The 258,671-nt window shown below is 40.2% G+C and overlaps 14 protein-coding genes and 3 long non-coding RNA genes across 33 annotated transcripts; 6 read left to right on the top strand and 11 right to left on the bottom strand.

The window, feature by feature from the left end:
• Nucleotides 1–22,849: 22,849 nt before the first annotated feature.
• On the bottom strand, nt 22,850–55,917 carry LOC120722762 (epidermal growth factor receptor-like). The gene is made up of 14 exons (XM_040013900.1): nt 55,603–55,917; nt 30,286–30,437; nt 28,451–28,637; nt 28,257–28,330; nt 27,145–27,301; nt 26,443–26,559; nt 26,185–26,211; nt 25,364–25,490; nt 25,204–25,277; nt 25,034–25,121; nt 24,724–24,920; nt 24,428–24,560; nt 23,947–24,037; nt 22,850–23,384 (listed from the first exon to the last, which is right to left on the bottom strand). Exons 1-14 carry the CDS (start codon nt 55,715–55,717, stop codon nt 23,319–23,321), a joined length of 1,605 nt encoding a protein of 534 aa, XP_039869834.1. The 5' UTR covers nt 55,718–55,917; the 3' UTR covers nt 22,850–23,318.
• An 8,362-nt stretch (nt 55,918–64,279) lies between these two features.
• Nucleotides 64,280–80,968, top strand: mmp16b (matrix metallopeptidase 16b (membrane-inserted)). 3 transcript variants are annotated; one of them, XM_040019038.1, is made up of 11 exons: nt 64,282–65,252; nt 66,855–67,003; nt 67,264–67,278; nt 67,611–67,727; nt 68,826–69,130; nt 71,321–71,482; nt 71,913–72,130; nt 72,219–72,357; nt 74,907–75,057; nt 77,718–77,833; nt 78,202–80,968. In XM_040019038.1, exons 1-11 carry the CDS (start codon nt 65,124–65,126, stop codon nt 78,561–78,563), a joined length of 1,863 nt encoding a protein of 620 aa, XP_039874972.1. In that variant the 5' UTR covers nt 64,282–65,123; the 3' UTR covers nt 78,564–80,968. The 3 variants fall into 3 exon arrangements, with proteins under 3 accessions (XP_039874981.1, XP_039874972.1, XP_039874988.1); XM_040019047.1 differs by lacking the exon at nt 67,264–67,278 and having other exon boundaries at nt 64,280–65,252; nt 78,202–78,563; XM_040019054.1 differs by lacking the exons at nt 64,282–65,252; nt 66,855–67,003 and having other exon boundaries at nt 67,010–67,278; nt 78,202–78,563.
• An 18,913-nt stretch (nt 80,969–99,881) lies between these two features.
• On the top strand, nt 99,882–108,316 carry pter (phosphotriesterase related). Of its 4 annotated transcripts, none has more exons than XM_040019014.1 (5): nt 99,882–99,991; nt 105,115–105,580; nt 105,896–106,161; nt 107,286–107,426; nt 107,739–108,316. In XM_040019014.1, the coding sequence occupies exons 2-5, from the start codon at nt 105,149–105,151 to the stop codon at nt 107,947–107,949; spliced, it is 1,050 nt and encodes a 349-aa protein (XP_039874948.1). In that variant the 5' UTR covers nt 99,882–99,991; nt 105,115–105,148; the 3' UTR covers nt 107,950–108,316. The 4 variants fall into 4 exon arrangements, with proteins under 4 accessions (XP_039874948.1, XP_039874938.1, XP_039874929.1 ...); XM_040019004.1 differs by having other exon boundaries at nt 99,920–100,205; XM_040018995.1 differs by having other exon boundaries at nt 99,932–99,976.
• Nucleotides 108,317–108,498: 182 nt separating this feature from the next.
• Nucleotides 108,499–110,996, bottom strand: c1ql3b (complement component 1, q subcomponent-like 3b). The gene is made up of 2 exons (XM_040019024.1): nt 110,077–110,996; nt 108,499–109,815 (listed from the first exon to the last, which is right to left on the bottom strand). Exons 1-2 carry the CDS (start codon nt 110,695–110,697, stop codon nt 109,636–109,638), a joined length of 801 nt encoding a protein of 266 aa, XP_039874958.1. The 5' UTR covers nt 110,698–110,996; the 3' UTR covers nt 108,499–109,635.
• Nucleotides 110,997–127,115: 16,119 nt separating this feature from the next.
• gpt (glutamic--pyruvic transaminase) lies at nt 127,116–142,922 on the bottom strand. Of its 3 annotated transcripts, XM_040018865.1 has the most exons (13): nt 142,761–142,907; nt 139,387–139,470; nt 138,058–138,244; nt 133,887–133,976; nt 133,600–133,708; nt 133,317–133,450; nt 132,002–132,245; nt 131,476–131,555; nt 131,251–131,387; nt 130,862–131,036; nt 129,368–129,523; nt 128,112–128,224; nt 127,116–127,786 (listed from the first exon to the last, which is right to left on the bottom strand). In XM_040018865.1, the coding sequence occupies exons 3-13, from the start codon at nt 138,193–138,195 to the stop codon at nt 127,696–127,698; spliced, it is 1,467 nt and encodes a 488-aa protein (XP_039874799.1). In that variant the 5' UTR covers nt 138,196–138,244; nt 139,387–139,470; nt 142,761–142,907; the 3' UTR covers nt 127,116–127,695. The 3 variants fall into 3 exon arrangements, with proteins under 3 accessions (XP_039874799.1, XP_039874794.1, XP_039874787.1); XM_040018860.1 differs by lacking the exon at nt 139,387–139,470 and having other exon boundaries at nt 142,761–142,922; XM_040018853.1 differs by lacking the exons at nt 139,387–139,470; nt 142,761–142,907 and having other exon boundaries at nt 138,058–138,764.
• Nucleotides 137,313–145,011, top strand: LOC120725893. The gene is made up of 3 exons (XR_005694253.1): nt 137,313–137,776; nt 144,125–144,156; nt 144,340–145,011. It is a non-coding gene; the product is annotated as an uncharacterized LOC120725893 (long non-coding RNA).
• fuz (fuzzy planar cell polarity protein) lies at nt 139,480–142,754 on the bottom strand. The gene has a single exon (XM_040018880.1). The coding sequence runs from the start codon at nt 142,447–142,449 to the stop codon at nt 141,151–141,153; it is 1,299 nt and encodes a 432-aa protein (XP_039874814.1). The 5' UTR covers nt 142,450–142,754; the 3' UTR covers nt 139,480–141,150.
• Nucleotides 145,012–145,318: 307 nt separating the features above from the next.
• On the bottom strand, nt 145,319–147,436 carry gng5 (guanine nucleotide binding protein (G protein), gamma 5). The gene is made up of 3 exons (XM_040018949.1): nt 147,261–147,436; nt 145,956–146,098; nt 145,319–145,596 (listed from the first exon to the last, which is right to left on the bottom strand). The coding sequence occupies exons 1-2, from the start codon at nt 147,339–147,341 to the stop codon at nt 145,973–145,975; spliced, it is 207 nt and encodes a 68-aa protein (XP_039874883.1). The 5' UTR covers nt 147,342–147,436; the 3' UTR covers nt 145,319–145,596; nt 145,956–145,972.
• Nucleotides 147,437–147,517: 81 nt separating this feature from the next.
• Nucleotides 147,518–156,456, bottom strand: ssx2ipa (synovial sarcoma, X breakpoint 2 interacting protein a). Of its 2 annotated transcripts, none has more exons than XM_040018838.1 (14): nt 156,221–156,456; nt 155,260–155,400; nt 154,819–154,982; nt 154,455–154,664; nt 153,810–153,920; nt 153,576–153,711; nt 153,418–153,496; nt 153,150–153,330; nt 150,588–150,738; nt 150,316–150,452; nt 149,813–149,986; nt 149,598–149,715; nt 148,220–148,373; nt 147,518–148,061 (listed from the first exon to the last, which is right to left on the bottom strand). In XM_040018838.1, the coding sequence occupies exons 2-14, from the start codon at nt 155,291–155,293 to the stop codon at nt 147,917–147,919; spliced, it is 1,794 nt and encodes a 597-aa protein (XP_039874772.1). In that variant the 5' UTR covers nt 155,294–155,400; nt 156,221–156,456; the 3' UTR covers nt 147,518–147,916. The 2 variants fall into 2 exon arrangements, with proteins under 2 accessions (XP_039874772.1, XP_039874775.1); XM_040018841.1 differs by having other exon boundaries at nt 153,418–153,493; nt 156,221–156,455.
• Nucleotides 156,457–157,284: 828 nt separating this feature from the next.
• On the bottom strand, nt 157,285–164,498 carry mcoln3a (mucolipin TRP cation channel 3a). Its single transcript, XM_040018875.1, has 13 exons — nt 164,260–164,498; nt 163,606–163,837; nt 163,344–163,511; nt 163,090–163,243; nt 162,778–162,859; nt 162,606–162,702; nt 162,398–162,497; nt 161,145–161,257; nt 160,105–160,254; nt 159,842–159,943; nt 159,616–159,738; nt 159,296–159,502; nt 157,285–159,178 (listed from the first exon to the last, which is right to left on the bottom strand). Exons 2-13 carry the CDS (start codon nt 163,810–163,812, stop codon nt 159,041–159,043), a joined length of 1,641 nt encoding a protein of 546 aa, XP_039874809.1. The 5' UTR covers nt 163,813–163,837; nt 164,260–164,498; the 3' UTR covers nt 157,285–159,040.
• A 128-nt stretch (nt 164,499–164,626) lies between these two features.
• bcl10 (BCL10 immune signaling adaptor) lies at nt 164,627–167,166 on the bottom strand. Of its 2 annotated transcripts, none has more exons than XM_040018915.1 (3): nt 166,622–167,166; nt 165,930–166,218; nt 164,627–165,796 (listed from the first exon to the last, which is right to left on the bottom strand). In XM_040018915.1, exons 1-3 carry the CDS (start codon nt 166,670–166,672, stop codon nt 165,393–165,395), a joined length of 744 nt encoding a protein of 247 aa, XP_039874849.1. In that variant the 5' UTR covers nt 166,673–167,166; the 3' UTR covers nt 164,627–165,392. The 2 variants fall into 2 exon arrangements, with proteins under 2 accessions (XP_039874849.1, XP_039874839.1); XM_040018905.1 differs by having other exon boundaries at nt 164,627–165,799; nt 166,622–167,144.
• A 4,457-nt stretch (nt 167,167–171,623) lies between these two features.
• Nucleotides 171,624–173,793, top strand: LOC120725840 (CCN family member 1-like). Of its 2 annotated transcripts, none has more exons than XM_040018885.1 (5): nt 171,624–171,881; nt 171,971–172,175; nt 172,276–172,623; nt 172,724–172,920; nt 173,002–173,793. In XM_040018885.1, exons 1-5 carry the CDS (start codon nt 171,840–171,842, stop codon nt 173,320–173,322), a joined length of 1,113 nt encoding a protein of 370 aa, XP_039874819.1. In that variant the 5' UTR covers nt 171,624–171,839; the 3' UTR covers nt 173,323–173,793. The 2 variants fall into 2 exon arrangements, with proteins under 2 accessions (XP_039874819.1, XP_039874828.1); XM_040018894.1 differs by having other exon boundaries at nt 171,634–171,881; nt 173,020–173,793.
• Nucleotides 173,794–175,041: 1,248 nt separating this feature from the next.
• LOC120725761 (outer dense fiber protein 2-like) lies at nt 175,042–183,848 on the bottom strand. 4 transcript variants are annotated; one of them, XM_040018813.1, is made up of 17 exons: nt 183,742–183,848; nt 182,377–182,548; nt 182,156–182,279; nt 181,894–182,025; nt 181,727–181,801; nt 180,869–180,940; nt 180,675–180,791; nt 180,392–180,577; nt 180,196–180,305; nt 179,968–180,103; nt 179,710–179,820; nt 178,827–178,931; nt 178,357–178,515; nt 177,845–177,945; nt 177,539–177,701; nt 177,137–177,262; nt 175,042–177,038 (listed from the first exon to the last, which is right to left on the bottom strand). In XM_040018813.1, exons 2-17 carry the CDS (start codon nt 182,538–182,540, stop codon nt 176,874–176,876), a joined length of 2,046 nt encoding a protein of 681 aa, XP_039874747.1. In that variant the 5' UTR covers nt 182,541–182,548; nt 183,742–183,848; the 3' UTR covers nt 175,042–176,873. The 4 variants fall into 4 exon arrangements, with proteins under 4 accessions (XP_039874747.1, XP_039874754.1, XP_039874749.1 ...); XM_040018820.1 differs by lacking the exon at nt 178,357–178,515; XM_040018815.1 differs by lacking the exon at nt 183,742–183,848 and having other exon boundaries at nt 182,377–182,870.
• A 156-nt stretch (nt 183,849–184,004) lies between these two features.
• ift22 (intraflagellar transport 22 homolog (Chlamydomonas)) lies at nt 184,005–188,260 on the top strand. The gene is made up of 5 exons (XM_040018928.1): nt 184,005–184,250; nt 186,507–186,589; nt 186,765–186,848; nt 186,952–187,154; nt 187,232–188,260. The coding sequence occupies exons 1-5, from the start codon at nt 184,212–184,214 to the stop codon at nt 187,378–187,380; spliced, it is 558 nt and encodes a 185-aa protein (XP_039874862.1). The 5' UTR covers nt 184,005–184,211; the 3' UTR covers nt 187,381–188,260.
• LOC120725872 (ATP synthase subunit g, mitochondrial-like) lies at nt 187,603–190,901 on the bottom strand. The gene is made up of 3 exons (XM_040018938.1): nt 190,765–190,901; nt 190,328–190,488; nt 187,603–187,801 (listed from the first exon to the last, which is right to left on the bottom strand). The coding sequence occupies exons 1-3, from the start codon at nt 190,814–190,816 to the stop codon at nt 187,703–187,705; spliced, it is 312 nt and encodes a 103-aa protein (XP_039874872.1). The 5' UTR covers nt 190,817–190,901; the 3' UTR covers nt 187,603–187,702.
• A 79-nt stretch (nt 190,902–190,980) lies between these two features.
• LOC120725883 lies at nt 190,981–238,329 on the top strand. 4 transcript variants are annotated; one of them, XR_005694249.1, is made up of 4 exons: nt 190,981–191,091; nt 191,891–191,963; nt 217,787–217,926; nt 233,868–238,329. It is a non-coding gene; the product is annotated as an uncharacterized LOC120725883 (long non-coding RNA). The 4 variants fall into 4 exon arrangements; XR_005694248.1 differs by having other exon boundaries at nt 190,992–191,091; nt 191,839–191,963; XR_005694247.1 differs by having other exon boundaries at nt 191,015–191,217.
• LOC120725900 lies at nt 198,931–214,750 on the bottom strand. The gene is made up of 2 exons (XR_005694257.1): nt 214,441–214,750; nt 198,931–200,648 (listed from the first exon to the last, which is right to left on the bottom strand). It is a non-coding gene; the product is annotated as an uncharacterized LOC120725900 (long non-coding RNA).
• Nucleotides 238,330–258,671: the final 20,342 nt, after the last annotated feature.

The following is a 258,671-nucleotide window of genomic DNA, read 5'->3' as shown; positions in this document are numbered from 1 at the left end:
GACAAACAAGCAAAAGAGGAAGATGTCCCTCATAAAGTCACTGACAACCTGAAAGAGCCTCGCCGATATTCGATGAATGGAATATCAGCTGTTTTCTTTCATCAGTACATTTTAATTTCTATTTTTGAAATTTGTCATAAATACGAAAATAAATAAATAAATAAGCAAAAGGGAAAAAAAAATCCTCGTTAATTTTGTGCCAAAAATGATTGTATTTAAATTGTGGTAAATGAGTTGTGGACCATATTTAGCCAGAGCATAGAAGGTGCAATCAGTTTTTTTTTGTTTGTTTGTTTGTTTGTTTGAAAGTGACTTTTATATATCCTTTATTTATCTGGGTAAATAAAAGTGTAATTGACATTAAAAATGTCTTCATCAACAGATGAGACCAGTGGAAATTGAAGCAAATAACACATCAGAGTCATGAAGACACTTGGGAAACAGGCTATTTCTTTATTTTATATATATCTCCCTAAAAAATCTTCTTGACTATGGTCAGCATTTGCCATTATACATAGAAAATAGAAACACTGCAAAGTACTTTTTGGCACAACACAGTTACACCGCGTTGGACCGCATTTGCCTTCATAACCACCTTAATTGTTTGTAGCATAGATTCAGCAATCCGCTGGAAACATTCCTCAAAGATTTTTGTCCATATTAAGCATGACACAATCGCTGCAGATTTGTCGGCTGCATATCCGAATTTCCTGTTCCATCACATTCCAAAAGTCCTCTATTGAACTGGAATCTGGTAACTGGAGGCTGTATAAGTACAGAGGACATATTGTTATGTTCAAGCAATCAGTTTGAGAAAATCTGAGCTGTCTGATGGTTGTAAGAAGCCATAATAAGATGGACATGGTCAGCAACGATCCTCAGGTAGGCTGTGGCTTTTGAAGGATGCTCAGTTCAATTCAAAATCCTGCTCCTCACATACAAGGTCTTAAATAATCAGGCCCCATCTTATCTTAATGACCTTATAGTACCATATCACCCTATTAGAGCACTTCGCTCTCGTATTGCAGGCCTACTTGTTGTTCCTAGAGTATTTAAAAGTAGAATGGGAGGGAGAGCCTTCAGTTTTCAGGCCCCTCTTCTGTGGAACCAGCTTCCAGTTTGGATTCGGGAGACAGACACTATCTCTACTTTTAAGATTAGGTTTATAACTTTCCTTTTTGCTAAAGCATATAGTTAGGGCTGGACCAGGTGACCCTGAATCCTCCCTTAGTTATGCTGCAATAGACGTAGGCTGCCAGAGGATTCCCAAGATGCATTGAGTTTTTCCTTTCCAGTCACCTTTCTCACTCACTATGTGTTAATAGACCTCTCTGCATTGAATCGCACCTGTTATTAATCTCTGTCTCTCTTCACAGCATGTCTTTATCCTGTTTTCCTTCTCTCACCCCAACCGGTCGCAGCAGATGGCCCCCGCCCCTCCCTGAGCATGGTTCTGCCGGAGGTTTCTTCCTGTTAAAAGGGAGTTTTTCCTTCCCACTGTCACCAAAGTGCTTGCTCATAAGGGGTCATATGATTGTTGGGTTTTTCTCCGTATCTATTATTGTAGGCTCTACTGTACAATATGAAGCGCCTTGAGGCGACTGTTGTTGTGATTTGGTGCTATATAAATAAAATTGAATTGAATTCAGTTGTGATGAGCCTCAGTTTCTTGTTCTTTACTGACAGGTATGACACGTTGTGGTCTTCTGCTGCTGTGTTGTGCATTCAGAGATGCTCTTCTGCACACTTTGGTTGTAATAAGTGTTCATTTCAATTTTTTGCCTTCCACTCAGCTTATAGCAGTCTGGCCATTGTCCTCTGACCTGTGGCGTGAACGAGGTATTTTTGTGCAGAAAACTGCTGCTCACTGGATTTTTTTATTGCCTCTTTTCCAGACCAGAAAAAGACCCTGGAGATGGCTGTGTGGGAAAATCTCAGCAGACCAGCAGATTCTGAAATACTCAGACCAGCTCGGCTGACCTCAACACCTAAATCACATTTCTGCCCCAGTCTGATACTCAATTTGTACTTCAGCATGTTGTCTTGATCATGTGTACACTGAGTTGCTGCCATGTGATTAGCAGATTAGATATTTGGATCAACAATCAGTTGAGCAGATTTACCTGATAAGGTGCCCAGTGAGTGCACTAATACTGAAAACTACAAAAATGTATAGCTGCATTAAAATCAGACTGATATTTATTAGTTTATATAGTAATTGATGATATCTAATCAAAATCAAATACATATTCACTTTAAAAAACAAATAAATATTTTCTGAATTGCAAATAAGGATAGTACAAAATGGTTAAACATTGACTGGTTTTCCTGTACTTCCTGCTGGTTAAGCCAATATTTACTGAAAGGTGGCCACATTCCTTGGCCCAGTTTTCTAATGCGGCTTTAACAGAGACTGGTTCTGTCTGTTTTTGGTGCGATTTCAATCCTTAGGTATTTTTTATGTAATAACACTGACCCAAGTGGCTGCAATTGGACTATAGAGAGACAAATATGTACGTACAGCATTGTTTTACAGCCAAGCGCCTCCTTACTGGTGGATTTTTGTCACTTTGCAGAAGACCTGGATCTATTTTAAGTAAACACCTAGGCAGAAAAAGCTAGTATGATGATGACTCATCCAGGATACCAAGGCCTATAACTTTTAGAGGCCTCAGTGAATGTGCCCATAAAAACAAAGCCAACAGTAAGTTTTGACATCCTGTTTTGATGTTATCCGTATTCATTTGGCGATGTATGAAAGACGGTCGTCAGAATCAGTGTCAAGCAGGGGTTGAATGTACAAAATGTCTTGAGAGTGCTGACAGAGTGTCTGTCTTATGAGAGCTGAGCCTAATTGGACGTCAAGCTGCTCAGATGTGTTTGTTGTTGTACACATATCAGACTCTATGGGGACAGGAGTGATGGAAATCATTTTTCACACTAGTGTTTATTTCATTATCGCAGCCTAATGGCACAGCAAAGCGTCTTTGCTCGTACTGTTGGAGGAAGAGGTTATTGTGTCTGGTGAAATTATAACCATTCTCCTCGAGGAGAAATTACCTAATGCGAGGCTAACGTTTCACTTGAGATGGCACAGTGAGCTTTTGTTTCCTGTGCTATAGTCGTGGTGCAACTGTCAATTTGACTGTTCTTCGTATTGTGATTGCTAAAAAAAAAAAAAAAAGTCAGTGGCCCTTGTTGTTTATGAGCATTTGATCCACAAGCAAAACCTGACTTAGTTCTTTGTTGAGAAACCTTTGTTGACAAACACAGCAGGAACACGTTTCTTATAGATGTCACCAGGTTTGCACACATGCAACCGACCACCTGGTATTGAGGTGAAAAGGAACGCGATTTGTCCCTTTCTTCAGTTAGAATGAAAAAAACCCCCACAAAGCTGGAGTTATTCTTTGTCTTTACGCTGCTGCCTCTTCTTCTCTCATCCTCTCCCTCTCCTGTTGCTACTTCAATCACGAAACTGATAAATGATCAGCTGATCGGCTTTTCTCTCTTGTTTGTTTATTGCCCATTTTGCGCCAGAACGAGGAAATCAGCGGATGTCGCGTGAAACAACAGCAGCACGTTTAAGCTTGATACGCTGTTGTTAGAATTTATTTAATATTAATTTCTAGTATCAGCTGATGTTTGCTGGAGCCACATCGGTAAAAGCTGCTGGTCATGATGCCAGTTTGGATATCTGTTGAGAGGGAAACGTGAAGATGAAACCAGGAGATGTCCTTACTTAATCAGTAGAGCTGAACAGGTGATGGAGAAACAGGTTTACCTTTTAGGTGACATGAATGAGTTGAAGGGAAGTTGTGAACTGTTTCTGAGAGACAAGTAACACCAGGATCCTTTTCTAAGTAGCTGACAGCTGGTAACTGTGCAGAGGAGGATCTAGCAAAATTTTGACAGGGGCGCAGGCAGGGCATTAACAGGGAAAGAGGGGCACAAAGAAATAATTTTCTTTCTTATTCTCATTTAAAATATCTAGCTTTTAATACATAATATTCTGAATCTTACAACCAAAGTGGTCATCTGATGTACAATGTATAGAAATCATACATATATATCAATAAGACCAATATTGTAAACTAAGGAAACACAATGAAGATATAAATTGGTACAAAGTTCATAAAGCGAGCGATTTTACCAGGGAGGTAAAATATTCCTGTTGTACTTTCAGTGAAATAAATTTCACTAAAAGATTCAGAGGAACGCTGGTTTGAGTGCAGAGTCAAGGAGGCAATTTACGTGAAAAGGTAAAGACCATCTCTGAATCGAGGAGGGGGCCTAAGGGTACATCTTTCGCCATCTTACAATGCTGTGATTGCAGCCATTCCCCAACTGTCTGTGAATGGTACTCATGGCCATTGATCAGTGGGTTTTGGTCAGTGGTTGTTGATCAATGGTCATGAGAATTTGCATAATTAAGATTAAGGAACTGACCTCCCAGTTCTTCAGTGGGCTGGTTTCAGTCATTATGCAAATGTACTGTTTATATGATTGGGGAAACCGGCAGTCAGCTGAGACTGAAGAAGTGACAAAACGTTTCTCCCACAAAACGCTACGTCCAGATGAACAGAATCAACTTTTGGAGATTTACTTACCTGGATGATTGAGCATGCATCATAAGGTTTGTCTCACACTCAGCCACAGTTGAGGCAGAGAGGAAAAAAAGGGGGAGAGAAATCACCTCGGCTTCTTTCCAGAGACCAATTTCTACACCAGTGGCCAATATTTCAATTATGAAATGTTTCACAGTCTGAAAGAAAGGCGTTGCAGTCGCCATCCACATTCTGCTCTGAGGCTCTGTGTGTCTTGGAGAGCTGACAAAGCAGAAACACTGAACAAACAAGAATAATGGCCAGAACCAGGAAATCAAAACAGAGTAAGATAAAGAAAGAGAGAGGCGAACGTGTTCAGAGGATGAGAGATGACAGCTACGGCTGGTAAAATAATTGCATGTGCTACCTTGTAATAGTCTCACATTTTCCATCTCTCATGCTAAATAAGCGCTGCGTGTTGCGGTATTTGTTCCTCAAGTAAGATTATAGATTAGCAGTACGAGTTAATTAATCAAGCTCATATTCGCAGCTTGAGGTCTTTGAAGTGCAGTAAAAGTTGAGCAGTATAAATAATCCTCAACCTCTAAAAACATTTCTTTGACTAATGTTTATACAAGGACTCTTATTAAGTGGTTCAACGAGGCAGAACTGGTACAGTACGTGACCATGTTTTTGATGGAGATTACCCCTTTATCCCTAAGGTCTTATATCTGATAAGCATGACAAAGCCCAGGTGGACTGGCAACATCCCAAAATATATATAGTTTTAAAACAAGTGCAACAAAATAACAATCCCCACTGCCGCTGCTGCTGTTGTTATATGTTATATGTTGTTATAATATGTGTACACACACACACACACACACACACGTAGAAAAATATTTAGTATACACACCCAGAAATGCATATACTATTATATATTGTACATATATTTATTAGTTTCAGATGTAGCCATTCTTGTATTTTGCTTGTTTACATTATTGTATTTTGCACAACTCTGTTGCTTGTGATGCTCGCACACAAGAATTTCACTCACATGTGCTGTACCAATGTACCTGCACATATGATGTGACAATAAAAGTGATTTGATTTGATTTGATTTTGTTATGTCATTATGCTGTTTCTTGTACATGGCAGGGTTGAGACTGCGCTGAAGAAGCAAAAAAGAGGATTAAAAAATACCGGATCATACAGGATCAGCTGTCACTCGGAGCCATAGCATCCCTAGTTATGATCCAGAGAAGGAGGATGCAGATAACCAACACAAATGAAGCAGTTTAGTAGCATAGCAGCAGTTTTTGATCTTCTAAAATCTTTAGCTGGTTCCAGCTTCTCAGATGGGAAGTTTAATGCTTTCTTTTGCTCGTGTGATAGATTAACACAAAACAAACTATGTTTTGGCCTATTGTTTGAGTGGGGAAAAAAGTAATTTACAATGGGCTGTAAGAAATGATAAATTTACTGTGTTTTTACATTGTCCTCACAAAAGGATGCATTTTAATTAAGCTGGAATAAAAACCCTGGGAAAGCTCTACTGTTTAGCATTTAAATGTGAGAGACCTTTTTTCCCCCTAAAGTAGATATAAGGCACAACAATAAGTAGATCATTTATTTGAGAACTCACGATTACCTTTTTGTAGAAAGCATTATTGTACATTAGGTGCTTCTCCTGGAAAATGATGAGCGGAACCATCAAATTTTGTTTCAGTGTCTTCATAATGCAGATTAATCTGCTTCGAGTGTATAGCATTAACTCTTTGACTCCTTCCTGTGAATCTCACTGCTCTAGTTTGGACTGTCATGGCTGCCATATTCATGACATGTGAGATACTGCAAGGCTGAGATTAGATGTGAGTGAATCCCTAAAAGCTTTAATAATAGCATGCTAAATCCTGTCTGCAGTGGTATGGTTGAAAAGCCCCAGGCATTCACAGCAAACTGTCAGCCACCAATTAATTAGGTTTAATTAGAGAAGCCAGTGAGATTACCTTGTATCGCACCATCTGGCCCCCCTCAAGGCAATTCTCCTTAAGCTAAACTTAGTAAATAAAATAGTAAAAGGCAAATATTTGATTTTAGGAATTGTTTGTTTTGTAATACCGAGTTCACGTGCACACGCACAAACAAACACACATGCGTGTGCTCGTGCATGCTCGTCTTATTGCATTATGGTTTACCTCTCCTGATGAGGCCCCTGGTCTTTGGCTCTGAGCCACGTTCAACTTGTCGGAGCATGTGGTCTCCATGACATCTCAGTGCGTTACACAGTAAACACCTCAAAGTAAATGAATGAACGGTTTTAAACCAATGACCGTCCCTTTCTCAACTTCTCAACCAGTCACATCCTGTTTCAAAACATGGAACAGCTTGTTCACAGTTATGAGTAATGGCAATAATCTCCTGAAGGTTGTGTGTGCTCAGGCTTCACAGGTAATTGAGCTGTGTAGCTTTAGTATTGTGATGTGTGCAGCTAAGATGAAGAAGCCATACTGGTAGTAGCACTTTACAAAATATATAAGTGTGTGTAGTAAATGCACACACCAACAAAGTAATACACATATGTTAGAATAGAATAGAATAGAATTCAACTTTATTGTTATTGCACATGTCACAAGTACAAGGCAACGAAATGCAGTTTGCATCCATCCAGAAAGTGCTTTAGCAATAATATAGATATATTACAAAAAAGGGTCTATTATAGGTATGTTACAATGTACACGGTATGAAGGTTTGTTATGAATATGCTATAACTATAAGTATGTACAGGCTATGAACAGGATATAAATATGAAAACTATACAGAAATATGAAATATTAACTATATAAGTTATAAACAGTTGTAAAAAGTTGTAGAACTATAATTATTGTTTTGTACAGAATGATTGTCTATACAGCATTTACAGTAGTGCAGTTTAGATTAGTGATATGTGGCTAATTTCTACAGTGGGTATATAAAGTGCAAGTGGTTGTGAGTGGTGGTTCAGTCCATGTTTGTTTTTGTCCATTGTGTGTGTGTTCAGTTATAGGTGGTTGTGGGTGTGTGTGTGTATGTTCAGTCCATGAGTTAAATGTGCGTCAGATGTCAGGAGACAGAGTTCAGGAGTCTGACAGTCTGACATGGAGTCTTTTATGATTAAAAGATCAGATTCACTAAGAATAAGTTCATTTTTGATGTTTTGAGTATATTTAGTCTTACTCGTGGCTCAAGAGTTGAGACTTCTGATTACAAGTTCGCCTTGTAATTGGAAGGTTGCCGGTTCGATCCCCGGCTTGGACAGTCTCGGTCGTTGTGTCCTTGGGTAAGACACTTCACCCGTTGCCTACTGGTGGTGGTCAGAGGGCCCGGTGGCGCCAGTGTCCGGCAGCCTCGCCTCTGTCATTGCGCCCCAGGGTGGCTGTGGCTACAATGTAGCTTACCATCACCAGTGTGTGAATGTGTGTGTGAATGGGTGGATGACTGGTTGTGTAAATACGCTTTGGGGTCCTTAGGGACTAGTAAAGCGCTATACAAATACAGGCCATTTACTCTTATAAACATCTAAATATGCATAACAGTCACAATAAATGGTTAGAATCTAAGATGACATTTTCATTTATGTGTGTGCTCCTTAATAGGCTTTCATTTCTCAGCATCACAGCTGGGTAGAGGGTTACTTTCCTAAATCTGGTGACACTGATCGCTTCTGTGCCCATGCCATCATATTTCTTCAAATCTGTCATTCAGTGTGCGTGACTACAGGAAACTTTGAGTCATTCGTGAGTGATTGACTGGCTGCAGCAATGCACATTGCAGGTGATATTTAATCCAACCTTGTATTGTGCAAGTGACAGATCAGAAATGCAGCGTAAATTTAATCAGCTCACATTTCTCTGCAGGTAGCCTCATTCTTTCCACTTGAACATCAGATTCAGACACTTTGAAAAACAAGAATTCCTTTTGAAATTGTCCATAGGTCAGACAGAAGAGCGCAGGATAGGACACGCTGGGAGGCTTAAACGTTAACTAGGCCACTCAGCTTTCCTTGATGTCTCCATATGATCTTTTCATTCAGTCCCTGAATTATTTTTCATGTCTGCTGGCAAATAAATCACACCTGCCTCCCTCCTGGGTGCAAACTGTGTGCAAACATTAATAATGATGGTAATAATAAAATAATAATTTTTAAAAAATCTAAAGTCTGATTTGATTTTTGTCATGAGCTCCTACTGCACTCCTTCCCACAGGCCTAGGGCCTTTCTGTGTGCCATATCAAATGAATGTCAGATTAATTTCTCGCCTCATTAGTTTATATGGGGTGGATTCCGGTCTCAGTTTGTCCTGTCTTCAGTGTCCTGGCAAAAAAATAAAAATAAAAAAGCAGCTAGTGGATACTTTCCTCAACGAAACGCTGCCATCTGGTGGCTCGTTGTGCTTCAGGCAGGCTTTTGGCGCCGTTAGAGCTAAAAATGTCGATCAAGCTGCAGCTGTAGCTTTGAACTCTGCAAAATGTCCTATGATTGGCGTTTTTTTTAAAGAGTTAATATTTTGGATATGGTATCTTTTTATGAAAAATACAAGAATAAAAGTGCTTTTAACATGTGCTTCAAAGCTAAGTTTGACTGGGAACCTCAAAGCTCAATAGCCTGCATCGACAGAAATTCACTGCACAAGTGGCCACAAATGGCCAGGATAGAGCCCAGAGGGTTAAAGTACAATAAACCCAAAATGCCTCAGCGCGTCTGTTGTATTGCTAGAGAAGCTACTCTTTTGACAGGTCATCATGAAGTGAGATGTGCTCTGGCAGCATCACAGTGTTGGAGGAGATAAAACATCTACAGACACAAGTTGCATAATAGGATTTGCTTATTTTTTCTACCTTATTAATTGATTTCATTTCCATCCTCACCACAGGCTCCCCTCCCACCACTCGGAAGAAATTAAATGCTGAAGCTGACAGTAACACACACACACACCATTATTCAGTTTTATGGCTCAATGAAATCTGTGCCTTTGAACAAACACAACTCATACAGGAAACGCACCCACGGGAGAAACCGGGAAAAATAAGAGGGATAAAAAAGGCGTTTAGCAAAGCTGAGTAAGGGACAGAGGGAGAAGGGAGAGGGAGGGATGGGCAGAGGAGACAGTTAGTCAGATTAGCTAGCTGGAACATATCTCATTGGCTGTGTGGTGATAGGGAGGCACCTGGTTGGTGTGTGGACAGCTGTGGATAGTGTGGGTGCCAAGCTCACTTTCAGGACTGAACCTGCTGGTGCCCCTGAATGATTCTTAGCTTCACCTCACTTGTTTGCATCAAATCACACTCTGGCTTTTTAGGGCAGGAGGAGGCAGGGCCACAGTCCTGCTCATGAACACTGACCGAGAGCCGCAAGACACGAACACTGACTAAGGTCAGCAGCAGGGATTCAGCTGCTTTTGTTTTAGCAGTGCTTTCCACACAAGCAACCCTTTAAACCCTAAAAAATGTGCTTGATAGACAATTTAACTAAATAACTGACTATAGATTATTGTATATGTGTGTGTTTCTCAAAATTTTGATACTCTCAGGCATACTGTGATGTTAAATAAAACACTGCTGCAGCTCATTCTGTTGTTTTGTTAATATTCAGTAGTACTGTAGCCAAAGGTTAGTCACTGTCTCTTGTGAGATGCGCAATAAATGATGCACTTTCATATTATTATTATACTCCCACTTTTAATGTATTGTATACATTACAGGAGTTTGGTGGATATGTGTGTTGTGTGGTGAATCATATGCCTTTTGTAATATTCCCAAACTTGCAAAATGTGCAACACTGTAGTGTAATCTTTCCTGTTTTCCTCTCTCAGATCTGAGCTTTGGTCTTAAACCAAGACAAAATATGATGGCTCAAATCTTTCTCCTTCTTCACCCCTTGCAGGGATGGCTACAGAGGTATGGCTACCTTCCCCGCACAGAACCAGGCATGTCTGTCCTGCGATCGGCCCAAACCATGCACTCAGCTATTGCTGCCATGCAGCGTGTCTACGGGCTCAATGTCACAGGGACACTGGATGAGAAAACCAAGGAGTGAGTGTATACATGTGTGGTGGATGTACTTGCGCAAACACAAACAGCTGAGCAGCACATGCACTTCCACTAGGCCATTAATGTCATGTTAATGCATTATGCTCCACTCGTTCATTTAAAATGCAGGATGGGCTATCAGTATTGCAAAGAATTAGTAAAATGAAAGAGATGGTGTTTTCGCTGACGGAAAACGCAGACTTTCAAAAACGATGACGCATTTTTGTCATGTGATGCAGTCATGTGACCAATTAAACTAAGATAGCGGAGGGCATTATACAGCAGTTGTTTTGTTTGCTCTCAATTTTGACATCCCTATTAAAGATTAATATCAGTCTGTACATGCTCCAGATAGCTTTTCTTCAAATTCTTTAACTCTCACTCGCTTTTGAAACTTCGTATGTTTGTGTTACTCGCAGCAACAACTCCACGTCATTGTTAGTCCATTTAAAAAACTCGGTGCTTTTCCTCAACATTCTGCCGCGACTTTTCAAAGAGCCGGGAAGTAAATAAGCAGCAGACTAAATGAGGCAGGTCGAATCTTTTTGCGTTTCACGTATGCACAGTACTGGAACGTAAGTGTTTTCAGGCGTTTCAATGTGGACACAAAACTCTGTGAAAACGACTGAAAACGCTAGTGTGGACGCGGAGCGTTTTCAAAGACTTGTGCGTAATAAACAAGCGAATAATGCAGAAAACAGAGATTTTTAGACGGGAAACTGTTCTTCAGGTACACACACAGAGAGAGAGACAGCTGCGTATGAAGTGTGATTTTATCATGGTGGAAGCAAAACAGCAAAACTAAGAGGAAATTCATGACAATGTTTTTGTGAAGCGAAATGTGAAGCGTAGTTTGGATCTTCTTTTGCTGCTGGTTCAGTCAATATTGTTTGGAGAAAGATAAAAACCTGCAGCTTCAGAATCAGCGCAAAAAGGGCATAAACACAAAGCACGGACCCGCCGAAACATCAGAATCAGCGAGCTGTCGGCTTTCAGCCCCGACCGTGTCCGTGCCGTCGGGTGAGAAAGGCGACATCTCACTGATTCTGATCCGCCGGCTGGTCCGCGCTTTGTGTTTACGTCTTTGTGCAGAATCCGTGTACCTGCTCTCATTTACTGTTTTAGCTCTTTGGTGGTCATTGAAATTTTGTGAGGTTTAACCTGAGATTCTGGCGTTTCGGGCAAAATAAATTTATATTTAAAAATCGATTCAGGATTTTAATGAATCGATATCACGTTATCCAAGCTAGAATCGATTTTAATCGATAAATCGATAATCAAAACCCACCCCTAGTTTGGAGTAGTTTAGCGCTGTTCTGCATTCCTTATTTTGGTTCTGTGATTCTCTGGCACCTGTCAGGAAGAGAACTGCTGAGTTCACTTCAATGATTCTTGTTGTCTTGTGACGCAAAACTGAGATCCAAAGTTTTTTAGTCAGCAAACTAAAGTCAACCTCTCTTCTCTTCTCTTCTCTTCTCTTCTCTTCTCTTCTCACTTTTTAAGCTGGATGCAAAAGCCACGCTGCAGTGTTCCGGACAAATTCAGAAACGCGTCAAGGTCACGGAGGCGCAGTGGCGTGTCTAGAAAATTTTTGTTGGGGGGGCAGGTAGGGGCACAGATTTGGAGAAGGGTGGCAGATGTAATTGGCAGATAATGTTAAAAAAAAATTCTATCAACCGTTCACCATAATTCAATAACCCTGTAAACCTAATAACCGAATGCGCTTTTAACTGTTATTAGAATGAGATTTTAACCACTACGGTGCAAAGTTTTTAGATACTGCGTTGATAAAGTACCAGAGATACAATCAGTGCTTTGTCAGTGTTTATTCAGCATTCAAGGACATCAATATTTGCATAGTATTTTTACTGACATATAGTGCACATATGTTTTTGGGCAAAAACATCTTGGAATATTAAAATATGAACATTTTTAACATACAATTGGCAAATTAGCCAGTTCCAATGTAAAACTTTATCTGCCTGTTAAAAAAAGAAGATAATCTTCTCACAAACTGTTGTTTGATTTTGAAACAGGAAAAAAGTGGGGAAACAAATTAAAAGACTAACATTTGAATAAAACCTGAAAGCAAGTAAATACTTTCCATGCTGCCTTATGGTAAACTTTGGTAATATTGAGAACAACATTGGCTGATGATGAAATACAGTCAGCTGGCATGGTGACACTGCCAGTATTAACCTGCAGGGCTGGACTGGGACAAAAAAACAGCCCGGGCATTTTGACTAAAGACCGGCCCACCAGGTATTAAAGCCATAAAGCCTTTGAATGAAAACAAACGCTGTTGTGACAGTGATGTACGCTGTCTTTTTGGTATATGTATGATTTCTATACATTTTACGTCAGATAAAAACTTTGTTCGCAAGATTCAGATAATTATTTAATAAAAGCTAGATATTTTAAATGAGAATAAGAAAGACAGCTGTGGCTCCAGCAAACATCAGCTGATACTAGAAATTAATATTAAATAAATTCTAACAACAGCTGATCAAGCTTAAACGTGCTGCTGTTGTTTAGCGCGACATCCGCTGGTTTCCTCTTTCTGGCACAAAGTGGGCGATAAACAAACAAGAGAGAAAAGCTGATCAGCTGATCATTTATCAGTTTCATGATTGAAGTAGCAACAGGAGAGGGAGGGGGAGAGAATGAGAGGAGAAGAGGCAGCTGTGCAGCGTAAACACAGAATAAATCCAGCTTTGTGTCTTTTTTTCATTATAGCTAAAGTCCGGGACAAACTGCCTCTCTTCTCAGCTCAATACGAAACGTGTAATATTTTCTCTGAATGAGGGACCATTCCATTTTTTAAGGAGCAGTTGGCAACTCTACTAACCTTATGAATAAAATAAAGTTCACTATCAGTAACATCATAGCACCCACCCAGCTGTATAGAAACTCTGTCATGCTAGCTAGTACGCAGTACCAGTTATTGTAACTGACTGTAAAAAGTCAGCACAACGAAAATAAACTACCCCTAAACCTGGTTCAGTTCACCTGACACTCGGACTGGCGGCTGCCTCGGGTCTCTCATCCACCTGCTGGCCTCTGTGGAAGCTCCGCCATAGCCACCACCAAACAACTGAGTTATTTTTACACATCGGCCAGCATCTGGCCAATCCAACAATGGCCAATCCATTGTTCATGCCGTTACAAAAAAAAAAAGAAAAAAAAAAGTCATCAGCCCACTGGGCAAATGCCCGGTATGCCCGATGGCCAGTCCAGCTATGTTAACCTGTTAATCTTTCGCTGAAAAATTGTTTTCTGCGGTGCCTCTCTCGTGCTTGGCTCTCCTACCTTTGCTAACATGATGCTCATAGTGCAAAAGCCAATGCTGCATTCACTTACACTCCACTGTGAAAACATAATCATACATTTGATATTTCATTGAATTTTATTGTTTTAGCTTCGGGGTGGCACCTGGGGTGGTCTGTGCCCCCCAGGCCACCCCGCTGGACACGCCACTGCAGAGGCGGAGATACGCTCTGACGGGACAGAAGTGGCAGCGAACACACATAACCTACAGGTGACAGACGGCTGAGGCATGTTGTCATAGGGAGGTTACGGATTCAGATCTGCTAGTGTTAATTGCCTCAGCTCTCCTCTGTCTCTCATCTCCTCATCTTTCTTCCTTCTGTATCTGTAGCCAAGCTGTTTACCTCCAAGTTTTTATTAGCAGCGAGGCACAGACCAAATTGGGCAGGATAAGCAATCTCACCACAATTTCTGCAGAAATTCCATATTCTAGTTAATTAAAAAACATTTTATTGCATTACATCGCTATAAGAACACTGGAAAGGGCATGTTGTATTGTGTTGATATGTATGTGTGTGTGTAAACACCTGAAATTCAAAGAGCAGAGAAAATGTTTATTAGTCCAAAGATTAATCCAAGATGAAGGCCAGTGAGTCCAAACCACAACGAAACCCATAGAGACACAGACATGCAGGTGACAGGCGACACAACAGAGGACAAATGAAAAAACACAACTATTTATACTAGGACCACACTGAGGGTTAACATGGTAAAGCTAATAGTCTGTTGTCACTCATGTAGTGCTATCAAAATAAAACAGGAAGTTACTCAAGAAACGGCAACAAGTACGTAATACGCTTAAGCTTGACACAGAAGGACACAAAGGACAGAACGAGAGATTGTAGAAACTATATCATAAGCAGAATACTAATGGGAACAAACAGGATCTGAAACAAAGCATTAAGGCACAAAATACTAAGGAATGTGAAAATCAAACAAAAAAAACAAACAAACTAAGAAAAGTCCCCCTCCTCTCCACAATGGCAAGGCAAACTTTACAGTAGTTATCAGCCGTCCGTCCACCAGGCAGATTAACATGACATCTGTCACTCTGTGGGATCAGAGTGCCTCATGCTTTATTTATTCACTCATAGGAACTTAACTGTGTGTATGTATGTGTGTGTGTGTGTGTATTGGTGGGTTTGTGCATGTGAGCGTCGAGCTACTTACTGCACAGCAGCCCTTCTTTGCTCCGCCTGAGGCATTTATGATCAAACTGAATTAAATGCAACAATAGCTTCAATAAAGCTCAACACAACAAGTCTCAGTAGAGTTGTCTTCAGAGCATCAGTTTGCTGTTTATTGTATTGTACTGTAGATAACACTGCATAGATTTTTCTGCTGAACACATATTCTTAAAACAAGGTGGCATCTTCTGACCCTTGAAATTACATGAGCAGGGGAAAAAAGCCTCAATGAAAAGAAAGACAAACAACAACACAAAAGAGTTGAATGAGCTGAAAGCCCGTGGTGCTTTTTTTGAACTCATATTTAGTTATTTTCTTTGTCCCAGTGCAATCTAACTTTGCCCGTGTATTTTAGGAAACCGTTTCTGGGTCTTCAAGGACACAACTCTCCAGCCTTCGTACCCTCAGGACATCTCGCTGTTCGGGAGTAGCATGCCCACACAGAGTATTGAGACAGCTGTCTGGTGGGAGGATGTCGCCAAAACCTACTTCTTCAAAGGAGACAGGTCTGTGCAGATTATTAGTCGTGTAAAGATTTGGACAGAACTGAAACTGCTCAGAGTAAAAACGCCATGCACCATGGGGACATTTGAAGGATAAATGTCTTTTAACATATTCTATTATAGTAGAAATTTTTATTTTGTATAAATAAAATCATTAAAACCAATAGAGTCACTCTTATATTGATTAAATCCAGTGATGGGAATAACAGCGTTACTTTTTTCAGTAATGAGTAATCTAACTAATTATTATTCCTATCGTACAACGCCGTTACCGTTACTAAAAAGAAAATGCGGCGCGGTCGTGTTACTATTTTTCAACAAACAGATGGTTGAAGCTGTGTTCAGCTTACCGCACCTTACATCAGTTGCACGGAAGCAGCTGTCTATGTAAGTAATCTGGGCTACAGCTTTAAGCAGCTGCGTGCGCTCCCGCGGGTGGCAATCGCTTTCTGGTAGACTATCACTTTTTGGCACAACACCTGGAGCTAAGGGGGCAAAACAATCGCATGAGTGCTGCTGTTTGACTGAGGAAGAATATAGTAGTCGTTAGGGCTGTTCGATATAACGATATATATCGGATGACGATATAAAAATGTCTATCGTTTCATTTTACGCTATCGTTTGTTTCGTGGGAACACGGTGGGTCTGAGCCCACGGTGGAATGGTAGTGCTGGGCAGGATGGCTGCTGTGTTTGCTTCGGATTACTCCTGACCCCCCACCCGACCCTGTGGCTTGTCACGTGTTCCATAATGTTGTGCTGTGGACATTTATGTGCTTTTTTGTGCAGAGGAGTTTTTTTTGTTTCCTGTTCTCATGCTGTCCTCCCAGGAGCCCAGCATGAGTAGAGGTCTCTTTTTTTCCTCTTGTACTTTCCCATTGTAGTGTATATTTCAGTGTTTTTTTTTTGTAACGCCACCGATCTCCGACCTGTATCCCTATGTGATGTCTGTGTTGTGTGTGTAAGGTCGGGGGGGGGGGGGTCCTATTTCACTGCAGGGCAACCTGCACGTGGCGAATAAAGCCTTGATTGATTGATTGATTGGTGTCGCAAAATAAACGGTTTACGGCAATTTTTTTTCATCGTTTTGATGGTCACTGTAGTGGCTAAATTAATTTCTTAAAGTTCTCTCTTTCTCTTATATTTAATATAACCACACTACAGACGGACAAGCACCTGTTTTTATGCGTTGTCATTAGCAACAACGACGGTAAAACCATCGCGTGTCCACTCGTTTATTTTCCACATAAACCTTTCACAATAAAGCTCAAGATCCTGCTGAAACTTTTCAAAATAAACTGAATCACGTGAAATAGTATGCAGAGTATTTACGGATGAGAAGCAAAAAAGAGCCGTCAGGTGCTAAAAAATAAACCTTAGACTCAAACGTTAGAACAGGCTTTTCCCCGCAGCACGCTGTGTAATAAATACTCACAAAGAAAATGGCGGCTGTTACAACTTATGTCTAAAAATATATAGTTTCTCGCATCAGTTAAAACACTCGACTCCAGCTACATGACGCCCAGCTGGAAACACTTCACGCAAGTCGAGCTGCCCGAGATTCACAGAATTTACAGAAAATGTTAAATTTTTGTGATTTATATCGTTATCGGGACGATAAATGTCTTATATCGGGATATGAGATTTTGGTCATATCGCACAGCCCTAGTAGTCGTGGTAAGCCAATCACATGACCACTTTAAGATGACAAAGCAACAAGGTGATATATACCAGTTTTTAAATTGTGTTGATAGGCCACGTAAAACCAGAGTCATGATAAACAATATATACGCCGCATTTTTTCCTGAATAGTTTCGCCATGTTTACTGTCTAAGGACAGCGCTAGCAAGCACTCTCTGCTTATGACCAAAAAAATAAAAAAACAAAACAAAAAACAGCCCGTTCGTTTTAGTGGAAAAATGTACCATGTCAACCAATCAAAAGATTCTGTGGCAACATGACATTTGGTTGTTTAGGAAGAGGGGGAAGTTTTAGGAGATGGCGAGAAAGAGAGAAGGACAGCAGAAAAAGAGAGAGCGAGTTTTGAGATATGAAAGATTTGTGATGTGTAGCGTGTTTGGAGTGTGTAGTTAATTTGTTGTCTTGTGTAGTTAGTGTGTAGTGTTTTGGAGAGTTTTGTGTTGTGTGTCAGAACAATGAGGCGACTGCTGTCTCCAGGTAAAAAACAGGAGGAGTGATACACCTGCTGCTGTTAGACCTGCAGGTATCAGGCTGTGATGTTCTACTTTATAGTGGACAGAAATTATTTTTTTGGAGTGGCACAAATAATTTGTGTGGCATCTTATTGAATGCAGAACAGCTGATTGTTCTGTAAATAGTTTGAAATGGTTATTAAAAAAAAAAAAGGTAAAAGGTAAATGGCTGCAAATAACTCTGTTGTTTGCAAAACTTGTGCATATGATTTTAAAATTGACAATTTATATTTGCATTTAAAGTTATAAGATATGATTCAATAAACATGTTTGTGGTTGTTACAGTAAAAAAAAATTTTTTTCTACTCTGATTTTGTGTTTTTTGTCTGATTTTAGATCAATTGTGTTAATACAGTATGTCAGAGGGTTAAACATTTTTTTTAAAGTAACGTAATAGTTACTTTTCAAGTAATTAATTACTTTTAGAATCTTGTAACTCAGTTACTAACTCAGTTACTTTTTTGAAGAAGTAACTAGTAACTATAATTATTGACTTTTTCAAAGTAACTTGCCAAACTGATTAAATTACATCCACAGTGTGTCGTTTTTCCTGTCTCCCTTCCCTGACCCCAAGTCGGTCACAGCAGATGGCTGTCCCTCCCTGAACCTGGTTCTGCTGGAGGTTTATTCCTATTAAAGGGAGTTTTTCCTTCCCACTGTTGCCAAGTCCCTGCACATAGGGGGTCGTCTGAATGTAGGGTCTTTACCTTACAATATAAAGACTGTTGTTGTGATTCAGCGCTATATAAATAAAGTTTAATTCAGCTGAACTATATTTTAATTCATGGGGCAGATCCTAAAGACAAAACAAAGCATCTTTTATGCTTTCCTCTTCCTCCACTCAGAAATAAGGGGAAGGGTTTTGGCTATATTTGGTCTGGACACCTTTTGCAGCATTGATGGCTTCAAGTCTCCTACTATTGTCCGTCAAGCTTAACACATCTTTTCTTTTGAAAAGATTATCTCCCATCCATCTTGGCTGAACAGTTTAAGCTCGGTCAGGATTGTCAGTGAGCTCCCATTGTCTAGTCTCTCTAGAGATGTTTTCTTGGGCCCAGATCTCTTGATGAGCTACTTTTTGACTTCTCCCAAACTGTTAGCTGTTTTCCGGGAACAATATTTAGGGATTTAAAATGTGAGCTTTTGTTCAAGCTGGACCACTTTGGAAAAGATGTCCAGTCCTTGTTGCTTGTTGAAAAGCATCATCATGTTGCATTATTTTCCTATGAAAAACATGTTGCAACCAATCAGAAACCAATACTGCCCATATGGAAAAGAAATAAGAAAAACTTATTAAAGACTTGCATCAGCTTTGGCTTGCTTCATATAGTGAATCATATAAGGATTATATGATTTACTCATGAAAGTGGCCACTTTCTCATTACTTTCATATATTGTTTTAGGAAGTATCCAAAACATACAAGTTTGATTTATAGAATTTTTCAAGGGATCTTATATCTGTTTTCACCCTGTATGCTTTTCATACAAGTTTCACACAAGACAGATACAAACCTTATAAGATTTATATATATCTTTTCCATATGGGTGTTGCCACGCTTACGCTTCCCAGCATGCTTGATTTCATTTCTGCCACATGAAGCACCAAAATCATCTGTAAAATCCCTATAAGACTAAATATTTTCATCAATGCATCAGTCACTGGGGTCAATTGGGGACTGTTTATTTCCACGCAGTCCAGTGGTTTATTTATGAAACAACTAAACCCAGTTGTAGAAACACATATCCTATTCTTCTTCGTAACAGTCACTGAGGCTCACTAACACAGCAGCTTTCAGTGGTTTAAAAGTATCTCAGACAACTTCCCGAGTTACTCATTGAGCTTAACCCTTATCCTCTATCATTGTGAAAAACCGCGTCTGCTTTTACTTCTGCTGTTCCTATTATTTCTTTGTTCTCAAAAGTACTACAGACTTGCAAAAACAACATATAATTGTCTGAAAAGGAAAGTTTTTCACAGGAATCTAATGTGGCCCTCTAAAGAAATCCAGCTAATCAAAAGCACTTTAACTTATCACCACTAAGTGTGAGAATCTCTGGAGCATTCAGGTGTGTGTTAACAGAATGCCATGATCTTTCCAGGATTGTACACCAGCAAACTCACCTCAAGGTCAGAGAAACTGGAAAAAACCCACAAGCTACATCTCAGACTCCGTAGGCCTTAGCTAGCATGTTAAATGAAGTTGAAGTTCAGGACAGTACAATCAGAAAAAGACAGGCTGAGTATGGCTCTTCTCTCTAACCCCCCCCCAATACTTGAACACAATAAAAGATGGACCTGCCGCGGGACTCTGGAGGGGAGTCTACCTACCTCACCCAATCGGTGAATTCTGCTCCTCTGTTTACTCTGGCAGGTATTCAGAAAACCCGGTATTCTTCACTTTTCTCCTTGTTTACCATCTCATACTGTTTCTAATGGGTGTCCTATGAGGTCCAGAGGACTTGTGTACCTCACTCCCTGCCAATTAGCCCATGTCTTTGCCATGATGGCCTTGAAGCGATCAGGTGGTCTCTGTCTCCCACCAGACAGAAAAACCTTTATATGGAAAACTCATATGAGACATTTACTCTTGTGTTATAAGATGTATTATAAGACATGAGATACATTTCCTGAGGTGTATATATACACTTCTCTATATAGTTATAGTATAGTTTTCCACTCCAACTTTATTCACTTCCATACATCAACTGAGCATATCGCACACAAACACAACAGAACCACTCCTCCAAGCTTGGGTGTGAGTGGAGCCCTCTAGTGGGTCGCCATACTAACATGACGGCGCCACAAAAGGGGAATGACCGGGTGTGGGGGACCAATAGACACGTCGCATAGCAAATGCGGACCACCTCCCCACACTGGCGTGTCTTCCAGCATGAGGCCCGGAAAAATCGAAAATGTCCCGTTGCAAGATGCAGAGCCAACAACTCTCTGTCGAAACTATTGTACTTGCGCTCAGCGTCTCGGAGTGTGCAACTGAAAAAGGCGAGGGGCTGCCAGACGCCGGAGACTTGCTGTTCCAACACGTCACCCACCGCTACATCCAACGCGTCGGTGCGATCTCTGCTGATGGAAATGGGAGGGCCAGCAGAGCAGTGTTGGCCAGCGCCGACTACGCCGCTGAAAACACACGGACGCGGTCTGGGGACCAGTCATCAGGGTCTAGCCGTTTTACTTTTTAAAGCAAGCGTAGAGCGGTTGTAACAGTTGAGTGGCCCGGGGAAGGAAACGATTATAAAAATTCACCATCCCCAGGAACTGGACGCTATCCGGCAATGGGACCACACCATCAGCGGTGCCCCAGGAAATCCAGGACCGGCAAACCTAACTGGCACTTGGACGGGTTGATGTTGAGGCCGTGCTACGCCAAACGCTAGAAAACCTGGCACAGATGAGATTTGTGCTGGCCCGCCGAGCTGCTGGCCACCAATATATCGTCCAGGTAGACAAAAACGAAAGGCAGCCAGGCAACTCGAACAAGCCAAATGGGGTGATGATGGCAGTTTTTGGAACATCCTCAGCACGTACCGGCTCTTGGTGATACCCCGGCACCAAATTGATTTTGGAAAAAATCGAGGTTCTGGCGAGATGAGCAGAAAAGTCCTGGATGTGGGGAATTGGGTAACGGTCGTTCTCTGTAACGTTATTTAAACGCCAAAATCCCCACAAGGTCGGCACCGCCCATCCAACTTGGGCATCAAGTGGAAAGGCCCAGGCACTGCTTGAACTCTAACATCAAACCCTGAAACACGTCCCCGGAGGCCACTAAATTGGCCCTCATGAGGCGGCCGCAGCCTGGGTAGTGAAAAGAATGACAGAGCGTCAATCAAACGCCTGTGAGCAATGTCGACTAACAGCCCGTTGGCACAAAGAAATTCGGCGCCTAAGATAGGCACCGAGCTGGCATCAACAACAAAATTCCACTGGAATTCCCTGCTGTGGAAAAAAAACAGTCACTAACCTTTCTCCAGAAGTTGCAATAGGAGAACCATTAGCCGCAATCAGCCGCAGTCTGTGGCCTGCCACTAAACTGTCCATGGCGGTGGGCAGGATGAGGCTCTTCTGGGAGTCAGAGTCTACCAGAAAACAGTGCCCAGAGAGTAAGTCTCCAATGAAAAGCAGCCTTTCCATATCGTCAGCAACCGCGACTACTACGGCGCGGTGGCAGCCTTGTTTCCCTGAGCCGGAAAAAGAGAAGGGTGGCAGGCAGCGACCCCCTCTGGTGCCAAAACACTGCTGGTAGAAACAAAATCCTTTCCTGCGGTGCCTCTGTGTAGCGGGTCCTGCCATCAGTGCCAGCCCATCCGCTCTCGAGAAGGCAGGTGGGGGTGTTGCCGGCGGGTTCGCAACCAGGCCGTGCACTCCAAACGTGTGGGAATCCAGCAGGATACAATCCCCTTCTTCAGCCAGGGAGCGGTACTCCTGCGCCACTAGAAATGGGGAGTTGGCGAGGCTGGTCCTCACAGCGACAGGCAGTTGTCTGAGAAAGAGATGGATGAAAAGGAATCCCCCGTCGTCCGAACCGAGCAAGGACAACATGTTCTCCATCAGTTCAAGAGCCGTGCCTCCGCCCAGGCCAGACAGGGAGAGAAGTTTCTTGGCTCGCTCCGCACCGGAGAGGATGTATTGGCGCAGCAGTAGGTCATTATGGGTGACATATTTACCGTGCGTGGGCGGGTCCAGAAGGAGGGCCATCGCACGGCGGGTGGCTAGCGGGTTGAGCGATGCCACCACATCGCTCAACCCGCACATGACCCCCACATGAAATTTGTCGTCAGCCAAGATGCTGTGGAGAGCTAAACAGAGCCTCCATGTGGACGAACGATGACGAGGGGTCGTGGAGCCAGAAGTCCACCGCCACGGCAAACGTAGCCGTAGCATGAGGCAGAGGGCCGACAGTAGCTGGCACGTCCAGGGCGATCTCCATGGGTCGCCGCGTGTTCAAGGTAGAGTCACCAATATGGAAGCATGGAACACACGACACAGGAGCTTTAGTTTTCCACTACAAATGTATTTATTTATTTATTCTCTTCCGTACATTAACTGAGCATATCGCACCCAAACACAACACAACCCTTCCTCCAAGATTGGGTGTGAGTGGAGCCCTCTAGTGGGTCGCCACACTAGGACCTTAAGAGAAAATCTCAATGAACTGAAGCAACGTTGTAAAGAAGAGAAATATGAGAGACTGATAAGTCACACAGAAAACAAAAAGGTGTCTCAACAAGCTACAGAATCACAAGGTGTTCTTAGCTCTTATCAGTGAGCCTTGTCAACACTTCCCTCCTCACATGATCGTAAGCCTTCTAGGTCCAAAAAGCATTTAAAAGAAGAAGAAATTAAGGCATAAATGAAAAAACACCCCAAACCACTCAAAAGTCCTGCAGTGTTGAATAACAACATGTCTCTTGGGGTGTCTGATTTTAATCAGAGGACCAAGAACCGCCTCAGTGGACGCTTCAAGCTTGGGACACGCAGAACAGTCCATCTTTGAAGTTAGCACATTTAGTGCAGTTAGCAGACCCCTGAAAGTAAAAAAAAGAAAAAAGAAAAAGGTTCATTATGTTTACGACTCTATTGAGAGCAGTTATAAATATTTGGTAAATTACACTTTCTCATAGTAATAATTTCTCAAAGCAAATGTTTGGCAAATACGACCTGTGCAATCAAGATCCATGTTTCTTTTCTTCTTCTTCTTTTTTTTTTTAGTTCAGGCGAGTAAAAAGACAATTCAATGCACTGATCACACCTGAATAAAATAGAGGTAATTAAATACATCCCCCAAATCTGCCTCCCACTCTCTCTTTGTCAGGTTGTGCTTCTGTTTTTGATAATTGGAGGGTTTATTTCCCAGTTATCAAAGTAAAAGAAAAAGAAAACAACCAGATTGCACATTTTGTGGCTGCGCTGCATTACAGCCAATCAAAGCTGCTGCTGACTGACAAATCCGCAGAACTAACGTGTCTGGATTGGATTTCACACTGTGCAAATGTTAATCTCTTCTAAGCAACGCTCACTGAACTGTTTAACACAACTGCAAAGTGTTTTGTTTTGTAATATTAGTTTAGCTGCTGATGGCAAACATACAGGCGCGCTGCAGGTTGCAGTCCCGTTCATGTGCTGACACTCGGGGTGGCACTTGATGCAGGTTTTATTCACAGCTGTCTCACGCGGCTCTCTGCAAAAAATAAATAAATAGACAACAACAAAGTATGACACAACTTGTTTGAAACTGTTACATGTGTTTTATTTATTTTTTTCAACTGTAAGCACGTCGAGATTCTTTGTTGGACAGAGGTCTCCAAAGATAAACAGATGTGAGCGACTGTGTCGTTTCGCCTCCAGTGTTTGTCTTAAATCCACTGGAGACTGAATTTCAAAATGCTTCGGATCATATCTGCTTTTCTTTTTCTGTCAATTAACCCTCAGGCTCGTGTAGCGTCAAAGTCTTGGAAATACAAAAATAGACTCTGAAGGAGTGAACTGTACAGCATGGAGACCTGTTGTGTTTTTAGCTTGTTTGTTTTTCTAAGCTTATTAAAGGCAGTCAGAGAGATGCCTCCCTCACCCCTCCAGGATGTTGCAGGAGTCGATGCAGCCCCCGTCGCGCTTGTAGTCACGGCACGAAATGCACATACTGGGGCCCGGACCCCAGCAGCCGTCCGCCGTGCACTTCTTGTCGCAAGTGTCGTTTCTCAGAGCTGAAACACAAACACACAATCTTAGCGAGAGCTCTTTCCTGCATAATTATCCAATTTTGAAATTAAGATCCTGTAATTAAATCTTACTCGTGCAGCGCATAATCAAAAGCAACAACAACAGCAAAGATGCGACTGAAGCCGGTGTGAGACAAACAGAATTTACCGCAGGTGGCAGCGTTGGCATTGCCCTCTATATTAACAGTTTGGTGTGGTGATTTGAAAAGCTTCTGCCAGTGCTTTGCATCGGTGTAACAGAGTTCAGAGTTCTTAGAGACAAACACATCTCCATCACTGATTTCTCTGAGGGACCTCAGGCCCAGGTGGGTGATATGTAGACCAGCCACAACCAAACTGCGGCTTCTGCGACCAAATGGGAAACGAGAACAAAATGAGAAGAAGAAAAGAAAACATTTTGTGACGGGTTGAATAACACTGCGGTTTGAATCAACAGGGGGTCTTTACAAGGAACATACCGTTTAGTTCTCCCCCGAACGACCTCCAGATTCTCAAAAGGACTCAGTGAGCTCATGGTATTTGGCCACGTTTGAATCCACAGGTACCCTGAAGCAACAAGGTTTGTTAACCTTAAAACTGTTTAGATGCACGCATTTAGATGCATGACTCAGCCCTTACGCAGTCTTACCAGTAATTTCTTTAACTGTCTTAAACACATTAAGCTGGGCAGGATCCATCTTTGGTATTTTGGTGAATTGATCCCTAAAAATGAGAAAATACACCGTACTGACTGCTGGTAAAGGTGATCGAGCACAAAGGAAGAAATGCTAGTCATAGCCCAGACTTACCCATAAATTGATGTGTGGATGATGTCGATGTTTCCATTGATTTTGGTGCAGTTTTCAAAGGAGCCAATGTTTGTGGCATTGATAGACAGAGTGTGAACCAATTCTCCTGTTCCAAGTCCATTACACACTAAAAAATATTTAAAAAAATACTAGTTAATAATAATAAAAAATAATCATAATAGTTTAATAGTTTCTCATAGATTTTGGTCCATATTAATGTGATAGCATCACACAGTTATTCCCGATTTGTCATTTCATTACAGCGAACTCAAAATGTTTCAGATGATTTGAGTTTTGTGACGTGAAATATTATCTCGCTAGAAGCAACCATCAGAAGATGGGTACATGGTGGTCATAAAAGGAAGACATGGTCAGCAGCAGCATTAATTGCCTAGAGATCTGCAGCTAACTTGGTATTTTCTCTGTGGATCAGCAGTTTCTGAAATACTCAGAGCAACCCGTCTGGCTGCAATACACACTAAAATCTTTCCTGTTCTGATGCTCGCTTCAGCGGGTCATCTTGAACATTTTAACAAGTCGGTGCATAAAATCTGGCCGATGAGTTTTCACCAAAACAATACCATTTGCTTAAAAAAAAAATCATCTCAGTTGTTTAAAATGCCTTAAAATGACTGAGTTTAATACAAATGTTCAGTTGTATCTGTGTTCCTCTGAATATAAAACCAAACAGAAATAGCTTAAGGATGAGTGACATGTCTTTGAAATCGAAATCATATGTGCATTTAATGCATGTGTCTAATGTGCATTCATTATAAAGATTCAACTTGGCAGGAGTTATATACATTTCCATTAGAACTTACAGTGTGGTAAACATGCTGCCGTCCCAACTTTTTGAAGTCGTTTGCATCAAGTTAAAAACAATGAAACATTTGTTTTCAATTAAAAAGGGTTAAATTATTTACAAATTACTGCATTCTGTCGTATTTACATTTTACAGCTTAACCTCTGTGAAAACAACATAATAAGAAATTGTTCTTAGCGTAGCTACAAACAGTTTGTTTTTTGTACACGGTGAGAAATATTTGTCCAGATTGCACAGTAACAGCTTATCTTCCTACCTTCTGGACACAGCCCATCACACTTGGCGCACTTCCTGATTCCTCCTACCTCCACCTCATATGTGTTATCGTTGCACGTCCGCACACATGCGCCGTAATCAGAAATAATATAACTACCTGAAAGAATATGCAAAATATAAGCTTCTGCTGCTGCTGCTGCCGCTGATAATGATAATCTCATATTCATCATGCACTGGATAGATATTAAATCATCTTAATATCATAATAAAATATCTGAAAAAAAAAAATCCAAATTTAATTTCATTTTTTCCAGGAAATAATCTTTTATTAGTTATACAGCAGTTGAACTAGCGATGCATAATGATGATATAATATAAACACAGAAATACAGGGACAGACCTGTGCAAGTTAAAATTATTAAAAGCCGTTGTTGCATTAACACACTCTCAATCATTTTCTTTTCTTGTTTAGACAGTTTAAAATTAAACTTTGGACAACCCTGAAAGACAACCTGGGCAACTGTTCAGCAAGTCAGCATGCCGCAATGTGGAACAAAAGGTTCATGCTGGCGACTGGAACCCATATTTTACTTTTATTTATCTTGACTGTCGAGTCATAGCTACAATGCACATTTAAATGTATGGTAACCTAATATATCTGTCTAGGATTAAAGTTTAACAGAAATAGGTGAAAAAAACTAAAATTAAACAAAAAAATTTATCTGGTTAAAGCCGGCCTTACGTGGGCAGCTTTTGACACAGGTGGCCCCGAAGCTGTACTTTCCATGCGGATTAGGAACCAGCTGGTGCAGGTTGGGGTCGTAACGATGAAGGCCTGGGCAGGAGTCCTTACACACCCCATTATCCTGGAAGTCCCGACAGGCCTGCAGCACAAACAAGCGTCATCTAGCACACTGGGACCAAAACAGAGCCCCGCACTAATGATAACACTGCATTCCTTTATCACAGCCTTGGCTTAATACTCATAGCTGCACAGAGAGGCAGAACAGACGCTGTTATTCAAGGCACTGCCAAGTGCAAGATCTAATCAGACGCTCCACATCTTATCATCAGAAGTTTGTTATTGGTTTCAGTAGAGATGAGACTCTCACTCTCTAATGTCTGAGAATGAGAGCTTTATTCTGTTGGAAGGTCTTCTTCAAGAACTTATGGAGTAGCAGAATTACGTAGTGTAGTGTTGCACTTAGGAAAAGTTTTTTATTAGTTTTGGTGACTTTGTGTTGGTTTCTGTTTGACTGGGAGCCTTAAAAAATAGGCATATTCAGCCTGACAAACATGTTTTGAGGTCGATGTCTGTGGGAGACCACAGTGGTAACATTGCAAACAAATGCACTCACCGGGTACACCTGTTTAACTGCTCGTTATTTAGTACATTTAGACATGTAGACTTGGTCAGGGCGACTTGCTGAAGTTCAAAATGACGAAGAAATGTGAGTCAAGAGACTTTTGCTTCTTGGTATGAGACAGGCTGGTCTGAGTAAATTAGGTCCTGCTGATCTACTGGGATTTTCATACACAACAATCTCTAGAGTTTCAAGAGAATGGTCTCAAAATGAGAAAATATCCAGTGAGCAGCAATCATCAGTGCTTAAAAATACGAGATTAGAGGCCAGGTTAACTCAAATAACCACTTGTTACAACCAAGGTATGCAGAAGAGCATCTATGAACGCACAACACGTCGAATTTTGAATCAGATGTGGTATGGCAGCAGAAGACCATATCGGCTGCTACTCCTATTAGCTAAAAACAGGAAAATGAGGGTACAATTCAAACAAGGTTCACCAAAATCGAACAAAAGAAAAATGTTGCCTCAGAAAAAGTCTTGATTTAACAATATCAGACCATTGGATTGTTTCCACATTGCAAAGCTGGTTGGTCAAAAATTTTACTCCTCCTTTAAGAATTTCTGCAAAAAGAAAACTTCATATGAACTACTACGCAAACATGCACACGTTGGAATATTTACATAGTTTGTAATAATACTGAGTGTCATATAAAACATGATTATATTTAGGGGTCAACCTACCTGTCAGGCTGGTCAGAAGAATCTGATCGGTGCCCTTATTTGTAGATTTGTTATAATTGGAAATCACAGAAAGAGCAAAACTTCCATCATAGAGAGAATGGCCTCGAATGATGCGCAGGTTCTCCAGAGGAATCCTGGATACTGTATTGAGGGCGATCAGGACGTAGCCACCAACTTCTTTGATTGACTGGAACGAAAAAAGACAAACTTAATTTTTGAATTAAAAAAACAAAAACTTTTGTATTTTCTGAACGACCTTTATATACATTTACATTAATATTTTAAGAGAAAACTGTGAAACTGGTGGTCCATAACACTGGTAGACAAAGATTAATCCTATTTTTATTGTGCTAGAGTCATATTCGGTTTGACTGTGAGAGGTGTGTAAATTAATGTTCAGAAGCACAGGGACACCTACACATATCACCTAAATGAGCTGCTTAGACATCGAAAAATACCATGAAGCTCCCAGCACACAGGTTTTGTGCTGATGTTAATACCAGAGGATGTTTAAACCTCCTCTGGCAGAGTGTTGGTGACTTTTGCACACCGTGCTCCTCAGGTACTGGTGACTGGTAACTTGCCACTTTCAGGCTGAGTTTCACTTTCCAATAACAGCACATAGAGTTGATGGTGGAATAAATTTCACAAACTGACTTGATGCAACAGTGGGATCCTAAAATAGCACCAAAGTCAAATTCAGTCTTTTCTTTCCCCATTCTTCCACAAATGTTTGTAAATGCAGACTGCATTGGTAGGCGTTCGATTTTACACGCCTGTTGCAATGGGACTGAAAACACTTGGGTTCAAAGATTAAGAGGTGTGGCCCAAATACTTTTGTTCATACAGTGTATGTGATGGATGCTAAAAATAAGAAAATATAAATAAAAGCTATGAGATGTATGGTTAACTCCACAATGTCAACTCTAAATCTTATAAATCAAATCGGGTTTTCTGTCTAACTAGAATAAGACTCACAGTTGTTTGTATTTGCTAACCAGTCAAGTTTCACTTTATATGTCATCCCTTTAATTCTATTCTGTACTATTCTGGTGAAAAGCGGTCATCAATAGCATATGAATGCTTAAGTTATGACAAAATAATGTGTTTCATGAAGTCAGGGTGACCTTTATTGTTGACATCTTTCTTGAGATATTTCATGTAAAGGATTCCTTCGATGCGCTCTTCACATATCAAATACATAAGAAATAGACAGATGTGCTCACAAGCCAAAAGCATGTGTCGATGGCACTGAATCATAAAACTTTCAGCCAAACTATATTGCCTCAGGTCTACCTCTAGGGCTACAGACAGCCCACCAGTACTACTAATAGAATGGTTAGCACAGTATGTACAGTATGTTGCTCAATAGGTAATACACAGAGCCACAATAGAGATGGGCTAATCTGAACTGTGGACGCTGGGCAGGTCCAAAGTGATGAGAGAGAAAAGTAAGGATGAAAAAATAGGACTAAAAGTGACATCATTTAAGACACTTCCTCTTAATATCAGTGGAAATAAAGCCTTAAAACCTCTGAATAATATCCGCTGACTGTATGCTTTTCTGTCTTTGTGTGTGCAACCCTTCATGAGAGTGTGTGTGCCCAGTGTGCAAACCCCTATACAACCTTAAGCAAAGCTCCATCCACAGCATTATAAATACACCGAATCATCATACCTATTCACTCTCCACTGATTTTAATTATCTGAACTGAAGCGATGCAAGAGGCTACACACATCCAGTATAAGGGGCTTGGACAACTTTTAATCGCACTCTTTCTCTAATCTGCTATATACATGCTTATCCTCAACTCCTAACAAAGTGCAGCTTTTACCCGGAGGAAGGACAGGTCACGGTGATCCTCCATGTGTGTGATCTCCAGGTTCTCCAAGACTACGGTGCAGTTGCTGTAGGTCTTCACCATGTTCCTGTAGTGGTCCTCTTTAGTTCCCAAAAGGTTTAAACGATTGGTTACACCTTGGCACACTGCAAGAAAGGAGAATTCATCATTGTTTCATTTAAATGTTAAAAGATTCAGATTGTAAATCATGTGGAATTGCAGTGGAGAGTCACCAAAGTCACTTCATCACTTAAATCACTTTAAACATATTTGCACTGCACAAGACATAATGTGGATTGCACAACACTGGTCACTACATTCTTCATTTCCGGTTAATACTTGTACAGCTGCTGTTATTGTGTATATATTTATTTATATTTCTTCATACATTCTTATATAGTTCTATATTGTGTATTTTGTTGTACAGTTATTTTATTTTCAACTTTAATTTATATATTTTATCTTATTCTTTCCCAGTTAAATTTACCCTTCATTCTAATTTGTGTTGTACAGTTATTTCATTTTTAACCTTAATTTATATTTTATTCCTTCCTAGTTAAATTTACCCTTTTTAATTTTTCATATTTATTTCCTATCTTATTCATAGCCTTTTCCTTTTTTGTTTTCTTTGGGTCACGAGCAGTTGTCCAAGCATTTCACTACATATCGTACTGTGTATGACTGTGTACGTGACAAATAAAATTTGAATTTGAATTTGAAGTATTTAAACCAAGGCCCACAGTTCAATCAGTCAGAAACAGAAACATTCCCTGCTTATGCAACACGCTGGCTCCGTTTATGACTTTCTGTGTGTGTGTGTGTGTGTGTGTGTGTGTGTGTGTGTGTGTGTGTGTGTGTGTGTGTGTGTGTGTGTGTATCTCTGTTGGAGAATTTAGTCTGTGCAGTCATAACTTGGCATGCTTTCATGTGAAAATAACAGATCTGGGCTGCATCTGCAACAAAATCAAATCTCAGTGACGAGTTAAGTTCTGGCCCGCGAGTCAAAGTCAGCTGCGTGTTTTTATGCTGGCAAAGGTCTCAATCTTTCCACTTGTATGAAGGCTGGTTAAAACAATCCCTGTGACCAGTAAGTCCAACCCATTGTGGTATTCTCCAGAAAAGTTCTGGTGTGTCACAAATTCCATGACAGTTGTAGGTTTTTGTTTTTTTGGAGAGGAGATTCACGTCTACATCTCAAAATTAAAAGTCTAATTTCTAGTTTAACCATATTTGACTCAATCGCAGGATTCATGACATGACAAAATGACAATTTAGTGCTTAAACAATGTTGATAAATGAATGCTCTCTGAGTTTTCAGCTCCCAGAGAACAACTATGGGCTGATAAATTCGCCTATTTAATGTTACGTAATACAATGTGTGAATAAGGAAGGTAGTGCAACAAACAGGGAGGCTCTTTTTTTTTGTTTTAATGAATGAATGGATTTTATTTAGAACAGCTCATCTTCTCTTATGCATGTTTAGGCCCCAAGCTGGTCAAACAGGTTCTGACTGGCAATGAAGAGAGAGCCAGCAGAATTAATCACTGCAACAGCTTTTTAACACACACACACACACACACACACACACACACACACACACACACACACACACACACACACACACACACAGTGTATGCACGCATAATAAGCAAGTAATTGATTGAGATTTAAATGATGGGTTCACTTGAGCAATTAACTCTGAAAAACAAAATATTCCTCCTCGTGGTTATCAGAAATTGCGGTGCTGGCGTAATCCCTAAAGCACATTCCCAAACATGCCTGCTCTTGACAAAAGAAAGCCAAACAACTTGGTCCGATTTCTCAGACACACCTCACAACACATAACAGCTCATGCAGTTGTGCTAACCAAGACACATGTGATTCACATCACTGAGGGAAAAGAACAGGGCTTCTCAACTGGTATCAAAGGATAAAACTGCGTTTTTCAATCGCACTGTGTGTTTTACTTATGATGTTGTGCTGGGTTCATACACACTAAGCGCAAAAGGAAGCTAATCAGTGAGAATTAGGCACAAACAGCTGTCAACCGCCCTCCCTCTTCTTCCTCCTCATTAGCTGGTCCCTGAGGGTTCTCCCTGACATGAACCCTGCAGTCCAGCAGCCCAACACCAGAGTAACAGAGGCAGATGAGCAAAGCAAGCTGACAGTTTTAATTAGAAGAGCCACGTGAGTTGTAATTAGCCCTCTAATTATTACTCAGATTGTGAAAACCAAACTGTAATAAACAAAAGGTTGTCGGGTTTTTGCAGCTGTGAATATTAATAAACCTGATTTGAACATCCTGAACGCTATTTTGCAAACAGAGACAATCACTTAGAGTATATATACATGCATATCTCCCAGTTATATATAAGCAGCCTGCTCCCTTTTTGAGTTATAATGAGCAGTGAAGGTGGAAAAAGACAGGTGAGGCTGATGGTTCAACAAACTTCCTGCAAGGGAAGATCAGACCTTGAGTGCCAATTGATCGAGCAAGCAGGCACACGGCCACAGTAAAAGTTCTCCTTGTCCACTTTGGTGATTTCACAACTCTCTTGCAGGTGGTAAATGATCTGATATTCCATGACCACAGTGTTGGGAAGATTACTTTTAAAATGTATTCCAGTACAGATTACAGAATACATGACCCAAAATGTATTTTGTAACGTATTCTGTTAAGTTACTCAATGAGAGTAACGTATTCGGAATACTTTGGATTACTTAATAATATTATCGTGCATTTTACATCTACATGAATGTACTATTGCTGTGTGATTATTCCGCGCGTATATAAAACAGGTCCGCGGCTCCGAACCGTAGCAAAGGGACCTCTGGCTAATACGTCGGTTTCCGTGTCGGGCTCATCGCCGAACACCAACTTTACTTTGTTCTTCACGTCATTTATGCGGGCCGCAAGTACGGGTGACATGTGCCGTAAGATTGAGACACAGGCATTAGAGCCTTTTATTGCGTGTTTTGTTTGGGTTTCCACTGGTGTGGAATAACTAAAAATAGAAAGGGCATAGCCTAACATTAGTGTTGCATGGTGTTACAGGTATAGCCCTAAAGAATGTAGCCTGGGCAGTGTAGTCTGTGCTGCAGGGAGAATTCATTGCCATACCCGTTATGTGTCTGTGAGCATGAGGGAGGAAGAAAAAGGAGAGTTGAACAGTAGAGTTGTCACCGACCAGAAACAGGAGATGGAAGCATGTAAATATAATAATAACCACTGCAGCCCAGTTGTAAGTAAGCTATTATCCCATATGGAAAAGAAATAGTAACAACTTATATGTGATTACTCACTTTCATGAGTAAATCATATAAGGATTACATGATTTACTCATGAAAGTGGCCACTTTCTCATTACTTTCATACATTGTTTTAGTAAGTATCCAAAACATACAAGTTTCATTATATAATTTTTTAAGGGCTCTTATATCTGTTTTCACTGTTATATGCTTTTCATACAAGTTTCACACAAGACAGATACAAACTTTATAAGATTTATATACATCTTTTCCATATGGGATGACTAGGGGTGCAACAATACTTGTATCGATATTGAACCGTTCGATACAGTGCTTTCGGTTCGGTACGCATATGTATCGAACAATACAACATTTTAAATTTATTTTATCAACTTTCCTTCTGACGATGCTGTCTGTTTTGAACGCTCAGTGGATCTGCGCTCGACAGTGCAGCCTAGGCGGAGTAGTCGAACGCAGATTCACTGAGCACAGGGCAAGCTAGCGAGACAGAAGCTAAGCTCTCGTTGCAACATGGCAAATTGAACCTCCCCCACCCTCATTCAGATCTGGCCTTTGGAACCATTTTGGTTTTCATGTGACGTATGACCCTGAAGGTAAGCGCGTCATGGACAAAAGTAAAACAGTATGTTGGATGTGCCACGCAATGCTCAATTACTTTGGTGGGAACTAGTGCGTTAGCACAGTTAGCTCGTTAACGTGTTGACGCCGTCCAGCCCCACGCACGGGGTGATCCGCGGTAGCTCGTTAACGGAGATTTGCTGTGTTGTGGCTTAACGTCATTTCAGATTAACGCTGACAGCACTAGTGGGAACACAATGAATATGACTGCACATTTACGCCGACATCATCCTAGTGCAAAGACAAGTGGAAGCAGACAAAAACAACAAGCACGCATGCTACAAACTTTACCCAAGTCATTTAGACAGCATTAAATTTAAAAACTGTACTTTTGAGTTAAAATATATATTTATAATTTTAATAAATGACAAATTAAAAAGGCATGAACATTTTTTTTGTATCGAAAAAATATCGAACCGTGACACCAAAGTATCGAACCGAACCGAACCGTGAATTTTGTGTATCGTTGCACCCCTAATTATGACTCGAGTGTACACTGTGTTCGTGTTTTCCTCCGAAACAATAAGTTCCGTGGGAGCAGCCTTTAAACGCCTCTCTGTCTCTCACTAGCAAAGTTGACCCAGACAACAAAGTAAAGCTGGTTTTCGGCTACGAGCCCAACACAGAACCTGACGTATTAGCCAGAGGTCCTTTTACTACGGTTCGGAGCCGCGGACCTGATTTATATATGTGCAGAATAGTTTTCTATACAAGATCGCTGCAAAAAGTGCAGCCTTACCTAATGTCCACCCTACTGTTACTCACTTTATATTAAGATTAAAAAAATCTAGTTGGTAATAATAAAAAAATGTAAAAAGCACAATAATATTATTAAGTAATCCCAAAGTATTCAGAATATGTTACTCTCATTGACTAACTTAATGGAAAGTTAACGGAATACGTACAAAATACATTTTGTAGTGGAATACATTTTAAAAGTAACCTTCCCAACACTGCTTAACATAGGAAACAGAAAAAAGAGGAATCCATTTATTTCAACAATGTAACTGTATTCTGAATACCACCTTTTAAAATGGTAACTGTAACGAAATACAGTTACTCATATTTTGTATTTTAAATACGTAACGCCGGTACATGTATTCCGTTACTCCCCAACACTGCATGACCATAAATGGACTTCCTAGAACAACAAAACAAAAAGAAATGAGGTCTGACTGTGGGGACATAATTAATTGAAATCTGAAATATTGCTCCATAACTCTGCCGGGAATAATGTGTGTTACACTTTAACCTGAGAACTTTCTCCAATTAAAAGTTGCTCATGTTGAATCACATGTGCAACAAAAGTTTGCAAAAGCAGTAAGCTACCTTCATTCTGAAAGAGACAATCTGTAGCCGAGTGTGTGTGTGTGTGTGTGTGTGTGTGTGTGTGTGTGTGTGTGTGTGTGTGTGTGTGTGTGTGTCCGGCAATATTTTTTCATTGTTTTGATGGTCACTGTAGTGGCTATATTAATTTCTTAAAGTTCTCTCTTTCTCTTATATTTAAAATAACCACATTATGGACGGACAAGCCACTGTTTTTACACGTTGTCACAGCAACGATGGTAAACCCCGGGTGTGGCACCGCTGTCCGGTTGTTTATTTTGCAAATAAACCTTACACAATAAAGCTTAAGATCCTGTTGAGATTTTTCGAAATACACTGAAATGATGACAAACATAAAGACTACTCAAACGATAGCGTAATATGAAACAATAGGTGTTTTCATACGGTCATCCGATATATATCGTTATATCGAACAGCCCTACATGAACTAAAGGGCTGTGATATGTTTGAGTTTGCGTAAATATTCTTAGATTATATTGGCAAAAGTTGTTGGCGAAAACATGATTACTTATTGAGGTACAAATTGCAACGGGCCACAATACCACAGTGAAAGCAGACAATATAGAGTAAACATTTGAGACATTAACCAAACAAGATGAGATCGAGTGTACAATCTTACTCACCAAACCCAGACAAAAGAAAAAGTCACTAGAGGATTACAGGCAAGCAGAGCTAGCACTTCTCCAGAAGGTACAGGAAGACAGTTTCCCTGAAGATTTTGTTCGGCTGTCATCTCACAACACGGTAGCTCCCAGCAGTCGACTACTTGCCTTGGCTCCTGAGTACGACCCAGAGGCTCGACTGATTCGTGTAAGGGGCGGCTTCGCAGATGTGAAACCCTCAGCCAAGACATCTTGCATCCTGTCATTCTCAACCCTCAGCATGTTATCACAAAGCTCATCATCCAGGATTATGATCACCAACTTGCTCACCCTGGCTCCGACAGGGTCTTTGCTGAGCTCCGGCGCAGATTCAGGATACTTCGAGGGAGAGAGGCCATCCGGAAGCACCAGTATAACTGTCCTGAATGCAGGAAGTGGCACAGCCAATTTCATCGTGAGACATGGGAAGCCCTTCGAGCTACTGTCTGATCAAGGTACCAACTTCAAAGGTGGCAGCTCTGAACTCCAGGAGGCTTTCAACACTCTTGACCCTGCTCTGAAATCACAGTTGGCCAGCCAGCAGATTAATTTTTGTTTCAACCCTCCACACTTCGGTGGTTCCTGGGAATGGGAGATTTGTTCCATCAAGTCAGCGCTGACTTGATGGAACGAATCTCCCGCATACCATTCTCGGCTCGCAGCATCTCACTGAGGAAGTCTTTAGGATGATACGCAACGAGGTATAGCGCATCATCAACTCTAAGCCGCTAGGTTATGTCTCAAAGATGTAGCAGATGCTGATTCAATCACTCCCAACATGTTGTTGATAGGGCGGCCTGATGGCACAGGTTGTCTACCCAGAAACAGAACTCATGAGCCGTCGTAGGTGGAGGCAGTGCCAAGCCTTGGCGGATCAATTCTGGATCCACTACATTCGGAATTATCTACCTTCACTCCAGACGCGGCACAAATGGCAACAGGAAAGGGACGAGTTGACTGTTGGCACTATCGTTCTCATTGTGGACCAGCAGCTCCCTTGTGCCCTATGGCCAGTTGGAAAGGTCATCCAAGTCATCCCTGGAGCAGATGGCAGGGTTCGGACTGCTCAGAAACAGGTGGGAGACAAGGGATTTACACGACCAGTGGCCCGACTCATAAGACTTCCAACTCTTCCACTGGAGTCTACTGGCTGACCTTCCTAAGTGAAGTGCACCTTCGCTCCGCAAAAGGCCAGCCAGTTGGCGGTACTGACGAACGGAGCCACATCTGCCAAGTAAACATATCAGCATACAGCTGCCGATTAGCCAATCAGCGGTGAGGCAACCCATCCTTTTCACCAATCAGAAGACGCAATTCTACCTCATCAATACGCACACACTTCGACGCAGAGAGTTTGGTCAGAGCTGCAGGTGGGGAGAGTCAGCAGAGGTTTACTCACTGTGTGGATTTCGTTTCTTCTTATGGTGTTAGCGGAGTGCGTCCATGAGCCTGCTAAGTTTCTGTGTTTTATCCTTTTTGTTCTTTGCTGCGGACATTATCCTCACTTGTTTAAATCCTTGGCGCACACTTTGTTTATCGAATATTACTGCCATTTACTGCGAAGCAGCCTCTGCCATGTGGTCATTAAAGGACCGTCACTAATTTCTCATGTTGGCTCTTGTGTAAAGTGTCTAGTTAGGATTTATGTAAATAGTAAAACTAGCATTTGTTGATACTCCCTTATGTTACTGAATGTTCTACTACCCAGTATTGTTTGTATTGTTGTATTACATATTTAATTCACTCTGTTCACATAATTATGTAAGACTTTTATGTCCTTTCCCAACAGAAACCACACCATCACTTCACCACACAGCATATAGCATTTTACTGCACTTTAAAATCCCCTCACTCACATTATGGATATGTAACTTGGATTCTTGTTCAATAAATGAGTGAACGACAGATACTTGAGTGGAAGTGGATTTGTGGATAAGCCCATCTGTTCTTTTCGGACAACCCTGTTGAGATTATGGATTCATTGAGTCAGCACCTTATCATTTCATCATTCATAGTCAGGAGGTCAAGTCTGTCTCTCTTAGAGTGACATCCTCCATTCCTCAGTCCATCCAAACAGAAGAGACAGACGCTCTTCGAGACACCCTTTCTGCTTAAGGACTTCTTATTTTTAGCCCAATAGCTGACAGCTTAATTTCTGTCTCATTTCTGTGTAGCTCTAGCCACTGCTTCACAGCATTGCCTGCCAACAACTCTGTTAGAGCCTCAGTCATGTCTCCAGCAATTCTGCCCCACTGGAGTCTTCACAGAGAGTGACCCCATAAAAGGAATATTCTGTAAAAGCCCTGGGGTTTGTGTTAGTAAGCTTTGCTCTGTGGCTCATCCCTTACTCACAAATTCAGCCTGCGCTTTATACATCAGCAGGCCCCAAGTCCACCGATGAGTAGTTTCTTCCTCATCCACATTGGCAGAGGGCAAGTGTCAGGGACAAACGGAGCTCAGGGAATAAGTTTGTACAGCTGAGGAACTCTCATAATTTTGAATTGGGTATTTGAAAGGGTATTTAGTTGCGTGTTGTGTTGTACTTGCCAGAAGCATGACCGATTTAATTTGCACAGAAATGCTTTACAGTTTAGCTACGTCTTCCTGATGACACATCAAGCTAAAAATGCTTGAGATGCTATGGTGGGCCGCTGCCAAGCACATGAATCCAGGGAGTGCTCTGTTAAAACCTTTGGAGTATTTTCATCTCCACAATAGAAGCATGAATAGCAGGGACTGACAGAAAGTGTTGTTAGTTTTTAATCATCAAACACCTCTCCAAAGCCCACAGCTCAGCTTTCTTCCATTGTTAACGTGCGGGGCGTTCTCCTTTTCCTGACAAAAAAAGCACATCACACATGCAGCTCCAAAACAATGTCCAAAGCTTGCTTGCTTAAGATGACTATGACTGAGGAGGCCGTTGTTACAAGGCCACCCTCTCACTACAGAGACAGAGAAGGGCGTTTGCACAACCTCAGGCCAGTCATCAAAGGCATGAGACTTGGCAGACTAGACTCTTTCCTCGCTATCAGCTACACTGCTGAACACAAGGACCCTGGCTCAGATGCACAGTGTATAAAACACACACTACAAATTCTAATGACTACACCAGAGGATGGACGATAAGTGTGCACGCCGGGATTTAAAAAACAAACAAACAAAAAAACAACTTTCCAACATAAAACCTGCAGAAAAGGAAGAAAGAAATTTAGGCAACCATCTTCAATCCTTCCCCTATTAAGTCCCTTCGAATGGACAGGCATGTGGACTAACCATATCTTTTACACGGCATTCCAAATTATTATGCAAATTGTGTTTAAGTGTCATAAAGATTAAATAAGTTGTTTTTCAATTAAACCCATGGATGGACTAGTGTCTCAGGGCTCTTTGGATCACTGAAATCAATCTCGGACACCTGTGATCATTAGTTTGCCAGGTGAGTCCAATTAAAGGAAAAACAACTAAAGAAGGATGTTTCACATTATTAAGCAGACCATTTTCAAGCAATATAGGAAGGAAAAAGGATCTCTCTTCTGCTGAAAACCGTGAAATAGTTGAATGCCTTGGACACGTGATGAAAACCTTAGATATTTCACAAAAACGTAAGCGTGATCACCATAATGTTAAGAGATTTGTGGCTGAATCAGAGCACACATGGGTTTGTGCAGATAAAGGCACAATGAGGAAGGTTTCTGCCAGACAAATATATCAGATTAAGAGAGCAGCTGCTAAAAGGCAATTACAAAGCAGCAAACAGATATTTGAAGCTGCTGGTGCCTCTGGAGCCCTGCGAACATCAAGGTGTAGGATCCTCCAGAGACTTGCAGTTGTGCATAAACCTTCTATTCGGCCACCCCTAACCAATGCTCACAAACAGAAACAGCTGCAGTGGGCCAAGAACTACTTGAAGACTAATTTTCAAACAGTCCTGTTCCCTGATGAGTGCAGTGCAACCCTTGATGGTCCAGATGAATGCAGTGGTGGATGGTTGGTGGATGGCCACCATGTCCCAACAAGGCTGCAACGTCAGCAAGGAGGTGGTGGAGTCATGTTTTGGGTTGGAATCAGAGGGAGAGAGCTGGTCGGTCCCTTTAGGGTCCCTGAAGGTGTGAAACTGACCTCTGAAAAGTACGTGGAGTTTCTGACTAACCACTTTCTTCCATGGTAGAAAGAGAAGAACTGTGCCTTCCGCAACAAAACCATCTTCATGCAAGACAATTCACCATCTCATGCTACAAGGAATATCTCTGCATCATTGGCTGCTATCGATATAAAAGGAGAGAAACTCATGGTGTGGCCCCCATTTTTCCCTGACCTCAATCCTATTGAGAACCTTTGGAGCATCCTCAGGCAAAAAAAATATGAGGATGGGAGGCAGTTCACATCCAAACAGCAGCTCTGGGAGACTCTTCTGACATGCTGCAAAGACATTCAAGTAGAAACTTTCCAAAAACTCACAAGTTCCATGGATGCAAGAATTGTAAAACTGCTATCAAATAAGGGGTCCTATGTTAATATGTAACTTGACCTGTTAAGATGTTTTTGATTGAAATAGCTTTTGATTTCAGTAAAATTGATCTACTAATGCTGCAAATTCAACAAATGGCCATTTTCAATTCTCTACAACCTATAAAATCTTTTGAAACTCTGTGTGTATAATAATTTGGAACAGTGCATTTTAAGTTTTTTATTTTTGAAAAACATACATACCCATTTCAGATTTGTAACTTTCTTTTTTAAATTGGCCAACAGTTGCCAAACATTTATTACTTTGATCATTTTATACATAGCTCAGAAGCATAAGGAATCAGTGGATTAAACGGTAACCAAATTGTAAACGCGCCAAGCCTCAATAACAAAAAAGGAAGAAAGAAAGAAAGAAAGAAAGACGACTTTCTAACATCAATACTGTCAGTGACTCGAGTGTTTAAAAGGAATCAAATTTAGTTGCTTACGTGTCCTCTGACCTGAAAACCCAATTAGGTTTTAAGTATTACTTGTATATTTATTTTTATTTAATTTATTCACTTGCGTTGCCTTCATTACCACTATCTATGTAAATATATCTCTCCTTTTTTTCTCTCTGTTTTTTTTTCTGGGTGTGTGTTTGCTAGTATTTTTGTTTGTTTTTGCTTTGGGCTTTCTTTTCCATACATTTTCCATACCTTTCTACTGTGCTGTTTACACTAACAGAGTGTGCTGTCAGTCTTCCCTTTTGTTTTTGTTTTTTGTTTGTTTTGTTTTTTTTCTTCTGTTTTTGTCTATAGGGAAGTCACTCTTCATTCTTGATTAAAGTTTCAAGTACACTTTCCAGACTTGACCGAGAGCCGACTTAGTAGTAGTAGTAGTTCTGATCTGCAAGCTGTTTCCTTTTGGAGGAATGCACATTTTATGGGGGAGCTTGCTGCTGTGTTCTCCAGTAGCTCTCCTTTGGTCAGGGCGAGGGAGGGGGGTTCAGGCATTTTTTTTTGTGTGTGTTGTTGGAGGGTCTCTTTTTTAACTCACAGAACTCGTATAGGGTGTTATTCCATGTTCTGTTCTGGGCTTCTCCCATACTTTTCTCTCACCCAGGTATGACAGACTGTTTATACATCCCTTCATTATCTTCCTATAATCTTACATGATTAGTCCCTTAAATCTGCTCAGCTGGAACGTTAAAGGTTTAAACCATCCCATTAAGGAAGGTTTTTGCACAAATTAAGCAAGAAAATGCCTCCATTGTCTTTTTACAAGAAACCCATATCAGAGTTTTGGATAACTCACGGCTTATGTTTCAGTTCCTTTGATGTTATGAGGCCAAGGCCAGAGGAATATCCATTCTCATCAGCCCTAAGGTTCACTTTGAACACCTTAACGTGATTTCAGATTGACACGGTCGTTTTGTCATTGTTTCAGGGAGGTTGTATAACACAGGTAGTTTTGGTCAATGCATATGCTCCTAACACAGAGGATCCCAGTTTTTCGAACATTTTTTTTCTAATTTACCAGTCCTAGGCTCGTACTGTTTGATACTTGGCGGAGACTTAAATTGCTGGTTGGACCCTGTTTTGGATCGATCCTCATTAAAACTGGCCTGTCTTAGTAAGTCATTCCCTTTTTTCTACATATGGGGTTAGGGATACTTGGTGACTTCTGCATTCGACCGACAGGGAGTATTCTTTTTTCTCTAGTGTCTATCACACTTTTTCTAGGATAGACTACTTTTTCTTAGATAATTACTTGACTAGTATTGTATGTGCCTGTGAATACCGTGCCATAGTTATATCAGACCATGCCCCCTTAATTTTGACTCTGTCTATCCCCGACTTACTTAGAACAGACAGGAGTTGGCGTTTTAACCCCACACTACTATCTGATAATACCTTTCTTGAATTTATAAATAACCAAATTAAACTCTTTGTAGACACAAACCTTTCCCCAAATATTTCTAGCCTTTTAGTTTGGGACTCAATGAAGGCCTATCTCCGAGGACAGATCATTTCATATACAGCTAATATGAAGAGGGTAAACTTAAAAGAAAGGCAAGAATGAGACAATAAAATAAAAGACTTGGACCATCACTATGTACACAATAAGGACTCGGAGGTCTTTCAACTTGTGCAGTGGAGAGGAAACAGACATTTTTTGCAATCCCACCTCTCCAATTTTCCAGAAGCTCCAGCCACAAACTTACTGGACGAGCTCTTTCATTTGCAACTATCAGGCAAAGGTGTAATGTCTCGCATTAAACTGTGCAGTGTAACCCCAGCTCCCGTTGTAGGCCTCAAGTCCACATGGGAAAAGGAGTTTGGTATATCTGTGTCAGGTGACGTCTGGGACTCAGTCCTTTCTCTGGTAAATTCTACATCACTCTGCGCCCGTCATTCCCTATTACAATTCAAAGTAGTCCACGGGGCCCACTTATCTAAATCCAAATTAGCTAAGCTTTATCCCAGTTTAGACCCGCGCTGTAACAGGTGCAGGTCTGATGATGCCAATCTAACCCACGTGTTTTGTACCTGCCCTGCCCTGGCAAATTTTGGGGAGGAGGTTTTCTGCACTTTGAACAAGGCTACCGGCCAGAAACTAGCTCTCAACCCCTACTTGCTCTTTTTCGTACAGCGGGAGAGGATGATAAGTATATTCCCAGAGCAAAGCGTAGGGTGCTGTCTTTTGGTTCCCTCCTGGCTAGACGTGCCATTTTGATGAGGTGGAAGGCTGCTTCCCTGCCCTCCCATGTTCAGTGGCTTGCTGATCTCATGTCGTGTCTCAGTCTGGAAAAGATCCACTGCTCCATCCAGAACCAAAAGGGCACATTTGATAACATTTGGGGTCTCTTTCTGAAAAACGTCTCTAAACTTCAACTTAAGGATGTTCCAGCTGACTAACGGATTTGCTTTTCCATAGAGGTCTGATGCCTGTCTGTGTTAATGGGAAGCTCAGTGATGTTGCAGCTAACTTCTGTGTGGTTCTTAAGGAAAAGGGTAGTTACTATCATAATCCCTACCAGGTTTTGGCTTTTGTTGTTTTGTTGGGGTTTTTTTTTGTTTGTTTTTTTTTTCTCTCTTTTTTCCCTGTTTTTTTTTCGTTGCTTGTTCATTTTCCTCTTTTTATTTACCAATTTTCTAACATGAAAAGTTCTGTTATGTATTCAATGCAAACAGATTTTGTGTTTCCCTCTTCTTCTTTTTTTTTTTTTTAAAAAACTGTATCCACAATTACTCAATAAAAATATTTTGAATTAAAAAAAAGTATTACTAATCTTGTGTAAAGCTTGGTAACTGATAATAGGAACAATACTAAAACAAGTGGATTGATATGACAAAAAAATAATAATCTCAGACTCCTGCCTAATCAGCTCAGGAAGAGGTTGTTGATGAAGTGGATACAGTGCCAGTTCAGCGGACTAATCCTACTTCCTGGCAGTGGTCCAGATTTGCACTCTCCAGGGCATATCAGCCCTACCCATCCTCCACCCAGCTACAGAGCTATCAAGCTGAAGTGGTTTGTTATAAAAATGAAAGCGGAGGTGTATATATTGACCATTTATCAGTAATGCTTTAAGAGTTATGTGACTTTTAGGTATATACTTAAATATGTGGGCTTTGCTAATGGTTTAGTGGGAAGTCTCGCAATGACAGGGTTGGGTTCAATCGTTAATTTTTTTTATAGAAGGAAAAACTGCTAGTGAAGCAAGCAGGAGTCCCTTTTTTTTGGTTTTTTTTATTTTTTATTTATTTATTTATTTTTACAAACCTCTGGGTTCAATTATGAAAACATGCAGTAATGAAGATGTTCCGCTCAAAGTCCCACCAGGAAATTAATTCTGAGTTCACCAAAAAAAAACAACTTACCAGGCAATTAGAAAAGGTACCTCACGAGGGGCGTTGAGTATATTACATTTTAGTGCTGCTGGAGTAAAACAAATCAAGCTACAATATCATGAACAACACTGTCAGCTCATCTATAAATGGCTGCGATGAAATACATTTTACGATGGTGATGAAATCGGCGAGAGGTGATGCTGGCTTGTAAAATGCTGGAACCAAAGCAAGAGAAGAGCTGATCTTCTTTTCCTCCTCTAACACACCCTGCCACAAAACTCTGCCAACAGCGTTATAACTGCTCGTAACTGAGGCAGAGGTTTGTCATAAGGAAGGACGGTTATTCACTTGTCAGAATTGTACTTTACTTGCTATCAGGAGATAACCTGGTGGTAATCACAGAGCTCTTTCTGTTTTGGAGACAAACCTGTAGGCATAAACATAAGCCTCATTTCTTTATATTTTGCTTTCAATGAGATGCCTTTACTTGTAGTTTTTTAAAGTGATTTTAGAAATACATAATTTGTTCTTTCAACGAATCTCCCAAAAAATGCCAACAATAGCGCAGTTTGAGTTTGATAAGCATAAAAATAGTCTTTTAGCACCAACAGGTTGAATCCCAATGAGCTATTAGCTGAGAACTTGGCATATCTCAGCATGGTCAGCAGTGTGTCCTGAAAAAATTTGAAGAAACTGGACAAGAACTAAAAGATAAGTCCAAATGCATTTGGTGTCCACTCATTCTTCTTTTGATACGAATGCTTGCCTGAAATTTGTGGTATTAGACAACTGGATGTGTGGCTTTACAATCTATTACATTCAATTACATCATTACACCTGTCCCAGCTGCATTGGTCTAAAAATCTGAAAAATTAGCTGTATTGATCATTAACACAGTAAAAACTATACTTAAACATCCGTGTGTTAGCATTGTAATATGTAATCATATTCTCAGAAGAATCCAATTAAACAGCTGTGCCTTAGTGGAGCTTTTCATTTCTACAAATTTCCCTTAAAAAAAAAACAAAAAAAACCAACTTTTATATCTAACTTGGATTTGATGCCTTGATTTAATATCAGCTCAACAGCTAACAGGCATGCCTTTCTCCTCTCTGTTGACACAGGGTTGTAAAGTCATGTCCACATGACAAGTTAAAGTCAAGGAAGACAGATAAAGCAGTCTCGAAGAAGACAAAGTCTTGAATAAGGAACCCTTTGTGCCGAGACTTGGGGTTTGTGAGGCTGACGTATTCACGTTTCCTTTTCTTTGTGTGCGTTTCTCAGTCAAGCGCTCTCTCCCATTATCTTATTTAGAATGCAGCCACAAACAGACTACCGTATGTATGTTGTTTCATTTCGGGCTTTAGAAGAGAAGAGGCACCCAGTAAGCTCAGATCTTGCTTTGAACTCTTATAATTTGAAGTCTTCAAAGACAGGAAAAGGAGGTCTAGACTGGAAAAAAATAAATAATTTAAGAGATTCTGAATGTCTGTAGATGTGAGCATAGCACATGACCACACAATTTTCCTGTGTACACAGAATTTAAACTAAATTCATGAAGTCAACAAGCCTATTTTCTCTTAATGCCGAAGTGTAAGCCGAGCTGAATGACAGAGAAAAGGTAGAAACATCACTGAACCTGTTTTTCTTTTCCACAGTACATGCCAAATTCTTTGGACAAAAAAAGATAAATCCCTTTTGTTTTCTATTTGACTAGAAATTACTCAACACAACTACCTTTTCAGTTGATGTTTACTCTCAAACCAAGCTTTACACAGTCAGCTGCATGAAGTCAATTTAAATCATTTGAAACAGAACAATTTTACATCCGTCTGCAGCTAAACACCCCAATAGCTTTTGTAATAGCTTTAGCCCGGTCGGATTGGGCAGCAAAGGGCTGCTTAAATACCACAAACTCCTCTGCTCCTCCACTTGGACTGCTAGCGCTGGCCATAGCTATCGCTTGACAGAACGACCACGCGCACCATATGCTTTTTTTCCCTTCTTTTTCTAATCTTCGGGTCACGTGTGTGCTGAACCGTGGAGTGGGATCGGTTTGGATTACAGATCAACCGTGATCCATTGTACCACTAATATACAGTGGGGCAAAAAAGTATTTAGTCAGCCACCGATTGTGCAAGTTCCCCCACTTAAAATGATGACAGAGATCAGTAATTTGCACCAGAGGTACACTTCAACTGTGAGAGACAGAATGTGAAAAAAAAAATCCATGAATCCACATGGTAGGATTTGTAAAGAATTTATTCGTAAATTAGGGTGGAAAATAAGTATTTGGTCACCTCAAACAAGGAAAATCTCTGGCTCTCACAGACCTGTAACGTCTTCTGTAAGAAGCTTTTCTGTCCCCCACTCGTTACCTGTATGAATGGCACCTGTTTGAACTCATCATCTGTATAAAAGACACCTGTCCACAGCCTCAAACAGTCAGACTCCAAACTCCACCATGGCCAAGACCAAAGAGCTTTCGAAGGACACCAGGAAAAGTATTGTAGACCTGCACCAGACTGGGAAGAGTGAATCTACAATAGGCAAGCAGCTTGGTGTGAAAAAATCAACTGTGGGAGCAATCATCAGAAAATGGAAGACATACAAGACCACTGATAATCTCCCTCGATCTGGGGCTCCACGCAAGATCTCATCCTGTGGGGTCAAAATGATCATGAGAACGGTGAGCAAAGATCCCAGAACCACACGGGGGGACCTGGTGAATGACCTGCAGAGAGCTGGGACCAAAGTAACAAAGCTCACCATCAGTAACACACTACAACGGCAGGGAATCAAATCCTGCAGTGCCAGACGTGTTCCGCTGCTGAAGCCAGTGCATGTCCAGGCCCGTCTGAAGTTTGCCAGAGAGCACATGGATGATACAGCAGAGGATTGGGAGAATGTCATGTGGTCAGATGAAACCAAAGTAGAACTTTTTGGTATAAACTCAACTCGTCGTGTTTGGAGGAAGAAGAATACTGAGTTGCATCCCAAGAACACCATACCTACTGTGAAGCATGGGGGTGGAAACATCATGCTATGGGGCTGTTTTTCTGCCAAGGGGACAGGACGACTGATCCGTGTTAAGGACAGAATGAATGGGGCCATGTATCGTGAGATTTTGAGCCAAAACCTCCTTCCATCAGTGAGAACTTTGAAGATGAAACGAGGCTGGGTCTTCCAACATGACAATGATCCAAAACACACCGCCCGGGCAACAAAGGAGTGGCTCCGTAAGAAGCATTTGAAAGTCCTGGAGTGGCCTAGCCAGTCTCCAGACCTCAACCCCATAGAAAATCTGTGGCGGGAGTTGAAAGTCCGTGTTGCTCGGCGACAGCCCCAAAACATCACTGCTCTCGAGAAGATCTGCATGGAGGAATGGGCCAAAATACCAGCTACTGTGTGTGCAAACCTGGTAAAGACCTATAGTAAACGTTTGACCTCTGTTATTGCCAACAAAGGTTATGTTACAAAGTATTGAGTTGTATTTTTGTTATTGACCAAATACTTATTTTCCACCCTGATTTACGAATAAATTCTTTACAAATCCTACCATGTGGATTCATGGATTTTTTTTTTCATATTCTGTCTCTCACAGTTGAAGTGTACCTCTGGTGCAAATTACTGACCTCTGTCATCATTTTAGGTGGGGGAACTTGCACAATCGGTGGCTGACTAAATACTTTTTTGCCCCACTGTATACTCATACCAACGTACCCGTACACCCACACACACATAAATACACATCAGCATTATGAAAATATTGGACAAGAAGACCCTATCAGAGCTCTACCTCCCCCCTGTACCCTGCAAAAACCATACCCTTGACTGCTTTTTAAACTGACTCATGCTTGGACATTGCTTGATTTCTTTACTTAGTCTGTTCCACAGCTTCACTCCACAGAGATACAAAAACGTTTTAGTGTTGTACGGATACAAGGATGTTTTAAATTTAATTCTCTTATCAAATTTGATCCCGGTTCCTTTTTAGAAAACAATTTTAGAATATTGTTAGGAAGTAGGTTGTTTATTGCTTTATATATAATTTGTGCCATGAGAAAATGGGACCAGATCTGTGAATTTTAGTATTTTTGACTTTAAGAATAGTGGATTTATATGATCTCTGTAACCAGTTTTGTGGATTATCCTTATGGCCCTTTTTTATAATATAAAGACTGATGATAGCGAACATTTGTAAGTATTGCCTCAAACCTCTGTACAGTAATGCAAATACAGTGCAATCAGTAAACAGTAGAGAATGTGGAGTGATTTGTGGTCCAGAATGTGTTTTACTTTACTCAAAATTGAAATACTTCTTGAAATTTTGTTATGTATATGATTTATATGCGACTTCCAGCTTAATTTATCATCTATTATCACACCAAGCAACTTGAGTTCGAGAACTCTTTCAATTTCCACACCATCTATATGAATCTGGACTTGTGTGTTTCTTAGGGAATTCCCAAATAAGACTATTTAATTTTACTGAGATTTAGCGATAGTTCATTCCTGTCAAACTATCTTTAATTTTGCTCATTTCTGATGTAATTGTATCCAGTAGCTCCTTTAAATATAGTGAAATAGTCTAGCTGCATACCGTTTTTGATCTATAGCATTTGTAACCTCCTCAGTTGATTTGATTATTGCCAGTGAAGTTGATCTTTTTGATCTGAATCCATATTGACTGTCAGAGATAATTTATATTTATTCAAGAAACAGGCCTGCAATTTTTGAAGTGGTTGTCTATCGCAGTTTTATACAGCAGCACAACTTTAGCTATTTTCATTTTGTTTGGAACTTTTCCAGTCTGAAATGATAAGTTGCAGATGTATGTTAGAGGTCCTATGATTCCTTCTATGACCTTCTTGACGATTTTCATGTCAATATCATTACAATCAGTAGATGTTTTATATTTACACATGTTTACAATGTCAATTATTACTTTTTCGTCCACTGCTGTGAGGACCATTGAGTTCGGGTTCCTATCAATCAGGCATTCACTACAGTCTACTGATGTCAGTGACTCGGGAATTTGTTCTGCCAGATTTGGTCCAATATTTACAAAATAATTATTAAAGCTATTGATCACATCAGCAGTGTTTTTCACTGTATTGCCATTCTCAATAAAATATTAAGGATAACTTTGTTGTCCAGAATTATTTTTAATGATACTGTTTAAAATATCCCATATTTCCTTCATATTATGTTTATGTCACGGTACGACACGGTAATGTATCATTTTGTATTCATTGGTGTTCTAGTTTCAGTTTGGCTCATCTAGTTAATTTCCAGGTTGCTGTTTAGTCCTTTGTTTCCTAAACTCCTTCTGTCATCTCCCCCTGTACTCATTCTCCCTGGTTCGTGCACCTACCTGTCATGTGTCATGTCTGTGTGGCTCTTGTTGTCAAGTTCGTGTAATGTCTATGCCTCCGTGTTTTCTGTTTTATTTTGAAAGAGTCTGATGTCCTTTGTTCATTGCATTTAGTCTTAATGTGTTGTCATTATGTTTCATTCTAGTCAGCTGTGGCCTCATGTGTGGATTTAAGTCCTCAGTCTTCCTGTGTTCGTCGTCGTGTCGTCTGTTTCTCCCACCCTGTTATTCTAGCTGCACGTCATGATTCTAGCCTGCAAGATTCAGTATCGGACATGTTCATAGTCACTTACTCTAGTCATGTTTTCCTTTACCTTCATGTGCCAGCACCGAGATCTTGTTCATAGTTTTTCATGTCGTGTTCATAGTCAGTCATAGTACTTCGTCATAGTTCAGTCCTCAGTCCCAGTCTTCGTTCATAGCCTTTAGTTTCTTCCAGTTTAGGTTCTTAGTTTTGTCATTGCTGTAGTTTATGGTTTGTTATTTTGCCTTCTGTATCAGCCCCAAATAAAGGCTCGCTTTGAGTTTAGCAAAAATTTTGCCTCCTGCGTCTGTGTCCGCACCTGGGTCCTCCAAACACTCTACACACACTGACCGTAAATGGTAAATGGCCTGTATTTGCTTTACTAGTCCCTAAGGACCCCAAAGCGCTTTACACGTTCAGTCATCCACACATTCACACACACATTCACACACTGGTGATGGCAAGCTACATTGTAGCCACAACTGCCCTGGGGTGCACTGACAGAGGCGAGGCTGCCGGACACTGGCGCCACCGGGCCCTCTGACCACCACCAGTAGGCAACGGGTGAAGTGTATTGCCCAAGGACACAACGACCGAGACTGTCCAAGCCGGGGCTTGAACCAGCAACCTTCCGATTACAAGTCGAACTGCCCGCTCTTGAGCCACAATCGCAGATCGCCCATGACAGTTTATTGTTGATCAATGTTTTACTATAATACTCATTTCTACATATGCGTAAAATATTGGTCAGTTTTTGTATTTTTTATATTTTATTTTCAGCATCTTTTGTTCTTTGTCTTAGGAATTCCCTATAGAGTGCATTTTTCTTTTTACATGCATTTTGTAAACCCTTAGTGATCAATGGTCTATCTGAATATTTGTGCTTTCTGTTGTATTTTTTATTGTTGGACAGTTTTTAAATCATACAATTCGCTGAATATTCTTAAAAATGTGCCATATGCAATATATATATCACTTTCTTTGTAAACATTATCCCAGTTCTGATGTAATAGATCATTCTTAAGTGCATTCATGGTTTCTTCTGTCCTCACACGTCTGTATCTTAGTGTTTCCTCACGCTGATTTCTCTTGTAATTAGTGTCATAAACTGCAAAAACAGGTAGGTGATCACTGATTTCATTAATTAATAATCCGCTCACAATGTTGTTTTCCATATTATTAGTGAAAATATTGTCCATTAAAGTGTCACAATGAGGTGTAATTCTGCTAGGCCTGGTTAGTTTAGGATGTAAACTCAAACTGTACATAGTGTTTAGAAATTCTGTGGTCATTTTATGCTTTTTCGGATTCAACAAGTCAACGTTAAAATCACCACATTTAAACATAACTTTCTGATTAGTTTTAGAGAATAATAGAGAGTCCCGAGGCCCGAGTCTACAGTCACCGTAGACTCTGGGCCAATGAAAAGACGTAACCATCTACAGTGACTGTAGATTTTGCGCTACTGTAGACTCGACTTCTGCGGGCAGGCTAAATCATCCGTTATTACTTGTGGTCGGCTGCTGGGTGAAGCTGTGGGCATTACTTTAATTACTTCTTTGAACTACCGGAGATATTCCTTTCAAAGTAAATATGAAGTTATAATTAATGCAAAGTTACATCTGTAATGCTTCTTGAATCTTGCCAGCGACCACGAGTTTGATCTCAACTGTAATGCTCTTAAATCTGATGTAACAGAACTGAAGCACGGCATGTATTTTAGCTCTAAAAGGTGGCCTCTTCAGTTTAACCTTTAAAAAAAATGCAGCTGATTGTGTTTCCATGACAGAAACACAGTCCCAGCACAGAGACCTCCAGGGTGAAATAGGTCACGTGATCTGTAAACTGAGATTTAAAAACAACAAAAAACAAACAAACAAACAAACAAACAAACAAACAAACAAACAAACAAAAAAAAGAGTCCAAACACCGAACAGTATGCCATGATCACAACCAATTTCAAATTTTTCTAAACTTCGGTTTTTCTTTCTTTCTTTTTTTGCTTTATCTTAGCGTAAACCACTGACTAGATGTTCATTTGCTTCCCAGCAACACAAACACATTTTAATAGGTCAAACAGACACTGCTAAGTAAGACTGACTAGTTGAGCATCCCTGGAAAATGCGGATCTGCCGGTCTTGTTTTTTTGAAGTCCAAGGATTACACTCTCCTTGATGTCTTAAGAAAAGAACTGTACTTTTTCTTAAAACTTATATAACTGAAACTCCGAGTTGAAAAACAGACACAAGGCATTCTTGATTTTTACAGGCATTTATTGGACACAGGTGCCACCAACCATGCCATGAGAACTGTACAAACAACATAAAATAATCAATTTCCATAGTAAATTGTTCTCATAGAGATTAAACAATAAAGCATATTATTCAACAACATAAAAACATTCACAATTTGAGCTTTACAAAATGTTAACATATTACACGTAACTAACATAAACTCGACAGTTCTGTCACAAACAAACATCTTATTTTTCTACCAACATATAAAATACAAATTGCATACCTCACTGGCCGCATTAACTTGAAGGGGCTAATGACAACGGATCTTGCAGTGCACTCTTTTCCACAGCTGGAAAACTTCATTGCATGTGTCTACATAGCTCTACCACCAACTGAGAAAAGAAAGCATGCTGCCCTCTACAGAGTGTGGCATGTAACTGAAAAATACTGTCAACCCCAAAAAACAGACTGAACATTAATTCTGTAGAACCTTTATATGTGTGTTTTAAAACCAACAACACACACATTAAATCTGACTTATTGAAAATACAGTATTTTAACATATTTATTGCAACTTAAACCCATGAAATTACCTTAAACTGCATAACTGCTGCAGACAGCAGCCACAATAAACCTTCAAGCCCCTTTGGATTACCTCACAAATGCATCGTCACCGATCTTGGACAGTTTTTCCTTCCTTTTTATGTTGACTATTGGTGCCACAATATCCAAATTATGGCTTTAATGTGATATCGGGGGTGGCATGGTGATGTGGTGGCAAACACCATCAATTTACAACAAAAAAGGCATGGGATCAAATCCACCAAACAGCTGGGGCCATTACTGTGGAGTTTTTCCTGTGTGGGTACTCCCATAGTCCAAAGACATAAATGCTAGGTTAACCGTTACCGTTTCCAGAACAAGTGTGTCCTTAGAGAAGAAAATGTACGAACATGACAGTGCCGGTCAAAATCTAAAACATCAGGAAAAGTAATTGAATATTAGAAGACATAACACAGACTTTTGATATTTGGACTTTTGATTCCAAAGGAGTGTCATTAATGTTGTCATGAAGATGAATTTGCCATCTTGTTCAAATCAGTTTGACTGCTATTGACACTGTGTGCTAGTTAAAACACAGCATGGCACATAGAAACATCTGTCTCAGCCCTTGGCCAAAAAGACACAAATCAACAACAACTTGAACTGGGGGTGGGCGGTATAAACGGTACACGGTAGAAACTATATGAATTTGGTCAGCGGTAGAGATTTTGATTATACCGCTCTACCTCGATAGCGCATGTTGATGGTTTCATCAAGCTGCACATGTTTTGGTTGAAAGCATCGCAGCAGCTGCAAGCAGTATCATTTGCAAATTATGCCGGGCGACAGTAATAGCGCAGAGACGAATCACGTTTTAGAATATGAGGAAAGCCAAAAACTGCACTTCCTCCACTTCCGTACCATTGATTCATTAATGTTGAATTCTCTCGCAGCTGCTCTATTCCCATGTTGTTGCAGTATATTAATAACTAACCTCTTATTGTGGATGGATTATCTCAGTTGTTCTCCTGACTGAAGTTTGATCCGTTTACAGCACCCTGCAATGCGATTGCATTTGTTCCTAACCATCAGGAACCTTCACGTTAATTTTTATCGAGTGGAAAAAAGTTAGCATTCATCCTTCAGCTTCACCGTGTTTATGTTACCCTAACATAGCTGTGTTGCAAGTGATCACGTAGCACATCATTATATACCAGCTGACTCAACTTCAGTAACCCTACAAACGTCACTGCTGTTTAGTTTTCTGTCTTCATTTATATTGGAAGTGATAGCAGAGCTGTACGTCTTTATTTTTTCAGAAATCTCTCAGTCAGAACATGGTAAATCATGTTTAGGTGGAAACTAGCGAGCTAACTCCCTGCTAACTTCTAACTCTGTTAAATTTAATAAATACTGTTTTAATGGATGCCAAACTTAATTGTTACACCTGGTAAAACAGCAACGCTGATCATTTTATTAAAGGTGAAAGAATTTAGACAGTTTTTAACTCTCAGTGATGCCGCAGTGTTTGTTTGACTTTAGGACCTGAAGCGGACAGAGTTTTGGACCCAGATTACTCCGCGAGGCTCCTGACTACGGTAGCCGTAATGCTCCCACAATCTATCAAGCAGTGCGGCTTTGTAGCTCACCAAAGTCATTGTAAAAGAGTTTTTGACAATTTCTTGTGTGCCGTGTACCACATAAAATCAGTTTCAGGTCAGAAGGCACAACCAGAATTCACACACAAGGCGCACTGTCGATTTTTGATAAATTTAAAGGATTTTAATCGGAAAATTAGGTATACATAAGAAAACAATATATCGCGATATATATCGTGACTCACATTTTCCCTGGAAATTCAAACGAGATCAATTGGGGGGGGGTGGAAAGTAGCAAAACGAAGAGTAATTATACCTAATAGTACTGCACAGCATATCTGTCATCACAGCTGCACATCACTAATCAAATCAACAGCCTATTTATGCAAGATAATTCATAATTTTATTGGGGGTTATATTGGTTGAGTCTGATTACTGGGGGGGTCATAACCCCTCTAACCCTCCTGGAAATTACGCCCCTGCCTCCGCCACTGCTTCGTTTGAGTTTCTGGGATATTTGCCTACAGTAGCTCTCGAGCTGATTGGAGACCAAAACCGCCAATCAGAATTTTTTGCATCCAAGTCTGTGATTGGTTGGTTTTGTGGCACAAACATAACGGTGTACAGAAAGTTGAACGTGCAGGGGAAGAAATGTTGAGAGCCCGAGCGACACACTGCGAGCAGGTCCGCAGAGTTCTGAGAAGGAGCAAATGATAAAGCTGAGCGAGAGGGGCTGCTATTGTGTGTGCATATGGATAATAGCAAACACTGAAATACATTTTTTGCACGCAGCAATGAATAATGTTGAAATGTAGCTGAAATGTAGCTTTTCCTCGCTCAAAATAAATTTCTCCAACACTTGTGCTGGCAAATTCTTTTTAGGTGCGCTCAAAAATTTTTTTTTACGTGCGCTCAGAATAGTGTCACAAAAATAATACCATATTAAACAAGCGGCTCCTGAAAAGCAAGTCTACCACACATCTGGTTCACTAACGCCAGTTAATTCGCTACGCCGGTTAATCTGGAACACCGGCCTGAGTTCTCTCTGATTTTAAGTAAACACTGGACACGCAGACAGAGAAGAAAGTGAAAGCCTGCTTACCATTAAGACCTAACTACGTACACCTCACATACCTTTATTTTCTGCCAGACCGCAGAAGCTCAGCCACAGCAGAAAAGTGATACTGATCCACTTGAGAAAACGGGCTGCCATCGTGTTATTTTGAAGCTCCCGGTGAGAAGGTGTCATTCCATGCCAACAAGCCGAGATATTCCGCTTTCCCAAAACTTAAAAACGTCGCCTTTCCCCCCCCTCTCTCCTCGTGGAGTAAAAAACACCTTTCCTTCTGTGGGCAATTCAAACTTTGACAGCTCCTCCTCCTCCTCGCAGATATCTTCAGCAGTCCCAGCTCAGGCAGCGACTGAGGACAAACTACTGGCTTGATCTGACGTCACCAGGAGGGAGGACAGATGCGCCTCTCGCGCTGCTCAGGTACACGCCGGATGTACAAAGAACTGCACAAACCAAACAGGAAAAAAACGGGGGGGAAAAAGGGAAAACAAAAGGCAGCATTTTCGAAAAATGGACTGCACTGTATAAAAGTGGCCATAATGTGAGCCACAGCGTGCATTAACACAGGTAGGTACAAATAAAAACGCTGAATAAATGAGGTAAATGAGTTCACTTGTGGGCCATATTTAGCCAGAGCATAGAAGCTGCAATCACTTTTTAGCAAAGTGACTTTTGAATATCCTTTATTTATTTAACTACAAAAAAGTGTAATTGACATTAAAAATGTCTTTATCAAGAGATGTGGTGAAGAGACCAGCGGAAATTAAAGCAAATAAAACATCAGAGTACAATAATGCAGAGTCATGAAGAAACTCGGAAAACAGGTTATTTTTTTAATTTTATATACAACTTCCTCATAAATCGTGTTGACCATTGTCAACATTTGCCATTTTGCCAAAATAGATATAATTACTGGAAATCACTTTTTGGCACAACACCGCGTTGGACCACTTTTGCCTTCAGAACCACAAGCCACTGGAAACATTCCCCAACGATTGTTGTCCATATTAAGCATCACACAGTCTCTGCACATCCGAATTTCTTGTTCTTTCTATTCCAAAAGTCCTCTATTGGACTGAAATGTGGTAACTGGAGGCTGTTTAAGTACAGAGAACTTAATGTTATGTTCAAACAATCAGTTTGAGAAAATCTGAGCTGTCTGATGGCTGTAAGAAGCCATAATAAGATGGACACGGACAGCAACAATCCTCAGGTAGGCTGTGGCTTTTGAAGGATGCTCAGTTGTGATGAGCCTGTTTAAATTGTATCCACAGTTTCCTGTTCTTAGCTGACAGGTATGGTACCCGGTGTGGTTTTCTGCTGCTGTGTCGTTCATTCAGAGATGCTCTTCTGCATACCTTGGTTGTAATAGGTGGTTATTTTAGTTACTTTTGCCTTCCAGCCAGCTTGAATCAGTCTGACCATTCTCCTCTGACCTGTGGCACGAACAAGGCATTTTAGTGCAGAAAACTGCTGCTCACTGGATTTTATTTCTCTTTTCCAGACCAGAAAAAGACCCTGGAGATGGCTGTGTGGGAAAATCCCAGCAAATCAGGAGTTTCTGAAATACTCAGACCAGCTCGGCTGACCTCAACACCTAAATCACATTTCTGCCCCAGTCTGACGCTCAGTTTGTACTTCAGCATGTTGTCTTGATCACGTGTTGCTGACTTGCTGCCATGTGATTAGCAGATTAGATATTTGGACCAACAATCAGTTGAGCAGATGTACCTGATAAGGTGCCCAGTGAGTGCACTCATACTAAGATCTACAAAAATGTATAGCTGCACTAAAATCAGACTGATATTTTTTAGCTTGTGTAGTAATTTGTGATATCTAATCAAAATCAAATACATATTCACTTTAAAAAACAAATAAATATTTTCTGAATTGCAAATAAGGATAGTACAAAATGGTTAAACATTGACTGGTTTTCCTGTACTTCCTGCTGGTTAAGCCAATATTTACTGAAAGGTGGCCACATTCCTTGGCCCAGTTTTCTAATGCGGCTTTAACAGAGACTGGTTCTGTCTGTTTTTGGTGCGATTTCAATCCTTAGGTATTTTTTATGTAATAACACTGACCCAAGTGGCTGCAACTGGACTATAGAGAGACAAATATGTACGTACAGCATTATTTTACAGCCAAGCGCCTCCTTACTGGTGGATTTTTGTCACTTTGCAGAAGACCTGAATCTATTTTAAGTAAACACCTAGGCAGAAAAAGCTAGTATGATGATGACTCATCCAGGATACCAAGGCCTATAACTTTTAGAGGCCTCACTGAATGTGCCCATAAAAACAAAGCCAACAGTAAGTTTTGACATCCTGTTTTGATGTTATCCGTATTCATTTGGCGATGTATGAAAGACGGTCGTCAGAATCAGTGTCAAGCAGGGGTTGAATGTACAAAATGTCTCGAGAGTGCTGACAGAGTGTCTGTCTTATGAGAGCTGAGCCTAATTGGACGTCAAGGTGCTCAGATGTGTTTGTTGTTGTACACATATCAGACTCTATGGGGACAGGAGTGATGGAAATCATTTTTCACACTGGTGTTTATTTCATTATCGCAGCCTAATGGCACAGCAAAGCGTCTTTGCTCGTACTGTTGGAGGAAGAGGTTATTGTGTCTGGTGAAATTATAACCATTCTCCTCGAGGAGAAATTACCTAATGCGAGGCTAACGTTTCACTTGAGACAGCACAGTGAGCTTTTGTTCCCTGTGCTATAGTCGTGGTGCAACTGTCAATTTGACTGTTCTTCGTATTGTGATTGCTAAAGAAAAATAAAGTCAGTGGCCCTTGTTGTTTATGAGCATTTGATCCACAAGCAAAACCTGACTTAGTTCTTTGTTGAGAAACCTTTGTTGGCAAACACAGCAGGAACACGTTTCTTATAGATGGTCACCAGGTTTGCACACATCTCGGGGGATTTTGACCCACTCGTCTTTGCATAAACTCACTAAACCCTTTAGGTTTCTTGGATGCTGCTTGGCTGTTTTCTGTATGTGTTTTATCTTTAGCCTTTCCTTTGTTGCCTTGGTGGTTTTGAGTCACTACTAGAACATACTAGAAGACCCATTCACCACCTTTTTTCAGTGTTCTGGCTGAAGGAAGGAATCATCCAGGATTTAAGAGTACATGGCTACATCCGGTGGCCATGTGATGAAGAAAAGCCCAAAAGCATAATGTTTCCACTTCCATGTTTGACTCTGAGGTTGGTGCTTTTTGGGTCATAGTCAGTATTTCTCTTTCTCCAAACACGTTGGGCCAAGTTCATGCCAAAGAGCTCAGTTTTGGTTTCATCTGCCCACAGAACTTTCTCCCACACCTTCTCTGAATCATTTAAATGTTCACTGCAAACTTAAGATGGGAATATACAGGTGGCTTCTTGAGCAGGAGGACCTTGTAGGCGCTGCAGTGGTGTTTTTAGCGCCTTTTTCCATTAGTACCTACTGGGATCGACTTGCCACGGATCACCACGACTCGAGTCGAGTGGATATCTAGTACAATCTGGTACTACCAAACGTGCGTTGTTGTCATCATCCGAGCTTCCAGTGGTGTAATTAATAAGCGACATGAACACTACAACAAAGGTGGACGATAAAGACTATAACTGCTGCTCGGACTGTGGCTTTTCATCAGGCTCAGGGAATATGGCGGGTTTTTTTAGCCAATTCCCTTATTGCCGGGTTTAAAAAATGGTGGTTTTAATTTTCGTGGACTAGATGCTCTCATGACTTGTTGAGTGATCCTACGGACCAGCCAATCAGTGGCATGCAGTCTGACAACATCCCATTTTAGTACCTACTCGGCTCGCTTCGAACCCGGAGCGAGCTGGTACTAGAAAGTACCTGGTACCAGGTAGTGTTCCCTAATGGAAAACCGTGGCAAACCGTGCCGAGTTGATCTGAGTAAGTACCAATGGAAAAGGGGCTTTTGGTGACTGTGGTCCCAACTGCATTCAGATCTTTAGCAAGCTCCTCCTGTGTACTTTTGGGCAGATCCACCACCTTTCTCATGATCATCCTCACCCCATGAGATAAGATCTCGAATGCAGTTCCAGACCGAGGGTAATTGATGGTCATTTTATATTTCTTCCATTTTGGAATAATCACATCAGTAGCATCACCTTCTCACCAACCTTCTTGCTGATGGTCTTGTAGTTCATTCCAGCCTTGTGCAGGTCTACAACCTTTTCCTTGACGTCCTTTGGCAGCTCTTTGATTTGTCCATGGCGATGGAGAGGTTGCAATAGAAGAAGCTGAATTCGTTGGTGTGCCTTATACATGTGACGAGCTCAGGAGTATCCGTGACTGACTGTAATCTGTGTGCCACATGGGTACGTAGCCAATGTGCGGGAGCCAAAATCCTTGCTGGGCTGTGTAATTTCTATGTGATTTGGGGGGGCGGGGGGGGGGGGGGGGGGGGGGGGGGGGGTTCTGGACTTTTGGTTGATATGCTGTTTTTCTCCATGAAAATTAAACTATCATAAAAGTTAGAGACTATTCATTACTTTGGAAGTGAGCAAATTGACAAAATCATCAGGAGCTCAAATGATTTTTTCCCCCCACTCTAAGTAACTGAGGGTGGGGGGTGGGGGGATATTGTAAACTAAGGAAACACAATGAAGATATAAATTGGTACTAAGTTCATAAAGTGAGCCAGGAAGGTAAAATATTCCTGTTGTACTTTTAGTGAAATTACATTTCAGCCTCACTTCAAGGTCATTTATCACATTCAGAAGCTCTGAAACTAAGGTTTGTCTCACACTCAGCCACAGTTGAGGCAGAGAGGAAAAAAACGGGGGAGAGAAATCACCTCGGCTTCTTTCCAGAGACCAATTTCTACACCAGTGGCCAATATTTCAATTATGAAATGTTTCACAGTCTGAAAGAAAGGCGTTGTAGTCGCCATCCACATTCTGCTCTGAGGCTCTGTGTGTCTTGGAGAGCTGACAAAGCAGAAACACTGAACAAACAAGAATAATGGCCAGAACCAGGAAATCAAAACAGAGTAAGATAAAGAAAGAGAGAGGCGAACGTGTTCAGAGGATGAGAGATGACAGCTACGGCTGGTAAAATAATTGCATGTGCTACCTTGTAATAGTCTCACATTTTCCATCTCTCATGCTAAATAAGCGCTGCGTGTTGCGGTATTTGTTCCTCAAGTAAGATTATAGATTAGCAGTACGAGTTAATTAATCAAGCTCATATTCGCAGCTTCAGGTCTTTGAAGTGCAGTAAAAGTTGAGCAGTATAAATAATCCTCAACCTCTAAAAACATTTCTTTGACTAATGTTTATACAAGGACTCTTATTAAGTGGTTCAACGAGGCAGAACTGGTACAGTATGTGACCATGTTTTTGATGGAGATTACCCCTTTATCCCTAAGGTCTTATATCTGATAAGCATGACAAAGCCCAGGTGGACTGGCAACATCCCAAAATATATATAGTTTTAAAACAAGTGCAACAAAATAACAATCCCCACTGCCGCTGCTGCTGTTGTTATGTCATTATGCTGTTTCTTGTACATGGCAGGGTTGAGACTGCGCTGAAGAAGCAAAAAAGAGGATTAAAAAATACCGGATCATACAGGATCAGCTGTCACTCGGAGCCATAGCATCCCTAGTTATGATCCAGAGAAGGAGGATGCAGATAACCAACACAAATGAAGCAGTTTAGTAGCATAGCAGCAGTTTTTGATCTTCTAAAAACTTTAGCTGGTTCCAGCTTCTCAGACGGGAAGTTTAATGCTTTCTTTTGCTCGTGTGATAGATTAACACAAAACAAACTATGTTTTGGCCTATTGTTTGAGTGGGGAAAAAAGTAATTTACAATGGGCTGTAAGAAATGATAAATTTACTGTGTTTTTACATTGTCCTCACAAAAGGATGCATTTTAATTAAGCTGGAATAAAAACCCTGGGAAAGCTCTACTGTTTAGCATTTAAATGTGAGAGACCTTTTCCCCCCTAAAGTAGATATAAGGCACAACAATAAGTAGATCATTTATTTGAGAACTCACGATTACCTTTTTGTAGAAAGCATTATTGTACATTAGGTGCTTCTCCTGGAAAATGATGAGCGGAACCATCAAATTTTGTTTCAGCATCTTCATAATGCAGATTAATCTGCTTCGAGTGTATAGCATTAACTCTTTGACTCCTTCCTGTGAATCTCACTGCTCTAGTTTGGACTGTCATGGCTGCCATATTCATGACATGTGAGATACTGCAAGGCTGAGATTAGATGTGAGTGAATCCCTAAAAGCTTTAATAATAGCATGCTAAATCCTGTCTGCAGTGGTATGGTTGAAAAGCCCCAGGCATTCACAGCAAACTGTCAGCCACCAATTAATTAGGTTTAATTAGAGAAGCCAGTGAGATTACCTTGTATCGCACCATCTGGCCCCCCTCAAGGCAATTCTCCTTAAGCTAAACTTAGTAAATAAAATAGTAAAAGGCAAATATTTGATTTTAGGAATTGTTTGTTTTGTAATACCGAGTTCACGTGCACACGCACAAACAAACACACATGCGTGTGCTCGTGCATGCTCGTCTTATTGCATTATGGTTTACCTCTCCTGATGAGGCCCCTGGTCTTTGGCTCTGAGCCACGTTCAACTTGTCGGAGCATGTGGTCTCCATGACATCTCAATGCGTTACACAGTAGACACCTCAAAGTAAATGAATGAACGGTTTTAAACCAATGACCGTCCCTTTCTCAACTTCTCAACCAGTCACATCCTGTTTCAAAACATGGAACAGCTTGTTCACAGTTATGAGTAATGGCAATAATCTCCTGAAGGTTGTGTGTGCTCAGGCTTCACAGGTAATTGAGCTGTGTAGCTTTAGTATTGTGATGTGTGCAGCTAAGATGAAGAAGCCATACTGGTAGTAGCACTTTACAAAATATAGAAGTGTGTGTAGTAAATGCACACACCAACAAAGTAATACACATATGTTAGAATAGAATAGAATTCAACTTTATTGTTATTGCACATGTCACAAGTACAAGGCAACGAAATGCAGTTTGCATCCATCCAGAAAGTGCTTTAGCAATAATATAGATATATTACAAAAAAGGGTCTATTATAGGTATGTTACAATGTACACGGTATGAAGGTTTGTTATGAATATGCTATAACTATAAGTATGTACAGGCTATGAACAGGATATAAATATGAAAACTATACAGAAATATGAAATATTAACTATATAAGTTATAAACAGTTGTAAAAAGTTGTAGAACTATAATTATTGTTTTGTACAGAATGATTGTCTATACAGCATTTACAGTAGTGCAGTTTAGATTAGTGATATGTGGCTAATTTCTACAGTGGGTATATAAAGTGCAAGTGGTTGTGAGTGGTGGTTCAGTCCATGTTTGTTTTTGTCCATTGTGTGTGTGTTCAGTTATAGGTGGTTGTGTGTGTGTGTGTGTATGTTCAGTCCATGAGTTAAATGTGCGTCAGATGTCAGGAGACAGAGTTCAGGAGTCTGACAGTCTGACATGGAGTCTTTTATGATTAAAAGATCAGATTCACTAAGAATAAGTTCATTTTTGATGTTTTGAGTATATTTAGTCTTACTCGTGGCTCAAGAGTTGAGACTTCCGATTACAAGTTCGCCTTGTAATTGGAAGGTTGCCGGTTCGAGCCCCGGCTTGGACAGTCTCGGTCGTTGTGTCCTTGGGCAAGACACTTCACCCGTTGCCTACTGGTGGTGGTCAGAGGGCCTGGTGGCGCCAGTGTCCGGCAGCCTCGCCAGTGCGCCCCAGGGTGGCTGTGGCTACAATGTAGCTTGCCATCACCAGTGTGTGAATGTGTGTGTGAATGGGTGGATGACTGGTTGTGTAAAGCGCTTTGGGGTCCTTAGGGACTAGTAAAGCGCTATACAAATACAGGCTATTTACCATTTACTCTTATAAACATCTAAATATGCATAACAGTCACAATAAATGGTTAGAATCTAAGATGACATTTTCACTTATGTGTGTGCTCCTTAATAGGCTTTCATTTCTCAGCATCACGGCTGGGTAGAGGGTTACTTTCCTAAATCTGGTGACACTGATCGCTTCCGTGCCCATGCCATCATATTTCTTCAAATCTGCCATTCAATGTGCGTGACTACAGGAAACTTTGAGTCATTCGTGAGTGATTGACTGGCTGCAGCAATGCACATTGCAGGTGATATTTAATCCAACATTGTATTGTGCAAGTGACAGATCAGAAATGCAGCGTAGATTTAATCAGCTCACATTTCTCTGCAGGTAGCCTCATTCTTTCCACTTGAACATCAGATTCAGACACTTTGAAAAACAAGAATTCCTTTTGAAATTGTCCATAGGCCAGACAGAAGAGCGCAGGATAGGACACGCTGGGAGGCTTAAACGTTAACTAGGCCACTCAGCTTTCCTTGATGTCTCCATATGATCTTTTCATTCAGTCCCTGAATTATTTTTCATGTCTGCTGGCAAATAAATCACACCTGCCTCCCTCCTGGGTGCAAACTGTGTGCAAACATTAATAATGATGGTAATAATAAAATAATAATTTTTAAAAAATCTAAAGTCTGATTTGATTTTTGTCATGAGCTCCTACTGCACTCCTTCCCACAGGCCTAGGGCCTTTCTGTGTGCCATATCAAATGAATGTCAGATTAATTTCTCGCCTCATTAGTTTATATGGGGTGGATTCCGGTCTCAGTTTGTCCTGTCTTCAGTGTCCTGGCAAAAAAATACAAAATAAAACAAGCAGCTAGTGGGCTCTTTCTTCAACGAAATGCTGCCATCTGGTGGCTCGTTGTGCTTCAGGCAGGTTTTTGGTGCCGTTAGAGCTAAAAATGTCGATCAGGTCTTCTATTCTGGGTCCTCAAGATTGAGGGCACATAGTGGGATAAGTGCAGGATCAACATTTAAAGATAAACGATCATGCAATTGATCAGCATCTGTCCTGATACACTGTATTTGATGGTTATTATGGACTATTTAGCAGTTTGTCTAGCGCATAAAGGCAGTTACCTACTTTATCAGAGCGAAAATGCAAGCCACACAGTTTAAAATCTGGCTTTGCGGCCTTTGTTTTTCGGTATTTAAGATCAAAACATGCGGCTACGTGTGCGCTTCAAACTGCACAGAGCCGTCGCCTTTGCAATGTAAACGTCAGATGTGCAGGCAGTGCTGAGAAATTGCGTTTTTATCTCGTATGCACTCTGTAGGGCAGCTCTTATGATGCTGCCAAGCAGCGCTGCGCTGTGTGAGAAATCAAAGCGCAGGCGTCGAGTCGGGAGGGAGCCTATCTTGCGCAGGCTGGATACTGTACATGGCCATTGATGCTGCTGGATAGATGTAGCCCCCGACGTAAATAAGAATGGCGAGGGCAGCGGGTCTGACACGCCGAGTTATCTCTGCTTGACATCGGAACATCACACCATCGGGATTATATTTAAGAAGAAAGAAAGAAAAACGCGGGGTCCGTTTTTTTCATCTGAATCTGTCTTGACAGCTCGCCCGATGGTTTTCATTTGACACAAAGCAGACGGGCGGCTTCTTCTAATAAACACTTGGGAAAAACGGGTCATTATGACCTTAGTATCCTCCAGTAAAAGAAAACCATCGGATTGTTTTTACGCGGCAGCATTCTGCTTGCATCTTTTGCTTTGGATTTCGTGTGCCGTGTCCGGAGAGGGGGATCATCAGTTCAGCGTTGAGGTAAGATAAATGGCCTCCTACCCCCCTACCACCACCACCTCCCCCCGACTCTGAGAATCATAAATGACCGTGCTCTCTCCTCCACATCGTCTGCCTCAGCGTGGAAAAAACAAAAACAAAAAAACAGAACATGTATGTTGAGTTACCCACGCTATCCGTGGGCACATGCGATAAAGCATAACATGGAGACATTCCAAGCCTGTCAGGACAGCTCACGCACTGGAAAAAAATATCCCTCATTTGTTGGGTGCAATGAAACAGAAGGATGCTCATTTCAGGTTATTACATTGCGGTTCATGAAGTGAGGTGATCCAGCCCACTGATCCAAAATGTGCACATATGAATGCACTGAGATCCGTCTATTTAAAGTACAATGAACCCAAAAATGCCTCAGCGCGTCTGTTGTATTGCTAGAGAAGCTACTTTTTTGACAGGTCATCATGAAGTGAGATGTGCTCTGGCAGCATCACAGTGTTGGAGGAGATAAAACATCTACAGACACAAGTTGCATAATAGGATTTGCTTCTTTTTTCTACCTTATTAATTGATGTCATTTCCATCCTCACCACAGGCTCCCCTCCCACCACTCTGAAGAAATTAAATGCTGAAGCTGACAGTAACACACACACACCATTATTCAATTTAATGGCTCAATGAAATCTTGCCTGATATCTCTCTGAAATCTGTGCCTTTGAACAAACACAACTCATACAGGAAACACACCACGGGAGAAACCGGGAAAAATAAGAGGGATAAAAAAAGGCGTTTAGCAAAGCTGAGTAAGGGATAGAGGGAGAAGGGAGAGGGAGGGATGGGCAGAGGAGACAGTTAGTCAGATTAGCTAGCTGGAACATATCTCATTGGCTGTGTGGTGATAGGGAGGCACCTGGTTGGAGTGTGGACAGCTGTGGATAGTGTGGGTGCCAAGCTCACTTTCAGGACTGAACCTGCTGGTGCCCCTGAATGATTCTTAGCTTCACCTCACTTGTTTGCATCAAATCACACTCTGGCTTTTTAGGGCAGGAGGAGGCAGGGCCACAGTCCTGCTCATGAACACTGACCGAGAGCCGCAAGACACGAACACTGACTAAGGTCAGCAGCAGGGATTCAGCTGCTTTTGTTTTAGCAGTGCTGTCCACACAAGCAACCCTTTAAACCCTAAAAAATGTGCTTGATAGACAATTTAACTAAATAACTGACTATAGATTATTGTATATGTGTGTGTTTCTCAAAATTTTGATACTCTCAGGCATACTGTGATGTTAAATAAAACACTGCTGCAGCTCATTCTGTTGTTTTGTTAATATTCAGTAGTACTGTAGCCAAAGGTTAGTCACTGTCTCTTGTGAGATGCACAATAAATGATGCACTTTCATATTATTATTATACTCCCACTTTTAATGTATTGTATACATTACAGGAGTTTGGTGGATATGTGTGTTGTGTGGTGAATCATATGCCTTTTGTAATATTCCCAAACTTGCAAAATGTGCAACACTGTAGTGTAATCTTTCCTGTTTTCCTCTCTCAGATCTGAGCTTTGGTCTTAAACCAAGACAAAATATGATGGCTCAAATCTTTCTCCTTCTTCACCCCTTGCAGGGATGGCTACAGAGGTATGGCTACCTTCCCCGCACAGAACCAGGCATGTCTGTCCTGCGATCGGCCCAAACCATGCACTCAGCTATTGCTGCCATGCAGCGTGTCTACGGGCTCAATGTCACAGGGACACTGGATGAGAAAACCAAGGAGTGAGTGTATACATGTGTGGTGGACGTACTTGCGCAAACACAAACAGCTGAGCAGCACATGCACTTCCACTAGGCCATTAATGTCATGTTAATGCATTATGCTCCACTCGTTCATTTAAAATGCAGGATGGGCTATCAGTATTGCAAAGAATTAGTAAAGAGACAGAGATGTTTGTTTCACCTCGCGTCACCTCGCCTCACACAACCTCAGTTGAAGGTTTTAACACTTCTCCCTCTTCTCATTTTGCATGATGATGCAGTGATATCACCCTGAGGTGAGAATTAAAGTTTTGCCTATGTATTGTGTTTGTTTTGTAGTTGTGACGTGGGTATGAATGAGAAACATGAAGGGCTGTAGTTTGGAGTAGTTTAGCGCTGTTCTGCATTCCTTATTTTGGTTCTGTGATTCTCTGGCACCTGTCAGGAAGAGAACTGCTGAGTTCACTTCAATGCTTTGTGTTGTCTTGTGACGCAAAACTGAGATCCAAAGTTTTTTAGTCAGCAAACTTAAGTCACCTTCTCTTCTCTTCTCTTCTCTTCTCTTCTCTTCTCTTCTCTTCTCTTCTCTTCTCTTCTCTTCTCTTCTCTTCTCTTCTCACTTTTTAAGCTGGATGCAAAAGCCACGCTGCGGTGTTCCGGACAAATTCAGAAGCACGTCAAGGTCACGGAGGCGGAGATACGCTCTGACGGGACAGAAGTGGCAGCGAACACACATAACCTACAGGTGACAGACGGCTGAGGCATGTTGTCATAGAGAGGTTACGGATTCAGATCTGCTAGTGTTAATTTCCTCAGCTCTCCTCTGTCTCTCATCTCCTCCTCTTTAACCACCTGGGATCACATGCTCCGTGTTGTCATAGAGACCGAGCAAGTACGTCACGCGTGTGTGGGGGGCTCGCGCACAAAAATACAGTGATAATCACACATCCAGAAACACATAAATTAACACATAAATGTACCCATGTGTGCTGCGAGTATGTTTGCTCCACAGTTATAAATAACTTGGTGGCGAAACGAAAAAAACCAAAAAAACAAAACAAGATCAGGCTGTTTTGTTTTGCTTTTTTTTTCTCCTGTTTTTTGTTTTGCTCGATCATTTTCATAAAACAAAACGAGCCGTTTTAGCAGAGCCGCATGAAAATCGGGGGCTTTTCGCTCCCCGATATTAAATTGTTTGAAAATTCACAGTGTAAATTATCCATAATCTCAGCAGAAATATTTAAACACTCATCTTATCAGGCCCGATTAAGCCCACGCTTTTAATAGGTTCTGAGAAGAACCGATAAACGGGTCTCTGGCACAACTGCAAATTGACAGGTTTCTGCAGTAATAGACGATAACACTGTCAATTTATTCAAATCCTCCCTTCTTGCCTGAATTTGAATTGATGAGCCACCTCTCCTAATGGAATGTCAATCAGTGCTGAGCCAGTGCTGCCGCTGCTGACTGCACTTTATTCGTGAAAATGAACGGGGAGCGAGGAGAAGATTTCCCATTCCTCTCTGCCTGCCAGACACTGATAACGACTGCTGTGTTAAAAGTTCAGTAAAAAGCTGCCGGGCTTGAAATAGTTGTCAAGTGTAACTTTTTTTAAGGATCTTCTTCTCATTCTGAAAAGCGTGTGTGGGGGGGGGGGGGGTGATCAGACAAATTAACAGGACAATGAAGCAGGATGTGTTTTATTTTCCTCCCTTAAGTTTGGAATTATATGCGATTTGTGTCTTTATCTAAACTCAGACTTTTCAGTGTATTTTTAGAGCGAGTTCCTCGACCACCTCTTCAGCAATCTTTTCACTTGGTATGCTTGTTCGGTTTCCTGCAGCATAAAAAATGTTACCCCGAAGGTGGGCGCCCGGGAGACTCACGATGCCATCCGGCGGGCGTTTGACGTGTGGCAGGGTGTGACTCCCCTACGCTTCGAGGCCGTTCCGTACAGCGCCCTGGAGACTGGCAGGCGTGACGTAGACATCACTATCATCTTCGCTTCTGGTTTTCACGGTGACAGCTCACCCTTCGATGGGGAGGGAGGATTCCTCGCCCACGCCTATTTTCCGGGCCCAGGCATAGGAGGAGATACACACTTTGACTCCGATGAGCCTTGGACGCTTGGGAACCCCAACCATGATGGTGAGTGAAAGGGAAAGCTGGCGTGAGGGATGAGACAAGGTGACTAAGACCGGCAACAATGGAGCAAGCAAAGCACAAGAAAGGAGAAGCTACAGCAAGGATGGGGAGGGAGGTGGGCAGGGGGGATTTTAAGATAATAAAAAAAAGAAGGGTTTTAAATGCTGAATGTTGGCAGGAAGGTATATAAACAAAAACTGCATGGAAGATGTGAGGAAAGCACAGAGAAATAAAAAAAAAAGAGATAAATGAGGACTGACTGAAGGAAAACCATCTAAATACAGATGGCTCGGCAGGAGGGCAATATGACAGAGATGGTATCACAGGGCATGAGTGTGAGGGATGCTTAACCAAAAAACTAAGAATGCAGAGATGTCTTTGATCCGCCCGTGCTCTGTAAAGACGCATCACCCCATCTGTCAGGATTTTGATGTTTTTTTGTGGTGTAATAAGCTCTTCACACGAGAGGATAGAAGGCCCTACTATTTTAAGACAGTGGTTGCTTGCTTATTCAGTTTTATTGAATTTGATGTAGCCCACTGGTATTTGTACCATTATATAATTTAATATTAATGATATTAGGCTACTTTGCTAATATCCATATGCTAAGTGCTTGCATTCTCCCATCCCATCCGGTTTATCGGGGTTGAGGGGAGGCAGGGGAGGGGTTACAGTTCACTTTGTGTTTGTTCTGGTAACCTGTTTGCCACCCATCAGCCCCTCTCCCTCTCTCCCCTTTCTTCTCATGCCCTAATGGTAACTGTCTCAGGCTTCCAAGTTGAATTCACGTTCACCCTTGTGCAGCATCCCATGGTTATCCATTTGGAGTGGTGGGGCTGATTTTGAAAAGCACCCGTCTCAGCTTATGTGTCTGGAAAGCTTTGCAACCTTTAATGGGCTTTCACAGCGGTGTAATTGTAAATGTTGCATGTTGACATGTGCGCTAATGGTAGCTCGGGCTTGTCTCCTGGGAGTCCTTATGGGACAATTTGGGTTAGGTGGAAGAGGCTGGTGGTGTTAGATAAATGGTGGTGGGGGTGGGTAACCTTTTAGCTGCTGGCTGACGGTCAGTCGCTGGTCTGTGCAGCGCTCCTGGCAGAGGGGGATATCATGTTGTAAAGGGCAACAATCTCCTGGGGACAGCTTCAGTCACAAGCTGTACTTAAATGGTGTACTTCTCTCTAAATCAGGTTGACACTATGAGCTGAACGCTGGCCATATGTACCAACTGTGACATTTTTATTTTTTCATTTGTGTGTGTGTGTGCGCGCGCGCTTGCATGCAATGTGACGTAGACTCACAATGTTTGTTTGTGCCAACATTCATATGGGTTCAGGTGCATTAAATGAGCGCTTCTTGCCCGATGCCCTGGGCAGCAATGTGAGTGTGTCCCTCCCCGCTCTCTGATGCTCTCATGTGGCTTATCTTCCTTTAAGTACTAAAAGAGAAAAAGTGCACCTGTTTCGTATTTTACCTCCAGTTCGCTTTCCTTGTAACTTTTTGCACCACATTAGCTCAGTGGAGGTACAACTGGAGCAGATGGCAGTGAGTAATTATGATTTTCGCTGCTGATAAATTAACTATTATGCACTGAATGGTTAGTCTATAAAAAAAAAAAAAGAAAAAGAAAGAAAAGAAAAGAAAAACTGTGAAAGCTGCACCTGGAGAATGCAAAGCCTTGAAAATACTTTGTGATTTTTAATCAACAGTAATCCTAAAGTAGCAGGATTTTAAATAACAAAACAATAAAAAGAATCAAATTTTCACATTTAAAATCCTGTGAGTAGTACGTGTTTGGCATTTTGGGCTCGATAAATGGTTAAACAATTATTGGATTTGTCTGCACAGAGCAGGTTACATATTGATGCTAGGTAATCATAAAAACTTTTTTTCACACAGTATTTTTTTCTTTTTTGTGAATCTAGTTTGCAGGGTGTCTCTGTACTTTTCACTTGTTAAGCTTTTGCACTGGTGATAGCTGTGGATGGAGACCTGTGTTTACAGGTTCACCTGGACTCAAGAGCAAACAGATTTTAATTGAAAAGGTCGAGAATCAGGGTCATCATACCATTATGAGTGTTAATACTGTTAATATTTGCCTGTTCTGTTTTATCATAATGTGTAATCTCTCTTTATTTTTTATGTTTTTGAACTTTTGGATTCTAACTCATGCCATCCTCTTCCTCTCTCCAGGTAACGACCTATTCTTGGTTGCGGTTCATGAGCTGGGCCACGCCCTCGGTCTGGAGCATTCCAATGACCCCACTGCTATCATGGCTCCTTTCTATCAGTACATGGACACTGAGGACTTCAAACTACCTCACGATGACCTACAGGGCATCCAGAAAATCTACGGTAACTTTCCCAAGTGAATTTCTCTTCAGAGCACGAGCTGAAAATCTGAAAGAGCACGTAATCAAGACTCTTACGTCTTGTTTTGTTCCAACACTTCACTGAAGCTGTATAGCAAAACAACATAAATAGACAAGCGCTGAAGCTTAGTCACTTGCTTATTCAAATGCTGCTGCGTCAGTCATATTGGGTTCGATGCCAGTAAGCAGCATTTGTCAGCTGTTAAAGAGGGCAGCCAATCTATGCTTTCAAAACAACGTGAGTCCACTAATGCTCAGCCAAAAAAAGGATACAGTTTCCGTGCCAAAATAAAAGGCGCAATGGCCAAAAAGCTGTAAACTCACTGGACACCGACTTAAATCTTGATGAAAGTTTTGAAAAAGACGAATATAAAGGAATGCAGATAAAATACGTTCTATTTTGGGTTTTTTAGGTCCACCGGATAGAGCCCCACAGCCCACCCGGCCTCCACCCACAGTCCCACCTCCTCGCTTTCACCCTCCTTCCGACCCACGTAAACACGATCGCCATGCCAGACCCCATCGGCCTCCACTGAGTGCCAAACCCTCCAGCCCAAACTCCAAACCTAACATCTGTGATGGAGGCTTCAACACTCTGGCCATTCTCCGAAATGAGCTCTTTGTGTTCAAGGTAAAATCGGTCATCACATCAGAGCATTCTGGGATTTCATCGGTGGCGATAAAGAGCAGTGATGATTTGACCTTGTCCGTTTTTACAGGACCAGTGGTTCTGGAGGGTACGAGACAATTCGGTAGTTCCTGGCTACCCCATGCAGATAAGCTACTTCTGGAATGGCTTACCTCCCAAAATTGATGCCGTGTATGAAAACAGCGAAGGGAAATTTGTTTTTTTCAAAGGTAATAACAGCAACCGCTCTTTATGTGTGTGTGTGTGTGTGTGTGTGTGTGTAGTTCAGCTACTGGTAGTTAACACCCCCTTTACGTTAACTGGTCCTAAATGATCTGTTGATGGCATTAGGGCACCAAACAGTCTAATGACTGCAGGACCAAAAAATAATGTAGGTTTCTAAACATGAATGTAAATATGACGGTGTATTTCAGTCAAGGTAGGTAAAGAAAAAACTAAACCATAAAGAGCAGGGGGGCAATGTGTGATACTGCACAAACAACCTCTAATAAATTTCTCACAATTTTACCATTTTAGAACGAGACATCAAATATTCTCTGAGATGATTAGGTCATTCATTTCAATAAAAAGAAGAATTAAGAAAATGTAAGAAAATCAGAATCAGCCTCTGCACTCATCGCTACCGATGGCTGTTTATTATAGCTTCAGTGGCGGACCTAATCATATTATACTTTGCAATCAAAAGGGCCAGAATTACCAGAATTACCACAGTTTAGCGTGAACTGAGCCTATTTAGAGGAAAGCAAATTAGACGAAGTGACAGCTTTTGTGCGCGTGTGCCATTTCCTGTTTATTGGAGGCACCAGAGGTGTGATTGATTGGTTGATCCACACATGCCAAAATTGAAGCTGTTGCTCCAATATGACAATAAATGTAAAAACAATGCTACGTTTAAAATTACATATGCTTTTGGGGCAAGGAAATGCATTCATATTTGCCAGGCTTTACTAAAAAAAACATTTTAGTGTAAAAAACACAAATTTATACAACAAATCTTCTTTATCCTTAACTACAATATATGTAGCGAACAGTTTGCCACTAAAAGTTAAACTAAAGAAATGTTCCTACCAATAAAAAAATGGACAAAATGTGCTTTTATTAAGTATCCTGGGTACACACCGGCTACATATGTGTATCTAATAATGTCTGTGATTTTGACTATGGGAATATAACATGGGATAAACAAACACGCCAGTATTTTTTAGTCATTTATGAGTTCTTAGGCGTCCCAAAGCACACCTGGGTGAGAGTTCATCCATGGGTGTGCTCCCATACAGAATGAGAAATTCAGAGACACTAGTAAAGCTGCTGCTGTTTGCCTCTTTCTCACACACACATGCACAAAAGTCCAAATATGCTAATAGTCTCTAACAGCCTACCTCTTTCCACATTTTAAAAATATAACCCAACTATTTTTTTCAAGTTTTTAGGCTTTTAAATGTTAACATCTATCTTCCTTCTGTGTTTGTAGCCAAGCTGTTTACATCCAATTTTTTATTAGCAGCGAGCCACAGACCAAATTAGGCAGGATAAGCAATCCCACCACAATTTCTGCAGAAATTCCATATTCTGGTTAATTAAAATAATATTTTATTGCATACCATCACTTCAAGAACACTGGAAAGGGCATGTTGTGTTGTGTTGGTATGTATATGTGTGTGTAAAGACCTGATATTCAAAGCGCAGAGAAAACGTTTATTAGTCCAAAGATTAATCCAAGATGAAAGCCAGTGAGTCCAAACCACAACGAAACGCATAGAGAAACAGACATGCAGGTGACAGGCGACACAACAGAGCACAAATTAAAGCACACAACTATTTATACTAGGACCACACTGAGGGTTAACATGGTAAAGCTAATAGCACTACATGAGTGACAACAGACTATCAAAATAAAACAGGAAGTTACTCAAGAAACCGCAACAAGACTTAAGCTTGACACAGAAGGACACAAAGGACAGAACAAGAGATTGCAGAAAATAAAGCATAAGCAGAATACTAATGGGAGCAAACAGGAACTGAAACAAAGCATTAAGGCACAAAATACAAAGGAATGTGAAAATCAGGGGAGCAGGGCAAGCTTTACAGTACATATCTTTCTTTTTTTTTTACTGTAACAGGCGACAGTGAGGTTGTTTTGCTTTCTGTCTGGTAGGAGAACGAGTGCAGGTCCAGTGGAGCCGTCCGTCCACCAGGCAGATTAACATGACATCTGTCACTCTGTGGGATCAGGGTGCCTCATGCTTTATTTATTCACTCATAGGGACTTAACTGTGTGTGTGTGTGTGTGTGTGTGTGTGTGTGTGTGTGTGTGTGTGTGTGTGTGTGTGTGTGTGTGTGTGTGTGTATTGGTGGGTTTGTGCATGTGAGCGTCGAGCTACTTACTGCACAGCAGCCCTTCTTTGCTCCGCCTGAGGCATTTATGATCAAACTGAATTAAATGCAACAATAGCTTCAATAAAGCTCAACACAACAAGTCTCAGTAGAGTTGTCTTCAGAGCATCAGCTTGCTGTTTATTGTATTGTACTGTAGATAACACTGCATAGATTTTTCTGCTGAACACATATTCTTAAAACAAGGTGGCATCTTCTGACCCTTGAAATTACATGAGCAGGGGAAAAAAGCCTCAATGAAAAAAAAAGAAAAGCAACAACACAAAAGAGTTGAATGAGCTGAAAGCCCGTGGTGCTTTTTTTGAACTCATATTTAGTTATTTTCTTTGTCCCAGTGCAATCTAACTTTGCCCGTGTATTTTAGGAAACCGTTTCTGGGTCTTCAAGGACACAACTCTCCAGCCTTCGTACCCTCAGGACATCTCGCTGTTCGGGAGTAGCATGCCCACACAGAGTATTGAGACAGCTGTCTGGTGGGAGGATGTCGCCAAAACCTACTTCTTCAAAGGAGACAGGTCTGTGCAGATTATTAGTCGTGTAAAGATTTGGACAGAACTGAAACTGCTCAGAGTAAAAACACCATGCACCATGGGGACATTTGAAGGATAGAATGTTTTTTAACATATTCTATTATAGATAGAATATGATTATTAGATTATAGATCTATTATACACTCATATATTGATTACATCACATCCACAGTGTGCCTTTTGTCCTGTCTCCCTTCCCTCACCCCAAGCCGTTCACAGCAGATGGCTGTCCCTCCCTGAGCCTGGTTCTGCTGGAGGTTTATTCCTGTTAAAGGGAGTTTTTCCTTCCCGCTGTTGCCAAGTCCCTGCTCATAGAGGGTCGTCTGTTTGTTAGAGTTTTCTTTTTCTATTATTGTCGGGTCCTTACCTTACAATATAAAGACTGTTGTTGTGATTCAGCACTATACAAATAAAGTTGAATTCAATTTAAATATGTTTTAACCTTTATGTTACGCAGCAGATCCTAAAGACAAAAGAAAGCATCTTTTGTGCTTTCCTCTTCCTCCACTGCGATATAAGGGGAAGGTTTTTGGCTATGTTTGGTTTGGACACCTTTTGCAGCATTGATGGCCTGAAGTCTCCTACAAGTGTCCGTCAAGCTTGGCACATCTTCTCTTTTAAAAACATTATCTCTCATCCATCTTGGCAGAACAGTTTAAGCTCGATCAGGATTGTCAATGAGCTCCCATTTTTCTAGTCTCTCCAGAAATGCTGTTTTGGGTCCAGAATTCAAGACGTGAGCTTTTGCCTAAGCTGGACCACTTTGGAAAAGGTGTCCAGTCCCTGTTGCTGAAAAGCCTCCTGACAGCATCAGGTTGCCACCGCTGTTTGACTGTGCAGATGGGTTTGTGGAGGTGGTGCTCAGTGGGCGGTTTCCAGCCTAGAATCATGGTGATATACTTCAGTCTTCAGTCTGTAAAATGTTGCTTCTCTGGAGTTGTTAAGGTACCTTTTGGCAAATGCCTGGTGGCCCTCATGAGGAATGGTTTGATTCAAAGTAACCACTTGGTTCTTAGTTAGCAGATTACTGAGTTTGATCTGTTTGGCCAGATCAAGGAACCGCTGGAGATTTGAGATTTCTTTGATTTGGGAATGATGGAGATTACTACCTTCTTTGATCTTAAAAGCTTTGCATCTGGACTGTATGTTATCCTGTGCATGGATTCATGCAGAGTATAATTGGGTACCTGCAGTTTGAACTGAATTGAATCCAAGGATTCATTCCAAGACACCAAATATGAGAATCTGGTGTTTATCTGAGTGTGTTGCAAGTCCTAAAGTTTGAGTTTATGCCAGAGTGACTCACATGTTAAGCTGTCAAGTTAAATCATATCCTAAGAGGTCATAGGACGCTGTGATGGGAGCTGACAAAATGCTTTGTCATGATACTATCATCCCAAACCACAAGTTGCCACATTTTGACAAACAAGACATTTTGTCTTGAGCGTGATTTTATCTCTCTCTCTCCCCGCGTGTATGACAGGGAGGTGTTTGTTCTAATTCAAAGAAATGACAGTTTGTAGTAAGATTTATGTGCGTGAGCACGAGTGTATGAGAAGCACATCAATCACAGCTACTAGTGAAACAGATCTATGTGGCAGATACACACAGAGCATGGATGATTGATTTACCACTTTCTGTGGTCATGTGAAATACTTGAAGTCTGTTGCTGATCGTTAAATAGTCACATGGAAAAAAACGACATTTGATTGTGAGTTATAGATATGAGTTTGTGACAGTAAGCAGAAATCCAGTGCAGTGCTCTCGTCATCCCAGGCTATAATGTCTTTGTTTTCCTGAAGGTAAATGCTGAACTACAGTTATTGCTTTCTGGGCTTAGTGCGACTTTTAAGCAGATCAACTTGAAATGAAGGCCTGTTCTGTGTTGAACTGGTTGACCTACTGAGCAGTAGACCTATTTTCAGTGTTGCAGACATGTTGGTGAGTCCTGATTATCTCAAGCTAAACATAGACTTTGTCTCCCAAGTGGTTTTGTTCTATATTGCATAATTTATATGTTACACAAATAAACAGAGCTGTAGCATAAATTCAGGCAGGCCATGATGTCAAGCTCAGCATAATCCCGTCTGTCAGCTGCTTTTGCAACCCACTGTTATCCCAACTTCTCCTTTTAATGTTGTGTCTGATTATTATGTCTTATCCACTGATCCACTGTCTGCTTGTATATGTGCATGATCCCTGCTCATGTGTGAAGAGTGTTTAAAAAAATCTGTCGCCATCAGTATTAATATCTCCAATTAGCTAAAACGTCAGTGTCATTATTGAGGTCCTGGCCAGCAGTTCTTTACAAATCACTGCCACCCAACGCCTTTGTGAAGTCCAGATTAAGGGAGCTGTCGAGTAAAAGAAAAACTTAGCGACAGTTTTTAAAAAAAAATATTTAAGTGTGTTTTGAGGAAAGTAGTCCTAACTCTTTGTATGATATTAATGCCTGTGATGTTCAAGGCTACAGGGTTGTTAAAATGACAAATACATCTATTGTTTCCATTTTAAGTGACTAAGTGGTGGTAACACAAGTGTGCTAACATTTTTTAATACTTATTATGACTACTGCACTAACTAACAGGTGTCCCTGAACCTCTGTATTGACTCTTTTTTTGATATATTTGCCTGTCCTGTTGTAGATACTGGAGGTACAACGAGGATATGAGAACCATGGACCCGGGTTACCCAAAACCCATCACCATCTGGAAGGGCATCCCTGACTCTCCACAAGGGGCTTTTGTGGACAAGGCCAACGGTATGTTTGCATTACTGACTGTAAAATCTGTAAGAAATAATAATGTGATACCAGATGCCTGTAAAAGGTAATAAAAACAAACACAAAAACAGGAAGTTGATAAGTTTATGTGGCAATATCCAGTTTGTTTTTGACTAGTATGTAGTACTATAAAGTAGTGCAACCAGCTGTGAAATACATTTAGAGTAAGTAATGTGTTTTGAGTGGGCGGCGGGGGCAGCTGAATAAGACATGTTGATTCCAGCTGGAGACCTTTGATGCATCTTTCAATCCATTACTTTGTTTTCCATCTGTCTCTACACTGTTTAACAAATTCAAAATATCCCCAAAAAGTCTTTAAAAGACTGCCTATATCCCTAAATCCCCAGGTTTCACCTACTTTTACAAAGGAAAGGAGTACTGGAAATTCAACAACCAGCTGCTTCGCGTGGAGCCTAACTACCCGAGGTCCATTCTGAGGGACTTCATGGGCTGCGACAGCCTACCCGCCGACCCCGATTGGGACTGGAGCCCCACGGTGGTAGAGGAGCGCCACTATGACAACGGTGATGCAGACGTTGTTATCAAACTAGACAGCGCTGGAGGTACGGAGAAAGCGGTGGCCATTGCTATCCCCTGCGTTCTGGCGCTGTGCATGATGGTCCTCCTCTACACTGTTTTCCAGTTCAGGAGGAAGAGCACGCAGCGCCACATACTGTACTGCAAACGCTCCATGCAGGAGTGGGTCTGAGGGATTGTCGCTGCACTGTATAGAAAGGGTTGTAAAGCTCTGATAAAGGTCTAGTTATTGCTCCAAGCCCTAAGTACAGTAATTGGGAGCGCTGTAAAGGGTACAGCAGATGAGGTTTGCCATGTAGGCAGATTTCAGAACTGCTCGAACTCGTGACATGCAAACTGCAAAGAAGTGAAACGATCAGCAGAACTCAAACGAGGACGGTGCTGGAGCCACACCTATGTCTAACTAATATGTATGTATCAGCTTTGACTTTTTCTGTATCTTGGAATGAACTCAATTAAGTGAGACAGAGTTAAGCTTGTGTAAGTGGGACCTTTGTCTATCCCCATCTCTGCACGCCACTTAAAAAGCCCCAAGCACTAACTTCAGTGGACAAATTAGATATAGGCTTCTACTTTGCTTTCATTTCTTAATTAAATTGCCCTGAGCTGTGCTTTCCTTAATTTAGGATCCCCTGTAAAAGATTATTCATTGTGCTGCGGATTCACACACGAACCAAATATGACCTTTTTCTTCCAAAGAGGATTACTGCTTGATGTGTTGTTTTTGATGGGATTTTTTTTTTTCCCCCTGCGTTGATCAAACTTCGTGGACCATACTCTGATTTTCTTTTGCCATGTCTATTCATATCCACCCGTCTGCTCGCTAATCTGTTGGGATAAGACGCAGCCGTTAGAGGTAGGAATTCAAGACTGTTGTGGAGTCTATCTCCAAAACAGGGGCCAAAAAAACCTCTCTGCAATATTCATGAGACTGCCTTAATCACACATTGCTTAAAGTTCCCTTTGCTCTCTTTCTCCTTTTCTCTGGTCCAGAGAGTTGAAGATGCTGAGTGAATTCCTTACTGCCCAGACGTTAAAGCAGTATTTGAGGAGGTTTATTGTTCTTGAAATGTGCTAAGCTGTGCCTGGTGGAAAGTAGGCTATCAGCTTTCATTTACTCCATCACCTGAGGGTATGAGAAAGGAGGGCGTTTGTTGTACACTGTAAAAAACAAACAAACAAACAAAAAGGCACAAATGTGCGGGTAATTTACATTGTGCATTACCTGTTTTCGTTGTTGTTGTTGTTTTTGGTTTTACAGAAGTTTCCATGAACGGTAAGTGGTAAAAACAGAAGGTCATTAAAAAAACAAACCATGAGTAAAATATAAATATGGAAAATTAATTCATTTTAAAATCGTACATTGTACTGCATTTCTACTATTTTTTTTTACAGTGTAGGTTTGAGGGAAAAGAGGGGTGGATACCCACATTATAGATGTACTGTACTATTATTGAACTATTATATTGAACAACCAACAACCTGCATCCTTTTTACCTGCTCGGTTTGGACAACAGTACTCCAAACAGCGTTAATCCATATATTTTAAAAAGCTTTACAAATCCATGTTTTTTTGGTACAAGGTTTGTAAGTTTACATAATATTTCATATCGAACAAAATAACTTGATCCACCTGTTTTTTTTAAGACAACTTATTTCTTAATAGAAGCAAATAATCTCTACTTACCACAAGCACAACACGTATATCAGTGGCCAGTGCTGTTGCCCAGATTGCTCCATCGTCTCACTACTTTGTGCAACAAGGTTTTGATGCACAGCACTGCTGTAATCAAGAAAATATGTCTAAACATGCAGAGGAATTAAAAAGCAGAAATAAAGACACTAACTTTTTTTGATATTTGAAAAAACTCTTAACCAGGTTTGTCTGTGTTTTTAAAACTCAGGCTGTTTTATGCAATCTAACTCTTGACTAACCACTATACAAACACTATGTTACATTAACAATGTACTAATCCCAGTTTATAGAACTAATAAAAAATGGAATTAACAGGATTATTGGAAAAACAAAAACAGCTAAATTTAATCTAAAATATTTCTCATATACAGTATAATATGTGTCATTTAATATATGCATAGTACATATATAAATCTTATGAATTTAGGAAAACAAAACAACATAAAAAGACAGGCTCTCTCCGAGGTGAGATGGAGCCAAACTGAGCAAAAGCTTTTCTGTCACCATGTAATGTGTTATAAATGCAATACAGCCTGGATCCTAATTAATATGTCAGTCTGCCATATATGTAACGACGGGGTTGTGCGGCGTAGCATTTCTCAGAGTATGCCAGATGATCCATCTCCATTCATAATGTGATTTCAGTTCTTTTTGCTACTCTTTTACTTGAAATGGTCCTCGGCACCAACTGTACAGGATATCTTACATAACCCTCCGCTGATATTGAGGCAATGCCATTTTATAACATATCAGATAGGGAATTTTAGATTTAAAATGTTCTTATCTTTGAATGATCTACTGAAAGGTACATGTATGGAGCTGTGATTGATGGGTTAAAACCTTTATTATACATAATTTGTAACAGATACAAATTAAATCTTAAATAAGGGCAATGCATGCCGTGTTTAAACTAAGATGTCATTCTTTCATAGCCGTTGCCCGTGGGTCATCCTCGTACCAGTCTTTCCCTCAGTATTTAAATGAAGTGGCTGATCAGACTTGGATTTTTTCTGCTCAAAGCATTGGCAGTCATGCTATATGATCCATGTAAAAATGGCTAGCTTCCTTCTCTGTCCTTGCTGTTCTAGTTTTCATGCAACAGTCAACAGTAATGAAAGAAAATGTAAAGACAGGAGCAGCTTTGCTTTCCCGAAGCAGTGCTAAATCGCTGTGCACATCAGTCCCTGTCGATCCATGATCAGGTTGAAGCAAAAGCCTTTGGCTCAGTGTCGTGTATGATGTCTTATCAGTTTGTGTGTTTGTGGTGAGGATCTGGTGGCGCCAGAGCGTGTGAAGTGAGGCAGGTCAGTACTGTATTTATTGCCGTATTTATTCCTGTGTGCTCAGAACCTCAACTCTTGCATTGCATTGTACTGAGGGCAAGAAATTGTCAATAAAATGGGTTTGAAATGCAATATTTTTTCTAGTCTCACAGCTACTAAGTAATCCTTGTCCTTCTGTTACTGCCTAAGCAACAAACCATTTCGTGTGGCGTATGGTTTTCCGTCTTTGAGAGGGAGACCAAATGTTTAAAGGTTAAAAACTCTTCAGTGAACTTTGTCATGCATCAAGTGAACGAACCGCTGGACTTTTTTTTAGATATGTGAAAAGCAGAAGGTCACAGCGCGTCAACATGTCCTTGGTTGTCCCCAGACTCCTGAGTGCTTTTTTTAAGGTCTGCCTTGACACATGCTGCTAAGCATTAGGGCTAATTTAGAGTGTCATTAAAGGAAGTGGATGAGGCTGATTAGACAGCAGTCATTACACCAGAGAGGCAAGAGACGAGGAGCATTCTGCAGTCACTGCAGTCTAGATGTGATAGCCAGATGCAGTACATGCCGTATATACTCCAAGGCACAGTGTATAAGAAGTAAACATTTGGCATAATATGTATATATATATATATATATATAAGCCAGACTGTATACTGTTTCCTTCAGGCAGTTCTGTTTTTAATCCATCCATTTCATGGATAAAGAACATGCTGTGTGTTGTAAATAAAACAAGTGCATAATGAACGTGTCCTGTTATCACGCTCTCACACAAACATAACCCGTCTCTCCATTACAGCGACAGCATGCAAAGGCGCATTTATATGCAGCATTAAAAGATAATTTATTTAAGAAACTGGGATTCAGTTTTGCACAAGATACATTTAGCATGTCTGAAATGAACAGTGACAAAAGCAATCAAGAAGACTCAATGTTCCAAGCTTTTAGGCCTTGATTTTGAGAAGATTAAAAAAATCACATTATTAAAGCTATTATTAAATCACTGACGATGGCACATGCAGGATAAGGAAGCCTACTCAACATGTAGCCTTTTGTGTGGGCCTCTCCACTTTCTTTCAGAGTTACAATAGAAAAGTGCAGAAAATGTTCGGGTTCAAATTTTCCACATGTTAGAATCAAATGTTAAAGAAGGTAGGTGCTTATTTTCTCTGAGTTTCAAGTGTGGAAATACCTTGTTTGTATCCATTTCCTGATTTTAGGAAATGGACTGACCTGAGCTGCTGTACTGGGTTAGGGTCTCACCACTGGTAAAGATGAACAAACTCCAGTGTTAGAATAGGTGGACAACAAAGGTATGATTTATGATGATAATAAAACATGTCTGTCTCTGATATATGCAGTAGTTTACATTTGTAGTGATTCGTGTGATGGTTAGCATCATCACTTCCGAGGAAGAATTGATGGTTTGAATAAGAGTTATTATAGTTTTGTGTTTTCTAATTAGTTTGTGTGTTTTTGTTTTTAATTTTGATTAGTTTCAGTGTTTAGTCATTTTAAGCATTATTGCATAGAGGCAAGATTTAGTAAAATCAGTACAGGTACCACAATCAAAACACAACTACTGAAAGCAGTTGACGCACAGTGTTTTAGATATCAAGAGTCTTACTAAACATGTCGTAATAGCCTAATAAATACTGTGAATACACTACCATGTCTATAGACTGAGAAAAACAGAAGTAAAAGAAAGTTTTATTATTTTAAAACCAAATTACAACAACAGTAGCCTCAATGCACTTTAGATTCTAAGGTAAAGACCCGACAATAATAGAGAGAAAACACCAACAACCACATGACCCCCGATGAGAAACACTTGGCGACAGCGGGAAGGAAAAACTCAATTTTATGAGTAAGAAACCTCCAGCAGAACCAGACTCAGGTAAGGGCAGCTGTCTGCCATGACCAACTGTGGGTGAGGGGAATGAAGACAAGACAAAAACGTGCTGTGGTACAGAGAAAGAAATTAATCATAACTACTGATTAAATGCAGAGAGGTGTGTAAAAACATAGTGAGTGGAAAAAAGGTGAGTAAAGAAGAAACACTCAGTGCATCATGGGAATACCCCCAGCACCCTAAGCCTATAGCAGTGTAACTAAGGGAGGATTCAGGGTCACCTAATCCAGCCCTAACTATATGCTTTGTCAAAAAGAAAAGTTTTAAGTCTAATCTTAAAAGTCGAGAGGGTGCCTGTCTCCAGAATCCAAACTGGGACCTTGTTCCACAGAAGAGGACCCTGAAAGCTGAAGGCTCTACCTCCCATTCTACTTTTAAATACTCTAGGAACCAAAAGTAAACCTGCAGTGCTCTACTGGGATAATAGAGTATGTGAGGTGTTTAAAATAAGATGGGGCCTGATTATTCAAGACCTTGTATGTGAGAATAAGTCTTATAAACTTGATTCTGGATTTTACAGGGACCCAATGAAGCGAAGAGAATATAGCTAATACCTTCTCTCTCCCTGTCACTACTCTCACTGGATCAACTGAAGAATTTTCAGGGAGCTTTTAAGGCAACCTGATAAGAATAAATTACAAAAGTCCATCCTAGAATGCATGATCTAGTTTTTCAGCATCACTCTGAGTCAGGATGCTTCTCATTTTAGAGATACTGGACAAACAGAAGAAATCAGCCCTAATTTAATATGCATTATGCTTTGGAGGACATATGCTGGTAAAATATTACTCTAAGATTCTTCACATTGTTATTAGAGGCCAGGGCAATGCCGTCCAGTAACACTGTGTAAGACTAAGCATCTGGTTAGATACCATATCTCTAAGATTTTTAGGGTAGACTACAATTACCTCAGTTTTATCTAAATTTAGAAACAGGTCTTTATGTTTATGTTTTCAAAATATTCCAGTTTAAGTAACTGGTGTTCGTCTTCTGGCTTCACTGACAGATAGACCTGGGTATCATCTACATAGCAATGAAAATGCATGCTATACCTTCTAATAACAAAAACGTAATGGAAGCATGTCGTGTAAACAGAACTGGTCCTACCAAGGAACCCTGCAGAACTCCATATCTAATTAACCTCTGTGTGTGGTGAAGACTCCCATCTGTCTATTAGACAAATGTGATTCAAACGACTGCAGTACCTCTTTACATGGCTCAATTATTGTCTCTTTTAAATCACGACCTTACCAGCTGACATACAGAAATGAAAGCACTTCACCATAGTTTGCTTCAATAGATAACTGAAAGGTTTAACCTTTAACAATAATAACATTCTTTTTTTTTTTAAATAAAAAGTTTAAATTCCTGGTTAGAAATCCTCATTCAAGAATCCAGAAGTGATTTTCTTTTTCTAAAGGTTTGGCCAAAATAAAAAAGTCATATTTATTACTGAAAGACCCAGCTCATATTTGTATATGTTGACTGTTGGAACACTAATGCCTTTGACATTAAAAATTGTACTTATTTTACTCGTATTAAACAGAGTTTAGAAGTGAGCATAGAAAAATTTTATCCTTTCAAAGCAGATGAAGAACCTCTGAACTGTAAAACTCAGCGAAGCTTATACGTGAAGGAAAATAATTGCTGACCAAAATACACAAACTTTCCCTGAATGCTTGACATTTACAGAGAACAGTAATTCCTGCCTATAGTTCAGACAGCAATTACAACACACAAGCTGCAAGGTAGTACATTTTACACTTTTCACAACTATTTTGCACGGTGAATACTTCAAATTATTATAAATTATTATTAAATAAAATAAAATAATAATTATTATAAATCCAGTTCTTCTTCTTTAAACCATATAGGAGTGTAATTAATGTTAACAGTTTAAATGTAGCACAGATCACAGGAGCTATGAAACAAGCCACTCCCTTCTATTGTGCAACTTTATAACTGTGAAGTCCCCTAATCGCACCGTCTCCTATACCCCTCACTAAATTCTCAAACGGCCTAAACAGCCTCAACTGCCATTTCCTTCCCAACAGACAGACTTCCTTCCTGTACCTTGGGTGTGCTTGGAGGTGACTCTCTGGTCTTTGGACTGTTCCAGAGCCAGTTCTCTGGGACAGGGAACTTAGTCTGTCCAAGTCGAAGCCCATGGGTGCGGGCTCTGCCACCAGATGCTCACCTCTGCCAGAAGGTGCCCCACTTTCCAGTGGACACTCTGCACATTTTTAAGCTGATTAATTAGTGCTTCCGTATTGCTCATAGTGTGCTGCAGGGGCACTGCAAGGACACACAAAACCCCTCTAACACAACAAGACAGCTGTGGAGGAAGTAAACATGTCAGCCCCGAATAAAACAAGCAGCCTTCAAGCAAATCAGCAAGACACAGTACCTCTCAAGGTTTTATTACATTTGGGCCTGTTCGCATCTGAGTATCGCTTACATCAGTGCTGCAGGTGTAATTCTTTAAAGAGAATAAACAAATACTGCATGACCTGGTTTCACTTTCTCTAGTGGGAGACTGTTTATGAGTTTGCATGTAAGTGTGAGTGCTGGTATTTGGAGATGTGTGTGGCTGTAATAACCATGGCCTGTCATGGCTATGTTGTGTGAAATCACACGATTATTCGATTTCACAGTAGGACAGTAGTTACTGGCAAATAACACGATTTCCCTTAGCGTTACATCTTGTGATTCAGCAGTCCAGGGAGACATGTTTATACTTGATACTGTATAACAAGTGATAGTTTATCCCATGCTCCAGGTGAACAGGAAGCAGGTGGATGGATTATTACATTAATAGACATTAATGGTCATTAAAGGTCAAAATAAGTTAATGGCAGGGCACTTGGCAGTGCAGGTAACTCGGGTTTGATTCCACTCCAGATCATTTCCTGATTTACCTTTTCTTTTAATTGCTTGTAGGTATGATCATTAGTAAAAGAGCTATATAAAACTCAGCAGCATGTATCCTTTAGAAATCCTGTTTACTTGCATTTTAATTGCATTTTAATTTGGCACAGTCTGTTTCTCTTGGACTCACCAGACTTTTTGAGCTGGAAACATTTACTCCAAGCACTACAACATACTGAGGGTTGAATTCTGCAGCCAAATTTCTACCACGTTGCTATGTAGCCTTCAGAGATAGTTATGGCTCTAATTTTGTTCATTACACTGAAGCTTTTATTAACACATCGGTCTTAATAACAGTAACATGGCTGTGAGAGCTGTGTGTAACTGTTGAGCTTTAAAAAATTACGCCAGTCACCTGCATGTCGTTTTCCCTTATCAAAGATGTTTAAGACGTCTAATTAGAAAAAGCAATATTTGCGTCACTTGCTACACAAGGATGACAGAGCAGGGCCACCTTTCATTACAACACAGACCCAGAGCCTGTAAATCAGTTGGGATGGGATCTTTTTTTAAACACACAGAGCCTGACAACCAAGTCTTTTTAAATGCAACAGTGCAAAGTGAGTTTCACCTGAGCAATAGATCCTTTACACTTCTCATGCCTTACACATCCAGATTATTAAAGAAAAAAGGGAGCAAATAAATGTATTTTTATGTGTAGAGCTAATTTTAGTAGCATGTCTTTGGCATGATAAATTTGCTCTTTCTGTGATAATACCATGGAAATGGGAAACTGCTCCGCCTCAGTAAAATAAAATGACAAAAATGTGTTCAAAATACTGAGGAAAATTTTAAGATGCATAAGCTGCTCATGCACAAATTTTGCTGTTAGGCTTGTTTGTTTTTAGGTCATGCCTGAAAATGCAAAGTGATGGCAGAAAGACATAAATGAGAGGAGGTGCCTGTAACTGCAAAACCACCCCACGAACGAACCAGTCTGTCTAAATGATGATTTCTCTGTTGATGTTGTAGTCATGTTAAAAAAAATAAAGAAACATTTTAAAAACACATCAGACCTCATTGAGAACAGAAGGCATGTTGGATATCATTACAGACATAGATACTGGGTAGCATGTTAGGAAAAACAATGTTAAAAAAAAAAGGATATCTCTCTGTCTGAATTCCTGCCTGACAATGTTTGGAAATGAAACGACAGATGGTATCCTGGAGGATCTCCTTCCAGATCTGGACCAGGGCTCGCTGGTGCAACGTGGCAGCGTCGGACAGACTGAAACATAATGTCCCAGGGGTGTTCTATTAGACTTAAGTCAGGCGAGCGTGGGGCTAAACAATGGGATCTGTTCTTTCATCCTTCAGGAACTGCCTGCATACTCTCGCCATGAGTACGGGCATAGTTGGGCACCAGCTGGAACCCAAGGCTTTCATCCTGATACCTAATGGCAGTCAGGATCCTGTTGCTTAGTATGCATCCCTCCATGGATATGTCTCCAAGACCATCACATAACATAACACATAACATAATGCCTGTCATGGCTGCTCTCATTTGTAAAAACCATAGGGCACCAGTGGTGGTCCTGAAAATCTGCTACGGCAAATGCTAATTGGGCTTCACAATGCCAGGCAGTGAGCATAGGACCTAACTAGAGGACATCAGGTCCTCAGGCCAACCTCATGAAGTCTGTATCTGTCTCTGGAAGTGCTCATCCTGTTCCTCCTTGCACAAAGGAGCAGATACCAGACCCTCTACAGCCTTGTGCAGCTCACCAAAAGGAACTCCATGTTTCTGGCGATGGTACATTTTGAAGGAGGAGTTAGATGATGTGTGCAACCTCAGCAAGGTCCAGGTATCAGCTCATGCTATATAGTAGAAGTGACACTGAGCCTAGTCATATGGAAAAATTAGTGAAAAAAACAGTCGGAAAAGACAAAACTGTTCCTGTTTAGGGGGTTTTCTCATTGTTGCCCCTCTAGTGCACCTGCTTTTATTCCATTAACACCAAAGCAGCTGAAACAGATTAACAATTTCTTTGAGCTGAGTATCTGTGTGTTTGGTTGGTGTTGGTTATATGTCAGTTTTTTCCTAAACAAATATTGGGAGATTCACTTTATTAATCATAAATCATAATGAAGTTCATAACATGCGTTCATCAGTTTCACCAGTGTGTCAGCAGTTGGAAGAGTGAGTGAGTGTTAGGCGCAGAGTGTTATGTGTGAGGAAAACCTAAAATAACCAGGCCGCAGCCAACCAAACAAACTTTTAGATGCCCAGGGAGACTGGCCAGGTGCTCCCAGTTGTAATAATTAACTCCACCTACCAGGAAGCTCTAATTTGCCTCTATGATATGCGAATGCGTACGAGTTCTGTATTGATCTGTTTATGTACTTTAATGACTTTCCAAGCCCAGTCTACTTCTTATGGATTCAGCAGCATTCTTAATAACAGTTACAGCAACGTGCCCAACCTGCTGTCAGGTGAGAGTACTAGCCAGGATCTTTTTGAATAAACACATACTATTTGATTATTTGGAAGAAGGTGGAACATCCTAAATAATTCATTTTGATTCTAGTAAGTGAACTCACCTCTGCATTGGACTTCATGGCATTAACCAACTACTGGTTTTGCCTGGGATACAAACTTGCCACCCAAAAAGCCTGATAAAGTACAGAGAAGAAATTACTTGGTCTAATCTTCTTTTGTTTATTTTCAATGAGGCTCTACAGGTTGAGCATTAAGTATTTAAATTGACTTAAATAACCGATAAAATCTCTTTAATGTAAAGAGATTTACAGAAATCTCTTTACATCTTTACAAAAGCAGACTGTCACTGCCCTCTTCTGATCCTCACAGTGTGGATTAATACAGGGTAGTAGAACTGGGTTTTCACATTAGTCACTGTCAACTGTGGTTTGACTTGGGCAAATGAGAATATCCTGATTAAATTTACTCTTAGGCCACGTTTAAGCCGCGGCGATGGCTGATAGTGCTGAGGACAGGAGAGGACATGATTTCATCATGCAGTTAAAGTGGAGCAGTACCCGTGAGGCTCAGACAGCCACTGCCTTACTTCTCTCAAACAGGACGTCTGAACGTGACACATTTAATTGTGAGCGATTCAGTAATCACATGACAGCAACAAACATTTATGATTAGTTGTGATTTACAGTCCTGTTTTTTTGTTTGTTTGTTTGTTTTTTCCAGGTGAATCGCTGTAAAGTCGTGGTAAAAAAGTTCAAAGGTTTTACATAAGATGGCATAAAAATAATCTGAGCTTAAAATTTAAATACATCCTCAGAACACAGGAAAAATTACATTACATCAATATTTATTCAACAAACATGAAGCCAGAATTCAGAAGCAGAGTGTCAAAAATTAAACATACCATTACAGCTTCCAATGGCGTTAAGAGGGTAAGTAACAGCCAGGACATCAGCAGCTTATATAAAAGCAGAAGTTTTGGCATTTGGCTGGTCTGAAAGGAGAGGAGGAGAGTAACACAATGCCAAGGAGGAAAGACATTAAGCAACTGTTTTTACCCAGCAATCTGGAAAGGGTCATAAGGTCATTTCCAACACATTTTGAAGTTCTTTATTATACACTGAGAAGGATTATTCACATGTGGAAAACATTCCAGACTGCTGACAATCTTCTTATGAGTGGACATCCCAGTAAGTTCACCCAAAGGTCAGACAATGCAATGATCAGATAAACTGTAAAAAACAGGTGGTGGCAGTGTTTTTATAAGTCAGTCCTTTAAATCAAGTAAATAGGACATAAAACATTATTATTTTAACCTTCTTCCTATACAGGGTCATCCTGCTTCTCTCGTATTCTCATATCCAGTGGCCCCAACCACCGCAGCCTCTAAAACTGGCTGACAGGTGAGTATCTTTTATAAAACAGGAATGACTTATGTGAATGTGCATACTGCTGCTCATATTTGCACACTGCTTTCATGCATACACACTTTATCCTTCAGACACACACTCACACACTGATAGAAGCATCAGAGGCAATTTGGAGTTTGGTACATTGCCCAAAGACACTTCAGCATGCTGACTGGGAAGCAGCGATTGAACTGCTGACCTTCTTAATAGACCTCCTGAGCCACAAAATCAACTGGGAACCATCATGAAAGTATTACAGTATGGAAAAATAATTTCCATAAACATTGATTTGATTTTAGTAAGAAGCCTCATTTACTTACGATGAGAGCATGGGCTTGACTTTGGTAATGTTGTAGTTTTGCTACAGTTGATACACTGTAGCAAAACTGTGTAAAAGAAAAAGTGCAATTTTTAAATCTGCGCTGATGTGAGCTCTGGATCCGTAGCTATGCTCTGTAAACCTGACTCATTTTGTCAAATGTATGATGTTTAAGGTGTAACTTGTCATACCTCAGTATTTTCCTCCTGTTCCCTTTCCTTAATGAAACAGTCTCCTTTCTACTGAGAACATTTCTGTAGTAAATAGTCCAAATCAGTTAAATTCAATTTTATTTATACAGCTCCAAATCACAACAACAATCGCCTCGAGGTGCTTTATATTGTAAGGCAAACCCTACAATAATACATACAGAGAAAACCCCACAATCATATGAGCCCCTATTAGCAAGGTGACAGTGGGAAGGAAAAACTCCCTTTTAACAGGAAGAAACCTCCAGCAGAACCAGGCTCAGGGAGGGGCGGGGCCATCTGCTGCGACTGGTTGGGGTGAGAGGAGGTAGACAGGACAAAAGACATGCTGTGGGAGAGAGACTGAGCTTAATAACAAGTATGATTCATTAGAGGGAGGTCTATTAACGCATAGACAGTGAGACAAGTGACTGAAGAAGGAACACTCAATACCCCTCCACAAAAGAGGGGCCTGAAAACTAAAGGCTCTCCCTCCCATTCTGCTTTTAAATACTCTAGGAACAACAAGTAAGCCTGCAGTACGAGAGTGAAGTGCTCTAATGGACCCTTCAGTTGATCCAACTGAAGGGTCCATTAGAGCACTTCACTCAGGGCCTCAGATACATCTCTGAGGTTCTGATTTTTCTCCCCCCTATTTCTTAAGCACGTGACTTTCAAATAATGCTCAACCACTGCAGTGGGCTTTTTTTTTTTGTTGTTGTTGTTGTTTTTTTGGCCTGCCACTTCTTTGTCATCCACTTGTTCAGTGGACATACAATATACAACCATAACTTTCACTATGGTTGCATATGTGGTTTCTCAGTCATACGTAAATGCAAATGCGTTTTGATGTATATAAAAATACAGTGTTTATACACATCATATCTATTTAAACAAGTTGCACCACCTGTATTTATTCCCCTTTCTAAGTGATTAAGTATATCAGTTTGCCGACAGCACAAACAGACCGAACTGCATTGTACAGTAGGGATGTACTAGTACTGAAAATATCAGTAAAACATCAGATTTTATGCCCCTTAAACCACAATCTCAAACCAATAAATCACCAGAAAGCCCAAATATCCTCTGGGCTGAGAATTTGACTTTTCTGTTCCAGTTCAAGTCAATGGTGCTCATAAACATCGAACCCAAGTGAATTTTATTTCTTGTACATTTCTCAAGATCGTTATTTCAAAATGGGGGGAAAAGTTTTGTCAAAAGGTCAAAAGGAGTGGAACACGGAGTATACTTTTACACATGGTTGGATTATAAACTGGGTAATTCAGCTTTATTCCACCTAAAGGACAAGCTGATCCCAACCTATTTTGACAGCACTTTTAACCAACTGAAGAAAAAACTCCCACTGATTTTTTTTTTTTTCCAAATTTCTACCTCATTGATCAGCTAATCATTTCAGGTTTGGAGTGCTGGCTGCTTTCTGGTTGCCTGGATAAATGAAGACACTGACACTACAGTGAAGATCTACGAGCCTGTAACAACATATTACCTCCTCCTTAAAGCCTGATCTCGCAACAATAATACACCAATCAGATTGACTAACTGCCTCCTGATTGTGTTCAGCCAGAAGGCAGAGGAGAATTCTTCTGATAAGGAAAACAAATGAAACCGACCATGACCGGTTGTTTTCCTACTGCTCAAGAATCTTGTGGCTTGCATGACAAAATCAGAGTGTTGCGCTCCTACTCTTTTATGTGTATAATCACTTTATAGTCGCTGTCGGGCGACCTCTCGTCGAACCCGTTCACAGTTTAGTGAAGTGAAGAGAAGATAAGAGATGAGAATATTACATGCTGTGACCAACTAAGATTGCTGTTCTGACTTTTGACCAGGCGGCTTTTGCAGGCCAGCATGTTTGATTTGATGCTTGATTGCTATCAGATTAACAGGAATAAAGCAAAAAAAACAAAAAAACAATGCCGCTGAGAAAACACAGACGATGAAGCCAAGACTTGCAAAATCAAGCAAATGATAACAGTGTTTACAGAAATTCAACTAAGAGTTGTCAATAATTCTTAATAATTGTGAACCCTAACTCTGTGAGGCTAATAACTGAGCTGTTCTTAAAGAAAATCCAATAAATCTGCTCAGCATGACCCGAAGCCTGTGAGAGTCAGAGCACAGCATGCTGTAGGTGGGGGGGGGGGGGGAGTCTGTTAATGGTCTTGTGTTTGTTTTTTACTATTATTTATTTACAACATTTAAGGTTTTTAATATATTCAAAATGACCAACGCTCTGGACTTTATATGCCTTAAATTAAAACTGAATGAAAATAGAGAATAAAGGATTATTGTTTATTGTCAGTAAGGTGTTTGTTTGCCACTTAAGGCAGTTAGTCTATTATTACCTCTTTTTATGAACGTGATAAAGAGGTCTTGCGTTATCATGCTTCTGATTTGTGCTCCAAGTAAGTTCATGCTGGCACATTTGAATTCTTATTTTTGGAACATTTGTCATCTTTCAGTGAAAAATAAGTATAATATAGATGGATAAGATGAAACTTTTTAAAATAAAATCACACATATTTGCAGCAGCAAATGCAAACATGAGCTGAGACAGATTACTCAAAACCAAACCATTCAGAGAAGAAGTTCCCTTGCTAACGCAGAAACAGTGGCTTTGATTTCAGTGAACCTCTTCTTATTGTTTGAAATATTGTCAGAAATTCCAGTTACGGTGACAGATCACTTCAAATCTCCTGATTATTTGCAGGCAGAGCCACTCCAAATCTGAGGCAGAGCCACTCATTAGTGAACTCAATAAAGCCTGGTGCTTTGGTAAGTCCACTTCCTATCCAGATAGAAGACAAAAAGGTAAGACAGACAGTTACCGAACTCATTTACACATCATAGGTTTGGATTCGAACTGGATTTTCTTTGTGTGGAAGGTTTTCTTTGCGTATAAGAAACATTAGAGCTTAATATTAGCGTAAGAATGAATCCAGTCAGAGTGTGTGAAAACGTGCCTTGTATTACATTGTGCAGATTGCAGTAATTAGTGCCATTGTCAAACAAGCTGTACCAAAATGCAGACACAGATGAACCCTGATCAGTAATCAAAACAAGCATGTTTAGCACATTTTGCACCAGAGTTAAGTCAGAGATCATCTTGTGTTGATCAGGTGTTGATCAGGTGGAGGAAAACATCTTTTACCTCTACATGGCAGCCCAGGCTCATAGATGTGAAGATCATGGTGAAGTTAACGCTCTCGACCTGACCGAGTGCAGAAGTGTGGCCTGGATTAGGAATGGAGTCACAGGGCCCAGCTGGAATGGAAATTCAGTCAAATGTTTTTTTTATTTATAAATATTTATTTCACCCTACAAAAAGAACACAATACTTTAGCAGTCTTCTGACCTTGTATGAACCCATGGCTTTAATCTGTGTCACAATGGTGAGGCTAACTTTATCACACAGGACTCCAAATAACCTGGGCACAGAATAAAAAAAAGAAAAAGTCTATCATGTAATCTATCTATCAATCACTGTTGGCTAAAAGAAGGAAATCTGAAGTCTGTCCAGTCATGGATAAATTAACTCTTACCAGATAATCTTGCAGGAGGCATGTGCTGCAACTGCAGGTCTTCCTGTTGTGATGATGCACATTCCCATAAACAGAGCACAAACCACAACCAAAGCTTTCGGAGCCATGATGAAGTTTTTTTTTTTGCTCCAGAAGCTGAACTGGAAGGATGTTTACCCAGTTGGTTTTTATATTGGAGATCACATGATCAGAAGCAACTTGAAGACCATCAACTTGTCATGTGGACCTGTGATGAAAGGATTAGCATGATGCTTTATGCAAAATTCATGGCCTCTTTCATAGAAATCGATTGGGATTTACAGTAAGAAAGTACATTTTCATGGACTTTAGAAACCTCTAATCAGCGTCCCATCGCACAGTGCAAGAAGAAACAGTCGGTGCATCATGATGATTTAAAATGATTGCTTGTATTAATATTTTACACAATATTGTGTTTCAAGTTTAAATCTCTTTATCCCTAAAAGAAAACAAAACCCCTAAAATCAGTAAAAGCAGCATTATGTTGAATCTCCAGTCTGGACTCATATTTAATTGGATTCCAACAGAAACTTTTTTGAAACATGGACTCTCTCTGACCGTCTGTGTGGGCACACAGCCGTTTGGTTTTTTTTGTTTTTTTTTAAACAGTCTGTCGTGTTTATCAGATTCAGGAAATTTAACATAACTCGGTACTATATTTCACTTCAGTTATCTCTTTTTTTCTTTTTTTGGGCCCTCTGGCTGAAAAAGATCTCAAACTGAGCTTTAACATCTCCTGTTTCAAGTGTTCCTGCACACAAAAGCGGTTCGTTTCAAAAAAAAAGAGTTGACTTTCTTTGGCAAACAAAGAACCAAGAGCATGCACACAACCCTGAGGCATGCACATCTACCACAATACACTTAAATATAAAGTACACTGCGAGCCATGCTTTAACAAGCTAACATCAGACTGAACTCACTGATGCGTCTGATGATGTAATGGATAAAAAGCCCTGCAGCTAGAGATCAAGATCTTGTGGAAAGCCTTCACAAATGAGTGGTGACTGTTACAGTGACTTATTAATGCGTAAGCTGTAGCTGATACTCAACTGATATCCAGTGTTTCAGATGCTGTATGGTGAATCTTTATAGATGTACTTTCTCTTCTACTTTAGTTGGATTTATGTATTTCCTGCCATTAAATCAAACCAGGCATGAAGAAAGGCATAATGAGGATGTGTCTTTTAAATGATATAACAATCTTAATGAATAAAACCTGAATGGAAGGTCAGTGTTCAGTCACATTTTCTTGTCTGTGGACCATCAAGAAACCTCTGCCTCTGCCTGAATTTTGTAGCTACTTGAGGGTGAGTTTTGCGGTACATCACAGTTCATTGTCCTCATAATGCATTGTCTCACTTTTATTTCTTGACACTAATTTATTGATTCACAGAGCCTGAAGCACTGGTCAGCCTAACCAGCCTGAAAATGTGACACAGACCAGAAACAACAATCAGGCCGCCACAGCTTTTATTGTCATTCACATCAGAGTTATTGACTGAAAGAACCACAGTCCCCCCCCTCAGGCAAGAGTACAGCTATGTGTATATTCACTTACATCAGTGGACAACAGTGGGTATTTAAAACGATTAAAGCATTTTATCTTTTGCCTTTCACATAAAACTACAATTGATGTTCCCTTAATTGGCCTCCAGAGGGCGCCAGAGCACAACATTTGTCCGATTTTCTGCTCCGCATACTGCCTGAAGTCCAGTCTCAGAGGGTTTTTAGCAGTCACAGCAATGATTTTAGGTTATGCGCAATCATATCTTGAATTTATATCTAAATTACAGTGAAAAAAGGAGAAATGAAAATAAGATTAAGAATACGTTTCCATACACTATTCATTGGCGCGATCGCGGTGGTAAGTTTGGGCTTTCAGTGATTTTTTTTAAAAACTTTTTCCAGGGTGGAATTATTGTACAGCATGCATCTTTAATGACTTAAAAAAAACAAAAACAAAGAAGAACTGGGGGCACAAATTTGAATTTATTTTGGATTTTCTTTTATCCACACTGGGTAAAACTCACATTAATATTGTGTGATGTTGAAGGTTCTACAGTCTTTCAACTCAACAAGATCTATTAACTTTTCATTAGTGATCATGATCAACTACAACTGGTTGTTTCTCTTTGCCACCATAAAAAGAATTGGTTATTGGTATTTCCAAACAACTGCAGATTCCAGGATCATTTTTTCAAACTGTTTTACATAAGTAGAAGTGATTTGGATCTGTCATCACTTTGCCATGGTCTGGAAGAAGATCCAAACTGTGACCCTCAGATGAGAGGAAATTTGTTAGGATGTTCAGGAATAACCAAAGAGCCACCAAGACTCAAGCCTGCCATGAACTGGAAACTGCTGGAACACCATTGTCACTGTCCACAGTGAGGAGAGTTTTCACCATGGACTGAGGGGATGCTGACCAAAAAAATAAAGCACTGCATGAAAATTGACACCTTCAAGTTCGACTGATATTTACAGCTGTCCACGTGGTAAAGCCAAATGCCTTCTGGTGAAAAGTTTTCTGGCCAGCCAAGACAAAGATTGAGCTATTTGGTCACAATGACAAGAAGTATTTTTGGAAGAGTAAAGGTGACGCTTTCAAACCCAAGAACACTGTACCAGTTGTCCAGCATGGTGGTGACAACATCATCCCCAAAATGGACGGAATAATGAAATTCTTCAACTTCACATCAAATCAACAGCTAGATGGAGATAACTTGGACACAACTGGGTGCTCCAAAAGGACAATGATGCCAAATGCATCAAAACTGGTTTTGTAATGGATAAAGCAGCCAAGCATTAAGCTGATGGAATTGCTTTTCCAAAACCCAGAGTGCAATCCTATTGAAAATGTGTAGGTTATCCTTAAAATCTGCCTCAAACTGATTTAAACTCTACCAATTCTGCCAAGAAGAATTGTCAAATATCGAGCCACAGTTATGCCTGAAGCGTCTTTTCAAGTTGTAACTTGCTAAGGGACATTTGACCAAATATTAGTGGAGGTGTAGGGTCTGGACCCTGTGTGGATTAGAGAAAATCCAAAACAAATTCAAACCAATTCATGTGATTAAAGATGTATGCTGTACAATCATTCCAAACCGGAAAAAGAACAGCCTGCACTCTACTTTTCAAATCTGATGGTTCTGATCAGGACTGAACAACTGCCCAAGAAGAACATTATCTCCATAAAATCAAACTATATATCTATTTTAAATGCTTGTTAAAGGCTGAGCTGGGCCTCGGGAAGTATAAGTCCACATGAGAGATGGTTTTACTCATGCCAGAGAATCTCCCTCTGGTTATGACCCTCAGAAATATGTCATCCATGCAGATGAACGGGAGGTGACATCTTCTCTTGTAATGAGGAACCCTGCAGTGGTATGGTATGGGCTCATGAGTAACAGCACTGGAAAAATCCTTATATTTTGACTCACTACCTTTATTCTGTATTCCTGCTACTTTGCCTGATTATTTTATGTGCTTATGTAGTTGCTGTCACGGTGGCTGGCAGCATTGATTTTGTTTCTCAGCTTACTATAAGTAATATTGGTTGGTTTTCTTTAAATATATATATATATGTGCTTTTTTGTGTAAGGTTCATTTTTGTATATTTCTGCGATTTGTCGTGTATTTTGGTCTCATTTTGAGTGCCTGTTTTGGGGAGTAAAACTGAGTCAAAATGTTTCTCCTTTATTTATTGTTAAGAGTTTTTATTTCATTAAATGCTAATGAATAGACAACAGAGTAAACTAAGGAAGATAGAGACATAAAACGTGATAGAAATAGATAAAAATAAGTGGGGTTTCCACAATTTTTAGTCCAAAGGACACAACTTCAACTTCAAGTGGAACAAGGATCTAGAGGTGATGAAATAAAACCTAAACAATCCTGTTTGAACCACAGTTGGGTTAGAGCAAGACAAAAAAAATAAACATCCATCCATCCATCCATCCATCCTTTTCCGCTTATCCTTGTCAGGGTCGCGGCAGAGAGCCTATCCCAGCTGTCTTAGGGCGAGAGGCAGGATACACCCTGGACAGGTTGCCAGTCTGCCGTGGGGCTTAAAAAATAAATAAATGAAAAAATAAACACAAAAAACCCACCACAGCCATATGGCCATTTATTCACTCTGAACATGAAAACCGAACCCAGTCCCATATGTTATCATTCTGATCTATGGAGTCATCTTGTTGACAAATGGATGCCACGGGCCCCTGCATCATGTGATTTAGCCAAACCATTTGCAGGGACGGCCAGAGCTATGGTGAGTGCTCACAGGGCAGTTCCCTGCACCAGCAGACCAAATGCTGCTGTGGAGACCATCTGCTGAGTGAAGAGCAAACAGAAAGAGTCACAGTCTGTCTGCCGAAGCCTGCATCATCTTCATATGTCCTCCCATTTGATGTGGTTACGTGAATAAATCTGTTAAATTGCTCATGCTTTCAAAATAAACTGGTGTTAACATTTCATTAATCGCCATCTATAAGAGGTTTATAAAGTGTTTTAATAACACTTTTGATTAGTCTTTTTAAGGTCCATTTTAAGGTCCAACTCACAATCAGCTGGGATGAGCTTTAGTTACCCCAGTGGTTCCCAAACTTTTTTTTGCTGGGCCCCCCTTTGTTTTACAAGAAAAATGTTGTAACCCCCCCCCCCCCCCAAACACACCCTCCTACCACACACACACCCATATTTTGTTTTCAAATTCCATTGAAATTGGTAACATGTTGCCACGTTATTGTTTACATGAGATGAATTGCAGAATGGCAGATAGAGACAAAATACTGTTAATCTGACTATCTGCAGTTTTTACACGCTTACATATACACACGCAGTTACTGTCCCTCCATTTAGAAAGGCAGAGGCGTCACGGTGTAATTATTTTACATGTAGTTGTTTTTTTTTCCTGTGTAATAATATTCAACATTGCTATCAATACATTTTTTTAAAAATGCCTCTCTGTGCAAAATGGGTTTAAAAACATAAACAACTGTGGGATGGGATGCTGTTTGTCTGTGATTTGAACCGGGGGAACAAATTACAGCAGGATCAGTCTGATATTATTTGTATCCCACTGTATTATTATTATATAAAGAGCTAACATCTCCAAAATGTCAAGAATAGTTAGTGGTTACAAGAAGTGTTTGTGAACTAAAAATCAAGAATGTGGGATACTGTTTGTCCATGATTTGGAGAACCCAATGCGTGCTCCCGACAGAGAAAACTAATTCTGCAGGGGAGACCTACCTTGGCACTTGTGCAGGTGAAGCCAAAGGGAAGATATGCTTCACCATATTTTCTAGTCTTTGGCTTAGAAGGAAGTTTGTTTGAAAACATATTTGGCTATGCTTCATCCCCTGCTTTGCGTTTGTGTGGGAGCCCCGTCAAAAGACCTGTCCATTATGCTAGCAGTGTCCAAGTGTTTTTTCTTTTCCTTTTCATACTGCGCCCCCTAGGGGGCGGGCCCCACACTTTGGGAACCTCTGAGTTAACCTTACCTGATCAGATAAAAGTTGGATGGATGTAAAAAATAAAATAAAATAAAAATAGAAGATAGCTGCTTCAATACAAAAAATTACAATAAATTAATTGCTCTAGGGTGTTGCTTGATTGTTGGGGGTGTTCTCTGTATTATTGAAGGATCTACCTTACAAAATAAAGCGCACCGAGGTTACCGCTGTTGTGATTTGGCGCTATATTTCAACAAACTTTGTTGCTCTCCCTGTTATATGCTACAAGAAGCGTATTCTCGCGATGTCTCGCGATGATCACCGAAGGCGTTCGGCTAACCTGTCAAAGCAGCTATCTGTACTCGGCTGAAGGAGGAGGTGGGCTGAAGTGAGCAGAAACAAGGTCTAGCAGACTGTTTGTCTTACAGTTTATATACAGTTTATTATAAAGCTCGGTGAAAGTTTAAATCCCCTAAATATACTGCTGCAGGTCTGACTCCGCTGCACATTATTTACATAGAAGCAGTTTTACTTTGTTCCAGTAGAGCAACAACTTAACGCGTACAGTGCTGGTCTGAAGGTTTTTTTTTTTCATCGAGCATACAGCAAAGATTTGAGTAAGTAAATGCAACTTTTCAAAGTGTGGCTCGGGGTTTGTACTTGGCAGTCCAAAGGTCCCGCTCTGGTATGCATTGTAAAGTCAGCAGAGTGAGCGAATGCGTTGTCTTTTTGCCAACACACACGCACTCACACACGTGCCTGATGTGTAACAGTGCTGCACGGCACGGCCGAAACTTTACACGGGGACTATAAAACAAAGGATGGATGTTGTTATTTGGCTTCACTGATCGGTAACCAGGCTCAGCGGTCACGTGACGGCGACTGTCAAGCCTACAACAGCTCTCAGGGTCAGCTCGGGTCTTCCGCGCGTGCACATTCAGAGGGTGGAGTTGCTAACAGATGACAGTGGCAAACATTGACAGGTCTACAGCGGCCCATTTATTACTCAGTGCTGGTTTAAATCATGTTTTATGTAAAGGGTCGTGGGTAATCCTCTTATATACAGTCTATGAGTAATCCTAAATAAATACGAGGAATTGAGTCGATAACAGAAGCTGAAAGAAGCAGACCTGCTGCAGCCAAAGGTGGGAATGAAAGATGCCTGCTGTTTGTGTTCACAAGCTGAGCAACGTCAGTGACCCTCAGAAATGTATAAGTTTGTTTACTTACAAAGAAATGAACAGTCTCTAATTTTAATGGAAGCTTCATTTTAATAGAGCGAGACAGAATGTCAACCAAAGATCTAGAAAAAGATCACATTGCATTATAAATTATAAATTAATTTGGACGTCAGTGGACGGGGCCATGCACCGTAATATCTTGGACGAAAACCTCCTTTTCCCAGCAAGAACACTGAAGATTCAGCATTAAAAATGACCCAAAACATACCACCAAGCACATTGAGGTCATTGAGGGGAAACTCCCATTTCTTTGGAAGTGAGCAAACTTTCAAATTCAGCTGGGGATCAGATAATTGTTTCCCCCTGTGTAAATCACGGCTACATCTGCAAGGCATGTACAGCGTAGTCATATCGAGGTAAAAACTAGTTTGAGATTCTTTTAAATGAGTTGGTATTTTATGTTGAAAATAAACCTCAGGGCTCTCAAAATTTCAAAATCCCTGGTAGCCCTTCGGGCAGGGACTCTTCAGTTTTTGGTAGCCCAAAATAAATGTAAGTAGCCCGAATAAAAAAAGAGAGCAATTTTTTGATTGATGTTTTGTTTCCTTTACAATATTATACATTAAAGTATAATATTGTAAAGGAAACAAAACATTAATCAAAAAATTGTTGAAAAACAAATTACAACATTGTATAAAAATTACAATAATCAACTCAAATACTTGGTTCTAATTGAACAGAAATTTCTATGAACTTGTAAGAACTGTGTAGGACATGAATCAGTCTGTGTCAGATCCTGAATTTGAAATTTCCGCCGAAGTCACGGGTAAGAGACAAGTTGAACCAAGATCTAGGCCATTTGCTTTTTGAAGTTTGCAAAGACTGCTAAATTTTGCCAGTGGTAGTTCACTCTTTGCAACATAGTACGCTGTTCTAAACAGATTTTTCAGGTTTATTTTTAGTATGTTATTTGCAATTGGTGTTTGTTCTGGGAAAGATATTGCAGACTGAGCAATAATGCATTTCTTGCATTTCTCATGGGTTATTAGAATTCTAATGGGGGCCTTTCTTAAAATGACTGGTCCCAGTAACAAAGGCGCTTGTCGACTCAGAAATCGAGAGAAAACCAACAACACACCCGGCAGAACATTATGTTATTTACACGGGTGCACATAAGTGGTCCGCATGTGCGCATTCGCTGTCAAAATAAAAGACGCGCACCAGATAAGAAGTTGCAATGCGCGTTTGCGTCCATATAAAAAGCACTGTTTTTGTCCGCTAGAGTGGGATTTTCACGGCACATTCCGCACCACATCTCTGTGCGTTCATCATTTGTTTGAAGCCAGCTCACCTCCTGCAACCACTTTTCCGAGAATACGCGCTTCTTTTGTGGTTCGGACTCCTGACATTTCTTTGGAGGTGGAGGAACACCAAAGTAATTGCTTAAAGGAGCTTCTTCGACATCTTTAAGAGTTTTAAACAAATGTCTGTCCTCCAGAAAATCTTATGTATGCAAACACGCGTTGCAACTTCATATCTTGTGCGCGTTTTTTCTTTTGTTTTTTTTGTTTTTTTGACAGCGAATGCGCACCTGCGGACCACTTATGTGCAGCCCCGGTTATATAGCTCGTCATATTGCAGCCACAGAAATTATTTTGTCCATGAAACCATAAAGCTGCACTTTCTTTTTGCCTTATAGTCTGATTTGTCATAACTTTTCCGTTTTGTGGTAAGCTTTTCTTTGGCTGTCACTTCTTCACCCTGACCTGTCTTATTTGGCTCAGCAGAACTAAAATATATATCCTGCTGCTTTTACACACACACATAACGGTCAGCAATTCTCTGCGCGATCAACCTCTCATATGTTTAAGCTTGCTGCGGGAGATTTCACTTGTCATGTTTGCATAGTAAGCTAACGATTGATAAGACGATGTCAGAGGAATTGGTGCGCAAATTATCATCACTCACCAATCAGTACTGTGGCTCTCTATACACAGCGATTGCAAAGTGAAAGCAAAAAACAAGCGCAAATTCAAACGCGATTTCAATATGTCACATATTGACAGTGGCTCACCGATGCCAATGACATAATTACCCAGCTACATTTCCGAAAGAATGCAAAAGCATTGACATATATTTTTCCTTCCTACAATAGCCCGAGGGGCAGGGCAGATATAGATTTTGGTAGCCCCAGGACGTCAGCTAGCGATTTTGCGAGCCCTGTATCTGATTGAGGAATCACTCATCTTTGGAAAAGAGAGTTTATTACAGAGAAATGGCTCTTTCCGAAATAAAAGCAATACTATACGCTTCTTCTGGGCTATATTCTCAGCAGCATATTGTAGCGGGTCAGGGCTGTTCGGGGTTCTGTTTGTACAGTTATGTTTTGTTTATGTTGCCATAGTGACGGGTGACGCCCTCTCGCTGCGACGGTGTGTCCTTCCGGGGTCAGAGGGCGCCCTGTGTATTGTTGTTGTTGCTGTGCGGTTGCCGCGCTGAGCAGTTAGCTAGCGGCAGTGTTCTTCTGCAGATGTCAATAAACGGCTGTGCTCCCTGGCTAGCTCACGGGAAGCAAGACCAAACGATACCTCCGTCTCCTCGTTGTCTGAGCTCGCCACATTGGTGTCAGAAGTGGGATGATGGTGGCACCCCATGTTCTGACCCAAGTGACTTTTCCCCCGCCGGTCGTGACCGGCCGGTGCGCCAAAAGAAGGCACCTGGACATTTGCAAAGTGAAAGCAAAAAACAAGCGCAAATTCAAACACGATTTCAATATGTCACATATTGACAGTGGCTCACCGATGCCAATGACATAATTACCCAGCTACATTTCCGAAAGAATGCAAAAGCATTGACATATATTTTTCCTTCCTACAATAGCCCTACGGGCAGGGCAGAGATAGATTTTGGTAGCCCGAGTGGAAAAATCGCTAGCCCCGGGACGTCGGCTAGCGATTTTGCAAGCCCTGTGTTACAGGCATGGCCCTTTAAGGATGAAGCCTGATGGGAAATGTATTCGGGATGTGTGTAGCGGGACTGCCTGGTGTGTGTGTGTGTGAAGAGAGAGAGCGGAGAAGGGGAAAAAGTAACGGTTAGCTACAGAAGAGACGAAAAGAAAATAAATAAAAGGAATATAATAACTCCCTCGACAGCCAGAGTTGTGTCGGCGATGCTCGCTGTGAGTAAACTGTTTCAGCCCACTGTAAGCGGTGTTCGTGCCTTAGAGAAGAAATAAAGTTCGGTGAAGCAGTTTCCTACGCCTCCTTCGATCTTTTTGCTAGCGGAGTTGACCTGTATAGTAAGCTGTTGCCGGCTACGAGTCAGTTACGGAACCTTCAAGTAACTGCCAGAGGTTTCCTTACTACGGTTCGGGGCCGCGGATCGGGCGCGGTAACACCTGTATCTGATTGAGGAATCACTCATCTTTGGAAAAGAGAGTTTATTACAGAGAAATGGCTCTTTCCAAAATAAAAGCTATACTATACGCTTCTTCTGGGCTATATTCTCAGCAGCATATTGTAGCGGGTCAGGGCTGTTCGGGGTTCTGTTTGTACAGTTATGTTTTGTTTATGTTGCCATAGTGACGGGTGACGCCCTCTCGCTGCGACGGTGTGTCCTTCCGGGGTCAGAGGGCGCCCTGTGTATTGTTGTTGTTGTTGCTGTGCGGTTGCCGCGCTGAGCAGTTAGCTAGCAGCAGTGTTCTTCTGCAGATGTCAATAAACGGCTGTGCTCCCTGGCTAGCTCACGGGAAGCAAGACCAAACGATACCTCCGTCTCCTCGTTGTCTGAGCTCGCCACATTGGTGTCAGAAGTGGGATGATGGTGGCACCCCATGTTCTGACCCGAGTGACTTTTCCCCCGCCGGTGTTGTGACCGGCCGGTGCGCCAAAAGAAGGCACCTGGACATTTGCAAAGTGAAAGCAAAAAACAAGCGCAAATTCAAACGCGATTTCAATGTCACATATTGACAGTGGCTCACCGATGCCAAAGACATAATTACCCAGCTACATTTCCGAAAGAATGCAAAAGCATTGACATATATTTTTCCTTCCTATGATAGCCCGAGGGGCAGGGCAGAGATAGATTTTGGTAGCCCGACTGGAAAAATCGCTAGCCCCGGGACGTCGGGCTAGTGATTTTGCAAGCCCTGAACCTTGTGGGTGCAGACATGAAATTGTAGGTAATGTCACTTTTGAAAAGGAGCAGCTCTGCTTTACAGTCATGGGATGACCAAATTCCTCAATTATCTCAATGATCTTTCTATAAAAACTGAAATATTTGTCTGAGAGATGTAAAAAAATAGATGTAAAAAATAAATAAAAAATGATACTGTATGTCTTTTCAGGTTGTGGGAAATCTTGAACACTCCTCATAGCATCATGTCTGAGTTGAGCGGGAGGGTCCAGACCGTGCTGGGTTTAGTAGATCCAGACCAGCTTGGCCGTACTATGACCCACGAGCACCTGACCATGAGCTTCGAGTGCTGCTTCTCGCCCCCTCCCCCAGGAGACGAGGCAGTGGCAGAGAACCCGTTTCAGATGCAGCACATGTTCTGGCTCAGGCAAAACCCGTACAGCTCCCCCGAGAACCTGCTCCTGAAGCAGGAGACTGCCGCTGTGCGGGACGAGCTGCTGGCCTACAGGAGAGCCGGCGGGGGAACGATAGTGGAGAACACCACCACTGGAATCGAACGGGACCTTCCCACCCTCCGACAGCTGGCCAAGGACACCGGGGTCCACATCATTGCAGGTGCAGGGTACTACGTGGACTGCACCCACTCTGAGGCCACCAAAGGAATGAGTGTGGAGAAGGTGCGTCCCAGTTTGTGGTGGGGTTTGGAGCTCACACACCTTTGTTAGAAAGTTTTAAGCATGCTTGTTTCAGTATGTGAGGATTTTTTTTTCACACCTTTTGATTGATTTGAATGGATTTCTGACAAAGTTGTCTAGTCTTTTGATAGCTACTCCTGAGAATGACCCTGAGAATACCGTACTCAGCGATATTTAGACACACTATAACTATGCTTTCATCATCTCCTTCAATCCTTAGTAAAGGGAAAGAGGGAAATTAGAAAACGTATTCTCAATAAATGAACACACGCCAGCTCCTCATTTCCTGACCTTCAGCTTACAGACATCATCATCAGTGAGGTCCTTCACGGCGCTGACGGCACAGACATCCGTTGTGGTGTGATCGGTGAGATCGGCACCAGCTGGCCCATCACGGAGAGCGAGACTAAGGTGCTGCGAGCCTCGGCGCACGCTCAGGCTCAGCTGGGCTGTCCTGTTATCATCCATCCTGGCAGGGATCACGCCGCTCCAGCTGAGATCGTTCGGATACTCCAGGAGGCCGGGGGTGACATCAGCAAAACTGTTATGTCTCACCTAGACAGGTGAGATGTCACTAAAATAAAGTCATTAAGATACAGCGAAAATTAGGGTGCCCTTTTCCTGTCAAACACACAATTTCCTGTGACACGTGCCCTCTCTGACATTTAATTTGAAACATTTTTTATTTCAGTATCTTAATACATTTTAGTGATTTAGCAGATGGAAGGGGGAAAAAGCCTGGACCTTGGTGTCCTTGGTCAGGCTCGTGAGACTGTGTTGCCAGTGACTGCTTGAAATGAGGCTGTTTGCTCCATATTTCCTAATTTTTAGCTGCTGAAGGCTTTCTGGTTCTCAGACTTGAGTTCCAGCTGGCCAAAAAGTCCTGAGACACCCCTCATTTCTTTTTCTTTGGCTGCTATTTCAGTAATTTTATACCTTTTATATGTATACCTGACCATATTTAGAGGAATGCTTTTTTAACTACTTAACTTAACACGGGCCCATCTAAATTAAGGGATGAATCAGTGTTGTATGTGTATAACATGCAACTTAGCAAAGATCCAGTTTTAAATTGTATCTTTAGGATTTGTTGCGAGTCCGCCAAAAACACATAATTTGTTCCAACTTTTTTAGTTGAACCTATGAAAATGTCAAAGATAAAACAGTTTGATAGGCACAATGTATTATTTTTACACAAACAAGGTTGCTCTTAGCCTAAAACTGATAGCTTTTTGAATATCTCAGCATGATGTGCAGTGAATCTTAAAAATTCTTGAAGAAACTGAAGAAGTGGTATGTACAGCAGATGAACAATATGTGAAAGTCATGAACTTAAGACATAAGAAAAAATCCAACAAAAGTCTGACACAGGACCTCAGAGATGCATCTGGTCCTTCTGTTCACTGAAGCCTCATCAGAAATGGTTTCAGTGGAGGGGAGCATGTCAAGAAGCCTTTTCATTAGGGAAGGGAAATGAGGAGAAAGTGATTGAGGTATGCCAAATTACAGAAAAATAGGAATGAATATTAGTGGTAACAGGTTTCATGGATTGATAATTCAAATTTCAAAAAGCGCCATCTTTTTTCTGATCTGCCGTGCATCATTATCTGGAAAGCAACTTTGCAACAGCTTCGTTTTTCCAAACAAAGCATCTTAACTATCAGCTTTATTTTGGCCTTTTTTAAAGGACGATATTGGATGAAGGTGAGCTGCTGGAGTTTGCTAAGTTGGGGAGTTACCTGGAGTATGATCTTTTTGGAACTGAGATGCTGAACTATCCATACAACCTGGACGTGGACATGCCCAGCGACAGCCAGAGAGTGAAAGCGTGAGTAAGGATTTCTTCTGTGTGTGCGTGTTGTTCACTATTTTGAAACCTCCAGGAATCAGTGTCCAGTCCAGTAATAGAAATCCTTGTGTTTGGAGCTTAACTCCACCTTAAATCTTTTACTTTCACTATAAAGAAAAGCTCATCGTGTAGTTGTTTTTTTAAAGTAACGCTATATAGAAACACAAATTTCCCATAACGTTAAGAGAGCTGAATAAGTTATGCTCATGTATATATGTTGTTCCTATATATGAATGAAGGCTAAAAGACCGAGGCCCCTCATTTTTCACCCCACTGTTTTCTCGTGTTCAGCCTGGCGTTTCTGGTGAAGGAGGGCTATGAGGACAAGATCGTGATCGCTCATGACATCCACACCAAGAACCGCCTGACCAAGTACGGCGGCCACGGCTACTCTCACATCCTGAAGAACATCGTGCCAAAGATGCTGACGAGGGGCATATCGCAGCACCAGGTGGACAAGATCCTTATCGACAATCCTAAATGCTGGTTGACCTTCAAATAATTAAAAAAATAGAGGCGCGAGGAGGGCGAATTCACCCGGCTATTATTCATCTTCTGATGACGACTCGTAATGAATACTGATCACGATCCGGAGTCATGCATTAATGTGTTCTTGGGCTCATACAGCAACGGGCTTGCCACCGTTGTATGTAAATTTTTCTTTAATTTCACCGTTTTCAGCAAAACAAAACGTCCATTATATTTCAAAGGAAAATAATTACAGGCTTTTGGATTTTTATAGAGGCTCTTTTAGTGCAAAACATGTTCTCTTTGTTTAAATATTTGTGATTATACATGATTCACTTTGTAAGCAAATTAATAAAGGAGGCCTTGCAGGGCCACGGTGCCTGTTATGGCACGAGAAAATCTTTTGCTCGTCAGTAGAAGTGTGATTGCAATCCAAGATAAATATTTCCAGGTGCTCACAAACACGGTGCTAATTGATTTTTTCAATTTTTTTTATTGTTATTTGTAATTTCAATGTCATAGCTGCTCTCTTTGTATTCGTAGACGACACTTATGCAAACACGTTATATGGAAGGGAAATAATGAGCGCATTACTAATCAGTATGCTGCTCTGCTCTTGACACAATGTGGCTGTGTTAGATGAGTTGTCCTGTTGCCCCTCGGTGGGTGTCTGCGTGTCTATGGGAGGCTGACTGGCTGGCAGGCCCGGATGAAGGACATGTTCTCCTCTCATCTGGGAACAGGTGGCCTCGCAGGGTGACTTCGCCACATGATCAATGGCGCGATCGCCACAGCTGACTGTGCGGCGTGAACAACTATCTAACTTTGATTAATCTTCTGAGGAGGATTACAAAGTGAGCGTCAGGATTTAATACCGCACTACATTTTACATCTGAATTGACAGTCGACTCTGGAGGAGTTTAATAATCAGCAAGCAGATTGATGAGCGTTATATAACATTTCTGTCAGCGGTGGCTGTCCAGTTTTGTGACTAACCACCAGACCACCATGTTGTCTCAACCAGATGCCATGTTGACACACGCAAGAAAAACGAGTTACACTGATGAATTCGTGCATCAGTACGAATGGCCCTTTACAGTTTTTTCTTGTCAAGTCTCTTAATGTTGCACAGTGTTAAAACGTCATTTTGATTAAACATGCATAACTACAGCTTTTCAACATTTTCATCCAAATTTCACCCACTGTGACTCTTTTTTTTGCCTTTAAATAAAGCACACAAATGGTTTAACAGCACTGTAAGCGGTCATGTGAATATATATATATATAATATCATATTTGCACCTATAGGTGAGTCATCACATTATAAACTTTCCATCTACAGGGACATGTGTAACCACACGAGCTACCGTCTGCAAACTTAATTCATAAAGCACGACATTTCATTCAGGGAGCACGAGCAACACTAATCAATGTGACAAGGGTACAAGTGGGTGCTGTACAAATTAAAACTGTTATTTTGGTTTTGTAATTACACTGTCAGCTCGTCGCTATTGCCCAGCACAGTTTTCTGTTTTTGCATGACCTCCTCCACATCACTGCTGATTCTGTTCGAGTTATAGAAACGGTGAGCTCTGCCTCTAATAATCCAGCTGACATTGAACTGAGCACGAGCGGTGAAGCAAGCTATATGCAGAGAAGCTCTTTTATCCTCCCAGTCTCTCTCTCTCTTTCTCGTCTCTTCAGCAGATCTGTCCGTGTTTCAATCAGCGTACAACATGAAGCCGGAGAAGGTGCTGTACTTGTTATTGTTGCCCCCGTGCGCCTTTCCGCCGTCCAGCTTAATATAAATCTCGTCCCCGGGCTCCAGGTGAAGAACCACACTGTTGCTGGCGTAGTCGTAGTTCTGGTCGGCGTCTTGGGCGATGGCGCTGGCTCTCACCTGAAAGGCAAATGTGACAGTTTGTGAAACGGCTTCGTTTCGAAATCAGAACCGCGGACAGCTCCACGTCTTATCTTGATTTGAAGCTTTAAAAATCCCCCACGTAACTTTGTTTGTTTCACAATACCCAGGAAGTGTCGCTCTGCGACTTGTGCGTAAAAATCTCAAAAAGTCTACATTTTTTGCAAGCAAACTAATGTCAAAATAATCAAGTTAATTTTTTTTTAATATTTTTTTTAAAGCAATCGTGAGTTGTCCTACCTGGTTGTTTTTACAGAGGTCAGCCCACATGCTTGTTCCATCCCCGCCTCTCATCAGCACATGGTAAACAAAGAAGTAAATCCCCGGTATCGAACAGGTGAATTTCCCGCTAGAGGGATCATAGTGGTTTCCAAGGTTTGTAACAACATCGTCAAATTTCAGTATTTCATATCCCTCGTGCTGCTTCTTCAGTCCTGCGTAAAAGGCTATCTTGGGGACGGTGTTGTAAGTGGCTGCACTGATGGCACCGTTTGGCCCGTTCGCTCCCGGTGCCCCCGGTAGACCCGGAGGGCCAGGTGGCCCCCTCTCCCCGGGAGGACCGGCAGGTCCAGGTGGCCCGGGTTCGCCCATCGGACCCCTGGGACCCATCCTCCCGACGCGTCCCGGCTCTCCTTGAGGACCCTGAATGAACGTGGGAAGCGACTGAACCAGGCGGTTGTCTTTGATCGGGTTGGTTGCCTTGGCTGTAGCCGTAGCTGCGGTCCCGTGGGAGTCGCACACCATTTGACAGGATCCGAGCATCTCATAGCGGGCAGGAGTTCCGGCGGAGTTCACCACCACCGGAATCAGAACCACCAACCCCAGCACCAGCGCGACGCCACAAACACCAGATGCGATCATCTGCGCTCTTCGGATTCGCTGTGATCTCCCGGGTGGATGGTCTTCCAGCCTGCCTGCGGAGGATAGGTTTGCTGAGGGAAGAATTTGACCTGCTTCTGCACAGCCCTGCAACTTATGGAGACAAAATAGTCCTTTAAATATTTGTGCGCGAAAGTAACCATCCACAACTTTTTTTAATGCCTCTCTTTAAGCGTCGAACTGGTTCATCTCCACTTTCTCAACGCGTGAAAGAGCATCAGTCGTTTGGAATCGCTTGGAGGAAGATGCCAGTCTGCGTTATGCGGTGCAAAGTTTCTGCCTTCCACGGTGCCAAAGGAGAGAGTGGAAAAGAAATTAACCGTTACTCGATTCTGGGTTTGAAGAGTGGGAGGAGGGATGGATGGAAGTGATGGATGGGATACAATCGGTGCGTTTCTTCAGTCAAAAGAGAGAAGGTGAACGACAGACAAACACTGATGCAACTCTGAAGCACTGAAACGTGACTATTTTATTTTATGCAGTCGATTTTGAAATAAGGGAGCAACTTTACTTTAAAAAATACAAACATTTAATGCAGAGGGCTTTGCATTACTTTCATTGATTATTGTAGCGTTACATCCCACAACATTTTATCAGCGCCTATTGGAACAGCTCTAAAGGTCCTCAGCATAATTAGGACCATTTAAGACAAAAAAGCTATACCCCTTTGACACCTGGTCACACCTCAGCGGCTCCCTGTGTCCAATTTATCATTTGGAAAAAATCCATACAGCCACTGATAGAAAGAGGAGAGTCACTAGGAGCTGGCAGTGAAGGATGACTTTGCACAGATATAGTCATGAAATGAATGCTGAGGCAATTCGATGGGAAATAGGCTGAAGTTACTTATTAATTGCCAGTGGGAATTTACCATTTGCATCCATTAGTTTAAGAAAAATGTTGTAATATTGTCCTATTAACCCGATTCAAATGGCCCCAGCCATGTCTCAGTGCCCCATACAGATAAAAGTTAAGCACTTCTAAAGCTTCTGTGAGATTTGAGTGATGAAGGGCTAATTCCTGGTGAGGAGAGCAGATGATGATGTGCTCATGAATGCAGAGGATGTCACTTTGTCGATGGCACCTCGCTGCCAGGTGGGAAAGATGGATCACAGAGGAAGAAAAAACACGGATGGTCCGGCTTGTTTTGGAGGAGGAAAACTTTGATTACAAATTTTATGGAAGTCAAAATGCAAAGTGTGTTTGTGGGATTGTCGACTCAAAAGTTGCCATAAGAAAGCTGCTGGCAGTGCTAAAAGTATATGCTGTTTAAATGGTGTAACATTTCACAATGAAAATGGTGTTACTTTACAAACTTAGGTCATCAAACCCATCAACTAAACAGTTCAAAGGTTATATATTTATGCTATGTGTTTATATAAAACCACCTCAGATCAAGGGTTTCACAGAGTCCATCTGGCTTTTTACGTATTCCCAAAGGCTAATCAATACTTTTCTTTCCACATTTATTTCATTTCAAAGCAACAACCGCAATGATAACCGCAGCACCTCAGATCCCTATGTGTGAAAAATTACACATGTGTGAGCATTTTTGCAAGGATTTGTTTGTTTGTTTGTTTTATAACAGATTTAGGGGGAATAATGGAAATGGAAATAAAGCCTGCATACATTCACAATCAGAGAAAGCCGCATGTAGTGGCATTTAAGCCGGTGTCTGGCTCTGAAGGGCATTCACAGTCAGTTTGAAAAGTGAGCGAGTTAATGTCCAGAATACCGGCTGGCATGTAGCTCGGCCATGAAGGCTCTCCACCTCTGTCTGTCTCAGGCCAGTGAACGATAAAGGGAAACCAGGCTTTAGATGTGGTTTAAATGATTCATTTAAAAATGAATCAGTTTCTTAGACTGACAATACATCAAGGCCTGCTCTCTATGAAAGAGGGAGACGAAGTCCTCCAACTGAGGAATAATCAACCAGCTAACAATGACGCATTTTTGATATTCAAGATAAATCTCCTATCAGTATTCTGTTCTATAAATCGATTCTAGTCTATAGTTTCCTTTGTTCATATTGTCCTGAGATCACTCACAGAGCTGAACTACCTGAACACAGTGTTGATAGGGAAAAGAAATATATGAAGCTTAGAATTTGCTGGTATTCTTTATTTAAAGGCCATAAAACATGACATCAGTTTTATGTTTGTTTTTGTTACTTTGAAAAATTCATTTCAAAGTTGATGTTTTTTTTAATGGAAAACCCCACAAAGTGAATGTATACTCACTTGCCACTTTATTAGGTATAACATGTTAGTTTCGGGTTGAACCTCACGCTGCCTTCAGAGCTGCTTTAGTTCTTCGTGGCAGAGATTCAACAAAAGGCTGAAAATATTCCTCAGAGGTTTTGTCCCATCAGAAGATGGTACACTGTGTTTGTAAATGGATGGACATGGTCAGAGACGATACGAAACGATGCTCAGTTGTTATTAAGGTACCCAAAGTGAGCCAAGAAAATATCCCCCACACAGTTACACAACCATTATCAGCTTAAGTTGTTGTTCCAAGGCATGATGGAGCCATGCTTTCATGTTGTTTATGCCAAATTCTGACCTTACCAACCAAATGGTGCAGCAAAACATGAGACTCATCAAACCAGGGAATGTTTTTCCAATGTTTTGTTGTCCAATTTTGGTGAGCCCGTGGTAATTATAGCTTCAGTGGCACACAGTGTGATCTTTAGAGATGCTCCTCTGCATACCTTCATTGTAATAAGTAGTTATTTAAGTTACTATTGCCTTCCAATCAGCTCAAACTATTCTGGCTATTCTCCTCTGACCTCTGACATCAACAAAGCATTTTCACCCCTAAAACCCCCCAATGAGATATTTGCAGTTGAACGGGTGTACCTGTGGCTGGTGACTATATATTATAACTTATTAGTTTACTAGGATTGCAAAAAAGTGCTTATTAAACATGGAGTAAGTTAGACTTAGAAATTTAGCATTCATTCAGAGTCATGTTTCTGTCAACCTAACAAGTGTGAACAACTTAAGTCTTTGCTTTGCTTCCGTTTGTGTCAACTCTTGGGAAAAATGGCTTTTTAACAGCTAAATTTTCAACACCAGTTGCTAACTTCATCTGCCATTTGGTGCCAGCCAGGTGGTGTTCAGTGACTTTTAGAAGTACAACAGCTCGGTGTCATTTCCTGTGATGAGACAAAAAGGTGTGCTGATTTTATGATTAGCCACACTGATGGAGATGTAAAGAAATAGCATTAATCCCCACCTCTGCATTGCACTCAACATTTTACATCTTTAGGTTTTAGAAACCTTCATTGGAGACAACTTAAATTCACAGATAACCTACTGTTAGTGGGGCTGAACCAGCTCACCCCTTCTAATGTCTTCAGGTTTCCGACTCAGTGACGTCTGGTCTGATCGTCATCAGCAGCACATTCGCCCACAATATGTGCTGGTTGCTTTGTGTGCTGATGTCATAATTTAGTCCACATAAAAACAATTTATGAGAGGTGCAACTTCCCTAATCATGATTTTAGATGATGTAGCCTAGCATCATTTTCATGCAATGTTCATGTTTGGGCATGCAGCCTTGTCTTGGTCTTCTTCCATTAGTAGAACCATTAAAATAGTTTTTTATGGGTTATTGTAAATTTGGACTAGAGGACATCATCTTTCTGGGTGAAAGTAAACATTTGGTGTTGCTGACTCTCTAGCCAAATTGGAGGGTCAGATGTCACTGGTACACATATCAGTGGTATTTGACAATGCAGGGAGGCCATACAGGCCACAGGATTCTGGGCACCTTGCAGTCATATGAGCCATGAGGTCTTCTGTATGCCAAAATATTCTAGAGTTAAGTATTAGCCCGTTTATCAGAAAAGCGAAAGAAATTTAGTCATGCAACGGGACAATGATCGCAATACATAGCAGAGGCGGATAAAATGAAAAAATAAAAAATCTAACAAAATACTTTCTTCTTTATGTGCATTTCTGCTACAATCAGCTGATTTCAGTTTATGGAAAACAGTGGACTGTCAATAGGGTTGGAGACATGGACATTACTTTCATTTTTATAGCACAAAAGGAAGAGAGTGCAAGCATCTGCACGGACTGTATGCTAACGCTAAGCTAACTTTATTTCTACCTGTTCGTGGTTCTAAAGTAGAATCACTGTGGCGATCACTGTAAAGTCTGTTTGTGCTGGTTTTCTTCTTGTCGTTGTGTTGCTGGCTTTCTTTTCATAACTAAGAACAAAAAGAAAAAATATAGAATAGGGATTTGTGCTGGTGTGTGGGGGTGTAGCCCAAGGTTTGTATTGTTAACTGATAATTATGTGACAATGTGTTTCAGGTCATTTTACAGCGTGATAAGGAATCAATGTAACAAGTAGTGTAACAAAGTGCTTTCTCCAAATGAGTAATTAAGTAATATACTGCATTACTATTAAGAAAAGTAATGAGTAATGTACAAAATATTTCTCTTTTTTTTTTTTTTTTGAGTAATGACACCAACACTGAAGTCCAGACGTCAACCTCATTGAAATGCTGTGGTGGGATCTTGAGAGAGCGGTGCATAAACAAATGCTCACAGATCTGAATGAAGTGAAGCAGCATTATAAAGAAGAGGGGGCCAAAATTCCCCCACAATGATCAGAAAGACCGATAAAGCCATACAGAAAACAATCACTTCAAATTCCTGCTACTGAGCTGAGTTTTTCAAAGGGCTGCACAGAGTCCTATGAAAACTTTCTTTTTCACATGAATTCATGTTTTATACTTAAATATACAAAGAAGAATGAATCAAAGGACATTTCCAAGCTTTTGAAAATTTGATAAAGCAGGTTGTAAAGGGTAGAGTGATATGTTGAGAGGTTTGTTAAGAGTGTAACTAAAAAAGTAATCTACTACATCTAGAACTAATCTTTAAGATTTCTTTTCCTTTAACTGTGCAGTAAGAAAAATGTGTGTATAAATGTAAAATTAACAGGGAATTTTTCTTCTCATTTACTGTTCTCAGTATCTATTTGTGACCCAGTAATGTGCTCGCAAGTACTCGTTAAAATAATGCCTTAATTATCCAGATACTAAAATTGCTACCTTTTTTCCAGTATGTTTTGTTATGTTATGTTTCACAATATCTAATTTAAGCAGCTGATTCAAAGAAGCAAAATTATACCGTAGATCATAGGTTGTGTGAAATGTTATTGTAAAGACTCTCTTTACGGTTGAATTGGGATCTATTTTTACTCTTATATCCTTTCATTTTATCAATTAGGCGTTGTTGCTGATAAGCCGTGGTTCTTAAGGGCACCGTGTGTGAGCTAAAATACATGAACATTTCTAAAAGAACACATTTTCTGTGGGATGGGTGCAAAGTGATAAATAGAATGGTATATAATTGATTAGTATATAAAACGCACATGCACAGTCACACATGCACCAACACAGTGGGACATACTGTGGCGGCTCTGAGTCAGTGAGCACTTGTTAGTGGTCAGGCTCTTTCCCTCCAGTTGGCACAAACCTCCAGTGACTCAGGGAGACTTGTCGACCAAGAGCCAGAGTGAACAGCAGTGTCAAAATTTACCAAAAGCTGTGGGAAGAAGGCACAACTTGTATTAAAAGCTTTTCACAGTATCATGAATCAGAGTCTAAATATTATGTTTTACTTCAAAAAAAAAAAGAAAAGAAAAGAAAAAGAGAGAAAGAGACAACTTGCATGTGTCCAAAGCTGACTTTAATGAATCTTTACTGGAGCAGTAGATCTCAGCAGCCCACCTCTGTAGCTGTGCGGAGAGATTCCTCTGGCGGTGAGGAGATCTGACAGGTTGTTTTGAGTCTCAGCTTCGGAGTTCATTTACAACCAGTCAGGCAGGAGTCCTCTGGGAATCTGATGATTTTTGACACCCGGACAAGCAGATGTTCAGAGGACATGAATAAAACATACAGCCCATCTGACCACAGATCGGCGGCTTTCCGAGTGTCTAATGAAATATGAGGCGTGATTTCAATTCAACAAGGAAAAAGAAAAAAAAACTTTGTCAGATAAATGCGATGCCGCATGAAATATGTATGACCTTTAGGTAGCCTGACCTGATTGGCTAAGCAGGGTTCAATTGTGGTTATGACAATCAAAGCCGAGACAGGTTTGTCAAGGAATTTATGTGGTGAATGGGAAGGAAAGCGAATGGACCTCTCATAAGCAGCCAGGAATATAAAGAGAAATATTATGTGACCGCTGACGGCAGAGTGTTTATCAACTGATAAAACACCATGTGTGCTGGGTATCTGTGAGGAGATGCATGTACTTTTCACATGCTGCTCTTTCAGAATTTGGTTGTTTATTTTTCTTTCCACTGAAAGCCAGTTTTAAAAAAAAGAAGAAGAAGAAAAAAAGAAAAAAAAGGCTGGTCTCAACAGTTCAGCACCACGGGGGGGAAAGCAGCGTGCGTTACCACACAACCCACTCAAAGCTGGTCTTTTACTGTATTTAAGAAGGAGAAGTAATCACAAATGTCCTGGGTGGGACTGGAGAGCAGGGCTTTTCATTCAAGTGAAAATCAGGGCGTGATTGGCTGCGATTGTTTTCTTTGATTTCTTCACTTCATTCCAGTTACCCAGAAAACAGCTGCACTTAAAGCCTTTTTGATATGTGTTCATGTCCTTGCATCGCTGTCCTTGGAGTATATGTCTTCATTAAAAGCTTAAAAAAAGCTCCTTGTTGAGCTCAGATAGTAACCTTGTGAGGGTTTTTTAAAAGAAGAAACTGAATTTAGATTTGTTAACATGCAAAAGCATTAAGCAAGCTTATAATTCCTAAAAGTGAAAGATGAATAAAAATGTTTTTTTTAAAAGAGCAACCTATTCAGAGCTTCAAGCACATTTTGACTCATGTGCAGAGAAAAACAAGTCCTGGATCAGAGTTCATAAATATAGAATAGTATACACACACCTTGGAACTTCTTTCAGCTATAGATATTTTAGCACCTTCTACAGGCCAGTTTCTGAACTGTATAAACTTTTACATGTAAATTACCAAGTTTCCTCATGTTTCTATAGAAGCGCATCGGAATTTAAGAGAATTATCTCAAAATTTTGAGTTACAGACTTAAACTTCAGAGAACGTGACTCAAGTTCGAGAATATAATATTGGCATAATCATAACATAATATTGAATTTAATTATTTTTTTAATTGGCTGATGCAAGTTTCCATACGTCTCCCTGTAATCCGAGAAGATCAAAATGTCAAAAATATCACTGAAATCCAAACTGACCAGAAGAGAACAAACAGAAACGGGCTGAGTAAATATCTTTACGGGAAATCTTAGAAAACAAATGCATAAACAGAAATCCACCTTTCCCCCCTTTCAGTGTTTTCCTAAAGTTTAGAGAGAAAAAAAACAATATCTCAGTGATTTGAGAGTCATTGAAAATCACCTTGTTTCAAACATTAAATCAGACATAAAGTATGTTAGTGGCTTTTGGCGCTGTCAATGGGTCATTGTTGTATTTTTATTTGTGTCAAACCAAGTGATCAAAGAGAGCCTGACGTCAGCCAATAATGAGGCTTTTTGTACAATAATTTAATCAAGGCACTGTACACTTTCCTTTGATACAAAGTTTTCTTAAATATTAAAAGTGCCAAAAAAAAAATATCTAAGAACACCTTTAATAACAGTGCTGCAAATTGCTTCTTATTTAATAGCATTAATGACTGGGGTACCATTTCTTGTAACTAATTTCCTAATCATGTTGCCTTCTCTGCGGCATCCTCCTGTCCTCCAGCAGCAGCACAAAGCTGTCATCTCACAAACAGTCTCTGAATAAGATGTTGAATCATGAGCTGCTGCCTGTTAGAGACTCAGTAAGAAGATACTTAGAAAAGTTATATGAATGCTTTGCTTTTTAACATTTTTTTTAGACGTGCAACATAACTACTTAGTCCAGATGACTCACTTGAGATTTAATGGCTTGATAATCAGGTGGAATTGTTATTTCATTCCACTTCACTGTTGGGGGAGGCAATCAGAGATCCAGGGATGAAATGTGGAAGCTGAGAGGAGCTTTAGTTCAAAACAGCAGTTCTTGCAGGTATTAAAAATATATTTAAATTTCTCTACAACATATAAGAACAAGCGCAGAACATGAGATTTTTTTTCATAACAGCCACACAGACCACCCATATGTACAAGGAAAGCATTGCTTGTTGCTTTAATTCTTTCTGGGAATGTAAGCAATGCAGGATAAAATCTGAGATGTATGTTATCAAGTTAGAAGCTCTTTGGGCTGCACAACATAACATCAGATATTTTCTTCTCTGTCATTCCCAAGCTGCAACATCTGGTTTCCGAGGTAGCTGGAGTGCAGCATTATATGCATTGACCCTTTTAAATAAACATAAACATGTAAGGCAGACAGTGGAGGAACAAGAAAAAAAATATTTGAAAATGAAAAAAATGAACTTTAATGCAGTTTGTCAAAAGTGCATTCAGGTTTTTTACTGTTATGTTCATTTGCAAATTATTTCCAGTGATTTATTATTCAGAATAAAACGGTGTATTCTTTGCTCCACTAACGGTGGTTTTTACTTAAGAGTCTAAATGGTTTTAAGTAACAGATACTTGATTAAAATATTAAAATATTGTTTATTATATATATTTTATGAACAACAGCTAACTTCCATGAGAAGTTACACACAAGTTACACACACTTGTGTGCTCACAATAAACTTAATGCATTGCAACCCGAAAAACAGATTTACAACAAAGGATTATGACAAAACTTAATCCCCCATGCCAAAAAAAAAAAAAAAAAAAGGTAGATTGATTTTCATCGAGATGTCAATCGATGCTCTGTTTTGCTGAAGGCATCAGAGGGCGGAGTGTCACATTTTCTGCCGATGAGATTGAGCGGCAGCGAGGGGCTTAGTGGCAAATACAATCGAGGAGTGTAAACATACCGAGGGCTACAAGAGGCCGATCAATGGCTCCAGTCTGGGATTGATTAATTACCCCAAGAAAGAGACTGAGGTGTGAGGGCACCAGAGAAACCTGATCAGAACAAGATTTATCACCCAATCTCGGTATCATCACTCCACCCCTCTTACTGGTTTCTCTTTTCATACTTTTCCCAATCTGGCCTTCTTAATTTACAGAGCTGAGTGTGTTTCGTAAAAGTCTGAATGGCTCTTTAATATTTTTGACCCCATTTAGAATACGTAAAAAAAATCAGTTAGGTTAGAGTAAGGTTATAAAATGATAAACATAAGGATATAAAGCTGTTCCGAGATATTTTACAATGAACTTGCAATGGATGTTCATGAATGGAGAGACCTTCTGATAACATCCAGAATAGTCAATGTTGTTATTAAAAATTCTACTGAAATCCTAATATGCTACGCACACCTTCATTTGGGTGCACGATTAAAAGAAATAATCAAAATACACTTCTGGGAAATCTGTTAGGTACACGCTTCTGTCTAATGATATGGTGACCTACTGAAGTTCACACTGAACATCAGAATCATGAAGAAAGGTTATTTAAGTGTCTTTTGATAATGGCGTGTTTGTTCGTACCAGACAGGCTGGTCTGAGCATTTCATAACCTGCTGATCTGCTGGGATTTTCACACATGACTATCTCTGGAGTTTACAGCAAATGGTCTGAAAAGAGGAAACATCCCGTGAGCGGCAGTTCATGAAGTGAAAAATGCCTTGTTGATGCCAGAGTTCAGAGGAGAATGGCTAGACTGCTTCAAGCAGCAACACTAACTCAAATAACCCGTCAGCTCTGCTTCAGCCAAAGTATGCAGAAGAGCATCCCGAGTGCACAAACAGCCAAACATTGAAGCAGATGGGCTACAGCAGCAGGAGACCACACTTTTGTCAGCCTGGGCTCGCCAAAATGACGAAAAGCCCCAGCCTACCTCAGTATTATTGCTGACCATGTCCATGCCCTCATGAGGACCCTGTATTCATCTCAAACTGGTTTCTTGAACATGACAATGAGTTGCCTCTACAGTCTCCAGATCTCAACCCAGTAGAGCACCTTTAGGATGTGGTGGAACAGGAGATTCATGTCATGGCTGTGTTGTCAGCAAATCTTAAGCAACTGTGTGATGCTGTCAAGTCAATATCAACCAGAATCACAGAGGAATGTTCCCATCACCTTGCTGAATCTGTGCCATGAATAAATAAGGCAGTTCACTAGTACTGTTACAGTTTTTGAGTTCATGGTGACTCTGGCAGGGGGAAAGTGGCTCTTATATGAAAATGAAAGAACGTCTCTTTTTTCAGCCGGACTAAAATTATGCTCACAGTCAGAAAACTGAGAAAGAAAATGGCAACGGAGCACCTGAATGTGGAAGCAGAAAATCTCCTTCTTTGATTACACCACACCTACTTGTAAATCATTATGTTCAAAACAGTGATTGTAACAGCTAAGTTTAACTTTAACCTTAAGTAGCAGCCACATACGTCTTCAAGGAAACAATGCAGTGGTTGATTGGAGATGAGGAGTGTTTGTTTCACTCATTTCCACCTCCTACAGTGCATCAGTTTAATTTTCAGAACATTTTACTTTGAGTATGATGACAGCATAGGACGATAAAAGAACTAGACCAAAATAACTTTATATTTTGGAGTATTTTACCTTCTTTGTTGACTTGTCTTTTTATACAGTCCAACCCTGTAAGGCTCCACAAAACAAGTGTGACTGCATAGCTTAGTTATCGTACCTGTCACACTCAAGTGTCCATTTTTTTTATCATTGGAAATGAACAATAATAAATTTTAACCAAGTTATTTAATGTTTTTCGAATAAGAAGACAAAAATTATATGCAGCTACTTTGCATTCATACCAAACAGCTAAAGTCAGCAGCTACGCTGTAGCCTGGAGCAGCTAAAGTGTGATTAGTACCCATATACTGCATGTAAAAACTGGACTTAGCCACAATAATATTAACTACTGATTTTTTTAAGCTTTGTTTTGAAGCATATATTTTGACCTTATGGATTACTATCTTGTTTTTGTTGATTGTTGAGTTTTTCCTTCCCACTGTTGCCAAGTGCTTCCTTAAGCCGGTTGCTTAATTGTAAATTAAAAGTATCTTGTGTAAACGTACAAGATAACAAAGAAATAACCAGCATTAGGTTTCCATCCAGGTGAGGACATCAGCAATTACTTGGGCAAAAATAGATTCTGTCTTTACTCAACGCTGATGGCTTCTAAATTTCAGACCCCTTTCTGTCTGCATCATCATATCTTTTGATGATGTGGCCCTCAGAAGCTCTGTAGGGTAATGCAATCTAAACATGTTAATTTGTGGTCTAAGTTTCGGCATTTTCCCCTGGCAATTTGTGGAGATTTCTTGGAGTCAGCTTTAAGTGGACATTTAAAGAACTGCAGTTTTGTCACATCCATAATAGATTTTTTATTTTTTTATTTTTTTTTAAGCTTGGACAGTTTCACTAAGCTATTATAATATAAATAATAATAAGCTTAATCCAATAAAAATAAAATAAGACAATAGCTGGCTGCAACCCTTTCTCAGTTAAAACTCACAGTTAAATATTGTTTTGATGTTTTTTTCCCCAATAATTAAATGAACTAATTACAAATTAAAGCACCTTTCATATAAGGTTCACATGAGATTTTATGTTAAGTCACTTTACAGCGTTACAATTTTGACCGAACTGGTTATCATCAGTGTCCACGCATAAAATATAATGAAGAAAATATCATTGTCTGTCCACAAACACAGCTGAGGCTCAGTAAGATCTTCCAGTCAGTCAAATAAATCTCGTATAAGACTGTACACAGTGAATAAAGACTGGTCATTGTCAAAACCAGGACAGCCACATGACGGCCCTGATGTCTGATGCATGACTGTCCCTCTGTCGCCCTACATCCTCACCCGAACTAATGATGACCTTTGATTCCCAAAAGATGTCAGGAGACGGGAGAAAAACTGCAAACGCACCCAATTAATTTTGGGTGAAGAGGACTGGAACGTGTGAGTGCGTCAAGCAGCTGGAGTGAATAGTGAAGGGCTCCAGGAAAAGACAAAGCTCAGTGTAATTAGGATTCAGGAGGCCCTTTGTCAAAGATAATTAAAGCTGACAGCCACTGTGGAGCAGACGGGAAGAGAGCAGAAAACCCCTTCAAACTACAAGCTTCACTTTTAACACACACTCTACATGGTCTTTCACTCTTTCTGCCTCTCATACACACTTTGACACACACAAACCTGTATCACCATCCATCACCCCTACTTGCTCCGAAACTGCATGCTAGGCAGTAAAATAGATGAAAGATTAAATAAGACAGTAAAAGTAGTTGTGGTATCTGCATGTACGTCCTCTTGAGCCAGAAACATCTGAACAACGTGATTAGAGGAGACAGCTTCAGGAGTGAGCAGACAGCTCACACTTCACCATCTCGACTTCAGTCTTTATTGCTGCAATGGAATATTTCTACATCGCTTGTCTATTTAACTGTTCCGTTTTGTTATTACAAGGACATCTTCCTATATTGAACTGGTTTGATTAAAGATGCCACTGAATACTTCTGTATTTCAAAGCTGCTCTGCTCGATATTTTTATATGAGCAATGGATCAAAGTGACAGAAAGAGGTTGTTTGCACTGCTCTGTTTACTCCCTTACACTATCCTGCTATATGGAGCCTGTTCAGAATCCCATCTGATACCACGGGGGAAATTCAGTAGCTACGGATTAGAGGGACAAACTCCCTCTGATCATACTGAAATGAAACGTTTTCTCACTTCCAACCTGTTGAGCATGGCATTTAGGCATCCTGCAATATCACTTTAATCATAGTTTCTCTCCACTGGTTTCCTGTTTGTGTTAGAGATTATTTTAATATTTTAGAGATGCTGTTCATCTTCAAGTTGAGCCTTTAAAAGTGCTACAAAGTTAAGACTTAATTCATAAAGTGATGCTACTTTTGCTTTAGGGTCAAAATGTTCAAGGGCTTTCGGTGTGTATCAACTGGCTTCACAGATAAATAAAGATGGGTATCAAGGGAAGCATGTTTAATGTAAACAGAGTTTGGTCCTAGCATAGAGCCCTGTGGAACTCCGTAATTAACCATAGTGTGTGGGCTCTCTCTGGGTACTCTGGATTCCCAGACATTCACATTAGACTAATTCTTAATTGAGTATAAGTGTGATTTTGAGTGTGAATGGTCATCGTTTCTCTGGAATAGACTGATGACCCGTTCAGGGTGTGACTTGTGATAACCAATAAACAAAGTGGTTGGAAGGACGTATTACAATTTATTATTTCCTTCCCAAAAATCTTTCACCATTTAAGTACATGAGAGGAAGAAGCTGACAATTTAAAAAAATTGATCATGTGGTACCAAATTTATCTCTACAGAAATCATTTTACTACCAAAACGTAGAAAAATCTGGCTTCTTTCAAACAATGTCTTAATCAAAGCCAACAGACATACACTTTTTAATCTGTAGGCATCTGAATGTGCCATCTAACTTCCCTACAGAAAGTATTTATATATTTTTTTCAAGGACTTATGAAGTAAAGCAGAAACTACCAGTGGTTTAAAACCAGGAACAGAAAACAACAACAAAAAAAGGATCTGTAGAGCAGCTCATCAGGAAGTTCACGGTTTTTAAACCACGTCAGTATGACTTCTGATTCTATCAGCCGCTTCTCGTGGGTAGTGCTGAGCAAAACTTCACATAGATTTCACTGTCAGTCACGCGGAATGACATCGCCATGGTAACTTTCACTGCTTCACTGACACAGTGTCACTAACTGACAGTTGATTCATTTGAATATTGCCGTCTGATTGGTTTGTTTGACTCTAATCTCTCTCCGTGTGGTTTGACCTGTCATGCGCGTTCACATTACAATGCTTTTTTCTCTCAGAGAAAATTATTATTCTGCCCTGCTTGAAATGAACATTACACACTTTAGGTTTACGCTGTTTAAACCTAATGATCCACCTGTCTCTGAGTGTTGCAGGTAAAGCAACTTCTTGAAATAAAGATGGAAAAAAAATGCTGCAGCTTGTGTTTCACATATCAAACAGAGAGGGAAGAGGACAAAAGGAATCCACTGAAATGACGCAGGGTCACAGCTGAAGATAACTCCACCGTCACAGATGTGTTAAGAAAAATCTTGAGCAGCAGGACAAAAATTGACCTGTGACCTGCTGCTGCCAGGTCATTCTTATTCTTCTTCTCCATTCTCTTATATGTTTCAGTCCTTTCCTTTTTGAAGATTAAGCCTGCTTGTTTTGTGTTTATTGGGGCTTAATATAACATACAGTTGCGATTGCAAGTTTAAGACCACTTGAAAAATCGCAAAAAATCATATTTTGCATGGTTGGACCTTAAGAAATGAAGGCTGTCACTGGTGCCGACTGCAGCCCCATAAATATCAGGCCCTTCATCCGAGACTGAAGGGCTTCAAAAACAAAAAATGTCTTCAAAGTTCTCATCAGGGGAACAATGGAGCTTCAGGAGGTGCAGGGGTGTCAAACGGCCACTGGCTATGTCCAGATGTTGCAGAGAGCATCCCTCATGACTGAGGCCCTCCTCTGTGTGGTAACGACTGGGTTTTTCAACAGGACAATGCTACAGTACACAATGCCAGCAGGACAAGGGACTTCTTCTGGGAGAATAACATCACTTTTTTGGACCATCCTGCATGTTCCCCTGATCTAAATCCAACTGAGAACCTTTGGGGATGGATGGCAAGGGAAGTTTAAAAAAATGGACAACAGTTCCAGACAGTAGATGCCCTCCGTCTGGCTGTCTTCACCACTTGGAGAAATGTTCCCACGAACCTCATGTAAACGCTTGCATTAAGCATGCCGCAACAAATTTTTGAAGTGATCAACAATAATGGTAGAGCGACTCATTAGTTCATGTTTGGAACTTCTGTATTGGGAGGATTTACGGGTTTTTTTTTCAGAGGTGTGGTCTTAAACTTTTGATCAGCTGTAAAACAGCCTGCTTCAGTTTAAGCATTGTTTTCAATAAATTTCCTGCTCAAAAAAATGTTTTGTCTCACTCCCATTTCTTCTTGCTGCATGCTGAAGCTCACAGATCAGTACACTTATCTGTGTTTGTCAGATTGGTCAGATGCTGCCAACACCTTTCTTGGGAATGCACGAGTAAATGTGGAGTTAACTCAGCGAGTTAATATTCAGCTTTGCATGATCCCTTATCCTGCTTGGTAATGATAGGGTAACTGAAACCAAATAATAGAGATATACTGGGGTAAACTTTGTTCATAGTACAGTATAGTATGTGTTGTATTTTCAAAATAAAACCCTTCACTTTCTTCTTGGGAGACCAGTGTGTTTTAAAATTTGTGCAATAAGATTATTGAGAAGAGCTACCAGTTACACACAGAGGTTTTTATTTATGGCAACAATATGCAACTTTCAAAATAAAAGACCCAAGACAGTTATAGGATCTGAACATGATTCTTTAAACTTAAATAAAATCCTCCATTTACTTAATGGAAATCATCAATGGTCTGCCTTTTAGTGTATTTTACTGTATATTATAACCATTTGCACATAACACAAATTACTGTTGTATAATATTTTAGTGTTTTTTTTTTTAAATGTTACTTACATCCTTCTGTTTTTATTTTCATAATATATATCCAATTCACTGTCTTCCTAAAACTGACAATTTCAAAATAAAAGCTACTTAAAAAAAATAAAAATAACATGATGCTGATATTTCTAATTTTAGGTGTCAAATTTAAAAGTGTGTGTGACTGTGAAATGTTTTCTTTCTTCAGTTTTCACCCAGCCTTCTGAACTACCATTACGGAGGAGGAAGCAAGAGATGAAGTCCAGCTGACAACAGTATGCCTTCTCTTTCTAATAGTTTATATTCTGTGCTCCCCCCCCAGCAAAACAACAACAAAAAACTGGTTAGACTGACTGTTCCTCCCTTAGTCTAGTTCTGTTAAAATGGAGTTCTTGCTCCTCACTGTTGCCATGTGCTTGCTCTTAGGTGAATGTCTGACTGCTGGGGTTTTCTCGTTAACGTCGAATGTTATAAGAAAAGAAGAAGCTATAAAGCTTGAGGTGACTGTTGTTGTGAATGGTGCTCTATACATAAAGCTGAACTGAAAGGCTAAGGCTGCTAAAATTACACACAATGTGCTGATTTTATCATTTGTCTCAAGGATGAAGACTGAGGTTAAAGAGGGTCACCAGACTCAGACGAACAGATGTCAAGTAAAGACAATGCTACTTTTTCAGTTTGTGGTATGTGACATAAAACACCTTCAGTGAACAACAGAAGCATGTTGAACCAAGGAAATAAGATCGCTGCCATAGAATTCAAGGTCAAAGGAAAAGAGAAAGGAGGCTCTTGTTTTTAAACACACTCTCCAAAATAATGAGGCAAAACATCAGAGCATTACATTTATTTTGACACTACCAAATTACTTACTACCAAACCATCATGCAAAAGAAGCTTTTTCAGCATATTCTTCCAGTTGAGCAAAGCCTACAGAAGTGGAATATTTTAACCATTTTGTTTTGCACATTCTCAGTTTCTAAGCAGCATCACTCTTTTCGTCATTCTTCGTTGCACCTTCTTTATAACTCAAGACGCAGAGTCAAGCCATTTAGCAAAATGAAAGTTACAGACCTGGAGTATATACATCTTTTAAAAACGACACAGATAATAGATTAAGCCATGTTGCACCAAAAAAAAGAAAAGGACACAGGTCTCTGATTTAATTTAATTTTGTACCTCTTCTTTTTTTTTTTTTTTTTTTTTTTGGCACAAACAGCGCCTTAAGACAAAATTCTGCAAATGTCCAAATGTGACAGCTATAGAGGTTGGAGTGCGTCATCACAGAGACTACCAGAGCCACTGCAGAGAAGGCACTTAATAGTAACAGATAAAATTCTGGTCGGCTGATACTTTTTGTTGTGTTTGGCCAGCTCCTCCTTTTGTGAATGGAGCGGGAAAAATGCGGGAATTTAAGAATATTGCTGGGTGAATCTCTGGTGGAACTCTTTGACTTTATTGAGGAGGATCTTCAGCTTGTCGGTCGGTGGCAAGATGGTCATTCTGGGCAAGAGGAGCAAAGAAAAGGAAAACACAAATTAACCCTAGTGATGTAGAAAACAGCAGATGGCCCAGCTGAGAGTTCTTTGGACTTCCAGAATCCCAGAAGAATTAATTTAGAGGTTCTGACAGGGATAATATTTAAGATATTTTTTTAAAAAATGACATAAAAAATGTTTTGAGCCACTTGTTCAAAGCCACTCTAAAGCAACAGGACTGCACTAAAACCAACATTTATGAAGGTGTGATTGTTGTTTTATAAAAGTGCACCTACTGAATAACTGAATATCTTGATTTTCTGACTGTAGGTTGCACATTTGCTGTGTACCTGAAATGGTAGGTCCCATCTTTTTGGCCAAAGCCACTGCCAGGTACGAGGCAGATTCCCGTTTCCTCCAACATCTTCATGCAATAAAACATGTCTGGCTGCTGTCCCTTTTCCTGAGAGAGAGGAAAGGAAATAATATATGTACAAATCTTGATAATTTGGTGGCATGGGGCTCTTTAACTAAAAGCTATACTTATAACAGAAAACTGTGAGGATATATGCTTAATTTAACTTAAATAACAGTAAATAGTATTTTCAGTTCAAATAAACAAAACAAATCAATTAAAAGCTCAACTGGAACAAATTACAACAGAAAAAGCTCAATAAAACAAATACCACAATAAAATAAAATAAAGTACCACATTAAGCTGTACAACATGACTTGAGGTTGGATGAGAAGTTTAAGATATTTTAAATGTCTTCACTATGGTGACCCTCAGGTACAAAATACAACTAAAAAGAAAACATGATGTTTGAATTTTGAAAGGAAAAAAATTCATATGATTTTAATTTATTTAGTGAATTTTAATTTATCTGATAATGAACAGCTGATAGAAGATATATGACATAAAAAAACAAAAAAGAAACGCTGTCTGTGACTTTTGGACAAAGTAAAAGTTGTGTTTTCTAAAAAGATATTTTTTGGGTTGTTTTTTTTAAATCTCAGGCCACAAGGCAAGTTAAAGAGGATTAACAGCAGATCTGTGATAATGCAGGTATGTGTGTGTTTTTGGGATAATGCTACTCCTTTGCGGTCAGTCACAGGAGCTGACCACATGTCAGTGGGTCAATGTGACGTTACCCTCTCTAAGGCTGATCAGATTCTCGGTGCTTTGATTCATCCGCTCTCCGTGAAATTCCTACAGAACAATTGCCCGTGGGACAGAACTGAAACCCTGAGCCATTGGAAATCATTTGTTCTTCTAAGACAGCAAGGTGGCGCGTTGGCAACGAGCTGAGCTTCTTTGGCACGTTGCACATCCACCACCGGTCTGCATGTTGTATTTAATGGCCATTCCTAATGTGGCTTGTATGTAGTGTGACATGAGTGCAGTTAAGGCCGTGAAGGTCACAGAGAGACATTTTTAAAACAATAATAGCAGAACTGCAAACATGAGCAATTGGAGATTAGAGAGAATGTTCTGTAGAAATTCTTGCATAACTGCAATGTCTCTCTTCTTTTGTTGCTTCTGACCAATGTCATCACCCTGAAACAGAAATGGTGAATTATTTATAAAAGAAGGTTCAGGACTGACCGTGGCCTCTTTGACAGCCTTTTCAGGGATGGTTATGCGAGGAAAGGAGTACATAGCACCCTGCACAGGGTTGCAGCTGATGCCTTGGACCGTGTTGAGAACTTGCTCTGTAAGTTTGGCCTTTTCTGCTAAGGCACTTAATGTGGCTGTGCGTTCCTGGATGTGGGAAAGAGATATTGGGGGGGGGGGGGCAACATTAGATCCAACATATATACATTTATGATGCTGGGATTCACTTGATTGGAGTACTTTATCTGCATGTTGCAATCCTCTGTGCTGTAAGCTCCAAAAAAAAGTTTCAAATTCAGCAAAGGGTTTTTATCTCATCCCTGCCTAAATGACTCTGAGGTGCACTTGAACAGTTTACTGCTTAGATTTACATCACACATGACCAGAAGTAAACAACATGGGCAGGATAATGCTGAGCTCAAGGGCTTTTGATTTTAAGCTTTGTTATAAGCAAACCATGAAACATCGTTTGTGTTCTTCTGGATGAACTACAGTGATACGTGAATGTAGGGCTGCAAAACAATGAAATGATTATGACTGAGCGATATTTAAAATGCAAAGCAAACAAAAATCAAGTGGTCCATAAATCAGCTCCTGATGCCGTGCTTGCATGAGCCAATCACAGGTGTTCCCTCCATCGCAAGGCATGAATTTACCTGGATTAATCTGGACGAGTGACACTGCGTTAAAAACAGATATAGAACAAAATGTCTGGCAGAGCAGAAGATGAACGGCTTGTCCCTGAAAGCCGATCATTAGCCGTTATTTGAAAATACTTCCAAAAAGAAATCATTTGCAAAGAGTGCTGTGTGTCTGTAATGAACAGCAATACAACTAACTTATTCAGCCGCCTGAAAAGACACCGCAAAGTGCAGTAATGATGAATGCATGAAGGCCAAGAAAAGCAGTGCAGTGGTTTCTAACGTCAGTCACCCAACATCAGCTCAGATGTTGATAAAAGCGAAGCTGTACAGCATGCCAGCGCCGCCATCCGCCTCACAGAAGCGCACTGAAACCACCAATGCAATCGCACTACAGCTGGCCAAAAAAGTGCACCTAATAAACACGGTAAGAAATGGACATCTCAGGGAAGTAGAAGAAAGTGGAAGCTGTACCCTGCTGATTTTTTGTGTTCATGCAGCCCTACCTGACAGCACTAACAGGAAGTTTGTCTTTTGTAAATTTACCTTTTTAGCGAAACCCTCGCTTAACCCTTGATGGGCTGGATGTCTAGAGGTTAATGTATTCTGGTATGTCAGCAAGTTGAGTAAAATCCATAATCAATAGTTTGTATTCAAAAGGACTTCAAACCAGTGACTGGGGCTGTAAGTCATCATTAGAAGAGAGTTTACTGATCATTGACAGCTTTTATGCAACCACAGGGGTCACTGCTTGCTAGCTGTGATAAAGAATGTAGGTTTATGATATTTAAGCTTCAGTGTCATCATTTTATTTATATACAGCCCATGATGGTAGACTGTGTACCTTGATAAAGCTGCCATAAGAAGGTTCCCCAGGCTGTGGAGGGTTAACCACCAGGTCCATTAGAGCCTGACCAGGAACAGGAGGGCACAGACGAACTGACAGCAGCTTGGTGAGCTGGTCCTTCACTTCATCGTCCATGTTGATGATTTCCATGTAGCCCCCACGAAAGCCGCACCTACAAGGCAGATTATAATGTGAGAATTACAGCAAACACAAAACAAAACACAAAGAAAGAGCTAAACGCAAGCTATATATTGCAGCCTTACTTCAATATATAGCTTCAATTAGCTATAGGAGCTAATTGTTGTAAAACCTCCCCTTCAAATAACTATTTTTTCATAGCTATTTTATCCCCAGCACAAATAAGAGGGGAAAAAAACACAACTTACTCTCCCATGTAACACTTAGAGGTTGAGTGGAAAGATGCCAGTTCCACTGTTTCTGCGTACTCGGGCCCCATCTCAAACAGGACCTTCTTAAAAGAGTGGAACTGGCATCCCTCAGCATACACATTATCCTGGTACACCTGGGAGATGAGGACAATAGGATAGATATTAACAAGGTGAAGAAGATTATACATCAGACAGATGTCTTAAGACATTCAGAGAGATTACCTCATCAGCCATGAGAAAGAGACGTTCCTTTGCAGCGAATCGAATTACATCCTCAATGCACTGTCTGCTCTGAACCTGACCTGTAAAAATTAAGAGGCTCATGATAGGGCAGTGACTTTAGCTTTGCTGCCATCTAGTGGCTCTTCCAAAATACATGGAAATGTGTGTTGGGCCTGGTTAGGAGACAGGACAGTCTTTTCTTGCAGAAAAGATTTAATCCAGCTACAGTCTCCCCCACAACTCTGAATTGGATAAGCTGAAGAAATTGGGTGGATGGATAATTTAATATCAGTGTGTTATGGTGTTTAGCTTGTCTATTAGGATATATATATATATATGTGTGTGAATACAACAAAAAAGATGCAAATGTAATGCTAAAACAACAAGGATGCACAAATTAATCACATAACTAGATTAAATGATGATAATTCTGATAATTCTCTGTAATAACTACTTGATTAATTGACTTTGACATATGCAATAATATGTAATGATAGTGATGGCTCCCAAATCATAAAGAACTTACCTGTGGGGTTTCCAGGGTTGATGATGCATAAGGCTCGGGGGTTGCAGTACTGCCTGGCCTCATTTACAGCACGCTGCAGCTCAGTGATGTCCAGGCTCCAGCACTTTTCCTCATTAAGGAAATAGTTGATCTGCACAGCGCCCAGTTCGGCCAGTGCAGCTGAATACAGGGGATACTGAGGTATGGGTATCATAACACCGGTACGGGTTGTACCTTCGCCACACACCAGCAGCTTCAGCATTGTCTGAAGAACAGGTCGGAAAAGATTTGTGATGCTTCAGTTATAATGCTGACTGCACTATGAAAATGACTTTTTTTTTTTAAATACTGGTGGCTGCCAGTGCTAACTCTCATCCTCCTAGTAGATGCACCTTTGGTATCAATTTCAAAATCCTATGTTGCTTTGTTCTTTATTGCATTTACAAGTTTTTCAAAAAACTTGACCTCTGACCTTTACGATGAAGTCACTGAGATTCAAATTAGTCTTAAACTTTTACAGATACCTCTATGGTATCAATTTCAAACTCCTATGTTACCTTGTTCTCGAATTCTTGCAAACCTACATCTGCACGTTGCCCACTGGCCCCGCAGGGTTATGATGTTGTTTTCTAAAAATAATTAGGTTATTGTGTGCAAATAGAAATAATTTAAGTTTTCTAAGAGAAACTAGGATGTTTAAAAATGTTATGTTAAAACCTCATGCTCTGTTAAAAAAGCACTTGGAAAATTTTTGACAAAAACTTTGTGCCCTCATCTGCATGTACATATAATCAGATTTTCGAATTACGTAGTAGTTTGGCTGCATCTTGCTTAACCTGAATGCAATATATAACAAATATATACACGTACGACAAAAATGCACAAGAAATTGGTTCTTTGTGAGCATTCTACGAAAAATAAATATTATATTTGAGTAAAAACCCAGCTAACATTACTGCCAGATGGAGATGCTATCGTTTTAGGTCATTTCTCTTGGAGAACAAAACCGTTAAACAGCCCAGACAACCCATGAAAGGGGTCATGAGAAGGTAATACCCATCTAGCTAGCCAAAATGTTCATGCATCAGTGATCCAGTTTCAGCCTTTCTTTGATTGGCTGACATTCAATAGATTTGTTCTCACACGTATTTATTTCCCTGCTAATTGTTGCATGTACAATGCATCCTTTAAAAGCAGGCTCACTGCTGAGGCTTTAATTTCACAAGCCTGTTTTTGTAGTTCAGTGTTCAAAATCAAAATCGAGCTACTTCCTTCACTGTTGCTACAAGACAAATGTGCATAATTAAAACTAAAATGGAGACATAAATCACAGTACCACAATGCCGTCGCTGGCTCCTGTGGTGAGATAAATGTTATCTGGGTCACAGGCCACACCGCCATCCCGTCGTTCAATGTAACGGGCCACGTCCTGACGCACAGAGTCTATGCCTTGACTGGCACTGTAGGAACCTGAAGGAGATTCATATGGAGACGATGCAAGCTGCTATAGTAACACAAGCTCTAGAATCACCGCAGTGGCTATATATCACTCAGTAGGTGTATGAAAGGACTAAGGGTGATAATTACTAACAAAAAAAAAACCTAGACCTCATACACACCCATACTGTTCCCGCCACAAGACTGCAGAATGCGGCATGCTCTACTTTTAGCATCCTCTGGGAATGTGCTGTCACTCAGCAGTTCAGGGTAGGAGCAGAGCGCCAGGACCTTTAAACAACAAGATTGAGTGAGCATAAGGGTGTATTATCTGCATGCATTAATACATAAAACGGGCACACTGACAATGACGTATTTGAAGAGTCAGCGTTAGTGTGAAGTACATTAACAAACATGAAAAGAGTTGTTATATTTAGATAGAAGTAAAGGGAAGGGTTTAGGAGCAGACCTGTCGGAAGAAAGTGATTGGCTGCTGGCCCATAGCATGCGCGTCACCAATGTTGGCCTTAATGACCTCTGCAAAGGGCTTCTTCATTCCCTGTCAAACATAAACACAATTAGCAGCAGTTTAACTATACATTTTGTACACAACAACAACAACTACTTTGATACATCAAAAAGCTTTTAAAAATAGACAAAGACCATCAGCTGCACCTAAATAACCTTAACACTATGCCTGCACTCTTTTAAACACGTACATAACTGTTCCATACACACGGACCCCACACTGGTTTACTGGACATGAGACTTTATGCAGCTGCAAGTTATGCAGAAAAATTAAAAAGTTGCTTTAGGGATCCAGTAACATGTTGGCAGACACTGATATGATTGATAATCACCTATCAACAAATAGTATGATATTTACACATGGCAGTGACTTTAATTTGTATCTGTTGAGTCATATCAGTTTACTGCTAGCTAAATGTGGAAAGACAGTCAGAGAAAGAACTAAAATAGAAAAGAAGAAAACAGAAAACAATAAAGGTACGAGAGTCTGACTGACGATTTTTAAGGACTGATATAATATGTGGAGAGTTAGAAATCTGATATTTCAGTATATCAGCTGATTCCTCCCTCCACCACAACAGGGAAGCTAGAGTGTCAAACATGCAACATCAACACTCATGGTTGAACATTGTGTTTTTTGAGTCTCCTCTACGCTTTTTACATTTATTGGCTGTTCTAAATGTCAAATCAGCACTGGTTATCTGCAAAATAGTAATCGGCCCAGAAATTCACAATTTGTGCATCCCTAGTTTGCTTTACTGAATGTCATGTCCCAGATATTATCCTGAACAAAAACACTGGGGAAAGTTTTAGCAGCTTTATAGCAAAATGCAAATTCTTTCTAATTTTTTTTCAGTCAGCAAGTTTTCTGGGTGGAAGTTGGGGGGGTTGTTTGTTTGTTCAGTAATGCATCAACAAAGCCAAAGAAAGGCATGGCTGATAAGCAACAAAAACTGATGTAAACAAATAACGACCCCCACCCCACCCCCTCAAAAAAGGAGCAAAAAAATAAAACTCTTACAGACAGTTAATAAAACAAAGTCTCAAGGCTTATGATTAAATTCTACGAACCCGGTCATTTAAGTAAAATATAAACTCCAGATAAGACAGATAAGCATGCACAGCATTTGTGTAAGCTGTGTTTATTCAGGAGGAGACGCAGACCACTTGGAAAAGTAGTTTAGTGAGTCTAGAACAGCTTTGATGGAGGTCAAATGTGCAGACACAGTTTCTACCTGAGCAAACCAGCTTATCACATCACTTCTATTAACCTTGTGAAACAAACAGACTAACATTACACAAAAAGCTTTCAATCTCTTTTGTGCAACCTTTAAAAATAAAAACAGCATAGATTACATGAAGCAACAGTAAGCTAAATGTTTGAAATAATTAGCCATGAATATTATCTATATAAGAGCTATTTGTTTATGGTCTCCCAGGCAAATAATATAATACTCCAAGGTCTGAAAGATAATCTCCTGACCAGCTGAGACCTCTGACGGAGGATAAACAGCAATACAGGGAACCACACAGAGAAACATGCACGTAAACACATGCTGCTAACACCAGATGTTAAGACACAGTGCGACAGTGCAGAAAATCAACCAGTGAAACTACACGCTGACACCCTGCAGAAATCCAAACAACACATTTGATTTGTCCAGTCCAGTTCAGATTTTAGGAAACATGATTCCCTCGCTCTCCCATTGGTCACACACAAGAGGCGTCTCTCAGGCTGAGCCAATAACATTAGACAGTGTGCATAACACCCCTGGGTCAAAGAAGCATCCATTCATGATGTTGATCTTTTAGAAAAAAAAGGCTGACCTCTGCTCCTGGCCTGTGCTTTTTGGTCATCACTTATAAAACAGGAGAAAAAAACAATACTGAAGGTCCAGCAGGAGAGGCAGTGTTTCTTTCTACTGAGGGGCTTTCAACAGTTTCGATTTTGCAGCAAAAAGTCTGTTATAAAAATTCACTTTGCACTCTTATGTGTCTGTTTCTTTGGTTTGTTCAGCTAACAGTGCTCCAGCAGAATTAAAATATCTGGCAGCTCATTCAAACAGCCCCATTCACTATCAGATAGCCGCTCATTAAAACTAAACAACAACGACAGTGTGATATTTATCACTGCATATGCATACTGGTACAGTAGGTTGGTGCAGTTTGTCTTGTTTCTGTGCTCTTTGAACAACACATACTTTGTATATGCTAGAAGGCACAAGGCAATACTGGTCCTCATCCAAAAAGCAAACAAAATTTACAGAACAGGGGACACAGCGTGCCTTCTTGTGTGCGCGCACATGCTTAACCTCCTAGGACCTGGCGTCCACATATGTGGACATCACATTTTGGGTTATTTAGACCAAAATACTCAATGTTGCTCTACAAGGGCCTGATATCCACTTACGAGGACATTATACTGCTACTGTTCTACCGAAATTTTAAATGAATATCCTCATATGTGGCTCTCATTTTTCTTAGAAACAAAAATCAGGTAAAAAAAAATCAAAAAAATCTGGTAATTCTTTGATTTTACATTCATTGAGCCCCAATATGCCCAAATATCAAAGAGAAATCAAAAATGCATGCCGTGGGAGATTTCGGGTCTTAGGAGGTTAATGCCCAGACAAAAGAGAGAATATTTTTCTGACTCATTTCCCAAAGTGATCTAAGACTAACCAAACCTGTTTGAACAAGCAGCTGTCCACAAAAGAGTAAGGCGTGCTGCAATAACTACGAACAATTCCAAGAATAATTGGCATCATTTGGTGAGTGCTTCAGAAAAAAATGGAGAAGCTGAGAGTAAGCCTAACTGAGATACATTTCTCCCTTCTGGCTGTGCAACAGTATGCAATTAGAGAACTAGTTTTAGTTAGTAGTAAAGTTTATTACAGTTTACCAACAGCTGTAAAAAGTTGTTTCACTTGTGAAAATTCTCCTGTACCTTTAAACCTTAACTGTGCTTCTACCAACTGAATCCAGCTACAATTGTGTCTGCTTTTTGAGCACCTAAACATCACTTAGCACCTGATATAACTGTTGTAGCTGAGAAGAAAATCCCATATGTAGAGAGAGTGCTCATCTGTGGATGAGCATCAGTCAAAGTAAACAGAACATAATATGTTTGGAGTAATTGAACCATCTGGGTAAAGGGCTACCACCGTCATTAGAGACCCTGTTGCCCGATGTTACCGTGCATTTGACCTGAGCAAGAACCCGCTCGCATACTCATCCTTTAACTAAGCAAACCACTCAAGAGAGGACAGTTTTCACACCAGACTACACTCAGCACACTAACAGCTGGTTGCCACATCACCATAGACAGCTTGTGAAGAAGGGATTGAGCAGAGCAGAGAGAGAGAGTGAGAAATTAGCAACAGGTTCTTATTTGGTGCCAATAAAGTGCAAAGAAACTTTTCTATTATTTACTTAATTTCAATGTGGTTATATAAGAGCTGAGAGTTCATTTTTAGGAGAAGAGAGCAAATCTCTCTTAGTAATTCAATTCACCATAATGACAACAGTTTTTGCTGGAATGCAGAAAAACGTCTGTGGATTAGACTATGGATTTTCGCTGTGAGGTCAGTTTGTATTTTTATATAAGCAGTCATCGTTTAGAAACAAGGAGTCAATAAGACCAGCTGAAAAACAAGTTAGAAATTAACCAGGTGCATCACAGAGAGACAAAACGTAGCCTTCTGACGGACTTTGATAACAGGGCGTGTAGAGGAGTTTACCAAATGTAAACAAAGACTTTTATTTGGCAACAGTAGTTTGTGCGTAGACATTAGAACACTAGTTAACCTGCTGAGCTGCAATTCAAGCCAAGTAAGTACATACACTAACTTGTTGACACACTGAAACTCTTTCACTGAATCATATCTATCATTTTGTAGGACTTGAGAACAAAGTAACATTTAAAGTCCCATGAGATTTAAATGGGCACGGGAGGTGAGTGGCATTTGATTGAAAGTTATTGCAAAGCTGTGAACCAAAGTAACACACACACACCACATTCATCTTACATGGCCACATCAGAAGTTAGTCTTTATTGTCTAGTGAGACACAAAGTAGTGTTCAAGTAGGACTCTAGGCGCCCTTGTACAAACCTCTGAGAGCTCCCTCTCTAGCTCCACGGCGCGCTGCACGATGGGTCCCCGCACGGCGTACTCCACCTTCTTCACCGTGGGGTTCATGGTGTCGATAGTCAGCACCTTGGCCCGGGACATGATCCCATTCTCGGACATTTTCTCTTTGGGAAGTCCACGCCGCGTCGCACTCAAACTCGATAGGGCTCTGCCGGGAGAAGAGGAGGATGACAGAGGGGGACAAGTCAGTGAGCGGGTCCTGGGGTCGCCGCCGGGCCGCTGCGCTCCGCTTCTACCGGCAAACACCTCGTTCCGCCCGCGGCTTAAAAGCCGGACGTTTCTGGAGGAGAGCACCTGCATCCGAGCGGCTGACATGTTACCAGACTCTTTCAAAACAGCCGAGCGACTTTAGAAAACACTTCTGCGGGCACAGCGAGCTGTACCGCGCCGATTGCTTCACCGGAGAAAGAGGAGTGAAAATAAAGTTGAGCAAGAGGAGTGACCGCCGGGATCCTAAAAACGACTCCGCGCGTGCACAGTCGAACCTTTAGCACGCGCTGAAGTTAAAAGGAGGTTTCGACCAAAAAAAAAAAATTGCGTCAGAATCTGAGGGTGGTGACAAAATACGACTGTGTTATAATACACTACACAAAGTTTTCACTGGGACTTTTTTCTTAGGCGGTGCATATTTAACAACACGACCGCCAGCGAGCGTACCCCTCCCCTTTTTGTGTAACCATCTATATCCCACCCGCTCTCCTCCGTTACCCGCCGCTCCGTGAGGCTGTCAATCAGCGACGGTTCTCCGGTTACTCGGGCTAAACTGCTCCACGCCGGAAAATAAGCTAATCGGCTGCTGACTGTTAACTTCACCGCGCTTTTCTCTTTGTCCCGAGATGCCCACGCGGCCTGGGTGGAGACAGAAGCGCTCCTTTATGTGAACTAAATAGTTATCAAAGCCCCTCCTGCGTGGACTGCAGCTTTGTTAAACTTCACTCACGTCCCAATCCCCGTGGATTAATGCAAAAGAATGTGAGAAATCTCCATTTCCTTGTACCACAGGAATAAGCTGAACCACGCTGCAGTTTATGTAAAAATCGGCACAAAACGTACACTGTTCCTGGATTAGAAGGAGGCATTACCGTTTCTCATGCTCAGCAGTGTTTCCAGGCCATTGGGAGTAAGGGTCAAACATAAGGAATAAGGTCTGGCCTGGTAACACTGGTACTTCAGAATGGGGTGGTCTTTGTCTAGGATTGCGTCTCCTGGATCACAGCAACTTCTACAAAATGCAGAATGAGTATGGAGTGCAGTGCATCTGATGAGAAGCGAGGACTAGAAAGCACTTACATGCTACTGATCTTCAGTGATTTTCAGTAAAGCTGAGTCTTCACACTGAAACGTGAGAGTGCAATTGGGTTCCTCAATTTATCGCTGCAGTTGTAGAGAAATGCAAAAACACTGTCATTTATTCATCACCACCAGAAGTGCTCATTCAGCAATGGTGTGTTTCATCAGTAATCACAGCTGTTATTACACCATCAAGTCCTGTAAAATAATTTTTTTGTAACGCAAAGATGTTCTCTTTTCCCCCCCTTGCATGTAAGTTGTCTCACAGCTTTCTAGAAATGTGAAAATTTTTCTACACCTGCTATTAGCTGGGTTATAATACATAAATACTTAAGCACATTTAATGAAACCCTGCAAAGTTTTACCCTCATACTATGAACATTTTTATGGTTATGGGCTTTCGAAATGCTCAATTTTCTCAGCATTTTATACTCTAATTATTTCTTCATGCTGGAAGACAGAAATGATCTTAAACACACATTTGAGCTCAAATAAAAAGTGTAGCTAGTCCTTGTTTCTGTGACTTTATATAATGGACAATAAAACTGGTGCAGTCTTGCTACCGAAACTATACATTCTGCACACAAACAAGACTTGAGTGGATATAAAATTGGACTGGTTGCAATTTTTAAAACACAGATTACATGTACTTTTCAGACTTCAACATTTCTGTGTCTCCTCTGCAACATTTGGGCCTCAAACATATACTGTAATTTAATTTAAACTTTATGACTTAGCTTTGACAGACTTCAATACTACTGACAACATTTTGTTTCATTTAGGAAGTGGGTTTTGAGGTTGTACTTTCTGTTGTACAGCTGGATATAAAATTGATCTGGTTGCAGTTAAAACACAGCTTAAATGTACTTTTCAGACTTCAAAATTTCATGTAGCTAGTTCCTGTACTTGTGTCTCCTCAGCCACATTTGGGCCCCAGACATACTTCGAGGGCTTGTAACTCAAAACGTTCATACTCTCAGTGCAAGGCTTTATTAAATACACTAAAGTTACTGCACAAAAATATCAGCTGATTCAAAGAATGCTGAGGTGGAAACGTTCAGTTTTGACCACTTTGATTACACAGCTTTGACTGACTTAAATAATATTGAAAACATTTAGTTTCATTTAGGAAGTGGTTTAGACGTTGTACTTTTTGTTCTACAGCTATTGAGTTTTGCAATGAATCTCTCAGCCAGTAGTGGGCAGACCCATCAACATGAGAAAACACGTGAATGACTGACTCAGTGAAATCAAGACCCAGAGAAATTAACCAACTATATTTAGACAAAATATAGTTGGTATATACAAAATATACAAAAACAGCAGGCAATTTTAAATCCAGTTTAACATCTTCACATTATTCTCCAGTATATTTTAATACACATTGTAACAGTGCTGCCCTCTAATGTAATAACCAGCTCATAGAGAGGCAGGGCAGTTGTGCAACAGTGATGCAAAACAAAACTCAAAGCACTTTGGTGTAACATTTCAATGTGTTTTATATTTTGCCAGCATTAGAGGCAGCGTAGTAGAAACTGTAAGAGCTTGAGTAGTGTTTCATTGTTTCTACCATAGATTTTACCAGTGCACAGTTAATAACTGTCTTTACAAAAATAGTAGCTTATCTTTATGATGTGAGATTTGTGTGTGAGCATATAATATGCTTGCGTAAATCAGTAAAGAAAATGTAAATTCACATTAATGTTATAGATATTCACCTGTGATTTAAAAAAAAAAAAAAAAGGCATTAAACAGCAAATTCAATTAGAACCCTGTGGCTGCTACTATATCAGACAGAGTCTGTGTAGCCAGTGTACGCAGTGCAAACGTGGGCACAGATGGTAAGATGAGCAGAAACAGCTGGTGCTGTGGTGTTTGAAGTCCATAGCTTTTGCATTCCTCTGTAACTAGATAACATTGTTGGGGCTGGTGGGAGAATCCAAGAGGAAAGTCTTCAGTGTTGCCTCTTTGAGCCTTTTCTTCTGTGGAGACACATAAAGGCTCTTCCTGGGTGAAGTACCGTGATGTGCTGAAGATATAAAAGAGTTTCAGCAGCTCCCAGCAGCGGGCCCTGGAGAGTAATGGATCATCGTAATGGTAATTGGAAGTCCGTACACAGGAGACTGCACGACGTGTTTCACGGTTGATGAGAAGAAGTGCCAGCACATCAGGCCGAATGGATACAGACCCTGGTAGGCAGCGTTCTCCAACAGCCAGGCACTCTCTCAGGGTCTCGACCAAAGGAGACCAGAAACGACCCACCAGCCCAGTCTCAGCTCCATGCAGGGATGGGGTTGGACCGCACAGCACACATACGTCTGCTCCGGGCAGCAGCTGGAAGCGGAGAAGACGGTGGGCTACAGTGGGGCTGCCATGAGGAAGGAAAATTGGGTAATCACAAGAAGCAGATCCAGAGGCTGAGTGTGAGCGTATCAAAGCAGAAAGCAGGACAACTTCCTGCGGAGCGAGGCGCCACCACTTTTCAGTTGCTGTAGCGATTCGCCCATGAACAACGAGGCAACCAAACTCGCTGTCTGCAGCCTGAGCAAAACCATCCACTGCCTCCTGAAAAAGAGCAGGATTTGGGGGCACCAGTGAATCAGCACAATGTGTAAGGTTTCCCAGAATACCCTCCTGCTTGTCCTCCAGCAGCTCATCAATAAGACTGAAGCAGGACCTGAGTTCCCTTTTAAGCCTCTCAACATTCCGGACATTAACCAGCTCATCCAGCCCTAACACCAGCACCATGCAGCCCCACACATTCTCCAGGAGGCGTTGTAGACGGGCCTCCTCCTCTTTGCTGCTGCCCACTCCGCCATCTCCACCTCCACTCACAGCGATGAGTATCACACTGTCCTGGAAAAGTCTCCACACCACCTTCCCTCCACCTTGCGTCTCAGAGCAGGTCAACACTACCCCCTGACCACCTCCGAACATGTGAACACCATTTAGAGAGCCTATGACAGAGAAGGGCAGCTGTTTGGAGGCTCCTCTTGTGAAAAGAGGGACCCCGCTGCTGGCTGTGAGGCAAAGAAGCTGTGTAGCGCCATCCTGGAGCATCATCGTGGCAGTAGTGATTTAAGGTTATACATACGCTCAACAATCTAGCTATTCAGCTGCATGAGATTACTGAGCCAGCTAACTAACGGGTTTAAATGAGCTGATTGTATAATGACAATGACCGAGTAAAGTTGCATCAGCTAGGGTGAGCCGTTAGCATCACGTAATCCATTTTCTTCCAGCTCACTGAACCGGCCACGAACAATGAGACAAGCTATCAAGCAGCAAATCTAGCTACTATACCCGGATATATTCTGCCGGCTAGCTTTGTCAGCTAACTGTAGTTAATATGTCAGGTTAACAAAAGTAGTTACCGTCGTTTCCACAGTAACGCTGTCCCATGATTCATTCTTCACACTGATGAGAGCGGTTTCATTCGGCTGGTCGAGCTGCAGTTACGACTTAACCGCTCTGATGTAACCGCTCAAGGAGATGGACATGGAGACCGACCTGGGTTCAGTGCCCGCGTACATGGAACGACTCTCAACACGGGTGTGATTTCCGTACGTTCACATCTCGCGAGAGTTCAACCAACTGCTCACCCTCAGTCGCGAGCAGATAAGATGCCCAGTTCATCATTTTCCCAGAACATTGTTATACAAAATGCTGTACCGTTTGTACAAATGCAAGCTGCAAATCAACAGAGCAGACTAAAGAGTGTCCTTCTGTATATAAATATAATAAAAATGTACAAAGAGAATAGAGAATGTCATTTCTTTGTATTGCTTTTGTTTGGGGTGGTCCTGGGATAGTAACCAGGTTTTAAATCAAAGATGAGATGCAATTTTATCATCAATAATTGCTGTAATTCAATAATATTAACTTTTAAAATAAAGAGGACTCCTGTTACTAACCCAATACAATGGAATTATATAGATATATAGATACACACACACACACACACACACATATATATACATATACACATATATATGCTTTTGCAAACAATGCATCTGGGACTTTAGTTTTTATGGAAGAGGATTAGGGCAACTGGAGAAAAAAAGATTGGGCACATCTTTTTCCTTTTCTTTTCTGGAATTCTGAGAAAAAAAACAGAATTTAATCTCAGAATTTGGGAGGGGGAGACGTGTCCTTTTTTTCCCCAGTGGCCCTAATCCTCTTCCATAGTTTTTCCACCTACTGTTCACAGAAGAAATGGTCTCAATAGAAGCGCAGCCATCATTGCCACTGTTAGATTTTGTTCCACCATGTTAGTACTATATGGAAACCATCCGATTGGTAACAACTTAATTTTTTTTTATCATGACAGGGATCTGCCAATACAGTAAAAGCATAGTTGGATAGAAAAATACAGTGGGCCACCTTCAGTCGTGGATTGACCTCCCCAGAGCCCAGGTCTCAACAATATTGAATCAGTGTGGGAACAACTTGACATAACAGAACGCAGCAAACATCCAAACAGCTTTGATTGTCATTCAAGAAGCCAGGAGAACTATTCCTGAAGACTCCTTAAAGAAATTACTGGAAAGCTTGTCTCAGAGTTCAGGTTTTGAAGAGTCATCACACCAAATATTGACTTTCAAACCCTTTAGACGTGGACAAACCGTTTTTGCTTATAGATTATATTTCCACATATGTTTCAATACTGTTCAGACTGGATTTCCATGTGTGCTTACATACATTTCAATAAAGTGCTGGTCTCCTTTCCCATTTCCAGATCCCAAGATATGGCAGCAGACTTTTTGCACAGTATGCCATACCATAAAATTCCTATAATATCCATTTCCTCTCAAGTTCTTCCACATCCTGTATCATAAATGTAGTTGACTATATTACTCTAAGTTGACTCAGGTAACTGTGTTATTATTGTGCTTTTAGATATAACTGCTGCCTTTCATACAGTGGAACATAAAATTTCTATTTCTCATTTAGAGCGGTTGGTGGGTGTTAGCGGTACTGCACTGCAGTGGTTCAGATCTTATTTGGCAGAGGAAACTTTCTCTGTGAAACTTGGTGAGTTTTTATCCTCTGTTGCTTCTCTTCAATGTGGAGTCCTACAGGGTTCAGGTTGAGGCCTTCTTTTCTCCCTATATCTGCTACCCCTTGGGTCTAATTTCAGAGTCCCTGAACTACTGAGCTACTACAGCCTGCCTGCTCCCTTAGGTCCTCCAATCAGCAGCTCCTTAAGGTGCCAAAACTAGGCGTAAATTTAGAGGTGACCGTGCGTTTGCTATAGCGGCTCCAAAGTTGTGGAATGATCTGGCCTTGCAGGTTAAGCAGACCTCTTCTCTTTCTGAGTTTAAAACTCAGAAAACATTTATTTGCTGAAGCCTTTAGCACTTTTTAAAAAGTTGACTGTTTTTTTCCTCTAATTCTCTATTCATGTTTTGATTTATTTTCTGCTTATGCTATTTGTATATGTACACCACTTTGTGGACCCTGGTTTATTTTAAAGTGCTTTATTTATAAAGGTGGTATGGTACAGTAAGTTGAATACAGGAAACAAATCCTGTCAAATTTAATGCACTATAAACTCTGTGTATGCACATTTAAATATCACAGTTTGGAGTCCCGATCATGACCTAGGACACTGCAAAAATAAAATAAAAAATAGCATGAAAGTATAGAGTTGCTATAAATTTTACACTGTGCCCATTTTAATTTTGGCTCAAGAAACAGATCAAAGTACTTCACCCATCACCAATTTCATGTATAATGCAGCATCTTTTGACCCACTCTTCCTTTGGTCCATTTAATGATTCATACACAAGCTGTTTCCATAACTGTTGCCTCTAAGGCTACATGAAACTAATTTCCCTCATATTAGCTGAATTTGACAATAATATTGGAACTATATCAATTTGCTGAATTCTGATTTTGTTTTAAACAAGAAAAAGATAATGGCAATAAATTGAGTAGTAAAGAATATTTTATTCATTAAATACAAAAAAGTTGAGAACAGTGATGACTAAAATAGAATAGAAAAGGCACAATAATTGAGTCAAAAATCACACTGTGCCGTGGAAAATAATACCGTGTCCTGTCTTCTACCTTATCTAAAAATAGCCAGTCTTCTTCCTGTTTTAAATCCATTGAGTTCTACTTTTGAGATTTCCCGTGGCAGTATAATGGCTTGGCATAAGGAGCAGTGCTGAGGTCAATTTTTCCCTGTAGCATCAAAATGAAGGCCTACAGAACAAGAGAAATGGAAAAAAGAAAAGATGATCATTTTAAATGGTTAAACAGCTCAGGATGAGAAGATTTTATTCAGACTATTTTTACTGATTTACAATGCAACAGTATTTGTATAAACTGAAACAAAGTTTCATAGTATTAAAAAAAAAAAAAAAAAAAAAAGCAACTCTTTTAGTATCCACCTGCAGGTCACACAAGCGTTAGATCAATTTATTAGAAAATACTGTCAATGTTACTGTCAAGTCTGAGATGTTTTTCAATTCAAGAAAGAAATCTGAATACACAGTAAAGACGGCATGTGTAGCTCAGCAACAGAACATGTATGTGCATATTCTAAAGTGTGGCTGGCTTACCAATGGACACAGAGGTTTCACAAGAAGGAGCAGACCTTCTGCGGTCTGAAAGGGTTAGTGCTGGATGACACACCGGTGAGCAAGGGGTCTTGGAGAGCATTCTGTATGCAAAACTGTTGTAGATCTGCAGCTGCCTGAGAAACCTGGTGAAGACAAGAAAAAGTCACTTAGAGCAGCTGCATCCCAATATTTTTGGATGACTGCTCAGTCACCTGTATGATGCTTTTTGTAGCTGGGAAGAATGGAAAATGGACTGGATCTTCTATAATGCTTTTCTACTCTACCTGAGCAGTAAAAGTGCTTTATATAACATGGCTCATTCAGCCATTATTGGAAGGTTTAAGTGCTTTCTATCAAACATCGGGGTTAGCATCTTGCCCAAGAATGTTTGCCATACAGACTGGAGGACCTAGGGGCTGAACCACCAATCTTCCGATTGGCAGATGACCTGCTCTACCAGCCACCCCTGAAGATGCAGACCTGAACAGGGCTAATAATACTCCACTGCACAACTGTGAAGGAAACTGTAGAATGCACTTTTTAAGCCCGACCAATATCAGAGATGAAGCCTTTGTGTCCAATTTTGCTTGCGGTACAACTGGAAATGCAGGAATTCTTTTAAAATAGATGCTCTTCATTTACATGGAACTGTAAACAAGGCACATCTTCTCCAACCATGACTGAATCCAGTCTTTTAGGTTGTTTGAATGTCGTTATAGACAGTATTTGGAAAAAACGTTCAGTGTTTGAATTTGCAGAAGTAGCTAATAAAAACGATCATTCTCATTATTCATCAATTATGTGCTTATGTCAAGTTACCTATTCAAATCTTATAACATAAAATGTGAATTCAAAAAGGAATGCCCACTACACTTAATTTACAAAAATTAAAACAAAATAATACATCCGTCTCATACATGGCGTTTCCCTGTTCTGTAAGTTTAAGAAATTTGCTATCTAGTACCTTACTTTGAATAATTATTTTGTCAAGTAAAAGCATTAGCTACACTTGGGGGGGAGAAAACATTGCTAAGCTATAGTTTTAACATTTGATCTTAAATGGCTTCGTTAAATTCGTAACCAACTACAGCTATCGTGTCGTCATCATCTTATGTTACTCGGGCGTTGTTTTATGATTACAAGCAGCGCGAAACTTCAACACTTCCCCCTCGGTACAAACAACGCCCTGCTTCACAGATACTCTCGGCCAAATTAGCATCACGGTGCTAGCATCCAGCAACAGCTAGTGCTGTTCGCAGATTTTTCCGTTAATTGTCGGGAAAAAAAAAAGTCACTTTTACTTACCTTAACTCTGTTTATGCTCGCCTCAAAACGAAGCTGCTGTACCACCTTTTTCATGGTCACCAGGTTGGATGAACCCGACATTTTTATGCCTTTTCTGTGATTGAAATAAAACGCTGGGCGGAGGGAAACACGTCTATGCTGGTTGCTGCTGAGACAAAAGCAAAGATGACGATATCCGGATTCCGGTTGTTCACACTTAATTGCAACTCCCGATTCAATCCACCAGGGGGCGACAAATGAAAGGGAAACTTATTTCATTATATTAAAAAACATCTTTATTGTTATTACTTCTTGAAAGCAGATCTAATCGATCTAATGTTAATGCAATACATACTTCAAGTCATAATTTATACTTATAGATTATGTAAACATAAAAGGTAATTTCAGTACAATCAACAGGTAGAAAATAATTTCTGGCTACAACACACTCTTATCATTGCTTGGTACCCTTCCTTGAAACACAGCTTAAAATCTGAATTGTCAGTAAAGAAATGAGCTATGGCAGACTTAAAGTGCTTTCTTGTGTGATCAAGCTTTGGTGAATTGTCTGTGCACATCCATTGAAAAATGATTGTTCAGAGCTGATGGGTTTCAGCCACAGATTGAAACTAAACTTTGTTGCAGAGATAAAAACAAAAAAGGCACTTAAAAGGTCTTTAATTGAGGCTGTTCTCATCTTCACCCATAGAGAAAATACTCAAGTCACTGCATCGACCTCTGTTTTTTGCCTTGACCCGATTATCTCCATCTTCAATGGTGCTACACTCTTGCCAGAGTCCTCGATTTGAATGTCTGGAGGAACTAAAAAGAGAAAAATATATACACTAAGTAAGAGTCTCTCATCCTCACTGATTCATGCATCTGTTATTAAGACATTCACATTTAATATCGTGCAGAGCATTTCACTGCATGAATGAAATGCAATCCCTGAAAACAGTTATCTAGTAACTCACTAATACCTGCTTTCTGGTATTAAGCGGAGTGTCCGGTAAAGTTCAGGAGTTGATGGCACAGCAGCACTTTGTGAAGATTTGGGAGTGGAGAACGTCGTGTAGGTAGATGATTTGGCCAGCTGAGCTTTCACTGAAGACATCCTGATCTCTGGCTCACTTCCTGCAATACAGACAGTGTTTTAAGGACAACAGTTTTCTGGTAATGCATTAGGTGTTCATATGCAGTATTAGAAAATGATTATTTGTTAGCCTTTCTCTTACACCAAGTTTTTGTAGTTTTCACACTGATGTCCCCAAGCAGATTGTACTGAATAAACAAGACTGACTTGGCGATGTGATATTGTGGAGCTGTGCAATGATTTGGATAGCTCATAAATTGTATTCACAATAGAACATAGGAAACAGATCCAGCGTTTAAACTGAGGGGGGGAAATATTGGTTCATTTTAAATTTGATGGGAGTGACACATTTCATAGCTCAGAGGCCACAACAGATTGGAACAGTAGGTGGTACTAAAGAACAGCAGGAGGAACATTTCGCAAGTAAATCGGTTAGTTAGTAACAGAAATATGATGGAGTGCATTTAAAAAAAGAAAAGAAAAAGTGCGTCTTAGAGAGGCTGAGTTTCTAGAAAGGAAAGATGGAAATGGGTTCGCAAAATTCAGAATAGTGTTCCTTAAAATAACATTGCAAAGACCATGAATATGTCATCATCTACAGTAAATGAGATTGAAAGGATTGGAGGAATCTGGGGAAATCTCTGTGTCCTAGGGACAAGGCTGAAAACACTGGATGTCTGATCTTTGGGTTCTCAGGCAGCACTGCATGAAAATCAGATACGATTCTGTCATGGAAGTCACTGCACGGGCTCAGGAAAACTTCCAGAAATCTCTCATGGTTTGCTGTGCCTCCCACAAATACAGGTGGAAGCTCCATCATGTAAAGAAGAGACCATATCTGCACACGATCGAGAAATGCTGACATCTTCTATGGATTAAAACGCTTTTAAATGGACTGTGGCAAAGCGTATAACTGTTCTCTCGTAAGATTTTATGGACGATTGATAGAAAGAAGAGGGGATGCTGCTCAGTGGTAAACCGTTAATGGCATCGAATTTCAAAATGAGTGAATATTTTTCTTACAATTGTCCATTTTAAAAACATTTGATGCTTTCTATGTCGTTGTTTCTACCCTGAATAAAAATCTGGAATTAAAAATAAATAAATAAAATAAATTCTTTGCATTTACACAGCATCCCAACTTTTTCAGCAATGGGGTTGCAATTGTGCCCAATTTTAGTAAGTAAAACATTTAACCACTGAGAGGCTATGTCATTCAACCACCCACTCCAGAAAGCACCTTAATTTAAATTGCACCAACTTACTAACTGATAAGGCACTGTGACCATCTGATGAGGAGCATCTCCTTCGGTCTGTAAAGGGAGTCAAATTCAAAAACTGATTCTTGAGCCATGAAGCGCGATCCTCTTCGAAGGCCTTTTTCTGTCGAAATAAAAAAACGATTCCAAAGAAATAAATGCACCACCATCACAATGTGTGCTCAATTTAACTACGGGACCAAATCAGAAGCCTTCAGTACCTCTCGGCCCAGACGAATAGCAGCCTCGGTGAAGTTCTTTCTCTCCCTCTCGAAGTTTCTCTTTTGTTCTTCAAAGAGCCTCCATTCCTCTTTGAGACGCTCCTTCTCCTCCAGTGTGTAGCAGTCATTAAGGAGAGCGGCAGTCTCATCGTCAAACGAGGTGTTGAGTTGTTGCTGCAAAAGCAGGAGTGGTTATTCCTTTGATAGCACATTATTTCTTAATGTTCCTAAATCATTTTTGATACTGACTAACAGGCCAGAAACATCCTCGTGGGGACATCCCATTGACATAATGCTTTCCCTAGCCGCTTACCCGAACCCTTAGCCTAAACCTAACCATAACCCAATTGTAACCTTGACAGTAAAACCATATTTTAAGTGTGAAAAATGCCTCCAACCCCGTGGGGACCTGGATTTTGGTCCCCACCAAGATAGTAAGAACCCGTGCACACACACGTCCCCCCCTTTGTAAACACACTGACTGCCTCTCATCAGATGCTGACCTGAAGTAGCTGCTGTTGTGCATGAATGAACTCTTTGCACTGCTGGACTTCACACCTCATCCTCTCCATCTCATCCTCGTGGGTTTCCAGAGGTATCATCTCTTTATTAGACTCCAGCTGATTCTGCACTTGAGAGACTTGACAAACAAAAACCAAATGGATAAGCTGATAATTTTGGTTTCTTTCCAGGCATGACACATTCAGCTACATAAGAAAGGTTTTGCAGATGAAAAATGTTTAAAGTTGTGCCATTGTATCTACGCCGAATCTACCTTGGCTGTCTAATTTCTCCACATGGTTCCTCAGCTTCCTCCACTGCTGACGGATGCTGTTTGTTAGCTGCTCCCTGGCATGCTCACAGGACTGATCCAGAGTTTCTCTGCTGGTGTCTGCTGTTTTCTCCTCCCCATCTGAATCATGATGCTGCAAATCAGCCAAAACAATATAGTGGGCTTAAAAGGAGGAAATCAGGAGATCTGAACTTCAGACATGTCATTTCTAATACTCTGGTAAACATTTATGGACCAGTTTTAGTGCTCTTTGTATTTTGAAAGTATCTCTATGCAAAAAAAAAAAAACAAAAACAAACAAAAGCAACAATTTAATATGGTAACAAGACTAAAGCATTGTACCACTTTCGCTTACAGGTATGATCTATTGGTGTATTGGCTGAGTCCATTTGGCAAGGTTGTGTAAGACAACGTATTGGTCTGCTTTGTTAAATATTCTACTTCAACACCAAGTAACACCACAAGGTGGCATCTCATTCCTTGTTGTTGCCCAGATACTCTCAGGGATTCTTGTCACTACCACATGTGCGTACGCATGTAGGAACATAAATTTTCTATGGCGATAGCGTATCAATACAGTGACACCAAATATCGACATTTTAAATAAATGAAAATGCTATGAATAAGGGGGCTCATCTCAACTTATACGAGGTAACCTTTCTACAAACAGTTGCAGTCTGACTTGATTGACTGAAATCACTCTAGGAGAGACAATAAATGCCATCTAATTTATAAATGCAGACTAACTGCTACCTCGTTTCCATCAATTTGAATGAGGCTTTGTCAGTGAGCACAACTCGAGAGAATTTGACTCAACCAGCTGCCAATGGAAATGTAATAGTTAAATGTGAATTTCTGTTAAATGTGACTTTCTATAGACAGGATTAGAAGTGATATTTTTGACAATCACAGTTAGTTTCTGTCTCATCAGGAACATATTGCATGTGATTATCAACTCGACCCTATCCGACTGCAGACTGATAGCAACATACAGTATAGTAGGGCTGCACGATTAATCGCTAGAAAAAAATCGCGATCTCGATTCATACTTATGTGCGATCTCATTTCCAAATGACAACGATTAAAAAAAATAAAAAATAAAATAAGACGACGACGACGACGACGACTGTACCGCATTTTGATCCAGGACGTAATCTGCATGAAAACAAGCGCTCACTCTTCCTGCTCAACAAATGACAAGGGCGGAGCCTTATACCACGTGATACAGAAGCTGTGCCGTGTGATGCTAAAATTAGCAGGGAAAAAAACAACGGAGAGCACGTCAGGGATGACAAGAAAGTGACAAGAGAAAATCCGTCCCGGTCAACCACACAAACATCAATAACGGGAACCTTATACAGCGCTTCCCTATACCCGTCGAACTCCCGCAGGCACAAAATTATGGAGGCTATCACTTATCACCTGACCAAAGATATGGCTCCCATCAACACTGTGCAAAACGAGGGATTTAGGAAAATGATCAACACCCTAGACAAACGCTACATAGTGCCGTCCCGCAACTATTTTTCTATTGTTGCACTACCTGCTCTATACACGCAGTGTCGAGCAACGGTGGAGACGGAATTTCAAGCAGTACAACATTTTGCGGCAACAACAAAACGTGAGACATTTGTTGTTTTTATGTTTATTTATTGTTTTTTATGTTCAGTCTCAACTGTTACGAAGTTGATGTGCAGTTAATAAATGCAATAAATATTTATACTGGAAAAGAAAATCGTGAGAGAATCGTGATCTCAATTCTAAGCCAAAAAAAAAAAAAAAAAAAAAAAAAAAAAAAAAAAAAAAAAAAAAAAATCGTGATTCTCATTTTATGCAAAATCGTGCAGCCCTACAGTATAGTGTTAAAAAATAAAATAAAATAAAAATTCACAATAATGTTGTGATAACATCGTATTGTGGGGTGTGGCGATTCCCACCTCTAATGATCTAAAGTAATTTACAACAAAGCCCTGAACAGCTTTCTGGACTAACAAGCTATGCAGTGACAAGAAAGTACCCGCCTTTTGCAATTCTGTATTAAATGTACTGCTGAGGAAACAACACCCAGCTCTTATACCCCCCTTGTTGGAGGCATAAGTACACCTGAGTTTTGTAACAGCAATAAAGGTCCTCTTCTTCTTTTATGTTTTGGTTTACTGTCCAAAAAGCAAAGTCCAAAAACAACCTGGTAATTTCAGTGCACGAGCTATTTATGGGTAAAAAACCCAAAACAGAACAAAACAATTTACTGGATCACTGATTAAACAATTTTTAGTTTTATAGTAAGACTTTTATTCATAAGGTAGGCGTGTAAAAGTTATGAATAGATACCATCACATTATTGTGACACCATGCAAGGATAAATATTATAGCCAGTACCAAACTTTCAATCTAAAATATCATCTGATATTTTTTTCCCCTGACACGTTAATGTACATATGAAGTTCATGATTCACCATCAGGATGGTTTCCTGCCCATAAAAGAACCATCAATCTTTTCAAATCCATCTACCAGAGGTGTGTGTGTGTGTGTGTTTCAAATACCTGCTCCTGGCTGTCATCAGCAGTGGCTCCTCTGCCAGAAGAACTGCATGGACTCAGAATATGAATCATCTCCTTCTTCATCTGCTGGAGGACTTTCTTAAGCTCAGCGTTCTCCAGCATCAAAGACTTCTGAGTTGCCTCGTAGTCACTGAGCAAAGACTTGTACATCTTACCCTCGTGGCTGCAGAAATCAATGACAGATCCGTTTATGTAAATAATAACACATTTTTCAGTTTCCATGGTTAAATGAATTTCACTTTCAAAATACCTGGCTGTCGCTTTTGCAGTCTTCCAGTGACCCCTTTTCCCATCTGACCGTCCCAAGCAATTCAGTACATCGATAGCTACTTGAGGAAAAAGAGAAAATCCAACAGAACTGACACAAAATTATGCAAATCATTGTTTGTTTAAGTTAAGCACATTTACCTAGTTTCTTATCCTTTCTGTCAACCAGCAGCTGGCTGAGGCGCTCTTTGAGCTTTGCAGCTTCTCTCTCTTTTCTTTTGGCATCATGACTGTACTGAGAGGCACGGCTAGCAATGATACTTTGGAGCTTCTGAACCTGTCCAGAAATAATTGATTATTTACAAGCCGTCAGGTTTTTGCATCCTGAAATAACTAGTATTAGTAACAAAACCGCAGTGTGAGAAGAAGCTTTACCTCATCCTTTTCTGTTTTTAAGCAGCTCTGCAAAGTCTTAATTTTCAGTTGCAGCTGCCTCTCCATTTCATGCAGACCACATTTCTCCCTTATTGACAGTTCCAACTGATCCTGGAAGGAAACACATGATACATGACGTAACTGTTATGTGCCATCTGAAGATTTTCTATAAATCAAATTAAATAATTAATAAACTAAAAAATACACTATAAATAAATAATAATCAAATGAAATTCTGTGAATCAAATGACCTTTATTTTTTCCTAGCAGCATGTTTAGAAAAAACAAACAAACAAAAAAACAAAACAAAAAAACCCCCCAAAAAAACAGAGGGACTATGCATCACAACCAGATACCATCAAAGTGACAGAAAGCACGTCAAGACCTCCCAGCACACAGCTCTAAAACGTCTGTCTTTGCTTGACTGACAATGTTCAGTGGGGATATTCACAGTGTATACACACTACAGTGTTTTCATATCTCTAAGAGATGAAAAATGTGACACTGCATTACTCCACCTTTACTCCAAGACATCGATACGCAGATTATAGCCCGAAGAAATAAAATGTTGGCTCCACAGAGAAACAAAAGAGACACTTTCTCTCTTGGAAGTACATTAAAAGAAAGATCAGCGGTTATACATGCCTTGAGTCTGGTATTGCTCGTCTGCATAAGCTCCATGGTGCTTGATTTCTTTAGCTGCTCTTTCTCAAGCCCTTCTACAGTGCTCATAGTTCGCCTGTGAATCTGTAGCAGCTCATACATGGCATTCAGAGCCGGCAATGCATTCAGGCCAGTCCCCTCTGGTGAGGTGGCCTCAATATATGTAGAGGAGAGGCCCAGTGAGGCGAGCTCCTGTGGGGGGATGGAAATTAAAAGCATGTCCTTGTCTAGGGGTTATCTTTTTGGAGACAATAAAACGTTTGCATATAAACCAAACACTTCAAGTAGTAATAATAACAATCAATAATAATAATAATAATAATAATAAACCTAGGGCCTTCCATACCTGATTGATGTATGAAATGCATTGAAGAATGTTATCCTCTGTGCAAAAGGCACTTATTACACTGTAGGAGCTTTTTGCCAAGGGAAACGAGTACGATGACACAAAGTTGTTCTGTCTCGAGGGTGACATCGTAACATGTGATATGCTGGATATCTCATAGTTTTCTGTAAACACAGAACAAAGAAAGGGAAAAAATATTGAAACTGTGGAAACATTACATCTACTGCTCTCTTCCTCTAAAGAGAGGCTTGAATTAGGTTGCAGATGAGAAATGAGAACAAAAATGTGGGTCACCTCTAAAGAGCCCCCCTCCAAAAAAAAAAAAAAAAAAAAAAAAAGCTAATGGGACTTGCTATTCTTGAAGTGCTCTATCAAATGCATCGTTTTAGCACACACACACACACACACACACACACACACACACACACACACAAAAGTTACCCATCGATGCCTCAGTTGTCCACCACTCTCCCATATCACCAACACATCAGGACACGAGGACACGAGGTCATAAGTTGTCACCAGGGAGATGGATTAAGCAGCCGGGGGTTGTGGATCAGAGGACAGCACTGGAACAGAGCGCTGCAACAGAGCATCAAGTCATGAGACAGACCAGCAACAGATAATCTGAGCCGAAGCTTCATCCTCACAGGATTAACTGTCAGATGTGTGCCGGTTTGGAGGGGGATTCGAATGGGTTTTAGGAGGGTGCTCCTATTGGTTACTGGCATCCAAACTGCTGGGCTGTAAGATGATCTGAGCCTCAAACCAAAGGATTACAGAGATAAAAATAAGAGAATCCATTACAGAGAGTAAATCTGACAGACTCATTTGTTCTACGTGTTTGTTTTTTAACTTTAATCACTGACATGCTCGGTGAAACAGGCTGAACCACACACTAAACTAAAGGGGCCACTCCCACAGCCTTACTGCCGTGACTTGCATTCAGGTACAGGTTCATTGTGTTGATGAATAAAAAGAAAAAACGGTGCACTGAAAGGCTGGGGCGTGTAAAAACGGTTGGACGCAACCACCAATCATGGGAAATGCCTGCTGCCTCACAAGCCAACTCTTCCCAGTTTATCTAATGAAGCAGAGAGCTTACACAGCTTTTATCTAGAAATACACACACTGAGGAGGCGATAAAGTCAGACGTGCTACGACGTGACACACTCAATGCTTAACGTCAGGAGCTGCTTAAACGTACGTAATCCAGCAAACATGCTTGCTTACTTTGCTGTGTCGTTTGCTAGACCTCTACATGGCAATAGAGAAATACCTTAGAAGCTTAACGCTGCTAAGCATAAATAACGTTCACACATGCCGTGTTTCTCCCCCGTGATGTTAGTTAGCCAACAGGATAATAGCCATGCTAACATGACAACACTACAAAGATACTCACTCAAGGGCGTGAAACGGGTCAACTAAATCCAACAGTTTAGCTCCGTGCTGCTGCTGGCACGGTTAATACACTCCTTCCCTGAAAACACCTCCAACTCCAGTGTAGACTCCAGTCAACATCCTGTCAACAGCGGCAATAAGTATCAAAACTCCCGACACAGCCCAGAAAATACCTCCACAGGTTAATGGGCAGACTCTGGCTGCTGCGGCGTTTGTATTTTTTTTTTTGAAGTCTATTCCTCCGCTGTCGTCCAATCAAACTGCATTGTTATTGGTGGCACCGTTGTTAGGCAACCAGTATGAGGGCCGTGCATTGGGTGTACATTATGCAAATGAGAAATGCCGTCAGGTGCCACAGTCAGGTGTCATAAATGTCACTGCAGCGCCCCCTGTGGCTGAAGGAGGTATTACTACACATAAAGCCCGTTTTGACGGCTTTATTTATATAGAGCTGCCAAATTAATTGTCATTACACATAGAATCATTGTGCTTGAAATAGAAGATAATGCCTCAAGACAATGAAAACAAGACAGTAGAACTTTACAAAAAAGTAAAATGCGAGTGACAGAGGTAATTCACTTCAGGTCAGCACTCAGCTCCTCCCAAAGAACAGGGCAACAGCTGATGTCCTGCAGGTCTGTTTGGGTTAAACACGTCTGAGATGTTCCGGAGGCCAAACCATTGAGAGCTTTATGAACTAACAGAAGGATTAGTTCATAAAGGGGATTTTAAAGGAAATTCTGTGTTGAACCGAGAGCCAGTGTAGTGACTTCAATAGTAAAGTATATGTTCAAATTTCTGTGTATGCATAAGGACTCTAAAAGTTGCATTCTGGGCGAGCTGAAACTGTACAACTGATAAATTGGATAATCCTGCAAATAGTGTGTTTCACTAGTCTAAACTTCTATATTTGACTATAAGGACCAATTTCTCTGAGCCAGTTTGAGAATTTTCTAACTTTTGATATGTGACAGAAAGCACTTCTGATAACCTTATTAATATGATTATCAAAACTAAGATCATTGTCCAAAATAATGCAAGGATTCTCAACTTACTCGCAAAAGAGATGATTAGTGTAAAAAAAAAAAAAATTCTGTCTCTGACTTTCTGGACCAACAACAAATATTTCTGTCTTGTCTCTGTTCAGCTCTGTTCAAAGGGTTTGTAGACATCCAGTAGTTAATGTCATCAGAGAAGCTTATTAGGTTATGTACAGGGGTTAAATCATCAGAGGAACAAGGTAGGCACATCAGTATCATTTGCATAAGAATGATAGGATATATTATTATTCTCTATGGTAATACCAAGCAGGAGCATGTAAAGGTTAAAGAGTAATGGGCCAAGGACAGACCCTTGTAGAACTCCTGATTGAATGTTCATTTATGCAGATCTAAATCAAATAATTGAAACAAAAAAACCTCGAGCCTTTAGGTACAATACAATGAGACCCAATTAAGAATCTGAACCTGTTAAATCAACTGGATCATAAAGTCTTTGAGTTGAAATGTCCTGATCATCAGTGTTGAAAGCAGCAGTGAGATCAAACAGAGCTAAGATCTGCTGATCTTAAGGTCACTGATGACTTTATAAGAGCTGCTTCTGTGCTATGATTGGTTCAGAGACATCATTGGCACATGTCATAAGTGCTGTGAGGTAAAATTAATTCAGCTGAAACAAATGTTTTATTTTCAGATATTTTGCCGACCATGTTTGTGAGAAAAAAGCCAGATTAAATTTAAAATAGGTGCCACTGTTATGGCTAAAGGTGCGCTGAAATATATCCAGAAGGGACATGACTGATCCTAAGTAGCTCTCAGTACTGAAATTCAAGCTTTATTATCTAAATAAGGTGCTCAATTTGACATTTTGTGCAAAAGAAAAAAATACAAGTATAGCAAAAATACACAAAGTTATTTATACAGGTCATAGGATATGCTTCTGTATTGCTGACAAAAAAAACTGTGCTCAGCACAAAATAAAGAGATGAAAAGCAATTATGTTTCAGGAAATTCACTTTCACTTTACTTTGCATTTAAGTTGTGAAGTTTATTTGAGAGTTGCATCTTTTAGCATGGTTTCCTCACAGTGAGAAGGTTCTGGGTTTGTACCCTCTGTTGGACTTTGCATGTTCTCCCTGTGTGGATTTCCTCCAAGTGCTCCAGTTTACTCCTACAGTCCAAAGATGTGCTTGTTCGGCTAATGGTGATTCTAAATTGGCCATATGTGCTAATGTGAGTGTGAATGATTGTTTTTCTCTCTGTGTTGACCCTGTGATGGACTAGCGACCTGTCCACGGTGAACCCCACTGTTCAACCAATGTCAGCTAGGGTAGGAAGACTCCAAGTTGGACAAATGATTATGAAAATAGAAAGATGTTTAAATTTTCTCCTTAAGTGCTTGTATGTAAAAGATCGCCAAGTTACATCGTTGTTGTGTAGCCAGGAGGAAGTTCTTCTTAGTGTTTTTCTCCACTAATGTCTGAGACATCTGCCCTCCATGTTTGAATGCAACACTGGCAAGAAGAGAATATTATTTGACATATTTATACGGCAATGCTTGATATTGATGTTACATTGGTTTATAATGTGGCCATATAATATCAGCATGTCCTTAACATAGGAACTTTGCTAATTTACTAGTTCTAAAAAAGTCAAAACTCAAGTAAAAGTACATCTGTTTAAGTTGGAAGATATTCCATCACTATCACCCAATAGTGTTAACAAAGGCTCTATACAGACTCTCAGGACCCTGTGGGGCATTTTGCAGTCACATGAGGGCAACCCGTTGCTCACACTTGGCAAAAAGATGATACTACACCCTGTTATCCAAAGCAACCACTTGAAAACATGCAGCAGGTCGACTCGTCAGTATTCTGGTATCGTCCAGACTCAGGCTGATCTATGCACTCTGCAATGAAGGCCTGAAGCTGGGACACTGGCTCCTTGTCTTTCTGATGATGCTGAAAAAAAGAACCATTATAAGAATAAATACATAAATAAATAAATAAAATATGCTCAAATTCAACAGTAAATTACATCCCTGCAAGATATCAAATATCAGGGTTGCTCGGACTGACCTTGATGGTTTCGTACGTGTCAGTGATAAGAGCAATGAACAGACTGAGCACCATGTAGATGAAGATAGAGATGAAGGAATAGAGGTAGAGTCTGCTGAAGAGCCACACCATGTAGGTTTTGTCTCTCATCCTCAGAAAGGTGGAAAACATATCATCACCATTGAGGAGAGAGAAGAGGCACTCTGTCACTTTAGCCAGTGTTCTGAACTGTAAAACAATGTTTAAATAACGATTAACATTCTGACATCATGTTTCTGGAAATCATGTCGGAACAGATCACCCTAATGTTTGTACTGTAATATGAATTGAAGTGTTTATACTTTGTCGTGGTAAGGTCCAAGGACGATCCAGCCACAGAAACAGTACCCGAGGTAGATTATGGCTGCACAGACGCAGAATCGAAACACGTTGGGCAATGCCGCCCTCAAGGTTAAGATTAAGATCTAAAACAAAAAGAAGAAGAAAAAATGCCAGTCCCTCTGGAAATGCATTTGCTCTTTATTTGTATAAAGTATTTTTTATTAGGCACTGTTAGGAAAGTCTTACATTGTACTTCTTGAAGAAACTCAGGTAACGAATCACACCAACCCAGACAAGCATCGTGGCTGTTCCCAGCAAGATACTGCAGACGTCATAGTTTGTTAAGAACTGCAAAAGAAAAAAAATACTACTGATAAATTTGTTAATTCTGCAACCCTTTACATCAGAATCAGAATCGTGTTTATTGGCCAAGTATATGTGTTTTTACATACTGATTTCAGACCATTTAGAAAATATTCACTGATTTCTAAAAGAAAAAAAGAGAAAACCTTTGTTTGTATCCCAATTTTCAGCACTGATCCAGTGATGGTCATTATGTCACTGACAATAATGAGGATGTACCAGCCATTCACAAACTCCATGCGGTCTGACCAGGACACAGTTTTATTGTAGTAGGCACTGAAAAATATGCTGAACTCCTACATATGAGAAATTTATCAAACAAACAGACTGTCAAACAAGTCAGCTAATGAGCTGTTACTACAGGCAGTAGTAACAGGCACATTTTAACATGCTTAGTCTATTAGCTAATACTATAAAGCAATACTGTGCAAAAATCTTGAGTCACCCGACTATGGTTTTGGGTCTACACATATCAAACATCTTTGAATAAATTTTAAATTGTATCTTCACACATTGGCAGTCTGTTAAAACATGTCACACATCAATTGTTCCCATTTCATAAGTTGAATTTACAAAAAATGACAAAGATAACACAGTTTGACGGGCATAAAATATATTTTTGCAATAACAAGGTGATTTCTAAAGAGCTATTATGCCATAATTTGGGATATCTCTTTATGGTGTGCAGTGTATCCCTAAAAATCTGAGGAAACGGGAAAAGAAAAGAAGTGGCAGGCCTAAAAACTATCTAGAGCTGAAGAACAATATCTGAAAGTGCATCTAGCCTCATCAGAAACAGTCTTAGGTGGAAGCATGGCTATCAAGAGTTCTGCCAAATTACAGAAGGACTGGACTGAAAATAAGTGGTAGTGTCAAATCATCTTGATAGACAGAAGAATAAAGGTGGTCATGCCAACATGTTTGTATGTTTCCATAAATCTCTGCACCTATGTCCCATTTTCCCCGCAAAATATAAAGAAATGAAAGGTGGCTCAAGAGTTTTTCACAAAATTATATGTGCTCTTCTTAAAAACTACATCATGTTACCAGTATGTAAAGCCCCTCACCAAAAGTATAGAGAACATTACTTGATTGACCTCATCAACTATAATTATGGCCTGCCTCGGGTGCTGTTTAGTGTCTTAACTGAGCCAGATGCTAAAAGTATTTCTGTGGTGATACTTACAAACTGGAGCTGGATGCCATGGACGACAGATCGTATGCAGAGGATGAGAGAGGCGAAACAGGCGAGGATGACCACAGAATCAAACGACAAGAGGAGATAATCGTTCTTCCCAGCTAGAACATTTGAGGTCAGGTGTTAATATTTTGGGGCTCTGTCTCTATAAAACTGAGACATAACCTTTGTCATTTCTTGGATCATGCAGGTACAGTTGCAATCAAAAGATTACGTACACTCAATATGGGCATGGATGTCATAGTAATTTGGGGTTTTTAGTGATTTGATTGAACTGTTTGTTTTTTCAGGGTGGAGTGATTGTACAGCGTACGACATTGGATTTACATTGGATTTTCTCAAATCCACATAGGGTCAAAGTTAGACATAGCAGCTCAAACATGTACACACACCCCCACTAATATTTGTTTAAATGTCCTTCAGTGAGTTGCACCTCAAATAAATGCTTCTGTTAGCCATCAACAAGCTTCTTGTGTAATTCTGGCTGGATATGTGACCATATTTGCAGAATTGGTAGGGTTCATTTGAATTGGTTGGTTTCATGACATGAGCCCAGCTTTCAAGCATAGTCCAAAAATTTCTAATGAGAAATGAAATTATCATCTATATTATCCATTCCAAAACCAGTTTGATGTGTTTGTCCTTTTGAAACACCTAACTGTGCCCAAGTTTCAACCATCTACCTGTCAATTTGAGGTGACGTTGAAGAATTTGGATGTGCTTCTCCATCATTATAATTATTCTACCCATTTTGTACAATGTACCAGTACCAGTGGCAGGAAAAACAGTTGGTACACTGTTCTTGGGTTTGAAAGCCTCACCTTTATTCCTCTAAACTTACCCCTCACCACTGTGGCCAAATAGATCAGTCTATCTGGTCTGAACATCTGAAACTTTTCTCCAGAATGCATTTGGGTTTTCTTAAAGGTGTTGATTTGGGAACAGTAGCTTCTTTCTTGGTCAACACCCTCTCAGTACATGCTGATGTAAAACTTTCTGCACCACTTATTATACTTTTGACCAAAAAAATCCTTTTGTATCCAATTCTCATTCGACCCTGGAAAAAGAAGACCTCAAAGAAATCATTAAAAGCACAAAATGACCATGACATTCATGCCTATGAGTCTGAACACAGCTGCATTATGAAAAGTAGAAAAGTGTTACTGTGCCCCCTGCTGGCGTTTGACTAACACTAACAAATATTTTGCTTTCTGGTGTCTCTCAGTACTATTTCTACTCACATGTGCCTTCCACGTTCCAGTCACTGCATTCATAAATTCTAACATCATTTTCAATATCAACCTTTATCTTTCCGCTGTGTGCACGATTGTCAAAAATGATCTGTGTAAAAACAAAGGATGGTTCAGTCACTGAGCTTGTAAAATCTTCTAAAATATTATAGAAAATATATCTTTGAGATTGTGGCACTTTTCAGATAGCGTCACCAACCACTATGTGGAAGTCATAACAGTCTGGTAGCTCGTGGTGCCGCACAGTCTGCAGATTGATGGTTTTCAGAGTTAGGTAGATGTTCACAGATAGCAGCCTGGACACACAAACATATATTAGCAGCCAACACTCTTATCATTGGACACGAAACCAATATTTTTAGTTTAGCCACCTTCTGAAATCCAAAGAGAAGTTGGGATGCGTTGCCAGAGTGTCGTTGCTCAATGATTGCATAGGGTGTATGGAAATACAATCTGTGGTGGAGAAAATGTGTTCAGAAGTTATTTCAGTTTGTATTATTTAGCAGAGGAACGATGAAGCACAGATCCCCGTGAAGAGTAGAACAAGCTTCCTCTTTTCACGTCACAAGTGCACGGTGTGATTATTTTCCATTCTTGCCATGAATCAGCTTCAATAAATATATCTTGCACAGAATATTAAGCATTGACCTAAACAGTGTTGCAGCTACGTTATGTTTTTGTACCTTTATCAATATGCGGATCAATATCAAAGGTGTCGTTTTCAGGATCGATGGTGCTGTTTCTATAAAACACTTGACACAAAGTCAGAGGAGTGTAGTCGCCATTAATGAGCTCATATGCAAGATTACCTACAGTCAGGTTTTGGAGATTGGTATACTGAAAAAAACAGACAAAGAGAAAACAGACAACATCTTTTAATGGTGTAAAATTAGAATTAAATAGAAGATGCCACGTGATTAAACAAAGGTTTCAGTACCCTGTTGATAATGTAGTGAATGTGCTCATTCACATCTCTTTTGGTATAAAGGGAAAGGCTTCCGTGCCGGTGATCCTTGTATCCTTTGAGAAACAGATTCCTGAATGTCATCAAATTTTCATCCTTGAAAGTCACCATCATTTCATTACTCAGGCCAAAAGACACCAACTGTTTGGAAACAGGGGGAGAAAGAAAGTCTCACAGGTAAAAAAACAAGTAGCTCCCGACCTCTGTACACATTCACACGTAACTAAAGGATTACCTGGATAGTAGTGATTGCAATTTTTAATATTTGTATCGTCAGTTTCCATGGTTTCCGACCCCTGGCTCTGTACTTCTCGCAGGGATTCATGAAGAAGTATTTGAGCCTCCGTCTGAAATCCTCCACCGTCTTTGTATCTAAGCCGCAGCAGCTGTTTCGCTGACTCTCCTCTGACCTGGCAGCCAAAAGCTGCTTGGAGTCCTCCATTAGGCTGAAGGCAGCTTTGTGACACCTGCATCAGAAATGTTTAATAGATAAAGAAAGCATCTGGCCATTCCAGTCAGCCTGATGTTTATCTAACTGGTTCTCCAGCCTGTGTACACTGCTACTATTCTCTTCTTTATAGTTTAATTGTTATACTTCAATACATACTAATTATGCAACACTGAGCCACAACACACTACAAAACCACAGCCGTGTGGTTACCACACACTGGCCCATTTTAGCTCATAGGGCTTCCTGCAACAGGGAGCAGAGAAATGTACAGATTTGAGAGGTGTGTGAAAACAATTACTACACATATTTTTGCTTAATAAATAAAAGTTAGCTGCTTATATTGGATGTTGTTATATAATTATATATATTTTTAATTCAGATGCTAACTACATTTGTTAAACTTCACTCTACACATAATTATGATAATAAATTAAATACCTGTTAGCGTTCGCCGAGCACCAGCGACCCAAAGTTCACCCAGTCTAACACTCAGGGCTTCTCAGCGGTGTATGAAAAACCAGGTGATACAGTCACCACTGCAGCCGTCACCACAATGACTGTCATTCCTCTGCGCCACTTGTAGCTTTTCCAGTTTTTTCCAGAAGTAAAAAAAAAAGTACGTCTGCACACCCAGAAGCTGACGACACATTTAGACGTTGGAGGCCTGTCAATAACTTCATTTTGACCTCGACAGTTGATGCCCTATTTTAACAATTATCGGCACTCTAACATTTAGATTTTTCATAATCACTACAGGAAATCAACCACACAATGAAAAAAAAGGAAAAAAGAAACACAAGCCCAGTCCGTATATGAACAACCTTTAGTTTTATTATTACATGACCAGTGAATAAAGAAAGAAATAGGATGTCACTGAAACTATGTTTACTAATTCAAGACTATTGTAGTGACAAAAACATGAAGCAAATTCTTGATGACTTAATGCACACACATGAAAACAAACAACAGAAAAACATGAGCTGGAGTTCTGCTCCAAGACTGGCTCTTTATACGCACACACATGGATATATATATATATATGCTCAAGTAGTCGTTCAAGTGTATACAACATAGGAACTGCATTCGGCCTTTACAGCTCATCAGAAAAATCACACCTCCTGTCACAGAAGGGGAGTAGGAGAGGTTAGAGAGGGTGAGTCACATTTTCTTCACTCCTGACACATCACGCTGGAAATCTAACCGCGTTAGAAATGCATCTGATGCACGCGCAGATTTCCTCTTTCTTCTTTGATGGCACCGTTGTTTCATTTTAGTCATATTTTCCATTTTAAACTAGGCAATCTCCATACCCTAGGGTTTGGTTTGGTAACAAATTGGCACCATTTGAAAAACAAAAAAACAATCTTTAAAAGTTAGCCTAGCTGATGAGAAAATGCCCCCATTTTCATTCTAAAAGTTAGCTAATATAGTGGTAGTATACAGTATATGCCCATGTGCAGCAATTTCTCACCAACTGCCTCATCGAAGGCACGAATATCACTGAAAAAGAGAGAGTGAGTGTTGTGGTTGTCTTTTTAACCGGTTGAGAACTGTCTTATTGAGATATGCTCCTAAAAGATGCTCCTAGTTGAAGTTGGCGTGAGGGAGCGCGACCGGAGGGGCTGGAAGTTTGGATCGCCTCCACTGCTAGTGCACCCCGGCGCTCCAGCATCTATGCTGGAGGGGGACTCGACCATTACCTCGTCCGGCAGAGGAGGCGCCCCGGGGTCTCCGGGTTTCGGGAGGCTGGATGAAGTCGTGGAAGGCGTGGCGATGCTGGCGCAAGCCACGGAGGAGTCTCCAGCTTTTTGCGAAGACAGCAGATCGAGTGAGGTGCCCACATCTGAGTTGGAAGGGCTTTTCTCGCTGTCCGGGTGAAAGAGCAAGGTGGAGTTGTTTGAAAATGTTGATGGGAGGTCGCTGGTTGAGGTTGGAGTGCTGAAAGTGGAGTCAGATGAGGAACTGGAAGCTCCTGCCGCTGAGTAATAGAAGAGGGGGAAAAAAAAGGGGAACAGTTGTAAGTCATAAAGAACAAACGCATTAAGCACTTTTTTGCATTACACACAAACACACAGACACACAACTATTTTAGAAATGGACGTATTAACCTCTGAGGGACTCGATCTTCTCATTTTTGGCCTTCTGCACCTCGTCTGTGATTTTTGTGATGATAAAATTTTGCGAGCGCATCTCCCGGATCGACTCGATCAAGGCATCCAGGCCTCGGGGGTTCTCAGCCAGTATGTCCAGCAGCACGGCCGTCCTCTTGGTCTGCGTAGTCCTGCAGCTGATCTCTTCTGCATCATCTCGTGTCAGGATCCTGCGAGAGCGCAGGTAGTCCAGGTGGCGATCTGCTCTGATTTTATCGCAGAGGTAGTGCCGCAATCTGGTCAGCACCTGGAGAGCCACAGGAAGTCACGGAGGGCAGATGAAAAGAGAGCAAAGTGAGGTGTCAATGAACAGGAAACACACAGTCCAGGGTTCACCCCCCCTTCCCCCAAATCAAAGACTACAGCAGGCCTGGATCTGCTCTCTCTGTGGCACATACAAAGTAAGCTGGGTGTCCAGATGTGCCCTAAACGTCCATCTTATTGTCCTGCTGTTAAATCCTACAGAAAGTGGAAATTGTGAGGGCACAAAGAGGGTGTGGTGGGGGCATTTCCTCCTTTTAATAGGCCTATAGCGCTAAGCAAAGCATAAATATATATTTAGCAGTGAATCTGTTTCCACATGGCTCCCCTTATCAGATTGATCTGGCATCTGTTAGGAAGCCAGAGCGTGCCTGAAGTATAATACTCACGTCTTTCTTTATCTCTGCCATTTCATCTTCAGTGAGGTGAGGAGCATCCATCCCTCTCCCCCGCAAAGTGAAAATCCAGGTGGTAACGACTGAAGATTATTTTAATAATCTCGTAGTGGTGGATTAAAACACAACAGCGAATAAATTATAGAAGTTAAATAAGCTGACACCTTATTATTAATCGATAAAAGGTGGTCTGTCGACTATCCATTCAACTTTTTTTGTTTCAACAACGGAAAAAAAATCCCCGGACTTCCTGATTGTGTCGAGGCTTAACTACGTCAACACACGGCAGAGACGTCGGTTTCACACTCAGCGCTGGTTTAAACCGGTAACTGTGAATAAAAAAGTCCACGTTCACCTCAAGATTTCTCCTGTTTTACCAGAACAACTCCAAACTGAGCAACTTTCTTCGCTTTGAGTTCTGATGTGCGACTTCTTGCGCTTCTGCACTTCCGACCATGGCCACGCGCGCTTCTCGATAACTCCATTAGGTGGCGCTGTTGGACCTTCTCGCATACAAACACCACGTTTGGCAGGTTTTGCTATACCCCACAGTTTAGTCTGACAGCATTCATTCAAAGAAAAGTAAGTGCTACACTTGCCTAAATACACCCAGTAAACTATAGGCCAGTGGTGTCAAACATGTGGTCCAGGGCACAGAAGTGGCCCTCTTAAAGGCTCCCATAATATTGATGAATGTGGAAAAACTGAGACATAGTTTTGCAGTTATTTTTCTTATGTGATCTCAAGGTTGCTTACTAAATAAGAAAAGAAAATAATGGGAAATGTTACCACTTGTAATCTGGCAGGGTTTTAAAGAAGCAGGAGGGATATGAGCTTTTTACTTTACTAGTTTACTCTTTGTGGGCAATTAACTAAGCTGAGTTTGGCACCCCTGCTGTACTGCGTGGCTATACTGCACAAGATATTTCTCTAATCTACAAAGTAACTTAAGTACAGAGCAACTCTCAGTTAATTTCAATTTCAATTTATAATTTTTTCTGAATTTTTGTTGCTGATTTATTGTAATGACGCAAATCTGAGGTGAAACGTAGGCTTTTTTAATGTGATGCAGGGCTTTTCAGTTGCTTCACAAAAAACGTCTATGCTTTACAATCTGTTTGCATGTTTTGTATGTGGAGTCACTGCAAAGTAGCTGTCGCCATCAGATAAATTTTCCTTGCGAAAAACAGCATAGAAGTTAAATAGTGTTAGAAAATTCAAGCGCCTTAAACTTGAGTAAATTAAACGTTTGAGGTTTGCCTGCCAGTTTCTTATGTGCACCTAAGACGTAAGACATCTGAACATTAGATTGTTCTCTTCTAGTCTGTAGTTTAAACTGTTAATATTTAGTCTAAGTTCCTCCGTAGAAACTGGATGAACAGAGCCTTGGAAAAAAGCTCAGAATGCAACAAAGACAAGCTCAACAGCACCACAAACTAAACAATCTGAAACAGCATCTGCAAAAATAATTATAATAATAAGGTTATTACTACTACACAAACAACTAAGGGTTTAATAAGTTATTTGGCTGTGGTGGAGCTGATTTTATGTAAACTGTTGATTTGCTGGTCTTGTTTGGAAAATCTGCACAGTAACTCGGAGAATTAGAGTAAATATATTTCTGTTACTGTCAGTCATGCAGCTGGACACATTTTAAAGTGTAGTACTGAGCTTTGAAATGCGATGATCACAATGTAAATTTTCAGCAGGCAGAGCCTGTATCATCGATTAGGTCACAGAACAGTTTATATACAAATAAAGCTGAAGGGTCATAGCATTAAAATCATCAGCAGTTCAGAGAGAACACTGGGTCAAAGTTCACATATACAAAGGGAATTGCTGCGCAGTAGAAGTGATGTGACACTCTGGTAAACATGAAGTCTATCACAGAATGGCTGAACGCATACAGATTTTCACTTCCCCCTAATCGCAGTATAGCACAAAGAGAGGACGGGCGCTCCCTGAGGAGATTGTTATCAGGCTTGTTTTGTCATGCTCTGCAGTGTAGTACTGTATGTGCTGTGTGAAAACACCATCAGCAAGCAGAAATGTATATGAACTGTAAATCAGATCGCAGGACTCATGCAGCGATAATGATTTAAAGCCCCTCACAGCTGTCTGGCTGCTGTTTCATCGCAGCAGGAGAATGTCAGATGTTAAACAAAAATGTGGAATGAGCGTTAACAGAAACAGACAATGCGTGCCCACTTGTCCTCGCCACAATTCCCTTCATTCATGCTGGACAGCAGAGCTCAGCAGCCTGGAAATGACCAGCTGTGCGTTTCAAATGAACCCAGTGTGCTGACTCCAGAGTGCCCTTCGTGCAGAGCCAGACACAAAAGAAAAGAAGGCATTTATAGAAATGATGTCACCGACGGGACTTTCATTCATATCAGCACAAAACCCACTCTCACGTAACAGCCAAGACACCACCGTGACCTCGCATCCACTGTGGTTTTACAATATGCGTAAGTGAGGAGGAGGTATTTGTGCTTTTCAGTCGAAGAACCATGCAAAATTACTTCTTTTATAGCTTTTTTTCACACAGCCTATTATAACCTGCCCACCCACCTTACTCATTCGAGTGTATCCCATTAAGTATCAGGGATATGTAATTTTAACAGGGCGCTGCAGAGTACTGTGCAATGCACGTCCACCCATGGCTTGTATCAAGTATCTGTGGGAGGATAAAAGGTCTCTCTAACACAATAACTTTGAAGTAATTACATGTCGCTCTCATTAAGTGAATTGCAAGATATGAGAAAATGCACGCTTTATATACGCGTCTTTGCAAGACGCGTATATAAAGTATATAAACTAAAAATCTCTTTAGTTTCACATCTGTCTGCTCTTGTAACCAGGTTTGAGACCCACTGGGTTCATATCCATTAAGCATCTCAGATATATATTTAGAGCTGTTTGTTTGAAATCTGTACCTTACTGGAAGTCAAGGCAGGGAGCTGAGAATCAGAGCCGTCTAACAGTCTTTTTAGTAAGGACAATAAAAAGAGCCTCGCATTAGGCAGCCCTGCGAGACATAAAGACATGAATAAGCTTCTCTGGATCTTGTAAAATGTAGTAAGAAGCCCAGGATGTTCCTTGAATTTGATCATCTTTCATTGAACTTTCTAATACGATTTTCTTATTTATAATTTGTCTACTTTTAGTTTACTGATTTTATGCCCGTGGGTCAGTGTCTTATTTTATCGATTGTTGTTTTTGCACATGATGTGAAAATTTGAGGTAGGGTGGAGGTTTCACTTACAGTGATCAGTTCAGCTTGTAATACGGCGTGGCACTTTTTTATTTATTATTTCTTTTTGAAATATAAACTTTCAGTGGCTTCCAGAAACAGTCATATCTAAAGTATCGTTCTGCTTTCTGTATGCACTGAGTTGCTGCCATATTAGATATTCAGCATCACTGATATCTGCTCGAAAAAGTGATGACTACTCCTTTAAGCCAGGGATGTCAAACTCATTTGAACTCATCGAGGAGCAGATCTTTGATCTTACATGGGCCAGTCTTAGTGTAAAGAAGCTTAGTTTCCCATTAGAAAAGACCAGTTACTTTGGTGTAGCGTGAATGACCATGGCTGAAGTCTTTACCTGCAAAAATGAAGCTTACGAAAACACAGTTAAAAGTCCAAGATTCATGCCTTCCTTCATTTTTATCTAAAGCTGTCCAGTGGGCTGGACTGGAGTCTCCGTGAGGCCGGTTTTGGCCCCTGGGCCTAGTGTTTGACACCCTGGCTTTCAAACTGTTGGGGTAACAGTGTTTTAGGATGTTAAGAAACAGGAAAGATTCAATTTCTCACTTGTTTTATTTCACATTCATTTTCTGAACTGTGGGAAGAGAACATGCAATTTGCCCTCCACATCCGCCTCTGTTCTTCTTACCTAACATGTTTGTGCAGATTCTTGATATTATAATTTTGGAAGGAAATTTCCACACCAAGCCACAACAGTCAGCGATTTCCAGGCATCGGTAAACACACCAAGCTCCCGCTTGTTCGCTCTTCATCTGCCGGAGCTGGCGCTGACTCAGACCGGCCTTTGTAACCTTAGTTAGATAAGACGGCGGCTGTGCCAATCTGCTCTGCTCAGCCTCTTATTCTCACAGGTTATAATGAAAGGAAAGGTATTCTCTCCCTTATAAATGCCTTTGTTCTTTGATGTGGATGGAAGAAGATGCTTTTTACCCTGGCATCTATTTCAAAGAAACCTGCAATGCTCATCCTGAGAGGAATTTTTCTTCAGGCATTGCTTGGGTTTTCTTTTTATTCTTGTTTTTTTTTTTGTCTAGCATCTCATTCTGACTGCTCTGATTTAGACTAAACAGAGGATTATCAAGTTTCAAACATTTCCAGGAGGCTCTCGTCTCTCATTGTGAAATCTTGAAGTTAAACTCAATTCCATCCACACGCCCTTACAGGGTGACTGAAGGGAAATTTAACCTGTAACACTAGCAAGGCTGGAAAATACAAACATTATTCTCAGACAACGTGCAACAGTCTAAACAGAGCTTCAGCTCAGGGAGAAATTCAGTCAGTCATAGAAATATGTGGCTTTCCTTCAATATTTATGTCAGAACTTGCAGTGGCCCGGTGTCAATTCCCTTAAGGAGCAATGTTCACATGCATTTCAGCTGCCAGGTATACATACATATATGGTCCAGCACCAGCTGGTAAAGTCTTGGTTAGGCGCAAAAGAGCTCCTTCATAACAGTGATATAGACTGAATAGTGCAACCATTGTGTCACAAAACAGAATAAAATCAGTTCCCAGCACTGCAATCAAAGAATTATCCATGCCATTGTTTTGCATGTTATGTAAGCTTTTATTTCTGGAGAATCTTAATGGTCAAAAATATCTGCTTTCTTTGGAAATGAGAAAGCATTACACAGTAAAACCGGAGAGAAAGCCCTGGCAGAGTGGAAGCTGCACAGGGTGGTTCTTGGCACAGCGAGTGTGAGAGGAGGGAGGGAGAAACTTCTGCTTGACTTATGGGAGGACGTGTGGAGAAGCATTCCTCTCATAGTTTCGGGACACCTCTTCAGTCTACGTCAGATCTGCTTGAAGTGGATAAAAGGGGATGGGAACTCTCAAAGAGGGAGAACAAACAGCCGTCATCCCGCTGCCAGGTCTGCTGAGTGATATTAAGGAGGCTGGTTTTTCTTTTTCACTCAGGAGAGATTGCTTCAGCTGGAGAAGATGTGGAAGGTCTTTGTCGTCGAGATCTTCTGCTTTACGCTGGTGAGGAAAAGGTGTCTTATGCCTGCTGTTATATTCTGTGGGTGAAAGAAATGTTGATTACAAAGGTGGGATGTTTGGTCTAACCTCAGGTGTCAGCCTCGTGCCCGAAGGACTGCCAGTGTCCCCTTGAAGTCCCAACATGTGCAGACAGCGTCAGCCTCGTGCTGGACAGCTGTGGATGCTGTAAGGTTTGTGCCCGGCAGCTCTTTGAAGACTGCAGCAAGACACAGCCATGCGATGCCGCGAAGGGACTGGAGTGCAACTTCGGAGGGTCGGATAAGGGAGTCTGTCGAGGTACGCTGACTTCATTTCCCTTTTCTGATCTTTTTTGTTTTTTCAACTGTCACCTTTTCCCTTTTCATCACATCAGCCTTTCCCTGCTTCTGTTTAACAGCCAAATTAAACGGGAGAACATGCGAGTACAACAGCAAGATTTATCAGAATGGGGAAACCTTCCATCCTAACTGCAAACACCAGTGCACTTGCATCGACGGTGCAGTCGGATGTGTCTCCCTCTGCCCACGTGAATTCTCGCTGTCCTTGTTGGGCTGTGCCAAACTAAGACGGGTCAAGGTACCGGGAGGGTGCTGCAAACAACTAGTCTGCCCTGAGGAAACAGAGGCACAGAGCGCTATGATAAAAAAGCACAGAAGAAAGTTCAGCAAAGTCAAAACCACTGAAGACGACCTCTCCAAAAAGAACGAGTTCACCTCTGTGTGGGGAGAATCAAAGTCTCTGCCTGGTGAGCAGTCTTGATATTTATTGCATTTAAGTCTTGCTTGCTTTCATTATTTTAACCCACCTTTAACTTAAAAAATATCTGCTTAAAAACATCTGCACAGCTTTCAGGAGTTATTCAGTGGACCACATGTTTGCCAGAGGAGTCCAGTGCATGCCTCAAACCACAGCCTGGTCACCCTGCTCCAAATCCTGTGGCTCTGGTGTGTCCACGAGGCTGACCAACCGCAACAAACAGTGCAAACTGGTGAAAGAAACTCGGATCTGTGAAATCCGTCCCTGCAAACAGTTGACCTTGAAGGTACACCATATGCTGATGAACATATACAGTGATTATTTCATTAGAGGCTGAGAACCCATCCATGTTAAGACTAAAGCCTAGATACATTCTCTCTTGCAGAAAGGTCAAAAATGCAGTCACAGAGGAAAAGCAAGCCATCCAGTTCACCTGTCATACGCAGGTTGTCGTAGCCTGAAAAAGTTGCAGCGCAGGTACTGTGGATCCTGCTCAGACGGACAATGCTGCAGGCCACACAGGACCCGGACAATGCCTCTCCATTTTCGGTGCAAAAACAGAGAGACCTTCAGGAGGATGGTGATGACGATCGAATCGTGCAAGTGTAATCTCAACTGCTCCAACAACGCTAAAAAGACACCTGAGCTCTACAGCCCTCTCGATGACATCCACAAACTGAAAATTTAACCGAAAGGCTTGATTTAAGCGCAAGAAGACTTCTGCTTCATATTATTGGAGCCTTGTGGTTTGCTTCTTTGTGAAGCTGCTTTTAAATGGTGAATGCTGCATTTTTAAAAATGTTTTTCCTGCTTATTCTTTGTACATACTTAATAATATTTAAGCCTCTAATGACAAAACATGTTAAATCGCAGTGTGGAAAGTTATGGCAGCTGCTAAATGTGTCGTCACGCGGTGGCTGTTTCTTTTGATTCACTGCACTCGTGTTATTTAAAGGGATTTATGTTTCATACTTCTTTTTTTTTTTCATTTTAATGCAAAGTTAATGTTAAGCATGGAAAACTGTACTTTTGGTTTACTGTCCTGGTCTCTGTAATTGGTTGTCAATGCAAAACAGAAATATGATTGAAGCCTGGACACACAGACTGTTAATTTCATGGTTAGCAGATTATAATCTCCAATAAATTCAAGGAAAACCAATTCAGTTCCCCACTATCTTACTTAAGAGTTTGTCTTGAGAAAAACTGGAAATTCTCAGGGGGTCTTTGCTGCAACGATTTTCAGTCTCTTTAGCATCTGGCTGACCTACTTCTGAGAGGACCTACATGTCACTGAATAGTTTTGGGAATGTCTGTAATGTAAACTTCTCAGCAGTTTGCCTGGTGCTACACAGATGCTGGGCACAAGTTGCAGATTTTTGCTTTCTGGCAGTGGTATAGGCTTACACCGATAATCTAAACCCTCCACTGCGATTTACGATACGCAGAATAGAAGGCAAATGTGACTGTGAATTGCACGGCCGTGGCTGTTGTTGCTCTCGTGTCCTTAACTCTTCAGTATTTCTGTCAAAGGTGGGCTCTGCTGTGCCATCACTTGGCTCTGTCGCAATCAATCACTCTGTCTCTGCTGCTGATTAGAGAGATGCTGTTCCTGTCCAGCATTCACTAGATGCACCTGGTTAAGGTCTCACTGAAGACTGCTGTTTGTGATGCACACGCTAAGATGTGTTCTGCTGATTCGGTTTTAAGGCTATGAGCAGATAATAAGGAGCAGTGATGATGTTTTTGAGGTGCTTGTGTATGCCTGGGGTTGTGCACACATCAGTCGTTTCTTTTGTTAAGCTACATTAGGGGAAAGGGTGTTGCTGCTCTGCTCTTTGTTTTGGGCAGGGAGTTATTTTCTTTTGAACTTTAATAATCTCTTGAACTCCATAAATCTCCCGTCTGTTTTTTTAAATTTTCTTTGATTTGCCAACCCCTATTTATCCATGCAGTTTGCCTCTTTTGTAATTCATAAATCTTGCGTTTGGCTGTCTGGTTGAATGGCACTTTCCACCACCCCTGAGCTGAGCTGGGACATAACTACTAACCCAACCAACAGGTTTACGCAGAGCTGCAAGGGTTTATGCGTCAGGGCTATCAAAGTTGTTGAGCCTAACAAGCACATAAGCACAGGGTGTGCCCATCTCGGTGCTGAAATGCCGAAAGTCAGATGTAAGCAGAAAGCAGCAGAAAAAAGCAAATTCCCAAAGTGATCGACAGAATTACGTAAACAGGCAAGACCACAAGAGCAAAGGAAAAAAACATAAGTACTGACGCACGCAGCCATGAAATCGTTCCATCCCCTGAAGGAGAGCACAATAGAGCTTTGTCTCTGAGAACTTGAGAGGAGGCCTGCTCACTCGAGGGAATACGTCCGATGCAGGAACACATCAGTCTTTCAGAGGTCTGGACTCACAGTAGTTTATTACCATAGATACAGCAGGGAAGCACAAGCAACAGTGAGAGAACAAAAGAAATAAACACAGTACATTTATGGCTCAGTTTTTCAGTAAATCTCGGTAAGTCACGCTGCAACTGATACCGGAGCTCTTGTGTTTGCCTCCAGGCCAGATTAATATAAGATTTTTATTAGACAAACCAACAACAGAGATAGAAGTGGGCAGTTACATTTGCAACCTAAAGGCATGGACTTCACAGCTAATGGCTACACATAATTATTCTCAGTCCAGCTGAGAATCCTAATATAAAACACAACCAGTGCACACCACACCTTTGCTATGTCCACTACCAACAAACAAACAAACGCCTGTTTCCAGCACCGGGAGGATGACAGGGAAATTAAAAGTAAAGACGCTGAATTTTGAATCAGCTTCACTAGTCAGAGCAGAAGATTTATCATGGGTGATGGGCAAAGTCACAGCTGGAAATATGGATTCATTCTATCGCAGGTAAACACAGCTGGGACAAAATGTGACCAAACAAAAAGTCATTTGCAATTAAAATTAGATTTTTTCTTTTTTGTGAATCCAAAAGTTTTGCTTTCTGCTGAACTGACGATGGGAATGACGGCGTGGAAGCTTCCACAGTTATCAGCGTTATAAGATCAAGCCCGTGGAGAAGATGGAGCAGAAATTTGTTTCTAAATGTATGAACTGCTTATTGCATATTGATAGCAAGAATGTTATATTTGAATCGGGATTTATATTATTCTGGCAGCCTTTAGGGGCTAATTTATAATTTTGCCAATTATCAGATATCGCAACCCTGACAGAATGTGCAAGTTTAAGTGAAGAGGCCATAGTGTTACACGAGGGTGGCACTTATTTCAGGTACTATGTCTTTAATATGGCAGAGTGTAGATAGCCATTACTGGCAGCTGGGAAACCCTTCCACCAGTGATGCACTGTGCTGTGCACCACATTTGCATGTTTTCAGTTCACTCTGAATTCATTCAATTCATAAATTCACATTTTAATCACACATGTATCTGACTTACAATCAAACATTATTTGAGTGCAGTGCCTGCTGCCTTACTTGCACATGTAATTTATCATCGCACACGTGCACTGTTTGAATGCATTATAAAGACACAAAGGTTACTGAAAAGGATGTAAGCACCAATAAAATGTTTCGTTTTCAAGCACCACTTGCATTGGCCAACAACTGTTGTCATAATTTCGTTGGTGTTCAGTTGCAGGCTGTGGAAAAAAGTTGTTCAGCTGTAGCCACTTGCATAAGACAGATCAAGTACATACTGCATTGTGCCTAAAATAACCTGACTGCTAGTCCTTCTAGCAATTTCGTGTTACCCTGCTGGAAAGTCCTTTTGTTTTGTTTTTTATAAATGAATCTATTAAAATTTATAAAATAATAGAAATTGAAAAGAGGTTTCCTGCAGTCCAGTGTAGTCTTTGCTATCTTACATTCACACCGGAAATGTGTAATATTTATGCAACAGTACTATTAGGTGTTACTCAACTCAGAGTTTGGCCAATCTTATGTAACAGTTATGCAACAAGCTCCTTGTCATACGGACAGAATAGCACCAAAACATCATAGTTCAAGATGTACAAACATCTGAAAACATTACTGTATTTTAAAAAAACAGCAGCAGATTACTTGATTCCTGGAAATGCAGTTCAAAAATCTGAATGTAAAAGTAGAAACTGATCAAACCAATTAAAAATCAGGGTTTAGTTACCCCCATGTTGCCCTTTTAAACAGACCCAATAAATATCAGAGTGCAAAACAAATCAGGATTTAAAATGCAAACCTCCATCATTTCAGAAAATAAGATGTTGATGTTTGCAGTCCTTCATCAAACATGGCCTTATAAGAGTTTTTGAGGAAATCCACATAATTCTGAATGCTTCGCTTGTGGCTCTCTGATTGGTCCAGGCTGAGCTGCAGGTCCTTCAGACGTACCTCATACTGCTTCTCTGCCTGCAGATTGAGAGACACACAGACAGATAATACAGCTCAGCGCTGCCTTCCAAGAAATGTTCCATCTAATATGAGTGCGTCTTCTCTATGGCCCTTACGTTGAGCTTGCTCTGGCGAAGAAGCCTCAGCTCGCTTTCCCTTCTGCTCTTCTCGGCTCCCAGCTCCAGGATTTTGGTTTGAAGAGCCTCTTCCCTGGAAACAGCCGCTTCTTTCACCTTAGTGACCTACACGGGGTGAAAATGTGAAATATCATTATGTGATGCGCCATTTTCTGCACGATAAATCTCTCTTTGACACCAAACTGGAGTAACACGAGTTGTTGTATACAGATACATGCATATCTAGCTTTGCCTGTTTACTATGTAGCTCCAGCTGGATTACTTACGGCATGGCTTCAAACAAATCTCGACTGAACTGTTAGGTTGTAATGTCTTACTTGATGATCTGAGTGAAGAACAGGTGCTGAATTGTTGGACAGCACTCCAACAGCTAACCCGTACCTGTTGTCTGACGTCTGCTAAAGCTGCCTCCAGCTGTCGGCTGACGGCCTGACACTCTGATGAGCGCTGATCCAGCTGCCGGTTGCTGTAGCTGAGAGCTTCCTCCTGAGCCGCGAGCCTCCGTACCAGCTCCAGGTTCTCTTGCTGCAGTTTGTCTGTCTCTCTACACACACACACACACACACACACACACACACACACACACACACACACACACACACACACACACACACACACACACACACAGAGTAAGCATCAATTTCTATACTGATAATATGAGCAGGTTTTTGATATTTGAGGTCTTACTTTTGGATAGAAATCAGTTTTTCTTGTAATTGTAAGTTGGCCTCATGAATGGACTCCCTCATCTCTGCAGATGATCTCAGCAGTTTGCTTTGACTCTCCATCTGCGTGTGCAAAACATAAAATTCAGAGTTGCCTCCACGGGCTACAAGTAAATCGTGCAGAAAACATTTAATCACACCACGTGCACAAACGCTACTTTAAAACAACAACTACCTCCACAAACTGCTGAACATTTATCAGCCTCAAATCGAGCAGATTCGAGATAAAAACTCAGTATTTCTGACGGAAACACGTGATCGTCTGGTTCTACCAGAGATCACACTGGGGAGCACAAAAGACTCGCTAGTGGGCTCAACCTAAACATTGCACAGCAATCACAAACATCGAAACTCACAGCAATATTAGAAACCACAATACACCAGAGGTCACCTGAGGCTATACTGCCACCCAGTGGTCAAAAAATAGGAAAATGACTGCATTTTACATTGACCACAGCAGCTGGCTTTGCACACCTTAACCTGCAGTTGCCTAATGGACTCTGACTTTTCTGAGCACTTCCTCTCCAAGCGCTGCAGGTTTTCCTGGCACTCAAAGAGACTCTGCTCAGCTGCATTCAGTAACTCGGGGTAAGCATTCAGTTCCTCCACGCGCCCCTGCAGCTCCTGCCTCACCTGGGCTCCAGAGGAGGAACGGCACAAAAAAAAAAAAAAAAGAGTTGGGTTTCGGGAAATGAAACATAGTAATATGCTTTAAAACTCAGCACACCTCTCCAAGAGATGCTCACGGATGTACATGATTCATTCAGCTGTGGTTATGCAGTTGAAAAAAGAAAACTAAGTGCACAATGACTGTCCATTAAACAGCAGGTGAAACAGAGCTGGACAGACTTGTAATGGGCTGTTAGAATGAGTTTTTAGCTTAACAGAAACTGTGCACGTAACGTAAATAAAATAAGGCAAATTAAAGAGAAGGGCGGTGGTACCTTCTCAACTTCTGCCTCTTTTCCATCTCGTGTCTTCTCTGTTTCTCTTAAAAGACTTGTATATTTTATCTTTAAATCATGGAGCTCAGCTTGAAGTTGTGCAACCTGGAGGGGGAAAAAAATACAGAACATTAACATGAAACCTGCTGTGGCCTTCCCTGTCATTAAAAACTAGTGTCATTCATTCAGTGGCTTCTACAGACCACATTCTGTATCTGTAAATAATAGGTTTGTTGTAATCCTGTTTGGAAACTACTTTATCCTAACTGCGTCAGAAAAAAAAAAGACCTTCAAACATGATAGAAAGATAGAAAAATACTAATAAAAAAACAAGAACTGAAAGGTTAATATTTGAAATTAATAGATGAGAAGTAAAAGGTTTGAAAGATTTAAGAACATAAAACACTCTTTGTTGTGTGTCAGTGTTTATTCAGAAATGATCTTTAAGAGGATCAAATATGATGAAAGAGTGCCTTTTTTTTCCCGACATTGCACATTTTTTGATGTTTGTTGACTCCAGAGTAAAGTAGTGGGTCTATAAAAATAACAGTCATTTACAAACATGATTAAAAGTTTCCCTGCACACACGTAGCAGAGAACAAGGGACGGTCTAGGTCTGGTTTGTCACTGCTGGAAAAAAAAATACTTTGATACGTTTGATTTTTGAGGCTCTGCCTGCACAAAAAAAGGAAGAGGGCAGCAAACCAGATGCTCAATTCCTTGCTGTGATGTCACTGGACAGTCACCTGTACTAATCTTGGGTGCATCGGACATCTCACAGGCACAGCGCTGCGGAGCTGACCCACTGTCACTGGGTGATGTCTGGAATATTTCAGGGCTGCAGCACACGAGAAAGTAAAAGGTTTTAAATCAAAATACCAACCTGATAACGGCACTGTTCAGCTTGGTGCTTCTTCTCCTGTGAGACGATCTTCTCCTCTACGAGGGCAGACTCGTACTCAGCGAGCTGCTGCTCCAGCTGAGCTACAGATTCCTGGGATAGCAGAGAAATCCAAACAGTTTTAGTAAAATAAGGTCCTCCTAACTCCTAAATATGGAAACCGGACTTCTTGCAACATGTCTGTGCTTTTTGCCTTTCACAGTAATGACTCTCACATACAAGCTGTTCAGTAACTTGTACCTTGAGTGTTGCATTATTTATGCCGAGTTCTCCGTTGTCTGAGCTGAGTTTTTCGAGCCTTTGCATCAGAGTTTCATTTGCTGCAGTTAGCTCATCCTTCTCCTTCTGCACTCTCATTGTCAAGTCTGCAATTTGGCTTTAATGGAAACAGACACTTACAGTTAATGCATCATCTGAATATTGATGTACTCAGAAATGAGAAATGGCTGGGAAGGAGAACCAACCAACCTTTTCAATAAGTCTATATGAGCAACGAGTTTGTCTTTCTCATCTGTCGTCTGCTCCTTCTGTCGTCTCCTCGAGTCTCTCTCTGAATGGGCTTTGGCCAGCTGAGCATCCTGTTTGCCAAACAAGACAAACAAAGATCAAACGGGATCCTCAACTGCTTCTGAAGCCAAAATAATGAACCAATTTGACCTCGTACCTTTTCCCTCAGCTGTGCGTAGCATTTCTCAATAGCAGCTTCAAATCTCTCCGCTCTCAGTTTCTGAGCTCGGGTGGCTTTCTTCAGAGATTCTTTGTCCTGTGCTGCCTTCGCAGACAGAGAGGTGATAGACCCCTTCAGATCATCAATCTCCAGCTTCTGCTCGGTTATGAGTCTCTCCAGAGCCTGCAAAGACCATGAACCCACAAGTGTGCAGTTTTAATTTATACATTAATAAAGCAGTTTAGTCTACAGCGCAGCCAGCTGATAAAGGTGTCTGTACCCGTAATTGTACAGTAAGGCGATTGTTTTCAGCTTCCTTGTTGCGTAGCTGTCCCTGTAGGTGAGCACGTGTTGCCTCTGCTGACTTGGTCATGTGAACTGCACTCTTTACGTTCTCCTGTTGAAGCCAGCGTGAACATATAATTTCATGGGCAATGACTTAATTCATCCGCAAATGATCTCTGCTGTACTTACCTGCTCTTTTCTCCGCAGATCTATCAGCTCCCTGACCTTCTGTTCACTCTCACTCAAATCTTTCTTTAAATTCTGCGAGAAAAAACATGGAAACCAATGCATATTATCACATCACAATATCTTCACTTTAGGTGCATTAAAATCGCTTTTGTAAAGTTAACACATTTAGAGTATGTCCTGTGACATCAGAACCAATGTGGCTGTGCTCTCACTAGTTTAATCACCAAAGGCTGCCCCTTTGCCCCAGCCCCTTCCTCCAGCTCATCTGGGGGAACACCAAGGCATTCTCAGGCTGAGAGATATAATCTCCAGCGTGTCAAGGGTCCACCCTAGGGCCTTCTCCTGGTAGGACATGCCTGAAACACCTCACTGAGGAGGCATCCAGATGCCCAAACCACTTCAACTGGCTCCTTTTGATATTAAGGAGTAGTGGCTCTACTCTGAACACCTCCCAAATGCCCAAGCTCTTCACCCTATTTATAAAGGAGAGCCCAACCATGCTTGGAGAAAGCCCATTTCGGCTATTTTTATCTGTGATCTCTTTCTTTCAGTCACTTCCTAGAGCTGAGTCACACTCAAAGGTAATAAAACAGTTGAGCTGATACTGAAAACTATATTTCTACTTCTGTTCCCCAGAAAAATTTAATCAGTGAGGGAATCTATAAAGAATTTGATCACAGGCAGAGACAATGGAATTTGAATAAATGAAATATTATTAATAATCCATCTATCTAACTACTATAACTTATCCTTTATCACTTTGTTTCACTGACTAAATCTTCACAAGCTAATCACAAAGCTTAATTCCCTTACACTTCCCTCTTTTGTGCCAATGCATAGGTGTAATAAAACACTCACCTCATTTTCACTCTCAGCCTGCATGATCTTCTTCAGCAGCGTGTCAATCTGCTGGTCTGCATCAATTCGATTTGCCTTTGCGGAATTATTTAAAGCAAGGACATAAATAAACACATTTTCAGACTAAATACAGTTGACTTATACGGTGTAGTAGCAGTTTAACAAACCTCTGCCTCTTGGAGCTGTTTCAGTTTCTGTCGCACTGACTTATTAATTCGTCTAAAGTCCTCTAGCTTTTCCAGCAGAAGCCCACGCTGTCTTGTAATTCGGCGTTTATCTTTGGCAGACTGTCTTGAATCCTTAATTGACATTAAAAAAAAAGAAAATTAGAGAAAATGCAGGACAGCAGTTGCAAAAACATACGTTTAATGTAGGAAACCCTTTGGCTTTACACAAAGCTAGCTTTATCCAAAATTGCTGCAGACCTACAGCATACTCATCGTCCATGGCGTCTTTAAACGACACTAGCTGGATTGCTGCAGAATTGGCAGCTGCTTCTGCATCCATTAGCATTTTCAGGAAAGGATTCTTTTTATTGCCAAAATCTCTGAGACTAAAATAAAAAGGAAAGCAAGAAAACACTTTGAATCAGTAAAGTTGTGGTAGCTGGCAAGTGCATATTCAAATGCATCATCCTTGTAGGACCTCACCAGCTGATCTCACACTCTGGGGTTCCTGTATGGAGACTGCTGCGTGCCCTGGTCCTACCAACAGGCTCATGACTGCTGTCTAGGTTGCCACGACTCAGAGTGAAATCCTCCCTGGTACCGCTGAAACCAAGGGGGGGACTTCGAAGGTCATCCTCTGGAGACATGCCTCTTACTGTCAACAGATGTGCATATAATATGCTCAAATGATATGTGCAAATATACTATGCGCAAAAACCGGCTATGCATGGGAAATACAGAGTTACACAGGCAAACCTCCAAGTGGCATCCCTGGGTGAAACCAAGGAAAGCGCGTAGTCCTTCATATGACTACTGGACTGTGGAGTCACAATATCATGTGTGACAATTTCTTTAGCATCTATGATCTGGGGCAATACCTTCTCAGGAGGAAACTTACCATGGTGGACAAAATAAAATAAAATAATACAACTTTACTTTACTATAACGTTACTATAGTTAATAATATTAAAATAATAATAATAATAATCAGAAGAAATGTATTTTAGACATTTTGTTGTAATACTTCTCAGTAATAGTTAGGTAATAGAACCACAACCTTTTATTTCTTCATAAAATTCTCGTAAGGTTCAGTTTATCGGGGGTTTTTTTTAGAATGAAAAGAAGCGATATGCTGTAATTCAGGGGTGTCAAACTCAAATACACAGTGGGCCAAAATTCAAAACTGGAACAAAGTCGCGGGCTAACGTTAATATTTATTGAAAAAAAAAAAAATCTTCCTCCAGATTTAAGAATGAATCTCTTCTTATGGACTCAAATAATTTTTGCTGGAAAACTGAATATGGAACAAGCAAAGCTTAATACTAAACAATATATATATTAGCTGTATAATACCAGTAGGCCAGCTCTAATAGTAATTTGGTATGGCTTCGCGGGCCAAATGTAATTAGGCTGCGGGCCAAATTTGGCCCGCGGGCCAGAGTTTGACACCTGTGCTGTAATTGATCATTTTAATTCATACAAAAGCCTAACAATGTAACCCATTGGTTACAAACAAACTGGATGATAAACCGCTGTTTTGAGGGTATTTTCTGGGTTATTTAGAACACTGGTCAAAGGCGACCCTTCAACATAAGAGATAGTTACAGACAGCTAACACAAGAGGAAGGTTAAAAGTCCTGCTTGGACATGAGAAAGCCAATCGCCAAGGAAGCTACTTCTTAGCAACAGACGAGGTTAAGTGGCTGTTAAGCTTTAAGGAACTCTAAGCGTAGCAAGCACTTTAGTAATTATACCAAGTAAATCGCCATTCAAGTCTAGCGTGTTTAATAACGCCTAAACCAAGTAACCACTTACAAAAGCATGCCTGAAAATTTAAACAACACTTACTCCTTCGCCTTGTACCTCTTGTAAATAACGCTCCTCCACTCTGGGGAGTCGCCTCTTGGAAAGTCTCACTCGATTGGTTAGATGTGAGGCAGCGTAACGACGTCAACTGACTATCTTTTTGTTGATTCGTTCCCTAAGGGTTGAATGGGCGGGGCCAAATTTGATTAGACCCATAAACAGCCAATGAACAAGAGAAAGCAGAGAGCCTGGTTGAAACCATAGAAACGGAAAAGAAGTTTACTGTCGCGATTGCTAGTACGCCATCCTCGGGAAGCATCGAAGATCATTTAAAGAGATATATATTATTAAGTAAAGGTAAAAATATAGTATGACGTGGTTTAGATATGTACGCAGCTAAGTTTGGCTGATTTCCATTTACCTTGCTGTTGCGATACTGCTTCGCTATCCCGGAATTTTGTAAAGATAAGTTAGCTGAAAAGCTAATGCTAACCAGCGTCAGTTGAGTGGAAATGTTCAAAGCTAAAATACTCTTTGTTGGTCCCAATGAGGTGAGTAAATTCTCATTTGACTGTACACCGGTTGCTATTTTACCTTTCAGATTCCAGCAGGTAGCGAAAAGCGTCAACAGTGAAATTTGCCTTGGCTAATATTACCAGAGAAAGCACTGAACTTAAGTATTCATACCCTTCACCGTTACATTTACGCTCCGAGTTTATTTGTCACTGCTCAACAAAGTAATGTATAAATTCAGTCGTAACGAAGGGAAAAGGAGTGATAAGTACTATGCAAAAGTCTCGAGCCACCCCTCATGTTTTTGTTTATATTTTGATAGGTAAATGGGTGCAGAGATTTATTGAAAAATGTGCAAACATAGATTGAAACACAGTATATTAAATTAAAAACTGAGTTTGTAACATTATAACAAGTTTGGAAGTCGATATTTGGTATGATCAACTTTCAACGAAAGTCGGAACTCTTTGAGACACGCTTTCGTGTAATTTCTTTAAGTACCTTCAGGAATATTTCTCTACGGGTTTTGAAGGACATTCAAAACCATTCTTTAGATGGTGGCCGACTTTTTTCTGTTCTGTTGAGAACTGGGCTCTGGGGAGCCCAATAAATGGCTGGTTGTGTTCAAAATGCGTGCTTTTCAGTTGTACTATTTGTGTGTGCATTTGCTGCATGGGCAATATGTTTGGGACTTCCAATAGTGTTAACATACTACACAGGTCATGAACAAGATTTTTTTTTTTAAATTTTCCTTGTAAGTGGGCTAAGGCAGTTAATTAAAAGTAGTCTAACATAAATATAAGTGCTGTAATTTGATTATTTTAATAAACCATGTAACTTGGATGGATTTGATGCTGGCGTGACCACAGTGCATCCATCCATCCATCCATTCTCTTCCACTTACCCTTATCAAGGTCACGGAGGGGTCTGGAACCTATCCCAACTGCTACAGGGCCGGGTACACCCTGCCAGTCTGTAACAGGGGTTCAACCAGAACCATGGGACCAAAATTATATGTTTGTAACAGGCTACTAATAACAAAGTGCCTAGAGATACAATTTAAGACAGGTTTGTTGCTGAGTTGTCTGTTCTGTGTAGACACAACACTGGTTTATCCCTTGAGTTAAAAGGTGAAAAGGCAGACAAAACTTTGAAAGAGCTTCAGAAAGCCTGGAAAACTATTGCTCGAGACCAGTTTTAAAAAATTCTGGCTCCTTGGAAGAACGACAAAAAGTAGCTCAAGACTTTTGCACAATATTAAAAAATAAATAAATATCAAAACTTACTGTACTTGTTTATATTAATTGAGGGGTGTGTATTGGTTTTAATGTGCTCATACATACAAGAATGCTTATTTTGTGCCACCAAGGAAATGATGGAGGTTGGTACTGGATGAGGAAATCAGGAGTAGGGTGAGGGTGATGGAAGACATGCATGAGGACAGGTTGAGTTTAGAGACTAAGTTGGTGAGGCAAGGATGATATGTTTTGGACATGCACAGAGGATGCTAATAATGAAGCTACAAGGCATGAGAAAATAAGGAAGACCACTGAAGAGGTTCATGGATGTGGTGAAGGAGGACACAAAAAGGGCTGAGGTGGCTGATGCGGCAACCGATAAAGGGAGCAGGTGAAAGGAGAAGAAGGGACATATTCCACTTTTTACTTTTTTATGTAATACTAGTAGTTAACTTTAAAGTTAATATTTACTTAAAAACATGAGAGTGCAAACCTCCACAAGGCAGTTCACTCATGAATAACTTGAGCTTGCAGCTCATTCTCTTTCTCTTGACAGTACTTATTTTAAAGATATAATGCATTTTTGGGTCAAGGTGAAAGAAAGGCAGATATGAAATGTGACATGATATTTGGATGCAAACTAGTGTGCATCTAAAGTGTGATATTGTGGTCAGAGGTCAAACGTGACATTTCAGATCTTTGTATGGTACATTCTATATGTTGAAAATGCACAGAATACTTACAAGAATCACTGTTTCTAAGTTCTAACACTTTTTTGTCAATTTTCAACCAGTAAATCATTAAGTTGACCCCAAAGACCTGTTGGATACAAGTCAAATTTTAATAGCTTGTAAACATGGCCCCACTCTACACCCCTACAAAGTTTTACCAGAATTCATTCAAAACTTTTCAAACTATCGTGCTTACAGACAGAAAGAATGTCATGCATGCAAATGCTACCAAAAACATGACTTCCTTGCCGGAGGTAATAATTCCCGTCTGTCAGGCGGGGTAATGTGCTACTATTTTGCCATCTGCTGCTTTTCTGTTTTTCAGAGTGGGAAAACCGTTCTTGCAAATTTTCTCTCAGACACAACAGAAAATGTGGGTGGTGAATACAGACCTACTCAAGGAGTCAGGTACAAATCCTATGTGAGCTTTACTGCTTTCAACATTAAGCCACTCCGAGTGTCACTTTAGTGTAAAAATCAGTCATCGCAATGACAAGATTGAACCAATATCAAAGCCTTCCTTCACAGATATCAGTCTTTGTGTGTAACAATACAAAGTGCAGCTACTTTCTGTTGTTTCAAGGATACTGGAATTTGAATCACAGCCTGAGGGCAGCAGTGACAAGTCGTGCGAGGTTGAACTTTGGGATTGTTCAGGGGATTTCAAGTAAGTGGAGGCATAGATGTTATCCTTACCTTTATGTGACAATTAAGAGAAGTGTTGTTACTTACGTTGTAATATGATGGTAGTAAAATGTATTTTCATACAGATTTGAGTCATGCTGGCCTGCAATCATGAAGGACTCCAGCGGTGTGGTGATCATTTTTAACCCCGATGTTCCAAGTCACCTCAAAGAAATAGAGACGTGGCATTCGATGTTCATCTCCTCTCAAGATCTGCAGGACAGCCAGTGTCTGCTCATAGCTCACCACAAGCCTGGCAGTGGAGTGGAAGACAGACGGCTGCCTTTAGGTAACTTGTGCTGCAGTCCTCTGAGAGTCATGAGAATCATTATCTCTGGGCTAATGTAGTCACATTTTCTTGTGCAGCGTCACATCTAAGCAGACTGCTGCTCATTCACTCCAACCTAGAAGAAGAGCCAGAGGATGTAAGGCAAGCTTTCTGCAGATACCTGGGAAACGTCGTGAACGCGATGTCGGAGAGTCGAGAGAGAGAGGAGATGTCCATCATTACGTAGCAGTAGCATCTATAAAATATGCGGCCTGAATTAAGATGTGTTTTGTTGCCATCTGCAATACTACCACATTTTCACTCTAAATTATACATGTATGCAAACATTATATATGCTCTACAATAGGTGTAGAACATATTCAGCGTTGGTTTCTTGCATTTTGTAAATCTTTTATGAATAAAATATGACCCAGTTCTCTCTTGAAATTAATATTCGAGACACAAAATCTACTCCTGTATACAAACATCTGTTTATTTGGAAGAATTTGGTGCAGGCTGTTGAGAATGTAATGAATGGAAAAGCAAGAGGAGGAAGAAAAGTTCATTTTTCAGACATCATATCCAACAATGCCTCCTTTGCCAATGCACTCTCCGATGTAGAACCACATCAGCACCTCAGTGGTCACCAGTCCATTCCTTATGGCGTCCTGCAAGGAAACAACAAAGTTGTCACTCAAGAAAACTCCTTAAATGTTTCTAGAATAACACACTCAGTAACAGTCCCTGCATGAGGCCTGATAATGTAACACAAAGAGGGTTTTGTAAATAATTGTTGACATTTTATTCAGCTGGTGTTACTGCACTTGTGATGGTGTGTTTACCTATTTTTACTTTAACACGTTCTGTAAAGGTTTGTGTGTGTGAGAGACCCACAATGTTTACATTGAGACAGTGAAACAGACTTTGTAAAGGATAAAGGATAGTAATAACTATCACATGTGCTTTAATAAAGATGTTAGTCAGTTAGTGTTTTAAGTTTTCCAACTCAAAAGCACAATATCCACTGAGTGACCAATGTATCAAGGGTCAATGTTGGGCCATGAAATTTAAAAAAAAAAAAAAAAAAAACACGTCCCACCTCACCATCACAGATTTGCATGAAAAGGGCAAAGTTAATGGGGATTTCAGGTCCCTACAGTGAGATATTAAATTTTATTTTAAAAGAATAATAGATGAAGGTAGGGTTTTTTAAAACCTAATATATTGTTTTTCCCAATTACATAAACTACTTGAATTGCCCTCAAATGTTACAGCAATATCTCGTGCCATGGCTGTATGAATATGGACTCTCACAAGTGTAGCTAAAGTTAGCATAGAATGATGCTTAAAGTCCCTAAAACACAGGGAGTGCAGAATTATTAGGCAAATGAGTATTTTGTCCACATCATCCTCTTCATGCATGTTGTCCTACTCCAAGCTGTATAGGCTCGAAAGCCTACTACCAATTAAGCATATTAGGTGATGTGCATCTCTGTAATGAGAAGGGGTGTGGTCTAATGACATCAACACCCTATATCAGGTGTGCATAATTATTAGGCAACGTCCTTTCCTTTGGCAAAATGGGTCAAAAGAAGGACTTGACAGGCTCAGAAAAGTCAAAAATAGTGAGATATCTTGCAGAGGGATGCAGCAGTCTCAAAATTGCAAAGCTTCTGAAGCGTGATCATCGAACAATCAAGCGTTTCATTCAAAATAGTCAACAGGGTCGCAAGAAGCGTGTGGAAAAACCAAGGCGCAAAATAACTGCCCATGAACTGAGAAAAGTCAAGCGTGCAGCTGCCAAGATGCCACTTGCCACCAGTTTGGCCATATTTCAGAGCTGCAACATCACTGGAGTGGCCAAAAGCACAAGGTGTGCAATACTCAGAGACATGGCCAAGGTAAGAAAGGCTGAAAGACGACCACCACTGAACAAGACACACAAGCTGAAACGTCAAGACTGGGCCAAGAAATGTCTCAAGACTGATTTTTCTAAGGTTTTATGGACTGATGAAATGAGAGTGAGTCTTGATGGGCCAGATGGATGGGCCCGTGGCTGGACTGGTAAAGGGCAGAGAGCTCCAGTCCGACTCAGACGCCAGCAAGGTGGAGGTGGAGTACTGGTTTGGGCTGGTATCATCAAAGATGAGCTTGTGGGGCCTTTTCGGGTTGAGGATGGAGTCAAGCTCAACTCCCAGTCCTACTGCCAGTTTCTGGAAGACACCTTCTTCAAGCAGTGGTACAGGAAGAAGTCTGCATCCTTCAAGAAAAACATGATTTTCATGCAGGACAATGCTTCATCACACGCGTCCAAGTACTCCACAGCATGGCTGGCAAGAAAGGGTATAAAAGAAGAAAAACTAATGACATGGCCACCTTGTTCACCTGATCTGAACCCCATTGAGAACCTGTGGTCCATCATCAAATGTGAGATTTACAAGGAGGGAAAACAGTACACCTCTCTGAACAGTGTCTGGGAGGCTGTGGTTGCTGCTGCACGCAATGTTGATGGTGAACAGATCAAAACACTGACAGAATCCATGGATGGCAGGCTTTTGAGTGTCCTTGCAAAGAAAGGTGGCTATATTGGTCGCTGATTTGTTTTTGTTTTGTTTGAATGTCAGAAATGTATATTTGTGAATGTGGAGATGTTATATTGGTTTCACTGGTAAAAATAAATAATTGAAATGGGTATATATTTGTTTTTTGTTAAGTTGCCTAATAATTATGCACAGTAAGTCACCTGCACACACAGATATCCCCCTAAAATAGCTAAAACTAAAAACAAACTAAAAACTACTTCCAAAAACATTCAGCTTTGATATTAATGAGTTTTTTGGGTTCATTGAGAACATGGTTGTTGTTCAATAATAAAATGATTCCTCAAAAATACAACTTGCCTAATAATTCTGCACTCCCTGTAGGTGCGAGGTGTTTGATGAACTCATCTGGAATGACCCTCAAGCAAAATTCACAACCTACTGGTAAATATTCAAAATAGGTACTTTCTGGTGCCCAATATAAAATCGAATCACTCAGGGCCCTGAACTCCCACAGCAACATGGAAGCACACATCTGTCAAACTATTTGTTCATTACAAATTACAGGCTGGCCATTCCTTCAAGGTCTACTTTCTGTGCAGCCAAGTTAATCTAAAAGGTCAACAGAGGTTAATCGACTCAGTTCAAACTTACTTTCACTGTAGTTTGTCCCAGGCGTCCCGTCTGATAGCTCCTGATCAGACCTTTTACAGCTTCTATGGCTTTGGGGATCTCAGCTGGGCTCGGTGGGACCAGCTCCACTCGGGCGTAGTGCCAGAAGGTCGCTAGCCGGGGTTTGGAGTATGTAAGAGCGGCTGAAAGTCACACACAGACCACGTCAGCCAAGGAGCAGTAAAGCCAGCAAAGCCAAACGCAACACGGTTATTTCGCCTCACATGAAACACTTTATAAAGTACAAATACAAATTCACAAACTTATAAAGATTTGCTGCAGGGTTTGATGTTTTGACGCCAGAGGTCACAGTGCAACTGCTACAAACTGTAAGCAACGCGACATTGCCCCTGCTACACGATTCATGGTAAGTACCTCACTTTTTGTTCTAGTATAAAAAGAAGCGTGAGAAGACTTACCACCGACTAATGCGGGAACTTTATTCACAACTTTCTTAACTGCCTGCGCCATGATGAGGACTTCCCAGGAGGTCACCAGAAGAAGAAAGCAATCTTCCGGGTCGTCGATTTTCAAAATAAAATGAGATGTGCCCGTTCGCAAGTTAAAGTTGAGAGCAATTAGTTAAATATTTATGGAAGCTTGTTTCAGCCACTAACAAAAATATATATTTTTTGCCATCAATAAGTGAAAAATTTCGGTCAATATCTGAAAAAAACTTGACTTAATAACGCAAAAATTCACCTCATTTTCTCAGAAGTTGGAAAAAGAAAGAAAAAACGGCCCCTGTAAGTCAAAATTTGGGGTAAATTTTGGGTAGCTCAGATTTTGAAGTGACTCAGTAACAACTCTAAATTTCCAGTCGGTAACCTGAGGATTTGACTTCAATTCAGCTTAGTTTCAGGTTTTCCAGGGTGAGTTTTCTTGTTTGAAGTTAGTTTTTACTTATATTTTTAGTTTCAGCAGCCTGCCATTTTTATTTGTTCCAGGGAGCATGTTTCTTGGGTTTTTTTCCCTTTTAATTGTCAGGCTATTGTTTGGAGCACATTATGAGGGGCAATATTTAGGAAAGTCCAAACAGGTATTACAATACAAGCACAAGACTTTGTGAGGGCAGTTGACCTCAGAAACTCTCCTAATTGGACAGGTCGTCAGGTTGTGCACTGCTGATTTTTTATTTTTTTTTAACCAAACTGACAAAGCATAAAATCATGGACAGTTCCTCTATGTTTGGTTTTATTTAGTTTTGTAATTCACCAAATTCTTATTCAATTCTTATTGTCTTAAAAAACTGCTAAAAACTTTTTACGCTTGCATTTGGTTAGCTCTTTTTTTATACTCTGGTATTTTCTTTTGAAGCACTTTGTGATGTTTATCTTGAAAGGTGGTATAGAGATAAAAATGTGCTTACCTTTTTTAAAATTATTTTTACATCAATTAACTGAAAGGTTTTATCCCACTATGAAAAAGACAAAACTTGTACCTTGTACAGTAGTCCGTGCGTGTGGGTGTAAATTTCTTTTTCTTTTTTTTAGTATTACAGGCATGACTGAATCATTACTCACTATCCTCTGACTCACCCGACAGGCCACATTAAACAAAACAACTGGAGCAGCACCAAAGTACAAACAAGAAAGGAGGCCAGAGCTGCATTTCCCAGGTAAACGCCCAACACCCGGTACTATTTGTTTAATTCACTGTTATATAGCTTTAGCCAAATCACTGCATGCTTTCACACGCAAGAACATAAATGATTTGTAGAGCTGGAAGAATTTCTCACATTTGAGATGGCCGTAAAGCAAATTGAAAAGTTCAGTGATGACTTTCTGCAGGTTTCTCATCCCATTTTCTGCAATTCAAAAAGTGGATATACATGCGGTCAAACTGGCAGGAACTTCAACTAGATTTTTAAACAGCAAATCACTAGAGGGTGCTCTCTAATATCTTATAACCCCTGAAAGGCTTTAGGGAGAAAAGCACACCTTGTTAAAGTCTTTTGCACGTATGTTCTTATATTTTGATGTTGTCAAATGGTTCTCAAATGATGGTGTGCCCATCCCCTGCAAACTTGTTTCCCAGCCAAACACAGTTACAACCCCCAGTGTTTTATTTTGAAAGTAGCTAAAACTACCAATGCAAAACACCAAACTTGTCATCTCAGATTACAGGGAAATATAATCGAAGTAAAACAGGTTTCAGAAAGCAGAAAGAATTTTCCATTTCACGTTAACACTTTAGATTACATTTACTGTAAGTCTGACAGCTCCTCAATATATTTATGAACAAGCAAAGGAAGGTTGCAAACAGGCATGCAATGGCATGGAAAAACATTGAACTCTGAGGCTATTTTAGAGTAACTTTGGGTATAATGGGAAACTGGAAAAAGTGTAATTTACTTTAATGCACAACTCAAACTGCTTCCTGAGTAAGATATTTTTAAAAATGTTTCCTTGATGACCTTCAAGATTTAGATGAGAGAAATGCCTTCTTAAGTAAAGCTTGGTCTATAGTTGCTGACTGAGAACACCCTCTTTATTCTGATTTAGAACCAGTTCCCTCTCAATGACAGCATAGGATGCCTCTGGTTGATAAAAAATAAATAATTTAAAATAAAGGGAGGGAAATAAGGGATCATTTGTGTTTTTATTTATTTATACACTCCAACCTTCACACAGCTTGGCTCTTTCTCCCTGTTTCCACTCATTACGCTTACTTCCTGGCATCTTAGTAAAGGCAGAAGCTTTAATTTTCTAATGTAACTCTTTGCAAGAAATCAAATGTATGAACTTTCCTCATTGGGAATATCAGCATTAGTAAAAGACCAAAAAAATAAACGAATAAAGTGAATAAATAAATAATGTAAGGAGGGGACATGTGCTCCGGATATGACTAAGAGCATAGAAGAGTGAGGTGTTCTACACAGTGATCCAGAAGGATACTTGCTGTGAGTCATAGAAATAGATGGTGACAGACAGAAAGACAAAGGCAGATGTGTACAGAAGCTGCAGTGACGACGTAAATCTTGCCTTTCATGGTATAAAATGGCCCATACATGTAGTTGAGATTAAAACGAATGACATCACTTCCTTTGTTTTGGCTGTTGGCACGAATGCGCATTTGGAGATAGATCAGCAGTGCGGGCAGTAATCAGTCGTAGCCCTGCAGGCTACGAAGACAGATAGGGACCTCATCCAGTTCTGTGTGCTGGTCTGCAGGGAAGTGTGCTGCTGATTGCCAGCACTGAGGTGATGAAGTCATTTGTTTTAATCCCATATGCAGCTACATTTTTTTTAGTCCTTAAAATTAGCATCTTTATCCTAATCATTCTTTTTCTCCCCTTCTTTGCTACCTGTTAGCATTTCCTCTCGCCGTCTGGTCCTCTTTAGAGTTTCCGCTGTTGATAATCCATCAGAAACAGTGCAGTTCACAACTTGCAGAAAATTTGATGTCAGATGAATTCTGATTAGATTTTGCTTTCCTCCCAACTTGCAGATTTTATCTGTGACAATCTGTGCTCAAGCTCCAAAAGAAGATTATTGTGTGTGTATATTTACAAAATGGATAAAGCAATAAAAACTGAAAATGAGGAAAAGCGAAAAAAGTCAGATGAAGGTGATAGTTGGAACAATCGTATCAGGTGTTAGACGAACTGTGCTTGGCACATCTGTTATAATAAAATTCCCAGAGTTGGTCCTCCAGTGAAAGAATATGAATGAATCGGTTTGAGTCTGGTTTCCATCACAAGCCTGAGAGCTGCTATACCCACCATTTTTATGATGAAATGGCTCTAATTGATTTGCATTTTTATTTATTTATTTTTTTGTTCTCTCTCACAGTGTTGTTTCAGCCAATGCACGTAGCTGTTTTCAAGAAAAATCTGAAAAATCCCCCGATAAGCCCTCTGTGCACTAATCAGAACACACAAAACTAGCAAGATCAAAAGTCAAATATCTAACGATGATATGGGTTATTTTAGACTTAAATATATCAGGTGATCAGAAACGTAATAAAGTATATTTGTGATCTACATGTTTACCACCAAGTTTGCTTTATGAACCTGGTGGTATATAATCTGTTGGTGCTTGTTACACTGCTCCTAATGATCACAAAATTCAACGAGATGCTGAACACAATTTATTCCCCTTTATGCAGCTAATCGTCTTTTACCTGAGAGCCACCAGCTGAAACAGATAGGTGATAAAAAACATCAGCAAACAGCAGATCGCCCATGCTAATGTCAGCAAATGAACTGTGTTCTGTAACAACACTGTGACATTGTGAACTCTTGCTGGAGTCTAGTAGCGTAAAGGGACCAATTATAGCACAAATCCCTGCACCTCGCTCGGCTTGGATAGTGGAGCGCATTAACAGCAGTACTGTGATCATTATACCAAACCACAGAGGTATTGAGAGTTATGAACCTCTCCACATAGGTCTTGATTCACAGATTGATCTTTTTTTTTTCTCAGTCTCTGGGAAGCTCAGCTGTGCACAAGGACCTCAGAGTTAAGTCATTCCTCTTTCATGCTGAAGAGTTCCAGGGGATGTGATGGTTTGGTGAAGACAGTTGTAATTATATATTTAATTCCACCCACACCCCATCAGAGGGACAGAGATTCTGGTAAGACAGTAAGGAGACAGATGAGACTGCAAATGAGTCTGAAAAATAGGCTGATGGATCAGTGGAGGACGGCGATTTGTTATGTGGAGGAGACTTGCTTAAAGGTGGCAAATAAGCTTCACAGTTCTTAACTTGCAAGCTCGCTTTAATAATGAAACACATTGTTTGGGAGATGTATTCGTATCCTTGCAGCAAAGCATTCGTCTTTTTCTAACAGTGCAGTGTAACAAGTAAACAGATGGTAGCTTTATGTGTTTTGGCTCTCTTGCGCCAAGAATTGTGCTTTTAAATAAAGACAGGAGGGAGACAAGAAAATAAGAAATGCATCAACAGACTATTTGGATCTTCTGAGAGTTTTGATCAAGAAAATACAGCTTTGTAAATATAAACTATACCTCTGTGCAGCAGTCATGAGCCGCCCCTCATTTCTATATATGTTGCTTCCAAGTAACCAGACTTTGTTGTCATTTTAAAAAGTGGTCTAGAGCAATAGTTCTCCAAGCTTTCTGGAGGTCTTTCTTTTTATTTGGACACTGGCTGCTTTTTCTATCAATCACTCAAGCATAAAAACTGCCTAACTCAAGAGGTGGAGCAATGTTGTGTCTACACATAACACACAACTTAATAAAGAACCAATTTAAATTTTTGTATTTAGGCACTTTGTTGCGAGCAGTCTGTTGTGAAAAAAAAAAAAGAGAGTTCCCATTTCTATTGTTGAAATTAACAAAAAATGAAAAGATAACACAATTTGAGAGGCATCTCAAATTAAAATCGTATGTTTGTGTCAACAAGATTCTTCCTGAAAGATATACGAGCTGATAACTTGTATATTTTGGTATAGTGTGCAGTGTGTCCTCAAACAGTTATGAACAAGAAACGTACCATCAGATGTTGATCCTCCATGCAACACCATGTAGATAGCTTAATATTTCATCATGACAATGATCTCAAACACACAGTGGAACACTGCTGGTCATTGATTGTGTGCACATAATAAATTACATAGCACATGCACACTCTTCTGTCACTGTATTTGAAGAGTTTGGAAACACTTTCTCTTTCTAGTCTTGGGCCAACATTGTAAATCAAATGCACCCTATGATGAAATTATTTTATATTAATCTGTCAGCATTACAATAAAATGGCTTTGCGAAAAACATGAATGTCCTCGCATGAGAAAATAATAAAATAAAATAAATCACTGATGATGAGAGACCAAACGAGAGACCAAACGGCAGTTTCCAGTCTTTCTTATCCAGATCTGAAGGTGAGGCAACATGCATGTGTCACAACTTTTAAGATTCAGCTACTTGCAAACATTATACATTATTCTAAAATTTAAATTAAAGAGAGATTGTTTTAAAACAGAGTGGAAGAACCGAGATGCATTACAGAGCACAGATGTAGGGACAGGACTTCCTGGTAGTGATCTACAAGTAGCAGCAGAGCTGGAAGCATTGCAGGCAAGCTCAAAGAGATGAGCTTGAAGAGAAGATCAGCAAGATTAAAATAAGGTAGATCTATTTTTTATTTGTAATTGTTTCAATGTGACACATGTAGTGCTTGGGTTTGTGCTGCCTTCTCTGCTACTAATACTAGGTCATAGAAACTGTGGGCCCCGAAATATGCAGTTGCTTGTAGATGCTTTCACCCTCTTTAAAAAAAAGACTTATTCTTTGGTAATAACTGCTTCAGATCACAAAATAAGTGTGTTTTTGTGCAAGCACGGCATTTGGGAATTGATACCGTGACTCTGGTTCAGTCACTCCCTCTGTGGTCCCATGCCAGTAAGCTATGAATTATGAGTATCTGTTTCTCTTTTATGGCTCTCCATATATGCTTAAGCATGGTGTCTGTCTGCTTGCTTATTTATGTTGTCAACTGTGCAGTATGTGCACTGCTATTAATGGTGATTTTTTTTTTTTCTTTTTACTTTTGACTGCTGCAATAATGTGTTTTCATGCTGCTGATTGATGCTGGTGAAATATAATTTCTCACGTTGGGTATTTTGCCTGTGATAGTTTCGCAGTACATATTTCTCTTTGTGGTGGCGACCAGGCCTGCTGTCGAGGGTAAAGCATGACGGGCTCAGTTTTTAGCAATGCTGGCTCACAGCAAGAGGGTGCTGGATTCAAACTCAGGCAGGGCGTCTTGATTGATTATGGGGATGTTCCTAATAGTAAACTCCCTGAAGTCAATAACAATGACTCCATCAGATAATCCACTTTCAGCTTGTAGGTATTTTCACCGTCGTTAGAAATGAGGACAATGATTGAACTTAGCTGTGGAGCTCAAGGTGCAGATGGGGAAACTGTCATAGGTAAACAGTATGCGGAGCTTTGAGCTCAACACACAGCGCTGTGGGGATAGCTGTGTTTGGATGAGAGTGCAGGAGGTGTGCTTTCGAACTCTGTGTTGCGGTTGACTCGTCACCAAGTCCATGTTCTGTGAACATAATGGTTCAACTTTCTGACCACTTTGTAAACAATGACTATATTTGTTAAAATCCCAAGTTTTAAACTCCTCCTCACTTAACTACACCGGCATACATCTTATCATGTTCCCTGTCAATCTGTTGGACACACCAAGAAGTCTAAATAACACCACCCTTTTGGCTTGGTAGGCCTTTAACCTCCTTACAACCAGACTGAGAACAAAACACTCTGCTTAACCTTATAACTGATTAAGAGATTCCCTCACTTTAATGTATGGTTGTGTTACACAAAATCTCTGTATTGTTAATTTTAAAGAAATGGAAATGCTAAGATGGTGGATGTATTAGTGAGGTAAGCTGATTTTATCCTAATGTACTGAAACTTTCAGTAGCATGACGGCACTGTGGTTTGCTTTGTTCCTTAATTGTAATTTCTTTCTTCTTATTTGAATGCGTAGAAAAAAAAATCATCCAACCATCTATTAATTCACCCATCCAACCTCCAACTGTTAAATCTACCAATTCATCGTCACAATAAACCTTTTGGTAAAAAATCTACAAATATACGAAGAGTAACATCCTCCAAGGTTTCTCTAAGTGTGTAAGTGCAATGGGTTGTAGATATTAAGGTTAGATACAGGGTGAGGTTTGCATCATGACTGTATGCAGTGTAAATCTTCATGTGGGTCGGAATAATTGTGTCACGGGTGACTTTTTGGCTTTAAAAAAAGGTTTTTCTATTTTGTGAACTTAGTCTCATCCTTCAGTCTCAGGAAAGATGGTAGCGTGAACCGCTGTGACTCAGCTTGAGCAGTTTGGAGACAAAGTTAAAGACACAAGACTGAGATGGTTTGGGCATGTACAAAAGAGGGCGAGTGGATATACTGGCGAAAGGATTTTGAAGATGGGGATGCCAGGTAGGAGGAAAAGAGGAAGACCACAGAGGAGGTTCAGAGATGTAGTGAAAGACATGCTGAAGGCGACCTCTAAAGAGAACAGCTGAAAAAAGAAGCTTTAAGTATTGTAATATAATACTAATAATACCAATAATATAATATTGTTATCAAAACACAATAAAACAAAAGTTTCTCCAATCTGCAGAACTCCAACAAGATTGACGGTAATTTGAATGAGTCTGTGTTCCAGCAACTCAAAGAGACGTTTTCTTTTGATTCATCTTTTGACCACTTTGCTCAAAACGTAGATCAATGGAGTGAAATCTTCTGTGTAGAGAGTACAAATGGTTACAGTAGTTACCAGCTTTCCTACTTTTATCCTGATGGCTTTCCTGGTTGAAATTCCACTTTTTGCATGTTTACTTTTTCCTTTTTATTATATCATTATATAATAAATAAGTACATTTACTAAATTAAAAATGAAATAAGCATAAGTACATAAAACGGCTGGCTAATGTTGTACAGATCCTCTGTTGTGTTGCCAAAGCAGCTCTGACCGATGAGCATAGGGACTTGACTTTTGGGAGTGTCTTGCTGGATCAGGATTTTCCAGGAGCATCAGCACCAGATGATGAAAGTTGGGGAATTTGGAATTAATGTAGCCGATCTGTTCTTGCACTGCAGTGGAGAGAGCCATTGCCATAGGAGTCTGCAAGATTGAGTCTATGTCAGAGTAGCATTTAGATGATGCCAGGATCCTAGATCTCCCTGCAAGACGCTGCATTGTAATGAAATACTCAGTGTTCTTCATGACACCAGTCAGTGGTTTTAATCATATGGCTGATCTGTAATTCTACCACCAAGTAATTGTATGTTCAGTTTCCAGCTTCACACGAGACTTTCACATCTATACTGTGGAAGTTGGACAGAGTGGTATGTTAAAGTTGATTTTGTCTCACAGCCTGTATCATAACCAACTTCAGATGTGTGCTGAGACGGAACAATTTCAACATTCACACTGACAACCTTTATCTGTTGGAGTAAACATCTTTTCTTCCCCTGTCAGTATAAACCATTTTCGTTCCACGCCGCCACCGCAGTAATGTCAGTGGAGCTTAAATCTGCTTGTATAGCAGTTACGTGCACACACTGTTTTGACGATAGAAGCTAAACATGAACTTTAATTCAAAGATGCAGACTCTACCAAGTAAACATCCACAGGTCAAAGCAGATTTCAGCTAACAGAGCGAGAAAGCGAAACTTCACACACACAAACACAGGTCAGAGATTCTGTCTCTGTAAAGTCTACATTTCACACTGGAGCCAGTTAAGGAACCTTAAATTTCCTCAGCCAACATTTTATTTTCCTCATTTCTCTTCTCGTCTGACTCCCAAGATAAAGTATTTAAAAATGTGCAAAACACACAAAACTGCTTTTTTCTTAAATCTGATTAATTTCAAAGGATCTATTTTAAGTTTCTCCATTCTCACACAATAAACTGAAGGCCTCCGTCTTGTGACAGATGATTTAGTTAACGATTTCGATCTAAATGGAAAGACTGCTTCAGGATAGCCCGTGTCTCCCAAATTTTCTCCGGATTCCAATTTGTTAAATCTAAAAACAGCATGTTATATGTTTCCTTTCTATTTGTGGCCTCACATGTGAAATAGCCTCTGAAAGGCAGGATTAAAGTGTCCAGCCTGATGGTGTATGAGCCGATTTTAATTACTGAAATGTGAGCCCTCGTTCTGGGTTTGGGGTTTGGGGCTGTCACAAACAAGCGTGACACACACTTTCAGATGATTCATTTTCATATTGAACGCAGACGGTACAGAACATAAACGCACATTTACACACGCACACAGCTGTTGCTGTGGTTTCTCCCAGATAGGGAAGATGATCCATTGTCACGCAATCTGGCTTCTTCTTCAGTATAACGTTACAGCTGTGTTTTCTCTAACATAGAAGAAATACAGGAGGGCACACTGATGGTGCATTAGTTTTGGGACGCTGCAAAGTCAGAGCAAAAATTAGGCCTGATGTGTACATGACTAGTGTGAATGTTCTTCTTTTAGCGGTTTGAGCCTATGGGAGTGTGTACACCTGTGTAAAATTAAACATTATGTAAGAGTTTGTGTGGATAAGGTTGTGTATAAAAGTGCCTGTGTTAATGTGGGCTCTTGTGTGCAGATACAACAGGCCAGATGTCAAACAGAAACAGGTACCTGACTCATGGCTGCAGAATCCAGACAGTGGAAAAGAATGACGATGAGAAGCTAAAAATCCCTCATATCACCTGCTCTGTGTAACTTTGTACTTAAGGTACAACACCAGAAACGTCAGCACTTCAAAATATCCTTTTAGCCCCCAGCATATTGGTAAAATATCTTGTTCTAAGAAAAACAACAAAGTACAGGATTTAAGGGAAGGGGAGCAATCTCTAGCAGAGTTTTACTCACCATCACTGCACACACGGTGATTGATTTATAAATAATAAATCAAACAACCAGTGCTTTGGGTTTTTTTTTTTCAAAGCTACTTCGCTGTTCTGCTTTATTTCATGTTATTTCTCTAACTATTTGTTTAGAGAAAGAAAATACATGTTTACAGCAAGAAATTAAAGAACGTAGACATGATAGCAAAATATATGATATATTATATATTTCTTGTTTTTGCAAGTGCACGAACAAACTTTGGAAAACGCAGTCTGACAGTGAACTCGGGATTCACATTACTGTCATCAGTAATCTGGAGAAACTGTTGGAGAAGCGGCACTTTGTCACTGAGAGGCAGCAGCAGTCAAACAGTGGCACTTTTCTGGTGTTTACCACTTTTCAGAGTGCCAAGTTCACAGTAAAGCAATTGTTACACCAGAAAAAACTAATTTTAAGATAAGTTGCTGTAAATTCTGCATTAACTCACTCACCTGGATGCCAGTAATCTACAATAAGAGTAACTTTACTTTGAAAACCTCTTTTGGAGAAAAAAATTCTGCTGTAATTGAATTTACATATAAGTGCGATGACATAAATTTAGTGACATAAGATAAATTGTTGTAACTGGAATTCCCAGTATTTTCATGTAATTTGTATTTACAGTAAAGTTGCTGTATTTTTGATTTACAGTAGTTTGGTAAAGTTGAGCAACTTTTTGTAGAATTGCACGGGACTATTATGCTTGACATTTTTGTTTGTTTGTAGCGATGAGATGACGTAACATCCACTGATGCAAGCTGCCACTTTGATGTTGTTTTAACCAGTCATGCACTTCTCCCTTTTAGTAGGCTGATGCATTGTGCTGCTGTCACTGCAGATAGGTTGAAAATACGACTGCATGATTGTGTTGGTTTTTTTTACCACCATTTTATTGATACAGAACATACAGAGAAATAATGATATACAGAGGCTCAGAGGTTCACAGATTATACAGAGGGAAATGTTGCAACAATATAAAAATTTGACTTTCTCAAAAAAAACCCTAAAAGAAAAAACCTCTTTGCCTCCCATTTTGACCTCTTCTACAGCAGCGTTGAAGTGGAGGTTTCGTCTGAGTGACGACCTTCTTCAGGAGAATGCTGCAGCAGGTACTCGTGTCCAAACTGCTGGTATTAATGGTACACAGTGATAAGGCAGGTACATTGGGTTCCTTAATCTGAAAGTAATCCTTCATTTCTGGTTTCACAACTGGTCAGCAAGTAATTGTCAAACGTTTGCATGAAGGATTTACTTTGAAGGCGAATGTTCTCTGTTTCCTTTTCACAATTCCACAAGTAGTTGGCGAGCGCAGGCAAGCTGGCGTCTTCCATACAAACTACAGGTAACCATGGCAATCTGCTAGCAACCAGAGCCATCATGAGGAGGTTTTTCGGTGCAACACTGTATACCTCGTTGTTACCAGTTTCACCTAGCACTACCAGCAACCTCCTGTAATCACTTATAAACTAGTTCGGAAATTTCCCTGAAACCAGCAAAATGTGCTTATATCAAAAGTAACAACAGTATTACTTATTCTGCCAGACGCTCTGCCACAGCCTGACCTGGGTTTAATCTTTATTATCGCATTAGCTGTATTTAACAGGTTTAATAAAATAAGTAGAAAGTACTCTTTTACTTTTTTTGTGAGAAGGTTGTAATTTTTAAGGACTTCTTTGCTAATGTAGCCAACTTGCAACTGTCTGTTTCACAGATTTATGAGCGAAAAGGAGCTAATTGAAGGCAAGTCAAATAGTTGTTGAAATACACGGCTTGGCTTAAATCGCATCCAAAGGAATTTTCCTGGGACCTTAAGAAGTGTTGAATACAGCTGGAAAAACTCTGCTCCTGTGATGTTTTAGTAATACCAAACCAACAGAAGCAGATTTCCTCCATCACGAGCTTTACACTGCGAGAGTTAAATTAAGAGAGGATGTGTGGGTCTGTGCTTCCTCTGCTCTCATTAACAGATGATTGCACTCTGGCTTTTTCTTGGAGATTGGCCTTGATGAGCATTTGTGGGAAAAGTCTAATGGACCTTTAGAGGAGGAAAGAAAAAAAATCCCACAACTACTGTTGGAGGCAAGCCAGCTATAATGCTACATATGTAGTACAGTATATAGGAAACGCTAATTGAACATGTAGATTGCTGCCGTGTGCTGTTGTAATTAGACAGATGGTTCAGACTGCAGCTCGATGATTCGATGTTTCTAGAGGGCCTAACTCCGGTTCCTGCTGAACTGAGCCAGTGCTTGTTAACATCTAACTGTTATCAGCTCAGTAGGCACAGGAGATTGAGCCCAGGCACCAGCACCACCCTGCTTTCACCACAAGGGCAAGCAAACAACAGGTATACAGGTAAGGTAACATAAAAACAGACAGGTAAAATAAAAAAAAAAAGAGGCTTTAAAAAGTCGATTTAAAGCAAAACCTCCTGAAGATTACAGAAGAATATTTCCTCGTGTGTATGTCTTATGTTATATCTTGTCATGTATTATTTGAAACTTGTGCCCCTACATCACTAAAAAGGACATTTAAAGGGCTCAGTAGAAGCCACATTTAGTTCTACAAACAGTATTAAAATTCATTGAACGCTTAGGATTTTAATAAGAAACAAATTTCCATGTAAGCTTTAGATAGCAAGGAAAAGACATAGAGTTAGGGACTATTTTTTATTGCTTAGTGAAATGTTTTTTGATTTTTGGTTCACAATCTCAGTCCTGATTAAATTGAACTACTGAACTACAGACCGTGCCAAAAGTGATGTCACAACTGCTGCCGTGCGCCACATTTTTAGCTGTGCACCTCTTGATTTCTGTACACTGAGGGCTGTGGGAGCAATGCAATTTCAAATTCCTGTGTCTGATCTGTACATATGGTACATTTAACTGAATTTGACTTGACTTTGGGGGCAGTGGTGTGACTGCAAGAGGGCATAGGGTGCCATGACTGCCCCCCACCAATGCCACAGAAGTAGAGTACTAATCTTACAAAGCCCAACATCATTGGATGAAAGGATGAATAGGACCAGTACAAGTGTACTGAGTACATTTAGTCTAGTACAGGTTTAACATGCGTGCACTTAATTGAAGTATTTCAATGTTGTTCTGTTTTCGTTTTTTTCCACTATATTTGGTACCCTTTATTTTAAAGCTTTATTATTTTGCAGATAAATTGCATTCTCATAGATTATGTTACCAAGGTATATAAGTATTTAAAAGCTTATTATTTAAGTATTTAACAGCTTGAACATTAAAGATACATATAAACTTAAACGGGTGAATAATACATTATGACTTTTCCCATTATAAATTCAATTTTCACTACCAATTTTATTTGGACTTGTCCGATACCAGCACTGATGTTAAGCTTCTAAATCTATTGTTGAAAAGTACACTGTACATTAAAAGACATTAACATATTAAAATACATAAAAACGGAGTCGGATTGAAGACATATTTTATTATTCTTAACGACATTAACAACATTGTTCGAATTCCCGTAGCTCTTATTTTAAACCGTGTGGCGATTGGGTGAGCAAGAACGATAGAGATAGCTGCTGTAAACACAGGATAACCCCTATGAGAGTGCCGTGATGCTTCTACAGTGTTCGGCGCTGAGAAACATTTAAAAACCATCTCAAATCTCCAGATTTAAACAAAGAACAGTGTTAGTAGCACTGTGTAATCAACATACAAGTTCACAGAAGTGTTTACTTGAAACATGAATACACACATGCACGGACACACAGAGATACACACAAAATCAGTACCTTGCTTTCATGACCACCCAGACAGTAAATGAGCCCAGGGTTCACAATTACGCCGCTACTTGTTTTCCCGATGGGACATTTCCTGTACTTCCTTCCTGTATGAGTAAGACTTACCCGTCCCTCCCTCCTGCCTACGTCTAACCCATCTTTCTTTTTTCATAAGCCTTATCTTTGTCCTCTCAGAGAGCGCACAAAAGACTGCTGCATAACATGCATAACAGATGGTATAATGTAGACAGCAAGAGAAGAAGGGAAGTGCACTGCAGAAACCCTTTGAGTCGCTCCATCTGACAAACTGTAAAAGAGAAGCTTGTTGTTTTCATGTTAATGGTTTGGTAGGAAATCACTGTGCTCTCTGCTACAGCAGATCAGTTACACAACCAATACAGGATGTGCCTCATGCACCCTCAAGCACTCTCAGCAGTGAGAGCAGGACGTTAAACGCCCAAAATCAATTATATATTGAATTATACATCATATAATGCTAGCAGAACATAATTTTTAATAAAAAAACAACCAACCAAACAAACCCTTGATTACTTGTTGATATCTTACATCTGTTACGGCAGAGGGAGCAAAGAGCCGGAAAGGTTTGAGAGGAGCGGAACTTAGCCACTGTGAACACAGGACTTCACTGAACTGTTCACGGAGCGAGCTAAGTCCTTCACCTCCACCAAACTAATGCTGAAGCCGTCTGGAGGACACTGCATCTACATTTTGTAATGCAGGGCCTGAGCAAGAATACACATGGATCACTTTTTAAGGGAAACGTTTAACATTTCTGGAGTGTTAGCCAAATGTTAGCCTGGGCCATATATACCATTGACCACAAAACGTTTTTTTCTCTTGCACTTTAATAAGCTTTATAGGCGCTCTTATGTTGGTTTTTACCTCTAAAATGAACCAGACTAACCATGCTTTCACCTTAGCTAACTGTGCTAACCCTAACCACAACCTACACTTTGGGAGAATAGGTAGCAAACTGTTCTTTTCGATGACAAACTGAAAAAAAGGCCGAATCACAAATATCCACTGAGATTATCTCAAATTTAGCACTAAATGTGGTTTAGAACATTTTTTGTATGAATTACTTTACACAGTTTAACAGCATCTTAGCAAATGGGACCTTTAAAACATAAGATTGATTCATTTTTTTCGAACCGAGAGGATGCGTCAAAGTATTTAGAGCAGCGGGCTGTGCTAACGTTGATGTTGCCGAGCAGCCGTCAGGCGTAGGAGACGTGGGTTTCAGCTGTAGCTGGTTGGAAATCCCTGGCAATGTGATTTACATTACATCACAACCAAATCACTCTGCCAGGAATCCCTCCAGCAAAACCAACCATTCAGTATCCTGTTTGTGAAGACAGAAGCTGAGGAGGAAGACGGTACAATTTTAGAAAGAAAAAAAAAGATGTAAGTCATGGTGGAGAAGAGAAGGTTGCAGGTGAGGCCAGAGAGAAAAAGGAAAAAAGGGCACAGACTGCAGGTGTCTATCTGCGTACACATCAGCACGGCAGAGTAGATTTACCCCTTCATCACTATGTCATTATGGGACACACACTTTTAAATGGTAACACATGCACACCCACATGTCATACTTGTGTTGCGTGGTGTGTGTGTGTGTGTGTGTGTGTGGGGGGGGGGTCAATAGAGTTTTCTTTCACTGACGCACCTGGACAAACAGATCTGCATTTTAAATCTATAGGCTCCGGGTTATTGTAGGAACTCGCACAGGTGGGTCACAGAGTGTGTGCGAGTGTGTTTGGAGCTGAGCAGGACTGTGCTGATTATATTGCTACGCTCTCACATACAGCAATCACGCAAGCCTACAATATAGCCACAGTATGCTTCTGGCATACATTGCATGTTACAAATTATAAACACTGGATTTCTGTTAGGTTTGGAGTATGCAGTATGAGAACAGCAAGCCCTCGAGAGTGAAGAAAAGGACTTGGCTTTGGTTAGGGCTAGCTACACGACTATGAAAAGACTGGAAACAAACAGCAGGAACACAACACGCTATGAAAGTGACAGGCATACAGCTCGTATACAGGCATACGAACACAGAGTAATCATTTTTCCATAAAACATAGTCAATTCCAAAATAAAACAGTATCTGCTCATTTGCCACACCAGACGAGATGTTTCACCCATGAAAGTATTTTATTTTGAAACGTGTCATTTCCATTTCTATGACAATGGCCCGTTTTAGTTATTGTAGCCTTTGTGAATCGTTAAAGCTTGTCTCTCTGTGATTGAAACATCCCAGATGAGGTGTCTGTCAACATGCTGACGTTTTAAACCATCATTATTCTCCTTTAATGACATTATTACTTTACCATAAATACTTTTTACATGAGCACTCAGTAGTCATTCTACATTGCTATATACTTTGTATCTTTATTATCTCATTACTCAGTATTTTGGGGATAGACCACACCCATAAGAAAAATCCATAATATGTGTTGTGCAACTTTGCCTTTAGGTTCTCTCTTACAATGCGATCGTTTGCTTTTGACTGACAAGATTGTCTCTATTGTCAAGATTGATCTGTCTCTACAAATGTCCTGCAACATATGCAATTAGGCAACTTTTCTCTGAAACATGAAAAACTTTCCTGGTGGCCTGTATTCTTGATTAAGTATTAAAATTAAAATAAGAGCCTTTTCTCCAGGTACCGGAGAACATGAGAAGGCAGAAAATGTGACCTGACTACTGGGAAAACTGCTTCCTGATTTTGCATCCAAGAAACAGGAGTAAATGGGGCGCATGTGGCTGGCTTTTCCAAATATTTATCTCAACACAGTGTTTGATAGAAGAGGAAATATGAATAACCAACCCAGAGTAAACAACAGCCTTCCTGTCTGTTCGACACTGATATTCTCAGTTAAATGTTTCTGCGCCTGCTGGCCATAACTCCTGGAACTGTTAATACAAACGTGTTAAAAAAAATGAGTTTTCTTTTAAAATGTGTAGAGCCCGGATGTGTGTGAACGCAGCTATAACACACCAGAATGAGCACATTGACCTACAAGTTCGAAAAATCTTTTAAGTGCTAAAGCTGGTGCAATCAATATTTCTATATTTTCAGTGTATTAAAATACAATAGTTGCTCAATGTGACAATGTTTTACAACAATTTGTATCAACTAATTGTGTGCGATTGCACAGCTTCATGGAGAGGTTTTGTGTTTTTCAGAGCCATCAATTTTCAGCCAAAAGTTAAATGAATACATGAAAAATCCAAAAAAAGGGGTCTAAAAACTCCTGTATACCAATTTAATCACTAGCAGTTACTATTTTCCATGCAACACACAGGCTCCATGGTGTCAAAGTCAAAACCCCTGTTTCAGTTCTAGGAGGAGACACAAACTCGACCTCGGGGGGGGGTCACAAGCCTGGATAAATGGGAGCGTTGTATCAGGAAGGGCATCTGTGCCAAATCAAAACATGTGGATGCATCTGTTGTGGTGACCCCTTGGGAAATAAGAGGACAGCATTTAGCTGCCTCAGCAGTTGATGGCGACCAAAACAGAGCTAACAGGGGCTGCGTGGCAAATAATTGCTAAGGCTGCAAGGACGACCAAAGGTGACCAGAGATCATAAAGCGGGAATCCAGTGACTTCAAGTGACTACACGAAGCTGGTGGACATTGAAGACGTAAACCTGAGATTACAGTGAATAAGGTGACCTGGTAGTAAATACGTTAGAGGGTTTCCTAGGCAACCAGCACATGAAATGTCTGCAAGCAACCAGCTTAACAGCTTTTCACTGAGGTGATAATACGTCACCGCTGTCCTAAAGCTTTTTTTCTAGTTGTTTAATTGCTTTATGTTTGTGCTAATAGTTGTCTTATTTTGGGTCTCTACTCTGTCTCAAACGTTTGCGTCTCCTGTTGTGTTTGTCTGGATTCACAGCTCGCTGACAGTAACAGCCCCGAGCTAGTCTGTTCCTGGGCTCAGCTTTGACAGTCAAGTCGCGGTAACTCGATAGCTTGGTGCTGTCTGCCTTTCTCCATCCACATTTCCATCTCCCTCACATGCTCTCCAGCTGTCAGACACCAGCCTATAGATGTATATATCCAGACAGTGAGGTGCACTCATGCAGAGCCGCTGAATTAATGATGGCAGGAGTGACAAACCCACACATAGGGGCTGTTAGACGAGACCCTATGTGAGGGTTTTATCAGATTTTGTTTGGGAGCACCAAATTAGCAGAAACTGACACTGCTAAAGTTAGACACAGGATGTGGAGCATAACCCTGATTTGTACTTCAAAGGGGTTCATCACATGTCTCCAAAGACAAACTCACATGACAACATGGAAACAGAGTCTAACATTTCAACCAGCATAAAACTTGTTCACTCCTTGCCTGTGGCTGCCCCTGGGCTATGGGTGTTTGACAGCTAAATGAGCAACAATTGGCCTGGCCGAGCTCCAGACCGCCTGAGCTACTCAATAACAGTTGGAGGAACGTAGATGACTAATGCCCTCCACTCAGACTTCACACTGCTTTTTTTTTGTTCTTTCCCATTTTCCACACTTCAATCTTTCACAACTGAGCAACTGGCAAATGCTGCTCATTGCAACACGTTTGACTGTTTGTTTCTAAATGAAAATCACAGAAGATGTGACGATAAATGAATGAGGTTAACAGTTACGTGCAGGTCTTCACTGTATGTATATAATACTGAGAGGTGCTCCTGATTTTTGACCAATCAAGAGTGGAAATGGCGTCACGGATTGAAGGAAGACATCTCGTGACAATTAAAATCACTTTTTGAGCCGCTGCACTAAACGTTTTTCTTTCCACTTAGAGTGCTCATAATAGCACACTGCTTGCAGCCACGCTCGAAGCTCATCTGCTGTGCTGCCTTTGCAGAACATAAGTACTGAAGCGCTATATCTACGAGTGCTGGCATGTTCTTTAGAATGACAGGAATAAAGTTTGCAGAAAATTGCTTTTTCTCACCCTCCTTTTATCTGGTGGAAAAGTATGCTTGAAAAACAGAGTGCTGCTATGGCTATGCTGACAGCGCATCAATTTCCTGGCTGCCACCTCAATCTGGGGATGCATTAACCAAACACTCAACACATAGATGGACCTCATATATGGGAGCCCTCGCTGACTGCTCAACAATTTCTGCTCCTCTCACCTTACCTTCGCTCTCTGGAGAGCTACTAGCCAGAGCCGTTCCTCTTGTGATTACCCCGTGATTTTAACAGCCTCAGCTGTGCTGTATTTTGGCTAGACACGTTTTTTCTGGGAGCAGGCCAAGGGCACACATGATTGGTTGGGGTCTGTCTGAGGCTTGTGCATGGTTGATTTATCCCAGTTTGACCTGAAGCGTTCAGTATCCCGCGCCAAAGAAAAAAATAACAGCACCTGCCGGACACTTAGATCATCAGTTTCTGGCACTTTAGTCATAATGTTCAAAGGTTCAAAGTCATTCACTTGTCAACATCTTAAGGTGGCTTAATTCCAGTGCCCATGTGGACAAAGTGGGCACTGCGTTTTTTGCAAATCTATAGGAGGGGTTTCCTGAGCCTGCAGTGCAGTTGGCTTTATGCTCGTGATGGCGCGAAGAGAGGCGGGCAGGAAGAGGGATAGAGTGGCAGAACAGAAAGGGAGGCTGAGATAGAAAAGAGGAAAGTCAGACGGAGGAGACATGACGTGTGTGTAGACAGCAAGAACTTTAACAAGACTAAATAGCTTCAGAGATTGAGGGGTTTAACTTCAGATGTCCTTTAGCTGCCTTTTCACAGCAGATTTGTGCTGTTGCACTTGTAATACTCAGAGCCAGGAGCCCACACACAGCACAGAGTGGTTTTTTTTTTGGTTAAAATAACCTAAAGTAGTGTTGTTTGGAGCGATATTTTATGCATTATATAGAGAGAAGGTCAGATTGAACTCTGGCTTTAAAGGCTCTCTTATATGACATTCAGTGGTTCCACTTTATGTTTGCTTGACATTTTCATATGAATAGCCTAAAGCTATTTTCAATAATCTACCTATTTCTTTTAGCCAATCACTCCACCCTTTATGGGCTACTTTTATCTGTCTTTGTCAAAGCAACAACTTTGTGGCAATTATAGAACTCAGTAGAATAAAATACCTAGACGTTTCCTTTGGTCTTTTATGTTTTGCAGGCGGGGAAAAAGTTTTTCTTCCCTGTGCTTATTAGTAGTAATTTAGCTCAAAAGATGAGAGAAACCAGGACATAATTATTTTATAATTGAATGCATGTTCAACAGCTCCTCTGGTAGTCATCTGAAGACTTTCACGTTCGAATATAACCTGAATATGTTTTTTCCACATAGAAGTCTAAATTGTCGACACATGTGTAAAAAAACAAAAAGTAAATAAAAAATTGAGAAAACAAAATCTGCAAAATAAGGATAATTACAAGTCATAAGATGGTTTACATTTGCCTGTAAAATAAATCAACACAAAATAATTAGGTTGAGGTTTGGCCACAGCAGCCAAATCACTTCTGCAGAAATGCCGTGCCCACTAAATCTCTTACAGACCAACGTCGCAGAAAATCCGGAGGCTAAGAAGCCTTTAAAGAGTGCTTAACTTTATTTACCTCCCAAGATGCCAGCAGGGCAGTGCAAGGTTTTGGAGCCCTCTGTGGACTTGAGGCCTCAGAGGGACCTCCAAGTTACCAAATTACTGCTCTGGGCACTTGGAACTAAACAGACCCTTTAACTTGTTAAGACCTGCGATACTGCAGAATAAAGCATGTATAGGAATACTTAGTTTCTTCTGTGACTGCAAGCTTAAAGGTGCAGAGGCAGCAGTATTGATTTGATCTGTGTTTATTTTTGAATGAATGCTGAATGCATCCTTAAATAATTAAATTACAATCTATATACATTATCAAATTTCTCTGACTGTTTAGAAGCTGATAATTTGTAGACTGACAATGACTGAGATTTTTTCCTTTCTCTTTTTCCTTCTTGCCATCTTCTTTTTTTTATTAATGTTTTTATTCCTTTCTATTAATTTTCACATGAGTGCAATCTGATGAAGGACTTCAAAGTCCGTCAGCGACGTTACTTGATTCTGGTTGCTATTAAACTTGAAAAGGACCAAAACGTTTGTTTTACTTTTTTAGATTTTTACATCCATAATTTAGTTTATAGTTTTAACCATTTGAACAAAACAATACGTTTTAATTAATAAACGATGCCAGATGCTTAATTGCTGTGAGGTGAAGCTATGTTCAGGCCCATCTTCGCGAACTAGAACTTAAACATGTTGTTAGGCGTCGTCGGTAGTTGTGTGTTCGCTCTGTTACGACGTGTTAATTGATGAGAAGATTAAAACCTCTCGAAAGCTCTGACCTTAAAACAATCCTGACAGAAATCCACACTGCCAAATACAAAATGAATTCTTCAGAGGGTGATGTCTGCAGTCAACCTGCAGTTCGCTTTGAAGAAACCTCACAAGACCATCCTCGAGCCAAGCAGCAGCATCAGTCATAGTTTCCCACACATAAATGAAGGTATAGGGAGTTTATGGGCCTTGGAAAAATGCAATAAAAGAGGCTTTCTGTGAATGCAGCCATCTGTGGAACTTTTAAAAGAACTTCCTGTAAACAAGCCTGAGGAGAACAAATCCCCTCACGCTCTTCCAACGCTGCCTCGTATTAGCCTTTCATCTTTGTTTTCCTCCATTTTTTTCCTTGCTATTCTACACTTCCAGTCTCCGATCTCTGACTTCCAACTTTCTTTCTGTCTGCCACTTCATCCAGTCTGTGTCAAAACAGCTCTGTAGTCTCCCTCCCCTTCTTCTAAAGCACCCTGTCGAGCTTCTTTTTCCTCACATGTGTTAAATCCTGGATGATCTTTTAGCTTTATAACAGCATGTTCCCAAATTTGGGGAATTTATTATAGATAAATACTAAAATCTAAATACTAAATACTAAAAAAAACCAGCTTCATTCGAGGGTGTTATCCAGGCTTCCACTGTGCACGTGAAATATCAGACCAATAAATTTCAATCAGCGAGGCCTGGACACTGTCACAGCGCACTCTGCTCTGATGTGTGTTTTATTCGATCCGGTGCTGATGTAAAGCAGTTTTATGGCACTGCTGCAGTTTGAGCGTTTTCCTGTAATTTTCTCTGCTTCTTGCAAATTAAAATATCATCAAATTGTTTTTGTGTGCTGCTGCTGCAGCAGGCGTTTTTGGATATTTAAAACTATCTGTTTTAATAAGTGTCAGCTGCAATTATGAGGCAGATGCATCACCGCTGGTGTAAAAACAAGGAAAAAGTACATTTCATACTTTTAGAAATAAGCATGTGTGAAATATTATGAAAATTAAAAGCAAAATGACTCCAAAAACAGCTGCAGATGCTTAAAGTACTGACTTATTTCGTATTTTCATGTCAACAGCAGTTTGTCACGGTGACATGCTACTGCTCTAAGCAGCGCTTTGTTCAGTGCTCCCGCTTTTTTTTCTTTTTTCTTAATGAGAAGTTAAACTATCTCTTGACAATTTCAACACCTCCCTCTGACACAGACTGAGGCAGGTGTTTTTCTTCGCTTTTTTTTTCTTCTCAAGTCAGAGTTTGATATGTTTTGCCGTAGTTTTCTGGACAATATCAGTTAGATTTTACTGCTCGCTGAGGAAACCCAGACAGACTGGTAAAGCCACTCGAGTACGCAGTGAGTTGTGGCCTGTGTGTGTGTGTGTGTGTGTGTGTGTGTGTGTGTGTGTGTGTGTGTGTGTGTGTGTGTGTGTGTGTGTGTGTGTGTGTGTGTGTGTGTGTGTGTGTGTGTGTGTGCGCAACTGCAAAGTGATGTAAGGTGGAATAGCCCGGCTACTTCCTCCATCTGTGCCAATTTTTAACGTATGGAGAGAAGGAAGGAAGAGAGACTGAGAAGAGCGAGGGAGAAAAAGAAAAGAGTGAAGAGAAGCCACGTGGCCTGAGCTTTATGTTCTCTTTGTTATACGTCCGTCACCACATTCAGAGTGATTCAGATCACCTTTGAAAAAACTTGTTGACTCGTTATCAGTTATACAGTTAAACATGAAACAGTCAAAACAGCGAAAGAAATCCCAACGAAAAGCGATTTGTAGCTTTGGAGCAATGAGTTGAGTTGGTGAGGAGAGCTGAGGCAGGCTGAAGAAATGATGAATTGAGGATCCATTTATATTTGTAAACATATGGAAACTTCACCCAAAAAAAAGCCTCAATGTAAACAAATATGTTTAGCAGCTTATAAAAGGGGAAAACAGCTGAATAGCCGGCCATTTACACACAAGTGTGAGCGAGTGAGTAATATTAACCTTCTAATCTTCAGCCAGCAGAACGGGCCTCGCTTTTACGCTTACTCGCGTTCATTCCTTCACCTTAACTTTAACCACTCGTCTGAATCTGAACAATCTGCAAATTATCCTAATAAAATAAAAAAATAAAAAACTTTTATGAGATTTAAATTGACAGTTTTGTACTGTTCTTGTAACACATTTTATAAGTTTGCCGCCTCACTAATCCTTCTACCGCTCCGTCTCTTTTTATCACTTTCCTCACAGACACTCCTGACCTGACCTTTCTGAAGAAATTAGCAACCACAAGACAAAATAACTAAATAATTCTTTAAACATGCACTTGTTTAAAGGGATTCCCAGGAAATAAAGAAACAAATAAATAAGCCAATCAATAAATACATTTTCCAATTTTAAAACCTTGGTTGTAAAACTTTTGTAACTGAGCATCTGTCACATATGGCAGTCTTGCAAGTGCTGCAATTCCTCTGTGGATGTTGTTTTTTTTGGTTTTGTTTTTTTAAAGTAATGCATGTTCATCATGAAGGGCCCCCCTTCTCCCTCACCTCTTTCATTTTCACCTTTGTATGCGCTGCCACATACAAACTTCACTCAGCTCCAAAACCTTAGAGAAGCAAGCAAGATTTGTTCTCATACTCACACACATCTTCGAGAGGAGACAGATAAAAGCGAGCCCCTGAAGCCTCGACACGCTCGGAGCGAAGAGATCCAAAAGTCAGAGAGCTCAGAGAGCGCGGCACAAAGTCAACACAGGTCACAGCAGCGCGCATACTTGTTGCTCACAAAAGCCTCCGAGCTCAAGTCCGAGCTCAAACTGTGCTCCAAGCGGTTGCTTTGCTCCACCTCCTTAAAACTCCTCTTTAAGTTGAAGGGTGTGGACTGACTCAGAGCTATGACTACAGAGAGTCCACATCATTCACACAAGTTTGCCTCTTCAAAACCACACCCAGCAAGAGAGAGAGAGAGGGAAGGAGAGAGAGGGAGGGAGAGAGGGAGTCACCCAGCAGAAAGGGAAACACTGAAGTTTTCCTTAAATAACAACAGAGGAGGAGTGAGGAAACTTCTGGTTTCAGGGTCACCCATAGCCTTTAAATAACCAGGCAGTAGGATCTGTTATGAAAAGTAAATTATGACACAGAGCAGCGATCATTTCAGGATGTTTATGTTATTCTGGAGAAGCTCTGTGCTTTTTAAGATGGCGGTAGGCGTACGGTGGGCCCTGACGTTAAACTTTAGATTAACTAGATAAAAGAGACTCGTGTGCGTGTGTGTGCGTGTGTGTGCGTGTGTGTGCGTGTGTGTTCGGGCCTCCCCACGCTCCCCCCTGTGAGTGTGCATCCGGCTGCTTAGCGTGTACATTTGCAAACACGTGCATGCGTTCATGTGTGTTTGAGTAGGCACGGCTGCAGCCTATAGTTAAGGCCTGCCTATGCCTTCTTGTTGATGGCTAACAGCTGCCACCGCTTTCCTGTCTGAGTGGGTATACAATCCATGCTATGATGTAGTAATCATACAGTATGCCTACATCTGTTTGGCGTTAACCAAACACGTGTGATCCCAGAGCAATTCTTCCATCCCTCCGTTTATTTGATCTCACTTTATTATAACAGAAGGCCCGTTGGTGGCTCCTTTCATCCAAAGGCTTTTTACAGCGCCGTGAATAGTGAGGGTGGCGCGGCAGGAATCAAGCTCCTGTTTGTCGCGACGTCTGTGCCACGTTCTGCCTTTTGTCTCACATCGCAGTCAGTTTCACAGCGTATCTGAAATAAACAGTGCTGTCAACAAGCGCTACGCATTTACCTTTTTAGGACAGGGCATTCGCATTTACACAAAAGACCACAGCTGAACATGTTTCCCAGTGCCTTAAAACTTCTCTCCCCTCTCTGTGTTTAATTTCCATTTGTCGATGAATAGAATTTTTTGGCGCTCTAGCTCACATTTACGGCAACAGGACTGTGCATGTGGGATCCATTTAAAACAAAACACAGCTCTCATGTCGCTATTTGCACCAGTGTGTGTTTTTAATCATTTTAGGACAACGCAGAGCTCTGTGACCTACACAATATCAGGATTTGACTACACGTTGACAGCACTAGCAAGTCAGCTCAGTTCATTGTTGGTTTTGTTCTTTTCTTTTTTATTTTGTGGGATTTTTTGACACTGAGAGATTCATATTCAGTTCAGTCTTTTGTTTTAGTAACTGAGACAATTCTCCAACTCTAAAATCTCACTACGCCAAATGTTCTTTCGTTGGCTGCAAAGGCGAACACAAAAGGCTTTGTGCGCTCCCGGCAGTGGATTTCATTTAATTTTCATGAACACAAGGAAAATGCTTCAAATTAGCACACAAAAGGAGCATACTCTGAAATTCTAAACACTTTAAGACTGATTTTGAACAAATAAACAAAGACTAGATGTGGGTTGCTGTCTTTTCATGTTTTTGTCTTTTATGGTACATTGCAGCCCAATACTCAATTCAGTTTTATTTATATAGCGCCAAATCAATATTGTAAGGTAAAAACCCTGCAATAATAGAGAGAAAACCCCAACAATCAGACAAGCCCCTTGGAGCAAGCACTTGGTGAGAGTGGGAAGGAAAAACTCACTTTTAACAGGAAAAATCTCCAGCAGAGCCAGGGTCAGGGATTGGCAGCCACTGGTTGGGCGTGATGGGAAGAAGACAGGATAACAGGATTGATAACCCAGATGGCTCTTTCAGCTCTGATGGTACACAAGCTGGAAAGAGTGCTTTCCCACCAATGGAACAAGACCAGAATACAACAAGTTAGCAGCCAATTAAATTCAATTTGTGCAGACTGATGTTGGCAATTTGTCTACATTTAAAAATATTTGCAAACCTTTAAGAGTGACCGCAGTCAGTCTAAGTCAGACTACAGTTATTTGCAGAAAGGTTGCCTGCTATCAGGCAACAGTCTGTAACACCCTAAAGCTCAGAGCAACTATTTAGCCATCACAATTTACAACGTGTTGCAGAATATAAAAAACATTCAATACGATCACCAGGCAGCCACCATTTTTTTTTATCTAATGCAAGTTTGCTCAGGATGGTGGTGGTGGTACATTTTTAAAATTTATTAAATAAAATATCAGTATTTGGTTTCCCTGTATTGATAAGATATTGAGATACTTTGCTGTATCCCTCCTGAGTACAGCCCATAGTGTTGGGTGTGCTCAGATCCATTGTGAAAAACGTCATGAGTCAATAACTTGTTATTTACTTTTTCAGCCGTAGCGTTGACATGGTGAACTGGAGTCGCACTCAATCCCAGCATGGAAAATGCTGCTATTATCCTTATTTGTTTTTAAATGAATTACATCTACAAGTGCAATCAAAAGAAATTCTCTAAAATGTATTGTCTGTACTGGAAAAAGAAAAACGGAGCAAATGAGGAAGACTCAAGGCCGGTGACTTTGTAGCTACAATGTGAAAACAACTCCAAAAACTTTGTAAAAGTTTTCTTTCCTTTTTGCTGAAGTCATCAATGTTCACAAATCAGCCGTTTCAGAAAAAATTGTTCATGAAAATGTTCATTGAAATCAGAGGTGATGTTTGGACAGTAACCAAGCAGGGCAATGTTTGTCCATCAGTTTCTATTTATGGCCAAATATTATGTTGCTAGGTAACAGCCAGCTCTATCAGAGTTATCAAATTAGCATTAGCAGCTCAGTGAGTGGCAGAAACGTATATGTCTGATGTCATCTGTTCTCTTCTGCAGCCTCAAAGAGAAACACAAAGAAATGTTCCAGGGGAAGATGCAGAAGCTACTGTTGGAATTGACTAACATCAGTGACACAAAAACCACACAAACGCCAGTAAATGGTGTTTATTTGTCTGGCCATTGTAATTTACTGTGACTAAATGGATGCTGAAATATTGACAAATCCTTTCCAAGGATCCATAAAACGAGCTATCTCACAAAGGAGTGCTCTAGACACAAACTATAAAAAGTCTTAATGTCTGGCAGGTTGCCCGAACGGCAAGTGAAAACAAAGGCCTCCTACGCACGGACTATCAGTGACAAGAGAAAGACGGCCAGACAGGCAATCCCACGAGGAACACTTTCACCTGAGCCGCAGACAAAAGCAGCTGCTGGGGGAAAAGCGCGTGAGTGGAGCAGAGAGATTTATTTCTTCTTTCATTTTCATTCAGCGCGTACTCGCAGTTTTACTGGGTTGCATCTTTTTCTGCAGTTTTGCCTTACAAATGTAGTGTTTTGAGAAAGTTGCATACACTGTATACTTTTCCCCCCCTCTCTGTGTGTGTGTGTGTGTATGTGTGTGCGCTCATGTTTCCCTGTACATGTATGAATGAGTCATCCCAGGGTGACCCCACCCTATGTGGGCGGTTGATTTGGCGGGCTGGGAGTATTTGGCCTCCGTCAGTCTGCCTGTCCGAGAACTGCTCATAACTGGGCTCTTTGTTTCAAATGTCACTCCTCTCAAAGGAAGGGAAGGCATCCACTCGCGCTCTTTTTTTTTTTTTTTTTTTTTGTTTTGTACTGCCCGACCCACATAATATTACTGCCTGGAACTGGCTGGTAACATATCCTAAAAATCCAACCAATAGTTCTTTTTTTTTTCCCAGCTTGATTTTAAACAAAGGAGACTCTGAACTTGCATTGGGTCTTATTTATCTTCAAAGAGTTCACAGTTTTGGGACCAAGTCTGTGTGTTCTTTGAGGAAAATAAAAGACTGGCACATGACTGTGAAGAGCGGAGTGAAAGGATTTAGTATCCTTTCCTGCGTTACTTCTCAGGGCACAAAAAACTGCTTTTGTGGCAGCGTTTGAAGTTGTTTTGAAACAAATTTTAGCTTAGCTAACTTGTGCCAAAGCGAAACACAAGCTGATGAGAATCTGACTGCTTTCTTTAAACACCTTAATGTCATTTCACAGTAGATTAGAAGTTATTGCGTCACCTTATCCAGTGTTCAAGGTTTCACAAATTCACTAGCTATTCTATTATGTCTGACAACAGTTTTACATTATTGGCCATGTTCTTGCAAACTGCCTGGAGTAGTGGGAGTAGATTTTCATTGCCTAAATTAAGGTTAAACGTTAACACATTTGGGTGTTTTTATGCAGGCCTTCCATATTCAGCATCTCCTCTGACAAGCTCGACTTCAGCATTAGGAGAAAACAGCATCTTTACATCAAAGAGACAGAGAAAATTTCCACCTTTAATATTCAATATCCTTCTTTGCAACACAACCATAAAAGCTCTGCTTTATATTGTTTACCAAAGATGAAAAATTTAAAGATCATGATAAATCATGTATTTCTTTCAGGGTTGACTGCACCGCAAGGAAGTTTTTTTTGTTGAATCATTATTTCTTCTTACCCTGGTAACTCTTGGTTTTGGTCCCAGTCCAAGCCATCAGAAAACCACAGTTGCAGAGGAAATGAGTGGCTCTAAATCCCATAAAAGGTCAACAGGGTTGAAGCTGCTGAATACTCACCACTTTACATCTTTTTGTCACATCACATAAATATATATGTTTATATATTATTCTTTATTATATGTTATTTATTTTTTAGGAGAAGGCTGTCAGGCTGTTCAAAAAGCAATGCAGAATTAAAGGATGAAAGCAAGTTGGAAGAAACCCGACAGGTAGATCAGTCTGGTGCTGAATGTTAGTGAGATAAAAAACCAAACCTGCTGCCTGCTGTGTGATTGACAGACAGTCGCACTTCAGCTGGAGCCCAACAGGAGTCCCAGGATTTCAGAGCTGTCCATGCTCTCTCTTTTCTTTTCACATCACAAGTAAAACATGAGATTGGTTTGGGCTGAAAAACAAATGACAAACTAAATTCACGCAATTATATCCTCACACGTGCCAAAATTACTCGCCAAACTGCCGTTTAGAGTGGTGAGTCATTTTTCACCCTTTATCCAGCAAATCACTGATCAGACCTAAACGATGCTGCAGCAGCCCTGCCATGAACCTGCCTTTTAAACTGTAAAGCTCTCATTTACACTCATTTTAATCACCACTAGGTGTGAACGGGGCAGTGAATGTGAGTGCGATTGGTTTTCCCTGTCTATGTGTTGGCCCTGTGACAGACTGGCGACCTGTCCAGGGTGTACCCTGCCTATCGCCCTAAGACAGCTGGGATAGGCTCCAGCGCCCCCCGTGACCCTGAAAGGATAAGTGGATGGATGGATATATTTTTTCATTACAAATCTCAGAATCTCAAACAGTTCTCTTTTTTCTTTACTCCTAACTTTTCTAGTCGTAAAGTAAAAAGCTCATATGGCAACATGACATTTATACACGGTGTTAAAATGTGAAAAAGCTCATAATTAAATTTAAAGGTTACTGTAACTTTTGATAATATAACTGTGGATTACTTTTGTTTGTGTGGTAGAGGTCATTGCAAATAGCTTAATAATCACTTGGTATCAGCAAAGTGTTTGCAAACGGCAACAGAAGTTGAAGTAATTTACAACAGTAAGATGTTTTCATTGCAGCGAGTCAACAGGCATTTTGTGTGAGGGGTCCTAAAAGCTTTGGAAGCAGCTAAGAGCAGCAAAAACAACAAGCTTTAAAGTAAACATCGTACTAACAGCCTACAATAACTACTAGCTATGAACTGTAGCTAGAATAATGCATTTAAATTGTGAGGAGTAAGATGAGAACTCAGTTGACTGCAATTTTACACAGAGTTACTTTAAACTGAGTAAGTATGATGTAGAGAGAGGTTAAAGCACATTTAGGTGTATCTGCCCTTTCATACTTTGATACTTCACTGATACTAAACATGATTAAGCATTTAAAGAAATGCCCTGCCATAATATATAGCAACACCTCAGCATATGTTCGAATCATCGTCTTATATATTAATCTGTGTCATATTTCTTCAACTGTAAAGTATCTTTTTTCACATTTAAGCAAAGCTGGTAAGTTTCTTGATCCTCTGAATTTACTGGGAGGCATTTTGTTAACGACACACAGCGGCTTTGTGTTATAACGAGAAAACAGAGACGCTGTTATAAGTAGTACTTCTTGGATTAAAATGGTTACCAGTCGTAGCTTGAAAATATGTCGTAATAACGTAAAAACTGTCTAGTTAAAAATTACTGTTAGCAAGAAATCCCAGTTGGCTTGTTTTGATAATCCATTTAGCATTAAAATGGATAGTTCACATGAAATTTTGAAATAAGAGTACGCTTTATCAAAAGGATTAAACAAACCAACCCACTAGCACCTACGCACACCTTCACACTAGAGGTCCTTTTATATTAAGGTGGGGCAGAGTTGAGCTGTTAAGAGTCCAAATTTCTCAAAGAGGCAATAAAAGAGTACAATAGGAATAAAAATGCAGCAGGACAGGCGCGGCCTGCATTACACGAATAATTATTTAATGTTTAAACAATCTTTTTTTTTTTTTTTAGAAAACATAGGTAATATAAGTTCATAATGCTGCACAAGAGAAGGATGTAAAAATATTTTATGTTGTGGACAATACAACTGAATCTTCTGAATCTCACCTACAAAGTATGAGAGATGCCACGAGTCTAATCACTACATTTAGACTGATCTCACTGACCACATTATCATTAACAATAAAGGCCCAAGAAAAAATAGCTGCCATAAAGGCTTGAATAATGATTTATTATACAGTAATACACTAAACATACACAAAGCTAGTGTTTCGAGTGGACTTGTTTTCTATGACTTGAGTTAACTTAGCACCGCCCTAAATGTAGCTGCATGCATGTCATATCACGCCTTTCAATTAAAACTGAACAACTGATGTCAGCATCAGGTCAGGGCGGAGTCCTGTCACACTGACTTGCTAATGAAGCGTGCGTTAACCCTTGAATTCCTGAAAAACCTGACATCAAATCACACTACAGTAAACAGCAGAATAATTAGTTACAGTCATCAGTTAGTTAACTTGTGTTTATATTTTCTATCGCAGTATAACCAGTTTTTGTATCATATGTACAGAAAAACGAGTTACTGGTAACTAATCAAAGGTTTTACACATTATTATTTTACATAAACCTTAAATACTAAATAGTTCTGCATCAAAAAGGCAAGGAAACGTACTGCTGTGTAATTGTATAGTTTACTATACTGCAACAGAAATGTTTCAGTTCAGCACCAAGTGCCTCATGCAAAGAAGCAATTTTCAGTGTTGATTAGTCAAATAAGTTCTTACACAGTAAGAAAATAAAGAGAGAGGCATTCTCAGATGAATAAACAGCTGCTACGGGAGTAGTGGCTCCAGTTCACTCTGGTCCTGGTTATGAATCTGTGCTGCTCATTGTCTGACATCCTCTTCTTTGAAGTTTCATCTAAATGCTGAGGGTAAAGACCAGAGTTGCTGGCTTGCACGGAGATCACAATTTTAATTTCCACTTAATGGTGCTTTTAAACATCTATCCTACAGCAATCATCATTTTAAATAAATGATGCCACAGCAGCAACCTTTCTAAAACATGTTTGCTGTCTTCTTCCAATTATCAGCTTTTGCACATCTGTGCATTCGTCAGGCTAATTGGCAAACTTGCTTTTTGTCTCACTTTATGACCCTACAGGGTATCGCTATGTCCACATTATAGAGACTGAAACAATGTGTATATGGAAATCCTCAAAGGAGTCCATAAACAACCCTTCTGGATATATAAAGGTCAGTAAATCATCCAAATCTGGCCTGTGAAACATATTGAAATTCTGGGAGCACGCTCAGAGAAAAAAAAAATGCATAATTTTATTTTATCTGTGTTCGAGTGCCAGGAAACACTAAACTTTCACAGTTTGTGGACTGAAAGGGCAGGAAGGTCAAATGAAGAAGGTACAACTTAAAGGCGACGTGGCAAAATAGAAACAATGTGCAAATCAGAATTTAGCCAGCGAAATTATCTTTGTCACCTCAATTAGATTATGTCTGAAAAAAATATGAAACACTCAGCATCGCAACAGTTGAGTGTATGAATGTAAACAGTCTGGAGAAAGTCATTCATATTAACCAGCAGACCGTAAAACAAGAAGGTTCAAGTTTCCTTTAGTTTCTCTGTGTGTAATTGTCTGGACAGCTAGTAGCTGGAAGTTCTGGCGTCTTCTGATATTTGAGAAAAAAAACATTTCCCAAATGCAAAAATAAATAAAGATAAAAGTAATTTAATGGGAAAATGTGGTGGCAGTTGTGTGGCTGCTGACTTAAAAAGTGGTGACTGTGATCAATAAACCCATGTACACACATGTTGTTTGTTTTCAGATTTATAATAAATTGCTGCTTGAACAGGAGCAAGGCACTGGACTGATTTTGACATTTTGGACACTTCATTATTTTTGAGTGATTACTGGACGATTAACAGATGAAATGTTGCATAATTTAATTTTTCATATATCAAATGTGACAGCCTGTATTGTAGTATGAGCGTCTTTGCAGATCTGGATGCTACTTGTTTCTATTTTATGAGGGTTTTTTTCAGTTCACAGAGATTAAAAAATACATTTGCACATACAATTAAACTCACTGGACACCTAATTAGGTACACCTCTTCAACTGCTACTTAATTCAACTGTTTAATCAGCCAACCGCATATTAACAACTTAGTGTAATTAGGCATGAAGACATGCTACCTAGCCTGATCTGTCTCCCCAATGTGATGTTTGTGTATTGTATGTAGGGTCAGCAAGGTCTGTCATCTTGGTTGTGGGCAAAAGACCTGCAACTGACAAATAAAGGCTATCTCATCATCTCATCTCATCATGCTCTTGCTGAAATAAAACCTGAGCATCGAAATGGAAAAGTGATGTGATTTAAGTGACCTCAGCTGTTTTACAGGCTGGTCTGAGTATTTCATAAACTGCTGATCTATAGCCATCTGTAGAGTTTGTATAGGATGTCTTAAAAAGAGAAAGTGAGCAGCAGTTTTCTCTCTTGAAAATAGCTTTTGATGTCCGTGGTCAGAAGAGAATGGCCAGACTCTCAAGAGTAACTCAAATAATCACTCATTACAACCAAAGTATGAAGAAGAGCATTTCTGAATGCACAACACCTATTAGTTCCAACCTAGCATTGTTTAAACACCACACCCTACCTGAATGTTGTTGCTAATCATAGCCGACCCTCGCTGCTGCTTTCAGCAGGATAGTTCACCATGTCACAAATCATCTTAAACTCATCTCTTGAACGTGGCAATGAGCTCACCGTACTCAGAGCACCCCTGGGATTTGGTAGAATGACAGATTTGCATTATGGATGTGCAGCTGACAAATCTGCATCAGCTGTGTGATGCTATCATATGAGTATGGACCAAAATCTCTGAGGAAAGTTTCCAGCACCGTGTTAAATCTATGCCACACAGATTTAAGGCAGCGCTGAAGTTAAAGGGTGAGCCAACCCCGTATGGGCAAGGTGTAATTAATTAAGTGTTGGGTTTGTGTATATATATATAGCACCGTATAAAGTCATATGGAGTCACAGCCCTTCATAGTAAGAGGCAGCTTGACCTCTTATACTAGACTAGAATAGAATATTGTCATTCAGAACATACACCAGTGCACATCAGAACAAAGTTTCATTTCATTTATTTATCAGGCTGGAAAAATGAATAAATCCAAATCTAAAGGTATATAAAAAAGGAATCTAGGATATATATACACATAAGAATGTAAGAGAAATTTGTCAATATGCAATATTGTTAGGAAAAAAACTGTACAGAATAATACGAAGAGGTGGGGGTGCAGTTCTTTTATTATATGCACAATGCTTATTGTATGTCATTTACAAGAACACTCAGTGCTCTCTCTGTGCTGCTCCTTCAGGCAGTTTAATTGAAGTGACTGGGTAAGCTTACTATATATGTGGTCCTAATAAATCGAAACAAGCGGAGAAAGCCCCTGCCATGCTACAGTAAACAGTGCATTTTTAAGTGGAGATAGGAATTTAAAACAAAGCCAAGTGACTCAGTCAGGCAAGTTTAAACAATTTGCTGATGACTCTGCAATCAATCTGCTCTAACTGACCTCGACCACACCCCACACCTACTGAGGCCGACGTCTTTCACCGTGTCCTCCAGTACAGAGGAGAATGTGGTGGAAAATGTAAACACCATGAGTCACATCAGGGCTCACGTCTAGCTGTAAAGCATTGCACAAACAAGCAGCAGTGTTATGGGTCACAGACTCACAAATTGGAACCGCCTAACCATGTTTTTTATTTATAGTACCCTCATTGTAAGTCTTGTTACTCGGTGATGGATGAGTATCAGGTTACTAATGTAAAGTTGACTAGTTCTCTAAAAATCTAAAAAATGAGGCGTTAAATGTAACTAGGGCAAATAAGGTCTGAAATATGGCACTTTTAATGGCAGCGTCACTTGTATTTGTATATTTGAGAAGTAACTTCCAACAGTGCGTCTGTTTGCAGAATAAGACAGCTTATTTCTGTAGATATCCTCATAACATACACCTTCTGATTAAAATAAACCAAACTGCAGCTTTTAATAACATCTTAAAGATTCATGTTCTAATTACTCCGTCTATCCACGGTACAGTGCGATTGTGTGTCAGCCTTTGGAGAGATGGATTTGTTATTGCCTTTTCGAGTACCATGATGCATTACTTCCCTGTTTTAATTAATAACAAATGATGGATTACTCTGAAGGCACATCCATATTTTTTTAATAATCTCCTTCCTTTGTGTGTCTATATCCATAGCTGAGCCATTTAGCCTTTGAGAGATATATCTTTTTGGCGTTGTGTATTACTCACTGCAAAGTTCTTGGTTTCTCTCTTTTTTAAAATGATGCATCCTGATAAAAAGGGAGAGAGTTTTGTTTTATTATTTTACATGTGCAAATGTAATCTTTCTTTGGCGGGATGAACTGCTCTGTGTAGCCCAGACATGTAGGATTACGAGTTTCTTCTTTGTTGGTTATGGTGAACTCTACTTATTCTGACAGGAGCAAATATTAGATCAGGGGCAAATAATAAGAAACCTCTGTGTGAATGAAACCACTTCTTTCCCAGAGGGGAGTAGTGATGAAGACAGATTTTCTAAAGTTGGATAAAGAAAAAACAAGGCTCAGGGAGTAACTTTCATACTACTGCATGTAGGGGTGGGCGATATAAACGATATACGATAGAAAAGATATAAATTTGGCCAACGATAGAGATTTTGACTATACCGCTCTATCGCGATAGCGCATGTTGATGACGTCATCAAGCTGCGCCTGTTTTGGTCGAAAGCATCGCAGAGTCTACAACCATTATCATCTGCAAATTATGCCAGGCGACAGTCATAGCAAAGAGATGAAGCACTTTTGAAATATGGGGAAAGCCAAAAACTGCGCTTCCTCCACTTCCATAACATTGATTCATTAATGTTGAATTCTCTCGCAGCTGCTCTATTCCCATGCTGTTGCAGTATATTTAATAACTAACCTTGTATTGTGGATGAATAATCTCAGTTTTTCTCCTGACTGAAGTTTTGAAGCATCCTGCAATGCGATTGCATTTGTCCCTAACCACCAGAATCCCTCACGTTAACTTTTATCGAGTGGAAGAAAAGTTGGCGTTCATCCTCCAGCTTCACTGTGCTAATGTTATGCTAACATAGCTGTGTTGCTAGCAATCACGTAGCACAACATTATATACCAGGTAGTCCAACTTCAGTAACCCTGCAAACGCCACTGCTGTTTAGTTTTCTGTTTTCATTTATGTTGGAAGTGGTAGCAGAGCTGTACGTTTTAATTAGTTTCAAAAATCTCTCAGTCAGAACATGGTATGTCATGTTTAGGTGGAAACTAGCGAGCTAACTTCCTGTTAACTTCTAACTCCGTTAAATTTAATAAATTCTGTTTTCATGGATACCTGGATGTTAAACTTAATTGTTACACCCGATAAAGCAGCAATGCTGATGATTTAATTAAAGATGAAAGAATTTAGACCGTTTTTAACTCTGTGTTTGTTTGACTTTGGGACCTGAAGTGGACAGAGTTTTGGATCCAGATTACTCCGCAAAGCTCCTCACTACGGCAGCCGTAATGCTCTGACAATCCATCAAAACATTTTTTAACAGATTTCTGCACACCAAAATCGGTTCGAGGTCAGTAAGCACAACCAGAATTCATACATAAGGCACACTCGATTTTTGAGAAAATTAAAGGATTTTAAGTGTGCCTTATAGTGTGGAAAATACGTTATACAGAAGAAAAGAATATATCGCGATATATATCGTTACCGCACGTGCTTCAAATTATATCGCGATATGGATTTTAGTCCATATCGCCCAGCCCTAACTGCATGGCTCCCCTTCATAGATTACTGCATCAATAATAGCAATGTTGGTCTGTTGATGGAGCACAGTGATGGTTCCCAGAGGGCAATTTATAACTGCTATGAAGTTGATCGTTAATAAAATTAGTTTGATTGTCCTTAGAAGAGGGATATTAAACTAATTTTGCAGTGTAGGCCACATATGGCCCACTTTGATCTTAAGTGTCTTCAGACATTTAACTAAACATTTAATCCCTGACATATCCTAAAGAAAGAAGAAGTGCAATTTACATCACAGTTTTCTACATGATGAATGTGTAAAATACCAGAAAGGTTCTGGTAGCTCATTGGCTAGACTGTCCTGTGTTTATAATAAAGTTATAGTAAGGTTATAATAAGGCTCTTTTTCTAAAGTTGATACTGGAAAAACAGCAATTTTTCTGTGATTTAATTGTTGATTTCATAACTATTTGGTGTAGTGGGAATGGCAGTGGGGAGTTCTTTATCGAAAGAAAAACTTAAATACACGTTTGAAATCTATGCACATATTTACCAAAGCCTTACACTTGGCAAGATCTTTGCCGGGCCTTTTCCGGGCACTGTTCTTGAGGTGATGACGTAACCAGTGCGCTCCCACAGAGGTGCTGCATGCGTCAGCACGGCTTGTCATTTCTAAGTAAATTTTGCGTTACTACAACATAAAGAAGAATTTCATGACGCAGTTCAGCTGTGAAGGTTCAAAACACAAAAAAGGGTCAATAGTTCTGATAACTCAGGGCCATTACTGTGACGCAATAAGTGCCGCTTATTTGTTCTCTAAATAGCATTACAATGTTAGCTAATGTAGGCTAGATTGTTAGAGCGAATTAATTTTAGCTTTCTAAACTATAGGTCCGCTGGTATATCCTTAAGAGCTCGTGTACTATTAGTTTCCTATTCTGTTCAAACTCGTCTTCATTTGCCGTGTACCTAGCAACAAATTCTATGAAGAGCAGAGAAAACTTTACTTTGGGGCAAAGTAAAGTTTTTTAACCACATTTCACTTGTGATTGTAAAAATAACTATGATAATGCATCGAGAAACCTTAACATGAATCATAAAAGGGCTTTCAAAAGGGGAAACTTGCTTCTAGAAGGACTTCTTTGTTAAATAACTGGTTAGATGACCTGAAACAGTTACCCATCGTCCACCCGCAAGTGCATAAAATAACTCCTTTACATTAAATGAGTACATTTAAATTTAATGTTGTTGTAATGTTTTACTATATTATATACATTTTTTTTTTAATTTTACGAAGTAACTAACTTAGATTAAGTTAGCAAATTTACATTTATATTTAATGTTGTGAAATAGTGTTGAATATAGAAGTGATGAATACTCAGGTAACAGAGACAGTAATATAGAATAATTATGTTTCTCTTGTGTAATGAGCTGAAATGGCATCAGATATATTAAATAATACAAAATACTTCCAATGGCTGAGACATAGCTTGCATTATGTATATTAATAAAGGGCATGGATTCTATAATGATCTGGATTTAAAAAATATTAAAAATAAACAAATAAACATTTAAATTTTAATAGACAAACATTTCTTTAACAGATAATGTTCACGATTTCTGTTAGTAACCATTAAATAATAAGAAACACATTTCACATTGAAGCTAAATACAAAGAACTGCAGTGCAAGCTTGAAGAACTGGAGAAAATATGCATAGAAATGCAGAGTAAAGTCCAAGCACTGGTGAGCAAAAAACCCAAAAACTATTTGCAAGGATTGTATAACAAAGCACACTCTACAAACATCGAAATGCAAGAGGAGAAGTGACGACAGGAGAAAAAGCATAATGACATCCAGTGTACGCTACACAAACTGCAGAGGAGACATCAAGAGTTACTGGACATCCATGACAAAGTACAAGAAACAAACAACAATATGCAGGAAAAGAAAGTTTGAGAAGAAAAACATAAAGAACTGCCACAGAAAAAATGAGGAACTGCAAGAGAAGCATGAAGAAAATCAAGAAACATGAGAAGAACTGCAGAAAAGGTGTAAGAAACTTGAGGTGCAGCATGGAGAGCTTTTCAATGAGGTGACAAGCCTCATAGCGCAGAACAAAGATCTGCAGGAAGTGTGCCTGAAAAATAAGAAAAATCACTTGCTTTTGCTGGAAGAAGTCACTCACTAAATTCACTGTGCTTCAAATTTAATGTTGTTTAGAAACAAATAATGATGGATATGGATCATAACTTAAACTGAGCTTTAACTGGATTCCTGTTTTGAGTTCTTTATTATTCTAAACCTGGCCAGTCCTGTGTTTTTGGTTCATGATTTCATTATTATCTTAGTGTGTTGAGTTTAAGAATGTTTACTTTTCATGGAGTTGTATATGCCTGTTTATATGATTTACTATTATACTCTGTTAGTTGCTAATTCCCCATGACTGTACCTCTGTTAGCGTCATAATTCCTTTCCTGTTTTGTTCTGATCACTAGTTTCCTCTTGTGTCTCGTTTTGGGTTTTTACTAACCGTCTGATGGACTCTTGATTGTTTGCCCCTGTGTCTCGTTCCCCCAGCTTTGCATTGTCACTAGTCAGGCTTCTGTGTGTACAAATAGCCCAATTTTCCCTGTGTCCTTTGGCAGGATGTTTGTTTCTCTACCTTGTCTGTACTCTGTGCTCCTCTTGGTTATTCTTGATGGGCAAAGTGAGGCTTTGTGAAACACTGAAATTTTTTTAACACAGTTTAGCCAGAAATTTACAGAGATTTCAAAACAATCGGACATCCATCTCCACAAAGGGACCTACTGGACACTTTTGTTATTATTACATCTTTAAAAAACCGTTCCGTTAAATACTAACAAAGAAGATTGTTGCACAATTGGAGTCAAGGCTAATTATTAGGCAAGATTATCAATAAATAATTATCGATAATCAACACATGTTTTGGAGAAATCGTCACACCAAAGCAAGAACATATTTTGTGTTAGACAACAGGCTGTGACTGTAAGGCTTTTTCAGCAAATACTTTACCTACTGTTTCACTTTCTTAGTAATTCAGTGTAATGGAGAAATAGAGAACAGTCTGCAGTGTTTATTGTGATAACTACATTTGTTATGTAGATTTAATTGTCACGTACTTTGCATTTAGGCTAAATGTAAACAACAGGGAATTCTGTGAAAGATTTATCATCTACAGAGGAAAGTGTGAATGACTGTAGTTAATTATTCTTATGGAGATTGAAGATGAATAAGAGAACATCACATTAATAATGTCTACATTTGTTGTAGTTCAGCTGTTTAGGGTCAGTTTCTTATGTCCTGAGACTTGCCAAAAACCTGTTCAAACTTATTGCGAATATACATAAATAATTTTTGCTAAGCTCTAAAAGTGTGAATATACAACACATTGTTCCTGCAAATAAACTAGTGGACCATGTGCCCTTGAAACAAATGCATTTGTGAGGTATCTTTTGACCTCTACAGTGGTATCAGCGGTTGCATTGTATGTACTAAACTCACCTGCCAGTAAAAAGTTCCTACAAACAGTCCTCTGCTATCGCTGCTTCTGACACTCCTGCTGTTGATGATGATGATGACTTTTTCTGGGAGTTTGTGGTGACATTAGATTTGTTCTACACATCATCAATCAAACTTAAAAGCAGCAGGTAAGCCACCAGTAGAAACTGCACCGAAACACATCAAAACCTCAATTAGCCGTGGTCACGTGAGGTGGGTGACAGGAACCACACTCCACAGCAGCATTTCAAAACATCTGCACTGCATAAGCTTGACACAGTGTTGACACGTCAGTGTGAAGTAGCGCTACCAATTATATTTGTTGTTTGCTTTTTGGGCTTTTCCTCATCTCCTAACTCCTGCATCAACGTCAATACATTGTCTTGCTTTTTGTTAGTAAGTCTGCTTCCTGTTCGTGCTACCATCCACAAACTGTGACGCTACTTTATTTTCTTGCCAAATACCTGCCAAACTATTGTTTTAAGCCTCGTAATAATCTAACAAAGAATAAATGACTGTTGAAGTTTATTTAAAATGACATACACTTTGTAAACCCCTGAGAACGCTTAACTTCAAAAAGCAGAGTTCTTTCAATGGGCTATGAGAGCAGACGGTTAAACTTCGGCAGTTTGGTAGATCTTGAATTTTAAATGGTTTAAATGATTTCCTGGCAGCACAGCCAATATATTAGGATCCCTGCAGGAAAGTAAAGTCTGTAAAATATGGCTGGTGAAATCTGCTTTAGCTGAAATGTTTTCACCTCTGCCAAAATCTTAAAAACCAGAATACAATTATAGGCTCAAAAGTAAACACTGAAAAAATGTTTGTGCTTTGAATGTGTTTTTCTATTGACGGTTTAATTCCTAAGGTGAGTTTCTGAGAAATTTTGTAGCCACTGGAAAATCACTTGAGTCACACCTGAGTCTTTTGTATTACAGCTGGAAATAAACACACACATGCATGCACACAAACACACAGAGTGGGGTTGGTTGCACGAGCCATGTGCTTGTAGATATCTGTTGGCATCTGGCTCTTATTTCCTTTCTTCATGCCACAGGCCCAAAAGCTTTGAGCATGAGTCACAGGCCTCAGACCTCCGAGACATCCAGGCTCGCCTCTAAAGAGACAATACATGATCGCTGGAAATGTCACAAGTGTTTTGCAGAAATACAGTAAATGAGTCAGACACCATCTTTAAAAAATGAATCTTTTTACACCACAGGGATCACGCTTTTCCACACCAGACAATCGTTTACTAGATTAAACACATTCAGCCCATTACAGTGAGCTACTACTATTTCAGCATTAGGTTTACTTCTTGTGATTAATTAGCTGAACGATTTAAAAGACACGTACTCACTCATGGCTTTTTTTACTTCTCCTGTCAAGATTGTAGTTTTTTTATTTTGTTTTGTTTTTCTAAGTCCATCACAGCCCTCGTGTGTGCTTTTGTTTCATGGTTCGTGGGATGTGCCGTTATTGCACAAGATGTTGGCGCAGACGTGCTCGGGAAAATATACACACATACATTTTTTTTATGAAATGAAAATAAGAGACAATCACATGTCACAAACTGCATGGCTTAAACCATGAGGGCTTTCTTCTGAACAACACAAAACTGGGTGTAATTTTCAAATGAATGAAGATATCTGATACGTTAGCAGCGTGATGTTTTTATCTTTATAACTGTTAATAATTTCTCTTATCACTTATTCAGACTTTATGGATTATAGAAACTGTTTTGATTCATCTAAGCCTGTTTTGGTCTAGTGTTTTGGACTCTCTATGATTAGTGGTGGAAGTGTGGGAACAACACTGGGGCCAGAGGCCATGCTTTGTTCTCTTTCTGCTGTGCTCTGGTCCATTTTGGCCCTTCGGGGACATTTTGAGGAAGGTGGGCCGTAACAACGATTCACTGAGTCACCAATTGCACAGGCCGCTTGGCAATTTCCACAGTGTATTCAAATGTGCGTCAGAGCACTTGAAACACGGCGGTGGAATATACAATAATCAGACGGAGGCAATGTGCCAGCTTGGGTGCTGGCAGGCATACAGGATGTCTCAGTCCTCTGCATTTTACTGCTGTGTGCCTGGTTTGCCCTCTTATCTCATCCAGGGCTGAATATGGAGGAAATGTAGCAGACCTCTACTTCCCAAACTGACAGCTGCTCCATGTGCTCTGTCTGTCTGAGACTCTGTGAGGGGTGAATCCTTTACATAGATGACGCAGTAAAAAGAACAAAAAAATGCAATTTTTGTACTTATTTCCACCAAATTTTCACCAAAATCCTTAATATGATCAGAAGCAGCCATGAATCCATCGCTTAAATTAGTACAGCTGTGTGCAGCCGATGTCTCATATATTTATTCTCGTATTTTACACCACAACAGGCATATATTAAAAACACTCAAGGATCACTGTGTTTGATCTGAATGAATCTGCACCAGTTTTCACAGATTTGTGTGTTTTCAGTATGAAAATGTGCTGAGTGCCACAGACAACACATAACACAGGAAGCTGTGAAGTATTTAAAGCACAGCGGTCTATGGACGCAGGTCTAAGTCCAGAATAAAAGTATAAAATAACACAGAAATCACAGTAAAACACAAGTACAGAGGGTTTATGAGGTAAAGCTACAATATCACAGATGAATTGCTTATGTCTAATTATGTAGTTAAATGATTTTATCTGGTGGGTTTCTTGTTTAGGTGAAGTGTGATCCCTGTAAGCTGATCATACAGTGTAACACCCTTTGTCGGTAAAGTAACCGAATAAGATGGAATTAAAGCAGTGGAATGCTTTTCTTCATTCAGGGTGTTTTGTTCATCACTGTTATTACTGTAGATGTTGTATTTTTCCCACAATGCAAGACACATGTTCAGACTAGCAAATGAGATTTATTTTGAAAGTAAATTGAATTTTCTGAAATGCCTTTTATGGCTGGCACCAAAGACCTGGGTGGGGTGAGGGGGTTATAGCACCTCCCATAAGACCCGGTTAAAATTATTCATAATAATAAAACATAAATGCACATAAGTAATGCACATTGAGTAACATCGCATACCTCCTACTCATCCACATCGACATATATGAATGCATTACTGCTGTGTGTGCCATACAAAAGAATATTAAAGGAATATTTTGTGATTCTAACATGAAAGAAAAGAGCATGCTGCAATAACAGTAAATATACTGGATTTGCTTTTTATAGCTGAATGGACTGTATGATTAAAGTTGTTAAATCTAATAAAAGTTTAAATAAAGTCTGGTTTTTTTTCCTCCCACAGTGCGGGTCAGACGTCGCAGTAACCCGCCTCCTTCTGTTTCTGGTCTTCTCTGGTACAAATGCACAGTTGTCCAGTCAGCCAGCTGGTCATGACTGTCAGCAGGACCTCGGCTCAGGCTGCGGATAGAGGCCAGATGGTGAGGCTCTCTCTCTCTCACACACACACACAGATGCGTGAGTAGTACATCCTCCTCTGAATAACGAAGGACTCGTAGCTACCTCAGTCGACCTCGCTACATGCTGCTTTTATTTCAAAGGCTGAGCGAGAGCTCAGGGGGAGAAATATGAACTGTGCTTCAGAAGCGAGGTCAGTGAACTGCAGAACTCTGTTAAAAATTACAGACAAATCAAAAAAATGGTAATACACTCATGAGTCACTCACCAAGTTTCTTATTGGCTGCAGTTGTAATACAACATGGCATGTTTGGACAATGCAGGTTGGTTCAAGACCATTAAAACTGTTAAACATTTTTTCCCCCTGGTTCAAGAGTTTTTCATGGAGGTTAAAAAAAAGTGTGAAGACGTGCGTGTGAATGTGTGTAAAGCCCACATAAATTGTCACTTTAAGCTTTTGCTGTACTCAAATAAAATTGTTTTTGTCCCGTACCTCTGCTTTGTTGTGTGCGATCAACTAAACGTTGATTTTTATATAGAATATTTTCTATCCTTCAAAAATATAATCCAAAATATTCATGAATCCAGGGGTTGCTTCAACTTCTAAATTCTTTTAGTAAGACTGTTTCTGTAGAAAAGAAAATCTTTCAGATTACATTAAAAATATTTTACTGGAATGAACTAATAGCTAACATACCTGTGGATGCCACACTATTACAATAAAAGCATGCAGTACAAAGTGGATATGTCTCCCATCAATTTGTAGTAAAAATACAAGTTTTGTTTTGTTTTAAATAGTTATGAGGGCTGAATTTGTGGACCTAGAATATATGCTGTAAGCAAAATAAGAACATACATCATGACTCATGTAGCAGTTTTCAGGCTTTAGCTTCAAAGGGTTAAAGACATTTGCGTAAAAAAGAAAAAAAAAGATGAAGAGATAATAGCATCACAACAAACAATAAGCAGACGTTTTAATCAAAACGGACATCTGTTATTCCCAACACGCTGTGAGTCATGTTTGCCTGAACTCTGCTATTATCAACTCATATTTACTGTCATTACTCACGTTAATGAAAGGTTTGGGCGGGCCCTTTTCACTGCAGTGTTTGACCAGCTGAACTGTGCAGTTTGTTCTACGACAAGAACCGTAACCTCAGAGAGGCGACGCGGGCAGAAGTGAGGAAAAAAGCCAACTGATTTGTGGTGCAGGATGATTAGTTCATGATTACTTGATTAACTTGTTTTTTATTTGTTTTTTTTCTCACAGGAAATTCATAGAAAAATGTCTTTTGTAGCAGATCTCACCTCCTGTATGCATTCAGCATACCAATTTTTTTTCCGTTTTGAAGTAAAATTTACTTCAATGTCATTTATTTATTTTGATTTATTTGTGTTTTACATGTATGGTGACCCCCCCCCCCCAAAAAAAATCACTTATATTTATCATTTTTTTCCTATTTATCAACAACTCCATATTTCTTCTTAAAGCCACACTAAAAATCTTCACCTTTTCATTCTTTTAAGAACGTCCGTCTTTTAAGCGCAGCACTGTTTATGTGCAGTGAATAAATGCGCTCCATATGCTGCGTGCATGCAACATACAGACACTGCAGCACGAGAAAGAAAGGCCAGTTTTCGCAGCTTAGCCCTGCGAGGTCTTTTCAGTCGCTATTTATGTCAGCGGACGTCGCTTCAGGAAACAAATGTCCAAGCTGTGCTGGCAGAAAAAAGGAAAAGAAAAATCAGTTACTTTTTTTTTTTTTTTTTAACAAACTTAAACCCCACATGGTTTAATTCATCTAGCAGTTAGTTTTGCCCTCCTATTCAAAGGCTGTTTATCTCAGAAACAGATTTTTTTTTTTTTTCCTACATTTGGACGCTCGCTAGCAGAGACGACTCTGGTCTGGACGGTAGTGCCTCTGGTGAAGTGGACTGGCAGACAGCCAGCGCTCAACTGAAACCATGTGGGGATGCTTGAACACTGGTAGTCAAAAACATCTCAGCTACTATGTTCTTCTTACACCCTTCACCTTAACTTCAGCTTGATACTTGTAAAGTGATTTCTTTATTTTTCTTCTTGCCTAAAGTAAAATATCTACAGCATCACCGGGTTGTTGTTGGTCACGGTCGTCTTAAATGGAGACTAGATTTATCTTTCGAAAGATTGAAAAACAAGATGCGTTTACAGCTACCTTATTTTGTTTTGCAATTCAAAATTATTTCATCTTCGTGCAGGTTTCTCCTGTTTTAAGCTTAAATGTGAAACTCAATGAATGCTGCATGTGGTGTGTTTGTCTGGCGACCTAAATAAGTCAGTGATTTAGTGCTTCTGTTCATCACAACCAGCCCATGAGTTTCCCCTCAAGGCCTTTTTACTCTTTTGAAATGTCAATCTTTAAGCTATTCTATTCTATCCTACAAATTAAGACCCAATACAGCGAACATTAGCCAGCACCAGTATTTAAAATTGACTAAATAATAAACAGTGAAACTCTCAACCGTTCTGATGTCCTTGCCCCAGCTGCACTCACTTTTAATAAATCTTGTGTTTTCTTAAAACACACAAAGAACATATAATGACTTGGCGAATTCTTGGGGGACTATTTTTATCTGCAGAATAATACACATTTGTTCGCTTAAGAGTGTCCATGGTAGGAGAATAGTGAGGTTGTGTGTGGGGGGGGGGGAATATAAATAACCAAAGTGTCCTTCTGATAAATGTGAATGAAAGTAGTGTTTCCTACTTCTCATCCATCTGAGAGTGTTTTAGTATCCTCTGTGGATGTACACTGGATGAACTCCCAAAACCTTTCCAGAATTAAAATGAAATCCATCTCCTCTCCCTGTTTTCTGGAAAAGGATCTACTATTAAAGGCTTTACTTGTAGGGACCACCATCCATGCTCGTCATCCTGACAGACTCTGTTATTCTAGGCAACTGCACCGCCTGATGCGTCTCCAAGTCCCGCAAGCAGTCTCATTCTAACTGCATCTCTGTGATTCGCCGCCACAAACCGTTCCCTCTCACTTAATCTGTCCGTTTTCTGCCGCCCTCCTTCTGGCCTCACGGGCCCCGCCTCTTTCAGCTCATTTACCCATGAGTCATCGCTGTGGTTTGGACTGGGGATCAAGAGAGTGCAGATGGATGAATACGTCTCAAAACAGAAATGGAGTTAAACCCACAGGGTTAAGGGAAACCTGGATGCAAATCGTTATATAATTTCTCGCCTTAGTTATGTGCTGAAGTTGCCCTCTAGCCATCGCTAATATGGTGAAGGTAAATAAAATACAGAATGCCAGTTTTGGATGTGAAGAGTACCTGATTTGCATTCGCCCAAGACGTGAAACTCAACACTGACAAAAAGGTGAATTAAATATTGCGTTCCAGCTCAGGGCTGAGAGGAGTTTGATTTCAAACAAAGAGGGAAAACACACACAATCCTTATCATGTGTGATAAAACAAAGGGAAAATTCTGGTTTATGACAACTGGGTGTTCCCAATAATCATATTTAACTATATATACTCATCGTCTTAATAATAAAGTAAGAAAGTAAAGGGGTAAGAGAGATGAGCAACGAAAGCTCTGAGTAGGTACTGCACATGCCGACTTACAATACCTACTCGAGTTTCTGCTCCTGAGCAATTAAGGATTAAATCAACGTAATGTGCTCATGTTAAGAAATTTCATATTTTTAAAAAAAAAAAGCCTCCCAGCCTCCCTGAACATCTGGCCTCTCGTGTTTCGTGTATTAGATTTCTTAGCAATGTTTCCACAACCAAGTATTTCTTTCTCACAGTAGTTTGTTAAATTAGCTTTATTTGATAAACACAAGGCTTAAATAATAAGAGGGTATACTTTTATTTATTTATTTTTTATGGATTTATCATTTTTTTATTTAATAAAAGGGCTTTTGTGAGTATAAACATATTCAGGTGTGTTTCATTCATTGAAGGACAGTCCTGCACCTTGTTATAATTGAGATTTTAAGATTATGATTTTACTTTTAGGCTCCATTCTCAGAGTTTTATCAGTTTTATACGTTTGTATTTATTTTTTATATTTTTAATATCTTTAATTTTATCTTTGTGTGTGTTTGGAGGATGATTTTGGGAGTTAATTTCACAGTGGTGAGTAAAAAAAACAACAAAAAAAACTGATTGTAAGGTTGAAATAATTAGCAGCACGAGTTCAGAGGTCATTCATGTGACCATAGATAAAGCCAGCATTACAGTTATTACTTGAGAATAACTGTAAATGTGAAACTTTGATAACTGTTAAACCGGCTGTAAACGCGTTCCTCCTTGAACAATGAATTATTATAAATAAAACATTTCAGCAGGACTAACTCACGTCTGGACAATCTTGTTTAAATAATATGACAAACTTAACAACTTTTTTTATTATTCCTAAATGATCCAACCATTAACCTTTTGGCAGCGGACAGCAGTGAGCCAACAGCACCTGGAACCAATCTCACTGTGTGAATTTCAGTTTTTGCATTGTGTTGAGTTACAGCTACTTGTTGTTGAGGTTTTTTTTCTATACATAAGAAAAACACACACACGCCTATACATATTCATGCTGGGTGCTTGTATCGCTGTGGTCTCTGTGATGCACCAGGTACACGAGTGTTTGGGAGGTCTGCTCATCCCGGTGCCGAGGCACCGTGGCGTCTTGGCAGCCACATTTACAGGCCTCGTGCTTCGCGTTTTGTTGAGCTGTACAGAGTTGAGGGTGAATTTAAAAGTTGGGTTTACAAGCCACGAGAGGCAAAAATCCATCTCATTATGTGTTTAAGCATTACACTGGCTTTGTTTGCTTCTTGCTTCACTGTAATCTCCATCTCCACCCTGGGCGACTTCACAAAATAAGCTGTCAGGGATTAGTCACGATTTCTGCAGCTCTCTATGACTTTCATCAGCTCGGACAGACTTTTACTCATTTTACACTAACAAGGTTTCCCTCCTGGAGATGTTCATTTATTTTTCTATAATTGGGTGTACTTTTCAGGGTTCTTCATTCATTTCCATCTAATTGGGTGTATTTTTCATGAACAGACTTGACAAACTAAGTGAATCAAATGAGCTTCCACCTTAGAGTCCCATGTTAAAATATTTAATCCTTATCTGAAGCTAGCGAAGCTGCTGGTGTTTAACGTAAGCCAGATCGCAGTTAATCACTGCTTGAGTCAGCCCTCATTACAAGGCAAAAGGGAAGAGATGCAGCAGGCTCGAGCCCCAGATTGCAGCCCTGTCGTCTACGTATACTTGATGTGGGAACATTGGTACTGACAGGGACATATATTGTTACTGCTGAAATTGCTATTTTGCACAGACTACCTTTGTTTTCGTGATGTTTTCTTTCATTTAGAAAACACAAAAACCTTTGAGGAAAGAGCCCAGTAATAACCTGCATGCACATGGTTACTGTTTTTCACTTTTATGACCCGTTTTCTACATTTTTTTTAACCTCCCCCTGTAAAAACTAACAAAAACACAACTCTGTGATGCCAGATGACACTATTACTTGGCTATGTACAAGCTGGCTTGTTGCAGTGGAATTGTCTTACCTGTGCGCATACAGTATGCATCTTCACTGTGAGGCCATAATTTCCACGTTACTTTGCTTTTCAGTGGCAAATCCAGGTGTGGCGCAAATGATGCCTTATGAATGCAGCCATGCACGGCTTAATTTCGCTTCACACAACGATTGTTTCTCTCATTTGTAATTTAGCTGTTGTTTGAAATTGTGTTTGTGGGTGTTAAGCTGTGCTTTGTTTGCTGGTAGCACAAAGACAGGAACAAAGAAAGTATTTGCATTGTGTTTGACTCTGCGTAGATTGCTGTTTGGGAATAATGGTTCAGATCCTCCGAAAAGTTTTTTTCTTAAAGAAATTTGTGTTGTTTTATTTTTATTTGGAAAGAAGAGGATTGGCATTTTGAAACTCTGAACTAGCTTATATGGAAAAAAACAGATACTCGCATGCTTGTAAGATCATTTTGAAGCTAGGTGTGGGTTTACTGGTGTGATTTTTACACATTTTTCACATAAAATAACAACTTAAGACCTTTGAGGAGGCTCATAGGTTTATTTTTGTGCATAAAAGGAAGTTTTTTCTTCCCACTCTTGCCAAAGCGCTTGCTCAGTAGGGGTCATAAGGTTTTTGGCGTTCTCTCTGTTTCTTTTTGTATTATTGTACGATATAAAGAGCGTGAGGCAACCGTTGCTGTGATTTGGCACTATATAAATAAAATTGAATTGAAATTTAATTGAACATTTGGTCAGACTGACTCCTTCATGTTAACTTTGGGGCTAAGCCTATGGCAGATTTTCACGACACTTGAGCTCGTCATCTTTGAACTGGAAGTCACACTTTGTGCTTTATCTTATTTAAAAAGGCTAAGCAACAGTAGAGCATATTTTGCAAGTTTTGTCCACCACAGCTGTCAGTGAGAAGAGTCAAATTGTTTGCTCGTGCAGCATGAGAAATGTCTATTTTAATTGTCCACACCCTTTTTACCCTCAGTTTTTCTCCCTCCATGGAAAAGAGGGAAGTGTGCCATCCGGTTACTGGAAGAGCCAGCCGACCATGTGGAAAGTCTGCTTCACACGGGCATTCTTTCATAGCGTGTAGCTTGAGCTGCATGTGTTTGAATGTAGGCGTGTGTGCTGAGAGGGAAACCTTTCTTCGCAGAGTCACTATTTTGACTCTGCTCTGGGCCTGATTTCCTTCCCTTGTGGTTCATCTAAAGAACAATCACATCAGTAAATGATGATTTATAAATTTAATAAGGTTTTAAGACTGGATTATGTTGACTGCAAGAGAGGAGTCGAACCATGAAGCACCAAAGCAGCTTACAGTGTTAACCCAAACTTGGCAATCGGGAACTTAAAACTAATAAAGGCTGTGTGGTGGGGAAAACCCCAGGTCTCCTGCTAGTAGTATAATTTAAATAAATAAATAAATGTAACATTAGAATTATCCACTTACCTAATGTCCCAAGGGGAAAACACAAGCAGAGTCAAAGGCGGATTATGTTTTATAAAGCCTGTTAAATTTGGGGGCCCAATAGAAATTGCTGCGAGACACAAGCACAAATACAAAGCATTTCTTTGATTTATTCATGTTTCATTTGCAGTTTGTTTCTAAATATTTCAAAACACCTTTAGTGTTAGCCTATCTGATAGTGTAATGAATCAAAAAATAACTCCCACACACACGTTTTGCTACTTTACTACAGCATTTTGGTCTACGTGACCTGGAGAGTAGGCACGTACACCCAAATTACAAAAGCTGTGTTTTAATAAAATAGAAGCTGGATCAGTTATCTGTCTTACAGGAACACCGCAGTGAGCTGCAAAGTCCCAGTTATACAAGAAACCTGCAGTTTGGTTGGTATTGACCTATACAATAATAACAATAATTCTCTCTATATATGCATATCTGTCTAAATAATTACTTAAATGAGACTTTATGACAAATATTAGACCAAAAATGAAATGACGAAGCAAGCATTCATTGATATTTAACCATTTTTCAATATAATTCGTCTGAAATTGTACGCTGAGGGGTAAACGTCTCAAATGTAAAGGGTGCAGTTGTAACTCATTTGCATTAGAAAGGAGCTAAAAGATGCTGACAGAGGGGTGAGTGGTACAAGACGAACAACAAATAATAATTTGGATGTTTCTGCTACATACATGTAAAGCGCTATACAAATACAAGCCCAGCCATTTATGTGTATAATTTGAAAGAGGCAAAAAATGTCAGATAATGACAGGCTTCTATTTGATCGTCATTAACGTTTAGTACAAATCAGCATGTCTTTCAAGGTCAGTGGTTTCAACACGCTCACACTGATGACACTCACGGTTTACAGTTTAACTGTAAGAGGAGCGCCGCAGTGAATAACAGCGTACCCTCAGGAGAATCTGTTCGTTCTGATCTCAAACAGCGCCGAGGGGGTTTACATTCAAATGTTAATGCCTGGTGATGAAAGGAAAGTGTATGATGTTGGAAAAATGTTCGACCATGAGCTGCTGCACCTCCGTTCATCTATGCAATGAAATATGTTAGCCTGGAGGTGAAGCGTGGACAGGGTGGTGCAGTGCTTCAGAGAAGCGAGGCTGCTGCTGTAAAGCAAAAGCAGCAAAAATCATTTTCAACCATCCGTGCATCCATTTTCATCTACTTATCCTACTCAGGGTCACAGTGGGGCTGCATGCTACTCCATCTATAACAGGGTGAGAGGCCGGGCAGGTTGCCGTGGCGTTCACGAGATTCATGACTAAGAAATTTAAAAAGTAGTGCCTGAGGTGGGATCCAAAAAAAAGGCACAGCGGTTGGATAAAGACAAATACATGTGGGCTGCAGTAATTGAGTATGTATATGCTGCGTCCTCTGACAGGATCTGTGACACAGGTTTACAAAAAACTGGACGGCCTGATCTATCAGCCAAAGATGACAGACTCACTGCAATTACTGAACAAAGATCCACAGAGTAATGACATCCACAAGAGATGAAAGGGCATCAATTTTATACTTATATTAAATATATATGGTAGTGCAGTGGTAATGGCTTTTTAATGAATGTAGCTTAATTAACCTTTTTGTAGTTCTTGAAGAGAGCTGGGCCTTTATCTTCATCTCACCTCCATGATTTAAGTACAGAAAAAAAACTAAACAGAAAACACGATGAATGATAATTTGCATGTAAAATGTTTGTACAGAGAGTTTAAATACAAGCTTGTGCATTTCCACTGTTCGTGAATGTGTTTATTAACATTTAATTCTTTCCTAACCAGCATGCTTTTGTTTCAGGCTTTGTGAACATCCTTCTGTTAACGATTACAGAGTAAATTCATCCCAGCTCTGAATTTCATCTACCAACCGATTCCTTTGTCTCCACAATGTACGCTGGAAAACAATTTCCTAATATATAAATGTGATTTTTTTCAAATTTTGTTAAATAATGTCAGAGTTGTTTTGGTAGCACCAGTGAAAAGTTGTAGTTTTATCCAGCTACTTTGAAGCCAGTGTAGCCTAAAAATGTGGATCACAAGCTAACAGGATGCTCGATCCATGTTATGCCTTTGCACACGTAAATCCAAGTTCAAGTTTTATCATTGTCATATACGTGTAACAATGGTACATCAGTACCGGCAAAGCAATTCTTAGGTTCATAGCCCCCACAAATATTGCATGTAGTGAAGCAAATATTGCATATAACATAACACTTTAAAAAATCGAAACTATAAAAATAAAGGAAATCATATTAATAAAAAGAGCAGAATAAATAAAAACAGGTTACTGAAAATACTGTAGCGGCTGTAGTGCAGATGTGTACAGTGTGTACAATGATTGTGTAAACTGCCAGCAGTTCAGCATTAGCATTAAAAGCAGCTGATTTGGGTGTTTTTGTGAAGTTAAGACAGCAAATACTTTCTGATGTATAGCGCTAGCTAAAGTTTGAGTACATTAATAATAAAAAATAAATTATTGCTGTTTTATAATTGTTAATGTGGTCTGTAAATTTGTCTAAAAGTGTGTTAATTAGCACTAAGCACATCAACATTTACAGTTTCTCTCTGCATTTTTTACACACAAAAACAGAGCGCATGCAAAAATATGGCAGTAAATGCACCAAAGTTTAAATTTAATTATTACTTTGAACAATGTAAATCGTCTCTTTACATCCACACCATGCCGATACCGTTCGCCTTAACAGCTTAATATTTACAGATGTCCCCTTTTTGTCAGAACTGAATCCATCGGCGGTTTGTTAGGTTTTATATGTAATGTATTTTTTTACAGAAGAGAAATATTAACGTTAACACTTAACTTGGATTTGAATGAACCACTATCGCACACAACGCACGTGTTCCCACAAAGCACAGACATGTTGTAATACTTGAATTTGTGTGTGTGTGAAATGAAACCGGTTGAGTGGCTGGTGGGTGTGTAAGGGTGTGACCCCGGTGACTCAGCCACCAGCAATGTTCTTCTTCAAGGTGAATGAGTCACAACCTTCCTCTGCTGGGAGATGCCTCTTTCCAACGGATATTTGCTCCTTCGACAAATATCTGCCTTAAAACCGAAGCCATAAAACTTCGGCGCTCACACACATCATTTCTGTCCATCTATCGTTAATCAGCAGTTGCGAAACATTTCTGTGGCTGAATTCATTTGCATTTTTATACGTAGCTAAAAGTTCATAACAGTTCATGCAAAATTAAACGGCAGCTATCGATAAACTGGGGTGACCTTTTGCTCGTGAGTCCAACAAAAGCTCCAGAATTACTTAAATTCACCAGCATTTTAACATGTGCGTCATGATTTGTCCTTTCTTATCATGCAAATATATTCTTTGCAACTTGAACACCCATTTTAGATTTGTTTACAGCTGGATTCCTACCTCACAGAAAACGTATCAGTACCCCTGACTCGTTTCTTTTGTGAGAAATTAACACTTTGGCTCTCCACGTCTTCTTTTCCTCTAATGTTCACCCACGGTATTTTCATCGGTATTTTCTTGCTGTTAACAGCTCACGCATTTGTCTTCTTGTGTCGGGAAGTGCAATTATTGCCCCTAACTGTAAATATTTTCAGTGATATGAAAGCGGAAGAGTTTTCATGTGTTCTCAATAAATCAGTGCCCCGCAGGAGAGAAATGAGACCTTTGGAAGTTTCTGATTTGAAACAGGTATTCAGCTCGAAATTATCTTTCCGGAAAAGTGACATCAGTATAATCTTGCTGTTTAGCAGTGTGATATCTGGTGAAAATACCAAAAATTCTATTTGCATTTGTTTGCAACCAAACCTCCATTTAGAGCAGGATGTATGTTTCAACACGTCGATCTGCTGTTGCTGCAACGGCTAAATGAGCCACTTGTTGAGAGTCCCACAATGCTGCTCTGAGAAACGCAGGAAGAGAGCAGACAAAGAGCAGCATGGAGCAGACCTGGTTTTCTAAATGTGGGGGACGGCGGGGGGGGCTGTTATTTGGCAAGAGGTCACACAGGAGGTTAGTATGATCGATGAGCTCATGGCTTCTTTTTGTCTCTAATGGTTTGAAGGAAGGAGGGGACACAGAGGATGAGAGGAGATCCAGCGGGACAGATTGTGGACAGATTGAAAGAAAACAAATTCATGAAGTCTTCGTAGGATTTGAAGTCTCCTCACTTTTTGTGATGCTTTAGAAATGTTAACTGCACGATGCACCGATAACTGCAGCCGTCGTCTTCGTTTAAAGCTACACTGAATCACCTTCGACTCTTAGCTAGCGTTACCTTTTAGCATTGCGGCTTCTAAGTGGTTAGCGAGAGCGCAGTTTTCAGCTAGCTCATTCACAGTCTTTTTTTTTTTTTTTTATGGGCCCTGAACGCTCCCTTTTGTTTTTGTCATCTAGAAAGAACCCAGTCTTTCTACATGTTTCGCAAATGTGACTGGTCCATTTGTGATGATTAAAGATGACCACACTGGTACACTCACGGCAACAAGCAGTCATGTAACCACATCAGTCAGTGAGTTACTGTAAGTTGGATTTCTAACGTAGTGAGTGCTCAAAGTTTACACAGGAATATCGGGAATGAATAAGAAAGCGTATTACATCCAGTATATAATGATGACGAATGAAGGTTAAAAGGACAAAAAAAAAAAAATATGAAAAGAGTTACAATCGAAGCATTTGCAGGTCAAAGAGGGACAAACTTCTGGTCTTCAGCTGCCGCACATGTTAAACCATCTCTCCGAATACTTGGTGATCTGGATTGCGTGCGACCGCTAGATGCGCAGGCATTTAAATCTGTGATCAAAGTTCTTTTAACAGGGTTTTTGACAGCGCTTCTTATAAAACTTGCCTTTTATTGGCACCTGAAAAGAATGGAAGGTACAGCCACTTAAATGAGATAATGATGGCTCTTGTGTCTTTGACTGAACAGGCCTATGGCATGCAAATATTATTGGAACGGGAATTAAGCGTTGAAAAGGGATTTCGTACCTAGTGAAGTGTGATTGTGACCTTTAACTTATGGAATTCATGAAGTCATTTCATTTTAAAACAGAGTGAAGTTCACAAGCACAACTTAGGCACTCAGATTTGCAGTTAATGCTGACCTGAACTTCCATTTAGATGTATTTAACTTTATTTATTTCCACCAGCTCATATTTGATCAGTGTAAAAGATTTTAAAAAATACCCCCATTTCATCCTGATAGGGTTATGCCATCCCACTGCCCTATTGTTTATGTTGTGGCGGACTTCAGAGCAAAAAAGCTCAAGTGTTTATATGCTGACTGGGTGTTTACGCTCTCCCACACGTTCTTATCTGAACAGCGGTCTGTTGAAATCAGTTAAATGTGGAGCTCATGTTTGTTGTGTAAACTCTTCTTTTTTTCTTTTTTTTTTACATACTGTCACATTATACATTTCATATTTTTGCCCCTCCTGCTATGTCAGCTTTAGTCAATTAAAGTGATTTGTGCCTGGACTTCAAAGTATTTTTTATTTGACAGCATGTTTTGTTGATTCATGATACAATAAACTGTTAATATAACAGCAAACATTCAGAGCTGAAGATACTTTATAGTGCATTTCATTTCTTTCAAATGGAAAATCTCCAAATAACAAAAGTCATTTGGGGTCAGTCGCTGAGAAATGACGCCTCGGTGACTGTATGCGAGCTGCAGAGTACAAACAGAACGGCACTTTTTACTGCAAACCAAACGTTAAGCTCACACTCGCACCGTTCACGTATCTTTGTGTGAGCGGTGTAACGTCTGTATTTTGGATGGCGGCCGTATGCCTGGATTTATTAGAAGATGGCAGGGGCTGTTTAAAGGGTCAGCCTTACCAAATTGCTAACAGTCTCACTATAAGCACATTTATTTATATACCCACAGGTGAAGGAAATGAAATTTGAAAGCACTCACTGATGTGACCTCTGCTGCCGCTCCAGAGAAAAATGAAATTACGTTTTGTGAAGTGTTCGCAAATGTTTTTTATTTTTAAGATTTTCAAACGCAGCAGCAAAGCGCTGCTTGTAAGAATACACTCACTTGATATCACTTATGTAATAATATTTTCCAAATATAATTTTGTGACCAACCTCTTAGCTGGTTAGATATGTTTCAAATCCAGATGTTTTCATGTAATATTTGATTTTAAACATTATATACATATTCAATGTTTAGGTATTTCTGAAGAAAATCCAGATGAAGACGCTTCCTCTTACAGCAGGTCTATGAAAAACAGGACCTTCATTTGAATGGTGAGGCTGACACACTGAAAACAGGGTTACAGTATCTATGGCAGTGGATCTATTGTGTGCACTACGTTTTTAATACACCGCATCATTATCACGTTGAACATGCCTCAGGTGACTTGGCTCAGATAACCTAACCCCTCTAAGTGCATGCAATGAAAAAGAAAAACATTGCTATCATCACTTTCTCTATTAACACTACAAACTACGCAGAGACACCGTCTTTCAGAATAAAATGCCTGGCTGGGCTGTGCTGCACCAAGAAGACCATTTGGTTGTGTCTTACACCACCCTGAGGTGAACGGTTTAAATTAGTGCGCGTGTGTGGTCACTCTGTGGAATTTGAGTGCACCGCAAATGTTTCTGGGTTAGGTATCTCAAAATCTTGACCTGTACTGACTCAAACTTAAGAGTTTTAACATTCTCAACTCAGAATTTTGACTTGCAGATGTATTTTTTCACAGCGATGGAAACAAGCTCATATAAAAAAAGACCCGTTTTCACTTCTTTCAGCTACTTATTTCAGTAACTTTAAGGGTACGAGCCCTTTCATAACTGTTTGAATTCTATGAACTAAAATTATATATAATCATGTATAATAATAATTATTATTATTATTATTATTGACACGCTGATAAATGCTGTATAATAATGCACTTACTTATAATATTTAGTCACAGGATTATCTCTACTTGCAGCAATCGTGTAATTAGTGTAATTACTCATGCAATTCATGAGTCACCCTTAAGTTAAAATATATATATTTTTCAATCTCTTCACAATTGTACTTACATTTTTCATGAGCCCCTAAAATCTTTTAAGTATGTTTTTATTTTTTGCAAATTTGCCCGCTACTTTAATTATTTCTTATTAAAGCGTAATGAATCTATTTGATGTATTTCTGTATATTTAAAATGTATACTGTAGTTTTCTGTTTCATGCACTGTATGGGAAATGTGTTAAACAGTTAGACTCCCTGTAAAAACATACGTTCAATGATTGACTATACCTTTAAATATCTCTTCTTAAATCTGACATCATGGTCTTAAAATACCACACTTGCCACGGGCAATCCTCTACAACCTAGTCATTTCTTTTAGCCTCTTAACAAACCAAATAAAAAAATCTTAATCTCTGCCTCCTCCTATTCAGCATTACTTGAAAGTCGACACCTCAGCCGGGGCACACCAAGAACAACATGTTCGACACGTCTTTTGATGTAAAATACACCCAACCTTAACCTGATGTTAACCTTAGGCCTAGGTTAACCCTTGGACAGCCTTATAAAGCGGTGTGCGTGTTTGTAAGAGACGTCTGGCCCTGCTCTGATGTCAAACTGGTTCTCACGCAGATAGTTGTACAGGTATATGTGCACCTACACACACTCGTCTGATCTGAGCTCAGACAGGTGTGTTTGCGCTAGACAGAGTGGCTGCATCTTATGTGTGTCTTGGCACCATCGCTAATCATACCTGCCCCGCTCCAGGTGGCTGGGCACCTCCTACAAACACACACGCACATATAAGCACACACCGTATCACAGTATGGTTACCTGTCTCATTCAAGGGCACCCAGGAGGGATTTTGTGGGTATGAGCTGATTGTTAATAAAGACGTAACTGTCACAGTATTATTTTCTCTTTTGTCCCGTCGGCGTGATTTAAACGTGCAGCATTGTTCTGTTTGTGCATGTTTGCTTAACAACATATCCTGAACTTGTGAACTCAATGGAAGTCGTGACCAGTGGATTCTTTCTCATCTCCACCTTTGCTCCAGCATGACGTGAATGCTACACCCTTCCTGGTCAGGATAGACAAGCCGTGTAGACAGCAAGTTGAACCTTCACAGCCAACACAAAATATCACCACTTAGTATTCAGGGTGCCAGATGACAGAGACAAATGGGGGCAAGAAATATTTTATGTAAACAAAGTGACTGAAATATGAGTAAGATGGCTCAATATTCTTAGTTTTAGAGATTCACAAACTATTTTTTAACAACTGAAAAACAAACATTACTAAAAAAAATACTGATAACATGCTATTATTCCATTTGTAAATAAAGAAAAAGGCTATTCCTCAGATTTTTAAATGCTAGAAATGCACTGATTGCAATTTTCTTGGCAAATTACATTTTGAATACTTACAATTTCTGTTCTAACTAACTGTAATTGACAGCATATACAAGCAAAAATATCTTTCCTTTAATGCAATTTTTTTATTTTCATAATAAAATCAAACTTCCCTTAAAAAAGCAGTGAGTTACAGAATCTTCTCTCATTCAACAATCTGGAAATAAAGTGATCTGTGACTGGAAAGAGATACAAATAATGAGCCCTAAATGAATTGCTTTACACCCACTTTTACTTTCCGCTTACGTAGTTTACCCCACCAAACAAAGGAGCTGCAACACATTAATATAACTAAACAAGTGTACTTGTATCAATATCCAGCATGTTTTGAAATTCACCACATAATAGGAAATTAATTCTTTTCTCTTTTTCACTTGTTGCTCATACCGAGGCTGCTGGCTTGTGGCTGGGCTCTGGCTAGCTTTAGCTACGTCCCCTTTCTTAGCTACTTTAAACTGGACAAGTTCAGTTGAGTAAAGTTCGTTAAAGTGTCTAATTATGTTTGTTGTACAGGATTTGTGGGGGACTTTGGAGAACTTTGTTTCTTCCTCGTTCACAGTGAGGATTTTGCTACCAATATTTTGTTCAGCCATTCTCAAAGTCAAGAGTGTCATTTAAAAACCAGAAAATCCCACCACTCAGTCATAAATCTAAAATCTAAATACAAAATTGAGTTTTGTATTTACTTCTATTTAAAAAACATAAACAACACAGGCTGTTGGTTATAAATTGCTACCCAGTCATGTGCAACGTGTTAAAGACGATGTGTGACCCATCCGCCACTGGGACACAAACTTCAGTACAAGATCTGTAAAGCTAGTTCAAAGTAATGAGTAACATCGCAAACTAAATATATATATGAATATGTAACTGTAAGTAATTTCAAGCTGAATTGCTGTTGAATTGCTGCAGCTCACTTCCTCCCACCAGGGGACCCCAGCCCACTATTGTGCAACTGTATGTGCAGGCATGACATGGACCGGCTCATACTCTGTTGCTTGTGAGACTTAGTGGCTAATCATCGTCCTGGACCGAGTATGCAGAAAATCGGCCAATTCTCTACTACACCAGTGTTACCCTAAATTACCAACAATTGGTCAGTGCAAACAAGGAATTCAAGCTAAGCCTGACGTAAACTTTTATGTTATTACAGCATGGGGCTACTGCACTTTTCTTGACATCCACGCAATCAGGCAGAAGGCAAATCAGTGAAGCATTAAGGACATCTTCTGCTCTGAATACAAAGACACAAGAATAGCTGCAATGTTATACATATTTATGGCATACAGAGGACTTCAGACAAAAAAACATCAAAACTACCTGGAGAAGCTTAACTTCCTTAAGGTTATTTGAGTCGTTCTCAGGCTTCAATGACCAAACTGGGAAACAATGTCATGATTACTATCGATAATCCACGGTTTTTATAATTGTATTTTTTTGCACTGAAGGAGCAAATATGTGGAAACTCGAGCAAATAAACTCCAAAGTAATGAGCCTAGATACTATTAGAAGTAGTGAGGTCTGCCACAGGTTGCGATTTCTTAAATGTAATGTTGAAATGTTTGCAGTTTAGTGAGCGGCTTCCTGCACCTGCATCATTTTAACCATATATGTATATTGTGCTTGGCAGGCATGCAATGCTATAGAGATTTTATTAAATTTTATTTCAGCAACGTGAAAAACTTTAATGGAGACATAGTTTCTCTGACTAATTAGTAATTATTAGAAGTCACATACTCTTAGAATAACACTGCGGAAAATATGCAGCAGTAAAGTTTCAGCTCACTATTTAATTACTTGCACCCACTCTACCATTTAATTGCATATACAGCAGCGAGTAGTTCCTGTAATCAAATTGACTTTTCCCCTCTACATGCTTTTGTGCGCACCACTTGATGTGTGTGTGCTATAACGGGGGCAGCGGGGGGCAAACAATATTCGTTTTCAGCTCAAATAAGCAAGGCAAATCAATACAGTTCACTGCTGGGCCTATACGTCACACAAACAGACAAAACACACACATATTTTTTGTTTATTTATGTACTCGTTGCTCCACTTATTTTTAGACTAAAGGCAGGATATTTAGTTTCATTAAACATTCCAGGCTCCTTGATTTCCTTTTCCCCTCCTTTTTCCTAGTGTTCCTCCAGCCCCCTCACCAATCTCTCTCCCACATACATACACACACACACACACACACGCATACAGTAAGTCCCAGGGGCAAGTTGGTGGTGCTGGTGTTGGTATGGTTTCCTGCTAGTGTTGTGACGCGAGGCACTTCTGCTCACTGGTAGAAAGGCCTCTTTGTATACAGCCGTCTGCCTCGGCGCTCTTTCCACCACTGACAATTATTTTCCCCTCCAACCTTCAGCTGACTGCTTGGTGTGTTGAGTCACCGTCATCATTCGACTTCATATATGAGCAAGAAAGACTGAAAAAACATAAAGAAAAGGAGAGCTGGGGGTTTAGATTTTTAACGTTACGACTTTAAGTGCGACGACAACTCCAGGGACTCACAAACTTAGCAGCCTCAGACATTTTGGGCTTATGTGTTGTATCTATTTTGCAGTGTCCAGGCTGCTGAGAGTTGTATGACTTTCTTTTTTGATATATCCTTTATTTTAGATGACTCACAACACCATCTCTGCATGAGAACGAAAATCTTGAATATATAGGACCCAAATTTAAATCTCTCATTTGTGTCCAGTTGCTCCATTACACATCCCAGGCCCCGTCTCATGCCCCCCCACCCACTGGATGATCTGATGTGGTTTTTGGGGCCAGAGCAGAAGCAGTGGTGTCAACAGTCATACATGTTTTTCTGCTGCAATTCAAGTGAAACACTATTTTTCTGTCTTCACAAACACACTTGATACATGCTCAACAGTTTTCTTCCAAAGAGCGTGAAGCACTGCCAAGAAACCATACCACGGGTCATTAGCCATCTGTCAGACATCCTTTTTTCTCAGTTTTTCTCACAGTGATTTGCTGCTTTGCTACCAAACGTCTTTCCTCCAGTGACTCTGACTCTCTGTCTCCCTCTTCAGGAATGACAGGTTTCTCTCAGGAGATCATCGCACTGATAATTGCGTCACGCCCCTCTTGGCTCAGTGCTATCTCTGACAGCTTCTACCTTAAATATTTTTGCTGCCTGTTGGTTTAAATTTACAGCTGCATTCCCATCATGTACCGCAGGGGTGAGGACCTCCAATGATGGAAAAACTCCCCAGCTTTTTGAACGAGCTCAAAAATGGCACCTCCACACTCATCCTGGTGGCAGGAAAGAGACTCGAGATCAGTGATCCTAATAAGATACGCCTCTCTCCAAAATCCCACTGCGAGAAAGGCTCTGACCTACCTGATGCTTAACTCGATGCAGCCCATAAATTTGAGCGATTGCTATTGATTTTGACTTTTCTCCGTAATGAGATCCAAGCAGTAATTTGTCATGCAGGACCACGTTTGGTCTCACGCTGCACGAAAGGCACGGCGAGAGCAGGCGCAGGTGTAACTAAAGTCTCTGCTTTGTCCATAACGGCATCTCGTGCTCTTTCTTCCCAAATATTGCAAAGAGAATGCACTTCACTGTGTCTCTCTGCATCCACTATAGGTAAACAGAGACCCCTTATGAAAATAATTCATAATATAAAACTTAAAAGAAGCCTTGAATTTCCTAAGAGACATATTTTTTTAACCTAAGTGAGCCCTGAAACCTATGAGGCATGTCCCAGGTACTGAGTGCTTGAGCATGAATAGTATAACCAATAACACACTCTTTATAAAGGACTACTTGGTACATAAATGCGAAGTCTCTGGTGCTCTGTTTGAGCTAAGTGAAGGTCATCTTATCATATCTCTAAACACTGTTGGGCGCTGAGACTGACTCCAATAATAAATCCAAGGGCACATTTGATAAAAGTGCTGCTAGTACCACAGAAGAGCTGCACTGCTTGTTTTTGAACAGAAACCTGACTTAATTTTGAATTTTGAAGTTTCAGCTTTCTAATCAGGTCATCAGAAGGACTCAAACTTTTCATATAAGCATATAAACATTATGAGTTGGGCACATCAGAACAAACGTTTGGTGACACTTTTTTCCCTCCAGTCACTAAATCACTTTAAAGTAACAGAGTGCAACAGGATTAAAAGAGTTGAACTAACACTTTTATTTTATTTTATTTTGTATTAATTTGAAGAATGTGTCTGATTGCTCCCCATATATCTTGATGTGGTCTCTCCTGTCATGTTATACTTTTCTTTAGACTTCAGCCAAATGAATTTTTTAATGGATTTTTCCACACATAAAACCAGACCGTCACATTCAGTCACACCGAGCCATGTATATAAGGAAAAAAAACTATGAAAATGCTGCATCATCAAATGACAAAGGAAACTGGAGGAAATCATTGGTTGCTTTTGTCGCTATACTTTAAGGAGGGAAGACATAGGGCGAAAATACTTGTTTGGAAGAAGTTTCTTCTTAACAGCCGAATCGATCTGTCAGCTTTCATTCTTCTACAGATCTTATACTGTGTTGTCAAGATAGCGGAAGTCAGGCACAAATGGGAGTTTGAAAATTTGATTGATTGTCTGTCTTCCCTTGTGAGTAGTGAATTACCTCTGTTCACAAAATGAGCCCTCAGAAGGCAAGGCAAGGCAAATTTATTTGTATAGCACAATTCAACAACAAGGTGATTCAAAGTACTTTACAGAGACATTAGAAACAAAAACAATAAAAAGCATGATTTAAAATAGATTAAAACAAGCAAACAAACAAACTAACTAATTAACAAACAAACAAACAAAACAGTATATAAAATCAAAACAGATAAAATCAGAACAGTAGATAAAATCAGTAGTTAATGTAAGTTTTGAAATTTAAGCTTAAAAGTGTGGATTTGGTGCTTTATTCAAATGCAGCTGAGAACAGGTGAGTCTTCAACCTGGATTTAAATAAACTGAGTGTTTCAGCTGATCTGAGGCTTTCTGGGAGTTTGTTCCAGATATAAGGAGCATAAAAGCTGAATGCAGCTTCTCCGTGTCTGGTTCTGACTCTGGGAACTGATAAAAGACCGGATCCAGATGACCTGAGGGATCTGGAAGGTTCATACTGGGTCAGGAGGTCACTGATGTATTTTGGTCCTAAACCATTCAGAGCTTTATAGACCAGCATCAGAACTTTAAAGTCTATCCTCTGACGGACAGGCAGCCAGTGTAAAGACCTCAGAGCTGGACTGATGTGGTCCACTTTTTTGGTCTTAGTGAGGACTCGAGCAGCAGAGTTCTGAATGAGCTGTAGTTGTCTGACTGATTTTTTAGGTAGACCTGTAAAGATGCTGTTAGTGTAATCAAGCCTACTAAAGATGAATGCATGGACTAGTTTTTCCAGGTCCTGTTGAGACATCAGATATTTTATCCTTGAAATATTCTTGAGGTGATAGTAAGCTGACTTTGTTATTGTCTTAATGTGTTTTTCTAAGTTTAGGTCTGCATCCATCACTACACCCAAATTTCTCGCCTGGTTTGTGGTTTTTAGATGTATAGATTGAAGTTCTCTGGTGACCTGTAATCGTTTTTCTTTGGCGCCAAAGACTATTACCTCAGTTTTGTTTTTGTTTAGCTGGAGAAAATTGTGGCACAACCAGTCATTAATTTCCTCAATGCATTTACCAAGAGCCTGCACAGGGCCTTGGTCTCCTGGTGACATTGTGATATATATTTGTGTGTCATCTGCATAGCTATGATAGTTTATTTTGTTGTTCTTTATAATCTGTGCCAGTGGGAGCATGTAGATGTTAAACAGAAGGGGTCCCAGGATGGAACCTTGGGGAACTCCACATGTGATACTTGTCTGCTCAGATGTGAAGTTACCTATTGATACAAAGTATTTCCTGTTTTCTAAGTATGTTTTGAACCAGTTTAGTACAGTTCCTGAAAGACCTGTCCAGTTCTCCAGTCGTTTGAGTAATATGTTGTGGTCAACTGTATCAAATGCTGCACTGAGATCCAGTAAAACTAAGACTGACATTTTTCCACTGTCTGTATTCAGACATATGTCATTAAACACTTTGGTCAGAGCGGTTTCAGTGCTGTGGTTCTGTCTAAAACCTGACTGGAAGGCATCGTAGCAATTATTCTGTTTTAAGAAGTAACTGAGCTGTTGAGAAACTGCTTTTTCAATGATCTTACTTAAAAATGGGAGATTTGAGATCGGCCTGTAGTTGTTCATTTGTGTCTTGTCAAGATTGTCCTTTTTCAGTATAGGTTTTATTACAGCAGTTTTTAGTGATTCTGGAAACACACCTGATAATAAAGAAAAGTTGACGATCTGTAATAGGTCTGACTCTAAAGTCTTTGAGACCTTTTTGAAAAAACTTGTTGGCAGGACATCTAAACAGCAAGAGGAGGAGTTCAGTTGACCTAAGATGTCCTCCAGGTCTTTGCTGTTAATAGGGTGAAACTGTTTCATGGTGTTTAAACAGTTTTTTTGGTGGACACAGTACATATCCTGGATCTGCTGTTGATGTACCAACTGCTTGTCTAATTTTTTGGATTTTTTCTGTGAAGAATTTGGCAAAGTCATTGCAGGCCATGGTCGAATGAAGTTCAGCTGCCACTGACACAGGAGGGTTTGTTAGCCTGTCAACTGTAGAAAATAAGACCCGAGCATTATGGCTGTTTTTAGTGATGATGTCAGAGAAGTAGGACCTTCTTGCACTCCTCAGTTGTAAATTATAATTGTGAAGTTTCTCTTTATAGATGTCATAGTGAACCTGGAGGTTTGTTTTTCTCCATCTGCGCTCAGCTTTCCTACACTCTCTTTTTTCATTTTTCACTAGTGTGGAGTTTCTCCATGGAGACTTTTTCCTTCCAGAGATAACCTTCACCTTAATGGGAGCAATAGTGTCCATTACATTTAACATGTTAGCATTGAAGCTATTGACGACCTCATTGACTGACCCTCTGGACAGGTCAGGTGTTAATGGGAAGACCTGGTTAAAAATTGCACTACTGTGTTCAGTTATACACCGTTTTGTGATCACTGTTGTTGATATATTTATGTGGGCTGAGATTTTACTTTCAAAGAAAACACAGTAATGATCAGACACGCCCACATCAGACACAGTAACCTTTGAAATGCTCAGGCCCTTGGAGATCAGTAGGTCAAGAGTGTGTCCTCTATTATGTGTGGCCTCTGTTACATGCTGAGTCAGCCCAAAGTTGCCCAGAGTGTTACTCAGGTCTTTAGTCCCTTTGTCCTGAGGGTCATCTACATGGATGTTAAAATCCCCAACAATAATTACACAGTCAAAATCAACACAGATCACAGACAGCAGTTCACTGAGGTCATTAAAAAAGTCTGTGCAGTATTTGGGAGGCCTGTAAACATTAAGAAACACAACTTTGGATGGGGCCTTCAGCTGTAAAGCCACATATTCAAAAGACTGAAAACTTCCAGGAGATAGCTGCTTACATTGAAATGATTCATTAAATAAGACAGCGACCCCCCCTCCTCTCCTGCTCACCCTGGCCTCACTGATAAAACTGTAGTTAGGAGGGGTCGTCTCGATGAGAACAGCTCCACTGTTACTTTGGTCCAACCAAGTTTCAGTTAAAAACATAAAATCAAGGCTGTGCTCAGTGATTAAATCATTAATTAAAAATGTTTTCCCAGCTAAAGATCTAACGTTTAATAAAGCCAACTTAAGTGTTTTAGAGGCATTACTTGTCCCCTCGTGTTTGGGAGCAGTCTGTGGCACATAAGGTATGTTTACTATGTTTAAAGATCTTTTAGAGTGCAGCTCTCTGTGTTTTGACCAGGCCACATATCTCCTGTCACCTAAAAGTACAGAAATTTTAAAACCTTCTAGTAAACAGGGTCCCAGCTTCTCCTGGGAAAAGTCACCACTGCCATAATCCTCGCAGCCCGGACCCTTCACACATCACACATCAGACTGCGGAGACAGGGCATGAAGGTGGTAAGGAGGAACTAAGGGGGGCGAGGCTGGGCAATGTAACTTCGATTGCTCTGTTGAGGGTGGGGCTCGATGGCGAACCTTTGGCCGCTCTGGTGGGGGGTTTATGGGGGACAAAAAGGGATTGGGCCGGGGGGTAGATCTGAGCCCAGCATTGACCCGCTCCATCATCTCCTCAGTGAATTTCAGGTGTGGGGAGGAGGGAGAAAGGGAGGGGGAGGAGGGTGATGGCCTGTCAGGGGTTTGGGGGACTGGGGAAGATCGTGGTCCCTGGTCCTGGTCGTTGGTGTTGTTGAGAGAGTTGGAGGCAAATAGGGACCCCTCTTCTTGCCTCTGATGTCTCTCCTTTCTGAGGCTCTTCCCAGGTGGGGGCAAATGAGGCTCCTCCTCAAGGTTTCTGCTGGGCTTTGTCTGTTCTTGGAGTACTGTTTGTTCCTCTTTATGAGATAACTCCTCGTTTATCTCAGCCTTGGCACCAAGCACAGATGGATGACGTATGGAATAAAACAAGTTGGAGGTGAACAGTTTCACCCCTGACTTGTTAAAATTAAATCCATTTGCTTTAAACAGATGCCTGCGTTCCCAAAAAATATTAAAGTTGTTGATAAAATGCACTGAGTGGTCAGCACATGCTGATATAAGCCATTTATTCAGTGCAAACAACCTGCTGAATCTCTCGTCTCCTCCTCTGACCGGCGGTACAGGTCCACTGATGAATACAGCTGCATTCAGAGAGTTTACAGTATTTAGTAATCCAGTAAAGTCCTGTTTCAGAACCTCCGACTGTTGTTTGGACACATCGTTTGACCCTGTATGCAGAACAATGTTTGTCACAGTAGGATATTCATCTGCAATTTGAAGAATTCTCTCCTTCAGGTTGTTGACCATATCCTTAGGAAAGCAGAGGACTTTAGTGTTCTTACCGCACATCCTTTGTACATCCTTTACGGCAGAGTCACCCACAATCAGAGTTTCAGGCCTAGCCTTTAGCTCAGAAGTCATTTAGGCATCAATATGACTCCACTTAGCAGGCAGCATAGCAGGAAAATAATGGCTGTGTCAGTTTGACATTAACATAATTTTTATGCTCTACAACATTTGCGGTTTAATGTGAAGTGGTGAGGCTACAAACAGGTTGGTAAATAGAAACTCGCGAGCCTCACAAGCTTTTCTTCACCGTTGGGGTAACGTGTTCCAATTCAGAAATTAATTTCCTCTGGGAGCCGCACATTGAGCCAGGTGATATTATTAATCATGTAGTACCGTGTGTTGTATTGAAAGGTTGGTCAACAGCTTAACACTTTTACAGGTTGGATAAT

The sequence above is a fragment of the Simochromis diagramma genome, unplaced genomic scaffold (genome assembly GCF_900408965.1).
Source record: "Simochromis diagramma unplaced genomic scaffold, fSimDia1.1 OVJJ01000205.1, whole genome shotgun sequence".
NCBI lineage: Eukaryota > Metazoa > Chordata > Actinopteri > Cichliformes > Cichlidae > Simochromis > Simochromis diagramma.
The sequence above is the reverse complement of the archived record's forward strand: the minus strand, read 5'-3'. Positions and strand labels throughout refer to the sequence as shown.

What these genes read in the sequence shown, in the direction of transcription:
- fuz (XM_040018880.1), bottom strand. Translation starts at nt 142,449, where the DNA reads ATGATGCTCCAGGATGGCGCTACACAGCTTCTTTGCCTCACAGCCAGC.
- LOC120725761 (XM_040018813.1), bottom strand. Translation starts at nt 182,540, where the DNA reads ATGTCTCCAGAGGATGACCTTCGAAGTCCCCCCCTTGGTTTCAGCGGT. An exon ending in CATATAGACTTATTGAAAAG is followed by an intron (nt 180,104 to 180,195) that starts GTTGGTTGGTTC and finishes TTTCCATTAAAG; the next exon opens with CCAAATTGCAGACTTGACAA. An exon ending in AAACTGATTTCTATCCAAAA is followed by an intron (nt 177,702 to 177,844) that starts GTAAGACCTCAA and finishes GTGTGTGTGTAG; the next exon opens with AGAGACAGACAAACTGCAGC.
- ssx2ipa (XM_040018838.1), bottom strand. Translation starts at nt 155,293, where the DNA reads ATGGGAGAGTGGTGGACAACTGAGGCATCGATGG. An exon ending in ACTGCAAAAGCGACAGCCAG is followed by an intron (nt 153,331 to 153,417) that starts GTATTTTGAAAG and finishes TGATTTCTGCAG; the next exon opens with CCACGAGGGTAAGATGTACA. An exon ending in TCACAGTGCCTTATCAGTTA is followed by an intron (nt 148,374 to 149,597) that starts GTAAGTTGGTGC and finishes TCTGTATTGCAG; the next exon opens with GAAGTGAGCCAGAGATCAGG.
- gpt (XM_040018853.1), bottom strand. Translation starts at nt 138,411, where the DNA reads ATGTCAGCCGCTCGGATGCAGGTGCTCTCCTCCAGAAACGTCCGGCTT. An exon ending in TCTAAGTGTTACATGGGAGA is followed by an intron (nt 131,037 to 131,250) that starts GTAAGTTGTGTT and finishes TCTGCCTTGTAG; the next exon opens with GTGCGGCTTTCGTGGGGGCT. An exon ending in AGGCTGTCAAAGAGGCCACG is followed by an intron (nt 128,225 to 129,367) that starts GTCAGTCCTGAA and finishes CCTCTCTCTCAG; the next exon opens with GAAAAGGGACAGCAGCCAGA.
- mcoln3a (XM_040018875.1), bottom strand. Translation starts at nt 163,812, where the DNA reads ATGGAGGACTCCAAGCAGCTTTTGGCTGCCAGGTCAGAGGAGAGTCAG. An exon ending in ATGGCATCCAGCTCCAGTTT is followed by an intron (nt 160,255 to 161,144) that starts GTAAGTATCACC and finishes TCTCATATGTAG; the next exon opens with GAGTTCAGCATATTTTTCAG. An exon ending in AAATTGGGATACAAACAAAG is followed by an intron (nt 159,944 to 160,104) that starts GTTTTCTCTTTT and finishes TTTCTTTTGCAG; the next exon opens with TTCTTAACAAACTATGACGT.
- gng5 (XM_040018949.1), bottom strand. Translation starts at nt 147,341, where the DNA reads ATGTCGGGTTCATCCAACCTGGTGACCATGAAAAAGGTGGTACAGCAG. An exon ending in CGAGCATAAACAGAGTTAAG is followed by an intron (nt 146,099 to 147,260) that starts GTAAGTAAAAGT and finishes TGTCTTCACCAG; the next exon opens with GTTTCTCAGGCAGCTGCAGA.
- ift22 (XM_040018928.1), top strand. Translation starts at nt 184,212, where the DNA reads ATGTTCAAAGCTAAAATACTCTTTGTTGGTCCCAATGAG. An exon ending in TCTTTGTTGGTCCCAATGAG is followed by an intron (nt 184,251 to 186,506) that starts GTGAGTAAATTC and finishes TCTGTTTTTCAG; the next exon opens with AGTGGGAAAACCGTTCTTGC. An exon ending in AGACCTACTCAAGGAGTCAG is followed by an intron (nt 186,590 to 186,764) that starts GTACAAATCCTA and finishes TGTTGTTTCAAG; the next exon opens with GATACTGGAATTTGAATCAC.
- LOC120725840 (XM_040018885.1), top strand. Translation starts at nt 171,840, where the DNA reads ATGTGGAAGGTCTTTGTCGTCGAGATCTTCTGCTTTACGCTG. An exon ending in AGATCTTCTGCTTTACGCTG is followed by an intron (nt 171,882 to 171,970) that starts GTGAGGAAAAGG and finishes GTCTAACCTCAG; the next exon opens with GTGTCAGCCTCGTGCCCGAA. An exon ending in GGATAAGGGAGTCTGTCGAG is followed by an intron (nt 172,176 to 172,275) that starts GTACGCTGACTT and finishes TCTGTTTAACAG; the next exon opens with CCAAATTAAACGGGAGAACA.
- c1ql3b (XM_040019024.1), bottom strand. Translation starts at nt 110,697, where the DNA reads ATGATCGCATCTGGTGTTTGTGGCGTCGCGCTGGTGCTGGGGTTGGTG. An exon ending in ACCTCTGTAAAAACAACCAG is followed by an intron (nt 109,816 to 110,076) that starts GTAGGACAACTC and finishes TTTGCCTTTCAG; the next exon opens with GTGAGAGCCAGCGCCATCGC.
- pter (XM_040018986.1), top strand. Translation starts at nt 101,022, where the DNA reads ATGACCCAAAACATACCACCAAGCACATTGAGGTCATTGAGGGGAAAC. An exon ending in AAGGAATGAGTGTGGAGAAG is followed by an intron (nt 105,581 to 105,895) that starts GTGCGTCCCAGT and finishes CCTGACCTTCAG; the next exon opens with CTTACAGACATCATCATCAG. An exon ending in GTTATGTCTCACCTAGACAG is followed by an intron (nt 106,162 to 107,285) that starts GTGAGATGTCAC and finishes CCTTTTTTAAAG; the next exon opens with GACGATATTGGATGAAGGTG.
- LOC120725872 (XM_040018938.1), bottom strand. Translation starts at nt 190,816, where the DNA reads ATGGCGCAGGCAGTTAAGAAAGTTGTGAATAAAGTTCCCGCATTAGTC. An exon ending in AGTTCCCGCATTAGTCGGTG is followed by an intron (nt 190,489 to 190,764) that starts GTAAGTCTTCTC and finishes TGTGACTTTCAG; the next exon opens with CCGCTCTTACATACTCCAAA. An exon ending in TGGGACAAACTACAGTGAAA is followed by an intron (nt 187,802 to 190,327) that starts GTAAGTTTGAAC and finishes GTTTCCTTGCAG; the next exon opens with GACGCCATAAGGAATGGACT.
- LOC120722762 (XM_040013900.1), bottom strand. Translation starts at nt 55,717, where the DNA reads ATGACACCTTCTCACCGGGAGCTTCAAAATAACACGATGGCAGCCCGT. An exon ending in GTGACCTGTCCTTCCTCCGG is followed by an intron (nt 28,638 to 30,285) that starts GTAAAAGCTGCA and finishes TTTTCGTTCCAG; the next exon opens with TCAATCAAAGAAGTTGGTGG. An exon ending in TGATGGGCTGTGTCCAGAAG is followed by an intron (nt 26,212 to 26,442) that starts GTAGGAAGATAA and finishes GACTTCAAAAAG; the next exon opens with TTGGGACGGCAGCATGTTTA.
- bcl10 (XM_040018905.1), bottom strand. Translation starts at nt 166,672, where the DNA reads ATGGATGCTCCTCACCTCACTGAAGATGAAATGGCAGAGATAAAGAAA. An exon ending in TGGCAGAGATAAAGAAAGAC is followed by an intron (nt 166,219 to 166,621) that starts GTGAGTATTATA and finishes GTGGCTCTCCAG; the next exon opens with GTGCTGACCAGATTGCGGCA. An exon ending in GAAGATCGAGTCCCTCAGAG is followed by an intron (nt 165,800 to 165,929) that starts GTTAATACGTCC and finishes TCTATTACTCAG; the next exon opens with CGGCAGGAGCTTCCAGTTCC.
- mmp16b (XM_040019038.1), top strand. Translation starts at nt 65,124, where the DNA reads ATGACCTTAGTATCCTCCAGTAAAAGAAAACCATCGGATTGTTTTTAC. An exon ending in ATGAGCTCTTTGTGTTCAAG is followed by an intron (nt 72,131 to 72,218) that starts GTAAAATCGGTC and finishes CCGTTTTTACAG; the next exon opens with GACCAGTGGTTCTGGAGGGT. An exon ending in TACTTCTTCAAAGGAGACAG is followed by an intron (nt 75,058 to 77,717) that starts GTCTGTGCAGAT and finishes GTCCTGTTGTAG; the next exon opens with ATACTGGAGGTACAACGAGG.